The 288,358-nt window shown below is 45.0% G+C and overlaps 1 long non-coding RNA gene across 2 annotated transcripts; it reads right to left on the minus strand.

Annotated features, from left to right (window-relative positions):
* Positions 1-73,137: 73,137 nt before the first annotated feature.
* On the minus strand, positions 73,138-224,318 carry LOC138582336 (uncharacterized). 2 transcript variants are annotated; one of them, XR_011305008.1, is made up of 5 exons: positions 223,539-224,318; positions 147,002-147,090; positions 136,673-136,749; positions 102,786-102,824; positions 73,138-73,384 (listed from the first exon to the last, which is right to left on the minus strand). It is a non-coding gene; the product is annotated as an uncharacterized lncRNA (long non-coding RNA). The 2 variants fall into 2 exon arrangements; XR_011305009.1 differs by lacking the exon at positions 102,786-102,824 and having other exon boundaries at positions 223,539-224,308.
* Between the last annotated feature and the right edge of the window lie 64,040 nt (positions 224,319-288,358).

Genomic DNA, 288,358 nt, shown 5'->3' on the forward strand with positions numbered 1-288,358 from the left:
GTACATGTTTATATGCTAATTGAGAGGCATCTACCTTTCTACCAGTATGGATGGCATGTTCATATGGTCGGTGAGCGGCATCCCTTGCTATGAGCATACATTCACGATAATATGGCCATTAAATGGGACTTCTCTCTATCAGTTGATATGCACATTCATAAGGTCGATGAGAGGAACCTCAGTCGCCCCGCCACACATCTTCGTATGATCAGGGGGAAGCCCCCCTTGCCAGCAGTAGTAGAGGTGGGCAAGCAAGTCGAGCCAGAGGCAAGCCAGGGGTCTGCCTTGGCCCTCAGAGCAAAACTCTGAGCCGAGTCATTGTAAAAGATTTACGTAAATTAACCCACCTACTAGTATTTTGTAAATAGAAGAAGAGACACCATATAAATGTTGTATTTGTCATCGCCATAATATACTATAAAAAAACGGACACTTTCATTATCTATAAAAATGGATTAGGACTGGCAAGACTGTCCCCCAAAGGGTTACCATGACCGCGTGCACTGGAAATCAATCTGCCCCCTGATTGCATTGAGCAGAGTAGAGTGGGCGGGCCCAGCATTTACCGTCACAGCGCCCACCCACGCGCCAGGCTCAGGGCTGCATCAAGGCGCATCCATTTAGCATCTTGGTATTTAGTAAATAGCAGAAGTGGCAGAATACGAGATGCTGTCATTAACGTCACCACTATTCTATGCGAAAGGCTACATTGTCATGATCCAGAGAGTAAAACTAAAGAGTGTGATTCATTTACACAGCACTTTAAAGGCATTCGAAAGGATCGAAGGGGTCTGGGTAATAGAAGAATATCGCTTTCTTTTTTATAAAGTGCTTCATCCCACATCTAAGTGCTGTAATAGTCAATATTACTGCTCACTATTTTAAGGGTTCTCTTTTGTTGACCTCGGAAGGACATGGGGCTGAATAGCAGTGCTGGGATGCCGACCTGTGCTCAAACAATTCCCCTCTTTAAACCAACAGGCTTCCCAATCGCACTCTTAAAGGGCTAGCAGCCCGTTCCAATATTTCTGGTTTAACTTTCAATTTTTCATTAATTCCATTGAATTGTAAGTCACTGTCAAATGTCAATTTTATGGTAAAAATTAACTAAATAATACCTTCATTGTAACTATTAAGTTATCACCATAAAATGTCTACATATCATTTCATCATATACTCAATTTTGCTATCAAGGTCATCATAACAATATAATCACATAGTGCACTTGACTTGATCAAAGGAAACATTCAGTTGCTTACATTTTTAGGTAAAGTGTTCTTCAGTATCGCCATTTTCCTTCCATAACTAATCTTCGCTGCACATTTCCTTCGGGAGTGCCTGGTTTGTCTTCCTGATATAGCGTTGTAACTCAAGTATGCTTTTCTTTATAAACCCAGTTCTCATCTATCTTTGGCCAGTGTTATTTCAAATCTTCTAATGCGTTCTCTTTTCAATCATCACTTTTATTTAAACTGGCCTCATATGGATTGCCTTTATCACTTCAAGTGATTTTCTAGTCAAATGGCATGTGACCATGGGTTGCTAATATTTGCAACGAGTGCTTATCCCTTTGAGCTATCTTACCATCCTTACACACACAAAACATACACTGTGAAAAGTTTAGCCCTTCTAGACTCACTCTGCAGATTATGCTTGAGGTGCCTTTTTCCTGAGGGGTGCTGGAGGGTGGGTATTTTGCACCCTTCTCCAGTTTCACAGTTTAGCAAATAGCTGCCTGCAATTTTCTTCCCCATTTTCCCTATACTCGGCTTATTCTGACTATTCCAAGCAATGGTGAAAAGGATTCGAGAGTGGATGCAATAAAATGTAGCTAGTGTTGGACATAAAGGTTCTTGTTCAGATCACAATCAGCGCATGTTTCCATAAGGTTGTGGCAATATTAATTAGCTGTTTTTAATAGTTTCCCAAAAAAAAAAAAAAATGTATGTTGTTTCATTACAAGATTAGGTTATACACTGTATTTGGAGAGGGCAGTGTTTCCTGCACTCCAGTTCAAATTTAGGGCCTGATTCATGGAATAATTTGCAGGGAGAATCAGGACTTATCGTGCCATTCTGCATGCAATACCCTGTTTGTCGATTCATGGAATCAACTTTGCAGGACTTTTCCCGAACTTGCGGGGACTGCGCGCAGGCTCGGCGCGTCCCTGCAAGCGGTTGAGTGCCTTGCACAAGACTCTTCGCAAAGTGTGGGCCGGGCCTATATAGAGACCCAAATAGGGGGCGGAACATGCAAAATGCGGAAGAACAAGGGAACATGTTGGCGTATTGAGGGACGGTCCACACCAAGCAAACGCACGCCCATTTCACTGCAAACCCAACCATATTCATGGATTCTAACGCAGAACCTCATGCCAGGAAAAGTCACACGCAAACCTTGTGATCCATCTGCCACATGATAGCAGGCGTAAAGTTGAACCACATTGGAACCAATGCGTACAAAGCACGCAATGCACACAAAACCAAGGCCCCACAGCTATGATGAACCCAACAATACCAGGAGCTATCGTCCACGGAAACTGGAGGAGGCGGAGGCCCAGGGCCCAGATTTTTGCACAATGCGAGCGGTTGAGTACCTTGCACAAGACTCTTCGCAAAGTGTGGGCCGGGCCTATATAGAGACCCAAATAGGGGCGGAACATGCAAAATGCGGAAGAACAAGGGAACATGTTGGCGTATTGAGGGACGGTCCACACCAAGCAAACGCACGCCCATTTCACTGCAAACCCAACCATATTCATGGATTCTAACGCAGAACCTCATGCCAGGAAAAGTCACACGCAAACCTTGTGATCCATCTGCCACATGATAGCAGGCGTAAAGTTGAACGCGCATTGGAACCAATGCGTACAAAGCACGCAATGCACACAAAACCAATGCCCCACAGCTATGATGAACCCAGCAATACCAGGAGCCATCGTTCACGGAAACTGGAGGAGGCGGAGGCCCAGGGCCCAGATTTTTGCACAATGCACCACGCTTTTTGGGATGCCTGATGACCAGGTATATGCTAGGCACCGGTTCCCCCCATGTAATCCTAGACCTTGTCAGGGAGCGGGAAAATGACCTAGGATCACCCACCATCTGCTCCCAGGCCCTTACCCCCCTTGAGAAAGTGCTGACTGCACTCAATTGCATTGCAACTGGCTCCTTCCAGCGAACCACAGTAATAGTTGGTGGGTTATTACAGGCCACACAACTTTGCTGTCTCCACCAGGTATTTGCATGCATAAAAGCACATGTGTGTGTGTGCAGGCACATATATATGCCCTGAACACTGGAGGAAAGGCAAAGAGTGTGCCAGGAATTCTACACAGTAACACACTTTCCACATGTACTAGGTGCAATTGACTGTACACATGTAGTCCTACGCCTCCCCCCCGATTGACGGAGCACATCTACCACAATCGCAAACACTGGCACTCGATTAATGTGCAGGTAGTGTGTGACGTTAATGGACTGATAATGGAAGTGTATGCCATTTTCCCTGGCAGCTTGCATGATAGCAACATCTACTGCCAGTCACCACTTCACTGGGCACTGACATCTGGAAATGATGGCAGCACATGGCTCATTGGTGAGTATGATCTGATATGCACATGGATGCATGTGACACACTGAACAGCAGACCAAAATAATACATGCTAAAAACAACCATATACACAATTGCAGGGGACTGTGTATACCCCCTGTCACCATTCATGATGACGCCATTCCGCAATCCTGCCACACCAGCTGAGGTAAATACAATTCAGCACATGTAGCCACTAGCGACATATTGGAACACACATTTGGGTTGCTAAAGTCATGTTTCAGCTACCTTGACCACTCTGGTGTGGTATTGGTAGATGCTCCACTAGTAGTCTGTAAAATCATAGTGGCAGCATGCGTACTGCACAATGTCGCCACACAGCGTGGCGTACCAGTGGAAATGCACACTGCATGTACCCAGCTGGTACCAACATACGTCACCAAAAAAACAGCCCTTGTGGAGCACACACAGCGGGCCAGAGCTCTCTGTTTTCAGACCAGCTGAGCTCCAAGGGGCACAGAAAGGGAAGACCACCCATCAGAGGATAATTGCCAGGTGTAATGACATACTTGAATACCAGAGGAGGGACAATGGAGCCTCTGTTGCTAGCATCTTCGGGGGAGACATTGAGCAGCATGCTCCACATGACAGACCTGGCTCTTAGGCAATGAGTCAACCATCATTGACGGTCTTCCTACACACTTGCAGTCATCCTGCAGAACACGAGGCAGGCAATGCAGATACACAATGAACACATCCTGCACCACTGGACTGTATATTAGGAGGCACGGCAATTGAATTCCCAACAAATGCCCCACCACAGAGAAGTATGAAGCACTTAACATAGGACATTTATCAGTAACAGTTAACAGTAAGTATACAGGAGTGACTGTGTTTCACAAACTCCATCACCAACCACTGTTGTCAGTAGCTACCACTCCTATGTATCCACAACACTTGCCACTTAAAGAGACCACCCAGAAAATCAACAGTGCACATCCAGAAAATGCTGGACATACATAGAATGCCCTGGGCCCACACACCTTGCCTTTGAAAAAGCAGATTACATGTGCAAAGAAGCATCAGCAGTGAGCCCTGTGTACGTATAGTGTGCTCCCCAAAATGTAGCTGTCACACTTTGACTGGTACAACTGCACCTCACAGATGAGATGACGACTCTGCTCACCAGCAACATGTATCCAGGTGTACATGGGCACCCATCAGTATGGGCAAAGTGAAAGGTCAGTAAGACCACTGGGCAGACAAGCGACCCATTCCCAATACATTATATTCTAAAAAGCATCAAATCAGTTACCTGTGGCATTGCATGCCTTCCAACATGCACCATGTTTGACATTCCAACCATGACTTGTATGGACCTTACTCCAATACTCCAAAATGCATCAACTTGTTGCCAGAAAATCATACCATGTTCCATGCCTCCCAATAGGCATTCAAGACCACCAGTAGTCCAGGGAAGGCCCCAGCATGGCTGCCACTCCCGCTTCTGCAAATGTCATTATGGCACCCAAATCTTCTGAACTGTACAGTGATTCTGTAACCAGGAAGGCAGGTAGTTGTGACACAAAACACATGAATCCACCAAGTAGCGCACTGTCGTAGAGTACCACTGAAACCACCTTTGGGCCCACTGGCACAACTACCACTGATGTGGCAACTACCCCGGGCGCATGGCACCGTGAAGAATCACGTTACACTCTGCTGCCCCCACCACTGTTCCTGCCGGTGCTGTGGTGCAAACTGCAAACACCATCTCTGACTCAAGGGAATCTGTGTGCAAACCTACTGTGTAGGACACCAACACCTCACCTGCACCCCCCACTGAACCTGTGTATAGCACCAATGATTTGGTTTGATTTGAGGAAGGGTGACACCAAGCAGAATATGCTGTCTCTGGGCACAGAGGATTTTCAATTGATTGATGAACAGCATGCTGCAAAAAACAGAGCGAAAACAAGATTATTGGAAAAGGTGAGTTTTGAGAGTCTTGTCGAAGAGGGTTAAAGAATCAGTACTTCTGAGAGAATTTGGAAGGGAGTTCCAGAGAAGGAGGCTGAGGACCGAGAAGTGGCTGTCTCTTCTATTGATATCACACGTTGCCGGTGCACCTGGAAGGCAGTGATCTGAGGTTTGAAGAGAGCATGTCAAAGTATGGTGGGGCCAGACCATGTATGCATTTGAAAACCAAATAACTTTAACACAATTCTTTACTTAACCGCTAGCCATTTGAGACATCTGTGGAATTGTGAGCTGGGGAAAACCTTGGAACTTGACAGGTTGGCCTGGCTTCAGCATTTTGGGCAGCCTTTAAGCAAGAAGTTGTTTCTCTGGGATACCCGTTAAGATGGCATTGGAGTGATCTAATTTAGAATTGACAAAAGCACCAACAACTGTTGGCCAGTCAGCAGTGGGAATAAAAGGGAGAGCAGAGTCAAGAAGCCAATACGTGAACATGTATAGCTTTTACTATCTCATCAATCTGTGTTTTAGAACCCAAGTTGGACTGCAAATAACATCATAGATGTGTACCTTGTGTGCAAAGGAGGTAGAGTGTTCAAACAAGGGAGGAGGAAGTGGCCTCCGCAGAGGCTTACTTAGCAGGGATAAGAGAGGATGAGCTCTATTTTAGAAGGATTAAGTTTCAACTTGTTAGCGATCATCAATTCTCTTACTTAAAATCCAGAGTCAACAATTCTCTGAAGACAATCAGTAGAATTGTTAACCCATATATAAATCTGCATATCAGTGGCATAAGAGTGATAATAAAGATCACATTGAGAGAAGATGGACATGCGTGGGTGAATGTAAATATTAAAAAGCAATGGGGACAGCGAAGAACCCGGAAGCACCCTGCAGGAGACTCTGATAGGATCAGAGTAGCAGCTCATAAGGTTAACCTTTTGAGTGTGATCTTTTAATTAAGGCCTGAATGACCCCAAGGGCCTCCTGGGGCACACCGGTGACTTCAGCAGACAGACTGGAAAACAGAATATCAAAGTCTAAAGTGTAAAAAACTGCTGAACGGTCTAACATAATCATTAGAGAAAAGGTGACTTCATCTGTATGTTGACGATATTATCCCAGATAGTCACCAGATCTGTTTATTTTCCTTGAGCCAGAAGGAAGCCTGACTGGAATAGGTCAAGGAGTTGGTGCTCCTCAACATGTCTTTGCAATTAAAAATTAACCACATTTTCCAGGATCTTTGCCAGCCAAGGCAGTGCAGCGATTGGACAATAGTTAAGGTGTGCATCTGGATCGAGTAAAGGTTTGTTTGACAGTAACAGTGAAACCTTGGAGACCTGTTAAATGGCCCCTTGAGAAATCAAGAGATTAAGACAGAAGCCTGACTGTGAACACCACTTGCCGGTAGTTAATCATAATTATGATTAGTAGCTTTCAGAGCCAAAAGATGTGAAAGAATCAGATTCGTGGATACTGGAGAAAGAACACAAATGGCCTTTGTAGACACTGGTTCGAGGGTGTTAGGCTTATGTGCTGAGGTCAGTTTGCTAAGACTTTCTGGATTACATACAAATTAATTTGCCATTTTAGTTGTTGACAGAAGACTCATTGAAACACAGGGTGATTGTGAAATTGTTCAATAGTGTCAAAAGGTTCTTTTGACTTTTTGATAACACAGTTAAGATGCTTCTGCAAGAAAGCAGGTTTTACAGTGAAGACATACTTTTTAAAAGTGATTAAGAAGTCTTGGTTAAGTGAAGGGATGAACCATCCCTGCATTTGCACGACATCTTTTCTGAACACTCTCCTTCAGCTGCTCTGCTAGGGCGACCATCTTCCCTATTGGCTCCTCTCCTCTTCCTAGCCTCTCTGCTCTGCACACCAGTCCTTTCCCCTTATCCTCTGCCAGTACATTGCAGTGGCATGGGCACACCTTCAAAGCATGATGACAGTGGAGGTGCACAGGCCTGTGGATCTGGGGGAAGGCACTGGCATGACTGGGAAAGGCTAACACAGATGGCGCAGTGGCAGACTGTTTGAGCCAGCTTGTGGCAGATGGATCCGTCAGCATAACACTCATGTGCCAGAGGGTGCAAGAGTTGCCAGGGAACATGCCAGCCAACAATAAAATGTCACACAGGCAGGCAACTCTCAGTCTCCAGCACATCTGGGGTGGTGGTGGGGGGGATAGTCACTTCTGTGTTTGCCACCCCCAAAGAGGGATCCATGGCAAGAACACCACCAAGGCGGTCTCAGCTGCACATCCCTCATTCCAACACTTCAACCCAGGAAGGTGGCATGACTATGAGAAAGTAGAGGCTGCCATATGAATGACTAAATATCAGGAGGGCGTTCAGAGGGAAGGGTGAAGGGGAGATAAGGGTGTGGCGAGGGAAGGGGTGTTGGGGATGAGGGTGTGGGGAGGGAATATGTGTTGGGGATGTGGTTGTGGGGAGGACAATGGTGTTAGGGATGAGGTTGAGGGGAGGGCAGGGGTGTTGAGGATGGGTGTGTGGGGTGGACAAGAGGGTTGGGGATGGGTGTGTGGGGAGTGCAGGGGTTTTGGGAATGAGGTTGTGAGGAGGACTAGGTTGTTCGGGATGATGGTATGTGGAGGGCAGGGGTGTCGAGAATGTCTTGTTGAGAGGACAAATATGTTGGGGTGTGGAGACGGCACGTGTCTTGGGGATACGTTTCTGGGGAGTGAAGAAGGGGTTTGTGGATGGGGTTGTGGGGTGGAGGGGTGTTGGGGATGAGGGTGTTGGAAGGGCATGTGTGTCAGGGATGCAGTTGTAGGGACAGCATGTGTGTTGGGGACGTGGTTGGGAGGTCAGGGGTGTTGGGAATGCAGTTGTGGGGAGTGCTGGGGTGTTGAGGATAAGTGAGGGGAGGGCAGAGGTTTTTGGGATGATTTGCTGTGCTTTTAACTGTAATGTGCCCGAGCTGAATGCATGTCAGTCAATTGAATTCTTTTACTTGTTTTATTGAACATAACAATTGCCGATTGGCTTTTTAGATTTTACTTCCTTATTTGAGGCTTATACTTTAAAAAAATGTATTCTGTTACAAATGTAATATTCTTTTAGCAAAACCTTGTACTTTTCATTTGAAGTGAGTGTTTGCGTTATGCAGGGTTCAGCTAACTTGTTTTTGCTGCTACTTGCCTTTTGCTGACTCATTGTGTGGACTCGCTGAAGTTCTGGGAACTTCATAGTCCATCTGTACCTGCGCCGGCGCGTCCTCTCTGTCCTACGCTACACGCGACACAGGCCATAACTGGCCCGCGTCTGGGCAAAGCCCAAGCGCTGACGCAAAGCCTGTTTAGGCCTGTTTGCGCCTAAGTGCAGCTGTTGGCGAGCCACGCTGTCCTTTTCCTTCCCGTGGCAGGAGAAAGGTAACTTTGTTAATTCGGGGTGGGCTCTGATTATTACATAGACTAGGAGGCAAACATGACTAGGTTCCACTATGATGGCAAGCATTTGCGGAGTATGAATAATGGTAAGGGGGCCTTCTCCCTTTGAACGCTGACAAAAATGTGTGGACTAGGAATTGAACTAAAGAAAGTAGAGAGTAGGCCCCTTGAGGCACACTGGGTTATATATACCATAGTTAAGGCTGTGTTGTTAAACACCAGGTCAGCAGTAGCCCGTGCAACTGAGATTAACCTATCAAGTGAGTTTCATAAATTGGATATTTAATTTTTGATGGAAACCTGGTTTACAAATACTGTGCATGCTATATTACATCGCCTAATTCCTGAGGGCTATCTTATTCAAAATATTAACAGACAAGCAAAGATGGCAGGATGAATTGCAGTCATCTACCGATCCCACTTCAAAATTGCACATTTCAAACCTACTCAGTGGGATAATATTTCTGAAATCGGTATAATGACGTTCACTGTTTCCCCAACATATTCTGTAAAGATACTGCTGGCCTACAGGCACCCGGGGTCGGCAGCAACATTTTTAGAGGGATTTGATGACTTCCTTGTAACTATAGGTAGTAAAAACAAGGAATTATTATGCTTGGGCGATCGGAACATCTGGATGGAGGATCACACCAAACCAGACTCCAAACAACTCTGGGAAATCCTAAATCAACATGAGTTGTCAGCACTGACACAAACAGCCTCACATACATATGGCCATTGCCCGGATGCAGTTTTGGTTCGGGGCAGGGGGATTGACATGATTGATACAGTACCCATGTTGTGGACAGATCACTATTTTGGGCTTTTTTTTCGATTAAGGCATCTAAACATGAAACGTATGCCCCTATATCTAATGGTGTAAAATTAACTCGGAAGAAAAAGGAGCTGGACAGTATACCTGGCAATGAGGTAAGGGAGGCATTGGGTCTCTGTGCTTCCTTTCAAGGATGTGACAAGTTATTTACACAGGGGGCCCAAATAATGAATACCATCTGCACTAAATATGCTCCTTTGAGAACAAATATGCCATGAAACCTTCTAAGGTCTGTTATACTACACAGCTCTCAAAGCTCAAAACAGAATATAAACATCATGAGAGCAGATGGTACTCCTCAAAGGTGCCTGAACATGCCATGTCAATGAAAAGAACCTTGGCTAACTATAAAAAAGCAATTTTCAGAGCAAAATCCGACTTCCTAGCTGGAAAAATTACAGCTGCAGTGAACCACCCTCACGAGCTATTCAGAGTGATTGCACACTCTGTTAACCCCAGCATGACTACTGTAGTCAAGGATTCACCTGTGGACCATGCACATGTTCTAAATGCCTTCTTTATGGATAACATTTTGACCATTCAGAATGGCATTAAGTCTCAAAGGGAATTAGACGGTATGGCTTCTGTGGATGTTATGAATGAGTATACTGTATTAACGGATGGTGGAACTACTAGGAGTGCTCCGTTTACTTTTAAGCTGGTATCAGAGGAGGATATCTCTACCCTTTTGTTGGCACCAAAACCCACAAATAATGTACTTTTCCCACTTCCTGCATTTGAAGCTAAGCAGATTTCATCAGAGTTAACCCCTTTTATGACAAAATGTACCAATGCATCATTCACACAGGGGGTTGATCTAGACCTCCAGAAATTGTCAGGTATCTCTCCCTACAAATATCCCAACCTCAGACATTTGCCGCTCCCTTCATTGGTAAGAGGTGGAGGATCGTAAAAAATTCAAGATTGGCTGTTGGTGTTTAAATGTATTAATGGTTTGGCACCAAGCTATCTGCGGGATAAGGTGAACTTCTACCTTCCCGCTCGGTCTCTGAGTTTGGAAGATAAATCTCTACTTACTATTCCAAGGACAAAATGTGTCTCAAGGGGAGATTGCAGATTTTCAGGCTTTGGGCCCAGATTGTGGAACGGCGTTCCTCCGAATTTAAGGAAAACCAACTCCCTTTTAACATTCTGAGCAGGCCTAAAAACTCATCTTTTCAAATAAATGTTTTCCTTTGCTGGGATTGCAATGATATTACCGTCATGTGATTGATCCTCACATTCTATTTTCACCAGCGCCAGGATTCGATTTGGTTCGTTGTGTGCACTTTTATAAATGTCTCAAAATCAAAATCAGATCAAAATCAGGGTGTGGCAAGGGCAAGGGTATTGGGGATGAGGTTATGGGGAGGGCAGGGGTGTGTGCAGGTGACACACGGCACTAAGCAATACAGGAATTTAATCTAGTGGTCATTTAGTATCAGTGGTAGATGTGATTTTTGTGAAGGGTACATGTCCAGTGACAGGTGCATATGTGTGCAATTAGAAATTCTTGTCCATTAGTTCCTGGTGGACAATGTGTCCTTCTCTTACTTTCTCATCTCCATCTCGAGGTAGCCTGTTGTCACCTTCACCATCTTCCTCCTCAAAATCTGTTTTGTACTCATCTGGATACCTGGGTATTTTTCTCCTTACACACATTGTGCGCAGCATTGCATAGATGACAACAGTTTTCCACGCGTTTACTGGGCTGTATATGAGTGCCCCCTTTATCTTTTGGAGGTACCTGAACCTTTAGCAGTCCAAATGTGTGCTTAATACACGCCCTGTTCCTCACGTGTGTTTCATTATTGCCCACCTCATTTTGTGTACGTAGGTTCCACACAGGTGTCATCAGCCACAGTTACTGCGGATAACCTTGGTCACCTGCAACCAGTAGAAAGGACACTCTTTAATGTGACTGTTAATTGCAGAACTGCTCATCGCTATTACTATTGTTTTTGTGTCCTTTGTGTGTTGACATGTGTTTGTGGATGCCCTCCTCTTACGACAACTGGAGTATCTGCGCCTTTGCATGTGCCTTCGCTGAAGAGTGCAGAGTATCCTGCAGAATGGCTCATGTGTTCACCGCTGTTCTGATGTCACCCCAACAGGTGCAAAGATGGCCGTGGTGATCAGCCATTTGCATCCCTATCCCCGATTATCTGGGCTGTTTCTGCTGTGCATCAGTGCCATGTTTTTGGCTGGGAGTGACTTGCAGGATGTGACATGGACCTGGATTAATGCAAGGAATCGGATGGCTGCTTTCATGCAGACCTAGTCACCCTACTTTGTTGTTTGTTCAGGTGGCACTGTGTGCGGATGAAGGTGAATAATGGGCCAGGGCCTGTTTCATGCATTTTAGACTGAGCATTATGGAACTTGTAGTTCAGTCACATTTGTTCTCATCCCTGTCTCCTGTGTGCCCTGTGCCTATTCATTGGCAGCTTGACTACTTACACAAAATCCTGTTGCGTTGTCCTCTGTGGGTGTTCATGTATCGTGGCAAGGTGTTGTCCTTTAGCACCATGGCATCAGGGGTGGAACCTGGAAAAATACACACAGCAGTGGCTGATGGGCATATTGGCATAATAAGTCAGCGCAATGTTAAAGGAATGGTACTGTTCCCTGTTCTGATCCACTGGCTTCACATATGCCACAGTGCTGCTATCAGGAAGAGAAGTGGGGTATGACATAGAACTGAGCTTTGCTGCATACACCTGGGCCTGGGTGGAGGGTAGCGTGATTTCCTGGTGCACATGTCTCTTGGCTGCATCCACAACTTGCTCCAGCACTTCAGAGGAGGCTGACGCGGATATGCCATGCAGAATTCCAAAGGTGTATTGGAATGGGCCCATGCAATACAATTGCAGGTCAAATAACGCCTTCAGCAGTGGTGGGATGGCAGTCCTGATGTTGATCACGCTCTCGAGGTCTACCCTGAACAGGATCAGCAGGTGCAAGATAGTGCCGCAGTTCAGGTGGTACAGTGTGAGCATCTTTATTTCTCTTACTCTCCAGCATTTTTAAATCTTTAACTTTCTACAATATGTATCTTTTTAAATTGTTTTTATTAGTGAACTACAAGGCCCTGGTAGTCTTTTCAGTTCTGTAGTCTTTTTAAAGGACCTCCCCCTTCCTGGACCTAGTATTTCTCTTCCTGTCTAGGTCCTTTCCTCTTCTTCCTCTGCTCTACAGACAGACACGTTCACAATAGCATTCTGAGCATGTTATGCTTTGTTAAACATATAGTAATGCATGAGTAGAGTGTCATTTTAGCATGAAACAGTAGCGAACGCGCGTGTGAGCAGGTTGAGACAGCAAGCACATTAGTTATTTTTATTTTAACAACCGATTTCAAAGCGGGGCGCATGGTGCGGACTTCTGGGAACAGGCGCAGGGCCCAGTACTGGGTTGGCTGAGATTTTCCGGCACATAGGAGCAGACCGGAGAGGTCTGGGCATATGGAGATGATGTACTCCGCACACGCTCTTCACAGCTACAAGCAATGGACGAAGAGTGCTGGCAGCTCCGAGATTAGCTGCCGGACCGTAGCGCTTGACGCATAGGACATACCAGGTTGAGCTAGAAGCACTGCTCTTGCTGTGGGAGCAGCAAGCCAATCAAACACAGGTGGCACACTGAGGAACTGTTAAGTGGTAAATCCCTGAGCACAAGGAAACTATCTAGAGCAGGGAAAGCCCTACCACAGATCCCTCTGCTACAAGGAAATATTTAAGGGTGAAAGAAAATAAAGAAAATAAACATATATACTAAAATCAAAGCCCATTACAGCTTCTGCGGGTGTGTCACGCAGCCTGCAAGCCCAGTCATTGTCACAAGTCAGCACACGTAGTTCCAACTATGGGGGAACATGCATGGAGTGAGGAAAGCCAGGAGGACATGGAAGAAGAAACGGAGAGGGAGCTGGTGCTCAGTTTAAATAAAGTGCTGGGTGACTCACTAATTAATGCAGGCCGTGGCCCAAGAAATTTGCCCCCTGTAAAAGAGATTGGACACGCTGGAGTCCCTTATAGGGAAGAGTAACAATAACTCCCAGATGTACAGTATTAAAGACACACCCGCCATTGTCACCACAAGCGAGAGTGACAAGCAGGGGAGTACTCCGACCTGGAAGAGAAAGCACTCTTCTACTCCCCCGTAAAACAGGGGCGTAAAACGTACCCCAGGGGCCGCTGATGCATTTGGAAAGCTGAAAAAAGCCTTCCTTAAGAAATCAGCTGTGTCATGCCTCCTATCCCTAACCTAGCGGAAAAGAATGTGGGAAATGCCAACGACACACAAAACACTGATGCCTTGTCGACAAACGTTAAGCCTAGCAAGAAGACCTCTGCAAGGCAGAAAGAGAAGCAGCAAAGAGAAGCATGTCGAGCAACAAGAAACTGAGGTGGCCGACATGTTTGACCAGGATAGCATCAGACATCCGAGGTCCACGGACTGACAGCCGACCCCAAGGGTGTTCCTGTATATGGCAAATAATCTAAGAAAGGCACTGTAGAAGGAGACTAGGCTCTGTATGCGTTCAGGGTGTCCAAGGCCAGAATTAACAGGAAAAGTGGCCAACACGCCCAAACTTGACCCGTGTATGATCACCTTTATCACTAAAGCATCAAAGGATCTATATAGGGGAATGGACAGATTGTGGAAGAGCTCTCAAGAGAAGCTCTTAGACTTGACTGAACCGATCACCAATATTATGGACCTAGATGAAAGGGCTAGGGACACCGGTGAACCAGTTGACCCAGACGTGCTAGCCAACTGGGCACATAGAGCAGATGGTTTGCTAGTAAACGCCAACTGTGCAGTGTCATTCGTAAGATGACGAGGCTTACTCCTCAAGATTGATGCCAAGCTACGTGATCTAGCATATTATGCGGCAGACAAAGCAGCACAGGGGCTACTGTTTGGAGAAGCATTTGCTAAAGAGATGGACAAATTCATCAGCGCTTATTCAGCCCTCGAGAAAGCTCAATCCTGAACTAAGAAAGTCTTCCCCAATAGAGTTTTTGCTGGGACCGGCTGTTACAGGGGCCGTACGCAGCGGCATAGCACAAAATGTAGGGACCCATCTGAGAGCCACGCGGAGGGCCCCCTCCCCCCCGCCACCTCGGCAATAAATCACGAGTCGCGCCACACTCTGGGCTATCGTAGACTACACACTTGCGCAATATACACAATTATGGTGCTGCAGGGGCATGCCACACACTGCACTAGGAGAAAGATATAAATATGAGTTTTAATGCATTCTACACCACACTTTCTGAGACAAACTGGCTAAAAATCCAGAGCGTATGTGATTTTTTTGTAGGGTAACACCAATCCAAAAATGCAATAAATGCAAGTCACCAACAGTGCACAGGAACATTAATGTTTAATTAATATAATGCTTTGCTATTAAAAACTGCATCCCACAATGTACACCACTCTAGACATGTAATACACATATTACAGTAAAACATGCCATACCACATTAAGACATACCCAGACTGACAGCACCCAAATGCCTGCCTAGCCAGGTAATAACACTTAGCAGGACTGCTTTGTCAGAGATGCCCAGTTTAAAAAAGGTCAAGTCAAAGTAACAAATGATTAGACTGGCCTGACCAAAATGGCTGTGAAGCCACTAAAAACACATACAGTGCCTGCTCAGCCTTGACATGAATGACCATTACGATTTAGCAAACAACCCCACCGCACCCCGTACCCACACCTCCCCAACCCCAACCAAATCAGCACAGGGACAGAACCGAAGAAAATAACCCCTCCAGTCTCCAAGACTATAACATGTCTCGTCACATCCTTGGCAAATATTCATGACTCACTTTCCCCCTCTTCCTTTCCATTTTCAACCCCACGTTTGAGGTTACTCTGTTTTATAAAGCTAACTTGAAAAAACACAAACCATACTAAAGCACTCAAACACATATATACATCCTTATAGAAATATTCTAGACAAAATTTTACAATTGTGGCATTATTCCCCCACCTTCAATGCAAGACTCCAAATACCAGAATGCAAATCAGCAGAAGGCAAAAAATGGCCTCTGGATTTTGAAAATGTACTTTCAAGACTTAAAGACTTGTAACAAAAGGTAATATGTGAAAAGGTTACCTGTTTGTGTTTCTCAATGTTTCGCAAAGGCATGCTATATATATATATATATATATAAGGCAGATAGTAAAGAACCTCACCGTCTGAAAGGCCTGCCACTTACAACCTTATTCATTTTGAGAATTCCTCTGTATGCTAATCAAGTTAGCAGAAGCGTCGCCAATTATAGAACGAGTTCTTTGAAAAGTTTCTCTTGCATGCCTAAAGTCAAGCTAATTAAAACTGCAAGAATGAGACCAGTATAATAATAATGTTGGTTTAGAGCACCTCTGGCAATAGTAAAGGCCACTGTCATATACTCTACTATCTAACCTGCAGATATTAAATCACGGACAGCCTTTGAAAGACAATGTTTATAAGCCCTTCGGTGAACTGGGCACTGGCGCAGCGTGGTGGGGTGTGGGGGGTAAGAGCCTTCTGACTGAAAAGAGAAATTGTTTCTTTTTGAAGTCACTCTGCTTCATAAAGAAAAGCAGAGTAACTTCAAAAAGAACCGATTACTTTTTTCAGTCAGAGGTCCATGTGGCCCCCTCCCAGGACATGTCGAAGCAGGGACCCCCGCATGCCGATGACCATAGGGCCATTCACCATACCTCATACAGAAGACACCAGGGCGCCAGGGCACAATACTGGTAATCGCGGCAGCAAGATGCGTTCTTCCCAGCAAGGAGACGGAATGCAAGAGGTCGTAGAGGGAGGAATTACAGCAGATTCCACGGAACACAGTCAGGTGAGCCACATCCATGAGTCTTATCCTCTGGTATGGGGGAGGAACAAAGAATGTATGCACAAATGGTGCAATTTATCAAGTAATGCTTGGATACTGCAAACGACGACAGGTTTTTGTCTGGAGTTCAAAGAGATGTCCACGCAAGCAAGCACCCCCTCCCCAAATCAATTAATTCCTGAGAAAATCCCAAACGCTAGAGCGTGAGTTACAACAACTCTGTGAGAAGGGAACCATAGAGTGCAACATCTTAGAGGAGACAACCTTCATCAGCAATATGTTCCTAGCACACAGGAAGGACAAGGTGAGACCCGTGCTAAACTTGCTGTAGCTCAATGGGTGTGTGGTGTACAGGCTCCCCTGTGGCATTCTCAGGAAAGATGATTAGCTCACCCATGTAGACCTAAAAGATGCCCACCATACAATCCCATTCGCACAGGAGACCAGGTCGTGGCTCAGCTTCAGATGGGGAGATCAGATTTGGCAGTTCAAGATGCTGCCAATCGGTCTTTCCTCTGCGCCATGGCCTTTTATGAAATTAATGAGACCTGTGGCTGCGGCGATCAGAGAGAAAGGTATCAGGACGATAGCCTACGTAGACAATAATTTTAGTCCAGCAGAGAACAGGGAGAAGCTGCTGGAACAGACACAGTGGGTGAGAGACATTCTGACATCCCTCAGATTTTTGATCAATCTAGAGGAATCAGACTTCGGGCTCAGCAAAAGGATAGACTACCTGGGGCTCGTTGTGGACACCAGGAAAACAACCCTGGAGCTCCCAGCAAAGAATTTAAGAGATATTAGAAAAGAGATCAGTGCATGTCTCATTAAGACACAGATATCTCAGCGGGCTCTAGCAAAGATCGTGGGTTATTGGCTTCCTCCATCCAGGCCATATTTCCCCAGCCATTACACTGCAGGGCCCTGCAGAGGTTAAAAATCAAAAATCTTCATCAAGTCCTCAAGTTGGATTTAGTCACAGAATTGGATGCCAGCAGAGCTTGCTGGGGAGCCAGATGAGTGTCCACAGAGACTGGATGAAAATGGGCTCTGGAGGAGTTAGACCTACAATTCTGGAACTATTAGCTTGGTCGTTCTCCTCCAAAGCTTTTACAAGAGACAGAGTAAGCTGCGGCATTCTCCCAAAAATAGACAATGCACCAGCACTGCATAAATCATTTAGGAGGCAAATAGTCCAAATTACTAGCAGAGTTGGCCAAAGATTTCTGGCACTATTCCCTGCACTACGGAATATCAGTCACCTCAGAATATATTCAGGGGCTCTAGGAAGGTAGTGGCAAACTGGAACTCCATGTATCTGATGGATGCCAGTGACTGGCAGCTAGACAGGATGGTGTTCTTGAAGTTAAGGGATGCCTGGGGCCCGATGGACATTGATCTGTTTGCCTCCAGACTGATTGTACAACCCCCACATTTTTCAGTTGGAGGTTGGATCTGGACACAGTAGGCACGGGCGCATTCTTGCACAATTGGCAGGGGAACCTCGAATATGCTTTCTCACCTTTCATAATGCTGAGCAGAGTATTGGCGAAGATTTGTAGAGAGCAAATGGAGGTGGTGATCGTAGCTCCTACCTGGAAGCAAGCTTGGTTTTCAGTTCTGATGCAACTTTCCTCAGATTTAGCTCGAGCTCTTCTGCAGAGCCAGGACCTTCTCACAGACCCAGCTGGGAGGTTTCACCCTCTGAGAGTGATGGAGAGCATTGCGCTGTTGGCTTGTAGGGTGTCAGGAGAATATGGAGCCTGCTGAACATTTCGGGACAGGCTGCCCAGCTTATCAAAGAATCATGGGCACCTTCCACCCTCAGGAGCTATAACGCTGCATGGAACAAATGGGAGGACTGGTGTCAATGGCAGGGTCTTCATCCAGTTTCTGCGCCTCTAGTGCAGGTACTTCCTTGCTTCCCTGGTTGCACACGGTAAGGCATTTAAGACACTGGGAGTATACAGATAAGCCATTTCAGTCTTGTAGACAGAAAGATAATAGATGATCACCCAGCCATAGCAAGGCTCATTAAACATGTGAATCTTTGTACCCTGCAGATGCCAAAATACGCATATCTCTGGGATGCGGACATTGCCCTACGTTTCTACATCAGGGATCCCCCGAACAATCATCTAGAGTTGGCGTAGCTGTCAAGAAATCTGGCAATGCTGCTATGTTTAGTTTCTTGTAAAAGAGTTTCAGTCTTTAAAACGAACTGTGCCTCAATCGCATACCCTTATGTACCTAGTTGGCCACCGCTTTGTGTGGTGTCATGCATTAAAGAGTACGAGATCAGGACAGCAGAGATAAGACCAGCGGGAGAGACAAAATTGTTGATAGCACGCATGAGGCCCTTTAAGGTGGTGGCGGCAGCCACCATAGCTAGGTGGGTGCGAGAAGTTGTGTCACAAACAGGAGTTGATATGCACAATTTTGGCACACATTCTGTTAGGCAACCCATAGCTTCCAAAGCTTTCATTTCAGGGGTAAGTTTGCAGGATATCTTGCAGGCAGCAGATTGGTGGTGGCTGCAGTAGTTCATAGCTTTGAACAAGCATAATGCTCACCGCCGGTCTTGACATAGAATGAAGATTACCCAGGCTTGAATGCTCTCTTCAGTGTCTTTAATAGAATCAAGACTCCCTGAACTGTAAGTCTGGGTAATCTTCATTGTTCGCCAGTCAGTGACCAGGGGGAAGGATGGAGACGAGGTATGATCGGACTATGCAACACACACTGCCAAAGCCTTTGTGGTGCCTATATCTTTCCTTGCTGCAGCCTTGCATGCAAGTGGAGCTCAATGAGCAATAGTAGGCCATGTCTGCTTGTGCCTGCATGTTGAATGGAAGTGGGTTTGAGGAAGGAAAGAGCATTATGTAGTCTTATAATACCAATTGTTGGCACCTGATTAGCACCAATCGTTTCCATTACTGGCAAACTCGTAATGAGGCCTTGCATGCTATATATGTGATATTTGAAACCGAGAAAAATGTCTTTAAATTGGCACATAGAAAAGCTACTCTCTGTGCCCGAAATGACATATTATGTCACGTTGTTCAAGTATTTAGGAGACAATTGTTGGTGCAGACAATGCTCTTCATGTTCTCTCAGGAGCACTGCGCATATGGCTGTGCTGAGTGTGTAGGCTACTGTGCCTTTAATGTGAGCCGGGGAAATCAGAGCGGGAAGTGGGAGGAGGAAAAGGAGCAGAGCAAAGAAGGAAGGGGCAGTTGAGTTCTGTATTTGAAGAAGGAGGTAATAAAGGGAAGGGTATCCCTACACTAGTGTCGCGTCCTTAATCTGTACTCCGGTGCAACAACTGGCGATGAGGCTTGTCCCGCGCACCAGAATCCGCCTCTTCCGGTGATCCCACTGTGTCCCTGGAGCACTGCCAGGTGATCCCACCTACCTCCGATGGCAGTCCGCAGTCATACTCCACACCAGGGGATACCGCCTCATCCGCACGGTAGTCCTCCATCTTCCAGTGTGCCAGGCAATCCTGCCTCATCCACACGGCAGTCCGCAGTTGTCCTCATCAGGCGATCCCGCCGTCTCGCACAAAGGAAATTACACGGCGATCCCGCCAACAGAGAAAGAAGGCCTTCTCCGGACAAGACAGACAGCAGTTACCACGCAATGCAGCAATGCACAGCAAAAGGGAGATCCTCCAAATCACGTGAGAGGGAGTCTCAGGTGGTAGCCCCACCAGGAGGAACCCTGGCAAGGAACACACAGAAGCAGGGAAAGAAACAAAACCACAAGTGAGAGCGTGCACAAAATAAATAAATAAATAAATAAAAGAGGGCACAGCACCACCTATTGGTGGCAAAGCATATTGCAGCAATTCCAACAATCAAGTTTTTTTTCATAGGCCCTACCTTCAACAGGCACAAGCCCAAGGACACTGCAGGCACCACACACAGTGACCCAATTACCCACCAGAGAGACACTTGTAAGGAGGATTGAGTGGGAGCAGTCTCCATACAACACTTTGGGTGATCATGAGCGGCCCAAGCTCACCAACAAGACAGGGAAATCAACGCCCCGTCATGGCCTTGACATCCAAGGCCGCACTGCTTAGGAAGCCACTCCTGTTCACACTGGTCCCAGAGAGTGACAATGGCCCCAGGTGGGTTGAATGGGTCACGGACCTCAACTACTTCGTGAAGACAGTAGGAGAAGAGCAGTGACGGACGCTGTGTGAAATGTTTCTCAACATTGTTGGGGGTGAGATAAAAACAATTGTCAAGACAATCGCTCAAAATGTAAAAGACACACATCACTCATTACGGCGCTCAACAAGAAACTCATCATAGAACCAAACAGAGACTACGAGCAATACATTCCCAACCAGTGCACTCAAAGAACCGACAAAACCATAGACAAATTCATCACATGCCTGCGGCTAAAGAGCATACACTGCCGGTTTCATGAATTGTCAGTTGATGAGGCGATTAGAGTATGAGTGTTCGAAGGGTGCCTCTCACCAGCATTCAGAAAACAACTCCTCAAAAAACCACTATCCATCGAGGAAGTTAGTGAACTGGCAAGAATATTCGAGAGAGTTGACGCACAAGAGGCGTCCATCGAGAACACACCAAGGGACAAAGGCGATTGAAATGAGTCCACAGCAGTAATTCACCCGCAGAGGATAGCTGAGTGGGGTCCTCCCGTGGGTCGAGCCAACAACCAGACATTTCAACGGACCCAAAGGCAATGCTACCGATGCAGAATGAATATCCCACACTCCGGAGCATGCCCGGCACTCAACCAAAAATGCTCTAATTGTGGAAGGGAAGGACCTTTCCGGTCTGTGTGTCGAGAGGGAAGCCATTCCCCACCCCGAGAATGAACCACTCACCACAGGGCAGACATTTCAGCAGGACATTCCAGGAGCCCCACTATGCCCAACACCCCCAACAAGCACAGATCCATAACAGTGGTCGTTTGTAAGATCCATGGACAAAATGACATTGTAGAACTCGGAGAACAGTTATGATCAATGGGACTCGAGCACACGGTTCAGGGATGAATATGATGAGCCCCCACAGCAGTACCAATGTCTGGTAGACCATCAACAACAACCAGGGCATTCATACGATTATTCCTATGATTATGACTACGTACAAGCGGATGATTACTTTTACCTCATTAGAGATGATCTAGACGCGTAGGAGGCACCCGGGGTCACCATCAACCTAGGACACAGACAGTACTGCTTCCTGGTGGACTCAGGAATAACAGTCAACATAATGGGGGAACAGGAGCTCATACTAATGCCCGAGAAGCTGACCCTCACAAAGTCATCATCGAGAATATTCCAGTGGGGTGCCGCCCAGCCACTGCATCCTGTTGGACAATTTCCACGCACACTGGTCCACGATGGGCGTTCAGTCAGCACTTTAATTCATGTAATACGCAGTCCCACAAAGGGTTGCTGCCTGATGAGCTACCACACCGCGAGTGAGCTGGGGCTAATAGACTTCCACTACCAGGAATGTGAGTGACTCAATTCTCTGGATCATCAACGGAAATGATACACGCCATGTCCGACTCTAACACTGGGGACTGTCCAATCTCGAAGGAAGTCATTCAGTCAACATTTCCAGACCTATGCAAAGGACTTGGGAAACTCAAGAAAAACTACACATCAATGAGAAAATACAACCCTTCCTCCAGCATCCCAGGAGAGTGGGGTTTCACCTCCAGGGAGCAGTATCACAGGTGCTGCACCAGCTACTGAGAAACTGCATCATCAAACCAGCCACTGCACCCACCTCATGGGTTTCTCGACTCGTGATCACTCCTAAGGAAGGCGGACGCATACACCTATGCATCGATATGAGATTGGCCAATACCACCATCCAACGGGAGCATCACCCCGACCCGTGCATTAAAGACATGATAGTGCAGCTAAACAGGGCAATCACATTTTCAAAACTCGATTTGGTCCAGGGGTACCACCAGCTAGAACTGCACCCAGAGTCGAGGGTGATCACCACGTTCTCAATCCACGAAGGCCTTTTCCGTTACCCACATCTAAATTTTGGCTTCTCCTCAGCTGTAGAGATCTTTCAGGAGGCCATCCGGCAAGTCATTCTCCCGATGAAATTTACCCTGTACTATAGCGATGACATTGTGGTCTTTGGGGCTTCACAGGAAGAACATGACATGGAGCTACTGCTCACGTGCAAGGTGTTAGACAGCGCTGGATTCACACTAAACGAAGAGAAATGCAGTTTTAACAAGAAGCGGCTGAGATTCTTTGGTCAAGTATTCGCAGATGCGGTGATGACAACAGACCCAGATGAAGTGAGCACCATCACCAATCTACAAGCATCACGACAGGTGGCGGACGAGCGATCATTCCTCGGAATGGCGGTATACTGTGTTCGCTACATCGTGCACTATGCAAATCACACAGAGCCCCTACGATGCCTGCTATAGAAATAGATGGTGTTCCAACTGACTGATGCATGCCAGGGCGCATTCGATAACATGAAGCAGGAGCTGGCAGAAGCCACATGACTTGCCTACTTTGATCCCACCTGGCACACAGTGGACGCCAGCCTGGTTGGACTTGGCGCCATGCTTGCCCAAACCAGTGGAGAAGACACACACCCCAGGCACATAGTGGCATATGCGAGCAGAGCCCTCTCGCCTATTCACAGGCTGAGAAGGCGATCCTAGCGGCAGTCTGGTCATGTGAACACTTCCACAATTTCGTCATAGGGAAGAAGTTCACCTAAATAATCGACTATCAGGCTCTCCTTTCGCTTTTTGGAGATCCCAGGACCAGAATGCAGTTTTGGATTGAGAGGTGGGGCACACGCCTTCAAGAATATGACTACTCAATCATCCACAGACCTGGGGGGACCAGAACCCCGCAGACTACATTTCACGTTACCTCACAGAAAACCATACAACAAGGAAGGGAGACATTGAATACCTCAACTATGTCACTGTGAATGCTCTACTGCCTGCACTCTTGCTTGGGACAGTGGCCTCTGCATCAGCAGCTGATGTGTCCATGTCGTTGGCCATAGGACTGACCACTGGCAACAAATGGAGAGACTATAGGCAGCAGCTTGCTATCCACCCATGCACCAGCAGACAGGAGATTGAGAGGCTAGCCAAAATTCACACCGAACTGGCCGTCAGCTGACTGCTGAGAGGATGCAAGCTAGTAATCTCTCCTACACTCAGAGCAGAAGTGATCAAAACAGCTCACAATGGATACAGAGGGGCGAACAATACATAAAACACCTGAGGTGCCTCGCCTGGTTCCCTTCAATAGACACCCCTGTAGAAGAGTCGATCTTGGTCCTTGCTTACGAACTACAGAGATTAGTGTAACTATTTAATATACAGAATTTTGAAATGAGGACCCTGCCGGTCCTGAGATTGAATGTTCATTTTTGATTACCCTGTAGGGCCTCTTCAAAGAAATCTGTATAAACCAGGAACATTTAGCTCACACCTTGAAGATGGATCTTCGATCTGAAACGCATTGGTTATAAGAACACCGAAAATGAGCTCTGTTGGTGTTATAAAGACTGTATGGGCCTCATTACGACCCAGGCGGTAAGGGGTTAACGGTGCCGTAAAAGGTGGTGGCGCTGTTAACCCTTCACCGCCTGATTACGAGGTCCCTTTGCGGGTCCTCACCTTAACGGCTGGTTTTATCAGACGTTAAGGAAGGAACCCACAAAGGGACTTTCGAGGTAATTACGCCTTCCCCATTCCCATTGAGCCCTATGGGGGCAAAAATGGGAATGGGGAAGGGCCAATGGTGAATGGGGAATTACGCCCCACCAACCTAGGAATGGGGCGGTAATTCCGCCATCCACCATGGCGCAATCGGTAAAATAGCGGCTAATAGCGCCATGGTTAACGCCTGGGTCGTAATGACCCCCTATGACATAATGCGGAAAATCCATGTGTGAATGTTTGCAAACACTGAAATCTACACGTATATTGCAGAAATTTGTGAATTTGCGTTTATTTAAACCTAATGAGGTTGTTTAGGAAATCATGAATCATTTCATTTTGTTGGTCTGTCCCTGATTTGTATGACAACTTTAGAGTCCTTTACACTAATGGGATGTTATATATGAGGGATATGGATGCCTAAGACTTTATGTGAAAAACAATAAATGTTATTGTCATTACTTTTTACTGAATGTCAACAGAAACTTGTTATTGAATGTCAACAGAAACTTGCATTGAAGCTTAATCCTAATCAAACTGTTGAGTACCAAAACTGTGTTGAAATTGAAGCGAATAATTGCCCCCACCGTAGGTGAGGTAACTAATTGTTTGATCAATTAAACTACATTGGCTCAATAGTCCCCCTTGGAGTGAATTTGGGCCTACTGTGTAGCAATACATAGTTCTGGTTTTGTCTTGTTCTTTATCCCAAGTGGCCTTGTGACTTTAGCCCGTTTGCACCTGAAGTAGATTCTCTAAACCGTATATATGCTCAATTAAATGCTAATATATTGAATAACCTTACAGAGATAAAAGTTTCTCACTTTGATACTAGACATGTCTGTCCACCCCTATACCCCTCTTCCAGTGAGAGGCACCTCCATACCTATCAGTAAACATGTTTCTTTGGTCAGTGAAAGGCCCTTCCAAACCTATTCATAAACATGTTTCCGTAGACAGTCAGAGGAACCTCCATTCCTATTTGTAGACATGTTTGAAAGGTCAGTGAGAGGCACCTCCTTTCCTACAAGTGTACATGTGTTATGTTATACTGTTGTTATGGTAAAGGGGTTTAGTTACAAATTCTTCAGGTGCTGTGGAATCCCACAGTACAACATGTTCATAGCTGAACAGATTCTAGATTCAGTTTTAGTTAGGCGGTTGGAGAGGGAAGGCTAAGAAGAGGGCGCAGGATGAAGCTGAAGCTGAGGCCTTCTATACTCACGAATGTCAGCTGAGCACATGTGAATAAAGATTACCTGGACATCCACCTTTGAGTTTGCGCTCTAGTTTTTATAAGAGGCAACGAGCGGGCAAGATCCCAGAGGCCTGTCTTTCCTGCTGTTCCTCTTCATCACGCGCACCCTTTGCCCAATACTCAAGGTTATTGGTTGTCCGCTGTGCCTCCGCAACATCAAGTTGTAGTGGAGTACCCCCAAACCACTCAGAGGTTCCATTGTGCTCCATTTACCGTCCGTCGAAGCCAGTTGTTGTGTTTGACATTGCACAAATTGTTTCTTGGTTCAGTGAAGCACAATAGCAGCGGTGTGGATTCGATGAAAGGATGTCGCGCTGTGTGCGCGTCTGACGTCAGGTGCCTGTCTTCTTGGTTATGGACAACACGTTCTGACTATTTTCTCCGAATGGCTACTGAAGTGGCCAATCTCTTTCACCATTGGTGTGGCTAGGGTGGGGCCAGCAGGGGCCCGGCACCTTCTCTGAAATCATGTGCCGCCCCATGGGCCTCTCCTAGAGTGGAGTACTGAGTGGGGCTGGGCAGGGAGGACACGCTGCTGTAAGTGATTTCAATTCTGCACCCATCCAAATCAACGCCTAGCATGTAATGCACAACTGAAATCCTTATTTATTTTTGTCTAAAAGTTCTTTATTCTGAACGATATACCTCTCATATCACGCCCCTCTCCTGGAACCCCTCCTCCCCCCGGTCACACTGAACCAGGAATCAGGCTGGTTTGCAAAGTTAACATTTTTATTTATCTATTTACAATTTAATCACACTATGTTTTATGGGTACACAATAATCACCAATGGGGTGGTGTAACACTGAATAATCTCTTTAATTCAAAAGGAGTAGTAGTCAGCAAAACAATTCAGCACAGAAATAATACTTTTGTGTGTGTGTTCAGATCAGATAGCACTGTGGTTATAGGTTCCCCCTGCACACCCCTGCACACCCCTCAACCCCTCAATAGGCAATGTAAAGAGATAGGAAAAGAGAACAGGTTTTCAGGAATGGCAGAATTCACACAGAATATAAATAACACTTTCCCCCAGCAAACACAATAGAAAAACGGAATTGACTGTCACGCTGTCAGAATGGCTTTTAAAGTTATCTTAGAATGGACTGGGCAAAACACTAAATATGGTCACAATTGCTGAAATTACTATCAATTCTTATGGGAGCCTCTTTGGATAGTTGCACACAAACACAAGCAATGATTTAATACCAAGAACCAATTTGAAATCTTAAAATTCAAATTCGAAGCAATAAAAAGCTATTTTATACGTGTCAGAAATTTCCAAAAACAGAATTTGCGGCAAACTTTTCACTGTGCGATAATCGTGATAACAGGAGAACTGTATGGATTTGGAATGCAGTTTTAGATGAGAAACACTGAAGAAGTTATGGACTTTTTAGTGGAGGTCATTTTTTCGCAAGAATGTGAAACAGGGATGCACTTTTAAAATGACAAAAAAGGATTTCTTACACTAGAGGATGACTATGAACAAAACGAATGCCCCACAGGAACACAGCCACTTGATCAGAATGACTGCCTGCTAAGGACTTGCCTTCTTCAGATGGGAAAAGATCAGCGCAAAGATAGTTTTAGCAATACTATTACAGAAGGAAGATAGAATGGTTTGGCGAGAGTTCAGATAGTTTAAAAGTACTCCTAACAATACCGGTTCTGAATACAAGATAGGATGGGTTTAAGATTGGGATTGACTATGGACATTACATATGCTAGTGACACAGTTCTATCTATAGATACTCATTGGAGATGTTTTAAACGGAACCGTCAAGATTCTGGTCCGTCAAGATTCTGGTCAGGGAATTGGATCTGGTTTAGAACAGACGGCCGGGCACATCGGATTGGATCTGCAATCAGCAAGGCGCTCTGGTCACAGCACGGCACAGGACTGGACTGGATCTGCAAAGCACTCTGGTCACAGCACGGCACAGAACTGAATTGGATCTACCCTTCTTGGTTCTGATAATAATTCTTTTAGCAGGAAAGCAGTACAGTGCAGCCAGCTGTATTTTGATGCTTCCCCTTAGGCTTGTGGGGTTCTGGTTCTGGAATTTGAGGCCTAGCTGAAAATAGTTCAGCTATGCAAAGGGTTTCTGCTTTGCCAAGTTTCTGCAGTCTGGAGCAAGGAAGATGTAGAGTTCAGCAGCAGGGTGCTCCGCCAGTATCAGGATAGTGAGTGAATCTGTCTGTCCTTTCTGAGTGGTGAGCTGTCTCTATGTATGCTACAATAAAGGGGTGTGTGGGCTGGTTTATCCTAAGCTTGCCCCTTTGACAGGTGATTGGGTCAGGGTCTCCTCTCTGCCGTGATAGGAGGAGAGCAACAGTGTGTCACCTTTATGGTGTGATTTTATGAGAAAGAGAATCCAACCCTAGCCCCTTGAACACAAAATCTACTTTTGGCACCATACATGTTTACACATGTGCAACCTCTATAACAATCACAAATACAAATTACATATTTTATATAGCCGCTATCTCTCAAAACCCTGTAGCTGTGGGATCTTGTTTCGACATTTCACAGAATTTTGACCTTTTCATCAGGAACACAATGTCCAATTTATAAGCAGATTTCAACAAGTGTGCGCGTTTAACATGGGCATGAGTGTATAAAGTTTCATACTTCTAGCAGAAATACATTTTGTGTAAAATCAAATTTCTTGCCCTTTCTCTCCAGAACATGTCACACGATGTTTACGCCTCTTGAAACGTGCAGCCAAAATGTAGATTCACAAATCTATTACTTTTATATGTTTCTCAATTTTAATTGGCAAATTATAAGTCTTTTAAAAAAATGTTCTTTGTGAAGGATCAGCCACAGATGGTTGTTCGGGTCTGCCTCTTTCTGTCTCCCTGCAGTCCAGAAGCAGTCTCCTCCCTGTTTGCTCTTGGCAGAGGCCATTTACGACAGTCCTCACACCTCGCATTTCCTTAGCAGCAGCTGTTCTTTGTTCCCTTTTGCCTCTGTAGACCAGGTTCTTTCCAAACCCAAATTTCATTGCATTGGTGTGATTTCCTGCTGGAAGGAAAGGCCTTCCTTCTGTGAGGAAACCTGATATTCCAGTTTGGTAGCTTTTAGCCAGGGTTCATTTAATTGTTAATTCTGTTGCATTTTCCTTAGCTTAAAACATACTTGTGATTTCAAAATAGCAGTTAGAATTCTGATTCAAGATTTTAAACCATGGGATCAAAACAATTACAACATAAGTTACTCTCAGTAACAGGCCTCTTGGTTTGCAAACATTTGATTTCAGTTTATACATGTTTAAAGTTTAATCAGGCAGGCTCCTGACAGCTGTCATCTCAGCAGCCCTCTGCTGCACAGAGATTTCTGACATCCATAGACAGGCCACTTTTGCTGTGGAAGTCCCTTTATGCTTTCAGCTTTTCAGGACCTTACAAGTTCACAATGATTTCTTAAACTAAGTGAATTGTAGCACCCAGCAAGAATTTTGAATGTTTGAGGGTGTTTTGTACCGGTATTCTGCAGTTTCAGCAACAAAGAAAGATGTATTTAAACAAAAATGTAGGCTTCATTTAGCACAGCACCACTTTTTCCTTCTGTTCTCCATTTTCACTTGTTGTGGAGCCCAGTGACATATTCCAGGAGTGAGATCTCTGTTCCACCACTGACAACATGCGTGGCAGATTGGGCAGCCATATTTTTGTGCTTTGCAAAGCGCGATTTTCAGAGGTTTTTGGCGCGCACAAGGGTTTTGCAGCCATTCTGCTATTTCTGGCTGCATCATAACACAGTGCTGCAGCATATCAGAGCAGAAGTGGGTTAAAACATCCCACACTGCCCTTTCCAGAGGTTCCTATGAGAGCCATAACAGGATATTTGTCAGTGGGACACCTCTCCCGTTAGGCACCTCAACAAAGGTGCCTAATGGGAAAGGGATCCCACTGGAAGGACAATGTTTTGTCCTTGCCCCCGCACCCTCGCCAGTGGAAACTTACTGCTATTGTGATATATGATATATACATGTGACTTTTATAGAGACATGATAAATTACTGAAAGACTTCGAACAAGTGTTATTTAGTGCATGCATTTTGAGAATATATTAGGTTAGCTTAGTTAGTGACCACCCTGCTTCGCAGCGCCCTGACCTTCACCCATTCAGAGCACAGATGTCTGACGTCCATCCTCCCGCCAACCAAGCGACCAACCCAGAGGAAGAGATGCCACCCACACCTAAGGCACCACATGGACTGACCAATCCGGGACCAACGTAGTATCCTATGTTAGTTGCATCATTTGCCCTATAAAATGTATTGTAATGTTAATTTTTGCAGATGCTCTCTGAGGCAACAGAGATCTTTCAATGCCATTTATTTATAAACCTTGACTTGAACTCTCGGAGCCTGTTCTCTTTGCCTCATTCCCCGTCCGGGGTGTGTCTATTTTATTCTTTTGCATGTGTAAGACGGGGAGGGGACAAACAATAGTTAGGCTACATACTGGTCAGAATGCATGGTGAGGTATGATTCGGCGGGGGAGGGGGCTGTACATGCCCTTTTGGAACATGTAGGGGGTTATGGCATGGGTGTGGATTGGCCCGTATGTTTTATAATTTTGTATAAAATGCATTGCAAACATTTTTGGAGCAGTCAAGTGATGTATTGGAGCCACACCAGTGTGGAGAATGTGGAGTAGCTGGCTTTGTTGGAGATGATTGGAGGGAGCAGGGCTGGAGAGGACAAGCTGCAGGGCTGTGTTGCACAAATGGAGGCATTAGAGCCACACCAGCAAGATGATAACAATAAACTGATTGGCAACACACCCCGCAGCACATCCTCTAAAGTCCCGCTTCCACCAGCCATCTTCCCCATGGGCCTCTGTGTCCTGCTTCCCCACATTCTACCTTGCATCACACAGTTCCAAGTCAGATGGGACCATAGCAGGCTCACAACATTCTCATTATCAGAGAAAAAACAAGGAAGGGAAAGGATGTGTAAGGGAAAAGGTGTGGAAGGGTGAAAAGGTGTGGAAGGGTGAAAACATAGGGAAAAACAGACAATATGAATGGCAAGACACACCTCCTTCCCTCCAAGGAGTGATCCGGTACACAGAAACCTTGACCTGAGGTTGAAATACACAACCATTGTAATTACATTTCATAGTGCTGGTATCTAGTAACTTACTGGAATACCTATGCTGCGATTACCTTTCTTGACCTCTACCTCAAGGAACCAGGACACCATTGCCTATCCCCTGATCATCTCCGATTGTCACGACACTATGATGTGACACAAGCGTGCATGTCGTTTTTATCATAATTAGAACGACCAATCCCTTCACAGGCCCCAGTAACTTGCTAGGCCACCTCTCCCCAACTCAAATGGTGTTTCCCAATTCTCCTAACAGGGCATCGCCGAGTGCTTGGGTGCCATTCTTTATCCTTCCATTTGTCATCAGCAACTGCACAATTGTGTACCCTATCACGATTCTATGCCCATCCATCTTCTATGCCAAAGGCCTTGGAAAAGACTTATGCCACCCTCATGTGCTCAGAGTATTTGGAAATGACTTTGGGTGCGAACCTGCCCCTTTTGGCTCCCACCAGTTCTACCACCACTATCTCCTTCCCCTCAGAATTCCTCTGCTGTTGCTCCAGTTGGCTTGCGCCTTGGCTAATCTTTGGTGAATGATTCTGAGATCTACATCTCTCTCAAGTAGAGTTGACCCAGGATGGGTTAGGAATTGAGTTAAGTTGCATACCTCTCATAAGGCTAAACAGAGAAACCCCTGTAATTCTGTTTGGGGGGTGCCCTGACACTCCAGATCATGTCTTCCAGTGCTTTCAACACATCCACATTCTTTCTGTATGCTAATTTGATGGGTTTAACCAATCAATTAGTCTCTGGTTAGCAACTAGTGGAGAATTACTACTTGATCTTTTAATATTCCACTAATTCCTGGCTTCTAAACTGGAGTCCACTGTTACTTATTATTCCCTCCCTCCAAAATAACTGCTACAAGGTAATCTCGGCTTAGTCTGAAGTGGCACTAACTTAATCTCAGGACATTTGGAAAATGAGTCTACCATTACCAGCACAAATCATATTCTTGACCATAAAATGAGATATGGCCCTAAAATATCTATTCCTAGATGCTTCCATACTCCAGTGGGGAGAGGTGGGAAAAGTCAGGGTATGTGTGGATTTAAGGGATCCAAACAAGAACATCATGATAGACACATGTATGTTGCCCGTTATCGCAGACATGTTGAACTGCATGTGTGGAGCGGAAATATTCACGACACAGGACCTTTCTGCAGCATATCACCAAATGATGTTGACTGTGGATTGCCGGGACCATGGGTTGTTCATCACACCTTTTGGGTTGCTGTGATATTGCAGGAAGCTTTCTGGCTTTGCATCGTCGGCAGCCATGTTTCAGAGGACTGTGTCTCACCTTTTAAAAGCGATAATCACCGGGATGATATCCTGGTATATGGCAAAGGAGGTGTAGAACACAAGGGGTTGCACATAAGACTAACCATACCCAGGCATGGGGATTTGACTTTTGGGGGATCCAAAAACAAATGTGGGCGATTGGGGTAAAATATTTAGGCCATGTCATGCATGGGAAGAGATATAAAATCGAAAGAGATGCCACGAAGATCACTACGGAGTCTCCCAAACCATCAAAAAAGTACCATCCCTTCTGGAATTAGCAGAGTATTCATACATATTATTCAAGCATTTTGCCGAGATTACATTTCCCCTGCACGCTCTGCATCATCTAAAACTAAAGAAGGAATGAAGGGACAAGATGGGGCAGGGTATAGGGGGCAATGGTGAAAACATGGGAACAATAGACAGTATGAAATGGAATTTCAACCCCTGATGTCCCGAGGGTTGAACAATATGGCCGCTCTTGCTGGCGTACGCCAATGACGTTAACCTCTTTTCACAGACGCCAAAAGCTTTACAGAAACGTTTGGATGACTATGCAGGGTTCATGTCTGTTAGGAACCTAAATAAATGTGACCCAGTCACTGGTTTTAGATAATAGATAAAGCACGGAATCTGTTCAGAGAGTTTTTGGTGAATGGGTCCCTTCTAGAGAGAGTACATTATTTTGACTATTTGGGAGTCCGCCTTTCTCCATGTGGTCGTGGTAGACAAACAAGCCACAAAGATGACTAACACTATAGTGGGGGGATTTCAGTTTCTCAAAGTATGTAAGAATTCAACCCATAGCAAGGATGATTAAGGTATATAATGTAAAGGTCATGCCATTCGGCTTTATGGGGCTAATATCGGGGAGCAGACCCTGTAGGTAAATTGCAACGGATAGAAAACAAATTCTGTTCTAGCTTACTGACCCCCCTGTAGAGTGGCCTAAACTTTTCTGTGCATTCATATCCTGGACTGGTTTATATTGAGGATCAGTGCTTAACAGCTCCCATCTTGATGTGGCTTGCTACTTAGGTGAACCCAAACGCTATTTTATCAATACAAATAATTTGCCCTTTTTATGTAAATAATTTGGACTTTCTCTTCTTTTGCCCAGGTTGACCCTTTGAAGATATTACCAGCTCTTTTATAAAATTGAATGTAAATATTCTTAAATTGTAGCTTTGTATTTATTAGTGCAAGATGGGCTTTTGTAGGAATATTGTGGATATGTTTTAAGAAGGTCCTACGTACAATATGTATTTATATGGCTAAAGTTTTATGATTTTAATGTATAGGTAGGTTTATATGTTATTTATGGTTTAAGTAGGTTTTGCTGGCGATGTTCAAATACTGCATTTGACTCATGATTGTCTGTACCTATAATCGAATTAAACTATTCTGATTTGTATTCTGAATAACTCTAACATAGCATGAACTCACCCCTGGAGAGGGCTATGCTATTCACAAAAGACGTTAGACTGGGTAACTCTTACTTTGACGTGAAAATTCAGGGTTAATAAGTGTAACTTATTTTGTCAATACCATAGCCCTCTCCAGGGGTGCGACCAGGGTGAGTCAGAGTTACTAAGGGTCAATTCGTTTTTAAATAGCATAGCCCTCAGTGGGGGTCATTTTAATAAAAGTGCATGTTGCATCCTGGGGACCACCTACGTTAGCACATACGTGCTGTTGGGCCCCATACATGCAATTTTCATCCCTTGCAAGGCAGGGTGTAATTGTGATGCAGGGATAGCCTGGGGTCACTTCCTCAGTTCTATGGTTTCCGTGGGACCCAGTCCAGGGTCTCAGGGCTAAGATGAGCCCTTTCTTCTGCAGGGTCCTGTCGCCTCCAGTGAGCAAGGTCCTTGGTCCTAATGTCTCACTTGCAGCAGGCTTTGTCCATGCATCAGTGCTACTTAAAATGTGCCCTTGAGATGGGTGGAAGGAGTCTTTTGTCTTCGCCTCAATGGCAGGGGACTCTGGAATAGACTGTATCCCCAAAAGAGCTCTAGGTGAATCCTCCTTGTCATGCAGATCAGAGATATTCAGTTAAGGGGAGGGTTTCCCATACTTATATTGGCAATATACTACAGTGGATTTGTTAACACAGCAAGCCTGTTGCTAAGTTGTTTGCAGGAAGAGGGGAGTGGGCAGAAGGTTTGGGGAGCTCCAGCAACAAAAGCAGTTTGAACTCCTCCCTGGACCAGATATCTACTCGGGGCTACTCTAAAACAGCCCTTCTTCTGTCTTCTGTCTACTTCCAAATTGTTCCTGTAACTGGAACTCTGGTGTGATAGGGACTTTGTCATGTCAGGACAAAGCAACAGTTCCAAAGAGACCTCCCGGGTAGGGTTCCTGTCTTCTAGAGGAAGGTTTTTCTCTCCTCAGAGGAATCAAAGAGAAGCTTCCTGTGCAGGCTCCCACATGGTTGTTGTCGGTACACCAACGCCAGATGGTTAATACACACAACCGACTCTATCATGAATGTGGCACCTCACAATAATATGACATCCAAATGCTCGTGGCTTTATAACTGTGTGATCCCAGTGTACACCATGTCATAACTACATATTGTTTATATTGAGATATTAACGTGACACCAGGCTGCTGGGGTAGACAATTCATAATGTTTTGAAAAAGGGATTCTTGCAGTTAATACGCCACCTCTCCCTGTTAGAACTTTGGGTTCCAGCAGTTAAGTTCATGAAGGTACATGTGACTTTTGAAACTGCCCTGTTGCCACTGCAGGGTAACTCCTGGGGATATGAGTGGACAACCAGAACCATGTACATGGGCCTCATTACGAGTTTGGCGGTGCAGGAAAAAAGTGGAGGTAGTTCCGTTACCTCAATTTTTCCCACACAGCCAAACTACAAGTTTTGCGGTATTACCACTGGTGAAATTACCTTGTGGTAATTCCGCCAATGTGTGGAGGAAAAGTGGAGGATCTACCTCCAGCTTGATGGCGGAGGTAAATTCTTCACTTTTCCTCCAAGAATTGGCAGAATTACCAGAAGGTAATTCTGCCAGTGGTAATTCTGCCAAAAATCCCCAATGGAGCCCGATGGACACCAGAAAATGGGGATTTACACAACCGATCACCACTTGTAATCCTATGGTAAATCCACAGGACCAAGTGGTGGTAATGGTAATTCCATTTGGTGGTACCTCAGTGGACTTACCGCCAAGAAACCACCAAACTCGTAATGAGGCCCACTATGTTTTTTGGAATGGAGCATTTATGAAAGTGAGTCTGATTAGCAGAGCTCACTTTCAGAGACAGAGTTCCCCAGATCATTTTGTTGCTAAAAAAATTAAAAAAAATACTGAGGATTTTACATCCTCACAGATGGAATTCCAACACAATGTGCTATGTGCTGCTAGGGTATGCATTGTATAGTATTTCATGTTGTACATTGGTGTGTCATACTATGTTACATTAAAATTCCCTTAGATGCAGGGCTTGGCTGCCCATAGAGCCTGGACCCTGGAGCCAGTAGTGGATAATAGAGAAAGTCCGATTGAATTTACTTTACTTCCTCAGGACATTGCCAAATCCCAGCACCACCCCGTTTTCCAACCGGAGCTGGCATCTAACCAATGAAAATACATTATGATGAGGTTAGGATCATCTCACTTTGTCTCGAACAATGCTCCTCCAGTTGATTTGCTTCACCCCTCAATGGAATAGCCCTTCATCCAACGAAATTATCTCAGCAACTCATCATCAAGTGTCCCACACTTCCATCTTGACCCCGTCCACAAGACAGACATGCCCAGAAGTATGCATGCGTTGTTGACTAAGCAGGGTATGCTGGCCTACAGCAGTGTAAAGCAAGACATGGCTAAGTGGACACACATTTGGCACTCACTAACTCATGCATTCTCTATTTCTTTCTGGACCGGTGTCTTATAGTCCTACCTCTGTCTTCCACTCAGCGGATTGGAGCCTTCTTAGGCCTGCATGCAGCTTTGCATGGAAAGTTCAGGTATCCCACCAACTACGATTGAGGCCTTTTAGGTAAACATTATGGGTTCACCCTCCTGTCATCTTTAAACTCAAGAGGTAATCGCAGCGCAGAGAGAGATAAAAGGGTGATTCCCAGAAGAGCCTACCACAAGCTTGAAATGGGTTCCTGTCTTCACAACATCACTAGAACTCCAAAAAGGAATTGTCAGGGCTGGATGGCTTGTGGGCGAAATGTCCCAGTGTGCTCAGATGAAATGGAAGGCCGTCCTCACTTGAAAGAGTCCTCACGGCCATCAGGATATCCCACATATAGAGTCGGGCCCTCAATGGTTTTGGACATTTTCAGGGGCCTTTCGTGGGCAGAGAGCACAGGGACCCACGCGCATTCGCTGCGGAGGTGAGATACTTTTTCTTCGATCAGTGCAGCATGATGCAATGTCGTAGTGCTTGGAAGCAGCCAGAAGGCAGAAAGGAAGCACCATATGAAATATGAAAGCAAACAAGCAAACAGCGTGGGAAACAGGAAGAGCATTGAAAGGCTTTTTTTGGGGGGGGGCGGTGGGGATTCGGTGTTTGTCGATCCCCTGGGATTGTGGGCTGCATGGAAAATCTCCCACAGTCTTCAAAGCCTGTGTGCGGTATATTTTGTTTTCAATGAAAACTTAATGGAAATTCTTATCTGCGCGTTTGACTTAATAGAGAAGTTTAGGAAAGGACGTTGAGAACCGATCCAGGGGCCAAAAGAAGAGCGTTAGCTGCGCTCATGAAAGTCACGTTTCTTTCCAAGGGAAAGTGTTGCTTCATGAAGTGTTTAGTAGCAGTGAAAGATGTGGTGAGAAACACTGTTAACAGTCACAACCGGGGTTGCATCCTCTTGAGGGATCCGTGGAAAGTTCCCTAATGATGCTTTTACTGGCAGGGAGTTTCCTAAGCATTTTTCATAACATTTCCGCAGTACTTGATATTTTCTTTTCCTCTGCAGAAAATATTCTGAACATTGAAAGAGTAAATGCTAAAACGTCACACGCTTGCCTTTGAGACCAGTTTTTTTTATTTTTTTTATTTTTGTAGGCATTCCAGGGGTCTCTTCATAGACAAGGATTTATGTTATAAGATAAGCTCCTAAACAGTGAGTGTTGAGGGCTCTGGGCAGGCCAGCCCCTACTCCTGCAGCCACACAATGAATGACATAAATCGGCTTTAGAGTAAACGTAACTGGCGAGTGGGAAGACGCTTGCCCCTTTTATTGAGGCAACACACATGATCACAGCAGTCTTATGTAGAGACGTGCTGTGATCAATCATACTGCAACACATGACTGCGTCGTAGCGTGCCTTAGTCTCAACATCTCATGCTAAGGGTAGGAACACAAAACATAAAAATAAGCTTGTGTACCGGTCAACATGACTCAGCTCCAGAGTTCTTCTTCTCAGCTCACCCTGGCCACTCGCACTTCTGTGCTGGCGGGCACAGGACTTCTTTGCCCTCTTCTTCTGTCTTTTCAGTGTTGCCACCCATGGGTCGCTTGTTGGTGGTATCGGCTCCTGCTGTGACTGGAAAAACATGTCCTCAATAGCATAGTAATACTCAACTAGGGCTAGCACTCCGTCCTCGTTTCTGCGCTCTCCTGCCTCCTCTGGCCAGTTGGCGTCTTCTGCAATGAGCGCCATGTTGACGGCTACTTTGGCCCACCTCTTTCTCCACGGCTCTGGCTTGCTGGACCCGGTAATTGTTGCCCAGGGGGCCTTGAAGATGTTGGACTAATGTCCTGCTTTGTGGCACCGTCCACACAGCCGCACCACCGCTGGACACAGCCTTGCATGCAGCAACCACCCTCCACAGTACTAGCACAGTCTCAGGGGTGTCTCATCCCTGTCCTTCCTTGGCATGGCTCCACTTCCGGCTCCTGTCACCAGAGCAGTCTTCTTGCTCTGTGTCCTGACAGCGCGCACCGCCTCCATTTGCACCCCTTTCATTGCCACATCCACCCGGGTCGACCACACCTCGGCCAGTTCCTGGGCTCTTGCGAGTTCGAGAATTCGCGCCAGCAGGATTCCTGACTCCTTCAGGATCTGGGTATGCAGCTTGTTGGACCAACATTTTTTAATTACCTGGCCCCTCAACTCTCCCTCTTTGTCAGCAAATGCATATGTCACTGCTAAATGGTGCAGCCGGGTGTAGAATGTGTCAATTGACTCAGTGGGCCCCCGTGCAGTCTGTCGGAGCTGGAACCATTCTTGATCAATATTGACAATAAGGGCAAAGTAGTTGGACAGTGCCTTCCCCACAGCTTGCCATGACTCATCACCTGCCGTCAGCACCTGGAACAGCTTGTGGACCTCACACCCTGCGTAGAAGAGCTGGAGTGTCTTCTTTTTCGCATCATCCATTATTTCGGCCACTTCGAAGAACATGCCTAACCTCTCTAGCCAATGTGTCCAACTTGGGCCTAGGGTCGCTGAATTTGCCTTCATGGCGGATTCTGGCACCCAGTGGCTGTGGAACAATGTGCTTGAGGGCAGTGTAGTGCCCCTTGGGCTTGGGGTCAGGAAGTTGAGGCATCCTGGTGTTATGAGCCCCACCCCTTGTGCATCTGCACCGATGCCACTGCTGGCAAACATAATACGCTGTCTCATGACGGGCCCTTGCAGGTCTTCCTATAGTGCAGGTGTACTCCTGTGGGACCTTTAGAAGCCCTGCCACAAGAGCACCCTCCGATGGGCCATGGCAGAAAAGGCTACTGTGCTTGGGTGCTGCCCCACACAGATAGACAATGGTGCTAGGTGCCTTTTGCTGACCCAGATAGCAAATGGGGATTGGTGCTGGGCACCTTTTGCTGACCCAGATAGCTGTGGTGTGGCACCCTGCTGTATGCGCGTTCCGGGAACCTCCTTTCCCGCTTCTGACGTCCTGCACGTTGCCGCCGGAATTCTCCCCTAGACGGGAGTGCTGTGAACTGCTTGACCGCCACCTGCTAGGCTGGCAGACCGCAGGGTTGCAGCTCTGCTCCTCCCGTGCCTGTGCTCCACTGACAAGCAGCTCCTCCAGGCGGGAGCGCGGGCAGGATTCGAATGTCCACGGGAGTCAACCTGCCAATCACAGGCTGCCAGACTGGACAGTTGTTTTCCTCGGTCTGCCTTCATCGCTGTCCACTGTCTTCTTTTTTTTGAAGAGACGCCACATGAGCCCCGTTCTGGGAAAGCAACACGCTTTCAAGGGGGGCACCTCAGCAAGGGGATGCCACACCACGGCCGCACCAGGGAGGTTGGTTGTGCTGCAGGATACAGCTGCATCGGGAGCACCTTGCCTTGGGGAGCCAGGCAGAGTGTGTGCCGGGGAGGTTGGCACACACGTGGGTATGTTGAGACCCCTGTCGCCAGTTGTTGGAGGCTCTGGGGAGGCTGGGCCCTACTCCTGTACCCACACAATGAATGACACCGGGTAGATATTAGAGTAAATGTAACTGGCGAGCAGGAAGCCGCTTGCCCCTTTTATTGAGACAACGCACGTGATCACAGCTGTCTTAGTTAGAGACGTACTGTGATCACTCAGACTACAACACGTAACTGCACCGTAGCGTGCCTTAGTCACAACAACAATGGCATTTTTGAATTTGATTCAATAGACGTTTCGGTTAGGGTGGCCAACTGTCCCGGATTTTGCGGGATTGTCCCGCAATTAGGGAGTCCGTCCCGCCGTTTGCCGAGTGGCTGTGCGGGACGCAGGTTGTCTGACTTTCGTCAGGACAACCTGCATCCATCACAGCCACTCTGCGAATTGAAGTGTGCAGTTAAACAGCAGGGCGCGGGCGCCTGCTGCTTTCTTTCCGTGGCGGCTCTGCAGCCCCTGCTCCTTTAGAGCCTGCAGGTCGAGCTGTAAAGGCTCGACACCTGCCTTCATTCAAATGCTAATGGTTGGTTCCTGGGTCATGATGGTCATGTTTGCAGTAAAAAAAACCTGACCATCACCTCCCAAGGACAAACCATTTGCATTTCAATTAAGCCTGGCATCAGAGCATTACAGCTCGACCTGCAGGCTCTAAAGGAGCCATTAAATAAATGCAAATTAAAAAGGGGCGGGCCAAACGGGAATGCCGTTGTGACGTCATCGCCGCCTTGTGGGCAAGTGTCCCGCGAAATACTTTCAAAGAGTTGGCCACCCTAGTTTCGGTGCCTGTGACTTTGTGCCATATGGAGTGCTTGAAAGCATTTATTTCTTTTGCTCCATCAATTAAATCTCTAGTAGAACTTCCGAAATATGGTTGCCTTCTGGGAAGTAGCCATATAGTATTAATTATAGGGCTCCTGATCTGCCCAGGTAAATGAATAATAATGATGACAATTGATCAGGGTGTCCCGAATGAACGAAAAACTCTTGTGATTCAGAGACGTTTAATAAAATGCTTTACTCGTGAGGAGTTTTCAGAGGAATTTAGTTATAACAGAATTAATTGCTTAGAACACAGACATCCTAGTTACACAGGAAAAAGCAAGACTTTGTATATATATATGATTTGATGACATTGTCAAAGAGATCAATGCACATATGAGAAAACAACAGAAAAATGTTTCGCAAAACATGTTGTACAAAACAGGTGGGTCCCATTTCATCTATTGGGAGCCAAAATTCTTATGACATTGGCTGATTCAAACAGCTTTGAGATGAGAGTGTTGATGTTTGACAATGTAGAAAGAAATGTCGACACGGGTGCGTTTCAGCCACTTTAAGCAGATCTAAGGTGCTTTAGGTTGGGTGGCCTTCATCAGGACGAAAAAAGAATGCATTAGAGGAAAATGAATGATGGGTCCTGTGTGTATCTGTGAAGTATTAAACAAAGAATGGTGTTGCCATTCGAGTGTATAATTAATTATTCAATAAGCTTTTATTGCTCTAGTTAATGAAGAGACCCCAGAGGGGCTTACCGTGTAAAACTTGTTAGACACAGTATGGAAAAGGACTCCACTAATGGCTATCATAGTGGGTCTAGACAGGCTTGTGATAAGCTCATAAACCAGCCTTGTAGATGACATTCGGTTGAAATAGAAAAGTCATCTCAATATAGAAGGAATCGCCTCAAGGTGTTATTACAATCAATCAATTTTGGTTGTGGTAAGTAAATGCTGTAACAGTTCATACCTGTGGGTGGATCAATTCTGGTCGTGGTTGCGTAAATGCTATTAGAAACGCAACATCATGGATGGATTGCATGTGCATACCCCAGATGAGCTGGGACGTGTAGCACCCTGCCTGTGCAGAGCGATCCGTGGTATTTGGTGTGGAAGGTCGTGGGGACAAAGTAATGGCATCCTAAGCAGTGCATTACTGATGCTCGTGCATTCTCACTGTGTGGAGACCCGAGTGAAGGCCCAGCACTGGTCGAAAGTGAAGCGGCAGCCGGTGCACGAACACGGTATGTGTGTTGCACAATCTGCATGAAGTGTCACAAACAGACTGGTGGACAACTTGCCCGATGTGTCACTATTGCGGTGGATGCATGCTTGGAGAGCCTCTTGTGCACTTACAACTCTTACAACTTGCACAGAGCTGATGCGTGCCTGACTATGTTGAGTTAGGGAGTCTAATATTTCTTACCACGATCGGGATTAGCTACGAGTCAGTTGTATAGCTGGCGTGGAACCGCTCTCCGCCGATGTCCATGTTGGTTCGGAACCCACTGTGTTTGTTCAATAAGCATTAATGCCTTTGGCATCTGTTTCCACTGCAACAGAGTTGTTGTGTGTGTTGCAGTGCTGTGCAACAAGGTGGCCATATTGGAATGGTACACGAGACGGTAACCATGCTGGCTCTCCCTCATTGTAGACACGGCTCCAACGCCGGTGCTGGATAGCGCATTTTAATGGAGATAACCAACGCCCAGTGTTGTAATTAAGGTTAATGTGGATGTATACAAATCCAATTATTGTCAATGCCTTGTTGCTCATACATGTGAGAACAAAAGTGTACTAGATGTTGACTAAATCATTAAAAATTGTTCCAAAAAAATTGCAAATCTCCCTTGACACGAAGGTCTGTGCTCCACTTGCGATGTCCACGAGAGCACCTGTTATGGGCATGGTGTGACTTCCTGAGTACCTCTGGATTTTGGAAAACATGTCCAGTAAGACAGGGGTGTGGAGATCTAGATGGACACCCGTATATAGTAAGATACATGTGCAGCAGGTACAACACAATACCATATGGTACCAAAATGGTGATTTGTTAAAACAGTTTCTTGGTGTAACACAAATTGTAAACATTTGGTGATTCTATATCGTTGAGTACTGTTACAGAAAATGTTGGATCGCAGCAGGAGTCCCTCCTCCTTGTTTTCAAATTATCCTTACATCCTTCTAAGGTAGATGAAATGAGCATCAATGATATGGCTAGCAGTGAACATATACATTTTTCCTTGCTATGGTAAAAATAGATACAGGTCTCCCCTGCTTCATTTCCCACCATAGACTTAGATTCAGTCAAAGATCCTCCTCTGCTATGCATAGACTCAGGGACAGATTCACAGAGCTTTTTTTTTAAATGGGATTGTGCCATTATAAAACGCTTCTCTGAATCAGGCCCTTAGGATATGGCATTTGTCATAAAATACCCAAATATATTGTCTTGCATCTTTCTATGAACGAGGCAGAAAATGTCTCAGATGATTCACAATAACACTTTATTTCAACCTGTCGCCTTTCCCCCTGTCTCTGTTTCATTAAACGTGATCCTATTGTAAAGTATCCTTACACAACTTTGAAAAGGTGCAGGGTTGACAGCTAATTTGATCTACTTAATATGTTATCAATACAAAAAATCAAGATGGCCTCTCAACAGAGGCCATTTTGCTACAGCCTCCTTCCAGCTTTCTTTGCTCTCTCATTTCCTTTGCTCCACTTTTCTGTATTTGTTTTGTTTTGTTTTATTCGTATTTATATAGCGCACAACAGCCCGAGGACATCGTGGCACTTGTTACAGTACAAAGCTTAGTTACTTAGTTACATGGTCATTAGCAGTATATATACAGGTTGCAGTATAGTTACATAGTCATTAGCAGTATATATACAGGTTACAATATAGTTATATTACATTTGTGTTATATTACAATATACATGGCAGAAGTGGAGGAGGCAATCCTCCACTTGCTAGTTGAGGAGAGTGGCCTTGAGGTTGTTGCGGAAGACAGAGATGGAAGTTTCAGCTCTAAGGGTGGCAGGGAGTGAGTTCCAGAGTTTCGGTGCAATATAGGAGAAGCTTAGACCTCCCGCTGTGGCTCTCTTTATTTGTGGTATGTGTAGCTGGTTGGTGTACTGAGCTCTGGTAGGGTGAGTGGATGTCGTCCTTGATATTGCTTCAGATAGGTATGCTGGAGCGGTTTTGTTGATGCACCTGTGAGTGATGGTGAGGATTTTCAGAGTAATACGGTCTTTGACCTGGAGCCACCGGGCTTCACGTCTGGCGTGGGGTATATGGTCTCTACTAGGGATGCTCATGGCGGCTCTGAGGGCATTGTTTGTGTGGTTTGCAGTCTGTGAATGTTTTTGGCAGAGGTGCCAGCTAGAAGGGCGATGCAATGATCGAGTTTGGCTCCTATAGTTGCTCTAGCTATGGCCAAGTGGTTGGGGGTGGATAAGTAGGGTTTAAAGGCATTGATGAGTTTGGTGCTGAATGCTGATGCAGAGGCTATGGCGCTGACTTGTTTGTTCATCGATAGATTTGCATCAATGTGAACACCTAGAGTCTTGACAGAGGATGATACGGAGATGGTTGAGTTGTCTATGTTGAAGTTGTTGTATTGGGGGCTTAGTTTCGATAATGTGTTTGTCTGGCCCAGGATGAGAATTTCAGTTTTATCCCCGTTAACACAGAGGCCATTGATTGCCATCCAAGCTTGGATAGTGGCATGGATGTTGTGAAGGGCCGTGGCGTCTTGGTGATAAGAGTCCAGATAGGGGTAAACGTACTTGAGTGTCGTCTGCATAGTTTGTATATGCAACACCCATGGAGTCAAGTAGTTCGGAGAGGGGATTTGTGAAGAGGTTATAGAGGGTGGGGGCTGTACAAGATCCTTGGGGGACACCACAGTTTATACTGGTAGGATCTGCGTTAGCTGTGTCGGAGTAGACCTTCATGGCTCTTCCTTCAAGGAAGGAAGTGATCCAGGATGCTGCTTGATTAGAGAAATGGGCTGCATGGGTGAGATGGGTGGTGAGTGTTTGGTGATCTACCAGGTCAAAAGCAGCTGATAGATTGAGGAGGAATGGGACTGTCATTATCGGTCTGTAGTTGTTGGGTTGCGCTGGGTGAAGTGTGGCCGTTTTTAGAAGTGGCCACACCCAGTCTTCCTTGAGATTGTTTGGGACAGTTCCTTTTTGGAAAGATGCGTTAATTAAGGCAGTAATCGGGGTGCTAGGTCATTGGCGCATTCCTTGATGATTTTGGGAGGGCAAATGTCTGCTTTGCAGAGGGATGGTTTGAGGTTTTTGATGAGATTAAGGACCTCAGGTTCAGTGACGTTTCTGAAGGAGAATTGAGAGTGATTGAGATTACTACACTTGTCTTGTGTAGGGCGGTTGGTTTTTTGGGTTGGGAGGGCTTTGCAGTGGTTTTGGATTTTGTTCTGGATGAGTTTTATTTTTTTGAGCATGGCGGACTGAATGCTGACACACCAGGCTTTGTCTTTAGTTATCTCGTCAGCGGTAGCCGGAGGAGTGACTAATTCATTAAGGATTGTGAATAGTTCTTTAGCTTGGGAGTTGGCCTTTGAGATCCTATCATTGAAGGAGTTGGATTTTGCTGCTAAGATGGCTTTTTTATGTTGGAGGGCTATTTGTTTGAAGAGGCTCTTATTTAGATCACTCGGATCCGTTTGCCAGTTTTTAAGAGGCTGGAGCTTTTGAGCTCGGAGGGTTTCGAGTTCTTCCAAGAACCAAGAGTTGCAGTGAAATTATTTTTTTTCCTTCTTGCTTTCAAGTGGGGCTATAGAGTTTATGGCATTGGTAAGAGTATCATTGAAGATAGCTGATAGTATATTTGGGTCCTGAGAGAAAGCTGGTGCTAGGCAGGGGCTTTTAAGGTGGGGACACAAGTTGTCTGCGTTGAGTTTTTTAGAACTTCTTATTGTGGCAGGTGGTGCGTGGGTGAGAGTCTTAGGTTTAGGGTTGGCGGGGATGAGGAATTCTATGCATGTGTTGTCCGTCCAAGGAAGGGTGGTGTTTCAGGTAATGTTGGATGCATAGTTGTGATCCATGACCCAGTCAAGGGTGTGGCCTTTGGAGTGAGTAGGGGTGAGGACTCTTTGGGAGAAACCTAAGTCTGCAAGTTCTTTAGCTAGGGTTGCGACAGATTTATCCTTAGGATCATTGTATCCTAAATTTAAGTCTCCTAATAGAAGGATTTTGGAGGACTTTTTAATGTTGTTGCTGAGTCAATGGGAGAGGTGCTCTTGGAAGTCAGCTGGGAGTGTGGGAGGTCCGTATAGGATGTGGATGTTGATTAGATTATTGGGGGAGAGCATAAGCTTGGCTGATAGGGTTTCAGCATTACCATCCCATGTACTATGGCCTGCTAATCTGATGGATAGTGAGTCTTTGTGGATAAGGGCGACTCCCCCTCCAATCTTATCACATCTATCTTGCCTAAGGATTGTGTAGCCTGTGGGTAGGGCTAGTGCGATGGCTGGGCAGGAGGCATCATTGAGCCAGGATTCGGTGATGCAAAGAAAGTCCAGATTAAGTGTGGATAGTAGATCATTTATCTCGAAGGCATGTGCAGTTAGGGAGCGTACTTTCAGTAGTGCACATTTAAGAGGTGGGTGCTGTGTGCCTTTGATGTTTTTGTTTGTACTAGTATGGGGTGAAGTGTGCTTGTTGTGGTGTGTGGTAGTGAGGGGCTTAGTGCGAAGTAGTGTAGAGGCATGTTGGGTGGTGGGGGGAGAGGGGCAGTGACTATGCTCATTTAAGTATGGGGTAGTGGTGCAGTGTGGGAGCCTAATCTGGTGTTTCTAGTCGTGATGGGTGTGGGTGAGCAGAGTAAATACCTAGGAAGTGATCGATTTCTGAGATTGCAGAGTCTGGTGGCTAGGCTAGGTGGCCGAGACTGTGTGATGTTGTAGTCTGGTGCTGCGGCATGTGAATTTAGTGCTGGGCGCTGGGTGAGGTGTGCTGGGAATATATGGGGAGGCGTAGAGGCCATTATAGTGAGGGCTATAAGGATGGTTGTTAGTCTGGATGAGCGGAGTGTGGCAGGGAGAGTGCGGGAGAGTGAAACTATGCTATGATTCGGAGGTGCATTCTTGGGCATCATGATCGTGGAGAGTGGCTGTGTGTGTGTGTGTGTACAGCTGGTGTGTGCCGCTGGTATGTGACAGAAATGACAGGGGGATCGTGCGACTAGTGCTAGGTAGTTCAGAGACAGGTCACAAGTGGGTCACAATTCAACAAAATACAATGCCTAAATTCGATTTTCTAAGTGGGGCAGGCAGAGGCTAAATGGTGGCAGCGCATAATAGGTAGCAGTTGTGGGATGTATCAACCCACTCATACAAGCCCTGCAACATCACTGTGCATTGCTGGCAGCAGAAACATCATAATGGCCCCCGGAAAGCATGCTGCTCACTAGAAATCACCAGAAATTGTGCAGTGAAAACCTGAAAAATAGGCCACCATCTACTTTGTGCCTATGTCAGTGGTAACACAGGAGACCACTGCCAAAAACCACCATTGGGCTACCCACAAAGTAGCCTCAAACCACTTGGAAATAGCAATGCTGATTGAAAAAGGAACACAGAGCTATTTGAAAATCTGTTTTCTTGATTGTCAAAAATTGCTAAAATCATGGCTCACAAAGCACCTAAAATCTCCAAACTCTTTGTTGGGTGTTCCATATCATTACTGCAAGAACCCACATCAATACAATGTCAGCAAAAATCATATGTTCTCAGAACAAAATCCTCTTTTAAAGATCCTTGATGGAAAGACAGCTGTCCAAAATGGGTGTAACACCTCTACCAGAAAGCTGGCGTTTTAAAACCATTTTTGTAAAGTTGACCAATTGAACCCCAAACTATGCCCAAGAAAGACTTGCTATCAGAAGCCTAAGAGGTGGATACAATTTAAAACTATATTCTGAAAAGGCTTGAAGGAAGAAATTGTTTAATGTATGTGTTAAAAATATGGGTTATATTATAAGAAAATACATTTTGTAGACATTGAGTTTAAGAATTAAGAGTTTCCCACACAGTGCTTCAAACGAATTTCACACCTTTTCCCTGGACAAAGGAAGCTTCCCTGCCCTTGGCCAAGAAATTGACAGGCTGGTGTGAACAGGAACTAGCAGAGACACCCTGGCCTGTTGCTCTCAGTCTGTCGGAATTGAAACAATGTTATGCCTCCTATCGCAACAATTGTATGTATATTGGCCTACGCCAAGTTGTCTAAACATCATATGCGAACAAACTCCATGGCAAGGTCTTGACCTTAGAGAGAGTAATGTAAGTCGCCATCTTGGATTAAGCCGCCATTTTAGGTTCTCTTGTTATATGGAAGTCACCCTGAACATCAAAATGGAGGCCGAATGACATTCTGAGTAAGATTCTGGCCGTTGTGACCTCCGTACACACGAATAATTAATATGCCTGCAGGCCACTTGTCGGGGTCGCGAACTGAGACCTTGTCCTACTGTTGACCTATGTGTAAATGTACAACTATATCAGCGAAACTAATCAAAATGCATATATTATAGGATTGACCTGGCAAGGAACCCATAGGCCCGACTCCTAGAATGGTTAACCCGCGAGAGGGTTGGCCAAGGGCTGGATAAAGAGTATAAAAGACCCAAGTATTCCAATGTACGGTCTCTCTCACTAACGCATTGAACTCTCGTTGAAGTGCGTTATGTTACTCTGAGAGCCGAATAGCTATCCGTTTGTCAATTGACTTTGGTAACTGTTGTAGCTTTTAAATAAAGCACTTGTATGTACTTTGTAACCTGTGTTGGTGTGTTTCTTTCTGGGCTTCCCAGCCTCATATTATTTTTATGTTTTCACAAGTCAAGACAATGGATTCTTTGGGATGAGTAGGAATATGCTAAATTCGGGTGTAACTGACAACAAACTGCTGGAAGGAAACAAGACATGTGACCCTCTGAGTCAGTCCAGCTCTAGGACGTGGACCAGACTGAGATGTGAATTGAATTGAAAGCAAATATATGTTTTATAAAAATGCTTATAACAAATTGTACCGAGCTGACAAAAATGTAAAATTTTGAGAGTGTGAAAAAGAAAAATTCACTCACAGTTCAAGACTAAGCTGGACTCTGTGCAATGTTCTGAGACTAAACCCTGGAATTTATTCATATTGTAGCTGCAATATTTTTGCTATGAACATAAGAAATTACAGTAATATACTCAGAGAGGATATGCATGCATGTATCCAATTTGGTGCAGAATGAATATTGAGAAACCCTCCAAAAGCGCGAAAATGTTGTCATTTCTGAACCAAAGCTCTTAGGAAGAGAAGAGTTGAACAGAAATATACCTTAGTTAATATGGCATGTGATTTATGTAGTATTAACAAGTTGTGTATAGTGTAAATATGTATTTTATGGAAAATAAGATATGCTGTACAGACACAAAGGGGAGTGTTCTTTCCCTAAGCCATAAACATGACACCTGATGACACAGGATGACACACTACTCCCATCTCAAATCAGGGGACAGGGAATCCTCTAACCTATCAAATCCTTAGAGAGTTGGGCATAGAGAATCAGCCTCCCTACCCACTTTGGAAATACATAAATAAGGACTGCTAGGACAGATAGGACACACACATGTTTCCCCTACTCAACTGATTTCTTTGCGCAGCACCCTGCAGGAAGACTCCAGACTCCAGGTCTAGAACCAACTCTAGAACCAAACTCTAGAACCCTGAAGCAGAGGCCTAGCCCAAACTGAACTCTTTTCAGCAGGCCTTCAGAATCTTTTGCAACCTGATTCCAACCCCTAAACTTCCACGGGGCCTAACTAAACCATTCAACAGCCTGGCTGAGCTGTTTTGCTTCTAGCTAAGAACCCAGTGCTAGAGCCAAGGTCCAGACACAGAAAGCAGCGCTGTATCCAGAACCCATCAGATCCAGCCCAAGAGGCCACCCAGACCGCAGAGCAGTGCTGAGAGCAGAACCCAGAGTGCCTGAGACCTGTCCGGTGGCGAGAGTGAAGCCAAACCCTTGACCAGATCTTTGAAAAGGCCCATTCCAGTTCAAAGCCTAGGAGTGAGTATTTAGTCTAGAACTGTCCATAGTCATCTCTTAGTTTAAAGTAATCTTCTTCCATCAATTCCAACCTGTCCAGAACTGCATTATAGAATCTTGGGTCCATCCTGTTGATTCCAAATCTGTAAAGCGCAATCTGTCATTTTGAAATCTTGACTTTATTCTTGAATATCTACCTTCACAAAAACCTCCGTAACATCTGAACCGCACGTCCTAGAACCAAAATTTAACTGTCATTTTGAAGCTAAGATCCTAAACATTCCACACACGCTGAAAAATTGCCGCAAATTGCAATTTAGCTCCATTTCCACCACATGTCAGAATAGCTGTTTCTTGTTTGCAACTGCTGAATTTCGTTTTCAATCTGACAATCATTCATGAATCATTGCTAGTGTTGACCTGTACCAATCCAAAGTAATTCTCGCTGGTGCTGAATCTCTTTTAGTGAATTAAAATAATTTTAGCATATTTTCCCATTCATTGCAATCACATTCAAAAGTATTTTTGCTTGTTTTAAAATCATACCAGTTTTCTCTTTGCTTGCTGTTGGAACTGGAATTGAACTGCATTATTGATTGTATTCTTGAAACCTGTGTGCTCTCATTTCCATCTCTTCATATTGCGGACTGAGCAGGACCAGAATGTGTGGTTGCAGGCGATCACACAACAGATCACTGCAACTGCAACTGGGTTAGATCAGGGTTCCTTACATGTGGCCCTGCATGAACTATATATGGCCCCTAGGGCCAGGGATGAGCACAATAAGATTGCCAGGGTAGTGGCATACCTATATTTATCTATGGGAGCCATGCAGGACAAATGTGCTGAAGGACAAGATCTGGCAAGTAGGCAACTGATGGCATTAGAGAAGGCCCAATATGATCTGGACCTTTCTGAGCAGCGGCTGCAGAGGAGCCAGGAGTCAGAAAACAAAAGTAGGCAGTATCTAATTAAAATAAAAGAGGACATGGGTATCCTGCAACAGGAAAGGGCAGACCAGGATACCAGAATTCTGGCCTTGCCGAATGAGCACCAAGAAGGTTTGGACTCCCTACTGCAGAGCCAGAAAAAGCTGGAGCAACAACTGGATTTCAATAGGGCATGCGCAGAGCAGGCAGTCACCCTGCAAAGCCACCTAGATAGAGAGAAGGCAGAGAGCAATACATTATTTCTGAAAGACCTGGACACCCAGGCAGAATTTGAGGAAGAGTGCCAGAAGGCTGGTGCCCTTCAAAGGCAGAGGGACGACCTGGTGGCACAGAGGCAGGCTCTTCTCAGGAAAGGGATACTTTAGGCCAGGAAGTCTGTAACTTAAAAGGGAAGCTGGAAGAAAATCACCTAGCCATTCAGGGACTGGGTGACCCCCAAAAAGAGCAGCAGAACTTGTTAGAGCACACCAGGAGGGTGGAAGATGCTCTGCAAGAAAGGAGTAGGCCAGTAAGGACGGGACTCAGGAGGGAAGCCTCCTGCAGCAAAGACTGGCCAAGTACTCCAGGACCAACCAGGAAGCACAGAGAGAAAATGAGGCTCTCTGTCAGCGACAGGTAGCCATGCAAGAGAGACTGATAGAGTCTAGTAAGGCCTTGATTGAGGAACAGAAAGCTCAGGCTCTTGCATGGCAACAGGGAGCAGGGTCTGATAGAGATGAGGTTCGCTGGGAAAGGGAAACACCTGAGCATAACCTCAGGAGCCCTAGTACCAGAGGCCTCCATCTCTCCCAGTCCCTGGACTCTGCCACCCCCATGTTCCCTGGCGCACATGAGCCCAAGGCCACGGGGATGGCAGATCACTATCCAGTCAGAAGTAGGGGGCTCATAGGCCAGTACCTCCCAGGAATGGATGGGCATGGGCACCCAAGTACAGTGCAATTTAGTGGGGAACCCCAGGAGAGTAGGCCCACTAAGGGCATCCTGAAAACCTCTGCCCAGTTAGGTCAGTGGGGGGGGAGGGTACCCATCAAATCCTAGCAGCAAGGAGGAATCTGAAGGATCCTCTGAGCGTCCCAGGACACAAGCGACTAGGTCCCCACATTCTGCCAGCCATTCCCAGGCTCGCAGAAACCTGGAAAACCAGGAAGATCAGACAGGCACCCCTGGGAGCAGTACCTCTGAGTCAGAGGATGAATGGACCAGGGTTACCCCGACCAAGAAGGCCAATAAGGCAAAAAGGGCCTTGCTTGAGGACCCCTTAAAATAGATTAAGGCAATAAGGAGTGTCATCATGCCTTATCACAAGAACGCCAAGTATTCTGTGTGGGAACACTTAGAGCTCTTTGAGCAAATGATGTAGACTTTCCATTTGAAAGACAGCAGTAGCTGCATTCAGTACGTAAAATGGACATTCTCCCCAGAATACTCCAGTTTCTTTGCGAGGCTGGAGGATCAAAATCATTCAAGATGGTCCACATATAGGGCGGCCATCTTAAAGCACTTTTCTGTTCATAGAAATCCCCAAGAGGCTCGCAAGGCAGCCTACAATTTGCAATGTGGAGAGGACCAGGCCCCACAAGAATTTGTGCAGGAGTTGAAGCGAGCCTTTGCACAGACTACCAAAAAGGTGCGCACGGACAGTAAAGAATTTGTTAAAACGTTTTTCCATGCCTTACCCAAATACATCATGACCCAGCTAGTGAGAGACTTTCATGAGAAAAGGTCACTAGACTGGGTCATTGAACAGGCCACCCAAATCTATGAGGTGCAGAAGCCCATAGAAAATAAAAATAATGCTCAGAAAAGCCCCAAACCGACCAGCAGCCCTGCCGCTGCTAAGGTGGCAGAGGTAAAGGTTGCCCCGATTTTAGATTTGGAGATGGGGGGGCTTAAAAACCTGCCTGCACAGAATAATTCCAAGCCCAGAAGGCCCTCGGGCCAGTCACAGACAGGGAGTCAAGGAGGTAGTCCCACAAATGGGGTCCCTCACTACCCTGACTATGTAAGTCCCCGCTACAAGGGAAACTGACCCATCCTGGGTTATGTGTGGACTCCTCCAGCCCAAGGGGGGGATCCAACCAAGCACCTAACCCAGGGAACTTCCCTCCTAACTCCCCCCAGGAGGGCAGAAATTCACCGAATCCTGGGAAGAACTTTTTCCCCAGGTATCCACAAAATTTCCAACCCCAAAATCATCCATCCTTCTTTCCCCACTTCCCTGAGCCCAGACCACCTAATCCAGGAGAGGGGAGGCCAAGGGTGGAGTGGTACCCAAATCTTCCCAACCCGATGTAATACCAGAGAAGGGATAGTTAACCTTCCCGGGATCAGCCCAGGGGAGAAAACAGAACCCCGTATCAGCGTGAGCGGGTTTCACAGCTTGAGCGTCATGTCCAAAATATGGCACAGGATTTGGGTCGCATGCTGAGGGCTCAGCAGAACCCATAGATGAGCATGCTGGCACAGAATTCCCCAAACTCTGGACCTGGTGCTCCAGAACAATGACGGGGGCAGCACCCTGATAACTCACCAGTTCCCAGGGAGGAGGCACAAGGGGAAGGGCGGTGTAAACCCTTGGAGGAAGCTGCCTTCCCCACTTGTAAACTGTCCGTGGAAACCCAGGAACCGGAAATAAAATCTCCTGCCCCTGAAAGCCTGCCACCCAAGGAGCAGAGGGGGGGTGGGGGAAACAAAGGACGCAAACAGACCCATTTTGAGGAGGAGGTACAGATCTTCCAATTTGAAGGAGAGGGATCCTCAGAGGATCCTGGGAAAAGGATCTTCTCCTTCAGAGATGGGGAACTCCTCCCAAAGAAAAATGGGTCCTCCTGAGAAGGTTGTCACCCCTAATAGATTGCGTAAACAAGGTCCTCTGGACCCAGACTAGCCGACCAATAAAGTTAAAACAGAGTGTCAACCATGTTAGTTTAAATGGCACATGCCACATGGTTGAACAAAAATCTGACCAAGTAGAATTTCACTTCCAGAACAACCAAATTCCAGACGTGACAGTAATAGCAGTGGGACAACAGACTGGTGATGGGGGGTCCTCTCTATTTCTGAAAATCAACCTTCCTTCCAGTCTAAGGTGGTATTCCACACTGGAAGGAAACACTCTGAAATTCTTTACCAATCCACAATCAGACATTCCCACTCCTATAGTCCAGAAAGATGTGAAATCAGCTCAGAGCCTGGCTTATATTCAACAAATTGGAGAGCAGTTGTTCATCCCTGTTCAGTTAAATGAATGGAAGGACTCTGTTCTCGCCCGAGTGTGTGTGAACAACGGTAAGAGCTTCATCAGCGAAGCCATGTGCCGCCAACTCCCAAAAGGTCCAGCCATTCCCACATTCAAACTGATAGACAAATGGGAAATGGATCTGGAAGCACCCAATTCCAAACATCTCCTGCCAAACAGGTGTATGCTCAAAATCTCCATTGGCAACAAGAGCATAGTCCTTTTACTTAGTGTCATGCCTGCTGGACATATCTCTGGACCAGGAATGACCTCTCCATACAAAATGAGTTACGCCCATAGAACCACTAGACCATTCTACTCGAAATGGAGGTTGTTTGATGCATTGCCCGGAAAACGACGTCTGCATTTTTCACGTCCTTAAAATTCACATGACTTAGTTCCGTCACGTGTATCACGGCAGTGCGTACATAAGCAGCGTGGAAACGCCGATCGCTGCTTATGATTAAGTCAATTTTGGCGTTTTGTGGCTGAACTCCTGACCTGCGTTCTCGCATTCTCTTCAGCAACTTCTTTGGGCTTTTTTGAGCATGTTTTGCTCCACACGCTAATTCCTGGAGCCGTGTATCCTGTTGGCGTGCCAAATCTCCACCCATACGCTGTCTGCAAGCGCGGCTGTCCTGAGATGCGTGTATCCTGTTCGCGTGCCAAATTTCCACGCAGACGCTGTCTGCAAGCGCGGCTGTCCTGAGCTGCGTGTATCCTGTTCGCGTGCCAAATCTCCACGCGGACGCTGTCTGCAAGCACGGCTGTCCTGAGCTGCGTGTATCCTGTTCACGTGCCAAATCTCCACACGCGGACGCTGTTTTCAAGCGCGGCTGCCCTGGGCTGCGTGTATCCTGTTTGCTTGCTAAATCGTCATGCGGAAACGCTGTCTCCAAGCGCGGCTGGCCTGGCTGCGTGTACGCTGTCACGTGCAATCCTGCACGTGGTTTTCTGAACTTCTTTGAACCACTGGTGCCTGTGACAGTTAACAGGTGAAAATCTAATTTTGTTCTATGTGGGAAAGAAAGTATTTCATGAACTATTGGAAGGTGATTGTGCACAGTACTTTGGACGCAATCCTGTGGTGCACCAACCCGGTAACTAGTGTGAGCCTCGTGCCGTTCGGGATAAGTCTCCCTTACTAATCTTCCCCTCCTTTATCGTTGTTTCCACTCCTGGTTTTCTTCATGAGACTTTCGTTGAATTCTTCAGTTTGGCCTTAAGGTTAGTGTTTCAAATTAATGCTAATACTGTGCTATCATAGTGATTTGAGTTTGGGACAGTTTCTTATGATACTTTATCTATCCTAGGCATATTTTACGATACAATTACCCACGCCCTTTCCAGTGATCCATCTCTCTGCCTGTTTTATTAGTCAGAGAGTTGTATCATTTGGAAGGTCTAATTTGACCTACCTACAATCAAGTCGTGTGAAAAAGATCCGGAAGAGCCCTACCAATTGTATCCTTTTTTGGTTACCGTATCCTTTTCAATTGATACATTGGTGATTTATGACAGAATCAGAAGCCATGGAGGGTACGGATCCTTTAACTGTTTTAACTCAGTTAATAAATGACTTGAGAAATGAAATGATTACGGCACAGGACATGCTACGGCATCGAATGGATGTTATGCAAGATGCCATGCATGCCACTCCTCAGGGAGCGCAGGTTCCAGTAGCCACTGCATCTGGATCTGGGACTACGACACCATCATTATCACAGGAAACTCTTAAAGTGGTTATGCCCACACAGTTTCCCTTGGCTCCCCCGGAAAGGTTCACAGGTGATCCTAAAACCTATAGGACTTTTGTTAATCAGTGCCGACTTCATTTCCTTTGCCGGCCTAATTCGTTTCCCGATCTAACTACAAAAGCAGCATTTGTGCTTTCCCATTTGGAGGTTACAGCTGCTGCTTGGGCAAATCCTTTATTGGAATCAAATAGCCCCTTGTTGTACGATTGCGATGATCTTCTGGATGCTATGAACAAAGTCTTTGATATGCGCTACGCTACTCAAGCCACAGATCTGGAGTTGCTGAATCTACAACAAGGCACTCAACCTCTGTTGGCTTACATCGCATGATTCAACCAATTAACAGCCGAAACCCAATAGCCGGAAGAGAAGAAGACGGCTGTTTTCTACAAGGGTCTTTCAGAAGAACTCAAAGATGCCTTGTCCACGGTCCCAGTGGTTCCTACAGGTTTTTCAGAATTTCTTGATTTAATTTGACAAATTGATGCCCGAAGAAATGCCCGCAAAGGAGAGAGAAAACCTTTCCTTCATGCACCAGTTCGTTCTGATACACTGGCAGCTTCTTCGAATGATCCTGAACCAATGCAAATTGGTGCGGTGAGAGGCCGCTTGTCTAGAGCAGAAAGAGAGAACCGAAGAAAAAATAATTTATGTATGTATTGTGGTTCATCTGAGCATTTACTGGCGGCATGTCCTAAAAAACCAAGTAAGCCTTCGAGAAACGGCAAAACTCGACAGTAGCAGGAGTCCCTGTGTCGAGTGTTACATCAGACTCCATTACATTTCCAGCGCATGCACCTATAGCTGTTGAGATGACTTTATGTTTCGATGATCAAGAATTGGTTTCCAAGGCTATGGTTGATTCTGGAGCCACTAATAATTACATTGATATCACATATGCCAAGAAATGTTCTATACCCCTTGTAGACAAGAACAAACCTGAAACTGTTAATACTCTGGATGGATCAGTCTTGATTTCCGGTATGGTAACTCAGGAGACTGTATCTATTCAGATGACTTTATTAAATGGTCATTCAGAGGAAATAGTCTTCGATGTCATTGCGACTCCTCAGTACAAAATATTACTTGGACTTAATTGGTTGACTCTTCATAATCCCGCCATTGACTGGGTTACGGGATTGATCCAATATCCTTCCGTTTTTTGCAATGAACATTGCTTTACCAGTCAGGTGGTGTCAAATAAATCACATATTTTGGCCTCTATGGAGGGAATTTCCACTATTAGTGTGGTACATCAGAGCGGTACACATATACCAAGTGAATATGCAGATTTTGCTGATGTGTTTGACAAAGGTCAGGCAGAACAGCTGCCTCCACATAGGCAGTATGATTGTCCAATTGAACTAATTCCTGGAGCTAAAATTCCTACTGGTCGAGTTTATTCTTTAACTCCCAAAGAAGATGTTGTCTTGAAAGAATACATCGATAAAGCTCTTGATATGGGATTTATACGGCCATCTCAATCGCCGGCTGCCTCTCCTTTATTCTTTGTTCCAAAGAAGGAAGGAGATCTAAGACCTTGCATTGATTACAGGGCTATTAACGACATCACCATAAGGAATCATTACCCTTTACCACTGATTAATGTTCTGTTAGATCAATTAGGAACTTCCAAGTACTTCTCTAAATTGGACTTGCGCAGTGCTTACAATCTGGTTCGCATTCGCGAAGGAGACGAATGGAAGACCACTTTTAAGATGCGGTAGGGCCTTTATGAATATTTAGTGATGCCTTTTGGTCTTTGTAACGCTCCCACCACATTTCAGTTCTTCATGAACGATATCTTCAGAGATATGATGGACCAATTCGTGGTGATTTACTTGGATGACATTTTGATACATTCATCGTCTATTCCAGAACATGTTAAACACGTGTTAGCTGTCTTACAAAGACTGAGAGAGAACAAACTTTTTGTTAAAGCCGAGAAATGTGTCTTTCATACACAAGAAGTGGAATTTCTGGGTTACGACATTACCAATCAAGGTGTTCGAATGAGTCGTTCCAAAGTGAAGGCCATATTGAATTGGCCTGTTCCACACAATGTCAAGTCATTACAGTCATTCCTAGGTTTTGCAAATTTTTATCGCAGATTTATTAGTTCTTTCTCCAAAACAGTGGCCCCATTGACAGCTTTAACTAGTTCTAAAGTTCCATTCTGTTGGAACCAGAATGCCCAAGCTTCTTTTGAGAGGTTAAAGGAAGCATTTACCACTGCACCCGTACTACAACATCCTGATCCGGATTGTCAGTTTATCGTTGAAGCAGACGCTTCCAGTGTCGCTACAGGAGCTGTACTTTCGCAAGTTTGTGCAGAAACCAAGGAGGAGCATCCAGTTGCTTTTTTCTCACGTAAGCTTACCTCATATGAACAAAACTATACTGTCACTGAGCGTGAATTACTTGCAATCAAGGATGCTTTCCAAGAATGGCGACATCATCTTCTTGGGGCCAAACATCAGGTGCTGGTGTATTCGGATCATAGAAATCTTCAGGCATTCAAAACTATGAAATGTCTTACAGCTAGACAGGCCAGATGGCATGTCTTTTTTGCTCAATACGATTTTCGAATTACTTATCGCCCTGCCAGACAACATGTCAAGTCGGATGCTTTGTCTCGCATCGGTGAAGAGGTGAAGGAAGAACCATCGTTGCAAAATAAGTTGTTGGCAGATCACGTGATATGTAGTTGTTCTGCACAACCTTCCCATAAAAACGAGTTACAGGAGTGGGTGAAACTAAATCCACAATTGATTCAGGAATTGAATATTGATATATACAATGGTTTGCCTTTCAAACAAGGAGTACTCTATCTACCAACTGGTACCACTCGGAACAAGGCCCTCAGTTGGGGTCATGATTCCTTGATTGCCGCCCATCCTGGACAGAAGAAGACCCTAGAGTTGCTGAAAAGATGGTGTTGGTGGCCGTCTATAACACAAGATGTTATAAATTATGTTTCAACATGTTCTGTATGCAGTAAATGCAAGAACACTCCTAGCAAAACAGTGGGTTTACTCTAGTCCCTACCTGTTCCTAAAAAACCATGGGACATGATATCAATGGATTTTGTGGTAGAACTTCCAAGAAATAAAGGCTACGATACCATATGGGAGGTGGTGGACTACTTTACTAAATTGGCGCTTTTTATCCCCTGTATTGGTTTACCAACAGCTGCTGGTCTGGCTGATCTATTCATCCGGCATATATTCTGGTTTTTTGGCTTACCTTCAGTGATAATCACTGACAGGGGCTCACAATTTGCGTCACGTTTTTGGAGAGCACTAAATTCGGCATTTCTAATTGATGACAGGTTGTCTAGTGCTTATCACCCTCAAACGGATGGACAGACTGAGAGAGTCAATAGCACTATGGAACAATATCTGCGATGTTTGTGCCTGCAGTTTCAGTCAGATTGGCTTAATGTTCTGCCGGCAGCGGAGTTCGCCTATAATAATTCCTACCATAGTGCCATAGGTACTTCGCCTTTCTATGCTTTGTATGGGCAACACCCACGATCCATTCCTTTGGATTCCAGTTTGTTTTTGGATACTCCTGAAGCAGGATGTAATATTAGAGATCTAAACAGTCTACAGACGAAAGTTAAGCAGCAATTGGAGCAAGCTAAAAAACGAGATAAGACCTATGCCGATGCTCATAGAATCCCTGCACCTGTCTACAAAGCAGGTATGAAGGTATGGCTGTCCACAAAAAACTTGAGGATACCCGGTAAAAAGAAATTGTTGCCTAAATACATCGGGCCATATGAAGTGTTCCACGTTATAAATCCGGCTGCTGTCCGTCTGGCATTGCCACAACGGTGGCGAGTGCATCCTGTATTCCACGTGTCACTCATCAAACCGTGCTGGAGGCTACTAGATTGCCTATACGGCCTGTTGCTATTTCTGTGAAAGGGTCAGACGAATATGAAGTACAAGACATACTGGACATGAGGCTACGGTCTGGGAAACCGTATTATCTGGTGGATTGGAAAAGTTATGGTCCCGAGGATAGATCCTGGGAACCTTTGTCTAACATTCATGCTCCTGCTTTATTAAGGCGATTCCACTCGAAAAGGGGAGAGGTTGCTCCTTTGGGGGGTGGCACTGTCATGCCTGCTGGACATATCTCTGGACCAGGAACGACCTCTCCATACAAAATGAGTTACGCCCATAGAACCACTAGACCATTCTACTCGAAATGGAGGTTGTTTGATGCATTGCCCGGAAAACGACGTCTGCATTTTTCACGTCGTTAAAATTCACGTGACTTAGTTCCGTCACGTGTATCACGGCAGTGCGTACATAAGCAGCGTGGAAACGCTGATCGCTGCTTCTGATTAAGTCAATTTTGGCGTTTTGTAGCTGAACTCCTGACCTGCGTTCTTGCATTCTCTTCAGCAACTTCTTTGGCCTTTTTTGAGCCTGTTTTCCTCCACACGCTAATTCCTGGAGCCGTGTATCCTGTTCGCGTGCCAAATCTCCACGCGGACGCTGTCTGCAAGCACGGCTGTCCTGAGCTGCGTGTATCCTGTTCGCGTGCCAAATTTCCGCAAGGACGCTGTCTGCAAGCGCGGCTGTCCTGAGCTGCGTGTATCCTGTTCGCGTGCCAAATCTCCACGCGGACGCTGTCTGCAAGCGCGGCTGTCCTGAGCTGCGTGTATCCTGTTCGCGTGCCAAATCTCCACGCAGACGCTGTCTGCAAGCGCGGCTGTCCTGAGCTGCGTGTATACTGTTCGCGTGCCAAATCTCCACACGCGGACGCTGTTTTCAAGCGCGGCTGCCCTGGGCTGTGTGTATCCTGTTTGCTTGCTACATCTTCACGTGGAAACGCTGTCTCCAAGCGCGGCTGGCCTGGCTGTGTGTACGCTGTTACGTGCAATCCTGCACGTGGTTTTCTGAACTTCTTTGAACCACTGGTGCCTGTGACAGTTAACAGGTGAAAATCTAATTCTGTTCTTCGTGGGAAAGAAAGTATTTCATGAACTATTGGAAGGTGATTGTGCACAGTACTTTGGACGCTATCCTGTGGTGCACCAACCCGGTAACTAGCGTGAGCCTCCTGCCGTTCGGGATAAGTCTCCCTTACTAATCTTCACCTCCTTTATCGTTGTTTCCACTTCTGGTTTTCTTCATGAGACTTTCGTTGAATTCTTCAGTGTGGCCTTAAGGTTAGTGTTTCAAATTAATGCTAATACTGTGCTATCATAGTGATTTGAGTTTGGGACAGTTTCTTATGATACTTTATCTATCCTAGGCATATCTTACGATACAATTACCCACGCCCTTTCCAGTGATCCATCTCTCTGCCTGTTTTATCAGTCAGAGAGTTGTATCATTTCGAAGGTCTAATTTGACCTACCTACAATCAAGTCGTGTGAAAAGGATCCGGAAGAGCCCTACCAATTGTATCCTTTTTTGGTTACCATATCCTTTTCAATTGATACATTGGTGATTTATGACACTTAGGCAGTGACATTCTCAATCGCTTTGCAATTAGTTTGGACCTAATAAACTTCAAAGCTTGGTCCCGATTAGCGGATAATTCCATGGGCTTTGATGATCCCGAGAAAGCATTTAGGTCAGCTCAATTGCTATCTTATGCAGTTGAAATTCAGATTGGAGAGCAAGTCACCATAGAAGAAAGGACCCGACAATTCTCCCTGGAAGTGAAAGTTAAGAGGACAGAAATTGAAAAACCCTGATGCCTATCTTCAACTAAATGCTTCTCTCCAACAGCAAGGATTGGGGGTAAACCCACCACCATTAGTCAATATAGAACATGACACCATTCCAATAGTGGTGGATAACAGCGACTTAAAGAGTATCACTCTAGCCACAGGCACCATTATTGGAATGGCGGTTGATGACCGACATTTTTCCATTGATTTTGGAAATTAGCTATTAGGACCAATCCCCAAGGACTGTTTTGACAGTGACAGTGATGCCAACACAACACCAGACAGGATCTTTACCCAGCATGGGGGGAACTTCCTGGTGTACACTTCCTGCCCTTATGGTAAGGAAGATGTGAGTCGTGACTTCAGGAGGGATGAGGTGATTTTCCAGGTCCATAAGGGCTGCCTTTCCCACCTGAAGCCACCAGTCCAAATCAACACTCTGACCAGGGACTTCTCCACCCAGCTGGAGGAGGCTGCTGAGATAGCAAAACCAGAAGTCTTTCCAGGCTTCAGGCAGAGGGTTGAAGAGAGAGTCAACCTAGCCGATGCCTGTGAGACTCTGGAGCAGAAGCAAAAGTTGAAACAAGTTTTCTTGGATTTTCAAGATCTCTTTGCGGTGGACTCATATGACTGTGGTCGCACCGACATCCACACAACAACAATTCCCACGGACCCTGGTATGACTCCAGTGTTTGTGAAGCAATGTCGCTTGCCTCTCGCATCAATGGAGTCCATTACTAAAATCATTAAGAACCTTGAGTCCCGTGGGATAATCCGTCCAGTCCATGGCACCTTCAATAATCCGGTGCTGGGGATATTGAAGCCAAACGGCCAGTGGAGACTCTGCGCCGACCTTAGGGAGCTCAACAAACGGGTCCATAGTTCCCGATGGCCTCTTCCCTACATTGGCCAAGGGCTGACCCAGATCCAGGGGTCACAGGTATTCACAGCAATAGACCTGAGCAATGGATACTGGACTGTACCTGTCAGTAGGGAGGACCAATACAAGCTGGCTTTTACCTTTGGGGGCCAGCAGTACACATGGACCCGGACTCCCTTCGGATACCTCAACTCCGGCTATGAGTTCACCATTTTTCTACATAAGGCCATGCCCGACCTGGGTGAGAAGGGTAACCTGGCTTATGTAGATGATGTCCTCATCAAAAGCTCAACTGTGGAGGAACACATAGTGGAGATCCGTTATGTTCTGACACAGTTGAGTGCCGCTGGAGCAAAACCTTCCTTTCAGAAAGCACAGTGGTGTAGAACCCGTGTAAATTTCTTGGGGCATGAGATTACTCCTCAGGGTCTCTGTCCCCAGGAAAAGAAAGTGGAAGCACTCCAGAAACTGAAGGACCCCACAACTCTGTGGGAACTAAGGAGCCTCCTTGGACTGACTAATTACAGCAGAAAGTTCATTGAGGGCTACGCAGAGAACACCAGACCCCTGATTCATCCTTTGAAGGGGGGTCAAGTGGGAATGGGGTCCAGAACAATCCGAGGCAGTAAGACAACTCAAAAGAAGCCTCTCACAGGCGCCTTGGTTAGCTTACCCTGTCAGAAACAAGGAGTTCTTCTTGGAGACAGGGTTCTCTAATACATGCTTGACTGCAGTATTATACCAAAAGCATGACAAGGTCAATAAAGTAATCTCCTATGTGAGTAAAACTTTATCATCTGTGGAGGAAAAATTCAACAATTGTGAGAAGGCACTCCTGGCAACGGTGTGGGCATTGAAGAATTACCGCCTGTTTATCCAGGGGGAACACATCATAGTGGAGACTCCACACCAGCCTCCGCAATGTCTCCAAAGTGACAGAATCCGGGCCAGAAATCTGAGTAATTGCCGAATTAATTCCTGTATTCTGTCAATGCAAGGCTTTACTGTGGAGGTCAGATATGGCCAAAACAAGAAGAGTCCCTTCGCGCAAGGTCTGGCTGACTTGCATGATTGTGCCAGAGAAAACTGTCTCGAGGACGAAAGTCTAAAAATCAAGGACAACATGGAGGCATACCTTAATTCCCCCCACAAAGTCTTTGAAGAAGACAAGTGTGAGGGAATGCCCACTGTTTATGTGGATGGATGCTCTTACCATGTTGACAACAACGGGGAAAAAGAACTGGTGGCCGGCGTAGGGAATGCATGGGTGAATGAGTCCCCAGAACCCTCTGCTGGGTAAAAGATTGGTCCCCGAAGTAGTCAAGTGGCAGAATTGATGGCTGTGCATCAAGCCATCCTCACTGCTGTCCAACATCAACTCCACAAACTGTCATAATCACAGATTCGGATTATGGACGGAACGGGTTTGTGGAGCACCTGGTTAATTGGAAAACCCGAGGCATGTTATGTGCTAATAACAAACCCTTGAAACATGGGAAGTTAATTCAAAATATTGATGATCTGGTCACCTCAAATGGGATGACCATCTACTGGAAAAAGATCAAGGGTCATTACAAAGTAGAGGGACCAGACAAAACTGGGAATGACTTAGCTGATCAGCTGGCCAAAACCGGGGCCATCCAAGGGGATCTAATAGAGATCGAGTCCCTGTTGGGGTAAATCCAGGTCACTGCTATCACTAGGTCCCAGACAAATGCTGACAATGATTTTTCAACTGCACAATGGAGTAAGGAGACCCCAGATGCTGATTTGCTTACGGCACAAAAAGGGGATCCGATAATTGGTAAGCTTTATCAACACATTGAGGACCCTGAGAACTTTCCCCTGATGGATACCGATTACATTGGGAAAGAGGACCTCAGAGTGTTGATGAAATGTCCAAAAATGTTCCAAATCCAAGATGGTTTGTTGGTAAGGAAATCCCTAGCTGGCCATGATCAGTGGGTGGTTCATACCTCATTCTGAAGCCTGATGTTAAGTCATGCCCATGATGCGGCCACAGCCGGTCATAGGGGGTTTCATACAACTCTTGAAATCTTAAGAGAGGTTGCATACTGGCCACACATGGGGAAGGACCTCAACCAATACTTGAAGGGGTGTCTTGCGTGTGCCCAATTTCAGCCAACATCCCTCACACACTGTGCGCCTCTCCAAAAGAGGGGGATGACACTGCCATGGTCAGATATGCAAGTAGATTTCATCGGGCCCGTGATTCGCTCCTCTAGGGGAAATAAGTACATGTTGACCGTGACATGCTTATTTACTAAATGGGTGGAATGTCTCCCGGCCCCAAACTGCAAGGCAGAAACAGCAGCTGACCTGATGATCAAACACATCTTTTTGCGTTTTGGACTACCCCAGAGGATTGAGTCAGACAGAGGTAGCCATTTCACCAGCGAAGTAATGACAAAGATGTGGGAGATATTTGGGGTTAAAAGGAAGCTACATATTGCTTACCAGCCAACCTTTAGTGGTGCAGTAGAACATTACAACAAAACCATTGTGAGCATTTAAAAAAAGTTTGTGGCAGATTCTGGGCCAAGTTGGGATATTCGATTACCTCTTGTCCTAACGGCCATCAGATCTACCCCTTCATCTGCAACTAAAATGTCAACGTTTGAGCTGATGACTGGATGCAGGATGGTGCTTCCCCAGCATCTGCTCTATAGGACCCAAGAGCAGACATTGATCAATGCCTCCACAGCCCATGAGTATGTTGAAAATTTAAGAAAACACCTTCAACATGCTTTTGCCTATTCTCAGCGAAATCTAGAAAGATCAGCCGACAGCATGAAGACCCACTATGACTTAAAGACCACCAGAAAAGAATACAATGTAGGAGACCGGGTCTATCTATACAATTTCCAAAGGAACCAGGCCAAACAGCGAACATTTATGCCTACCTGGAAGGGACCATTTGAAATTGTAGACAAGATCTCACCAGTCGCCTACAAGATCTGCATCCCCAAAGGCAGTTTGGCAGAGGGGGAACAGAAGTAGGTCCATATTAATCAGCTAAAATGTTGCCATCCTAGGCACACTCTGCAGCAACTGGAGGAGTCCTCTGCAACCCCAGAGGGGGCCACTCCAGATCCATAAAATTCCAACCCTAAAATATTCCACATATAGTCTATAAAATACAATAATAAAAATACAAATTTCTCCTGATTGATAAAATGCATATGTCCGCCAACTACATTAAGTGGTGGGGAAATGTCTACAAATATGTTTTTGCTTTGTCATCCTAGGAGAGATAACCTATAGTTGACTGGAAACCACAGAGACTGACCAAGAAGGATGAACGGGGACCGGGAGCAAAGATCTGAGGGGCCCGGAGTGTCGCTCAATACTCCTATCAGGACTGGTGAGGAGAACCAAGTGATCCACCCCTAATGGAGGAAAAGATGCTGAACTTTGCCATTTGTGGAAACCGGAGAGATGAGGCTTACATACCAGTCTTGCGAAGTTCCATTGATGGAAGTTCAACGGCCATCGCAAGAGGGTGGCTTGTGGGATGTATTAACCCACTCATCCAAGCCCTGCAAAATCATTGTGCATTGCTGGCAGCAGAAACATCATAATGGCCGCCGGAAAGCATGCTGCTCGCTAGAAATCACCAGAAATTGCGCAGTGAAAACCTGAAAAATAGGCCACCATCTACTTTGTGCCTATGTCAGTGGTAACACAGGAGACCACCGCCAAAAACCACCATTGGGCTACCTACAAAGTAGCCTCAAACCACTTGGAAATAGCAATGCTGATTGAAAAAGGAACACAGAGTTGTTTGAAAATCCGTTTTGTTGATTGTCAAAAATTGCTAAAATCATGGCTCACAAAGCACCTAAAAGATCCAACCTCTTTACTGCAAGAATCCACATCAATACAATGTCAGCAAAAATCATATGTTCTCACAACAAAATCCTCTTTTAAAGATCCTTGATGGAAAGACAGCTGTCCAAAATGGGTGTAATACCGTTGCTCACCTCTACCAGAAAGCCGGCGTTTTAAAACCATTTTTGTAAAGTTGACCAATTGAACCCCAAACTATGTCCAAGAAAGACTTGCTATCAGAAGCCTAAGAGGTGGATACAATTTAAAACTATATTCTGAAAAGGCTTGAAGGAAGAAATTGTTTAATGTATGTGTTAAAAATATGGGTTATATTATAAGAAAAGACCATTTGTATACATTGAGTTTAAGAATTAAGAGTTTCCCACACAGTGCTTCAAACGAATTTCACACCTTTTCCCTGGACAAAGGAAGCTTCCCTGCCCTTGGCCAAGAGATTGACAGGCTGGTGTGAACAGGAACTAGCAGAGGCACCCTGGCCTGTTGCTCTCAGTCAAGACAATGGATTCTTGGGATGAATAGGAATATGCCAAATTCGGGTGTAACTGACAACAAACTGCTGGAAGGAAACAAGACATGGGACCCTCTGAGTCAGCCCAGCTCTAGGAGGCGGACCAGACTGAGATGTGAATTGAATTGAAAGCAAATGTATGTTTTATAAAAATGCTTATAACAAATTGTACCGAGCTGACAAAAATGTAAAATTTTGAGAGTGTGAACAAGGAAATTCACTCACAGTTCAAGACTAAGCTGGACTCCGTGCGATGTTCTGAGACTAAACCCCAGAATTTATTCATATTGTAGCTGCAGTATTTTTGCTGTGAACTAAACCCCAGAATTTATTCATATTGTAGCTGCAGTATTTTTGCTGTGAACATATGAAATTACAGTAATATGCCCAGAGAGGATATGCATGCATGTATCCAATTTGGTGCAGAATGAATATTGAGAAACCCTCCAAAAGTGCGAAAATGTTGTCATTTCTGAACCAAAGCTCTTAGGAAGAGAAGAGTTGAACAGAAATATACCTTAGTTAATCTGTCATGTGATTTATGTAGTATTAACAAGTTGTATATAGTGTAAATATGTGTTTTATGGAAAATAAGATATGCACTACAGACACAAAGGGGAGTGTTCTTTCCCTAATCCATCAACATGACACCTGATGACACAGAATGATACACTACTCCCTTCTCAAATCAGGGGACAGGGAATCCTCTAACCTATCAAATCCTTAGAGGGTTGGGCATAGAGAATCAGCCTCCCACCCAATTTGGAAATACATAAATAAGGACTGCAAGGACAGATAGGACACACACATTTTTCCACTACTCAACTGATTTCTTGGCGCAGCACCCTGCAGGAAGACTCCAGACTCCAGATATAGAACCAACTCTAGAACCAAACTCTAGAACCCTGAAGCAGAGGCATAACCCAAACTGAACTCTTTGCAGCAGGCCTTCAGAATCTTTTGGAACCTGATTCCTACCCCTAAGCTTCCACAGGGCCTAACTAAACCATTGAACAGCCTGGCTGAGCTGTTTTGTTTCTAGCTAAGAACCCGGTGCTAGAACCAAGGTCCAGACCCAAAAAGCGGCGCTGTATCCAGACCCCGTCAGATCCAGTCCAAGAGGCCACCCAGACCGCAGTGCAGTGCTGAGAGCAGAACCCAGAGTGCCTGAGACCTGTCCGGTGGCGAGAGTGAAGCCAAACCCTTGACCAGATCTTTGACGAGGCCCATTCCAGTCCAAAGCCTAGGAGTGAGTATTTAGTCTAGAACTGTCCATAGTCATCTCTTAGTTTAAAGTAATCCTCTTCCATCCATTTCAACCTGTCCAGTACTGCATTATAGAATCTTGTGTCCATCCTGTTGATTCCAAATCTGTAAAGCGCTATCTGTCATCCTAGAACCGTGATTTAACTGTCATTTTGAAGCTAAGATCCTAAGCTTTCCAACAAACCTAAAATGACATTCCAATTATAGTTTTTCCGTATTCGTGTTTCACGCACGCAGAAAAATTGCCGCGAATTGCAATTTAGCTCCATTTCACCACATGTCAGAATAGCTGTTTCTTGTTTGCAACTGCTGAATTTCGTTTTCAATCTGATAATCATTCATGAATCATTGCTAGTGTTGACCTGTACCAATCTTAAGTAATTCTCTCTGGTACTGAATCTCCTTTAGTGAATTAAAATCATTTTAGCATATTTTCCCATTCATTGCAATCACATTCAAAAGTATCTTTGCCTGTTTTAAAATCATACCTGTTTTCTCTGAGCTTGCTGGGGGAACTGGAATTGAACTACATTATTGATTGTATTCTTGAAACCTGTGTGCTCTCATTTCCATCTCTTCATATTACATCATGGGGGGAGTGAGTAGTCACAGGGGAAAAAGTGACCACATTGTTTTGATTGAAACCATATCAAGTTTATTTCTGTGTTGCATTCTTTTCCTATCATTGCATTTCCTTGAACCCATATAAAGTATTCTCTGCTACCCTATCCTTCCTGTTCCTACTCCTAAGTGATTAAAGAGTTCTTGATATTGTAATATTACCCAGTACTGATCACTGTTTATATTCATAAGTGTGCTATTCAGATATTGTTTCTATTCATAAAAGTGTGATATATATATTGTTCAATTCTTTAAATAAACCTTTTAATTTGCAAAACAAACCTACTTCTTGGCTCAGTGAGGTCGGGGAGATCCAAAGAGAGGGACATTATATAAGGGTTCATCTTCCAGATTTAAAGAACTTTGACATAAAAATATATAAATGAGGGCTTCCATTGGGCATCCCATACTAAGCATTGACTTGGTTGGAGTGCTGGATTGAAGTCACTTACACAGTTCAACAAAATACAATGCCTAAATTCGATGTTCTAAGTGGGGCAGGCAGAGGCTAAATGGTGGCAGGGCATAATAGGTAGCATTTGGCTGCACAAGTGGATACATTACAAGCGGATAAGCAATACTGGTAAATGCGCTAAATAGTATAGTGAGATATTATATAACAACAATAGACCAGGTGATAGCAAGCAATTGTCCAAAGTCAGTGAAAAGCAGAGGCACCCACGAGGTGTACCGCATGAAGGGATTAGGTGGAAAGGTTAGGTTCTGGGGAGGTGTGGGCAAGCTGCAGGGTCAGTGCAGGCTTACCAGAAAATGGGAAGAGTCCTTGGCCCAAGTCTCAGGTGCCTCTGGACAGGCTCCAGACAGGAAAAGTTCCTTGTCATGAGGATCCTTTGGATTAGGGGGCCGGTGTTTGCCTGCCTGTGCCTGATTGGCCTTCTGTAGTTGCAGTTGGCCAATGGGGGCTCTCCTGGATGTCATGTGGTCGCCTTCTTGGCAAGGAGGAGGTCGGCGGCCATGTTGAAGCAGGAACACCTCATGTGTTTCAATGGAGGCACAGAAAAAAACGCTCGAAATGCGCTTTTTAGGTAGTTTTTTCAATAAAAATCTAATTTACACTGCTCATGTGTAATTACGGGGCTAGGAGGAGCACTTTTCAGTGGGTAGGATTTTCGAGCCCTGGGGGCTAAAAATAGGCAGGGAGCCTACCTTAGGGTGGATGCAGTCTGGTGGAGGGCTAGCCCACTGCTCCTGCAGTGTTGAGGGCTCCTGCACCTCGGTGGTCCTCTGAAATAATTCTGATACAGGCTCCAGACAGGAAAAGTCCCATTAATTATGCTCTCACTGCTTTGAGATCGGTAAAAGCACCTGAAATTGCATTATGTTAGGGCTATGACAATAGTAGGAAGGCAGCGGATTCAATACATTCCAAAGGTAGCAGGTTCAAAGGGCAACATCCCAAAGAGAGACAACCTCAGGTGAGAAAGGCAAAGCCTCTCCAATCCAACAGTGGATGAGGCAACCTACATTAATTTGTAGGACCAAACATTGACACAAAATGGAATAAGTTAATTGTAAGGGACAATGGTAGCAGGAATTAGAAAGGAAAAGTGAACACGTTTTAAATGTTTAGGAAAAGAGGTAAGCTTGGAAAATGAATTATGTATGTTGAGCTTTGGATAAGGTACCCCCCCAAAAAAAGAGTTCTAGTCTGTGTTCTTCGAATGCATAAGCTCATGAGCTATATAGATGACTGAGTTAAATAGAAAATATGCTTTTGCAGAAACCAACTGTTTTTCAATGTTTATGACACTAAATCATACGGGCGCGATCCGGGCCGATCGAGAGTTGCCCTATCAAGCCAGCCTGTAATATGAGGTTTTGCGGAGGGCATATGTTATAGGCCTCGGTGCTGAACACAATCCTGACATTCAGTGCTTGTTAGCGAAGCACATCCTAAAAAATGTGCCCTGTCATTGTGTGATGTAGACGCTCGCCATAATGATTAGCATCCCCTGCAAAGCTGCTCGAGCCATAGCAATCCTGAGATGTATCTGTCTGCCATGGCTTGTGGTCGGAGACATGCACATCGCTGAAGAACCGTCCAGCTATTAACACAACATCACCAATGCTGAAGAGAAGACACAGGCGATACCCTTCATGTCACGGGGATCTTGAGCAGGGGGTACTGTATGCCCCAGGACATGCCCAGATGACAGATACCCTTATGGCTACTGGGTGATTTTTTCAATTCTTTAACACGGTGTCCAGACCAAACATGTAGCAGGATTAGGCCCAGTATGAGAAACTATAATAGTCATCAGGCGGCACAAATATTGCTACAGGTAACTAATGTTTCCTTTCTTGCAATGGACATGATATGGGCACAACTGTATAGCACAAGAAAAACCATCAAAACAATAGTATTTAAACGCATTATTTGGATATATGACCGACAATATGAATACGACCTCTCATATGGAAATTACAACCAAATCCATCACCCACTGAAACATTCCAGAGTTATGATGAAGTACCCCACCCCTGTTATAAACCTTATAAAGCAATCTGCCTTAGTCTTGTTCCCTAAAAAAGACTTGGTATGTTTATGACAAAATTAGACTGAGGAGCATGTAATGTATGCATTTTCCCAAGCTTTCTGGCAGGTCAGATAATGCTTTGTGTCAATGTGCCGGCTGGACTACATGTATCCTGGAGGACCCGGACTGTAATTCTAGCATGGTCGGTTCTGACTTTTATCTGTCTTAAGCCGAAAATGAGGACCATTGACTATTCTTTCAAAATGTGGATGCCACCTTGAGTCTCCGGAAGAGCAGAGCTATTATTGTTATTATCACTAATAATCTAACAATAATAAAAGGCCAGCTGTATGTTTGTCCAATGCCGTCATGCACATTAGAGGCTGCCTGAATGCACAGAATGCTCCGCTAGAGGGAGCTGTTGCCTTAGGATACACAGTGGTTCAATTCACATAGCTTTGCCTGCTGTCACCACTAGAGGAAGCTGTGGGTTTAGGATATATAGTGGTCCTACTGTCTGAATGAAAACCTGCACTTTTGCCTGTGTACACAGGCCTGTACACTAGTAATAATATATTATGCATTTCAAAGGAGAAACAAGTGCGGCAAAAATAAATCTGAATGGTCCCAAATTGTAGTTCCTCATGTTATTAATGTCTGTATCTTTTCGCAAGGCTTCGAGGTTGATGGTGAAAGGAAGCGGATCCAGCCAGCCTTGTGTCCCACAAGATTTGACTCTCCTTGAAAGTCTCGGACCTATCTTTATCTAAAAACTTTACATGCCGAAAGTGTGGAGCAGCATTATAGATAAACACATTTATTTAAGGAGCAGGTAAACATTTTGGACACCTTGCGTGGGTTGGAAAACAAGGACAAATTCAGAGCTTGAAAGCCTAACAGTCAGGTAACTTTGGCTACACTTTTAGGTTCAAGGTAATGTCAATAATTTAAATGAATATTATGAGCCAAACTTGTCAGGAAATATAATGTGCAGTTTCTTGCCTCTGTCTACATGTCCATCCACCCTGAGTCCCATTTTCAATGTATCCCAGATTCTATTAATTTTCTTAAATGAAAGTCCAACTGATGTCTTCCTCAGACATGACCAAAGTGAGAATAAATCAAGAGGGGGTCCAACACATCAAAAGCAATATCTGCCAGTGGCTCGCACTGCCTGAGACTCCCAAATAGCTTAGGGACATGGGCCTAGGTAGTTAAAGGAGTGGCATAACAGATAGAGGTAAGTGTTCATACCTGGAATTTAATTATTATAAACTGTCTATTATATATAATTAAGGTGCAGTCAAAAATGGAGTAAAATTACGATATTCAAATATAACATTCAAATGAAATGAAATCAAATCAGGTCATTGCTTGAGCTAATCCCTGAGTTCCTTTTATGGTTATTCATGATTCTTAAACAACCATTTTATTAAATAATTCTAATGACAAGCCTTCAATATAGTTACAAAAATCAAACAATGTATTGGCTTTATTATACTTTCCTTCCATTCTTTGTTATAAAAAAAAATAATCTAATGCAAAATGTCAGTACCTAATTGTGTGATACCAAACCTGGTCCACAGTGACATCTACTGGGGAAGAGCAGTATTGTCACTCATTGTCTTTTCATTTACTTTTGCACCCTAGGAATCCAAGTTGGGGAAGTCAGTTGGGGAGCTCTGGCTGAATGGTAATTGTTGGAGACTGTTGGGCCGAGCCATGAACCACTTAAAGCCCTGGTAGTGACCATCCAGTATTAGTGAACAATCTGGCTGTCAGGTATTTTGTTATAGATTTATATTCTAGGTGTGTGGTCTGGTGTATGGTTGTTATTTCTCAGCCCAATATACCAGCAACAACTCTGCAATGAATTACTGAGTCTAAATGCTAAGTGAATGTTAAAAGCCAAACAAAGAATCTGTGCGCAGTGGGTAAGATAAGGGGGAGCGGTCTTATATAGTGGCCTTCTGTCAAAAATGTTAGCCTCGCTGCATGTGGCAATCCAAAAAAATAATGAAGGGATGGGGTGTTAGAAGGATAGAGGGATAGGGAAATGCAGACAAACCTGTCGTGATCATGAGTGCAGGGTGGATGTACCCGTTACCTGTGTGCCTCATTACGGGTTTGGTGGTATCTTTGTGGTAAATCCTCCAAGATACCACCAAACGGAATTACCATTACCGCCACTTGGTCTGGAGGAATTACTGCTGGATTACAAGTGGTGGAAGGTGGAATTAGTCCCCATTAATTGCAGTCCATAGGAATTGATGGTGATTTCGGTGGAATTACAGCCAGTGGTAATTCTGCTGATTTTGCAGTTTTATGGGTGGAAAGGTGGCAGATTTATTTCCAGCTCTTAGCTGGATGTCACTCCAACACCTCCCGACCAAACTCATAGTTGGCCTGTGCACTAATGTGGCGGTAATGGAATTACTGCTGCATTACAAACAATTTTTACTGCACCACCCAACGTGTAATGAGGCCGCCTTCTTTGTTTTATTGTCAGGCGGGAGTATATGCCAGGGAAGTTAGCCATGATCTGGTCATAAACACATACAAATTCATGACACAAAGTTAGTACTATTTACAATATAATATTTCAACTCCTTTAATCAATTCAGGATTAGCAAGTTGTCAAGGTTAGCATTATGTGTGGATTGAAAGCCAGTCTGGGATACTGTCCCAAGTCCAGAGAGGCTTGGGCTGTCTGGTGGGCAGGGGACCTCCGTCATATAGGAAACTCCTCATCTGTCACTTCTGATTTAAATGAGGAACAGCTTGGCATTCTGTCTCGGCACTGCTGAGTCTTTTTTCCGGCATCGGTGGTTATCGCCAGACACTGGAAGAAAATAAGGTAGAGAAGCAGTGTCAGGACTTTGAGTTTTGGAGGAGAAGAGTCTGCTGTTTTCATGTAAAATGCCATAGAAAGACACCCGTTGTGATCTTCCATGGTGACTGGCTGCCCTCCCTCGAGTCTCCTCCCCTTGTTTTTCACAATACCATTAAAAGGAACAGTGATAGTGAGTGAGCGAGTGAACAGGTGTGTGAAGGTGCAGTTCTTTAAACTACTTTATTTATTGGCAAAGCGAGACAGACAGATGACATAACATGACATGACAGTTCAAACATTGATTAGACGTGCTATTCCAAGCAATCACAATCACCACCCCGACTGATCTGATCATCAATAACTCTACTCCTTTTAACCTTATACCAAATATATCCCAGTACTCTAATATCTCAACCTCCTTCCCACCACTCACAGTAAAGCCCAGTATTTAAATAAATTCGGCTTGTATACAATAGGGAGCGCATTGGTAACATGGTTGATAAGCGGCAGCCAGATCACCGCATAGTTTGCATATGGTCTCATTGATAGGACAGTGATTTTTTGTGCAGCAAGAATCTCCCATATTTTGCCCCACCACATATGTATATTTGGACCCTCGATGGCCTTTCAGCTTCACGCTGCGATTTTCACCGCAAGTACGAGATAAGTGATAAGGGTAGCAACGTTACCCCTCAGTGGATAAATCGACTCCCCCAAATACCCCAGAAGCACTATCAATGAGTCCATCGGTCAATAGACATTCGTGATTGACTTGATGTGGGAGAGAACCTCCTTCCTGAAGTAACGTGCTTCCACACATGGAGAAATGTCCCATTCCCATTGCAACACCCCAGCATACTGTAGGATACACGCGCTTCATTCAATTAAGCCTTTCTGGGGGCAAATACCACCTATAGCACAATTTTAGTTGACATTCCTTATCCGTAGTGCAGTGAGACGCCCATAGATTAGTAGCCCAGATATGACCCCAGGATGCATCCCAATACGTTGAACTAAATCTTGCTCCCACTTTACCATGGAAAGCTTTCTTGGGGGTCAAAATGATCAAGGAGCTTATAAAATGTTGCTTTTGTCAAACCAGAGAAGGATGTGCGCTCCAGTGCACACAAAGCACTAGTCGCCCTCTGCTTCACCTCTGGGTTGGAGGCCCAGTGACGCAACTGGAATACGTGAACCTCTCACCTTCACCCAGAGCAGAAGTCCCTTCGCGCTCCACAAACGTCTGCAGGATGTATCCTACATATAGAAGTCTTAATTCCTTCAGGCCTCCCCCTCACCCATTGTTCAAAGCCTTTCTTCCGAACATCCGGTGTAAAGTCTGGGTTACCAAAGACAGGGGATAGTGGGCCCAACCCGCGAGCGACTCCCCATTTTATAACCACCCTGTTCCAAAAGGAAAGCGAGACCACTGTTGATATCAGGAAGGGGAAGTCCTCGGAATATCGTGTAGCATTTGTGAAGGGGAGTTGCAAAAGAGAGGCCGGCATTAAGTCCTGCTCCGGGTGAAACCATTTAGTCTGTGTAGCATTTGACCCCATGAAAACACATGTGATAATTGCACAGCTAGGTAATATTGATAAATATCATGGCCTACCCAATGTAGCATTCCTCAACAGAATCCTTTCAAAGATTTGCGCTCTGCTACCCTCCTATATAAAAGTGAATATTGTACTCTGTAGTGCATGCAAGCTACCAATGGGTCGTGTACAGGGAGAGCAAGGAAATGGTATCGAAGCTTGGGTACCACATTCATCTTTAAGTAAACGAAGTTGGCAAACAAGGACGGCGAGACTCAGAGCAAGGACCTGAATTATAAAGAGTGGTGTAACGAGCGCTGCGGGCGAGTGTGGGTGTGGGGACTTGCCAAGTCCTCCACCAATAAGACAGAACCAAGTTGTTTTTACAGACACACTGCGCGCACACACAATATAAATTGCAGTCGGTGTATGTTTATTTCCCAAGAGGCTACCTTCTGGGGAAATAAACATCCACCGACTGCAATTTATATTGTGTGTGCGCGCAGTGTGTCTGTAAAAACAACTTGGTCACATTCATCTTTATGCTTATGACATGACCCAACCAACACATTTCCTGGGCTTTCCAACGGTCCAGTGAACTAGCCAATTCCGCAAACAGAGGCGGGAGGTTAATCCTATAAAGGGCTTTTAACATCTGATGGGATCTTAATACCTAAGTAATCTATCGTGTCATGCCTCCATGTTATTAGACACAAATTCGATAACGATTGCTCAACTTCAGGAGCGATCAAGATAGCCAAGCCCTGGGACCCCATAAGCGCAAACATACATGTCTCCACCTCGTGACCATGACCAAGGAATCATCAGCATAAAGGGAAACTTGTATTCCTTGCCCTTTTGTGTTATACCCCGAATATTCCTGTTACCCCTAACCCCTCTTAGCAAAGGCGACAACAGGAACCCATGCCTCGTTCCTTTCACAATGGATATAGGTTGCGTTGATTAGCCATTGATCTAAAAGAGTCTTAAGATATTCCCATTCCAGCTGGTGGATAGCTTTGTAGGGATCCAGTGAGCTCACCTTCCAGTCCCCTCCTTCCATCCACTTCTATAATGTTAACTATCCTCCTGATATTATCATGCGCACTTCTTTGGACGATAAAGCCCGCCTGATCCAAATAGATGAAGTCAGGAAGTGTGACCAGAAAATGGTTTGCCAAAACTTGAATAGATCTTAGCATCGTTACTCATAATAGTTATGGGTCTAGCCAGCTCTGATCTCTAGCAGGCTTCAGAATCAAGATCGTGGATGATTCTTGCATGGATGGGGTAAACCTCCCCATTGTCAGGAAAGTATTAAACAACTTTGTCAGGCAAGGGATCAATAGGGTTTGGAATTTTATATAAAATCGTGTGGTGAGTGCATCCAGGCCCAGAGATGATTTTTAAGTGACTTGATGAACCGTTCAACCTCTGCCTCCCGTTTTGGCTGATGCAGTTCTTTTCCCTTCTCCGGAGTCAGGCCCGAGAGAGCTCCGGCAACCAGGTAATCTACTTGGGCTATGGGATTGTGCAGTGTTCCCGCCATAGTTGAGGCATAGTATTGATGCAGTAGGTCAGGTTTACTGGCATTGTTGCAATGTAGGATCCCGACCCATCTCTCTGAGTCAAGATGTTATTACGGTCCTATGTTTAGCCCGTTTGTGCGCCAATGTTCCATTCACCTAATTACCCCTAGAATAGTATTATTGTTTAGTTTTTAATATGGCCTTTGTGGTACTTTCAGCAAGGTGTGCCTCAAGCTGTGCCATATCAACTCTCATTTTATGGCTGGCCTTCAATGGCCCAACGGTTGTATGCTCATTCTCTGTCAAACCTCCTCCTTCAGAATAGCTCTATGTCTTTCCCTTAAATTAGTGTAGGCAGCTGTACAATTTATGAATCCCCCTCGAATTACCGCTTTCATGACATAACAGAACAACCCTAGGGTAGAGCCACCACAGATTTATTTCCAAATAATTTATAATAGCTTGTGCTACCTCCTGACACAACATCCTATCTTTCAGGATCTATCATATAGTCTCCAGGGTCTTCTAGCAGGAGTCTCCAAACCTGTAACTGTGAGCCACAGCAAAACTAGAGCTTGATCAGAGAGCAACATACAAGATTTTGGAATACAGGGACCCAGGGAATATGTCACCAATTTAGCATCTATTGTCGAGAAGCTTCTATGAACATGTGGAAAATACATACAATCTTTACAGGCACTGCTTCTAAACCTCCAAATATCAATAAGCCCCAATTCCTTGAGACTTTTGGCGAAGTCTACTACATTTCTGTAGTCTATTTGTGGAGGTGGGAGCATTTTATCCTCATCTGGATTGAGATTGAAATCCCCTCCCACATTACAACTGTACCTTCAGCAAAGGCCAGCGCCTGTGGTAGGAAATCCATCAAGAAGAGATCTTGTTTGTCGTTGGGATCACTCAAGTAGATAAGTGTAACATATGGCCCATTGGGGGACCCTTAACACATTGAACCCTCCAATTAGGGTGACAAAAAATCCTAGACTTAAAAAGGAGGTTGTTCTAGCAATCAAGATAGCAACACCTCTCTTCTTTTCAGCTCCTGTAGCAAAGAAACCTTGAGTAAACTGTATGTGTGTTAATCTACATTCATCCGTTCCCAGCAAGTGAGTCTCCTGGAGGAAGACCACTAAAGCAGACATGTCACACAATTTAGACGGTACTCACTTCCTTTTCATAGGTGAGTTTAGACCCTGGATATTCCAGGTCAGCATATAGAGGGAGTCTGCCACTTCACACGCAGGGGGTCTGCCATGAGATTCCCCAGCCAGCGTTATCACATTTGGATTGCACCAATACAATACAAGGTCAATTGTCCAGCATATTCATGTTCTCTCCATCTCGCTACCGTTTTCACTAATAACATTCCTCTTTATCCCCATTCCATCCCATTCCCCAAAGTATGAAACCCAACACCCAGTGTTAATTAACAAAACCGTAAAACAATAGTGAGGTGATACCGGAGCTAGGACAAATAATGCCCTATCATTCCATCTTACCCGCCTCCTTACATCTAAAACCCAATGCGAACCACCCAGCAGAGCACCCAACAAAAACGCTGCCACCATATGGGATTCTAACACACGTGACCCAACCATAAAACTTCAATCAGTAGAAGACTCTGCCATCACTAGCTCAGGTTGGGTTTTTCTGACTTTGAGAGAAATTCCGGGATTTGCAACGTCTCCAACTCTGGTCTAGGGGCCAACCCTAGAGACACTCCACATGGAGGGCGAATGTGAATGCTTCTTCAAGGAAGAGGTCCCATGTTCCCCTGGCGTCAAGAGTGGCTCAGCTTCCTCCATGGATTTAATCATCCTCTCCGAATAGGTGAATTAAAGAGCTGTACGGAAGTCCCATCTATAAGGAATCTTTTTCTTGTGAAGCCATTACATCATTGGCCTCAGATTCTTCTGCCTGGCTAATGTTGCAGCTGCAAGGTCTTAATACAGGACAATCGTCACACGCTGAAAGCTAATCTGTGCAAGTTACTTGGATGCCACCGTTATACGTTCCTTGACAGCATAGAAAGTAACCCTAGTGACTACATCAGGGACAAAACCTTGCCGAACATGTCTAGGAGGTCGGGTTTGATGTGTCCGGTCCAGCTCTGCCTCCTCATCATTCGAAAGCTTAAGGATAAGGGAAAAGAGATCCTTCACATAGTCTGCCAAGTCAGCATCCCCATTTGGGTCGGCATCCAGCCTATTCGCAAGTTGTTTGGGCACGTGCGATTTTCCGGACCCTCCTGCCTGGACTCGAGAAGATCAGCGCGGGCCCCCATAGCTTCAATTTGTTGAGCACATTTGACGGTTTCATAAGTTTGCTCGCAAATCATCATTTCTGCATCCTCCAGGCGTTTTTTGGATTCCTCCACAGGTTTATCCTTGGAGGCTATATTGCGCGGCATCTCCGACATACTACTCTGGATCGCCAATTCGATCTCTGTGATCCAAAGCTGAAAGTCCGACTTTGGGGCTCATCTGGGTAAATCAGCTGAACTTATTTCATCATGGACCTGGGCCACTGTAGTTTCAATTTTCTTTCCCTTTTATTGAGCCTGCAGGAGGTTGGCAATGTCTGAGGTTGTGCGCCCCTTGCTTGACTTTACCATGATTTGTGCGGCATGAACTGGGCACTCATGAGGGAGTATGGCCACACGGCAGTGAAGTACACCTGTACAACCAATAAAATCGAATATCCCAGCACTGACCAACACGTTCCCTGAGGAGTATAGAGTGCAAGTCTATCCCCTGCACAAACAGGGGAGAGAACCACCAGACAGCCCTGATTGACTTTGGCTAAATCCCCCACCAGCCAAGGGGACTCTGGGAGAACTGCTCACCACAGAATGATGACACAAACCTGTGGCTGAAGACTGACCCAAGCCCCTCAACACAGGTGGAGGTCGAGATCAGTGCCCGTAGCTAGGTACAACTCCTGATAAGCTGAGCTTTCGCCAATCGTGGAAGCTAAAGACCCAGCGCACTCAGTAGCACCCCGGGAAGGCTTCCTCCCCAATCCGTCCTCACTGTCAGGGAAATGAAGGAGCCGTTGTGGCAGCACCACTACTACAAGGCTCGGTTAGAAGCTCCACATAAGTTGTTAAGTGCATCCCACCAGTGGCGGCTGCTATCATGGGGCGGCCGGGCGCCGCCCCCCCAAAAAAAAGAGAGAAGCTAAAAGAGATTCAATCAGAGAACTTCTCTGATTGAATCTCTTTTAGTGTGTAGTGCTGCTGCATTTCCTTTGCCAACAGCGCGGGGGCGCTGTAGCAAGGAAACAATATTGTAGGCCGGCCCGGCTTTTACAGCAGGGCGCGACCCAATTTAGTAAATTATTTTCTATCATAGAGTGCGTGGAGCTTGTAGCTCCACGCACTCTACGTAGCCCCTTTCATTGGAAGCCTGGCGGGGCGCTTCAGGGGTGGCCCCGCCAGTCTGAAATGTGCGCAAACAGCGCACTTATTCGGATTCCCTCCTCCCTCCCCTGCCATGAATACAGTAATGTCATTGGCTGGCAAACAGCCAATGACATTACTGTATCTATGACTAGCGGCGCAGCCGCAGGGTGTGCGCCTGCGCCGCCTTCACACGTCTGTTTCTCTTCGGTGGACGACGAGTGAACAACACGACACGACTAGTGCTGCTGCACCAGCGGCGCCGCGGTAAGTACCCCAAAATTCTGTTTGGGCCCGGGGACTCGGAAGTGTTACACACACTCCCCTCCCCGGGCCCAAACTATGTGGTCCACCACGGCCCAGGCGGCAGGCCCAGTCAATACTGAACGACGTGTAGGCTAGGGCCTACACGTCGTTCAGTGTTGCTGCCGAGCTCAGCTGACTGCCTTGGGGCGAGCCTTGGTGGTAGCGGGCCGCCAGCTACCACCAAGGCGGGGGCCGCTTGGGCCTACTTTGTCAACCCCCGGTCCGACCGGGGGTAAACAAAGTAGGCCCAGGGCCAGGCCGGTCCGTGCACTGCCGTGCCCCAAGGTACGCAAGGCGGCCCAGGGCAGGCGTGCGCTGCTGCTGCTGCACTGTACATTTTGATCCGATCAAAATGTACGGTGCAGCGCACGCCTGCCTGCCCTGGGCCTTGCATACCGTGATCCTGCCAGTGCCAGGCCGGTCCGTGTGTGCACTGCCATGCCTTGGGCCACGCCGGACCGCCGGTACGCAAGGGAAGGCCCAGGGCAGGCGTGCGCTGCTCCTGCTGCACTGTACATTTAAATGTACAGTGCAGCAGCAGCGCACGCCTGCCTGCCCTGGGCCTTCCCTTGCGTACCGTGATCCAGTGCCAGGCGGATCACGCTCAACACGACTGGCATTACCCATGTTTTTACATGGCCATGTCACACAGATAATTGTTATTGCACTGGTAACCCTAATATTATAGAATCCATGCTGTGTTTCCTTGGTTCATTTGCAGCCACGGAGAGTGGTTTTCTATTGCCGCGCTGCACTGGTGGCGCTAATAGAACAGCACGGGCCTGATTTGCACAGCGTTTCCAATGGGATTGGGCCATTGTTCAACAGGCCGTGCATGCTTCAACACTGCTATTATACTTCGAATGACATGGCCCTATGACACTGGTGAAAATCACAATAGCATGCATGCCCCAAGCCTGGCCATCACTTCTGCAGACATTGCAGCTTTGCTTGGAAGTCCAGCGGCTTCTGGAAAGGCCACTGCGTGCATTCTGCAAAAATGCACGCGTTTGCTGAGCGACTTGCGCCCGGTAATATTAATATTAAAAGGGCTGTGCTTACACTGCCAGTCACTGGGCTTTATTATTGACGTCAATTGCAACCACACATAAACAAAAGTTTGACATCTGTTTGAAAAGTACTGGCTGAATGGTGCTTTACCAGCAACCCACAGAACAAAAGAGCACGCGTTTATTAAACCCCATTACAGGGCGCCCAAACCGCATCCTATCAACACCATCCCTGAAAGTTTGTTTATTCGCTGATGATTTAAAACTCACTATATTACTAATTTGAGAAACAACTTCAAAGCGCTGTGAGTGATAAAGGGATGGGGGAAGAAGTGTGCAGGGGATCTTAGAGGAGAACCGTGTTCCCTCACATTCCATACATGCAATGCCCAAAACTGTAAGCTTCACTATTGCCCAGCCCGTAATCTGTGAGTGGGCTTGCCAGGGCAGCAGGGCTCATCCCCGGCACTTGTTTCTGAGCCCTGGCACTTATTTCTCATCCCAGCTTGATTATGTTGTGGTGTTGTGGCAACTCCACTCCATTAGGCATCCGTGCCTCGCTGAGTGTGCCCAGTTCCTCCCTCCGTCCCACAATTGGCTAGTGCTCAAGGAAGCAAAACCTGACCCCGTGGTGCAGCAACCTCCGCCGGGAGTCCCAAGGAGAGCATCCTGGCCCTCCATCTTGCTTCCTGTAAGGTGCACAAGCTTTGGCCCTCAAGGGTATCTTTGTCGACCCATTACTACTCCACTTTGGGGACTCAACAGAGAGCACAGATGCAAGGGAAAGTGGCGCTCTTTCACACAATCACAATACTTTTTAAACATAGCTTCCATAGTTGTTTAGCACATATACACCATTATGGAACTGCACACCTCCATGCAAGCTAGTCTGGCTCCATCTCAAAAATAGCAATCTTACCAAAAATATCAGTCTGCATCCTCTTTGCACGGGACAGCAAGCAAGCCCAGAACTGTTTCATTCTAATCAGTGAGCTGTAGTTCTTTTTTAATGTTGGTAGTGCTACGGTACCAACCCTAAGCCAAAATGATTGCATTGAGGTATGGAGGCAGAAGGGATCTGAAGAGAGGCACACAGCTTGTGTGTGATGTTTAGTTATTTACCCACCCACTGATTGCCAAGGGGCCTTCTAATCATTATGGGCTTTCTCACCCATTGCCGGCCCAACCTCACCCAAAACACATCCTCTTAGGAGCTCTTTGAGCTAACAACAGTAACATCAAACTTTGGCCAGCCAGTGTTCTTTTGAAACAGTCTTCTGTGAATGCCAGTACATGGTGAGAGGTATTTCCCTGTATAAATAATTATGCAGGATGTTTTGATTTGTTACCCCCTTGCCCCTCTTCTCTCTGATCTACAACCAGTTCTCTGACTTGCCGTTTCTCCTTCTTGCTTATCTGCACCCCTGGTATTTAACTGTCAGCCTGTGCTTCTTCTTCCTGCTGTTTACCCACCTTCCCCTTTGACCTCGGCTCACTGCCTTGTGTTGTGCTTGATCTGTCTACCTTCACCCCTTCATCTCTTGTTGTGGCACTGGCCAGGCACAGCTCTAGCACAGCTACACTTGCCAGGCACTTGCAGGCACAGCTACACTTGTCAGGCACTTGCCACTTGCCAGGCACAGCTGTAGCAGAATTAAGTACCCGTTGTTGTAGAAGCATAAACATGGTGCAAGTTCCTGGGCATCATGATCAGTGCCTGGCAGAAGCTTACACCGTATGCACAAGGCCACAATGTTGGCTTTGTCAATGCTTGTGTTTGAACAGGATTTCAGTGGCTTTGCCAATGCTGTTTTTAACAAAAATGTATATATTGCAGCGTTATACAACTGATGACTGGCAAATGGTGGTAGTTGCTGGTACTTTCTTTACACATTGTACTAATGATTATTCTGGTGCAGCTTTAATGTTACAAGCAGTTAACTCTCTCTCCTTCATGTGTGAAAACCATTTTAATACTGCTCTGAGCCTATGTTGCCATTTCTCAGATCAGTCTCTCGCTTTCTCTTTACAGACCATCAGCAACACCTTACATGAACAAATCCAACCAGTCATGGGCAATTGTGCAACTAAAAACATCGGACTTCAACCTCCACAGTGCACCTTCCGGGATTTGGATTTCCCATAGCCTGCGAAGGAGTTCATTGCAGTGACCATTCTCCAGAACGAGGTGAGCTAGCATGAGTCTTTTGTAGGGTTTGGTGCTCAGGGAACTCCAACTCTGTTTGTGTTCATCTGTAGTAAAGAAGGCACACAGCTATCTTGTTTAAAATATTTTTGAAAAGAAGCCCATGTTTGTGGGGATCAATGAGGTGGGGGAAAATCTGATGAACAGTACAGACTACAGATACAGAATGGCATCTATGACTAGCTGAGAGGGTGGCATGTGAAAATGGAAAGTCATACATACAATGCAAAAAGGCCTGCTTAGGGTTCAACGAAAGCAAACCTGTCCATTTGGAAACTGTTTTTCGAAGGATAGCATTGGGTGGTGGTTCCCACTTACCTCATGATGTCCTGGTATCTTCCAGTTGAATGGTATACAGTAATTTGTTTTACTGCTGTAAAATCCCACAGTCTTTCAAACATCAGAATACCTTCTTTCTAATCTTCACCATTGCTCCCACAGTGCTTGGGAGGGGTTGGGGTTGTGTCATGCAGTCAGAAAAATCTCCCTACATTTTAAACAATGTTTTTTTTAGAACAGTATTAACAGAACAAACTTGCCTCATTTCCTCCATAAGTACTCATTTGCCAAACAAGCTGCAATACGTACTGTGTGGCTGGTGACACATTTGCTAACGGGCATGTGTGTTAACGCATGCATAGATAACATCGGCAATTATACTCAACTGTATTGGTCGATGATAAGTACAGCAGAGTTGTGTAGAATTGCAGACGCTATCTGTGTCTAATACCGACTTATTATACTTATGTGTTATTGAAGAGCATACCTAACAATGACTGCATGATCCCATCTACATATACATGTACATAATCATTTTGCTTATTAACAGGTGTCACTGTTGCCGAAAATGAATTCAGTGGACCAATTACTCTCAAAATAATTTTCTGGATTCACACACAGTGAACAACTGGAGGTGAAAAGACTAAGGCCTGATCGGCCAGATGTAAAAATTGAACAGTCCACAAAAGATAGGGGAAAGGCTTACACACGCACATTTTCCATGGTGTGGTATGAAAAGAAGACATGGCTCACTGGTAGCATTGCTAAGCAGTCTTTGTTCTGCTTCCCTTGCCTGCTGTTTGGAGGTGAAACGGCCTGGACAAAAACCGGAGTCACTGACTTAAAGCATTTGTCAGAAAAAAGCAAGAGACATGAATCGTGCAAATCTCATATTGAGAATATATTACAGCTGCGCATGTTGGGGAGTGTAAACATTGCAACACAGTTGGATGATGCCTATCGCCGGAGCGTGATGAGGCATAATGAGCATGTGGATAAAAACCGATACATCTTGTCAAAGTTAATAGACTGTGTGCGTCTTTGTGGTGTGTTTGAATTGGCTTTACATGGCCATGATGAAACTGAAGACTCTTTAAATCCTGGTGTATTTAGAGGCCTGGTGGATTTTGTATCCAGCATAGACAGTGCAATGGAACTACACTTAAAAAATGCAACAGTATTCAAGGGCACTTCAAAAACAATTCAGAATGAACTGCTGGACTGCATGCTCACGGTCACCAGAGAGATCATTGTAGCGCAGTTAAAATGCAATGATTATGTGGCTATTCAGGCAGACGATACAACTGATATTTCCACTAAGACTCAGTCTGTGCTAGTCTATCGCTACACTGATGAGCGATACAGAATTGTTGAAAGGTTTTATGAATTCTCTGATCTGAAAGACTCTAGTGCGCAGACCATTGCTACTGCCATAATGGAAAAATTGGACAAAGTATTCCCTGAAGATTGCCACAAAAAAAAGTATTTGCGCAAACATATGATGGTGCGAGTGTAATGAGGAGGGTGTCTGGTGGAGTCCAAAAGAAAGTAGCTGAAGTGTATCCAAATGCACATTATGTGCATTGCTATGCACACCAGCTTAACCTCATCATTGAACAGGCTGTTTCAAAAATCTCACAAACTCGAGTTTTCTTTTTGGATATATCTGGCTTCTGTACATTTTTTTCTCGTTCTCCAAAAAGAACCGCAGTTCTAGATGAGGTATCAGATTCCAGACTTCCAAAACCATCTGACACTCGCTGGAGCTACATATTCGGTAGTGGAAGCCATATATCGGCACAAGGAAGCACTCCGTATATGCTTTGAGAAAATTATTGAAAGACGGACTGATTTTGAGGGGGTTACTGTGCATGAGGCCCAGGTATTCATTCGAACTCTGAAAGAGAAGGAGTTCCTTTTCTTCCTTTTTTTGTTCAATGACATAATGCCCCATGTTGACATTTTATATAACCAGCTTCAGAAGCGAGGCATTGACTCTGTGTATGTGCAGAAAGCTACTGCAACTTTTATCAAGTGCATTGGCAGAGTACCTGAAAGCACTGACAATCTGGAAGCTAAACTTCCATCAGAGGCAACTTTTTCAAGTCGCAATGTAAATATGAACACTTTGAATCGTTTGGCTAAAGAAGTATGTGATATTATAGTTACACAAGCCCAAGAACGCTTTGCATTTACTAACCACTTGTAGGGGGCCAAATTGTTGCAGAGTGACCTATTTCAAACACATGGACAGTCTTTTCCCAATGATGCACTGAATGCAACTGTCCAAGCGTACCCCATGTTAAACAAGGAAAGACTGCGCACTGAGCTTTCAATTGTTTATGAGAGACCAGAATTCTGTAGTTCAAGTGGGGCAATTTCTTTATTAAAATTGTTCGTTGAAAACAATCTCGAAAAAGCATTTAGTGAGACAATGCAGTTATTAAAAAGTCTGATTACTACACCCATGACAACAGCTGAGTCTGAGCGCTGTTTCTCCACCCTGAAGCGAATTAAAACATTCTTGAGAAACACAATGACTGAAGATCGTCTGAATGCTTTGGCCATGCTGTCCATGGAAAAACAACTAATTCAAGAGATCCCTGACTTCAATACACGGACTATTGATAAATTTGCCTCTCTGAAAAATAGACGTGTACAATTTGTGTACAAACTTTCAAAATGATTGACCAGTGAATGTTCTGTTACAAACAAACTATTTGCAGTTATTATGTGGGTTACCTTGAATTCTTTGTTTCAATGGCCTTATATATGTTAGGATTTTGTGTAAGGTTGCAGTGATCTATTTGACAGAACAGTGAGAAATGTGAAGTATGTTTTGATGTTATGGATGTTTGTTGATAATAAAGCACTCAACATAGTAAACTATTTCTGGTGGTTTTTTCTCCATGCAATATGTATGTGCTATTTCTGAGACCTGTGCATTCCACATGTTGCAACTTTGAGCAACTGAAGCAATGGCAACTCAGCGAGGCAGACAGCCATTAGAGGTAGGACAAATATGTCGCATTAATTAAGTGGTTAAAAACTAAAGTAATATTTTAGCTTAGTTTCCCCCTTTCAGAAAATGCCTAAAATCCCACCTTAGTAAGAGGATGAACGCATGTGAATGCCAGTAACAACATGACAAACATGTTTCCATCATTACTGACTATATAATGAATTTCTTTATGCAGACACCATAGTACCAGCTATTCCCAATACAAGCTGCTGTAAGATACACCATCACACTTGCACACGTAAGAGTAGTGTACCACCATTAATATGTAAAACCAAATGCTTTTTTTCATATTTCGGTGGGTTTTTTGGACAGTAAATTGCACATTTTGTAGGCCATTTTTCCCAAAATTTTGTGGGGGGAGAACCACCCCGCACCCGCCTTGTGGGGGTGGGCTCGCGTGCTGCGCGCGCTCGCTACTATATTCGCCCGGGGAAATGTACGCCCCACCAGCTTTCAAACTCACCAGCCGCCACTGCATCCCACTGAACAAGGATCAGAGCACACGCAAGGCAGGGACGTCATTTAGGGGTCACCAGAGGTCCAAGAGTGACCCCTATTTGTTTGTTTGTGACCTCTGGGCCAAACCTGCGACCCCAGGCAAATCCATCTGGAAATGGGCCAGGAGCGGGGCTAATTTGAATGCACGCCGAGGCACACACGTTACGGGGCACCATTTTGTTTCAGCCAGCATGTGAGTGTAGCAGTCAGGTTCAGCCCTGAACCCATGGCTACGCACGACTCGTATGCAACTTTGCCAGTCCCCTGGCCCACCTCAACATTCTTCAAAGTTACTGACTCTTAACACGTGAGGACTGAGGGGATGGCGACTGAGTTGACGTGGCAAAGGTGGGCTCGGCACTGACAGGCTGGGCCGTGAAAGAGGTAAACGCACATGGCCCAGGGCCAGCCCAGGCCTTGTCAGGTTGTGCGCCGGTGGGCTGTGCGTATCGTCAGTGCTGGTCATTGGGCCAGCCCTCGCCGAATCCGAGATCCGGCACCAGATGTGAAGACGGATCTCGGGATCCGGCCAGAGTCAGCCGCCAACACCAAACCCATGCTCAGGCCTTCTTAAGGATGGCTGGGCCTGGCCTGCACTTACCTTGTGCCATCTTGAGGAGACGGAGTTGCCACGTCATCGTCTGGAGTCTGCTGCTGGATCTGCTGAGCCTGTTGCTGCCATCATCCTGGATCCTGTTGCTGGAGCTGCCATCACCGGATTCTGGAGCTTGACCTCGCCTACACCGTTGCACTGATAGGTTTTGTTGTTTTCCTCATCCAGGCCTTAGCATGTACCAGTGAGTAGTTCTCGGCGTGGTTCCAGGCGTTTCTTCACAAAGTTCTTTCATCTGCAGGCTGGCGAGTGCAGGCTGCATGCCCGACAGTGTTCAGTGCCCTTGTCCCCATGCAGTTATTTTACACATTTTTGTAAAAGTAGCAGGCACGCATCACAGACAAAACTGCCGGGCCCATGAAGGTGGGGGCTGGAGCTCCAAGCAGCTCAGCCCCCACCTTCGCGGGCCCGGCAAATCCAATCTGCCCTCTGCGAGCACACTGCACACAGAGCAGATTACCTTTGCTTTGTGCACAGTGCTCGCACAGGGCAGCGATCGTGTAAACATTGCTTTTAATGCAACATTCAGGGTATTTATTCAAGTTTACCTCAGTACTCTCATGGTACTAAGATAAAGTTGAATATCTTTAAATTACCCTAAATGTTGCATTAAAAGCAATGTTTACAAGATCTCTGCCGTCAAAGACGTTTTTATGGGAGGGCAAAAGGGGCACTTGCCCAGGGCCCCCACTAGGAGGCAGCCCCCACAAGGCTGCCTGATCTAAAGTAAGATTCAAGTGTGCAACAGACTTAAATAGCACATGCCAGGAGATTTTATGGCATGCTGCTAAGGCGCTAAACCTATTGCCTGTCTGTTTTGACAAGTACATTCTGCCTTGATCAATTAATCATGTAGTGCTTTCTGTGTTCACTGTGGAAGACATAGTTTGTGTGTTCCATACGGCACAACCTCTGTAGCATTCTTTCCTTCCTGTGGGAATTATGTTGATCATTGCAATAGCCAAAGTTGAAATCCATATTGATACATTGAGTGCTACAATGATTCAGAAGTTAGCTCAGTGTGTTAATCACTCATTGCAGAGATATGTGTTCATATGAAAGATTAGAAGAGCACATTCCAGCAAGGCTGACTGAACCTTTCATATGTCTGGTCTGAGGTTTATAGACCTACCTGCATATGTACTTGGTTTTACAGCATAAAAGGTGCTATTATCAGCAATGTTCCTGCACCAGATAGGGGTTGCTATACAAACAAACATATCATTCGTGTGGCCAAGGTCTAGAAATTGGTTTGTTCAGATGGGGTGTTCTAAAACCTAGGCAATCCCCTCCAAAGTTGAGAATAAACTATAAGTCCAAGAGGTGAATAAGTATCCAAATTCAAGACTGTGGAACCAAAGTGTTCATGCTTGTATCCTGGCTTTGCCAGCAGACGATACAGTGATCCTGGTCAAATAATATAATATATCTTGCATTCCTGTGCTGTCTTCTGTGAGGTTTGCCTTCTTGCATGCTACTGGCATTGTTTAGCTCATTACTTGATCTTTCTTCTTATGAAGGCCATTTGAGTGGAAATGGTGGTAGACAGGAGAGAGCGGATCAAATGTTGTAGACCTTGTGCAAGCATATTTTAAGGTCTGCTTGTTTGTCACAAAAAACATTTAGCTTTTTGTGTAAAAGTCAAAGGTTTTTCTGCACGTTTATGAATGACAATTTCACAAGCCATTGTTTTGGAAGTATTTAAAGTATAAAGTACAAAAGACATACCTAGATTAAATCTGCTAAATCTCATTGTTTGGTATGCTGGTACTTATATACTTCCCTTGATGATGGAGAGAATGAAGCTAGAATCATTCCCATTTTGAGTAACACCCTTCTGCTTTAAACTTATTTTGGACCTTAACTCTGATTGGAGGTCACCTGCCAGCTGGGCCCCTCTAAACCTCCTCTCCCCGGACACCACCCACTCCAAAACTCTGCCCCCACCCCAGGCCTTGTGGATTCCCCCACCAGATTTTTTCCATTTCCACCACTGCGTATCGTATGTGCTTCAGTGCATAGGTAGCTAACTGAACGTTTTCCACTGCATTGGACAATCAGAGCAAAGAAAGCTGCGACCTTTAACCTCTAAATAAAATGTGCGATCATGTTAGTCAAGGTTATCCTCTCCTTCAGGTTACTGCGATTCTGTGTGAAGCTCCCAGGTTTCTGCAGGTGAGGACATTAAACGGGCAGGCACGGCAATTGTGTGGCACTTTGCTCTCATGGTGTGTAACCTTGCTTTATCGACAGTGGATCAATTGCACAGAGGAACACAAGCCAGTTTAGAGATGGCAAGATCCCATTGGCGGAATGAAGTAGATATGCAGGTAATAAGACAGTGCTTTGCACAGTTATATAGTGCTTTGACGCCATAACCTGTGGCGGATGGCACATTATAGGTCCAAAATAACGTAACATGGAGTTGACACTCATGGGCTCTGTGGCGGTTTCTAGTGGTAAAGTTGCTCTGGGTGGAGAGGTGTAGAGGATCGGGCGTGGATCGTTCGATTTAACTTAATGGAGGCAATATCCATCTCAACGGTTTTCAGTCCGAGTTAAAGCTAGTCAAGAGTTGGGCGGTAGCCCTTAAATGCAGGGGTAATGGTATTACTGACGTATGTAAGGGCTGGCCTTATCACGATTTGGGTGCTAAATGGGCTGTTTTGCTTATAGCTTTTTTCTGGAGGTGAAAATCCCATTTAGCGCCCTGTTTTACCGCCGACTGTATTAGCGTGCAGTATCAGTGCCCAAAATTCCCCATTGGGTCCAATGGGGATTTACTGTTAACGCCCAACCCCTGATTCAACAGTATCCCGGCAGACCGGTGGGCGCTAATGCTATTACAGCTGAGCGGTATTACAGCCAGGATACCGGCCAACTCTTGGTGACGGCCAATGTCTCCTGATAGGGTCACATTTTTGCATACATCTAATGATGGAAAATAACATAAGTTATAACATCTCAAAATGTAAAACAGGACACGTATTTGAAAATGAATAAGAAAACACTTGTATTTTTGATTACTCTGCGATTCATCAATGCATTCTCGAGTGATGATCATGTGTGGTCACTGTGAGGTGATCTGGCCTATTTGCTCTGCGTCTCTTTCTTTATGATTCCTGGCTCATTCTAGAGAACAGTTCCTTGTGAGCCACGTGTGAATTTCCACAACACAACACATAGCATCCTTATGGCAGCACAGCTGGATAGACATAGTTCAAACTGCACAAAGCTGTGTCATCACATGTCTGATAATTAGCACACGCAGCACATGACAGGCCCAATTCACAGTTTAAGTTCACGCTCCTCCTGCAACGCAGCTGTGACTGCCTCTATTTTCTGTACGCGTCCGAAGTGAGATAAAGTACAATATAGAAATAAATACGTTTTTAATGTATCAAGTCTTGTAAACATTGTACACATCACTGGCGATGAGATATTTTTAAGATTGCGAATTTGGCCTGCACATTTAAACATGTTTACACAAAAAGTATAATTGAAGGCATTTCAATAAAACTCGCAAGTGGCCATTTATTCCTCACACTAGAGAAATACATGTTTCTAGGAATGAAATGAAACCTTTCTTTCTTCGTTGAAAGTGAGCCACTGCCACAAAACAGTCCCCATGTCCACCTTTATTGATGGTGTTGGCAGCTATAGGGATTATGACAACTTTTGGAGTATTTCCATCAGAAATATCGCTGCTTGTAATTAGTGTTACCACATGTGGTATCACGAGGGGTCCACAATGATTATAACTTTACCACTGATGCAGTGATAAAATCATGCTGGAACTGCAGTATTTTAGAACTGCATTATAGAGGAGCAGGTAGGCGCATATACCTTAACTCCCACCCCTTCACTAGCGTCATATTGGAACAGCAGGAGAAGAGCTGAATGTGGTACCCCATATTGTCCCTATAACGCATTGAGTGTATGAGAGACGTTATTCACTCAGACAACCATATCGAATGTACCCACACGTTGAGCGAGTGGACAGATGTTTGCAGGCGCCATTGGATATAACGGAACGCTGAGTGGCATCTGACAATAGCAGGGTGATGTCATGAAGAAGATATACGAGAAAATGTTGAAACAATATGAAAATGCTTAAGGTTGATGATGTAACTGAAGTGACAAGAGAAACATGTACGAAATGATCAAGTAATCATGTATGCAAAAAGAAGATGAAGTAACTTGTGGTTCAATAAGTGTAATTAAGCAACAACGCAAGGCAGACGAGACACAATGAAGCTTACTATAGAGGAATATATAACGTGGCAAGGATTGCCATAATTGAAAAATGGATCCTGGCTTGTGTGAAGATTCATTCTAACTACCTCAGAAACGGACCAGAGTGAAGAGTCAGGAGATGCTGGAAAACAACTTTGTGTGCAAATGAAGAGGAGTCAATTTGGCCTATGTTCAAGGATGCTATTTCAAGAAATAACTACAGAGTACAAAGGGAGGCAGACGGATAACGTCATGCATATGAGACACATTTCTCTTAGATTAACGAAGAAGAAAGAATAGGCGAGAGATAAGTATTGGGCAATTAACAGTAAATAAGGCTCATACACGACGGAGTGAGCAAGTCTCTAGAGGCCAAGGGAGCAATAACACCCAGCTGAATTGACTCAAATAGCAGTAAACAGGAGGTCGAAATTGACACGTTTGTCGTCTCTTCACACGTGATGCAGAAGCCGAAAGCAAGGCTTATTCAATAGGCTGAGGTTGAATATAAATGATGTGCTCTCACTCCCTCGAATGTCCTAGAACAGAGAGTAACGGCAAGGTCAACTACAGATGGGACATTTTGGCTTATGGTCAAACTTATGAGAGATGATGGCCTAATTGGGAAAGTGGGGAGTAATCTGACGTGACTCAAGCACCTGGATTTCTATTTCCTTACATGCTGCAGGCGAGCCGAAAGTCCAAGGTTTGGTGGGATGCCAAGAAATCAGTGGGTCTATGGGGCGACCTGCTATACAATGTTGCATTGACCAATCCACTGCCTTTTTGTCCGCTATAATCAGAATCATATGTATTTAGAGGTAGTTTGAGGGGTATCTTACTGATAAGAGACCGCCAATAAAGTACTAACCCGTATCCTTTCAACATGTAGGCATGTCAAGAGTCGCTTCAAGGTGCTAGAGCACAGCATCATGAGATATTTCTGAAATACGCCATATCTGTGTTGTTTCCAAATTAAATATTGCATTTCCATTCCAGTTTGAGGGATGGAAATGCTTAAGGGAATATAATGCTCCAAACCGTTGTTGTCCCATGCAGAAATATGTATAGAGGGTTACTAATGGCCCGATTAGCTATTGTCATGTTCAGTAAACCTATTATATCTTCTTTGTCACAGTCCTAACATATAGCGGGGTATCAGTGTTAAGACGGTCTCCTAAATGTCACCATCTCCTCCACTATGACTGGTCCAGCCTAGTCCCTCTTATGGAGAAGGAGTAAGAGGTCTCTATGTCCCTCAATCCTGCTCTAAAGTATACAAGAGATTCTAACTTGAGTATATCTCTACAAGCAGTATATCTTCTACTCCAAAGGGGGGATGGAGGGAATCAAGATTGTGACAAGAAAGATGGACCAGGTCCAATAAAGATTACTGGTAAATAATCTGACCATTAACCCTTTTTTAATATTTCTTTTCACAGCTCTAAAATAGTGAGGATCCACCAAGCAGGGGGTGATTTACAGGAAACCACACCGAGTTCTTTCAATCCAAAACACTGTGGGATAATTTTTATTCATATAATCATACAGAGACATTGCTCAGGAAGCCTTTGCGAAGGAGGAGTCTTTAGATTCAACGTTCAACATGTAATATTTATTGAACGTGTCTGCGGAGGACCAGGTGGTCGCCCTTCAAACCTCAAGTAGAGAAACACCATTGCATGCCAGTGATGCCACCTATGACGTTCCTTTCTCTTATGAATTTACCCTGAAGCAACGGGTGGAGGGTAACCTTTGGAGAGACACAAGCAATAGATCCAGCCAGCCTAATCCATCTGCTCAGGGTGGCTGTAGAAGGTTTGGTGCCTTAGGGCACCTGCAGCATTGGTATCTTGTTGAATCAGAAGAAAATGGGGTAAGTGCCAAAATCATTGAAGCCTTTGGATGCCATTTACTATAAGAACAATGTTCTCCGGTGAAATATTCTCCCTCTCCCATCTCTCCTGGCTTTCCCCTATCCCTATACCCGCCCATCCACCCCTGTCTCCCCAGAATGTGATTTCTCTCAGTAGTCATGTTGAAATAACAGGGCAGATCCACGTAAAAAGGGGATTTGGGGTTCATACACTTCCCACGGTAACATGGATGGACCTTAATGCACTGCTACAGATGATGATCCATTCTTGTATGAAATGTATGTCACATCACAGTGATATCGTAACCATATTTTTCTTAATGTACTGAGGGATAATGCTTTATGATGCCACTTCCTGATTATTGAAAACGAAACCGAGTGTTGCCACACGATAGCCCTGTAATGCACTCCTTGGGGGACATAAGATCCCAGTGACGTGTAAATGGTCTCAATTCTGGATTAACCTAGATGCAAAACCCACCCATAGACCAATATATTTCACAGTTACTTTCTATAACGAGTCGGAAATTTCTATTAACACATGTAGTAAAACCATACAAGGTATATAACCCTGTTCATATCCAGTAATTTAACATTCCTAGGTAATTCAAATTCAATGATTCAACATCCGTTGTTGTGAGAAAGTAAAATCTTTATCTCATCAGTATTTGAGAGGTACCGATACAGACCATAGTAAGATTGTAAAAACATAGGCCCTCATTACAACTCTGGCGGCAGCCGTGCCCTTGCTAAGGGCACGGCTGCCGCCAGAGTTGCATTTTTTCTGGCACCCGCAAATGGGCAAGAACCGGGTCATGCTGAATTTTGCAGACCCAGTAATTGCCCATTTGCAGGGGCCGTTATGGCCTGCCTCCCGATCCCCATTCTGCCCCACAGGGCAGATCATGAGTTCTGCTCGCGGGTGCCGGTCTGCATGTTAGGGAGAATTCTCAGTTATGGCTAATTTCCCTCACCTAGTGAGTCCCCCAGCAGCTTTGCTGGAATTCTGGGGTTTATTTTTTCCACTTGATAAGAGTGTGAGCTTTTCCCCCACACTTACCTATGTTTTGCCATGTGTATGTCTCTGTTTTTGTGATTGTGGACTCTGAAGTACACCACTTCAGAAGCCCCCTTCTTTTTGTGTGCCACCCAGCACCTTCATTGCCGTGGCACAGGGTTGTCTCTGAGACTTCCCCCGACTCCATTTCTGAGGCTGACTACAGTCCCCCAGAAAAGGGTAAAGTTGCCATTAACTTTACCTAGTCAATCTACCACAGATTCAGTACACCCCATCTTCCATGGAGTACCGGAAAGGGTTAATTTGTATCCCTTTTTATCTGTACCTCCTAGAGCATTGTTTCGCTCTTTTAACATTTAGACTTGGCTGGTGGCAGTGATATCTACCCTAACTTTTCTACCGTGATTATATTAGATAAACATGGTATTGTTCTTGGCTATTATATTAGCCTCGAACATAAACCCGCTTGACCAAATTGTCTTTCTTTTGGCTCCGGTTGGGTTTATTTGCCATTTCATTTTGTTAAAGTCCTTCTTGTGTTTTACTTTGCGCGGCAAACTAGGTTCGCTTTCTTTGTTAACCATCTTTTGGCGGGCTTCTGCTCAGAAGCCATCCACCAGGCGCCTGGGTGTCTAGGTGGGCTGAATGTGAGGGAGTGGTGTAGTCAACCCCTGCATAGGGTATCCTAGGAAACCCAAGTCGCACTTTGTCATGATTGGCTGAGGTGGTTGTCCGGGCTGGACAACCCCCCCTGCTGGGTGATTGACAGCCAGGCTGTGTGATTGGGGTTTTGTGCATAAAAGGCAGGTCTCTTGGGCTAGAAGTCAGAGAGTCGCAACTGGAACTACAAGGAACCGAAGAGAAGCGGAGAGAACGATGGCTGCTGCAACTATCCCGTCCCGGTGAAGCCCTTCTGCAGTCCTGAGTTATCTACCCTTCAACGACTAAGAGGAGATCCAGTCAGGAGTCTTCTTCCCTTGAGCCTGGTGGGGATAACCAGCTCATCTTCCACAGCCAGAGGATCCTCTTCCTTGGTCGAAATCTCTGCACACAGCTGTAGTGGTCCGGATAGCCATTTGAAGAGCCTCTCCTGTTTTTAAGGAGCGCACCTTTTATTCATTGTCGCTTCTGCCGGCTTCATCCCTGTGTGGTGCAGACCCCCTTCAGACATCCTCCTTCACAAAGAAGCTCCAGGAATCGTGGGTCTGCGGGAAACCAACAGGAACAACTGCCAGGGCACCAGCTGCACCATTGGAATAAGGTACTGTGTTCTGCTTGAGAAAACTGGGTGAACCCCTTTTCTTAATTTCTAAGGCTTGCCCTTGTCTTCCCTCCTTCTTATAACTTTTGCTTCCGAACATTGACAATATTGAAGTACTCTTGGCTACATTGAATCGTGAACTATCTGACTGTGTGATCTTCGGCAACAGGCCTCCGGTGTATCTTGACCCTGGCTCCGGCCCGTTGACTTTTGAACTCTTGTCTCTGAGTGTTTCTCGATTCTGTCTGCCTAACCAAAATATTGCCTGTGATTTTTGCCTCCAACTCCCTCTGGGTATTTCAGGTGCTAAGTGTGTTTTTGCCCCAGTAGCATTTCATGTCACGGATACACGTTTATTTAGTAGACCGAACTGTCAAAAAGTGATCGCAATCGTATTCACGGTAACGTGTTTTGTTCATAACACCGGTTCATTCAAACACAGGGTACTTACCTTGAGACATACTATACAATTTGAATTAGTTAGTTGTAGTATATTTGATGTTTGGTTTGTGTTTAAGTTTAATAGAAGTGTTGTGTTTATAACAAATGGTTTAAAAATAAATGTACTTATATTTTTCTACCTGAAACCTTGAGTCAGTGTTTGCTTGAGTCACAGTAATTGTGGTCCCTTTGTGTAATCTCTGTTACTGCTCATATACTCTTGAGATAAGCCTGGCTGCTCCGCCACTGCTACAACTCTGACATAGTAGTCCAGGCTTGTACCAAATGTAAAACTTGTATTGCCACCTGTAGTCTTAATCATGTGTAGTGGTCCCTAAGGGCACTGCACAGGATTCTGCCTAACACTGGTGTACAGCGGTGAGGATTTGGAAGTAGAGTGATTACACTTAGAGTGCTGCTGTTGCTTGGGTTCAACTAACCACAAGGCTAACACCACTAATTATATTTAACTAAAAAATCGTGTCAGATACGGAAAGCTACACTGAAGAGAGTCTTTTACTCTATACTGCTGAGGTTCTGAGAACCATGTGTAGGGATAAGAATCTCTCTGGTAAAGGAAAGAAATCTGAACTGGTTGCAAAGTTAATGGGAAAACGTCTGGAGAGTGGGTCGGAAGGACCTTCCCCTCCAGCAAATGTGGATTTTGATGTTTCTGATTCTGAGAGGATTAATTGTGAAGAAGTAGATGAGTCCTTGTTAGGAAACCCTACAACTCCTTTGCCTGCTCAGAATGCACAACCTCTGTCCACAGGGACCCCCACAGGTCCTACACTTACTCCTGAGTTTATTGCACTTGAGAAAATGAGACTTGAATTGGAAGTGAAACGTATTGATGCACAAACTGCCATAAAACATCAAGAGTTAAGGCTCAGAGAAATGGAGCTGAACCACGAACTAGAAATGAAGAAACTGTCTTTAGAAAATGCTTCTCTCTCAGAGTCTTCTAGGTCTTCCAGCCCAAAGGGACCCTGTATGCCAAAGGAAATGATTGGTATGTATGAGACTAAACTTGATATTTTGTCTTGGTTAGCAATGTTTGAGTACAATCATGGGATCCAAGGTATCTCAGGGAATCAGTTGATTCCTTGGCTTTTCTCTAGGCTCCCCCCTGTTGCAAGTGATGCTGTAATGGAGTTGGGGGAGGAGGATAAACAGGATTATGAGTGTGTGAAACTAGCATTAATACCTAGATTTGGGAAGACCCCTTCCCAGTATCTTAAGAGGTTGAGAACCCTCAAAAATCATGATGGTACCCCTTGGGCTACCTGGGTGTGTGAATGTTTGAAAAACTTAGATGGTTGGGTTAAGGGTTACAAAGTGAACACTTATGAAAGTTTGAGGAATCTTGTGATGTTGGAGTCTATTTTTGATGTCTGCTCTCCTGAGCTTGGACAGCACTTGGCTGATTCAAAGGAGATAGATCCTAAGAAACTAGCTAAGGCTGCTAACTTATGGGTTGCCAACAGGGCTACTCACAAGGATTCTGGGGCCACTCAGAAAAAGGAAGAGGGAAAGCAGTCAAAGAAAGACAACCAAGAGAATTCCAATACCTCCCATCCAGAAGAGGTCCCCAAACATAACCAGGGTAAGCCACAAGGGAAACCAAACAGGGCTAGTGTACCTCCTGGTGCCAAACCAGAGGTAGGTCAGGAAAGACCCCATTCCAGAGAGCATTTGGGAAATGCTTTAGTTGTGGGTCAACTGACCATATGAGAGGAGATAACAGATGCAAGGGTAACCCTGCATGGTCAGCACTATCTCCTTAGCCTTCTCCCCAGAGGAAGAAGTACAGATGTCTAGTGCTCACTCTCACTTGTTTGCTGAAGAACCTTTGGCTCTTAAGGCAACTGTATCCTTAAAGTCCAAGGGTCTGGGTAAGAAACCACATAGTGATGTGTATGACTCAATTCCTGAAAACTCTAGGGAGTATTATGTTCTTGTCAATGGTCAAGACACCCCTGCCATGAGAGACACTGGAGCCAACATAACAGTTGTGGACAAAAGATTTTTCAGGCCTGAGGATGTTGCTAAGGCACCCACAGGCCCCACCAAACTTGCTGGGGGCCCTGTCCAAATGGTTCCTATTCTACCAGCTCTCATTCAGTATAACAACATGACAGTAAGGATCCCTGTCAGTATTCAGAGTGAGGTGCCTGGGAGAGTCCTGTTGGGGAATGATCTAAAAACTCTAGGAGTAGTATCCAGTACCCCCAGGCCGCACAGTGTGGAGAAGCAGAACCAAACCAAATTGGCTAGAGAGGCCACCTTAAGGGACCCCTCTGAGCCTGTGGGAACCTCTACAGAGAACCCCACTACAAGCCCTGATGTTAGTAAGTTGACCTCTAACCCAGGCAGATTTCAGGCTAGTATGTTAGGGAAATGGGAGCCCAAACCAAGCTCCATCATTGTTCCCCCAGTTTACAGTCTCTCACTCCCCCTGCTTCTGAGGAAGAGGTGGATAGACCAACTGGACCCCTCTCTAGGCCTAAGAGAACTGGTAATTCTCAGTACTGGTGGAAAACCAGAAACGAAAAGTCTAAGGCCAAAAACCTTCAGACTGTTGGACCTTCTACAGAAGACCCCAACTCAAATCCTAATATTAGGAGAGAAACTCCTGAAATAGGTAAGGTTAGATCTAAGAGGAAGGGAAAGCATGTACCTTACTTATCCCCAGCCCCTCCAAACCAAGATGCCTGAGACCCAACCTTCTCCCAAAAGAGAGGTGGTGAGGAACCCTGGTGGCCCCTCTAGATCTAAGGGAATCCTTTATTAGGACCCCTTGAAAAAGCCTATCACAGGTTCAGGAGTTGTACCAACTTCTGAGGGACTGGTCAACCAGATCCCCAATAGATTCAAAAAGAAAGATGTCTCTCAAAGGGTATGTAGGTCATATAGCTTACAAAGGAAAACCTTTGAGTGTAGCATTAAGCACAGAGCAGGTAGTCACCACCAAAATGCTGATGGTCTCTCTAGGCTGTTTGTAACTGACTAGAGGTATGAGGTCCATCCAGGAATGGATTAAATCCTCCTTTCCCTTAGTCTGGGGGTGGGGGCGAGTGTTAGGGAGAATTCTCAGTTATGGCTAATTTCCCTCACCTAGTGAGTCCCCCAGCAGCTTTGCTGGGCTTATGGAGTTTATTTTTTTCCACTTGGTAAGAGTGTGAGCTTTTCCCCCACTCTTACCTTTGTTTTGCCATGTGTATGTCTCTGTTTTTGTGATTGTGGACTTTGAAGTACACCACTTCAGTAGCCCCCTTCTTTTTGTGTGTCACCCAGCACCTTCAGTGCCGTGGCACAGGGTTGTCTCTGAGACTTCCCCCAACTCCATTTCTGAGGCTGACTACAGTCCCCCAGAAAAGGGTAAAGTTGCCATTAACTTTACCTAGTCAATCTACCACAGATCCAGTACACCCCATCTTCCATGGAGTACCGGAAAGGGTTAATTCGTATCCCTTTTTATCTGTACCTCCTAGAGCATTGTTTCGCTCTTTTAACATTTAGACTTGCCTGGTGGCAGTGGCATCTACCCTGACTTTTCTACCACGATTATATTAGATAAACGTGGTTTTGTTCTTGGCTATTATATTAGCCCCTAACATAAACCCGCTTCACCAAATTGTCTTTCTTTTGGCTCCGGTTGGGTTTATTCGCCATTTCTTTTTGTTAAAGTACTTCTTTTGTTTAACTTTGCATGGCAAACTAGGTTTGCCTTCTTTGTTCACCGTCTTTTGGCGGGCTTCTGTTCAGAAGCCCTCCACCAGGCACCTGGGTGTCTAGGTGGGCTGAAAGTGAGGGAGGGGTGTAGTCACCCCCTGCACAGGGTATCCTAGGAAACCCAAGTTGCACTTTGCCATGATTGGCTGAGGTGGTTGTCCTGGCTGGACAACCCCCCTGCTGGGTGATTGAGAGCCGGGCTTTGTGAATGGGGGTTTTGCGCATTAAAAGGGAGGTCTCTTGGGCTTGAAGTCAGAGAGTTGCCCGTGGAACTACAAGGAACTGAAGAGAAGCAGAGAGAACGACGGCTGCTGCAACTATCCCGTCCCGGTGAAGCCCTGCTGCAATCCTGAGATATCTACCCTTCAACGACTAAGAGGAGATCCAGTCCGGAGTCCTCTTCCCTTGAGCCTGGTGGGGATAACCAGCTCATCTTCCACAGCCAGAGGATCCTCTTCCTTGGTCGAAATCGCTGCACACAGCTGTAGAGGTCCGGATAGCCATTTGAAGAGCCTCTCCTGTTTTTAAGGAGCTCACCTTTTATTCGTTGTCGCTGCTGCCGGCTTCATCCCTGTGTGGTGCAGACCCCCTTCAGACATCCTCCTTCACAACGAAGCTCCAGGAATCGTGGGTCTGCGGGAAACCAACAGGAACAACTGCCAGGGCACCAGATGCACCATTGGAATAAGGTACTGTGTTCTGCTTGAGGAAACTGGGTGAACCCATTTTCTTCATCTCCAAGGCTTGCCCTTGTCTTCCCTCCTTCTTATAACTTTTGCTTCCGAACATTGACAATATCGAAGTACTCTTGGCTACGTTGAATCGTGAACTATCTGACTGTGTGATCTTCGGCAACAGGCCCCCGGTGTCACTTGACCCTGGCTCCGTCTCTGGTCCGTTGACTTTTGAACTCTTGTCTCTGAGTGTTTCTCGATTCTGTCTGCCTCCAACTTCCTCTGGGTATCTCAGGTGCTAAGTGTGTTTTTGCCCCGGTAGCATTTCATGTCACGGATACGCGTTTATTTAGTAGACCGAACTGTCAAAAAGTGATCGCAATCGTATTCACGGTAACGTGCTTTGTTCATAACACCAGTTCATTCAAACACAGGGTACTTACCTTGAGACATACTGTACAAAGTGAATTGGTTAGTTGTAATTTATTTGACGTGTGGTTTGTGTTTAAGTTTAATCGAAGTGTTGTGTTTATAACGAATGGTTTAAAAATAAATGTACTTATATTTTTCTACCTGAAACCTTGAGTCCGTGTTTGCTTGAGTCACAGTAATTGTGGTCCCTTTGTGTAATCTCTGTTACTGCTCATATACTCTTGAGATAAGCATGGCTGCTCCGCCACTGCTACCACTCTGACATAGTAGTACAGGCTTGTACCAAAGGAAAAACTTGTATTGCCACCTGTAGTCTTAATCATGTGTAGTGGTCCCTAAGGGCACTGCACAGGATTCTGCCTAACACTGCACGCCTGGTCAGACCAGCCGTGCAGTCCGGCACCCGCGAGCAGAACTCGTAATGTGCTGGAGAGGTAAGAACGGTGCCGGTAGCACTACCAGCGCCATTGTTGCCTTTCCGTCACACTCATAATGAGGGCCATAGAGTTCTAGACATAGGGCCACATTACGAGGCTGGCGGTAGCCGTGCCTGTATTACAGGCACGGCTGCCACCGGTATTGATTTTTTTCCGGCGTCCAGAAAAGGGCAATTACAAGGTCATTACAACCTTGCCGGACCCGGTAATTGTCCTTTTCTGATCACCGGAAAAAATTATTCCCCATTCCCATTTGAGACTCATACGGCTCATTGGGAATGGAAAGGGTGGTAGCACCGGTACCATTACTAACGGTACCAGAGCTACCATCATGTTCTGCTTGCGGATGCCGGTACGGCCGCCAGTCAGACCTGGTGGCTACACAGGCAACCGCAAGCAGAACTCGTAGTTTGCCGGTACGGTAACGACGGTACCGGCAAGCTTACCGGTACCGTTGTTACTGTACCGGCAAACTCGTAATGAGGCCCATAGAATCATACTGTTCATGACACTTGTTGGACCGAATATGCAACGACATATATCAAAACATCTCAAAACATAGTCAGTGTCAAAAATCGGAAACTTGTGTTTACAACATTCACACAAGTGAAATGGTTATACACCAATGAGTTCAAGATTCATCCAAAATAGCTCATTTCAGATTGTGACTTAGCCGATGCGTTTTGGATTTCTAATAATCCATCTTCAGGTAAAGTGAGATATAAGTTCCTGTGAAGCATCGTGTTTAGCTTGTAGATACCTAAAGGGTTATAGATATAAAAACTCAGAGTGGGTAAGTATATCAGTGTGAGTGAGTATATCAGTGTGAGTTAGTATATTGGGTAATACATGCAACTATACAAGTAGTAAACTATACTAACCTTCGGCCCCTGCCAATGGTTGTAGGTGGCGGGTCATGCCTGTTATGGAAAGAAATTAACTGAATGTAAGTATTACAGGGGTCACCTCACCAGGGTGGTAGAGACATGGCCATTACATTATAACTGTCATGGACTAAACATCAAATTAAAGTCACCCAGCTCTAATAATGGTACCAGCCGGGCTGTGACAACAGGGCGGTCATGTAGGAACACGGTTTTCTGGTGTCCGTAAAAGGAAATGATAGAAAAAAAAGAAGACAAAAGAGGGAAATCGGGTTGGTATAAGTATGCAGAGTATAGATTACTTCCAAAACTGAGAATTTACCAATGCAAATTCATACCAAATATGACATCTGGCCCTGGGCGGGCAAGCACGTGTCTTTATCAGCATAGTATATGGGCATCCAGGTCTATATATGTGCAGAGCGTCACTCCGTAAATATATAGGCATGGAGTGTCACAAATTCTTCCAAGGTGAAATTGTTTCCAGACAAATGAGCCCCAACTCGTGTCTAATGAAAGAGTTAAGCATAGAAAGTGCTAAACCTAAAGTCTTTTTTCAGGTGGACCCCTGTAAAGAATGCAAGCAGGCTCCAAATATATTCAAGAATAACATCCAGGCCATAAGTCAATGTTGGAACGAATTTTGCCAAGTGAAATCTCAACACAGGGATCAGGGAAAACTTGCTCAGCCTCAGACAGACCCTTTTTAACTGGGCTATGATGGCTGCATCCTTGTTTTCAAACGCTCCTTTGTGGCAACCATTGAGTCGTTATTGGAGATGGCAAAACCCAAATATTTAATAGAGTAAACTCTCTCCAATTTTGATTCTCCTACTGACCAGCACACTGTTTTAGGCTTTCTTGTGTTTGTGTATACAACCATTTTGATTTAGCCCCATTTACCAGCATATTATTACCTATAGCATAGGTAGAAATGTAGCTAATTCCATTTGGAGGCCAATCGGAGTCAAGTCAAATAGCAACAGGGCATCCATGAATGCTAACCAATGCAATCTCGCAGTCCCCATCTTAATAGAAAAAGCATTAGCAGTGTCCCATAAATTCTTGATATCTGAGATACAGAGATTCAAAAGTAGCAGAGCAAGGACACAGCCCTGCCTTAGCCCAATGGAAGTCTCCATAGTTCTCGATAACAAGCCATCCTTTGTCATCCTTATCCATACATAGGTATCTTGATGAAGAAAGAATAATAGGTTAACCAAGGTGCCAAAGATTCCCCAACTAAGTAGTTTGAGCCAAAGCTTCTGTCGATTAACACGGTCAAAGGCATTCCACATGTCCATTGTTGCTATATAGACTGTGCCATTGTTACCATTTCTTACTGAGGCCTGAATATGGGTCATAATGGTGCTGTTTGGGGTTGTACCTACGTTTTATGGAAAACCCACCTGACATTTGCCCAATGTGTCTAGTTTGTCAACCTAAGAATCCAATTCTTTCAGTAACAGTGATGCAAAAATCGCACTTATAGTATCTAAAATAGCTATCGGGCGATGGTTCACAGGACTCGTTTGATTGCCCTTTTTAAAAATAGGCATAATGTATGACAGGCGCCATGTCAGTGGAAGTGTGATTTCCTTGAATTTGTCAAAGTTGATATTTGACCATAGGTCGGGCCGTTCCTTTCCGTAATAGGTGCCAGTTGGTCGGGGGCCTGCTGCCCTGGAAATCTTACTTTTACGAATAGTTTCCTGTATGCCCTCAATAGTCAAAAGATGGTAGGAGATAGGTTTAAAAAGTTACCAAATGAGTCATCTGTCGGTTTGTCATATATTGTTTCATAATGTTAAAGGCATGTATTTCCTCTGAGGATGCATAGGTCATCTAGAGACGTAGCCTTATGCACACTATTGTTCAAACCCCAAAATCGAGTTGCATTAGACCTCAGTAGGTATGTAAGTGTTTTCTGACTGTAATGTATACACACTTGGATGTTTAGTTTTTTCGTGAAATGTCTGTATTGTTGACAAATGCTTTTCTTCGTGACAAGAAAAGCTTTGGTATCTAGGCTCTGTTGCCATATGAGGTTTCTGATCAACATGTTCTTGTTTCTTTTTGCGTTAGCTATCCTACTGTTCTTCCAGCGTGCTCGTTTTTTGGGAATTGGACATGTTCCTTTACAAGTTATTTCCTACAGGCACTACAGGCATGACTGTGTTGTTAATAGAGCCTACTGTAAACAAGCCAGGATAGTTGTGAAGTTGTTCACGTTCAAATGAGCAATGCATTGCCCAAATGAACTTCTTCATTAAAGTCTGATTCCACTTAACACAGAGGCCTCCTCTTTGTGGTGTTGCAAACGCTAGAATAGATGCAGTTTCATGAAGTTAGATACTTAATCGAACACTGAATGTAATCATTGAATGGTCACTCAAACCAACCTTATTAGAGGGGATCATAATGTCATAAGGTTACTGGATACGAAAGCATGATCAATCTACTTGAAGAAGAATTGGCATTAAAAGCCAATATACATAATTTGAGATCAAACAACTCCATACAACTAAAAACTCCTGCCTGTAGACTGTCGCAGGTCAAGAAGGGAGCTTTTTTCACTGCAACTCCAGCTGCATGGAACTCAATTTCCTCGAGTCTTAGAGAGGAAATTTCTACACCTGTCTTTAGAAAGAAACTAAAGACATTCCTGTTTAGTTAGAATGTTAATTTCCATCTATGCATTGGTCTATATATGCTGATATCGGCTTTGTTTTGCCCCCTCGGGCCTGGCGGACGCTTCTTTCTGTTATGTGTGTGTGTTTGGCGCCCTTAAGCCTCCGGGTCAGTGGTGCGCAATATAAATCAATAAAGTAAAGTAAAGTAAAGGAACCTCTACTCAATGTGTTAATATTGTGTGGTTTTTCCACTCCGCTCTGAACAGAAATTCGAAGATTCCAAGGTTCCATATAATCTCTCCATAATTTAACTCTATGGCTACCATGATTTGGGATAGAATGAGCGGAAGATGGTAATGCAAGTTTAGAAACCAAATCATCGGCACAGGCTGAGTTAAAATCACTGCATATAACAATATTGTTTTCGTGCCCATTGCCCAACCATATTTCTAATACTTCATCACTGGCAGTTTGAATATCGCACATTTGCTTTTTCACTGGATTGCAGTATAAATTGATTAAAATAATTTCTATTTGGTTATTTTCAGATTGGACCACAACTGCTAAAATTCCTTCATTAATTGTTTCGATTAGGTGGGACCTTAATTTGAGTTTTAGGTCTACAGCGATCATCATGCCGCTAAAGGGACGGCCATTCCTACCTCTGGTGGCTTGGCAAGTGAATGTTTTATAGCCTTCTATGTGTAGCGGGATCGATGACATATTCTCCTGTAACAACAAGATATAATTCCAAAGAAATAGAGATCTAAAATTGGTGGTTTTTCTGATATTCCAAAAACCACAACTACTCCATGACAGAATTCTTGAGGTGCTTGTGCTAAAGACAAGTAATTGAACCATTGGGGATGTTGTTATTACTCAGAGTAGCAGCTAGCCATGACCAGTCATGTTGGATCTCAAAGCCATTTCATTGGTTCCACATACTTTTAACAGTTCCGGTGGCGTTTGTATAATCTCTTTTTATCACCAGGAGAAATACTAGTTTGTTTCACATTGGTCCAGTCTCTAAGATTCGACAAGAAATAGGTTAAATGTGTTGAGGTGCGGAAACTCAAAAATTTGAAACCCATAGAGCGAAAGGCATTTATTTGTTCCCAGACCAAACCGAGCCACTATATGAGAATAGACGTGAGCCACCAATTTGTCACCACAGTGTTCAGGGATTTCTACCCAATCAACATCTCTAGTATGTAGTAAGCGAAGCGCCGGTATCTTCGAGAAAATAACTAGCAACCTTGATCGATTCAGGTGTACTGTTTCGTTTATCTGGATTATGTTTTCAAAACCAATTATCCAGCCATCGAAGTTAAACTCAGTAAGCGTGGTGCTTTGATTCTGTTTAGTGAGCTTATGATTTGTGGCACCTGCGACTGTGGTTCTCATTGCAGTGTTTACCAGAGTGGGTTTACTGGTGTTTTACACCAGGAGTAGAATCTCCATTGGCCCTATTGGTGTTTGAGAGAGCAAGTTGGCTGTGGCAATACTGCCTGTTCAGTAACGCTCAATATTTGTATAGACTGCTCACATGCATCTTCGTTTCCCAAAGGTACCAAAAATGTGGTTATCTTCCCTTGATATGAATGTTTATTTGCCTTTTTTTTCCTTTTTCCTTTGTTTCTAGTAGCTGTTTTATTATTGTATTAGATATAATTGAGTCATTGGCCCCCGGGCCTCAATTGATTGTGTATTTAGATCAATTATATCTGGATCAGTTTATAGAGAATGCAAGAATTTTCTGCATTCCATTGGGAAGAGTTTTTGATTTCTTCTTAGATAGTGTGGCCTTCAGCTTTTTCGTCTCACCTGTGCTGGGGGCATTTCAGTTTGGTCAGGGCAAGCCTAGTCAATATCAGATGCCAACTTGACAACAGTTGTTTCAGGACCTCTTGGAGACTGAAACAGATCTGGTGAAGCACTCAGTCTCGACAGACAAGGTGAATCAGGTGGCAGGATATTGGTTGGATCAGCCTCTAGGTCTTGCATGTTGGTAATGTCTGAAGACAAGACATCCATTATGGAAAAGTCATTGCAAGTCTTGCGTTGCCTCCCATCCTCTGCGTTTAGTGTCTTCAAAATAGTCATCAACATATGAGTTTTTTGCTGGACGATATCTTTTATATTGTCAAACAGCCTCATTCTTTTTTTTTTTTTCTTTCTTTATTGCATTTCGGTTTACAATAAAACCTTTGCAAAGGCAGCAATTAGCAATACATGATGAGAAAATGTACGCATTACAACAGTCATAAATACATTTACATAATAGTACATATTAACACTACACCATTTTTAAAAAAATGAGTGTTACAAAGGTTAAAACGGCTATATTCAAGAAAATTTCCTGCTCATTCAGGATACGTTGGCATAATTCTACAGACAAAAGAGAATCGTCAGAACAGGATAATTTTCGAAAAAATTGAAGCCTTAGTGATTGTAATCTGAGACCTTCAATTATTTGCTAGTGTGTCTACAGTTAAATGGCAGGCATGCACAGTATTGCAGACCTTTCAATTCCTAATCTAGCCCAAAGAACCTCAGCTGGAGGAAATAATTTAAACCTCATAAAATTGTTACTAAAACACGCGAGGATTGTTTAAAGCAAATAACATGGTACCGCATTAAAAGCCTTGACGTCAAACATAAAATGAGAACATCCTTGATAACTGAAAATTAGAGCCCTGTACAAATCCAATTATGTTTGTAGACTTTCTGCTTAACTTTAACGAGACGCTTTATGAGCTTCTCAATAGAGGAATTCACACTCTCAAGTTTTGCATTACACCTTGAAGCCGTAGCATCCAACACTCTACAGGATATGAGTTCACGCTGTACATTAAGGGCCTCATTACACGGATGCCAGTAAGGGTTTACCGGTACCGATAAGGGTACCAGTGCCGGTAAACTCTTACCGCCTTACTACGAGGTCCCTTTGTGGGTCCCTACCTTAACGGCTGGTTTTACCAGCCGTTAAGGACGGGACCCGCAAAGGGACCTTGGAGGTAATTACAGTACCGCAATTTGCGGTACCGTAATTACTGCCTTCCCCATTCCCACTGAGCCCTATAGGGGCAAAAATGGGAATGGGGAAGTGCCATGGTGAATGGGGAATTACCGCCCCCACACACCTTGGAATAGGGCGGTAATTCCGCCATTCATCATGGCGGACTCGGTAAAATACCGGCGGCAACCATGGCACTAATAGCGCCATGGTTATCGCCTTCCGTGTAATAAGGCCCTAAGTGTTTGAAATCAGGATCTCAGAGGAGTAGATAAGAACTTGCTATATAATAACAGGAGTTTCCAATTCATCCACACTTTAATAGACACAAGACCTAGCTTGCGGTGAATTATATTAACAGACACCCCTTGTGTTAACACAAGCATCCCTCTCCAAAAAAGCACCTCAATTTTATCCCAGTCTACGATTATCATGAATCCAAAAACGGGTATACCTAGTATTCCAATTACTTGGTAATTAAACCTTGTGGAATATTGCTTGTGGAATATCGCTCTCTGCAGCTACGTAATGTATACCCATACCGTAATATGACTAATTGTTTTGTTCTGGTACCACTGGGAGGCGCTAGTCCCTCAGTAAATAGATGAACTAGTGTTCTAGTTAAATAACCATGACAGTGGTCTTGGACTTGTCTGCCCATAAGTCTTTAATATGTAAGTTGCCTATATGTTTTCAAAATTGTGCTCTTATTTGCTTAGTTTCCTCTTACTGAGTTTTGAGGAATTTCTGACAAACACATTTATATGGAATGAAATGCCCTTGATACGATATGACAAGTAATTTATAACGCTCCTGTACACAAGTGTTTCTAGGTGCCACAAGACAAGGAAGGGGAGACAGAGGGAGGACAAAACAAATGATATTACTAGGCCTTGTGTCATTCAGATCGTGCAAGTGCGAAGGGGCAGGAAGAGGAGAAGTGCCAGGGGGGGCAGGGAGGAAGGACAGTGCAGTGGCAAGACGCAGTAAGTGCTGCCAGGTTGGTGGCTTACGTCAGTGTAGAGAGGGAGGGGGCTGTAGGGTTGCAGATAAAGTCCCTAAGTGAGTGGGTGGCCCGGAGATAGAGCAATGCGCTACTGGTCGTGCAGGAGCCTGGTGTCCGTGAGGTTCAATGGGTGGCCAGGTTACCAGTTAGCAAAGCAGACAGGAACATCAGCAGGGGAGAGAGAGAGAAGGCAGAAGCAAAAAGGAAGGTCTTGAGTTGCTTCCGGAACCTTAGGTGGTCCTGCTCAAGTTTGATAGAGGCAGGTAGGCTGTTCCAGTGGGAGGCCCCATCCGAGGATAGAGATCTACCCCCCACTCTCGGCCTGGAGAACCGTCTGACCTTCAGAGAGTTGGAGGTGGATGAGCGGAGGGCCCGAGAAGGAAAATGCTTAGGAAGAGAGAGTTGGATATAATGTGGTCCCCGGCTCCAGATAACCTTGTGGACGATATAGAGGGTCTTGAACTTGATCCTTGCAGTCACCAGGAGCCAGTGGAGAGATTTCAGGGCTGGAGAGATACGATCCCTGGGCTTGAGGCCAAGGACAAGTCTTGCAGTCCTGTTCTGGATTAGTTGCAAAGGGCGAAGAGTAGAGGCAGGCAGATTTAGAGAGAGGTGGTTGCAATAGTCCAGCTTAGAGAGAACTATGGTTCTGGAGACACTGAGCTTCTGGGGGAAAGTGAGAAAAGGAAGTATACCTCTGAGGAGGTGCAGCTGGTAGTGTGTCTTCTTAGAGATGTCAGATGTGTGAGGAGAGAAGGAGAGGGTGGAGTCGAAGATGACTCCAAGGTTATTTGTCTCACAGGATGGTGCGGGTGGAGGGCCCAAGGTGGGCGGCCAGAGTGCAAGAGGAAAAGAGGGAGCAGTGGTCTCAGTGAGAAGGATCTAAGTCTTAAAGGCATTAAGGCAGAGATCGTTGGAGGCACACCATTCCTGAATCGCAGCTAGACAGTCAGGAATGAGTGAGATTTCAGAGGAGGCTGAGGGGAGCCTGAAGGAGAGCTGAGTGTTGCTCTGAGGTAAACCGAATCTGATTATGGTAAGAAGAGAGCATAGCTCTATGTTCAGAGGCTCTCCCCCATGAACCACTGTTGTGAGAGTCATCACACAGTTCTTGGCACATGTCTAAAAAATACTTGACTAAAACAATTGAGTCTGATCGATTAAGATTTGATTCTAAATTCACAAGCGGAAGTTCTGGATCTTTTAGATGTTTTGGTTCCGAAAATATGGTTATTTCCGCCTGTTTATGTTTTGCCTGCGGGACAGAGTCTGAAATAATGTCTACTGAGGAAGATTGTTCCATGCTGGGGAGCACATTCAGAAAGGTCAGGGTAGAAGGAGTAACTGTTGGTCTGGCAGCAATAGTGGTCTTATTTGTTGTACCTCTCAAGAGGTCAGTTTTTTGGCTCTCTACACGAGACTGTGTCACAGACTCCAGGAGGAAACTGCACTGGCTTCATATCAAGCAGAGAATATGACAGAAGTCACTCTCTCTCGTATAAAAATAGCATAATAACTGTGCACTTCCTTATTTATCGCAGAGGTTATCCTTCAAAACCTCTATTAGGAATCTGGACTCATCAAACACTGCCCTCAACCGCATTTTCGTTTGAAAAAATGTGGTGAAACTACCTTTGACTACCATGCACCGGGGGAATGGAATTCCCTTCCACCTGCTGTTAAAACTGTGCATTCGATAGTCATCTTTAACAGATGCGTGAAAACCTCTCTCTTCAACAGGGTCGACTAATCTATAATCTTGCTGATTTGACTTACTTTTATGTTCTGCTCTCCTCTTACTTGCTGTGCTCTGAGGCCTTAGGGCATGTAGCGCCTTACTTAAAAACTAAAATGAATTAATTAAGAAACCAGTGGGAAAGATATAAGGGGGACAGAGGTATTAGAGGTTGGAGCAAAATCTAGTGTGTTCACCTTCTAGCTGGATTTAACTCAGTTCAGTGAAACCGTCATTCCTAACACAAATCTTCTTATGGCTCCAAGATATAAAGGTAGATCTTATTCATTCGCCGCTATGTGAGGAATTCGACCATCCACATGGTGGGCGTGCGCGCGCCTCGGCTTTTTATTTTATTTTAAACAAAATTGAATTATAGTAGATCAACCTTCGGAAAATGTGAGGGTCTAATCCGCACACATTTTCCAATGCGCACTGCATGACATAAACATAGACCTGTGTACTCTGGGTTGACACAGCATACAGGCACCATCCCCCCTGTCGTATTTAGTTGGAAATTACAGCCAAGAGTACATTAAGGGATCTCAGAAGGGGAGGGCAAAACCTTCCTCCTGCCATGGCCAGCCTAATTAACTAACAAAGGCTCCATGAATCCACCATGTCGTTTGTTAGCTGCTGGTGGCAGCTTTGCATACTAATCAGAGTTAATTCAAACAGTCCCACAGAAGGCCTGGTCACAGGACTAACAAAAGACAGGAAAACCTCAACAACCTTTTGCACACTCTGAATGCTCACAGGGCCTAGTTCTCTCTTTCATTGTTATATTTGCCTTTCATTCCCATGTTCCCTCCCTATTGCCTGGTGGGTGCTTTGAAACACAATTTATATGATGTATATGTGCCTTACAAATGCACAATAAAATAAATAAAAACAAATATACACTGTGTCAACCTGATGCCAGCTCCTGCCTCTCAGTATCAAGGGCAGTGACCTGTCATGTCTGGAACAGCTTTTTACAGTAGTCGTCCCCGCAGGGGGATCCCATTCAGAAGGTACAAGTATGTGGTTTAGCGGCGACCGAAAGCCTGTACTCGCCGCATCTTCAAGGGAGACCTGCCGCTTTAATCAAAAATCACAGAGAGCTCAATTATACAGCGAGACCCTTTGATCCACAACAGCCAGGAAGATGGGTTGGACTTAGTATTACTTGTTTCACCCATTTAACTTTTCTGTTTCAAAGCACTCTTGGAATGACCTCACACATACAGGAGATTGTTGGTGGGGACCCAGGATTGGTTCATTAAGGTAGGCTTAGCCTACACCAATCATTGTGGCCCATTTGGATTTAAAAGAGGGTTGAGCCCCTCTTTCGGGCAGATCATCTGAAGACTTCGCAAGGAGTACCAAGAAGAACTAATTTAGACCCCGGATGAAGGTACAGTCTGCCTTACAACTTCCGCCAGTTAAGGAAGGTCAGGAGTTCCAAAGAGTGAAGCAAAATCCCTCCTCTAAACATCTCCCGGGGAACAGAGGGAGATACTGAATCCAGGGGACACTCCAGCAGCTCCAGAACCACTGGTGCCCAGGCAGCACACAGTGTGTCCTGCTCTGCAAACAAGCTTCCTAGGTGGGAAGTGCCAGAGAGTCTCTAAACCAAACCAAGGAAAAGGCTGTTGCCTGCAACACTCTCCTCAGCTTTGGGCCGTCCGCCTTTAAGGATGACAAAAGCCCAGTGAAGAAGGAGTGCATCGAGAAGTATCAACCAGCATCCACCTTAAAGGGCATTTTCTAGCCAGGCGAGCCCCTCGAGCTGCAACCAACTGCACCGATGACTGTTGTTGCGCTGCAGTCGCTTACTCCATCCGAGACACCTCGACCAGTGCTTCAGACCCGCCAACCAGCACTGAGATGATTCCTGACCCTGAGCCACCATGTAGGCCAGCCTGCAGCCAGCTGTCCAGCCTCGTTCGCCGGACTGCCGGCAGCCTGATACCCGCAGCTGTCTCCCATCTTAAACTCTGTCGCAGAAGCTGCAAAGCACCCTGAAACTGACTCGACCATGTCGAGCACCAAGATCTTCTACAAGCACAAGGTACATTGTGGTTCTGTGCCCCTGGTCCTTCTCTGAAGGCCCCTTGTGACATTTTACATCCCATTGCTCCCGATTTGCTGAAACCAAGTATCCTTTAACTATTGCGGTTAAGTACTTTACCGACTACCCACCTGTCAGTATCCGGAGTTCATCCCCTTTCCTTCTTGAAACTGTCTGTCCTCTGCATTCCTTTACAGGGTGGGTTGAATTTTGGAGTGTGCTAGAACTGTCTGTTGTGATAATAATAAAGTAGATATTTTTAACCAACCTTGTCTGGATAGTCCCTTTTATCATTGGGTAATAATTGTGTTTTCGCTGTTTTGCAACTAACCAATGATCCACGACCTTGCAGAAATAAGCCTGCCGTTCCGTCCATGTTACCAAAATTGGACAAGGAGGTTTAAAATTTGCTTAAGTTTTCCATCTGTTTCGGATCCCTTCTGGTGCACTAGAGGTGTACTAGAGGTGTGGGGCTGATTGATGGTTTAGAAACTGATATTCATCCCTGGACCACTGGTGCCCCAGAAGTTCATTCATCACAGCTCACCCCGGTCAACAGCGGACCAATGCAGACCACACACTTGCCACCACTAGCGCTTCCTCCTTGTGTCACAGGGTTCAGGCTCCATAAAATGTAGACACGGCAAAAGGTCTGGCAAGCACTGCAGACAACATATTTTCTGCCACTTCCGCACCGCGCAGCTTGTGTGTTTTTAAAGACCAGTTCTGCTTCGTCCTTGTGTCACGGCGTTCAGGCTCCAAAAACAGTAGATGCAGCGAAAGGTCTGGCAGATACCACAGACCACATATTTGCCGCCATGCTCCACGCAAATTGTGTGTTTTTAAATACCAGTTACGCTTTAGGGTGAAAAGACGTCCGGGTGTTGCTGGCACTGTCAGGGGATTTGCACCTCTGTCCCAGGGTCCTGAGACTTTTTTTAAGTTTAAACACCCTATCCCGGGATTTGAGGATTGGGTGGATACGATCCCGTTTTTTGACCGGATATCATGATTTTTCTATCGGTTTGCAAAAAACCAGGATGTTATCCACTCAATCCCCAAATCCCGGATGGGGTTTTTAAACTCAAAATAGCCTCGGGACCCCGTGCGCTGCAACATGACAATGGACAGGCCACCCACATAGAAGTAGGACTACAGTTTCAACGCTGAAGCTGTAGTCCTACTTCTATGTCAGAGGCCTGTCCCGGTTGTTTATTTTCTAAATCTGGTCACCCTAGTTACGCTTTCTCCTTGTGTGACAGGGTTCAGGCTCCAAAAACAGTAGACATAGCAAAATAGCTGGCAGACACTGCGCACCTGCCGCCACTTCCGTGCAGCGCTCCAGATTATTTATGCACATATTTGATGCAGTACTTGATATTAGATGCAATACTTGTGCATTCAAGCTGCTTTTAGTTAGTCCGGCCTGCATCTGGTAGGGCATCGTCATGGTTTGCGATGGTCCTCAGTGCTCCCCACTGCCAGGGCTCAGCCATTGAGATTTCATTAAGTGAGCCATCGGCTCCTTGATCCCCTGGTAATCTCAATCTGTTTTTGATGCTAATACAATGACTTGGTTGACCCATTCGGCCACCTCTGGGAATCGATTGGACGGGAGGTGTTCCATCATGAGCCGGCTCTGGCGGATTCATGATTTTCTCCTTATTGATTTTAAATGTCCTCTCCTCATTAATAGGGCAGAGGCGGAGGCAGAGTAAGGGCACCGGCGTTGTTTCTGGGCCTCAGGGGTCATTGGCTTGGTGGGCAGCTGTCCTCCCTGCATTTGGGCCCTGAGCTGCGCTGACACTCGGACTCTCAAGAGGCCACAGATCCCTCTACGGCTCCTTGAGGGACCTTCCATAAAAGGCTGGGTCGTGTTGATTTTCATTTATTCCATGCACACTGCAAACCGACTGCCCCTCGTCAGGGCCAACCCAGGGTCAGAGAGAAGGAGGGAGGAGGGAATTAGGGGAGGGGATCAGTCTAATAAGAAAGGGGGTTACAGCAAAGAGGCAGGGAAGGCCACGGGTATAGCATCCAAGAAGGGAAAGATGAGCAGATGGAACATTAGGAGGATTTTGACTGCTTTTATTTCACTTCAATTGGGATTCTCTTATGTAAGTGGGACTGTGGGGGGACTTCCGAAGACAAGCGGCGACGACTGAGTCTCTCTCCCTTCTGCAATGGTACACAGGCAATGTAAGGTGGCTGGGGTCAAAAGAACGCAGGTTTCTTGACAGAAAATAAAGCTGGATTTTTTCTTGAATGTAGTGAGGAGCCAAACCGTGGATGATATTAAATGTGAAACCAGGTGTCAAGTCCTAAAAAAAGAAGTGGGGGGACTAATTAACATGCGACGTCACCAGAAATGAGCATATCAAGGTGAAATATGCACAATTCATTGAATTGGCTTTGAATAACTACCCTAATTGGCTTTGAATAACCACCCTAATTGCACAGGACGAATGGCATTTGCTTTTCATAAAATCAACACACACACAAAACCAAGATAGGATATTTTCTTCTCATAGTGTTTTTGAAAACGTTTTAAGGTGTGCATGATTTAAACTCCAAGAACCAATACCAATGTTTTCCCTGGAACATGCAGTATCGAAATGGGACATTTCACCTTTAGTTGTATGTTGCTTTTCATCAGGTTATAGAGTTCAGTGGTGAAGTGTCCACCTGCAAACCTGACGATTCCGGTTCGATCCCGAGGTTGGTGTTAATTCATAAGTTCAAAGAGGACACTCCATGTTTCTCATTTTTGCTGGGGAGACTGAGTCCCGCCTTTGAAAAAAGATGGTGGACTCCACCCACCCGCGCGTTCCCTCGACTTGAGCCCTGTGTGAAACATGACATCTTGAACTTAACACTGAGAGCCCCCAGGAAGCAAGCACTGCAGGCAAGGTTTTCTGTTCTAAATGGAAACTGGCATGGGATAGGAAACTAGGAACCTGGTGCCAGACAAGAGCAGCCCAGCTCCTAGAAAAAGAGGGATGCCAGATAATCCCCAAGCCGCCTGCTTTTACATGCGAATGGAGAATGCAGGCAGAAAGTGAGTTGTTATCCTCTCTGACTTTATTTGTAAGAAAAAAAAGAATCATTTAAAACTAGATCTGGTGTAAAAACGTTGTGTGAATCGGATAGGGACTGACTACTGCCACAGCGGACCTCAGGATATACTGACTACCACAGTCAGTCTCTGAAGAGTCATGATAACTGGCACACAATGATCTGGGAGGCGCCATTACTAGGACAATAACCAGGCCAGTACCTATTCACTGGCGCGATATGTCCCTGAACAGGCATGATTACTGGAACCATAACTGGCGTGGCATTTTTATTGGCGCAATAACCAATGAGGACATGCTTACTGGCACACTGGCTGTCTGATGGAGACACACGGATTCAGGTAATGAGGTTTTGGCTGGCCTCCACGGTGCGCCATGCTTGCATACGTCATGTCATTAGGCTGTCTGTATAAACTAATGCAGAGGTGGCCATAGGGCCTCTCTAATTCTGGTCCAGTCCAGAATTCCACAGTAAAAGCATGTTTGGGGCATTCTAATAACGTTGCCACCTTTGACCTGTCTCCATAAGGTTCTACATTGTTCCATTGACCTCATACCTTTTGGTCGACTCAATTTGGTTGACCCTTTTTTGACTTTATTTATTTGTTTATGGGAGGATTGAAGCTTGTCCGTTAGTAAACGCACCCCACCCAAATAGCCATGGACTCCTCTCATCCATCCATTCGCATTCGGCACTTACTAATGAGTTTGGGCGTGAGTGGCAACCACTCGCCTTAGTAGTGTGTAGGTCAGTGTCTGAGTTAACGTGTCTTTAGGTGTGTTTGTGAGTTGCTAGAAGTGTGTGCGATTTTAAATAGGTCTATCATTTCTGCACGATAGCCCCATTTAATATTACACACACTCATAGTAAATCACAAACACACCTTTGTACAACTGAAAACTACCTGCAACGAGCTTTGGCAAAGACTACAGTTTTGGTTTCTGGATAGCTATTAGATATTTTCCAGGTATTGACATCATGTGCCCAGGTACTAACATCATTTGCCAGCTGTTGCCCTCTTACCACATAGTATCATTATGCCAGTGTGTGGTAAATGCCTTTCGCATGCCTACACAAAGCCAAACCTGTTGGGTTTACCAATGCTTACTTTTAACAGAACTTCAGTGTGAGCATCAGATGTGAGGACACACATATTGATTATAAATAAGTAATTTAAGGCACATTTGGTTAAGCCATTTTTATTACACCCGTAGCAGTTTTGCAGATGCAATTAAGCCATTAACCCTCAGAAGGCTTTTTAGAAATAACACTGACAGGCCCTTATACAACACACACTTTGATATTACTGCTTGTTAGAGTAGCTCAAAGAGATCCCAAAGGGATATATTTTGGGCCGAAAGGATCAGGTAGTGGGTGGGAATGGCCATAGTGGATAGCATGGCATGGGCAGTCAATGGGCGGGTAAATAACCAAACAACACCCACTATGCCTTTTTTGTCCCTCGTACATCCAACCTGCCTTCAATCTGTACTACTATGCAATGGTTTTGGCCTATGTTATGTTGTGTTATATTATGTTCTCCAGGCGTTCACGTGGCTCTGTAAGAAAAGTGCTTGGGGTGGTTAGTGAGGGAAGAGGGATACCTTATAGGTGGCACTTAAGTGCCACTTAACAAGTAAAACCAAAAACACATTGGCTGCCTTCAAGCTAAGTGGCTCTGTTAGTGAACTTGGGCACTATTTATGTTTGAGTGTTTGCACGAACTCACAGACACAAGCACTGGTAAATACGCCCCTTCCTGCCACAGACACCCTCAGTAGGACAGTGGTCCCAGCCCCAGACCCACGCGTTATTTAGGTTCTGGATCGTAACCAGGGCTAGCAGAAGATGTGTGGGACCCATTGCAAAAGGATATTTCTTGCCCTGCTGCCTACAGCTGGGAAGATCTGTCTTGCATATGTTAACACAACTGCACACATTTGGTGTAGTTGCAAGTTTTCAAATGCACATGGGTAGTGAGTAAATGGTAAATGTGTTGTTAGGGCATATGGAGTTTCAGTAGGTTCAGATTGTAGGAATCCCCCCGTTTCCCTGCAGCCCTTTCACTGTATCTTTCTGCATAGGATTTCTCTAGGGTGGGCGGAGGTGTAGGGCCCACTTCAAAATGATGCTTGTCCCCCTTGCCGGTGTGTGATAGGTTAATGCCTTTTACAGAGGTCTGTCTCCGGTCGAGAGGTACACGTGTAATTTGTGAACACTGCTTCCTTAGAGAATACCTGCAGGCCATCAGTCCCACCTTGCCATTTCATTGCAATGGAGGGAGGGGATCCATAGCTGCAGATTATCATGGCACAGGTTTACTGGCCTCTGCAGCCCAAAGAAAAGCAACCTGCAGTAAACTAGCGGGGCAACAGGTGTTAGGAGTGGGTGGATGGGGTAGGAGAAAACGAGGGATATAGGGGACGGATGCCCCATAAGTAAGCGAGGAAAGATGCAGGAAAATGGGGTATCGCAAAATCTGTTTTGTACCTCTGTAGCACATACCTGATCATGCAACCAATATTACTTAAGTAATGGAAAGTATTAATTCTGTGCCACCTAGGTATGATATATGATATGATATGGCATTTGTAATGCGCCTATACACAAGTGTTTCAAGGCGTGATGAGGCAAGGAAGGGGGAACAGAGTGAGGACAGAGACAACGATCTTACTAGGCCAAGTGACATTGAGATCACGCACATGCCTGGGAGGGGGCAGGGGAAAAGTGCCAGTGGAAAGCGGAGGGGGCAGTGCTGTACATGGGATCAAAACAATAACAAGAAGTGCGGCCAGCATGTGGCAGGTGCAATGGTAAGTGCAGACAGGAGGTATCCAAAAGTGCAGGTAGTGGGACTGTAGGGTTACAGATACAGACTCAAGTGCAAGGTTTGCCGGGAGGCAGTGTGGGTGTGCAACTGGGCGGGTAGGGACCTAACCAGTGCAGTATCAGACAGGAAATCAGCAGGGGAGAGGAAGAGGGAAGGCAGAAGCAAAGAGGGAGGTCTTGTGGTGTTTCCGGAACTGGAGATGGTTCTCCTCAAGTTTCAGAGGGAGGCCCCAGCCGAAGAAAGAGATCTACCACCAACATGTTGCTTGGAGAAGCGACTGACCCTGAGGAAGTTAGAGGTGGAGGAGGGAACAGCTCGAGTAGGAAAGCATTTGCGAAGAGAGAGTTGGAGGTATTTAGAACCCAGGCCCCAGAAGGCCTTGTGGACAATGCAGAGGGTCTCAAACTTAATACTTGCAGCCAAATGGGAGCCAATGCAGAGATTTCAGTGCTGGAGAGATACGCTCCCTGGGGACAAGGCCTGCAGTCCTGTTCTGGATGAGTTTCAGAGGGCGGAGAGTAGAAGCAGGCAAATTTAAACAGAGGCTATTGAAGTAGTCCAGCCTAGAGAGAACCAGAACTCTAGAGACAGTGAGCTTCTGGGGGAAGGAGAGGAAAGGAAGAATACCTCTGAGGAGGCGCAGTTGGTTGTTTGTCTTCTAAGAGACGTCAGAGATGTGAGGACAAAATGAGAGTGTGGAGTCAAAGGTAGAGAGTGAGACAGAGGAAAGGAAGGTCCCAAGTTGAACCTGGGAGGGTCGATCAGAGAGGAACAAGGTCACCCAGGGCCTGATCAGTGATACCCAGGTTATCATAGAGACGATTGAGCAGGATGGCATGGTTGACCGTGTCAAAGGCAGAAGAGAGATCGAGTTGTCGGAATAGAAACAATATTATGCCTCCTATTGTAACAATTGTATGTGTATTGGCCTACGCCAAGTTGTCTAAACATCATGTGCGAACAAACTCCACGGCAAGGTCTTGACCTTAGAGAAACTAAAGTAAGTCGCCATCTTGGATTGAGCCGCCATTTTAGGTTCTCTTGTTATGTAGAAGTTACCCTGAACATCAAAATGGAGGCCAAATGACATTCTGAGTAAGACTCTGGCCGTTGTGACCTCCGTACAACTGAATAATTAATATGCCTGCAGGCCACTTGTCGGGGTCGCGAACAGAGACCTTGTCCTACCGTTGACCCATATGTAAATGTATTACTTATATCAGCGAAACTAATCGAAAATGCATATATTAAAGGATTGACCTGGCAAGGAACCCAAAGACCTGTTTCGCAGAATGGTTAACCCGCAAGAGGGTTGGCCAAGGGCTGGACAAATTGTATAAAAGGCCTGGGTATTCCAATATGCGGTCTCTCAGTAACACATCGAACCCTCGTTGAAGTTCGTTATGTTATACTGAGAGCCGCATAGCTATCCGTTTGTCAATTGACTTGGTGACTGTTGTAGCTTGAAATAAAGCACTTGTATGTTTCTTTGTAACCTGTGTTGGTGTGTTTCTTTTTGGGCTTCCCGGGCTCATATTATTTCTCTGTTTCCACAGTTGGCGCCTGAATAGGGACCCTCAAGATTGATGGCAGATCATTGAAGGATTGACGCAGACTATCGAACCGGGATCGGACGGTGTGATACTGCGGGCCCGACTGAACGAGACGCAATACCTCGGCAGCGCTGCACGATCCGATCCTTGGACGATAGTCGTCTGGTCTGACACGGCATCTTGACGAGGGTCCATTTTTGAGGCGGGCAGATTTTTCGAAACCACCAAACACAAGGTAAAATTCGTTAGGTAAGTTCTTTGGTAAACCGTACGATCCTCCTTAGGTTTGGTCAGGTGTAGTCGTGACCCGACTCTTAATTTAACCCTGACAATTTGAATTTGGCGTATTGTATCTGCAGACACAATTATTGACCAGGTAACACCAATTTTTTGTGAAATGCCTGGGAAATTGTCTAGCTGCTTTAGGGCTCTGTTCCGCAGCGATCGACAATCTTTGGAATTTAGCCGCCCGGCACCACAGGAGGGGTCGCCGATGTGTACTATGTACTGTAAGCATGGCATTGGAAGTATAGTATTTAATGATATTTGGCACAGACAAACCAGACATGCCTCCGAATTTCAGTAGCCAATCAATAGTAGTTTCGAGATTCCCCGTATTGAATACCTAGAATCGGTCTTGCTAAAAAAGAAGGCCAGACCTGCAGCATTTTATGTTTTGCAGAATTGGAAAAAAGAAGCGTTGCAGCAGCTTCAAAGTAGGGATAAAACATGCACGCCGTCATAAAACGAATGCCGGAAAGGCGTTGTTATATGATAAGGAAAAACATTCAGAGTCAGTCAAAAATATGGATAGGGCTTTCTCACTCGGTATCCCGAAAATCTATCCCTCTAAAGATTTTCATGTTTCCAAAGAATTTATTGATAAATTGTTAAACGAACGCAGGCCTGGTGCCTCTGCGCCACCTCCGTGTGATCCTCTCCCTGGTGCTCTGCCCATTCCTGCTGTTATTCCTGCTGTTAGTCCTGTTCCCCCTGTACAACCTATTGTTCCTATTCCTCTAGTTGTTGTTCCCCCACCTATTCTACCACCCCTTCCTCTTGCGCCGATAGTCGCACCTCCATTGAATTTGCCCGCACCTCCGCTCCCGAGTGGTTCTGTAGTGACTGAAGTTGATCAGGGTGCGGGGTCAAAGATTGTTACTCGAAATACTGTCTCTGCAGAAAAGAAACGGGAATTATTTGCATGGGCTAAGCATTGCATGGAGAGAGGTGCTCAAGCTGACGTTTTCTCCACATTATCAAATATGGGCAATTTTCCCGAGAAAAATGTTTTTATTGAAGGTTTGGGGACTCATTTATGTGTAATGTGGGGTAGATTACATAATACGGATCTCTCACAAGGGTTGAGGGATCTGACTACTTTAGCGCTTTCGAGGGACACTGAGGAGAAAGTACATGGTCATGTTGAGAGGTTATTTGAGTATAGAAGGGACTTAGAAAGATTACGGGATGAGGATGGTGAAGACGACAGTATGTATGTACAGAAACGGTTCCTTCCGTGTCGTAAATCGGCATCTGAGGAAGTACGAATTTGTACCAGAGATGCGATTCGATGGATCTCGGATTCGGCGATACCGCCGGATGAAGTATATGACACGTATAGTCAGTATACAGTAAAAATGCAGAGGAAGGTGATTCAGGTAATGGTACAGTACCTACAGGATGAATGTGTAAGGAAGAAGGTTAGTTGTCCTATACAGTTATTGGGTATTTGTAAGAGGGCTTTTTCGTCCGACACTTCTTCGGCTGCCTTAGCGCTCGACCTGGCTCTGTTGCTTAGTAAGCGGTCGGAATTACCTATATCTCAGTTGCCAATGAGAGAGGTTCCTCCGACATTTGTCCCAAAGGTTGAGATTCCCGCTAACGTTGGGACAGGTGCACCCGCTGTGGACATCCCTGCACATTATGTATCGCAATTTGTTCACGTTCCGTTTTCGCGACAGGAAGTGAACACTATTAGACAATCAATTCCTGATATTAGGAAAAATCCGACAGGATTCTACAAAGAGATAGAGTCCGTTTTACAATCCTCTGTGTTCACCCTAAGTGATATTGACTTGCTATTCCCTGTACTCCTGCCCGTAGATTTATGGAAGCAGGTTAGAACAATAGACGACGTGCCAGGGTTGGGAGATACGTGGGCTAACATAACTAGGTTTGATGGGGAAAGACCAGCTGGTGAGAAACCACCTCAGGTAATACTCACTTTGCCTGATAGAATTGTCGCAAAATTGAAAACCATAATTCCTGAGAAAATAATTATTTGGGACAAGCTTACGGCCTGTGTCCAAGGAGAAACTGAAGGTGCCACCGAATTCTTTAATAGATTCAAACAGGTATTCTCTGACTTCAGTGGACAGGACTTGGGCACAGAGTCTGGGAAAAGGTTGTTTGTGGACAAATTTGTACGTGGATTGCTGCCCGACATCCAGTCACAGATTATGTCCTCTGAGAGTGCTTGGCAGGCGAAATCCCAATCTGAAGTATTGCACATGGCTCAGTATTATGAGAACCGTGTTAATAATGAAAAAGAGAGAATAGAGAAGAGGAAAGGAGATTTGAAGACTAAAGTATTATTACAACAAATTGTTAGAAATCCTAGAAGAGGTAATTCACAGACCAGAGGTCAGTATGTTCCGAAAGAGAACGTCCCCTTGGGTCCTTTGAATATTAATCAATGTGCCTATTGCCGCCAGGAAGGCCATTGGCGTGCACAGTGCCCCGTCCTTCGACAGAGGTCAAACAACACATTTGGGAGTATGGGTAGACGACCTAGTGGTCGCCCCGGAGTGGGGGGCCCTGATAGAGGTCAGTTCTCGCAAGATCCTCAGCAACCTTTTCCACGGGATAATCAGACTTTGAGTGTGGACACGAGAAACATATTTGATCACCCTTCTGCTGCCTACCTTTCTGAAGAGCTTCCTTCCGACGACATTTTATTTCGTTAGGATTGCCTGAAGCAGGGTTTGGAACCTTCACCTATTCCCGTTAGTCAAAAGGGTCCCTACGTTGAATTGTTAATGGGGAATAGGAAACATCAGTTCTTGATAGACACTGGAGCATAGAAGTGCTCCATTGATCATTCTCGGGTTCCAAACATTCCACTGTCAGGGCAAACTAATGTTTCTGTAGGGTTTTCTGGCATACCAGTTGCTTGTCCGGTTTCTTCGCCGGTGCCTGTTTCTTTGGGTCCCTTCACGGACCACTGTGCATTCCTCTTGACTTCAAACTGTGGAGAGAATTTGCTGGGGTTAAATCTGTTGAAGAAACTAAATGCAGTAATGTATTGTTCCTCTGATGGAGTGCGACTGACAGTTTCACCACAGCAACTTCCCAGTTCTCAGTTTTTGACTCGACCATTGCCTCCTGAGCTTAGCGTTGTCCCGGAATGTTTGTGGGCGGTTGACGACAATGATGTCGGGGTACTACAGGTTGAACCCGTTAAAATAGTTTTGAAACATGGAGTTAAACTACCACGCATTCCGCAATATAAAATATCAGTTGAGGGCGAGCGTGCTTTGAAGTGCATTGTCTCCGATTTTGTGCATCGAGGAGTGATTGAAGAGATTGCAGGTAGTTTATGTAACAGCCCGATTTTACCTGTGTACAAGAAAGGCGACAATGCAATCCCATTCCATTTCATAATTGATCTACGTGCTATTAATAAAGTTGTCGCCCCACAATTTCCAATTGTGCCTGATGTGACAACGATACTAACCATGATCCCTGATACAGCTACTCACTTAAGTGCTGTGGATCTGAAGAATGCTTTCTTCAGTATTCCTATACACAAGGATAGTAGATATTTGTTCGCGTTCACCTTGGGGGGGCATTCGTTCACATTTACTCGTGTACCTCAAGGTTATACTGAAAGTCCGAGCATTTATAGTAGGGCTTTGAAAGAGCAGCTTGACAACCTTGAATTGCCATCTACTTGTACACTGCTTCAATATGTCAATGACTTGCTTTTAGCTGCAGATTCTGAAAGTGCTTGTAAAGAAGGTACGATATTCTTGCTTATTCATTTGGCTGAACAGGGTCACAAAGCTTTGCTTAAGAAATTTCAATATTGTTGTCAGGAGGTCGCCTATTTACGCTATCTCCTGTCAAAGGAGGGGAGAAGATTGACACCTAAAAGAATAAAACACATTTCTGGCATGTCTGTTCCAAATACACAGAAGGAAGTCAGAGCCTTAATAGGTATGGCTTCTTACTGTAGGCTGTGGATCCCAAACTTCTCACTAGTGATAAAACCGATGTTGGCCTTGACGAAGAAGGGCATTTCTTCACCGCTGCCATGGAAGTCGGAACATCAACGATCATTTGAGCTTCTCAAAGCCGCGTTATGCTCTGCACCGGTTCTGGGTACTCCAAATTACAATAAGGCCTTTGTGTTGTTTGTGGTTGAATGTGATGGATGTGCTTTGGCTGTGTTAACACAGGAACACGGAGGGAAGAATAGACCGTGCGGCTACTACTCTTCCGCCCTTGATCCTGTCGCATGCGCTTTGCCAAGATGTTTGCGAGCTGTCGCTGCTGCTGCCGCACCTGTAAAACAGAGTGAGGGAATGGTCCTAGGCCATGATTTAACCCTGATGGTACCTCACTCTGTAGATGTCCTATTGAATAAAACCCAAACACAGCACCTCACCTCTGCACGGCTGATGAGGTATGAATTAACTCTGTTTGCCCCTCACATTCAAATTAAGAGGTGTTGTGTTCTTAATCCGGCTGAACTCCTACCTTTCCCGCAAAACACTGTTTGCGGTGACGAAGAATCACATGACTGCCTGTATACTACTGAACAGGAAACGAAGGGCAGGATAGACCTTATAGATACTCCTTTGGGCAATGCGGAAGGGGAGCTGTTTTGTGATGGCTCCTGCTTCAAACTCCCGGATGGTACATCTACAACTGCCTATGCAGTTACTACATTGAGTACGGTTGTTGAAACTAAGAGAATTCCGCATGACTCCACGCAGGCCGCAGAGATTATAGCGTTGACCCGAGCTTGTGAACTCTCCGAAGGGCATACAGTAAATATATATACTGATAGCCAGTACGCCTTTGGGGTGGCTCACAACTTTGGGAGGCTCTGGTCGGAGAGAGGGTTCCTAACTTCATTTGGGACCAAGATTCAGCATGGCCCCCTGATAGTGCAATTGCTCTCGGCACTCGCGCTCCCTAGTCTGTTAGCGATCATGAAATGTGCAGCGCATCGTAAGGTCATAGATGATGTGGGAAAAGGGAACGCTTTTGCTGACCAGATAGCCAGGCAAACGGCCACAGACCTTAGCGCAGACATGTATGCTCTAAGAGAAACAAAATATGCCTATGTAATGGATGAGGGTATTGGGTCTGTACGAGATATCCAAGCTGATGCCACGATAGAAGAGTCTAAAAGGTGGGCCGAAGGGATGGGGAAACTAGACGAAGATGGGTGTTGGGTGGATACATTTGAAGGGAAATGGTTGCTCCCTGATTCATATGTGCTGGCGATGGTGACGAGGGCACACGGTCCTACGCATGTGTGTGCTCAGCAGATCACGAAAATGTTAGAACAAGTCTGGGTAAATGATAAAATTTTGAAGATCGCGCAGCGCCACTTCCAAAATTGCATGATATGCTTACAGCACAATGTGGGGAAGGGGATAGCAACTCCAAGGGGTAGTTTTGGGCCTCCTTCTGTTCCCTTCGAGGTCATCCACTTTGACTTTATTGAGATGGAACGGTGTAACAATCTAAAATATGTCCTTGTGATTATTTGTGCTTTTAGTAAATGGGTTGAGGCTTTCCCCCGTTAAGGATGCTACTGCCATGTCCACTGCAAAGACTATGGTAAAGGAATTCTTTCCACGATTTGGGCTGCCAAGAGTAATTTGGTCGGACAACGGTCCCCATTTTGTTGCAGCAGTAATTTTGCAGATATGCACAGCGTTACACATTGAAAAGCGATTTCACTCGGCTAGACATCCTCAAAGTGCTGGGTTGGTAGAGAGACATAACGGTATCCTAAAGAATAAGCTTGCTAAAACATGCGCCGGCACCAAACTGAAATGGCCGGACGCCTTACCTATTATATTGTTAGCCATGCGTGCCACACCTCAAACTAAGACTGGGCTCTCTCCATTTGAGGTAGTGATGGGGAGACCTGCTAATATTTGGGGTCTTCCGAAGCCTAAAGCACTGAGGGAGGTTGAAAATGTATTGCTTGTAGACTACTGTAACCAGTTGAATAAAAATCTGTATCTCATTTATCATCAGGTTCAATCAGCTTTACCTGTACGGTTTACGGGCCCAGGACACAATATTCAGCCTGGAAGTTGGGTCCTGGTGAAGGCCTACGAAAGGTCTTCCTGCCTCGTGCCTCGCTGGCGGGGACCCTACCAGGTGCTGATGGTCACCCAGACAGCAGTGCGGGTGGCTGGAAAGAAGCATTGGATCCACGCTACGCATGTCAAGAAACTTCCTCACCCGACGCCACACGTTACAGAAGAAGAAGAACCCCTCACTGATGCTACAATCTCAGATCCTGGAGTAGCAAATAGCGCTGTGAGTGTGTCGGAGAATCTCTCTGAGCCCGTGGAGCTTGGGGAACAGTCCATTTTGTCTCCACACTCTTTGGAAAGGTCACTTCCGGAAAACGTTGTTTCAAGTTCTGCGACTTCCGTCGCCTCTGATACGTTGCTTCCCTCAGGAAGTGACGTTACCTTATTGCTGGATCAAACAGTACCGGGAATCACCAGGTATGACCTTCGGCGAAGAAAATAGAACTACGGCATGAGTTTTGCCTGTGCGTCTGGAAAAGAAAAGAGTCATTGAGAGTTCTGCTCTTGCAAAAGAAAGTTTTTGAAAAAAAAAGGCAATTCTGCTGGCTAGGGTTGGGGAAGGACTAAGAAGTCGCGCGACCGTAGTGTCGCCAGCAACGAACATTGGGGTCGTCGATTGAGAAACTACGATGCCTGCCACCTCCACCGCTGCTACTCGCATTGGACTTGTAAATAAGGGGGTGACCAACTCGGACAATGAACAATGTGCCTGGGCCCCGAAAACGTATTGCTGTGTTGTGTTAATAGTAATTGGAATTTGTATAGTTACTGCCGTGGGACTCTGGTACTTCGAAGAAATGTATCCTCTAGAGCCTCTTCTGCCAATTGAAATTGTACCTACTGCTTTGACTCCCTCTGTACACCTTCATACTTTGTCACCTAGGGACTCCCAGCATAGACGAAAGTACCATAATAACACTTTAATGATAATAATGAATTCAACACATGCCATTTTTAATAAGAGTAATTGCTGGATTTGCACCCATTTACCGCAACATGGGAACAAGGGGCTAGGATGGTATATTCACCCTTTACCTTTAACGACTGCTTGTTATGCCTCTCTCAGAGCACTATTCTTTGGCCGTTGGAATGACAGCATCTCAGTGAATTTTGATGCAACTAATTTAAATGATTTTGAGAAACGTGAATTGACTCCCATGGGATGCTCGCTTTTTGCAAATAGAAGTAAGCCTAATGTTGCTTCTATTAGGCCATCTGATAGACTGTCTCTTCCTTTCCAAACTCTAATTTCCTTTAAAATGGCTCCGATAGGCAATAAGGACGCTGTGCCTCCTTCCTACTCCATTAACCATAGCCCCGATTCAGTCCCCTTCTGTGTACAAAGAAATGGCACTCGGTCAATGGGGGATTTTGAAGGTTGTGTGAACATTGTAAATTTGACCGGAGAGAACAGGCCTCTGTATGTAGGGGGGCCTGTCTATTTCGTTTGCAGTAGTACAGCATTTCCCTGGTTGCCTAAGGATTGGCAGGGAACCTGTTATTTAGGAATCCTGTTACCTGGGGTATTCATAGCTAGCACATTGGAAGTTTCTAAGGCTCGCCCACGGCGGGACGAGAATGGAGATACCCCTGGGCAAATATTGGGAGATATAACAAAATCAGTTGTGCCATTTTGGGGAGAGATAGCAAATTCTGAAAATATTAGGGGGCTAGCAAGAGTACTGGAGAGAACCATCAACCGGACCAAGGATATACTCTACAATATGACACTGGAACAGAAAGCAATAAAATTGGTAGCGCTCCAAAACCGGATGGCATTAGATGTCATTCTGGCAGAACGTGGTGGAGTATGTAAATGAGTGGGGTCCGCTTGTTGTGTTTTCGCACCAGATTCCTTACCGACAATTTTCAAAGCAATAGAGAACTTGCACGTCCTTAGTTCAGAAGTGCATGTTCCTGTGGGAGATTGTTGTATTAGTGCTTGGTTCTGGGATTCTCTACGATCCTGGGGTTGGAAGGTGCTTTCTGTCATACTGGTTATTTTGGGAATCCTGCTATTCCTTTGTTGCTGTATCCAATGTCTACCCAGTATATGTGCAATGCTAGGGGGATGTTGCGCTCAGGCAGTGAGCACGATAGGGCACAAAATGTATGCCCCAGATAGAGCATCTAAAGAGTTTGTGTTGCAAGAGGTTCTGGTGAACGACCTAATGGCTATAGATATTACAGATAACGATTCAGGATGTGTGGGCGACAATGCATGGAGTTATTAACGAAGACATTAGAAATGGTATTAGCACTTGGCATAGGCCAAAAGGAGGGTTTGTCGGAATAGAAACAATATTATGCCTCCTATTGTAACAATTGTATGTGTATTGGCCTACGCCAAGTTGTCTAAACATCATGTGCGAACAAACTCCACGGCAAGGTCTTGACCTTAGAGAAACTAATGTAAGTCGCCATCTTGGATTGAGCCGCCATTTTAGGTTCTCTTGTTATGTAGAAGTTACCCTGAACATCAAAATGGAGGCCAAATGACATTCTGAGTAAGACTCTGGCCGTTGTGACCTCCGTACAACTGAATAATTAATATGCCTGCAGGCCACTTGTCGGGGTCGCGAACAGAGACCTTGTCCTACCGTTGACCCATATGTAAATGTATTACTTATATCAGCGAAACTAATCAAAATGCATATATTAAAGGATTGACCTGGCAAGGAACCCAAAGACATGTTTCGCAGAATGGTTAACCCGCAAGAGGGTTGGCCAAGGGCTGGACAAATTGTATAAAAGGCCCGGGTATTCCAATATGCGGTCTCTCACTAACACATTGAAACCCTCGTTGAAGTTCGTTATGTTATACTGAGAGCCGAATAGCTATCCGTTTGTCAATTGACTTGGTAACTGTTGTAGCTTGAAATAAAGCACTTGTATGTTTCTTTGTAACCTGTGTTGGTGTGTTTCTTTTTGGGCTTCCCGGCCTCATATTATTTCTCTGTTTCCACAGAGTAAGATTAGGAGAGAGGGGAGATTAGAATGAAGGTTAGAGAGCAGGTCTTCACGGATGTTCAGGAGAGCAGTTTCGGTGCTTCCGGCTGCTCTGAAGCCAGACTGATGGTCCTGGAGACAACCAACAGATTCAGTGTGAAGATTAAGCTGGGAGATGGCCAGCGTTTCCAGGAGTTTGCCCAGGTTTTAGCGATGAAATGAGAAGCCAGGGCCGTGCAGAGGGCCTGGGGGAGGAGAGTAGAGTTAGAGACTGCAGTAGGATTGGCCAGCTCTTTGCAGATTTTAAAGAGTTTGCCAAGTTGTTAGATGCCACAGAGATGCGGGCTTGGATGTGGGCTCTCTTCTTAGTCCAGACAGAGAGCCGGTATTGCCTTTGGGGCAGGCGGCAGGCCAGTTTGTCAGATGATGCACAAGGAGCTAATGGGATGACAGCTGGGTAGTGCTAAGATTAGAATACATTTTCTAATGGAAATTGAAATGGGTGGTTTCCCAGGTTGTATGATTGCGGCTGTACAACATGAGCTACGCCTTGACTTGTGCATGCTTTTCCTTAATATGGGTTACGTTGCTAATATTTTATCAGAGAACTGCAATTTATGTTGGAGGTTCTGGCGGTTAGGGGTGGGGTGCAGTTGGAGGACAAGAGGGATGAGGGCAATTTCACGAAGAAGGAGGACAGTTGGAGAAGAATAGTGGAGGGTGGATGCAGAGTGTGGTTGATTGCTGGGTGCTGAGTGTGAGTGGTGGGTCTGAGTGTGGGGGGCCTACTGCTGTGTGTGTAGGGTGTGCTGTGTGGGGGTGAGGCGGTGCTGTGTTTGTGGGGGCTGTGTGTTTGGGGGACTGGTGACGAGTGTGTGGAGATGTTTGAGGGGTCTGGGTGTGTCTCTGGGTAGGTCTGAATGTGTGGGAATGTAGGGCGAGTGTGTGTGTGTGTGGGGGGTTGTTCCTTGGTGCTGTTTGTGCTGTTCAGGGGGGCCTGGATGCTGAACGAATAGGCCTTCTCTGAGATATTGTTGCAGTTTGCAAAGTCCATGCCTTAGTGTCAAAGTGGTGGGTGGGGGGGTCTCTGCATAAGGCCTGGGGTGGTCACTGGCTTGCCGGAGAGCATTTTTGGCTGAGTGTGAGGTGAAGACACCCAATTTCTCTTTTCATGCGCGTCTCGTTGCAATTTAAGGAATGCAAATTCTTTCTTATTTTTAGAAACATTCAGTTATTGCATTGTGAAATGCTCCCTTGCTGCCTGGGCTTATTCTAACCCCCTCTCCCTGGCCATTTTGCTACCTGCGTTCCGGTTGGGTCCCCTCCTCCCCCTTACTCCCACGCATGGCTTTGTGTTCTCCCCTCTCTGACTCTCTTGCTCCATTGACCTGTATCCCTCCCCTTTGCGCCTGGGACTGGGTCTGCGTCTTAGCTGTTAGGAGAGATATTGCGCAGTTGGGGGGGAGGGGGATGTTGAGAGAGAAGGGGCAGTTGGAGATAAGGGGGTGGGGCAGTAGGAGGCGATGGGATGGTTCGGCAGTTGACGGAGAAGGGGCAATTGGAGAAGGAGGTGGTGGGGCAGTTGAGGAAGTTGGGCACTTGGAGAGAAGGGGCTGGGGCAGTTGAATGGGGTTGGGGCATTTGAGTGAGAGGGGGTGGGAGCTGTTGGAGGCGAAATCAGGCAGTTAAGGTAGAAGGGGCAGTTGTGGGAGAAGGGGCAAGGCAGTTGGGAGAGAAGACAGTAATGAAAGGAAATGGGGTGGGGAGCAATTGAGGGAGAAGGGACAATGGGGGGAATGGAATGGAGCAGTTGAAGGGGCGGGGCAGTTGATGGAGTAACTGCAGTGAAGGGGGAAGGGGGTAGTTGGGAGAGACGTGGTGTGTGATAGAAGGGTGTATGAGTCCGATGGGAGAAGTGGGCAGTTAAAGGAAAAGGGGGAATTTTATGGAGAAGGGGTGGGGAGCAATTGAGGCCGAAGGGCCTGGGGGCAGTTGAATGGGTGGGGGGGTGTTTTGGGCATTTGTGCAAAATGGGGAGAACAGGATGGGGGCAGATAGGGAGCAGAGGATGTGGCAGTTGGAGAAGTGGTGGGGCATTTGAAGGGAGAAGGTGTGTGGGGCAGTTTGGGGAGAAGGGTGGTGGGTGCAGGTAAGGGTTCTCCCTTACCTGCACCCACCATCCTTCTCCCCAAACATCAGTTGGAGAATGAGATGTGGGGCCAGTAGAGGGGGAAAAGGCAGTAGGGTCCTGTGGGCAGTTGAGGGTGGAGCATTTGATGGATAAGGGGGTAGTTGGGGTGAATGGTGGCTGGGAGTAGTTGATGGAGAAGGAGGCAGTTGGAGAAGGGGGTGTGGTGCAGCTGTTGAGGGAGAAAGGGGCAGTTGGGGGGTGGTGGGGTAGTTGATGGAAAAGGATGCACTTGGAGAGGCTGTTAGGAGAGAAGATGTGCAGTTGGGGGAGAGGGAGCAGGTAGGGGATGAATGAGGTGGGGCATTTCACAGTTAAGGGGGAAAAAGAGTGGATGGGAGTAGTTGACGGGGAAGGGGCTGGTGGGGCAGTCGAGGAGGAAAGGCCATTTGGGGGTGAAGGGAGATGGGGAGTATGTTGGGAGAGATGGTGCACAGTTTCAGTGTCTTTATATTTCAATTTGAGCTTCCATCTTAGGTCAACTAGTGTGGAGTAAAACCGCTCAAATAAACAAGCCAATATGTAGTACACACACAGGCTTGAATGCTTTTATTGTTGCTGGGAATGAGTGCAGCACTTAAATATTTTAATACAGTTACTCATTCACCACACAAAGGGGGGGCGCATGGTGCTAAAATACCCATATACACTGATTAAAAACATTTTCTTGGCAAAGGAAATCTCTTTTAATGGTGTTACGAGCACAAGAAGATTGTCCTAGTGACTTTTTCAGGGGATTGCTCATTCCTCAGGGCTGTCTGTCCTTAACAGGAAGGCACCGAAAAGCGGACGTTTTACTTTGGTCTCGAGGGATTAGAATGTCTGATCACCGTTTTCAAAACTGAAGATTACTGTTTTTCTGAATCTGGGTCATTCAGTTCAAGAACTACAGCCATGAGATGGAGGTTCAAAGGGCCCCAAAGAAAAAGCAAGAGGCCAAGGTGACGACGAGAGAAAGGCACTCTGCACTGAACGTCCGGCTCTTTCTCAAGAAACTTTTCTTCAACCTCCTGGAAAACTGCTACAATCATCTCATATATATTGTGAAGGTGAGTTGGGCCTGTTGGGATTGGAGAACTGTGAGCGTAATGGCAAGGGCAGGAACGGTGAGAGCGCACTGACACATGGGGGTTCACTCTTGCCAACTGAGACTAGCAAGACATAAGCGAAGAGCCCAATGTTGGAGCTCTGTTCCGCACTACACTGGTCACAGCACTGGCTATTCACCTCACAACTTGTCTCAGTGTGAACTAGCGGAAGCAGCAAGTTTGCTGCACCAGTTCTAAATCGAGTGGCTGAAGGCAGACCTGGTTAAGACATTTCTATTACACCAGTAGTGGGTTTACTACTCCAATTAAGTTATTAACGCTCAGAAGACTGCTTTGAAAAAAACACTGGCAGGCACTTTGAGTGCACCGTTTGATTGGATGGCTTGATTAATACAAGCTCAAAGAGTTCCCATGAGAAGGTATTTTGGGGCAAGCGCAGGATCTGGGTGTAAATGGCTATGGGGATTAGCATGGACATGGCCAGTCAATAAGTGGGCAAATAACCAAACATCTGCATGCTTTGTGTCCCTCCTTTTTATGACATTCCCACCTAGCTGTACTCTATTCCAATAGTTTCAGTGACACCCGATAGCCCTCAGCTGACTCTCTGGGCAGGGTCAGGGCGCCCATCCGACTTCCTGGCTGGTTCTCAGGTTCTCCTTCCCTGTTACACCCTGGGCTGGATCTCCACCTGACACCATTGCTCACTGGTAGGGGCAGTGGATCAGGTTGTAATTGTGTCTTCTCCCACTGTTACCGCAGTGTGATATCCTGCGCAATTTGCCTTATTGTTCTTGTCTACGCTGTTAGTCTGATGGCCAGAAAGTAGGTGCCTTTAACTTTTGTTTTTTGTTTTTTTTTTAAATTGTAGAACAGTTACAAGCCACGCAAAGACACAATCAGTTGGCATTACATCATTTGCAGGCATCACTGGCGGCGCTTACCAGGAGAGATTCATTACCAGAATCAGTGGAGAAGTCGTTGGGAATGGACACTGGATCATCCACACAACAGAAGGTGATATTCCCCTCATAACAGAACCGTTCCCAATTTAAAAACTGTAGTTAACTTACTTAATTTTGAGAGTACCTTTTCCGCATTGAATGGACACCATATATAGATGGTGGCCGTTACGCGAGAGCTGTTGGTGTATCAATTCGCTACTGCATGAACAAATTCTATTCTAGACTAATAAGTCATTTGTTTCTAATACATTTTAAAACCTGTCCCTCACATTCATTGCACATTGGCCATTCCTGGTTTCCAAGCAGAACAGGGGTAATTAAAGGCAGGGAGTGGGTATTATCTTTGGGGTGTTGTATATGTGTTAGTCCATTCGAGTATTTAACAAATCAGTGATGCATGGTTTTCAGGCAGGAGGCGTTGGGTCACCCATGTAAGCAAGGTGTGCTTTGGCATATCTGGGGTCATGTGTTTCCGGACTTTCGGTTATGTTAATTAGCAAAGGGTTTAAAAGACTATTTCCCCACATCCACTTATGCTTTCTATTTCTAACTGTGTGATAGTTTCTAATTTAAAAGTCAAACTGTTGTATCTACACAATTAATCTGTCAATCTTGTTTCTGCATGATTGCCCTGTCTCCCTTCCCCACCGACTCAGTGCCTGGCTCAACATCTCCTCAAAGACATATTAACCCCTTTGACCATTAAAGACCATAAATCTTCTGAATGCAGCCACAGAAAACCATGATTCATTTTCAGTTAAAATCTATCTTTTAAGCCTGTTTCAACCGTTGTGTACAAATGCATTTAAATGTAGTGACACATTTGTAGGTTGACATTTTAACATTTGTAATCCTATATTTATTCTACAATATGTAATTTAACAATGCCTATTCTGATGTCCATTTATATTCATATATCCTTTCTTTTTTTTGTAGAATTTTTGCGATCTGTATTCAAGGCTAACAGTTGGCCTACTATGGACAGCCAGGTGATGAGAAGGAAGCTTGCCACCAAAATCTGCAATGCCAGAAAAGGCCTAAAGAAGACACCGCCTTTCGAAATGCAGGATCGATTATTCGTTTGTATTTTTGCAAACTGATTTACTCTTATAGAATACAGCTATGCAGTTAAACTGCATTTGTTAAATAAAACATTTTTTGAACACTTTCTGAGCCTATGTTTGATTGAAGACATCTTATAGCCACAGCAATACTATAATAAAATATCAACAATGTATAGCTGCAGTATTTTACTATCATAATAATGTTGGCTGCTCTCAGTGATATTGGGTGAAGTGACTAGCGGCAGTCTGTCATGCAGGTAGACCTTTAACAGATTCTGTTTAGGTCACTGGAAGTGTGTGTTTCAATGCAGTGCTTTGCAATTTTGGGTGTGAGGCCCTGTTGGCTAGAGGTGAGAATTGAAATTAGGGAGTTTACAGGTTGGTTCGTGACATGGGAGGGGGCGGTTGTAGTTTTGTGCACTAAATCAGTGAACTTGGTTAACATTTGGGTGCTGTAGCAAAGATGGACAGTGACAGCTGCAAAATTCATTAGATTTATTTCCAGTAAACTATCCATAAGTCTAACGAGTCATTCTAAAGTAATGCTACCAATCTTACTCAAAAGGAATACATCCTTGGGTAATCAACCCCTTTTCCTAAATGTTTTGGAAGCATCTTGAAATCTTTTAAACTCATCATGGAGTGGTCTGCAAGAATCATTCACAATTCAAAACCCATCCTAAAGTTCTCATGCAACCATCCTGAAGTAATCCCCACCCATCCTGAAGTTGTCATGGAGTCATCCTAGAGTAATCCAAAATCATCCTGGAGTAATCCCCACCCATCCTGAAGTTGTCATGAAGTCATCCTGGAGTAATCCTGAAGTAGTCATGGAGTCATCCTAGAGTAAACTGAAGTCATCCTGGAGTAATCCCAACTCATCCTGAAGTTGTCATAGAGTCATCCTAGAGTCATCCGAAGTCATCCAGGAGTAATCCCTACTCATCATGAAGTTGTCATGGAGTCATCCTGGAGTAATCCAAGATCATCACTGGAAGTAATCCAAACTCATCCTGGAGTAGTTTCTGTGATAACTCTAGAGTCATCATCTCATTACATATTTTGGCCTGTGGGAATACTTTGGATGATCTTCCTGAACTATCCATGGATGACTCTAGAATGGAGTCATCGGATGACTCCAGAATGATTCCAGGATGATTTTCCTTTTTGACTTGGGCTGGTATGAAAGCAGATATTATTTTGTTAATAAGCATTGGTCCCTTCGCTATGTGCTTGAGTTGGGATGCTGAAAGGTGCGTTAAAGAGAAATGCACACCCACATGACCCCTTTGTCCCCGTGTGTGTGAGGAAGAAGTTTGTATGCGGCAGTACATGGGCGGAAGTCCTGACTGCAGAGCCGAAGCTCCCAGAGTTATGCATATTAATACCCGCAACCCCATTAGAAGCCTCCTTCTCACCAATGATGCGTCTTGCTTCTTCTCAGGGGCTCGGCCCAAGCTTGTTCCAGGGCTCGGGATTCTCCTTCTTGACCAAACTTAAGAGAAGAAAAAACAAAGAAAAGGTGGGTTTAATAGCTGAATTCGCAGTTACAGGCTCTGAAACTCGGCGCATATTGAAGGCGCGTGCGTCACAGCCGCTCGCAGGCCCTCGACAGTATTTCCTTTTGTTTTCCTACTTTGTTTGTGCGCCACTCGAGAAAGGGATCTCTCGATGGCAAACATAATCAAAAGACCGGGTATCCATGGTTACCCGGCCCCGCAGCGTCGCTCCACCCGCCATTTCCTGGAAGCCTGGGCAACCCTGGATGAGGTGACAGGCGAGAGGAAGCACGTGGCCAGTATCCGACAATAGGCTTTACCTGAGCTTGAAGGGTGTTTATCATGCAGAGAGGCACTTGGATAATGTCTTTGACGAGATGGCTGGCAGCCTGTGCCATTTTTACCAGCGAATGTGACAAAATGCACCCTTTCCCACTCGAGCAATTTGGAAACAGCACCAAGGGGTGGGCACAGGCGCAGTTTTCAGTGCAACTTTGCCTGTGGCACTTTGCAGTCAGAGGTTGGTTGGGAAGTTTAGAAAGGTTGCTCAAGGCAGGTGGGAAGTGTAGACGGCAAAAGTAAAACGATCTCCAGAAAGATCATTGGCTTGGCAGTCAGGCGTATTCAAGAAAATGCACATCTTGTGTCCTCACTGCATTGGTTCATTTGACCACGCTACAACAACATATTTGCTGTTCTGGGATTTGTGGGTCTTTTCAAGGTGGCCTAGCTACTAGATGTCTTAAGGCCGGTTACACTTCCTCTGAGTGGACATCGGAGGATTTAGGGCAGGGATCTTCAATCTTTCACTCTCCAGATGTTTTGGACCACACCCCATCACCCCTTGATACCCTGTTGAATGGAGAGGGATCATTGGAGTTGTAGTCCAAAACATCTGCAAAAGCACAGGTTGCAGAACCCTGGCTCCAGGCTAGCTCGTCCCAGAGTGCCCTGCTATCCGGGGGTTTCTCCTCCGGTGGGTTTCTGGGATTGAGGGGTTGTGCCACACGTTGTTGTTGGGTATCGAGAGTTTGACCATGTGCCTGCGTTATGTCATGAAGGGTTTGCTCTCGTGTTAGATTTTGGCTGTCATTAGTTTCCCCATGTGGGAATCTATCCCGAACCTTTCCACTTGCCTAATGTCCTCCTTTTTTTTTTTTAAGCAGATGTTGAGTAGCGTTTAAGGAGAAGCGTGCTCTTAAAGGTGCACTTTATTTATTTATACCTGAATCATTTACAATTGCCAGCTATAAGTATTCCAGAAAGCCCTTTGCACTATGCTTCCTAGCTTGGGTTTCAGGACTTTTCTGGTGATGGCTATTATATAATCTTTTTTTAAATGTCTTTGCTGTGACCTTGGAAGTGAGTGCCCCCTCTTCGATACATAAATGCTGCCTTTGACTTGGTTTGAAGATCTGTGAGCATTTTGAAGCTGTGACGGCAGCAGCAGTGCAAGTCTTAGCAGCCCTTTCTCCCCAGCTTTCTGTGAGGCTTGGATAAATAATCCCTTATTGGATTCAGTCTGTCTCTAGAGCAACTCGGGAAATTACTGACCAATCCCCTCCCACCACCATGGCCATACACGCTACCCTCATGTCCTAGATCTCTGCCTTCTTTGATACCTAAGGCAGAAGAGAGAGCTCACGGCTTACTCGAATACTAACTGGCAGGAAATTCTTAGGAGCCATCTTGTATTGTACAGTGAGTCCTTTGCCCTTGAAAAGGGACACCTCTGAGCAACAGGCAGCCTGGACAAAGAAGCGCAGGGGCTCAGGGTCTTGCATCAGGGCTTCGTTTGGTAGAGTCATCGGGAGAGAATTCTCATCCTTTCCTGTGAAGATGGCAGACAGTTGAGGCGGAAAGTTGCAGCGTGCAAGGGTCCACCTGGGCACTCTCAACTGAGCTCACCTCTTTACACAAAGTTTATTTGAACAAAAGGAGAATGAGCATCCCAGATTAGGGTATTTGAAAGACTTCTGTATACCCTCTGCCCCCTACAATTGTGAATAGGTAATTCTGGAGGTTGAGCTAGAATTTCTGTTCATGTTCTGCCTGGAGAGTGCCAGGATTTGACTCCACCTGTTTCAGATGGGAAAAGAGAGTCTTCATGTAGAACAGCGCCAACAACCTAGAGCAGAAGTCTGCAAACTGCAGCTCTACCAAAGATGTGGACTGCAAATCTTATGATCCCTTACCAGTGACTATGCTGGCTTCGGCTGATGGGAGTTGTGATCCAAAATATCTGGAGTGCCAAAGGTTGCAGACTCCTGGCTTAGAGGAAGTCATTTCTGGGGTAGGACTGTTCGCCTGCCTGCAATCTTTGCCTACATTTCTGGATTTGATGTGAGAGACCATTGCACAGATTATCCCAGTAACAGCACAGACAGAGGCTGTAGTCAGTGTCGGGAAGACAGAACCCTTGGCCAAGCCTAAGACATGCTGCGTCTCTGAGCCAGACCCTGCATATTGAACTGAGGGGCCTCTCCCTACCTGTTGGATCTAGGCGCTGCACATAGGCCCCTGAATTAGACACCCCCTCCCAATGCCAGTTCGAGTGGGAGAACTGACATTTATACAAAAAAACGTCTCTTTCAAAATACATTTAATTTTGTTTTGAGAAGGGAAGTGAACTGCAACAGAGTAGAATAATTAAAATGCCAAAATAAGCACTCTAACACCTTAAAAAGAGCATTTGATACTTAACAGTGGCCCCCACTAAAACCTTCTTCAGCAGGAGTTGCCTTGGCCAGGCGCTAGTCCATCCTTTTATGTGTGAACGTACTCATTTTTCGGACTTTTGACCTACATTAATAGATGTATTTCTGTCCTGGTTTCTTAATTCTAAGGGGTACGGATCTGGGCCCGAACTCAGAGGTTAGTCAGGTGCCCAGTGCAGAAACAGACAAAAGAGATCAGCAGGGAAGAGGAAGAGAGAAGGCAGAAGCAAAGAGGAAGGTCTTGAGGTGCTTCTGGAATCGAAGGTGATTCTCAAGTTTCAGAGCGGCATGGGGGCTGTTCCAGAGGGAGGCCCACGCCGAGGAAAGAGATCTGCCACTAACTCGTTGTTTGGAGAAGCGACTGAACCTGAGGGAGTTTGAGTTGGAGGAGCGAAGAGCTCGAGTAGGAAGGTATTTCCGAAGGGAGAGTTGCAGGTATTGCAGTCCCCAGCCCCAGAAGGCCTTGTGGACAATGCAAAGGGTCTTGAACTTAATACTTGCAGCCACTGGGAGTCAATGTGGAGATTTCAGGGCAGTAGAGATACGATCCCTGGGATTGAGGCCAAGGACAAGTCTTGCAGTCCTGTTCTGCATGAGTTGCAATGGGCTGAGAGGAGTAGCAGTCTGATTTAGAAAGAGGTTGTTGCAGTAGTCCAGCCTAGAAAGAACCAGAGCTCTTGAGACAGTGAGCTTCTTGGGGAAGGAGAGGAAAGGAAGAATACATCTGAGGAGGTGCAGTTGGTAGTTTGACTTCTTATAGATGTCAGAGATGTGTGGAGAAAAGGAAAGCGTGGAGTTGAAGATGACCCGAGGTTCTTAGCCTCACAGGTGGTAGCAGGGAGAGTGCTAAGGGAGTCCAGCCAGAGAGTGACAGGAAAGGAAGGTGCAGAAGTGCCGATGAGGAAGATCTCTGTTTTCCTGGCATTAAGGCAGAGGTCATTGGTGGCACACCACTCCTGGATTGCAGACACATTCAGAGATGAGAGAGGGAGAAGAGGCGGCATAGGGTAGCCTGAAAACGAGCACAGTGTTATTCCGCATAGCGCTGAAATTTGGAGCAGAGAGCAGCAATGCGGTGGGAGGGGGTGCTAGTTATTGGTTGAAAAGCCAGGGAGAGAGGTTAGACCCCTGGTAACCCACAAGTGGAGAGTGAGATAGAGGAAAGAAAGGACCCAATTTGGACCTGGGAGGGTTGGTTGAATAGGAAGGAGGTCACCCAGGCCAGGGCCTGATCAGTGATACCGAGGTTATCACAGAGACGTTTAGCAGGATGGCATGGTTGCCCGTGTCAAAGGCAGAAGAGAGATCGAGTAGGATGAGAACAGAGTGGAGATTAGAATCAAGTTTGGAAAGCAGGTCCTCGCAGAAGTTCAGGAGAGCAGCTTCCATGCTTCTGGCTGCTTTGAAGCCAGACTGATGGTCATGGAGACAGCCAACAGAATCAATGTGAAGATTAAGCTGGGAGAAGGCCAGCTTTTACAAGAGTTTGCCCAGGAAAGGAGTGATAGAGATCGGGGATAGTTAGCCAGGCAGGAGGGGTCAGCTGTGGGTTTCTTGAGCAGAGGGCGCACAAGAGAATGCTTCAGAGGGGAGGGGAAGGTTCCAATGGCAAATGAGTGGTTGTAGAAGATGGCCACGGCAGGAGCGAGGGTGTGGATATGGTCCTTGATGGTTTTGGATGAACAGGGAAGAACCTGTTTTGACAAGACTTTCATAGATCGCACTTGTCTAGAAATCTCGTCAGGGGGAACAGAGGAAAGGAAGAGAAAGAAGGAGGAGAGGCGCCTGCAGGGGGGGCAGAAGTAGCAGAGAGGGAAGCGGGAAGAGGCAGAGAGGGCAAGAGGGTGGACAGGATGCCCTGTTTTTTTTGATGAAATGGGAAGCCAGGGCCGTGCAGAGCGCCTGGGAGGGGACAGGAGAAGTAGAGACTGCAACCAGTTTTGCCTTTGGAGCAGGCAGTAGGCCAGTTTGTCAGAGGATGCACAAGATGCCCGCTATTTCCTCTCAGCCACCCTACACTTGCTTTTAAGGGTGACAAGGTCAGAGTCGTACCAAGAGTTGCACTTGGCTTTGGGCTTCAAGTGGATCCTCATGACAAGGGCAAGAACATTGAGAGTATCAGAGATAGCAGAGAGGAACTTGGAAAGGGCAGTGTCAGGATGCGAGTCAGCCAGAGGTGGAGGAGAGGGAGAGAAAGTGGCAGCGAAAGCCTCAACTGACACACGCTTCATGGGCCGGGTGACCGAGAAGGTAGGTGGCAGTGCTGGAGCTGGCTTGGCCTGCGGGTTAGAGAGGGAGAGATGGGAGGAAAGGAGAAAGTGATTGCTCCAGGAGAGAGGAGTGGTGAGAGGGTTAGAGAGGGGGGGTCAGAGGAGATGAGAACATCCAGAGTGTGCCCCGCAGAGTGAGTCGGGCTAGAGGGAAGAATAGAAAGAGAGAGAGAGTCGCAGAGGTCCCGAAAGAGTCCAGAGGAGGGACAGGAAGCATCCAGGTGGATGTTGAGGTCTCCAAGGAGGAGGAGTTGAGTGGTCGAGGCCAGGAGGGAGGAGAGGACAGCCCACTCAGAGAGGAAAGAGGTAGTCTGACCAGGTGGCCGATAGATAGTAGCAATAGTGAAAGAGTGGCCAGGAGAGATAGAAAGCCTGCAGACAAGGCCGTTGAAGGAGGAATAGGCCTGTATAGGATTCACAGAGGCAGGAATCCACTCCGGGAAGATCAAGGCTACACCCCCACCAGGACGGTTGGAACTGGGCGCGGAGAGGATCTTGTAGCCATCAGGGAGGAGATTGTCAAAGCTTGTGACAGAGCTGGCCATGAACCATGTCTCGATGAGAACAAGGACATCGAGGTAGGGGTTCTTCCACATGACGGCAAATGTCAGACAAGTGTTTGACAGCCGAGGGAGAGTGGCAATATGGAGAAGGTTGCCAACCTTGAAAGACTTCCGGGGAGTGGTACAAATTAGAGGTACGCCCTGCAGAGATGTAAAAGGAGACCGAGGAGGGGGGCAGAAGAGGAAGGAGGAGAGGGCAAGGTGGCCAAAGGGGAGGCAGAGGTGGGAGGCAAGAAAGCCAGACAGGAGAGAGAGGGCACAGCAGGCTATGGAAGGAAGTTGTTGAGGCACGGGAAGCGTCTATCAAAGAGGAGAAGGGTGGCTTGAGGGCCTTGGACCAGGGCGGTGCCATTCAGGTAGACATTAATGATTACCTTAGAGGAGTGGAAGGGGTCCAGGAGGGCCTCCCACCGGGTGCCACCATTAATGGGTGAAGAAGAGAAAGGAGAGAGCACAGAGACCATATGTGGAGTCCAAAGGACCGGCGAAGGAACGACAAAGAGGATGTCGGCGAGGGTCTGTCTGGAGGATGCATTGGTGTAGGTGTCAGCGAAAGGGAGACCAGGGTTAGAGACGAAGATATATTTTTTGAACTTCTTCCTACCAGACTTAGAGAGAAGGGTAGGATAGTCATTGGAGAAACAGTTACAGAAGATAGGAGAAATCGAGTACCATAGGTGATGTGGAGGAGGGGGAAGAGGAGAGAGGGGGGGTGAGAGAAGAGAGGAGGTGGGAGCAGAAGTGGCAGAACAGGACAGGAGCATCAGGACAGAGTAGCACAATGCAGTCACTGGTTGCAGCCAAAATAAAAAAAACAGTACAGCCACAGGGCACAGCAAGATTCCAATTTTAGCAAAAGGTGAAACATAGTACAACCACCAGGCACAGCTAGAATCACATTTTGGCAAAAGGTGAAACACAGTACAGCCACAGGGCACAGCTAGAATCACATTTTAGCAATAGGTAAAACACAGTTGAGAATTTTGAGAATTGTGCTGGGAAGGTTTTTGTGTGGAGATATAGTGAAAGGATAATGTTGTGGCGAGTGTATGACTGGATACTGACAGGAAACCTCCCTGATCCTTTTGAGGGTTCCAGTGATGCTCCATACGGGCATTGAGGAGCAGCAGAAGGTGGCAGGTCCTGGCCCATTCCTGGTTTCTGGTGCACATTAAAGAGCTCGATCTGGTGCAGAGAAATGGATCTGGCAACCAATGAAAAGATGCATGGCCAAGGACTGTAGAGTGGGACACAGAGCCCTATTGGCACGCACCTTGCACCTTTGCATGGCGTGCAGGCTTCGCAATGACACACTTCAGAGAGCACCTACTGGATGATTTAAGCTTCCCCCAGGATTACAACAAGCAACGTTTGCGCGAGAACACCTTAAACTTGTGTCCCCAACAATGCATCAGTTTGACAAATTGGAAGGATTAAGTGGGTGCTGCACCCCATCTGCACGTCCCCAGCAAGCATGCATTGCCATCACCTGCACTAGCCCATCTAGGATGAGGCGGGTGCTGCACCCCATCTGCACGTCCCCAGCAAGCATGCATTGCCATCACCTGCACTAGCCCATCTAGGATGAACCCAGCAAGCATGCATTGCCATCACCTGCACTAGCCCATCTAGGATGAACCCAGCAAGCATGCATTGCCATCACCTGCACTAGCCCATCTAGGATGAAGCAGGTGCTGCACCCCATCTGCACGTCCCCAGCAAGCATGCATTGCCATCACCTGCACTAGCCCATCTAGGATGAAGCGGCTGCTGCAACCCATCTGCACGTCCCCAGCAAGCATGCATTGCCATCACCTGCACTAGCCCATCTAGGATGAAGCGGCTGCTGCAACCCATCTGCACGTCCCCAGCAAGCATGCATTGCCATCACCTGCACTAGCCCATCTAGGATGAAGCGGGTGCTGCGCCCCCATCTGCAAGTCCCCAGCAAGCATGCATTGCCATCACCTGCACTAGCCCATCTAGGATGAAGCGGGTGCAGCGCCCCATCTGCAGGTCCCCAGCAAGTATGCATTGCCATCACCTGCACTAGCTCATCTAGGATGAAGCGGGTGCTGCACCCCATCTGCAGGTCCCCAGCAAGCATGCATTGCCATCACCTGCACTAGCCCATCTAGGATGAAGCGTGTGCTGCGCCCCATCTGCAGGTCCCCAGCAAGCATGCATTGCCATCACCTGCACTAGCCCATCTAGGATGAAGCGCGTGCTGCGCCCCATCTGCAAGTCCCCAGCAAGCATGCATTGCCATCACCTGCACTAGCCCATCTAGGATGAAGCGGGTGCTGCGCCCCATCTGCACGTCCCCAGCAAGCATGCATTGCCATCACCAGCACTAGCCCATCTAGGATGAAGCGGGTGCTGCGCCCCCATCTGCAAGTCCCCAGCAAGCATGCATTGCCATCACCTGCACTAGCCCATCTAGGATGAAGCGGGTGCAGCGCCCCATCTGCAGGTCCCCAGCAAGCATGCATTGCCATCACCTGCACTAGCCCATCTAGGATGAAGCGGGTGCTGCACCCCATCTGCAGGTCCCCAGCAAGCATGCATTGCCATCACCTGCACTAGTCCATCTAGGATGAAGCGTGTGCTGCGCCCATCTGCAGGGCCCCAGCAAGCATGCATTGCCATCACCTGCACTAGCCCATCTAGGATGAAGCGAGTGCTGCGCCCCATCTGCAAGTCCCCAGCAAGCATGCATTGCCACCACCTGCACTAGCCCATCTAGGATGAAGCGGGTGCCGAGCCCCAACTGCACGTCCCCAGCAAGCGTGCATTGCCAGCCCATCCAGCAAGCATGCATTGCCACCACCTGCACTAGCCCATCTAGGATGAAGCGGGTGCTGCGCCCCATCTGCACGTCCCCAGCAGGCATGCATTGCCACCACCTGCACTAGCCCATCTAGGATGAAGCGGTTGCTGCGCCCCATCTGCAGGTCCCCAGCAGGCATGCATTGCCATCACCTGCACTAGCCCATCTAGGATGAAGCGGGTGCTGCGCCCCATCTGCACGTCCCCAGCAGGCATGCATTGCCATCACCTGCACTAGCCCATCTAGGATGAGGCGGGTGCTGCGCCCCATCTGCACGTCCCCAGCAGGCATGCATTGCCATCACCTGCACTAGCCCATCTAGGATGAAGCGGGTGCTGCGCCCCATCTGCACGTCCCCAGCAGGCATGCATTGTCACCACCTGCACTAGCCTATCTAGGATGAAGCGGGTGCTGCGCCCCATCTGCACGTCCCCAGCAAGCATGCATTGCCATCACCTGCACTAGCCCATCTAGGATGAAGCGGGTGCTGCGCCCCATCTGCACGTCCCCAGCAAGCATGCATTGCCACCACCTGCACTAGCCCATCTAGGATGAAGCGGGTGCTGCGCCCCATCTGCACGTCCCCAGCAAGCATGCATTGCCACCACCTGCACTAGCCCATCTAGGATGAACCGGGTGCTGCGCCCCATCTGCACGTCCCCAGCAAGCATGCATTGCCACCACCTTCACTAGCCCATCTAGGATGAAGCGGGTGCTGCGCCCCATCTGCAAGTCCCCAGCAAGCACCCATTGCCACCACCTGCACTAGCCCATCTAGGATGAAGCGGGTGCTGCGCCCCATCTGCACGTCCCCAGCAAGCACGCATTGCCATCACCTGCACTAGCCCATCTAGGATGAAGCGGGTGCTGCGCCCCATCTGCACGTCCCCAGCAAGCACGCATTGCCATCACCTGCACTAGCCCATCTAGGATGAAGCGGGTGCTGCGCCCCATCTGCACGTCCCCAGCAAGCATGCATTTCCACCACCTGCACTAGCCCATCTAGGATGGAGCGGGTGCTGCACCCCATCTGCAAGTCCCCAGGCCATCACCTGCACTAGCCCATCTAGGATGAAGCAGGTGCTGCACCCCATCTGCACGTCCCCAGCAAGCATGCATTGCCACCACCTGCACTAGCCCAACGCAGATGTAAGGGCACCAGGACCTGCTGCCATTTCATTCAAAAGCTTAGAGCATGGTTCCAGGCATTCAGCAAGACGAGGCCTGCTTAGACTTTGACTTGGAGGCCAAGACCACAAAGACCTACCTTTCACCATGGGACGGTAAGTGGATTTAATGTCTGGTCAGTGCATGTGTGAGGGCAATGGCATTAGCACTGACAGATGTTTGGAAACACTGTCTCCTACTGCTGTGACAGCACCCCAGTGGAATGTGGAGTGAACAGCCCACTGGTGTGACCAGAGCCTTGTCTCTGCTGGTGCTGTGGAAGGGGAAGGACAATGCCAATTGGATGGGGGGGCGGACGTGGCAGGACACCGGGGATTTCCTTTTTGGTCTGGTTTATTGTAATAATCCACCGCCACTCCAATGTATAAGAATATAAGTATCTATATTTGCGAGACCCCGCAGCGGATCACGTGCATATTACAACATTTATCAATGTTTCCCCTCATGCCTCCCGTATCCAGCCCCTGTACTCAGGTACCGTGGGGATCGTGCAGGTGGCGGGAGGGGGGTGCGGGGGCCGTGCACACATAACATTGTAGATGGGAACCTATCAGCAATAGGGCTCCAGGTTTCGAGTGACATCATAAACAGCACGCGCTTCCATTTCGCTGGCCCCTCGGAGTGACGTAAGCATCTGGCTGGCCTCTGACAATGGCTACTTTTCACCCGCTGCTACTTGCCTGGCTTGGGCGTTGAAGAGGGCCTGGCGCAGCAGGTAGATGGCCGCGTTGCCAATTCCGAGCCCGGTGAAGCCGATGAGTGGAACCAACTGGTGGGAGAAAAGCACAAGAAAAGGGATGAATATTTATGGTTAGAGAACAGGTTGGCTGACACGTGCAGCGGAGGGACAAGAAACAAAGAATAATAGCAGCAGCGCCATGGAGGAGCCCGGCCGGCGCAGTGACAGCGCGTGCCTGTCAGCCTGAGTGATGGGGCGCGGAGGGGCGGGGGCCACTCGCTGCTCCCCCACGAGTCTACACAGAATAAGAAGTGTCTGCAGAATAGCCAATCGCTTTATCTCCGCCTCGGCTCTTCTTCCTTGCTTATTGTATTCCTATTTTGGCTCCCCTATGTCCCTTTATAGCTCCTCTTTTTTTTCTTACATTGCTTTATGTATTTTTCTTTATTTACTTTTTTCTTGGGTACTTGTTCATTCTACCCTCCTTTAATCTTCTCTCCCTGTCACCGCCCCTCCCCCTTCTTACATTCCCGATGTGGGCCCGTCCTCTCTCTAGTCGCATCCGCCTTTCCCCCCAACACGCCGTCATCTTTCTTCCCTTCCCGTAACCCGTTTCTTTCATCAGTTCTCACTTCCGTCCCTTCCAGCGTTCCTTTATTTCCTCCTTTCTAGCATTCTCCCGCCCTTTCTCCCGTCCTGACTTCCGCCACCCTATTCCTCTCACCTAATTTCCTCACCTGCTCTTTTACGCTTTTCTCTTTGTTCGTTCAATTTTCTTTCATTTCTTGCCTACACCCCCTCTCTTGGGTTTACCCCCCTCCCCGCTTTTCTCATGCCATGCCCTTTCGTTTGTTTCAGCTCTCACTTCTTTCCCAAATCGTGCCTTCATATCTTCCATCATACCTTCTCTTCCCTTCCACCTCGCCTGTCCCTCTCCCTCTCTCTGTCCACTCCCTGTCTCCCGCCTCTTTCTCTACCTTTCCAAGTCTGTTGTTCACGAGCTTGCCCCCTTGTTTGCCTTCTTTCCCTGCTTCTTACTCATCTATTCACTGCTTGCTCTCCCTTTCGTCTCTCTCTTTTATTCCTTCTCTTCCCCTTCTTGAGCACACTCCTTGTCTGCCCCTCTCTTTTCTTCCTGCCTTTATTTCCTTCTTTCACTCTCTCCATTTATTTTCTACTCCGCGTTCTTTCTTTGCACCCCTCGACCCGCCCATTATTTCCTATATACGGTCCTTAAATCCATATGGCCCATCCTTATTTTATCTTCTCTGTCTCCCTCTCTCTCATTTTGTCACTGATTTCTCTCCTTTTTTCGTTTTCTATCTCCTCGTTCCACTCTCCTTTCTTTTGCACTATCCCTTTCTTTTCACTCTCCCCTCTCTTTTCATTTTACGTACCTCGGATTCTTGTTTTTCTTTGGCTTCTTGTATGCTGACCCCTCCCGGCCACCCTTCTTTTCTCTTCTCCTTCCAGTCTGTCATTGCCTTCTACTCCCCTTCCTCTCCAACCTCCCCGCTCCTCGGCGGGTCCCTCTCTACACTCTGTGTTCTTCCCTGCCTGTCGCTCCCCTTTCCCTTTTTTCTTCTTTGCTTCCATTTTCCTGCCGTTTGCCCCTCTCTCCCTTGCTTCTTGCCCATTCTCCTCCCCTCTCCTCTCTTCTCTCACTCAAACCCCATTCTGTTTCACCTTCTCTATCATCTTTTTCCTACACCTCTTTCTTTCGGCCACTGGCTGTTTCCTTTCTCCTTCTTCCATTTCCCGTTCCCTCCCCCATCTTCCTCGCACGTGCTCTCGTGTCCCTTGGCGCCCTTTGCGGTAGATGAAACCCGCCCAAGCAGGGCTATTGCCGGAGTGCATTGTGCCTGTCTAAACTGATTAGCCCGCAGTCTGCTTTCTTTACACGCGTCTACCATTCTTCAGTAATTTCCCCTTTTTAACTGCTCCTGTCACTTCTCTTTCCAGCCTTGCCCCGCTGACTCCAGCCTCCCCTTTCCACTCGCACGTGTGCGCACGTGCCTCTTGAGATGTCCCCGGGCGCCTTCGGGGTCGCCCCCAATCGGCGTTGGTACACAGAAGGCTGACCTCGCCTAAATAACTCTGCCCCCGGCCTTCCACGGCATGCCTTGGCGTAATGAGCCAATCACCAGCACCGCACGACCTCCTACATCCTGCGGCACAATGGAAGAAGCCATGAGCTGACTTCAGGGGGGCGGGAGCGGGGCCGGGAGGGCGAGGGATTTGTCTTCTGCCCACTTCTCCCACCAAGTCCCCAGCAATTTGTTCAACTGATGGGAAAATATAGTATTTGGCACCCAATAAAAAGACAGATATAAATCAGTGCCGCGTGTCCACAAATATATTCCATCTTCCGTTTCTCATCAGGGCCTACATTCCCTCAAAATCTACCCTGTTTTTTCATGTGTGTTTTTTAAACTCCTGTGTTCCAAGACCCCTGTGTGCGAGGACAAGGATGAAATGTCTGAGCAAGCTCCACACAGTTGCCTCACAATTGCATAGGGTCAAAACTAGAATGTTGTAATGCCCTATTTGCCGGCCCGTCTGTCCGAAATCTCAGCAAACTACAGATCATTCAAAATAACGCTCTCAGTGCAGTGCTGAACATCCCTATGCGTGAACATATTTCGGCGGCCAAGCAAAATGCTGATGGGCTACCTATTCGGCAGCATATCGTATTCAAAACTCTGGCTTTCACACATAAATGCATAGCCAACACAGCACCCAGATACCTCTCACAAAAATACTAAAGGCTCAATCAGCAAGACCCACACAATCTCTCTACACTAATTGCCCAATTACAGACCGGGGTCGGACTGGGACAAGAAATAGGACCGGTCACCCAAAAAAAGTGGCCCACCCCTCGCCTCACGACTCTTGACCTCTTATCCCACCCCAAAGTGATATCCCGGGAAGCGATGAAACACAACCTTTCACCCCTTGACAAAACAGGAAGTAGCATCAAATAGCATTCTTCCTAAGTACACTAAATTACTGTGAATCCAGGCAGACGTCCAAGGCCAAATGATTATATGTTATTGTATAGCACTTACGCTTAAGCTCTTTTTTATAGAACAAATATGCATACAATATCACCCAACCTGTGTTGGTACTCATTTATCGACCTAAGAAGGATGAAAGGCTTTTTGAAAAAAAAGAAAAGTGAAAAAAACTTTTTTAAAAACATTTTTTTCTTCCAAACCGGCCCAGGCATAGCCAGAAACCGGCTCCAACTCCCCAGGGATGATTTTAGCCCAGCCACGGGCCGATAGGACAAGGGCCCAATCCGACCCTGATACAGACTGAAAAGAGTGAGAGGTGCATTCTTCCCTGCCATAGCCACAGAACACTGGAATGCCCTCCCTCACAAACTCAGAGCTGAACAATCATATTGGGTTTTCCGCAAGCACCTCAAGACCTTGCTGTTCAGACTGGATGCCCCTCGCCAAGATCATCTCACCCTCTTCACGACTGTCCCATCTTCCCACCACGTAAAAGTCTTCTGTTGTGGTCTACGTACATTGTTCCATACTGTTTTATATTCATGTAACCAGCGCCCTGAGGCCTAAGGGTTTGGTGCGCTCTACAAATGTTAAAATAAGTAAATAAAATAAAAGCTGGTGCCTTTAAAAAGGTTGATAGACTGCGACAGAGTATTTCACATTTTGGACATCTCCTGAATACACATGTGGCCAGGGAAATGCTGTTTTTCAGTAAAATTCCACTTGCCCTGGAAACTCCCAGCATTCACTTTACTTCAACTCCTTTGTGCTAAGAGGCGGTCAGACCTGCAAAGAAAATGGTGAAATTTGCCAGCAAGCTGCTGCCCTTGGAAGCTTGATGTGGGTCCGACCTTACTAAATTCATGACACTGATGTCCAGTTTTTATACAATGGCTGCTCCGCCTGCAGTCTATTCACTACGCATAACCAGCTTCTAAGATCACTTAGTCTGCTTGCGCTGCTGCACCTGTACAGTTATCAAATGTCTTGCATTTTCTGCAGTGTTGTCACACACATGCAATCTTCTTTTTGCATATGAACATTTACCTGATTCTTTACTTCGTCATCAGTATCTATAAGGTCCATGCATTCTCTTCAGATAGTCTTCTCCATGCGTCATGTTTGTCTGTTGTGAGGTCCCCAGCTCCTCTTTCTCTCATTTTCATATTTCTTCAGGGAGTTCCTCCCTCAGATTGTCATCTCTTCGGGAATTTATTTGATGGGGTTTTCTCAGTGGGTACCTGCTTTTGAATGTTTGCTGTGGTATGGTCAGAACTGCTGGTGTCACGCATGGCACAATCTCAGGCTTCCAACATACAGGAGGTGGGGGTGGGATTTCCTGCCGAGGCTTGCAGCTGATCCTCTACAGACTGCTGCTCTGAGCATGAAAAATGAATGTGTATGAAAGGGGTAGAGGCTTTTTTGACTTAGAAGAGTTACAAGCAAACCCTGACCTTGGCGGTGTTAAACCTTGTTTCTTTCTATCCATTCATAGTCACATTTCTGTCTGTTTTTTGGAAGAACAGAACGCTGGCATGGCCTGTGTTCACATCCAATCTGAGGAAACACCCAATGCTTGCTTGCACTCAACGTGAGCTTCTCCTAGCAGGGAATTAGGGACAAAACCTCCACTGATCACCAGCGCTCAAACACTCAAACAAGAACCCCTCACTCAGCCATGACCCAGGAAGAAAAACATCTAACTCTCACCTGCACTCACCCTCGGCCCTTGACCAAGCAGGGACCTAAGGAGGAACCATCCAGCTTTCTGCATGCCTCTTTCAACATCTCCTGGCTCAGGCTGATGGATGAAATGTAAATAAATGGGTAGCAGTCAAATGAATAAATCACTACTGGACTTGGAAAAAAGAGGCAACAGATCCAAATAGAATCAGCGAAGATCAGCATAAAGAAGTCTACACGTGTGGCACCACAGGGGCCCTTATTATCCACCTTGCTGCATATGAGGCCAATGGTTGTTCCTGCCCATGATCTGATAGCATAATCTCTGCAAAGATCATCATCATTCATCTCGTCATCATTACGGTCTCACACAGTGGATGGAGGCGGCTGCGATGAGGCCTGGGATTTCCAGTCTTCTCATTGTGTTCAAGTTCTCCTTCTGTTGTTCTTCTTCTCTGATCCACATTAGAGAAGATCTGCACACCTCCCCCTTGTGCCCTGAGATGCTGCGAAGAAAGTGTAACCACCTGTCCCAGTCTTGCTGAATGTCCATTGCCATGTAGGAATACCTGCCCATTCTCTTGTACTGGTGCATGTGCCCCTGAGTGACTTGTAATGGGGGTTTTGAACGTTTGTTGGATTATACTTTCAATTGGCTGCATGCAATTCTGGCAGTGCCGCTGCAGCAGTGAAAAGACCATGAACGGCACGTCTCCCGCTGCCTCTCGCTTGTTTCTGTGCGGGCTTGTTGTTCCAAATGTGTTTAACTATGTGTCACCCACCACCTCCTCAAATCTCAGCCGCTCCATCCCAGCAAATTCAGGTGAGTGTGACTCTCCCACAAGCTGCCCTCAGGGATTCCTATTTCCCCCCCACTCCCCCTCCCGTTGTCAAGTGTTATCCCCATGGCAAATGTCTTGTCCACTTGTTTCAAGCGATGAATGCCACTGACTGATGAGCCAAATGCCTCCTCAACGTTCTGGAAATGGCACTTGCGTCGTTCACTCACTCCAACTCTGTGAATGTGTGACACCGTGCTGCACAAGAAAAAACAACCCTAAAACCCACTCTCTGGCTGTGTCCCAGTCACTCTACACTTCTCCTTACCCGCCTTCCTGCAATTCCTCTAAACGTCCCTAAATGTCCTACGCCCGTCCCAAGAGCAATCTCGTGCCTCTCTGTGAGCTGCCAGAGCCCCATCCGTGTGTCCACCTTTGATCTCGGCCTGAGGAAACATCATATGAAATTCATCCATGAAGAATCACTGACAATTCCGCTGATTCAGGGTAGTTTCGGGAATGTTCGTCTAGGCCTACTCATAAGAGCACCAATCTTCCCAAGACAGGCCTAACACAACACATGTGTGCAGCACCAGTCTCTGCAAGAAGAGTTCACGATTCTTCAGAGGGTGCAGGGCAAGCTCCCCAACTGCTCCTCAATCTCAATAATCCGGCCCACACCACATGCATCTTGAATTTGCTCCTGATTAATAATCCGGCCCACACCACATGCATCTTGAATTTGCTCCTGATTAATAATCCGGACCACATCACATGCATCTTGAATTTGCTCCTGATTAATAATTCGGACCACATCACATGCATCTTGAATTTGCTCCTGATTAATACTCCGGCCCACATCACATGCATCTTGAATTTGCTCCTGATTAATAATCCGGACCACATCACATGCATCTTGAATTTTCTCCTGATTAATAATTCGGACCACATCACATACATCTTGAATTTGCTCCTGATTAATACTCCGGCCCACACCACATGCATCTTGAATTTGCTCCTGATTAATAATCCGGCCCACACCACATGCATCTTGAATTTGCTCCTGATTAATAATCCGGCTCACATCTCTTGCTCCTGATTAATAATCCTGCCCACACCACATGCATCTTGAATTTGCTCCTGATTAATAATCCGGCCCACACCACATGCATCTTTAATTTGGTCCTGATTAATAACCCGGACCACATCACATGCATCTTGAATTTGCTCCTGATTAATAATCCGGCCCACATCACAAGCATCTTGAATTTGCTCCTGATTAATAATCCGGCCCACATCACTTGCTCCCGATTAATAATCCGGCCACACCACATGCATCTTGAATTTGCTCCTGATTAATAATCCGGACCACATCACATGCATCTTGAATTTGCTCCTGATTAAATAGTTTTCAAAGTTCTAAAAAGACCCGCAGGCAGGGCTCAGGGAACTTCTGAACCCCGCATGAACACAACAGCAGAGCTATCCTTCATTTTCCCTCTCTCCCCACAAGCCTAATGCAACCCCTCCCCTGTCATATCTGCTAGGGCACGTGAAATGGCAGCACTGTGTGTGTGCCCCAGCTGCATTTTCAAAATGGTTCCCCATTCTGTACGTTTATGGATTCTACAATACAGCAACCTCACCTCGATCCTCTGACAAAGGATATTAGAGAAGCACAGGTGAAAAACACGTCAGATTAATGAATGAATCTTTTAAAACATGCTTAATACCAGAGACCAGTCTTTAAGCGCGGGAACAGGGTTCAAGGCTGTGTTGCTCTGTGCTGTCTTGCGCCCAAGACAGACGTGTTGCCCCTGAGCTGGCGCCGTTCGGCCCAAGATACAAGGTACGGAAGATTGCGATGGCTGGAAAATCCACCGTCCAAACCCATTGACCAAGACTGAGGACACTGCTAGAAACGGTGCTTTCCGGGCAACAGACTTCCCCCCTTGTTATCTGCAAGGGACCGGCACCTCTGCCAAGGACAATGACCAGGCATGTCCTGCCAAACCCCTGCCCATACACCATCTCAACATTGCCACATTGAATGGCCTGTTTGGCCGTACCCCTGCCCATCGGTCCTTAGGATGGCGGAATGACATCGACTCGGCGTTATTTATTTATTTATGGGCATTTTTGTTCTTAAAGCACTCACATCCCCATCCATATTTTTTCCCCTGGAACACTTTCCTCCAGGGCACCCGAGCGGGAGACTAGGAACAGCTCTGGCCATGCAGCTGCAGCTGCATGGACGCATGATTTGTTTGGTTGTTACTATGTGATATGTAAATGATCATTAGTAGTCGTACTCCTATTAGTACAGTATGTGTATAAAGTTCTCAATAATGGCAGCTATTGTTGTATTTTGTTCAGTGCCAAGCCCAGATTCCCCACCACGAGCCACAGACACACCAGACTTGGCTTCCGGGCCGACAAGAGTTAACGTTTTCTGTTTAATACCTGGGCTGAATCATATTTTATGCATTGCAGTTCCCACGTACACACACACACACACGTCTCTGCACCCTTATTGTAATGAATTTTTCATAGCACGGGAAATGACTTTCTAAAATTCCCATTTGCATTCTGTTTGTTCACCGTCCCCCCATGTCCCTTTTCCGAGGTTGCGGGGTAGTGTATAACACAAGTGAGCCGTTCCTTGGGGTTCGTTTAAGTGGGGGGGATTGCAGGGGGATCAGAGAGACAGGTTTTTCAGTGCTGAAGACTACAAAATCGAATTGGCTGAGTTATTTACATGAGACAACCTCGGAGGCAACTAAAGTCATTTGGAGAAAAATGTGCAGGCAGATAACGCACATCAGCATCCCCGCACTATAATTCAGCGCGGAGCATCTCCGGGTTCAAGGCAACGGGGGGCGGGGCCACCGGGGGATCCAGCGCGGAATATTCATCTTGCATTTCAGGCCTGCACGGGGACAGGCGTCTTAATTGCATGGGCGCGCTGGCAAAGTTGTCTGTGGACTCACTGATCAGTTAACAAAAGCCTCAAATGTGGGAGCTATTAGGGTCCATGCATGCTGGCAAAGCTGGCACTGCAGCCGATTGTGATCTTCCTAGTGTGTGTTTGTGCATGGTTATTGTGCTGATCTTTGTGTGCAGAGCTTTTGTCATTCCTGTTCATGTTTTACAAGTGTGGGCACCTTTATTTATTTATCTAAAATTGCTCTAAACCGCAAAATAGGCCACATGGCATCAGAGGGCTGTACAAAAAAACATATACCTTTCACTGCTACTCAGGGGCGTTGCTAGGGGGGGCTAAGGGGGCTATAGCCCCTGATCTTTTGGCTGTAGCCCCGGATAGAATCTCAGGAGCTACAGCCAAAAGACTAGCTAGCCCCCAGTCCCAACAGTTCCGACATCAGCTTAGCCCCGGGTCTTTTCCTGACCTAGCAACTCCCCTGCTGCTACTGCCTTTATCCTACCCATTGTGTGTGGTGTGTGTGTGTTTGTGTGCGCATGTGTGTGGGCATGCGTGCGCGCGTGCGCGTGTGTGTGTCTGCATGGCGCACTGTTGTAGCCTGTGATGTGCTTGTTCTGTTTGTGAGCAAAGCTTGCCCGATCTACCGAAGATGTTGATAGAGGCCCTGACGTTGGTACCCTGTATCTATCTACAAAGCCCCAATAGTAAGACTGCAGTGGCATGAAAGGCTTAGCACTAGTGATCGAAGTGAGCAGGTACGGTCGGGACCATTATTCCACTAATTATTTATTTATGTTTACCATTCCTCTACTTTTTACGACCATATTCACCATTAAATATAGAGGATTTGCCCATTCATGTTCTTGTGCAAGTGTAAAGTTGTAATAGGAGCCTTAGTTACTATTTACTTAGACAATGTTGGGATGGAAATGAGCCTATCCCACCCCCTAGGCGCTTCCAGGTTCCAGGTAAGGCGAACACCATATGAGGTGATGTAGCGTATAAGGGGGGAGTAATCCGCACTATCAGGCAAAACGTAGAGGCACTGTAGGTCTAAGAAGTAGGTGTGCAGCGCTAGAAAAACCCATGGCCCATGACTCCATTTTGTATTAGGCCCAAAAAGGGATAAGTTGCAGGCTCACGCTGTTCACATTTCTGGCTCACTAGGCCTAATTTCTATAAGACAGCCGGACTCTGCAGAGCCCCGTTCCCACAGAGGTCCTGTTCCCCCTTGTTCCTCCAGTGTTTTGCGAATATTTACTATCTTCCACAGGAATGCGCCCTGCAAGAGCGTGAGACAACACTATTCTCCCGATTCACCTCCACTAAACTGCCATTAGGGCTCCAAACCCCACCCAGCCAGTCCAGAGCCAGGCCCACACTACTGACCCAACCCTCACATCTTTGCAGTCCCTGATTAGTAAGCGACTCCCCTGTCCCAACACAAATTAAGTGTTCATAGAAGATCTAAGCATGCGCGGCTGTATTTCTTTCAAGTATGAACACATATCCCTTTTAACATGAGGTACAGGGAGGGATAAACCCCGGGTGGAGACCTTGAGTGTGGGAACTACGGTCTCAATGAAGCTCTGAATGTGTGGGTCAGCGTGACTGTATTTAATCCTTTTATCCTCCCTTCCCCCTGGCACCATTTCCCTTGCTGCCCAGGTGCCAGCCACAATGAATTAATAACCAGGCAGAAACAATGTATTCATGAGTGCCTCAACCTTCCCCGTGAGGATGAGCCCAGCTGACCCACGTGGATCCAGACTGAGCGGAAATAACTAACCAATTACTGCATGGCATCCCCTATAGAGCAGGCTGATGTGTAGGGTACCTCCAATCAGTGGCACCCAATTGTACTGTATATTATGATGAGTGTGGGGTTTTTAATCCCCTGGTTGTAACTGTGAGAGTCAGAGTGCTCTCGAGCAGCAGAGCCCTTTTCTGATATTTGCATTCTGTACACTTAAACCTTGTTATCTTTGCAATGCTATCTCCTGGTCTATTTCCCTAGCGGGTGCTCTTTTTTTCAGAGTGTGCGTAAAAAGGGACTTGCGGTCAACTATTGAAATGCCCCGGCCACAACACCTTGTCACATGTTGCACTATGCTTCCACCTACCCTCTCCCCTGCCGGAGACCACAGTTCCACAATTTTTTTGGTACACTTCTACCACTGCCGAGCACATCATAAATACATCAAAACAGGAAGGGTAGGCCTGTCTTTATTCAGACCCTATCAATCCAGGCAATTTACATATAAAGTCTACAAAAAAGGAAATTATCAAAGAAAACGACTACGCATTGCTTAATAGGGGACAGCTAAAAATGAGTACCAAATAATGTGACACAAACTTCACATTGAATTATCCCACAAATGTAACTATAATATTTTATTTTATTTCCTCTGTATAAAAACATCTACAACACATTTTCAAATAATATTTTTGTTTTCATACTAGATCTCATTCATCATGTAGGAGAAATACGCACTACAAACACAGTGTGTCTTACATTACACACAATTGAAGGATACTCCCCCTTTATACCAGCAATTTTTTATATACAAAATAAGACCACTCGTGGTCTCTGAGCCCACATTCCTTGAATCGTCTTACAATGTTCCAAATATCACAGAACTCTTGTAGTCTGTGATCCAGGGGTAGATCCTTTCCTGATATCGATAATACATCCAACATACATATTGAACAAACAATGTCGACACTACCTGTTTCGGCCTTATGATGGATACAACAACTAAGTCCCTTCAGTTTCAGACAGACTTCATCAGGACAGAGAAGTATAAATGTCTATGTGTTCACTCTCTATCCAACGATCTGGTGTGCCATGCCTTAATCCTCTCTTTTCTGCTTGTGCACAACATCACCACAAAGATGTGTCTGTCTAAGGTGTTGCTGGGCATTTAAATCTTATGCTTTATTCTTTTCCATTCTCCATTCATTTTTCAGCACACATTGTGCCCCATGGCCCTCTGTTTCGCTGTAGCGGGCTCTACGCTACTTTTTTAAATTGCGTCTCAAGAGGTCTAATGCATCGTGCCTTCCTTGCTCAGTGACAGTATTCTTTCCACGCATTGGAGGAACTGACGTTAGTAGAAAGCAAGGGTAACATTTTAGTGCATATGAAGGAAGCCATTTTGAGAAAGCATACTTAGACCCCAAAATAGAATTTGAAAAGCCTTAAACTAAGCTAAGCTAACAACCTGGCAGACATTTGAGACTTCTGCAACAACATTATAAGGGGGCTGGATTAAAGGCAACAAGGTAACAAATAATCAAAGATTGCTCATTTGATTGCAACCAAACACTCCATCCCTCAACGGATTATTAAACATTTATTTTACTTTTTCTTAATCTATGTTTTTATTGTACTTTGTAGACATCTTTTACATCTATTATCATCCATATTCATGATTGTAAAACATAAACATATGCATTCTTAAATCTAACTCAACCAATAATTAATTTCTGCTCCTGTCCAATTGTAAAAGTGTATACAATGTATCTCAAAATGACAATTTTTATTCAATCACCTCCATAAATTGTTTGCCAGCCAGAATCATGCTTATCCTACACGTCTTCATAATTTCCTGCCACATCATCTTGCCCCATCCCATAGCATCTATTACTATAGGTTCAAAATTATTCCAGGAAACTGTTACAAGGGCACGCCATTCTACCATTTTGTGGGAAAGACTTTCCATGATATTCGTTTTGCAGAATCTGCAGCTTCTCTAATCACGTGATATCCCATGCCACATGCTGTAATTTCATATAATATGTAGCCCTGTACCACATCCTCACATGGGCGGGCCTTTTAATCGCACAAGGATGTCCCATAAAAATTGGAGAATATATTTTTGGAGTCAGACCCCTGATCTATTAAATGCGATAAGCGAGATTTTGCATTTATAACCTTCAATATGAGGGCTTCATTATATATTAAAATAAATAAACACATTGGGTTTTTATATCCCACTTCATGCCGGACTTAAGCGTGGGATGTGGTATCGCTCAGCATTATCTTGCTTTCAAAACAAGCACATTGCTCTACAGCTATTCTCCTGGCCCAATGACTACCTCTACTGCTGGTATTCCTGAAAATCCACCCAATGATAATGCAATCATGTACTTGGAATACCTCCAATGGCATTAAATAAATTGCTTCCTTGCTTCCAGTTGCTATTTAACAGAGGGCAACAGTACCCAAAGCCAGTGATATTATTTTTGGTGGACTTCCGATTAGGTTCAAGTGGGATTTTTTAATTATTATAAAATCAATTCTATAGGTTAAACAATATGATATCTTTGTAAATTAGTATTCTGATGTATTTAACATATAATATATAGTTTTATGTCTTATTTCGCTTAAAGTATTTTTGTAATGCTCAACTTCTGCTGTATTCATTATTTAAAATCTGCTTCAACTTTTAATAAAAACAAATACAATCTTAAAATACATACGGGGAAGACCAACATAACTTTCATTCAGTTAAAGTATTTGAGAATCACTCAAAATCTTAGAATGACCTAGAAAATAAACTGAACAGCCATGATTAACAAAGCCACAAAATGTATCAAAGCCTGGAGCGGAATTGACATTAAGTCTGGTGGTTGCCCATTGATTCCTAGCTCCTCTCAAATCTCTCCTCTGGGAGAGACTGGCTAGTACTGATTATAGATACAGCTAGTGAAATGTCTATTAAAATCTCAAAAGAACTTACTGACATGGAGGCTGAAATTAAAAAATGAGTCCCACTCGAGACCTTTAAACGGAGGCTAGAAGATATCCTAAAGGAAATTAATGATTTTAAGGAATCCACCACGAAGGGAAGAGTTAAAAGAATGAAAAAAGATCTCACTGAATTTTCACATGAGAAGGCATTTAAATATACTCAAGAAGGATATGACCCTTCTAAGAACTCGGCAATACAATTTCAGAAGCAACGGAAAGTACATTTTGGTAATACCTCGTTTTCCTCAGGATCCTCAGGAGATGAGAACTTCTCCAATTAAAGACCACAGAGGAATAACTTCCGCCCTGCAAGACAACAAGGCAGAGGCAGGCAGAATAGTAACAGAGGAAGAAATCACAATAGCTCCTCCAGAGGGAGGCAAGGACAACCACCACAAAGACAACGTTTTTTAGAGGAGGAAGGACACAACGAGGATTGGGATTATGCCCCCTGCCAACTCCGGAGCACCAGGGGTTATTAGTGGATTTATCAAGCTATACCCCTACTCCTTCAGAAGTAAAATTGTTAAACAAGAGCTTTGGTTTTGTTCCTACTACTAGTTACGACGGTTTCAGGATGAGGACTGAGATACATCAACTGTTCCGCAAAATTCATCTAAAACAATTCTTCTCAGATAAAAACTATGAGGGCGAAGTTAATAACAGTGGTTTAAAGAATCCTTCCGATTTCCATCCACCATTTGCAAGTTTGACACATGAAGCAATAGTTTTTGAAAAACGGGTGCTCTCTGAACGAAAAGTAATTGAAGAGAAAAACACTAATACTCATTTTTTTCAAAACCTGACACGAGTGGAAAGGTTAGCCTTACAACAATTGAAAAACAATGATAAGATTGTGATAAGAAAGGCAGACAAAGGAGGAGCGATTGTTTTACTCAATCGCGATTTCTACGTTGCAGAGTGTACCAGACAGTTAACTGATGTCACGTTCTATAAAAGAATTGACGAAGATCCCACACCGCGCCTGAAAGCACAAATCGAAGAAAAAACTAGAAAGGCTTTGGAAAGAGGATGGATTTGTCGTCAAGAATATGATTATTTGAATGCCAAAAAACCATTGATACCAAAATTTTACATCTTGCCAAAGATCCACAAATCTTTAACTAATCCGCCAGACCGACCAATCGTCTCTGGGTCAGGGTCATTATTAGAACCATTGTCGAAATTTGCAGACAAGTATTTAAAACCATTTGTGTCAGAGATGTATTCACATATCCAGGATACCACCGAAGTGATTGTGTTAATCGAAGACTATCCTTTTGACAATAAGCATCAGATGTTAGTTAGCCTCGACATAGTATCTTTGTATACGTGTATTCCTCAGGATACCACGCTTGAAGTCCTAGAAGAGGTCCTCATGACTAAAAGAACAGAAGGTGATTGTCCTAATAGCTTCATCCTTTGGTGTGTCGTTATGGCTCTTAAAGAAAACTATTTTAGTTTCAACCAGCAACTCTACCAACAGATACATGGCACGGCAATGGGGTCATCTGTGGCACCCTTTGCGGAAAACTTGTTTGTTGAATTTTTTGAAAAACGTATCGTCTACAACCCCTCCAATCCGTTTTTGAGTCATCTACGGATTTGGAGGCGTTTTATAGATGACATTCTGATGATTTGGGACGGTGACACAGTATTGTTTGACGAATTCAAGGTATGGCTGAATGAACAAAATCAATTTCTTAAATTTACAGCCACTACAAGTACTGTCGAAATTAATTTTTTGGACATTACTATATGGTTCGATACTACTAGCAACTCTTTGAAGGTTAAGCCTTATCATAAACCAACGGATCGTAATTCTTTGTTATTATTTAACAGCTGCCATCCTAGCCACATTAGAAACAACCTACCAGTTGGCCAATTTCTCCGTTTGAAAAGAAATAGTTCTAGTACAACTATTTTCGAAGAAGAATCAGCGAATTTAAGCTCAAAGTTACTATCAAGAGAATATCCCCACAAGATTGTGAGGAAATCTCATAAGCGAGCTAAGAATAACAACAGAGAAGCTCTTCTTGAATATCGGAATAAAGTGAATAACACTGACCAAATGGTATTCGTAAGCACATTCAACATCCTTTCAAATAAGGTGAATGCCAATATTAGACGCAATTGGCACATTCTCGAGTCGGGTGATTGCCCTGTAGCTAGACCAATATGTGCATTTAAGAGAGGCCAGAACATTAAAGACATGATAATTAGAAATGATATCTCAATACGTTCACCACAACTAACACTTACGGAGTCCTGGGGGTTGCCTAAACCTATCGGACACACACCATGTGGGAATTGCAGCTGTTGTTCTAGCACCAAACGCACGAAAGAAGTTGATTTGGGCCTAAAGAAACTATGGCAGCAGAGACAGTTTACTAATTGTAATTCACAGATGGTGGTTTATGTAATCTGGTGCCCTTGCCACAAAATATACATTGGCATGACGGAAAGGAAAATAAAAACAAGGATTACAGAACATAAAAGCTGTATTGTTAAGCTGTGCGTCTCTGGAGCGCTGCGTACCTGAAGTTTCAGTTGCTGGTCTCGCCGGTGACGCCAGACTGGTAGACCGTCAAATAGAATGCAGAAATTGTAACGCTAGGAAGCGACCCCGACCCAACCCTAATGGAACAGGGATGGATTGGAATCACCTCCCGACGCCACTGGCTCACCTCCCTGCGGATTAAAGTGACGCCGGGACAGTGCAAGCACTGACAGGGAGGTGATGAGGTGTTGAGCTGGTATGGTCCGGTAGAGGTTCACAAACTGGAGGATTGAGAAGGTCTTCAAAGATGTCCAGGCACGATCCTCCAAGGCAGTTGATAATCAGGGAGGGCTGGCACCCAGAGCCAAACAGACAAGGAAGATCCAGGCAAACAAGGAGATCAGGAAGAGGGTGGAAGCCAGGGAACAGGAAGGCCCAAGGAGAGGGGAGAAAGCCAGGAGGGGGGACCCACAACCTCCTAAGGGCCACAGAGCCAAGGGAAACTAATCCCAACAGAAATGAACCCAGGAGGAGAGGGGAAACTGGAAGGCAGGAACCACAAGGAAGGGACCCAACAGGAGCTAAGGCAGCCCGAGAGGCCAGAGAACCGGACAAGAAAGCAGGAGCCAAGGAGCAGGAACCTGATGCAAGGGCACCAAGCGACGGAAGTGGGGAACAAACCGCGTTAAGACGCGATCTGTAGAGGGCCGGACGCTATTTACAGCGTCAGGCACGAAAGCGAGGCTTGGAACGCTAGCGGGGCTGCGCATGCGTAGCGGCCGAGCGGGCACCAGAACGAGGCTTGGAACACAACCTTCTCGTTCCTGGTTACCCGCGAGGTTTGCGCATGCAAGCGAAGGTGTCGAGCGCCGGCCCGCTGCCTACAGCCACGCTTCCCAAGCCGGTAATATGGGTACAACTGCCACGTCCGGGGACGGATGCGACGAGAAGGCCAGGTAAGTGTCCTAACACCATACCCCCCTCCGGAAAGACCGGAAGAACCCGGCTTCCAAGGAAAACGGGCATAAAATTCCCTAACCAAACGAGGGGCATGAACGTTCTCAACAGGTTCCCAAGTGCGATCACAGGCAGGATAGCCCTTCCAGTCAATCAAATACTGCAATTTACCCCTAAAGAGACGGGAAACACATATTTCCTGCACCTCAAATTCAGGGAAACCTTCAACGTCAATAGCAGCGGGTCGGGGGCAGGCACGATGGAAGGGATCTGAATGATAAGCCTTTAAAAGAGATACATGAAAAACAGGGTGGACCCTCCGGGATTCTGGCAACCTAAGTTCAAAAGCTACTGAAGATACCCTCTTGACAATCGGAAAGGGGCCTAAAAACTTGGGAGCTAATTTCAAGGGTACGTTCCGTGCAGGCAAATATCTGGAAGATAACCACACAAGATCTCCCACCCGGAATGGTGGCTCAGGGCTCCGATGTTTATCGGCCTGTCTCTTCATGGTCTCACGTGCCTTGGCCAGGGTACCAGCCGCTCGACGCTGCAGATTCTGGATATCGATGACAAGGCGATCCGCCGAAGGCACATTACTTGATTGTACTGGCGTAAAAGGCAGCAATCTGGGATGAAGGCCAAAGGTACAGAAAAAGGGACTTAGTCCGGTTGCAGAATGAACTGAATTGTTATACGCAACTTCGGCCAAATCGAGATGCGACATCCAATTTGTTTGGGAGGCATTGGCAAAACAACGGAGGTACTGTTCTAACGTTTGGTTTGTCCTTTATGTCTGTCCGTTGGTTTTTGGATGATAGCCAGAACTGAGTGCCCTATGGATGCCTAAATGCTGGCACAATTGACCCCAAAAGGAAGAGATGAACTGAGAACCACGGTCAGATATTATCTTGACAGGTAATCCATGCAGACGATATACATTGTGCAAAAAGGCACGTGCTACTAGAGCAGCCGTGGGAATTCCTGGGAAGGGAATGAAGTGGGCCATCTTGGTGAAACAGTCGACGATAACCATGATACAGGTATGACCTTCGGAGGCCGGAAGGTCGACAATGAAATCAGTGGCGATTGTATGCCAAGGAAAAGGCGGTGTTTCCATGGGATGTAAAAGACCTACAGACTTCATGCGTGGAACCTTGACCTGGGCACAGATGGGACAGCATTCCACATAACGTCTGACTTGCAAAGTCCATTTAGGCCACCAAAAATGTCGAGAAATGAGTTCTTGCGTAGACCGAATACCACGGTGACCCCCTATCTTGGAGTCGTGAAAGCTTTGTAGGATTGTCTTGCGAAGCTCATCCGTGGGTAGGTATAACCTATTCTGGAAAAAAAGCAATCCGTCCTTCTCCCTCAACTGGTGACGTCTCATCAACGTATCCCGAGAAGAATCAGACAAGGTAGCTTGTACCTCCCTATGCAAGAACGATGGCAAAGCCAGTAGAAAATGCTTGGGAGCAATCACAGGTTGGTCTCGTCCTTCATGTTGCACATCATCAGCCAAAGAACGGGAAAGAGCATCCGCCTTCACATTACTGCTACTGGGTACATAGGTGACATGGAAATCATACTGTGAAAAAAATGGCCCATCGAGCTTGGCGGGAGGTCCGACACTGCAGAGAGCGTAGAAATTGCAAGTTTCGATGGTCAGTGCGTACCTCCACCGGAAAGCGTCCTCCGAGAAGATGATGGCGCCATTCTTCAAAGGCGGTCTTGATGGCTAGTAGTTCCTTTTCGATAATGGGATAGTTCTGTTCACTAGCCGTACGTTTTCTGGAGTAGTAGGCTACAGGGAACTCCATTCCAATGCTCGGATCCATCTGAAGTAGAACGGCTCCCACAGCAAAATCCGAAGAGTCGGCTTCCACGATAAACGGCTGGTCGTCTTGGGGATGATGTAAAATAGGCACGGAACTAAAGGCCTTCTTTAATTGCTCAAGAGAGGCGGCAGCATCATGCCCCCAAACAAAGATTCTCTTACTGCTGGTCAAACAGGTTAAGGGTGCAGATAATTGCGAAAAAGATGGAATGAATCTCCGGTAGAAATTAATGAATCCAAGAAAACGTTGAAGAGAATTTCTGTCGCTGGGAACTTTCCATTCTAGGATTGCACGAACCTTGGCTGGATCCATGTGTATACCCGACGCACTGATTACATACCCAAGAAATTCAATGTGGTCTTGGTGAAAAAGACATTTCTCAAGCTTAGCGTAAAGGTTATTCACATGTAGCCGCCGAAGTACCTCTTTTACATGTACTATGTGCTCTTCGAGATTTCTTGAAAACACCAATATGTCATCCAAATAAACCCAGACTGAGGTCCGGATTAAATCAGAAAATATATGATCCATTAGACGCTGAAAGACAGCTGGGGCATTACATAGCCCAAAAGGCATAACTCTGTATTCATAGTGCCCGCTTGGAGTCTTGAAGGCCGTTTTCCATTCATCTCCGGCCTTTATCCATACCAAATGGTAGGCTCCACGGAGATCAAACTTGGAAAATATTCTTGACTCACGTAAAGATTCCAAAATGGATCAAATCAAGGGAAGTGGGTATCTATCCTTTCTAGTGATGTCGTTTAGTTGGCGATAATCAACACACGGGTGCAGGGTACCCTCCTTCTTCTTTACAAAAAACAGTGGGAATCCTGCCGTTGAATTAGAAGGAGCAACATACCCTTTCTGAAGACATTCTTCAAGGTACTCCTGCAAAACCTCCTTTTCTTGAGCGGTCAGGGAGTACACCTTGCCATGTGGAATCACAGCGTCGGGCAACAGGTCGATGGCACAATCAAAAGATCTGTGAGGAGGTAAGGGAATGTCCTTAGGTTCAGAGAAAACCTCATGAAATTCAGCATATTCAGAGGGAACTGAAGAAACAGAGAGTAAGCGTGGCACACCAACCCCTTCAGTCTGGGTGGCGATCGAAGATTGCGTTGAAGAAGAACCGATATGGCAACAGTCCTGCACACAACGATCAGAGCTGAAAACCAAGGTCCGAGTCTGCCAGTTGATGTTGGGGTTATGATGTAACAACCAAGGCAATCCCAAAATGATCGGATAAGAGGGAGTCTTGATGACATCCAGAGAGATCTGTTCATGATGTTCTTCAATCCACAAACTCAGTGTCTCGGAATGTTGATGGACCGGACCCGAAGACAACGGGGTACCGTCAATAACTTCCACCACTGAAGCACAATTCTTTTCAATGAAGGCAATACCATTCCTGATGGCAAAATCAGCGTCCATATAATTTCCAGAGGCTCCACAATCCAATAATCCCAGTACCTTTATGGGTTCTTTTCCTGACCAAGAGACCTTGAGTGTTAAGACCATAAGCACAACTGGTTGCATGGGTTGTCGGACCTGTACTGAATCGGGAAGGACTGTAGAAGATGAGATGCCCATCGTCGCCTTTCCCCTAAACGATAGGCCATTCAGTTTTCCGACTTCCGAAGTGGTCTTAATGGACAAGTACTGAGATAATGGCCGGAGGCCCCGCAATACAGGCACAACTGTAGGTCACGTCTACGTTTCTTCTCGGCATCAGATAGGGGACCTCTGACCGCTCCCAGTTGCATAGGTTCAGGAGTTGGTTCAGACGAGGTAGATGCTTTGGATGGCACTGGAATGAATCTTGGAATTGACCTTTCCAAACGGCGCCTCTCACCCCTTGTCTCAGACAACCTGTGATCGATCCGCATCACTTGTTCTTGCAATGCTTGCAGGGTTTCAGGTTCTGGAATATGGAGAAGTTCATCCTTATATTCGTCTCTCAACCCCCTACGAAAAAGGGTTTTCTGAGTAATCTCAGGCCATTGTGAATCGGTGGCCAGCTGACGAAAACGGCTGATGTAGGTGATTATATCACTGGATCCTTGCTTCAGGTCCATGAGCTGATTTTGCACAGCAGCGTCGAGGTTGGGAGACTGGAACACCTCCAGAAAAGCCTTCTCAAAGGCCACAAAATCTTCCAGAACTGGACTCTTGGCAGCTACCAAAGGAGTGGCCCAGGCCAATGCGTTTCCGGTTAGATTCCCCAAAATGTACCCAATCTTGGCCTTATCCTGGTTGAAATGCGTAGGGCGGCACAAAAAATGAATTCTACAATGATTGCAAAATTCTGCCACCCGTCTAGGATCTCCGTCAAATTTTATTGGGGTGGTCTGAGCCACCACAGACTCTGCAGAGGTACTGGGGGTAGCCCCTTGAGCTACCAGCTGACGTAAGGCCAAATTATCCTGATGCAATACTGTCATCTCGGCGCGTAGGGCCCTGATCTCATTCCTCAATTCCTCAGAATCCTCCATTTCAGAATCGGAACTGGTTGTTAGGCGTCTTAATCTGTTAAACTGTGCGTCTCTGGAGCGATGCGTACCTGAAGTTTCAGTTGCTGGTCTCGCCGGTGACGCCAGACTGGTAGACCGTCAAATAGAATGCAGAAATTGTAACGCTAGGAAGCGACCCCGACCCAACCCTAATGGTACAGAGATGGATTGGAATCACCTCCCGACGCCACTGGCTCACCTCCCTGTGGATTAAAGTGACGCCGGGACAGTGCAAGCACTGACAGGGAGGTGATGAGGTGTTGAGCTGGTATGGTCCGGTAGAGGTTCACAAACTGGAGGATTGAGAAGGTCTTCAAAGATGTCCAGGCACGATCCTCCAAGGGAGTTGATAATCAGGAGGGCTGGTACCCAGAGCCAAACAGACAAGGAAGATCCAGGCAAACAAGGAGATCAGGAAGAGAGTGGAACCCAGGGAACAGGAAGGCCCAAGGAGAGGGGAGAAAGCCAGGAGGGGGGACCCACAACCTCCTAAGGGCCACAGAGCCAAGGGAAACTAATCCCAACAGAAATTAACCCAGGAGGAGAGGGGAAACTGGAAGGCAGGAACCACAAGGAAGGGACCCAACAGGAGCTAAGGCAGCCCGAGAGGCCAGAGAACCGGACAAGAAAGCAGGAGTCAAGGAGCAGGAACCTGATGCAAGGGCACCAAGCGACGGTAAGTGGGGAACAAACCGCGTTAAGACGCGATCTCTAGAGGGCCGGACGCTATTTACAGCGTCCCGCACGAAAGCGAGGCTTGGAATGCTAGCGGGGCTGCGCATGCGTAGCGGCCGAGCGGGCACCAGAACGAGGCTTGGAACACAAGCTTGTCTGCCCGTTCCTGGTTACCCGCGAGGTTCGCGCATGCAAGCGAAGGTGTCAAGCGCCGGCCCGCTGCCCACAGCCACGCTTCCCAAGCCGGTAATATGGGTACAACTGCCACGTCCGGGGACGGATGCGACGAGAAGGCCAGGTAAGTGTCCTAACATGTATTCGAAATAAAAACATGACAGCTCCCCTTGTAGGGCATTTTGTAGCCATGGATCACACACCAGAATCCTTAACTTGGAGCGTCTTATTACAAGTGGATAATAAAGGAAATACAGCTGCAATTAAGAGAAATCTGTTTGAGAAGGAACAGAGACTAATTTACCTTTGTAATTCTGTTGAAATAGGTCTCAATGAACAGATCGACTGGACTAATGTGTAAACCTTATTTTATCAGGTAATCAATTACAATATTGAGGCTTGTTGATGTCAATTATGTAGAATACATTGGTTGACCAAAACCCAATAGCTCCAGTCGTACTTTGTTGTGCGTTTCAATTACGTTTGTCAACCAATACATTGTGAAACAATACATTGTGAGAACAAGAGTATGTTCAAAAGGTTTCATGTGGTTCAAGTGTGAGTACTGCCCGCCTATAACCAGGACTCCTGAGCGGTCCTAGGCGAGGTGGTTCGGACCCCAATATAGAAGGTGGTATGCCTAATTATGTAGTAGCTTTGTCCTTGTTAAAATGGCCGCCACCATTTCGATTCACATCCTTACCTTCACCGCCGTCTTCAGTTTCTGTTGTTTTTCAAAGCATAGCTGCTGCAACATTTAGTCACGTCGCAGTAGTTAGCGAGGTCACATTACTGTTGCAGTAGGCCATACGAGTAGAGCTTGCATAATGGGAATGCACAGGGAGAGGAGGCACAACAAAGTAAGTGCAGAGACAAACCTCATGAGCGCGTGTTGCCATGATTTGATTTTGGTAATATCATGTTTTTTAACCCATTCGTCGGTGCACTTCATATACATGAACATTAACGGTCGCTTCCCCATGTGTATTTTTTAACAGACACAGCAAAGTGCTCTTGATTTTGATGAATGAGCGAACGGCTGACATCGTGCCTGCCTTTTTGAAATCTTCGGCTATATAAAGACTTCAAATTGTTGCCGCCATTGTACTTACAAGACTCCGAGCCTGAGGTCAGTCATTTATCTAGAGAACTAAACGAGTTTGTTACAATCAAATTTTTAGAGTTGTAACAGTTTTTCATATAATCTTTTCAATTAATGAAGAGCTGCGATTTTGAATGGTTTTTAGAACACTGTCATACTATTAACTCATATGTTATAGAGGGGCACATTGTGTTGATAACATGTGGGAATGGTTGGTAGTAAACAAAGTTGTCTCTGCCATATTCTTTAAGATTGAGGTAGTATTGGAACCTCATCAGTGATTTTTCGATGTGGTTGTTGACATCCGATTTATGGAACGTATTTTGACACATCACTGACAAGGCTTTGCATTCCCATTTTTTTGCAGAGGGTGGAAGCTCCCCATGCGAAGATTCTTCCTTTACCCCTGCTACTAATAACAAGTTGGCAGTGAGGTAAGCCTCTATAAATTGAGATTCATTAATTAAGGCCTATAAGTCATTGGCTATGAGAGTTTGTATTTGGTACACTCAACCGATTAATACAGTTGTCTCTCTTTGTTTCTTTTCCTCTCCCTCTCTTGTTTGTGTAGGCTGACACCATTCTGTGTTCAGAGCCTGTCATCAAAGAGCTGCCCCCCGCTTGCTTGCATCTGGTTGCACTAACAATACTTAGAATTGGTTTAAGTGTGTGTAATTCCGATTGTTGTCTACAGTACATCCCCCCTGAAGAATTTCCCGTGAACAATTCTCTTGAAGAAATATGGGAATGAAACATGTCGGTTCTCTCTGGCTGTGAGATAACGGTCACGGTTTTAATTAAGCATCAAAAGCTGCTGTCTACTTAGAAACAATAATAGGATCTTAATATTAATATAACAGATCCACAATTAGACATCAGATTGGTATTTGTACTCAAGATGCTAATGTTAGATATTGTGTATTGTTTATGTGTTGTTTAGTATACAATTGGATGTGTGTGTGTTATATTATTAACAACCTGTAATGAGAAATATTTATTATTTCAACTGCTTTACTGTTTTTCTGTCTATTAAAGGTGCAGGTGTTTGTTCTTAAGTTTAACACAGAACCCCTTTAGTTCTATCTTTGGTGTTTTGTTTTCTTTTTGGATTTTCTTATATATACTTTTTTATATTTTTTCCACTTGAGGTTTGTTTTGTTGCTCCACATATATGGATTACTGTGGTTGAAATACTGGTTCTATATATATGAAAAAAACATTTTTATATGAAATTAATTTTGTAATAAAATATACATATATTTTTTAATGTCGCTTGTGAGTGCAGTCTGTTGCAACTGAGGAGGGCAGCTCGTTAGGTATCCAAACTATTGCTGTTGGATCTTTAAGGGCGAGGATTTGAGAGGAGATAGGACCTTCTGTTTGTAACAATACAAGTTCAATTGGGCATTGTCCTAGGCCTCTTTTTACAAAAAAACCCAGTCCTTTGTAGTTCTTTGGTGCCCATTGATTCCCTCATGAAGTGTACAAACTTAAGGTGGACTTGCTGCATGAGTATGGGAACAAGGTTTGGGCTCTAGATTAAACTAAGAGTGAAGAAACGTGATGGCGAATAAATCCCTGGTTTAGGACTCTCTCTGGAGTTGCCTAAAAACTTCCCATGGAATACCCATAGATGGAGCTTGGCCTAACTTCCTTAATCGAATATGCCTGATCAAGAACGTTTTTTACTGTAGCACAGATTTGATCTTCAAGCTGTTATAGTTTGTAATATAAACTAAAGGAGGAGATTAGCGAGCATGGAAATCTAATAAAGCAATATAACCCGAGGGGGCAGTCAGGTAATGCCCACAGGGCAAACCCTCCAAGGGTTCTATTGCTATCAGTACCCTGTTGCACCAAGGTCCTAATAGTATTTTACTCAAGTTGAGAAACGGCATTTCAATCGTTTCTCCACTCAGCAAAAAAAAATAAAAAAGAATACACGTAGTCCCTTCTCACTTTCCATGTCATCTATTACAAAGATATAACAAAAAAGAAAACAAAGATAACGGCCACCCTGGAAGGTGTTTGTCGGCCGGGTAACGACCCGGCGAGGGCGAATCAGATTGACTGTAACAATGTGATTGTCCCTCGCTGGGTTCTAGTTGGCAGTAAACATGATCTAACTTGGGGAACATGCCCAATATAGCAACCGAAACCCTGAATGATGGTCCTGATTACAACAATTAAAAAGCATTAAAGGTAATCATGACTCAAAGTAACATCCTATAAAACTTTGAAAAACTACAAAGTCCAGTTCATGCGAATACTTGAAGATCTATTCATTTGAGAATTATGAATGACCCCTTTTTAGTTCTGTTCCTTTTTAAATTGTTAGACGGTCGTACTTAAAATGTTGACTTAATTTTCCTTAAACCAATGAGCATGCTGGATGCTGGGCCAAGAAAAAGCCATAGAATGAGGATGTAGGTTGTGCCCATTAACAGGGGTGGCTGAAACCCTACAACATCAGTTCAATGGGCTGTAATGCTTCGCACACCATTGCACTCTCTGGGTAAAGATATCACCATTAAATGAGAAAATCAGACATGGAAAATGTTGCCTGTGTTTAATGTCTAACAATGACAATTACTTGGTTGTTGCAGGAGTTTCGTACTGGCAACATCATCAACAAAAATAGCTATCAAGACCTCCTTATGGTAGGAGTGAAAAAGTGCAGGACTTGAGTGGCTGGATAAATAATACAATAACACATTTTTTTTAAATAATTCCTACCAAACTAATAAACAAAAATCATATTGTGTGCAGTTCTTAGTTTCTAATCTGTTAATGGGTTGGTTCCTTGTGCTGGTCTCTGGGGATCATGCGCCAAGTGGGATGGGCCAATGGTCGCCATGGGGTTGTTAGTCATTCAGGGTGCCTAGCAGATAGTGCAGGCATGAGGGGAAAGTCAGTGAAGCTTTTGAGAAGGGGCATGATGCTGTTGAATTTCTATTGCCCTGTTAAGAGGTAGGCTTCTGTGTTGGACGGCTTATACAGACAACCCAGCAGAGGTAGGAATACCTGCAATTTGGACATTACCGCCATCCACTTGGGGTATAGAAGAAAGGCTTGTGTGTGATTGTTCGGAAATTTGTTGTGGGTATGAAGGATTTGACTTTGCAGGGCAGGGAGAGCCGGTACCAGGCTGTCAGGGTTTTCTTAGAGACGTGAGTCTTGAATAACGTGTTGCTGCCAATCATACCCTGGAAGGATTTTGTGTGGGCGCAGAGTAGTGAAGTGAATGCACCTATGTTAATTTCAGCCCACCAAGTTTGGACTCAGGCTTGTTTGCAACTCTCCCCCAGAAGGGTGAATTTCGTCTTGAGGTGGACTGCCCTTATGGGTGGGACAAAGTGATTTGCAAATGGATATTTCTCCTCTGTGAAGGGTGCAGTGAGCTAAAAGGTGCCTGTAGACCCCCCATGAGTGAAAGAAATTCCATAGAACAGGGTATTTGACCCATGTTCGTTCTCAGTGGAGGGTCTCCCACACTCCTTTTCAATTACATACATACATACATGCAGAAATTAATACAGCTATGGTGACAATGAGTGATTCAGGAAAGCTCAGAAAACCTCCAGGAGATGCAGGATGTTACAGGGCCAAATGATAGCCTGAAAGTTTCGCCTTGAGAACCCTCTTGAATTTCAGAAATGCATCTTGGTTTCTTAGAGCCCCTGAAGCTGTTGATTGTGTGTACATCGGGAGTAGGATTTTGCAAATGATACAGATCGTAATTTGGCCTAATGGACTGACTGAGAAAGAAACCTGAACAGAGTATTTTAAGGAGAGGGGACCTAATAAACTCACAGTTCCTCTTAAGTCCCTATCTGGGGCTTCAGTATTTCCTGTGGCAAAAACAACATTAGTGTGGTTTAAATGTGTTTGAATATTACCATGGTAAATGACCATTATCCCTTGAATATATAGATGCAATATCAAGGGGTCTGTTTGAGGTGCCCTTATTTCTCTAAATTGGATTTGCAGTGGGCTTATCACCTTCTGGGGGCTAGGTCTGGAGAGGAATGGAAGACAGCCTCTTGACAGCCATTTGCCATTGATGGTTAGTTATCACATTATGCCATTCGGGCAATGCAGTGCTCCAGCACATTTTCATAGACGTGTGGATTCTATCTTTGCTGACATCTTGAATCAAGTTATGATTGTATATTTGCATGATACTTGATGTGTTCCTCTTCGGAACAAGAAAAGCGCTAGGGCTTTGTAAAGTAGGTTTTGAAGAACACAAGAACCAGTTGGTGCTAAAGCCAGAAAGGTGTGTGAAATTCATTTGAGGATAACGTTGTTAATGTCATTCGGATTCATACTTTCTTTGTCAGGGCCTGACAGTGGGTCCCAAGGAGCTGTTGTAAAGAGTGGTAACGTGTGGGGGGGGCAGGGAGAGTGGGATCTGACCCTTGAGCCTCTCCCCAATGCCCTTTGTTCCCCTGTTTCTCCCACTGGCCTGGAGGTGCGTTGGGATTAGAGCAGTTTCTTGTGGGGGAGAAAAAGTATACAGTGACATGAGCTGTGCACAGAGTGCAAGTGCTGCACAAAGTTGAAAAAACATTGTTAAAGGGACGTTATGGTTAAGATGCTCCATTAGAAACCTTTGAAATTCAATAAAAAAAAGTTTTTACAGGGAGTTGTGACTGCAGCGCAAAATCAAAAAAATAAAAACATTTGCCAGTTATGTTAAGCTATGCAACCCCAACTCGCGCCACCGCCATACACTGCTCGGGCTAACACCCAGGACATCAAAGACACCACATCAGCACCGTAGTACAGCACACTTAGAGATACAGTAGTAGGGTACAGTATTGTTGGTGCAATCAGAAGGCTTGTTGATTACAATCGGAAGGACAGGGAGAGAGTGAATGCAGAAGGTTACAGGAAGGAGATACAGGGTTGGGGAGAAGGTGCACCAGTCTTGATTAAAATGTAAGTGGACCTGCAGTTTCTCGAGTAGACGCTATATTCCTGTGTGTTACACACGATCTGATCTTCCTGACTGCACTGATCAGTCCCCGGGATCTGCAGCAGTGATCCCCTTCCTTGCCCTTTTATGCTATACTTCATACCCAGCGTTGCTACTTCCAGACACCTCATAGCCAGTTCCTATCTAGACAGATGTTTCTGATAGGGCCTTTGGAGTTATGTTAAGACCATATGGAATATCCTGGTGTTCACTTGTCCCACTCTCTCACGTCTTGTGAGAGAAACTATTACATTAGAGAGTGTGAGTTTTTGGCAAGGAAATCCGCTTGTTCAAAGTGGTGGCATCTCTTTTAGAGGCCTGTGTGCCTCTTGACATTTGAACGTAACAGAGGAATTTGCGGGCACAATAGAAGGTGCGATGCAGGAGTAGTTGACAAGCAAGCTGGCATATTTCCTTGCCCAGCATTTCCGTAATAGCTTTTAGTCGGTATCTCATACTTGGAGTTAATGATGCAAAGTCTTCACAATTTTGATAACATATGGGAAAAACATGTTTTCGACTTTTTTGTCAGGAACGTTGACATTTTTAGGCAATCTTCAATATATGCAATTCTTATTTGTAGTGTTTATCGATTGAAATTCAGTTTGCTAAATTGAGAACACAAAATGTATATAGCATGGTTTGTTTTTTAGAGTTATAGGGCCTCATTACGAGTTTGGTGATGTGGCCAAAAATGGCTATAATGTAGTGGTAACAGAGTTACCACTGCCTTACTGCTGCATTACTGCAGTGCCGAACTTTGGTTATGGAGGCAAGATGGAGAAAAAACCCAAATCGAAGGAATTACCACCAGCAGAGCTACCACCACCGGTATTTCTGCTGAAATCCCCATGGAGTCTGGAAACCATAAATGATGACTAACACTGCCTTACCACCACTTGTAGTCCAGTGGTAATTCTGCTAGCGCAAGTGGTGGTAACAGAAAATCCATTTGGTGGTATTTTAGCAGGGCATAATTAAAGACTCTATTGGTCGTTTGGTACACTTTATCACTAGTATAGTGAATTGCTCCTCTGGTTCCTCCAGGTTTTAAGGACGTGTGTATAATCCACATTCTGAAAAAGGAGAATCTTGACCCACAGGTTGCAGGTAATTAGCGCCCGATCACCAAAGTCCCTTTTTATTAAGACTTTTGGACAGGTTTACCTGTAACATTCAAGAACAGATAGATAAACATGGCTTATTGAGTGTTCGTCAGTCGGGCTTCCATGCGTTGTACGGTACAGAAACTGCAATGCTCGACCTAAGGGCAAATCTTGCTAAGATCGTGGACTGCAGACATTTTGCCTTGCTCATGGCTCTCGCCCTCTCGTAGGCATTTGATCTTGTAGAACATGCTATGCTGCTTGAGAGGTCGGGAAAAATTCCAAACTGTTCCGAATCCACCAGCTCTTAGATGGCCTCCTTCTTAGGGCCTCAGTGGGCCAGTGTGACCACAGACTGATTTCAGGCTCCTTCTGAGTTGCTATACTGTGGTGTGCCTGTCTTCCCCCCAACATTTATACCCGTCCACTCCTCGACCTCCTGGATGGCTTCGTTATTAAGTATACCAACTATGCCAACGACACCGAGGTGGTCTTTGAGCTAACTGGGAATTATGACAGGGACACAACAAAAATCAACAAGGTATACTACCTTATTCAGGAATGGATGATGACTAATTCACTTGCTCTTAATAACAATTCGACCAAACTGATGATTGTAGGTTCTAATCAACTAGCAAAAAAAGCTTGAGAACAAGTATAGTGAGTTCAAAATTGCGGACTGCATTATGCAAGTCAGCCCCTGGGTGAAGACCCCAGGAGTCTACCTGGACTCTAGTCTTACCATGAAAAAACACATCCTGCATACTAAAGCATTATGTGCTTATACCACAAAGCTGATCAGGCAAATAAAGCCATATGTGTTCGCCCCTAACATATCATTGGTGGCCTCCACATTAATTAACATCACAATTGACTACTGCAACAGCTTGCTGGTCGGTACCTCTAAAGGTCATTTAAGAACTTTACAGTTACCCCAAAATGGAGCTGTAAGAGCCATGTGTGGACTGGCTAGAACAGATCACGTCACCCAGGCAAGGAGATCCTTGCACTGGCTGCCAGTTCCTCACCGCATCTCACACAAAATCCTTTCCCTAACAAACAAGTGTTTGGTAGGGAAGTGCTTGACTACCTACTGCAGCGGTTGCACAAGGCCCCGGTTCCACATCTCCTTCGTTCCAACGACCCTAATTAACTACTCCTGCCTAGATTCAAGCTGAACAACTTTGGTGGCACCTGCTCTGATGCTTGTGCATCAGGCCTTTGGAATTCTATTTCACCAAGCATACAACACATTTCATGCCTCACAAACTTCAAGAAAGCCATGAAGACCTTTCTCTTCAATTCCAAGGACTAGGTAGTCTTTGATAGGTGACTCTATTTTACTGGGCTATGGGAACCTCCTAAACTGTACTTGGCCTGTATTGTCTACATGTGCACACTGAGATCCATGGGTGCGCTGCACGGAATAAGAACTGATTAATAAAAATAATAATATAATAATAATAATAATAATAATAATAATAATAATAATAATAATAATGAGGCCCATGTTTGTCTTTTCTTTTAAATTATAAGTATAGTTTATTCAGAAAGTTCTATGAGACAACACTCATTCTGGGGGGACTACAATCAAGTGTTCGCCCCTTGTGCCGTATCAGAGGAGAAATATTCATTCATACGTCATACTGGTCCCACTCACAAAGACAGTCCAACACTAAAAGGCTTCACAATCCTCTTATGAAAATGCCTTGTTGGGCCTCATCAGTGAGCCACAGAGCAAGTTCTCCACATCTGAATTACCCTTACTAAATCAGGGTGCAACCCCACATGCTACCAAAATTGCCAAAAATATGAGAGCTTCTCTACTGAGAATCAACAAGGCCAAGTAACTTGTTCCATGTTTGCACATTCGGGCCTGTCTACCATGACATTTCAGCTCGCTGTACCTTGTCAGGAACGAGATATCCATGCGCCTATCAGTCCAATCCTACACACAAGGCACTTCACCGTGCCCAAGCCCCCTAAACATCTCTCCCACTCTCCTCAACGTCACTTCTTTATAGCTCGGTCCAACTTCCTGTCAGCCTTTTCTGCTCAGTATTTGTACTGAAAAGACTTTCTGTGTGAGGGTGACACTTCCATTGCTCGTGGTGGTGTCCCACCTGTGCCGTCTATTTGAGGAAAGCCTACACTGCTTCTTTCGAAGCTGCATTTGGTCTGTGCACGTGAGGGAAGCTTGCACTGCTGCGGATCCCCATTGCATTCTCTTTTCCTAAATAGAAACTTAATTTACTCATTTCAAACTGGTGCTTGGAGAATTCTCCACAGGTCTTGGTCCAGCACACAAGTCCAGTTATTCCAAGTAGACACAGGAATCTAATATTAAAATAGCACAATGGACAATACAATGCCTGAGGAGGCAGCACAAGTTCCCTTTAAGCATAAAACAAGAAAAAGAAGTAAATTCCAAGCAGTGTGAACGTTGTGATGCTGAAAAAGACAGAATGAACTGCATCAGAAACAAACACCAGATGGATAGAAAATGCAGAGCCTAACAAAAATAGGAGAACAATCATGATAAGTCATAGTGAATGCCCACATGACAGACAGAAACGCAGACAATGCGGGATAGAAAAGAGTTTTTTTGGTGAAAGAGAGGGTTTGCAGAAAGAGAATAGGAACCACTGAGCTGGATGTTTTTATTATAGCGATAACTGCCGACATGAGGGGTAGGCAGGGCCGGTAGCAGCCCAACAGTCCCGGCTTGGTAGCCTCAAGCACAGTGAGGACCTTACAAGGAATCAGGTCCATTACCGGCCCTGACTGCCCCCCTTAGCATTAGTTACCTATTTTGGCACCCAAGACTTTTCTCTGAGGTGCTAATAGTTTCTAAGTCGTTTGTTTGTACGGGAGAGAGCACAGAGCAATTACCATCTCCAATGAAAGGAAAAACAAAGATGGCCACCACTATGGAAGCAGTCCCATTTCGATTTCCAAGGCAGTCGGTTGCTGAGATGACGTGATATGGGTGGAGATCAGGCAAGTGGGGTTGGGGTAGGGTGACCAGATGTTCAAAATAAAAAAAAACGGGTCAGGCCACCAACATAAAAGGAGGACTAAATGCTGACACTGGCTACTAAGACTACACTTTAACAGTGAGGAAAACTGAAGGGGAAAGGTGGGGGGCTGATTGCATTTTTTCTCCCTGGATATAAACTGTCATTTACTATGACTCTAATGGCACGAATCACAAAGGTGCTTTTGTTCTGTTTGATGCTCCAACCCTGTCTTTGAAGCTGTTTACCAAGCAATCTCTGTAGCACAATTGGTTAATGCTGTGGCTGTAAAATGAAAGGTTGTTGGTTTGAGCCCACCCTGGGATGAGCAGCTTTTAGTGTTAGAGTAAAATTACGAATTAGCACCTGGGGCGGGAGCTGCAGCCAATTAGGATGCTTGGATCGCAAGCCGAATCCCATGATCCAAGCCCTCATTCCATGCAACCAATTGCAAGCACTCGCCCCGCCATCTTTCCGCCATCTCCTGTTCCCTCCGGTTCTTCACCGTGCAGCCATCCTCACCCCATTTACTTCATTTCCCTGGCAGAGGCACCACTGTTCCTGCATGCACATAGAATAGGGGCTCCCCATGGTGCCCCATCTTCCATTTCCATGGTGGCTATCTTGAGTATTTGATTCAACTAACAGCTTGGGGCAAGCACGGGACCTGTCCATTGAATCAAATACATTGCTATCAGCACTCTGGTTCTTAAACGGGAGTGCTAATAGCAATAAACTCATGCTGGTGGGCTGGATTGGTCCAGTAACAGCACCAGGGGCAATCAATAACTATAACTGGGTCCTCGGCCATTACTAGCTGGCCCAGCCTGTCAGTGTAGGTATTATTGCTTAATTCTAACCTGCTTGGGTGGGAAAGAGAATGTGGCAGATACTTTGAGATTCTGCCGGATCCCTGGTCACCTGATTGGCCACACGCACATCTCCGGGTGCTCATAAATTGCAAGTCCGTAGGGAATTCGGTGACCTGAAATCCACCCCCTTTTGGATCTTATTAGTGTATCCGAGAAGGGAGAGTTGATTGATAACGATTGGTGCATTTCCCTTGTTTCTAGTCTGTTTCAGCAAAAGAGAGGAGTCTAATCAGTGAAGGAACCTGGGTATACAGTGGGAGTGTGTGTACGTTTGGGTTTCTGCTTCCTTCCTCGAATACACCGTCATACCGGTGTGATTTCTGGCAAGCGTGTTCACACAAGTTTGAGAAAAGCAGCAGCAGTGCCAGTTGTTGCATGGCAGCGCCCATCAGTGCAATGGCTGCCGCGCTACTGCCTTTGGATATGATGGATTGGAACTGCTTTTTTGCTGTTCCACCCAAACTTGGCACCTTTTGCTGTTTCTAAGGGGCTTCAAGTCCACACCCAGATGCAGCATTTTGTTTCTCCCTAGCCAGATTCACACTATAGAAACCCCATTCATGCATGAATCTGATGTATACACAAGCAGAGAAGCTGCAGCCCTAGTGACACCCCACTAGCGGGAATTGTGGGAGTGTGCAGGAAAGAGCCAGGAAGGCTCAATGTTTTGTATTCGTCCTCCCTTCTGGGAATAAGGACCATAGTAGCTTGGTGCTCCGGCCCTCATGTCTTTTAAGGTTCGCACTCGCAGACGCTCAAGGTGTCTTACAGCATCCTTTTTGCATTCGCGTGTCAGGGACAGCAGAGTATGTTACATCTTAAAGAAACATGTTCCATATGGCAAAAACGGACTTATTGGCCCTCATTCCGACTTGGGCGTTAAGGGATAACGGTCACCGGTAAGGAGACCGGTGCCGTTAAACCCTTACCGCCCAATTCCGAGGTCCCTTAGCGGGAGCCTCGAAGAACGTGTGGTCTGACCACACGTCCTTTATGGGTCCCGCTAAGGGACCAGGGCGCTAATTACGTGCCTGCTATTCGCGGTCCGTAATTAGCGCCTTCCCCATTCCCATTGCGCCTATGGGGGCTCAATGGGAATGGGGAATGGTGGGTTGAATGGGGATTTACAGGGTCTGCACAGGTCAGAATGTCCCGGTAAGTCCGCATTGAACCAGACCGGACCCGGACCCGGTTTTGGAGGCATGGCTACCTCCAAACTCGGAATGAGGCCCATTGTCATGTCAGATTCTTTCTTTCTCAAGTTCTTTCTTTCTTTTATTCTCCCTCCTCTTTTTTCTAGTACTGTCCCATTTTTGGCATTTTCACCTTAGTTTCATTTACTTCTCTGCCTTTTTTTTCTCCTTGATGTTTCTTTTATATTTTAATCTTTCTCCATTTCTCTCCTTTCCTGAAGCTCTTTTCTCACCTATCCCTCGTTTTGCTACTTTCGGAAGTTTACTTTCTGGCATCATTCCTATTCCATTTTCCAGTTCTCTTCCCCTTTTTGAATTTCCCCTGTCAGTTTATGACCTTCTCGCCTGTTTCTTTTATGTTCTGTGTCGTTTTCCATGTATCATTTCTCCTAGTCCCAAATGTCAGAACCTGTATCTGTGCAATGACATCTATCACAAGAAATCATGGCACGAAGAAACATTAAGAACATTAAAAAAAATAAGAATACTGGAAAAAACATCTTCCTCAAAGCTCTGACAGACCCAAGCACTGGAGATGTGAGCCCAATGGAGAATATTCAAGCTAAATCTAGACAGCCCGGGGCAAATAAACAGGAGCAACCTGATATGGAGCCGGAAATAAAGCAAATAAGCCCAAGAAAGAAATCAAAGTCGGATAAGAGCCAGGCCATATGAGTGACAAGGGTGACAATTGGGATTCAGACAGATGAGACATTGGGAAAAAAAACTGTCCTAAGGACACTGTGAGTAGTTCTAAGACAGTAAAAGACAATGGTAATCCAAAGAGTGCTATCCTGGAACTAAAGCCAGAAGAGAATCAAATCAAGTGGGCCACAATGTTCATCCTGAGAAAAAAACAGACTTCTACTTGAACACAGCGTGAAAAGCAGGGGCGTTGCTAGGGGGGATTACAGCATAACCAACCACGTGTGATTACGCAACTAAGAGATTATAAAAATCATCCGCTGATTGTGATTTCACAAGAAGAGTATCTTGTGAGTGTGAGTGGGACCAGTATGACGTATAGCCCCTGATCTTTTGGTTGTAGCCCCGGATAGAATCTCAGGGGCTACAGCCAAAAGACTAGCTAGCCCCCAGTCCCAACAGTTCTGACATCAGTTTAGCCCCAGGTCTTTTCAAGACCTAGCAACTCCCCTGGTGAAAAGCCAGAAAAACAGCATATCAGAGTGCTAAAGTTGGCCCCAATCTTCCTCACAGGAAAGTTAAGATCCAGCGAAGAGGGTGTAGAGAGTGACAGAAAGCCACTAACTAAAACCCAGGGCTCTGAAAGCCAAGTAGGAAGCAGGAACAATAACTCCACGACCATTTTACACACCCGCCAAGAGAAAACAACTGATGGAAGTGAGTTCGCTGATGATCATATTGGTAGAAAATTGATGGAGAACCTAGTAACAATTCCAGAGTCAAAGACAAATATAGAAGATATTGCTCCATATGCAGTACCAAAACTATGGTTAAAGTGAACAAAACAGAATAGGAATGATAAATCTCTGAATCGTGGGGCAACATTGGCCTACCTCAAAAAAGTTCCAGATCCCTATCTATTTTCATCAGAGGACATAAAGTATGTAAAATTTCCTTCTGTCAATACAGTTCAGATGGCGGAAGTGGGCCTGAAATCTAAGGTGGGGGCAAAGGCAATTTTGACAGCATCGCAATTGCTCTTCATGCATGGCCTACAGGTCTATACAACACTCCCAACTGTAGACCTGATAGAAAAAACACAAGTGTCTGGTGTGTGCTCACACACAGAGAAACAGCCTTATATGCAGCCTAACATAATGGGATTGTTTTAAACAGCGTCAACTAATAGTGGTTTGATAGACCAGGGTGAAATGCATAAGAATACATGGTCTATGCTCCCTGAAATTCTAACACAGGTTTTCCAGAAATTGGGTGTGGGTAAGGATTCCCTTTAGTTGGAAGAAGTGGAAATTTGTCAGTTGGAACAATCAGGGTTCTAGCTCCTTCAACGTACTAACCATGAAGGAGGCAATTTATGAGAAAAACAATTTGGTACTCCTCCAGGAGGCATGGCTGGTTAATCCCTTTCAAGTAGAGGGTTTTAAAATACTTCATCAACTGGCATTGTTTCACGGGAGAGGCAGACCGACAGGAGGTCTATGCATGGCTTGCAGGACCAAGTTAATAGAGGATTCATAATTAATATCTAACAATTCTGAGGGAATATGGTTGGCTAAGCTATCCTTAAATTCTGATGAGGGTATAAAAATCCTAATCATAGTAAATATTTACTGGAATCCTAGCCATTACAAATCTCACAACCCACCTCGAACTTCTATCTGAATTATTTGCTACTGTGAATCTGGAATACCCAGGGATGCCTGTACTTGTAGCAGGTGACTTAAATGCACAATACATCACCACAATGGTTAAGGGTGATACACAGAAAATAATAAGGGTCACCCCTACGGTAAAAGATGGCTGAAATCTTTTGCAGAATGGAATATGAGTATGGCAAATGGATCAATAGAAGGTGCTATTCTGGCTGCAATCACTTGTAGACATGGGAAATCTACGTCCACTATAGATTATCTCTTCCTATCCGCAGATGGATTAGAAATGGGCAGACATTTTGAGATCAAAGAGGGGGGTTGAAGTGACGTGACCATAGTTGCTTTTAAGCAGAAATGAGCTGGAAATTCATTGAGAAAAGGGAATATTACAATCTTTAACTGTTAATAATGCGAAACCTAGACTTGTGAAGTACAGGAATAATGGGATTGGTTTGAATGGCAAACTGCAAAAGGTCTGTCAGGATATGACAATAATGGACCTGAAGCAAACATTTGGTCCACTTTCTTTCCAAGAGTTCTCATCTTCTATAGAACATCCTGTAAGACTGAGTCATTTGAAACATTCACTTTACCATCACACATTTGATGAAGAAACCTGGCAAATAAAAGAGAGATAAGATCTGCTCAAAGGTGTTTAAGAACTGAAATCCTTAGTACTCAAGAGTTTAGTAAATAAATGACCAGCATTAAGCAAGGGTATAAAATTGGTTGAGACAACGACAAGTGCAGTGTTTACAAAAGGACGGAGAGCAGATGCTCGAAGCCCTATGTAGAAAATACCTCTCGTAACTTTTGGTCAGTTATAAATGTGGTTGAGAACACTCAAGTATATGGTCAAACAAACCTAGTGCCAGAAAGTGATTGGATTAGTCATTTGTCCACCCAAAACCATAAGCCATCCTGGGGACTGATATTTGTAATTCCCGAAGTAGCTTGGACTCTAGATTTTAATGAGAGTGATATTGTAGAAATAATAAAAAAGACATCATCCTCTCGAGCAGCCGGTCCAAATGGTTTGACTTACCAGGTATTGAAGGGTAATATAAATCTACGATCAGGGCTGTTGACACAGTTATTTGGAGAGATCTTGAAGAGCAGAATATATACCACCTCTTGGAAAACATCAATAATGATTCCTATTTATAAGAGGGGTGATCGAACGGTTCCAACTAACTTCTGACGGATCACCCTCTTAGATGTTGAGAGTTAACTTTTTGCAAGCCTTCTGCTGAAGGAGTTGGAAAACTGGGCCAAGAAAAGTAAAATCTTAGTAAAGCAACAAACAGGCTTCCGTAAATGTCTCTTGACTTCATTAAATGGTCTAATTCTGGCAACTTTAAGTGATAAATCTAGAGCCAAGGGGAGACTGGCACTCTATGGGTCATGGATAGATTCATCCAGTGCCTTCGATCTGGTCAACAGGGACTGGCTATGGCACAAACTGGAAAGCTGGGGAATATCTAAAGCTCTTCTGTCTATGTTAGCCACTTTACACAAGAATAATACTGTAAGAATATGACTGGATGCTGAGGGCTCACTCTCGGACTATGTAAGGGGCAGGGCTGCATGGTGGTCCCCTTACTATTTAATCTTTACATGGCCGATATGGGGAGGGAGATTGAGTCTGCAGCTTTAGCTAGTCCAAAAGTCAGAAGTAATCCGATTAAATGGCTGGCATATGTGGACGATATCGTCCTCTTGGACAGCACAGAAATAGGCTTGCAACATTTGTTAAATGCATTAGAACGGTACATAAAAATGATGACCTAACCATCAACCCAGCAAAGTCTAAAATAGTAGCCTTCAGAAGAAGTGGTAAGAAAGGCTGCAAGTTTGTATGGAATTTGGGTGATCAAACCATTCCAGGGGTAGAGGAAGTGGTATATTTAGGTTTCACAGAGTATGCTTCTCCTAAGGTGAGGCAAATTAAACAAGACTTTATGGGAAATGTTTCACAATTAACAGCCCAAATGAACAAAATATTGTGGAAATATGTTAAGTTTTATATAGATAAAGTGATCCCGAAAGTCATCTATCGGATAGAAGCTAAACCCCTGGTCTGGAGTATGGATTGGCAAAGATTGGGGGGAGGAATTTGGAAGAAATGTTTAGGCCTTCCCCAAAATCTTTCCATGGCCAGTCTCAGATATGAGTTGGGCCTTGGATCACTTAAAGCGCATGTGGAGTGGAAGCTGATTTCACAGTTTCGTAACACCATGATTCCGCAGTATAACTCCTTGTATGAGGACATACAGCAGCATCTCAGAAAATCAAGTTCTGCGGTTTTGAATAACTTGCGAAACTTGGTATTAAGAGCATCGGCAAATTTTGAAAGTGATGTAGAAACACTTATATACAATCCCATGAAGGTTAAGCAAGCCCCAAAGCGTATGGAATGGATTCATAAGATTGACCATATGTGAGTCTTTAACAAAAACCTCACTGTCATCATATGACAAACAAATCGGCTTCCTCCCAAAATACTTGCAAACATTTCCAGACTGGAGTACAAGTCAAAACTTTTAAAGATTTTGCTTACATTTGGTCCACACTGGGGAGGTGTTGAATAGATGGGGGTGAGCTGAAGAGGCAGTCACATTGTGCCCTGGATGTGAGGACTTGAGTAGACAGTCTATAAAACACACATTGATGGAATGTTGGGGAACACAAGAAATAAGAATGAAGCACTTTCGGTAGTTTGTAAGGTCAGAAGAGTGAATGATCTCAGACATGTTCTGGGACTGGCTGACAGCAGGCCACGAACCTTCTCTGACTCTAAATGTAATAAGTGTTTTGAAATTGTCTGGGTTTATTGAAAATGCACATGTAATAGTGAACAAGATGGTTGGTTTACGTCCCTTTTCACTTTGCGTTTTAATTTTTGAACCAAGGATAAGTTGTTTTGTTGGACAATTATGTAATGTGGAACATTGGATATTTTTTTTTCTTGTCTCTTTTAAATGTTGTTCATGATTGTATGTATAGACATGATTTTGGGAAAAACTGATTATCAGTTGTAACACAATAATATATATATATATATATATATATATATATATATATATATATATATATATATATACATATATATAAAATTGGTATTGATGACTCAATTTGGAACAGTTGTTGGAAAGTGCAAGTTCCTGCGCCTTAATCTTCCCACCACGAAGGACCGTCTGGAAACTCAGTTATGAGCACAATATGCAATATCCACTGGGGCCAACCTCCACTCCCCAACATCCCTATAGAGCTAACAGGTGCCTTATAAATCCCTATTACATTACGTTGCATTCATGCACTTAATACATTGGGCCTCATTACGACCCTGGCGCTAATGGGTTAACAGCGCCGTAAAAGGCTGCGGCGACGTTAACCCATTAGTGCCTAATTACGAGCCGTTAAAATAGGGACCCGCAAAGGGACCTTCGCGGTAAGTATGGTACCGCAATTTTGCGGTACCGTACTTAGCGCCTTCACCATTCCCATTATGTCCTATGGGGCAAAAATGGGAATGGGGAAGGGCCATGGGGAAATGGGGAAATACCGCCCCGCCAACCTTGGAATGGGGCGGGATTTCCCCATTTCACCATGGCGGACACGTTACGATACCGGCACCAACCATGGTGCTAATAGCGCCATGGTTTAGCGCCGGTATCGTAATGAGGGCCATTGTCTCTGAGTATAACATTGCACCAGGGGCGGCATCCTCTCCTGCAAGCTTGGTTTCTTGTCTGTATCACTGATCTAACGACTGGCAGGTTATCATAATAACACCCTGTTGTGACGTCATGTTACTGCTGCTGGAGCGTTATAATATACCGAGTCAATTGAGAGTTTACCATTAGTAGATTACAATTTACTCAACCGACTGTGATGTCACAACAAACACAATAAATTACAGTCTTTGCTTTGTGGTATCAAAAGTAGTGCATTATGGTACAAATCAACAATTCTTGATGACAGAACCATTGGACTTTAATCTAATTATACATTTGTGATGTCATAACTCGAGCATTGTAATGTCCAGAGGTGGCATCGAAACTAGAGTAGCATAATATCATTGAACGGCTGGGAACCACTTCTAGCTGATTACAGCATAACCAACCACGTGTGATTACGCAACTAAGAGATTATAAAAATCATCCGCTGATTGTGATTTCACAAGAAGAGTATCTTGAAATGATCAGCCAATTGTGGTCGCAGAACTGGGGTGTTAAAGTATGTTCAGCTTTATGTGATGGGAAACCTAGAGGGTTGCCAATTGCAATGCCACAACTAATGGACAATATGATACAATTGGGATCTTACAAATATATACTCAGAAAAGCCAAGTCACGTTTAGACTATTGTACTATCCACTTTGTGAGATGTCAATACCAGAGTATTGTGATATAATTAACCACTTGTAAGTTCACAGCTAGATAATTATATATGATACATAGAATGGTGCAAGATATGGGATAAGGTACCCCCATACAAGGCTATTTCAAGTGGCTAATGGGCCATATAGAGCATATAAAGACACAGGCCTAATGCATTCATCTGGTGCAGATTTCTGAAGTGCTTATACCACTGAGGAACAGTTGGGGGTATTTCGTTCCTTATCCCAGACCCAACATAACATGGCTGTAATCATTCCCAAACATCTTGTATAGGTTTACTTTACCAAGTGTGTTTTTCACATCCTCGGATTTTCTCGCCTCTTTTATTTTCTTTCTCTCCTTTCTTTTCTTCTATCTAGCACTGCCTCCTTTATTCAATTTTATCTTTCACATCATCCCTTTCCACAACCTTTCCTTGCAGCCCTTATTTTCTACACTATATCTTTGTTTCTTCGTCCAATCATTATTATTTTCTTCCCTTTCCCGTTCCTTTATTCTTGCTGTCTGTTCTTAAATGGCTTTCCTCCCTTTTCATTTCCTTTAGCCCTTCATTTTTCTTTTTCTGCAGTTATCATTTATTTTTCATTCCATTCCTTTTATTCAGCATTTTTTGGTCTTTTTTTCCCTTGCTCTGTTCTTTTTCCAAAATCCATTTGACACACATTGTACCTTGCTTTGCTTTTTGGCCTTGCCTTCCCTTGTTTTGTTTTTTACAGACTTGGTGGCACTTGCACCACCTATGTCGTATTAACAATGTTAAAAAAACAAAATTGGGCTATTTCCAGTTTGAGCTAACTCCCACAGTTATTAGGTTCAAGTTAACTTTTTAAACTTACATTATGCATAGTGTTTCAGGGGTGGGGTTGCAATGTCCTGAGTTGGTCTATGAGTTAAGCTCAAAGTCACAACATGTAACAAGCATCAGGATAGACATAAAAGCTACCTGTGCCCATCACCCCTCCCAATTGCACTCCGATCAATGTTCAAGAGCTTTAATCTCAGCTCCCTGTAGGGTGAAATGCGCCTTTCTCGCTTGGAACACTGTATTTCCCCAACAGGGAACTGGGATTAAAACTCCCAGTTTACAGAACTGGTTTGCAATAGCCGGCAGCAGCGGGTGTCCTTGTTAGTATCATATAATTAGGAGTGGCTAACCAGCACATTATATAGTGTTTATATTAGGAACCATTAGGTTGTGAAGACGTAATGCAAGTTTTATTTGGTTTGATCCAGTTGAAGCAAGGGAATAGGAAATGCTCAATTGAAGCCCTGAGGAAGGCCCAGAAGGGGCCTAAAAGGGTTGTACAGTAATTGAGCTTTTCACATTTGACCATGGGAGAATTTACCTAATTTAGAAGGTCAATTAGGACATATATGCGGGGGAAACCCCCCGCACCCTCCCACCCAATCCAAAAAAACCTGCAACCCCCCACCCAATCCCCTTATATTATTTATAATCCAAAACCAACCCCATACATATATAACATAACTACAATAATATTAAAGTCAATTGTGCAGAAGGTCAATTAGGACCACTATAATTAGGTCAATTGTGCAAAAGGTCAATTGTAAAAGGTCAATTTGGGTAATACCACCGAAACACATGCTGGCTGCTGTTGAACTTTTCTGAATAACAGAAGAAGATATAACATTTTGTTTAAAAACTAAAACACAACAGTCTTGAACTGTGTGTTAACAATGCTAACAGAAAAGAGAGAGGATAAGAATGTGAATTGAGAAGTAGGATACCTGGTTGGCATGGTAACTGTGAATGCTAGTGGCATGCCTTGATAAAGCATAATGTGTAATTTCCTCTCTAATAGTTATTGCGATCAGGAGTTCCATTGGAAAGCATGTGCTTTAATGTCCTACTCAGGCAATGCAGTGAGCCCTCTTTTGCCTTCTGCTCAGCCCTGGCCATCGCTGTCGGTGGACTCCGAGCTCCGATTCCCCTCTCAGCTCCCTGTCCTCCCATCAGGTATGATCACCCTCTAAAAGTCTATGATCCTGCACCTCCAGCTGCTGCTTTCACAGTCACTGCTGTCTCCTGCCCTATAGGATCGACATCTCTGGACCTTCTTCTCAAGAGGTATCTGCAGTGCTTTAAGTGGAGTAAGAAATCGAGGGAGGGGCTGTAACGAGGGTGTGTGGCCTTAATGATGGACATGGCCGTAATGATGGCTGTGATGGGACAATTTAAAAAAGTGGCTTTCCTCACCGTCAGTTTAAAAGAATAGTTAATTTTTCAGTGCTGGGGATTCAAACCCGAGCCCTGTATCGTTCAATAGCCTGCTTGACACAAGCTTTATGTGTCAAACAGTCTATTGAATGAAAGAAAAAGAATCCAGCATCTCCCAAATAGCACAGTGCAATGTGACATCTGAAGGGCTTGGGTCCCAATCCCCAACACGTGACAGTAAAACAAATGGATTTCCTCACCTTTTTTTATTGTCCAATTCTGGAAATTCAAACCAGAGCCCTGCTGCTGACAAGCCACTATCACATTGCACTGTGCTATTTCATAGGTACTTCATTTCGTTTGTTCCATTCAATAGACTCTATGAACATGAAAGCCCATTACTGGCTTCATGTGGCAAGCAGTCTTAAATTAAAGAAATTCAGCACCTACGAAATGCCACTGTGCTATTACATAGGTGCAGGAATCTTTTTGTTTCATTCAATAAACTGTTTGAAACATGAAGCCTGTCACCTCACGCAGTCTATTGAATGAAACAAAAGAGGTTCCAGGCACTCTGAAATAGCACAGTGGCTGTGACACTGGCTTGCAACCTCCTGCCTACGGCACCCTTCCAGCTCCTGAAGGGCCCTGACTAAGTCCCCTCCCCAATGTGCCCAAAAGAAAGAAAGCCCCAGAGAAATGCTCAGCCTGTGAAATCATGGGCCCGTCATGGGCATCTAGATCAGCGTGTTGTTAGAGAGAGTCCACAGGTGAGGCGGTGGCAAGCAGGTAGGTGCAGGAAAAAACTAAAGTTGTATGTATGTATATGTGCATATGCAGGCATGCGATGGGATGTGTGTGTCTGTGTGTGCGCGTCTGAAGGAGAATAGTGTGAATTTGTGCACATGTATGTGCACGCGTAATGTGTAATGTGCGTGCCAGCTGGGGGAGGGAGGTCTTGTGATTAGGGGATGTGAACGAATAAGGTGCTGGCGGTGAAACATTGAAGCCATCATGTACATGTCCTGTTACAGTGATAATGGTGCATTTTGGGCAGACCTAATGAGTATGTTCTTCTGTTCTTATTCAGACTTCCCTCAGCATCCAGCCTGAGCATCTGCAGTTAACGGACAAAAGCAGCATGTTGGGGCTGGAATGGGCCTAGAGCCAGAACCACTCCTCAAGTCAGCACTTCACCGAGCTCACCCTTTACTTGACTTCTGCTTCCGCGCATAGAGATCCTTCCACCCATTTTCTATCCTTTCACTGGGGAGCATCAGTCACCGAACAGGACCAAGGAACATTGCTATTTTGGGCCTGTTAACTGTCTTTTGGTTACCTGTAGCCCCATTCATGCCCACCTTAGAGCTTACACCTACTTCTTCTCACCCAACCATCCACCCCATCCCTTTCCACTCATCCACATTCCTTCTCTCTATCTTGGGCTGCACTCTTTCTAAATTGTCTTCAGTTGTCTATTTCTTCTAACCTTCATTATGAATCTTGACTTTGTTCCATTGCTCCTTCCCATCTCTCATAGTCTTCAGCCTCAACTTGGTGTAACTTCTGCATCAGTCTCCGGCCTTCACTTATTCCTCCTTCTCCCCATGCACCTGCACCTCTCAAATAAGATTCTAGCGCGCTCCCAGGATCTCAAACCTCATTTATCCGCCACGCCTACCTCACAACACCTGCTTCCCCCACCTCCTATCACTCTTTTCCTTGGTCTCCGGAATGCTCAATCACTCTGCAACAAGTCTTCCTAAATCACTGACCATTTCAACTCATCATCCTCAACTTTCACTTCTTACTATTACAGAAAACTGGATCTCCCCACATGGCTCTGCTACACTACCAGCTCTCCACACTGACACTGCTACCTTCTTCCTCTCTCCCCGACCTGTATCGAAGGGCTCCAGTGTAGGGTTCCTTATCAATAAGGCCCGCAACACTGCCACACTACCTCATCTGACAGCAACTTTTCCTCTTTAGAATATACCACTATTCAACTCCTCCTCCTACTCCTCTCACTATTCTGGCTTTCTCTCGACCACCCCGTCCCCTCAGCTACTCTCCCTGATCTGACCTGTCTCCTGGAGTCACTACCTACCAACATTCCCATTGTCATGCTGGGGGACTTTAACTAGCACACGCCCTCTGCAGCCACCTGCCTTACGCTTAACTCCCTCCTATCTGACCACTCCCTCCATGGGCAGCCTACCCACTCTGGGTGAGAACTCTCTTGACCATGTCTATAATTCACTCTCCTACTGTGAATAATCTATTGTTCACTTTAACATCTCGGTCACTCCACCTTCCACTCCTCATCTCCCATCTTTAAAGACTAAGAGGAAGGTCAAGCAGGACTTTCTTGCTCCTTACCTTGTTGATGTGAAGACCTCTCTCCTGTCTCTTACTCCTATTCATGCCTCTTCCATTGACCGTGCTTTCTCTGACTTTCATCATGGAGTTATGACTCCATTTTACCAATACTATCCTGCTTGCACATTCATACCTTCCAGTCCCCATCCTCAGTCTTGGATCACCTATGAAGTTCAGAGCCTCAAAACAAAGTAACATGCGTCATGACCTACGTTGCTTTTGCAAATTACAGACACTACCCTAGTCCTAGCCTACGAAAATGTCCTTGCTGCCCTAATCTCTGCACTGACCTTTTCCAAATCCTCCTAATACATATACCTAGCCTCCTCTCTTTGCAATCACCCCTGCAAAGATAGATAACATAAAACTTTATTTCGGGCAATGCCCAAAAAATATATTGAAAACCCACAGCACAAATGTCATATATCTCAATACAATAGCTAAAAATATAAAACATCACACTTTATTACATGTACTATAATAAAAGCGCTCTCAATTCCAACACATACTGAACATAAATATCCATTTGCTGCGCATAGATAACACTTGGAGGGGATAGAATCATGTTGAAAGCTGTACGTGCACTTCTTAACCCCTGATCTCTAAAGAATGGACAGAGATATTTGCATTGCAATTTCGCGTATAGAGGGCATATTAACAAGAACTATGACAGATCATCCACATCATGTTGATTACAAAGGCATCTATTCAAAACCCCTGCCAACATTGACCTACACTCAAATCTTTGCTCACACTTCCCAAGTCAATAGCCATCTCCTTCTCCCTTTCTGCTAATTACTTTTTCTCAATACTCTTCCCCTAAAACCTCTAAAATTCATGACATCCTAACAGCCCTCCCCTCTCTCCCTCCCAAACCCTCCTTGTGTCCACCACCTCTTCTACTCTCGACTACTTCTCCCCTGCCTCTCCTATTGAATTAGCACCCATCCTTCACAACGCCAACCCATCATGTACGCCTATCAACCCTTTTGCTCCCTCCCTCAATCACATGCCCTTATCTCTCTGAGCTCTTAAACTGCTCTCTCTTTGCTGGACTCTCCCCTGCCTACTTCAAATCTTCAACTGTCTAACTCTCCTGACCCAAATGTCCCAGCAAATTATTACCCAGTTTCTCTACTTCCCCATTATTCAAAAGTCCTTCAGCAGGTGGTCTTTGACCAGATCACTAAGTACATTGAGGATAGTGGGCTTGGGGGTCCACTTCAATCTGGCATCCCCAGTTAACAATTCACTGGGAATGCACTAATGCATGTCTCCAAAGTTCTCGCTAATGCTCATCACTCCAAACTCTGTTCTCTATTTTGGACCTTTCTGCCACTTTCAACGCCATGAACTCCTCATCCCTCCTTCTCACTCACCAGGACCTTGGGTTTTGCAAATCTGTTCTTGCCTGGATCACCTCCTGCCTGGAAGGTTGATCCTTTAAAATCTGTTGGAATTCAAAAACCCCTGGGATCACTCCATTCGCCATTGGCGTCTGTTAGGATGGATTTCTATAATCTGGCCTGCTGGGCAGCTTTTAGGAGGGCACCCTAGTTATAGTGAGCAGGACAACTTTGAAAGGTTAGCCAAAACCCAATCAAGGTAGCAATGCAAAGCAGTCAATAGTGTTATCAGGAGAGAGTGAGGGGGATCAGGGGTCCACAATGTGTCCCCACATATAATTAAATTCAGACAGGAATGTATAAAAAGACAGTATTTATTCAAGGTCTTCGCACACACGAAAAAATGAAACAAGTAGGTGATATTATTGCACAACACTCAATAAACATGTATGCAGTACCCCTAGGTTCTTAAAATGCATTACATGAGTTAAATCAACAAGAGAGGTAAGTAAATGGATGCATAAGTTGCATTCCCTAGCTTCAGCAGTGCAATCCCTAAGGACATTGGGGTCTTGTGCCCAAAAGTCACAATGCCCCAGCATGCATCTGTAGCAGGTAAGTAAAAACAAAGAGGTGATGGCTGGAAGGTTTAGAATGAATCTTAACCACTGACAATGCTCTGGGCAACCCTCCCGACCACCGTTCTTCGCCTGCCAAGCCATTACAGAAGGGGAAAGACCATATGCAAATCAGGCTTGGCCCCACCCCAAAAGGGGCAGTCCAGCCTGAACTGCTAGGCCACATCCCTTCTGCACGAGACCACAAGCATCCCCAAACATGTTTTGCCCTTGTTGGGGCTCATCAGTGAGGAGTAGCTTGGGTCTCTAGGTCCAGCAGGCACAGGACCCACGGCTGGGCATACCCGTCCCACTCGGGGTGACAAAGCAAAAACAAAGAGGTGATGGCTGGAAGGTTTAGAATGAATCTGACCCACTGGCAATGCTCTGGGCAACCCTCCAGACCACCGTTCTTCACCTGCCAAGCCATTACAGAAAGACCATATGCAAATCAGGCTTGGCCCCACCCCAAAAGGGGCAGTCCAGCCTGAACTGCTAAACTACATCCCTTCTGCACGAGACCACAAGCATCCCCAAACATGTTTCGCCCTTGTTGGGGCTCATCAGTGAGGAGTAGCTTTGGTCTCTAGGCCCAGCAGGCCGGGACCCACGTCTGGGCATACCCGTCCCACTCGGGGTGACAAAGCAAAAACAAAGAGGTGATGGCTGGAAGGTTTAGAATGAATCTTAACATATGGCAAAGTTCTGGGCAACCCTCCAGACCACCGTTCTTCGCCTGCCAAACCATTACAGAAAGACCATATGCAAATCAGGCTTGGCCTCACCCCAAAAGGGGCAGTCCAGCCTGAACTGCTAGGCCACATCCCTTCTGCACGAGACCACAAGCATCCCCAAACATGTTCCGCCCTTGTTGGGGCTCATCAGTGAGGAGTAGCTTGGGTCTCTAGGCCCAGCAGGCACGGGACCCACGTCTGGGCATACCCGTCCCACTCGGGGTGACAAAGCAAAAACAAAGAGGTGATGGCTGGAAGGTTTAGAATGAATCTTAACCACTGGCAATGCTCTGGGCAACCCACCAGACCACCGTTCTTCGCCTGCCAAGCCATTACAGAAGGGGAAAGACCATAAGCAAATCAGGCTTGGCCTCACCCCAAAAGGGGCAGTCCAGCCTGAACTGCTAGGCCACATCCCTTCTGCACGAGACCACAAGCATCCCCAAACATGTTCCGCCCTTGTTGGGGCTCATCAGTGAGGAGTAGCTTGGGTCTCTAGGCCCAGCAGGCACGGGACCCACGTCTGGGCATACCCGTCCCACTCGGGGTGACAAAGCAAAAACAAAGAGGTGATGGCTGGAAGGTTTAGAATGAATCTTAACCACTGGCAATGCTCTGGGCAACTCTCCAGACCACCGTTCTTCGCCTGACAATCCATTACAGAAGGGGAAAGACCATATGCAAATCAGGCTTGGCCCCACCCCAAAAGGGGCAGTAAAGCCTGAACTGCTAAACCACATCCCTTCTGCACGAGACCACAAGCATCCCCAAATATGTTTCGCCCTTGTTGGGGCTCATCAGTGAGGAGTAGCTTGGGTCTCTAGGCCCAGCAGGCCGGGACCCACATCAGGGCATACCCATCCCACTCGGGGTGACAAAGCAAAAACAAAGAGGTGATGGCTGGAAGGTTTAGAATGAATCTTAACCACTGGCAATGCTCTGGGCAACCCTCCAGACCACCGTTCTTCGCCTGCCAAGCCATTACAGAAGGGGAAAGACCATAAGCAAATCAGGCTTGGCCCCACCCCAAAAGGGGCAGTCTAGCCTTAACTTCTAGGCCACATCCCTTCTTCACGAGACCACCAGCATCCCCAAACATGTTTCGCCCTTGTTTGGGCTCATCAGTAAGGGGTAGCTTGGGTCTCTAGGCCCAGCAGGCCGGGACCCACGTCTGGGCATACCCATCCCACTCGGGGTGACAAAGCAGAAACAAAGAGGTGATGGCTGGAAGGTTTAGAATGAATCTTAACCACTGGCAATGCTCTGGGCAACCCTCCAGACCACCATTCTTCTCCTGGCAAGCCATTACAGAAGGGGAAAGACCATATGCAAATCAGGCTTGGCCCCACCCCAAAAGGGGCAGTCAAGCCTGAACTGCTAGGCCCAATCCCTTCTGCACGAGACCAGAAGCATCCCCAAGCATGGTTCGCCCTTGTTGGAGCTCATCAGTGAGGAGTAGCTTTGGTCTCTAGGCCCAGCAGGCCGGGACCCACGTCTGGGCATACCCGTCCCACTCGGGGTGACAAAGCAAAAACAAAGAGGTGATGGCTGGAAGGTTTAGAATGAATCTTAACATCTGGCAATGTTCTGGGCAACCCTCCAGACCACCGTTCTTCGCCTGCCAAACCATTACAGAAAGACCATATGCAAATCAGGCTTGGCCTCACCCCAAAAGGGGCAGTCCAGCCTGAACTGCTAGGCCACATCCCTTCTGCACGAGACCACAAGCATCCCCAAACATGTTCCGCCCTTGTTGGGGCTCATCAGTGAGGAGTAGCTTGGGTCTCTAGGCCCAGCAGGCACGGGACCCACGTCTGGGCATACCCGTCCCACTCGGGGTGACAAAGCAAAAACAAAGAGGTGATGGCTGGAAGGTTTAGAATGAATCTTAACCACTGGCAATGCTCTGGGCAACCCACCAGACCACCGTTCTTCGCCTGCCAAGCCATTACAGAAGGGGAAAGACCATAAGCAAATCAGGCTTGGCCCCACCCCAAAAGGGGCAGTCCAGCCTGAACTGCTAGGCCACATCCCTTCTGCACGAGACCACAAGCATCCCCAAACATGTTTCGCCCTTGTTGGGGCTCATCAGTGAGGAGTAGCTTGGGTCTCTAGGCCCAGCAGGCACGGGACCCACGTCTGGGCATACCCGTCCCACTCGGGGTGACAAAGCAAAAACAAAGAGGTGATGGCTGGAAGGTTTAGAATGAATCTTAACCACTGGCAATGCTCTGGGCAACTCTCCAGACCACCGTTCTTCACCTGCCAATCCATTACAGAAGGGTAAAGACCATATGCAAATCAGGCTTGGCCCCACCCCAAAAGGGGCAGTAAAGCCTGAACTGCTAAACCACATCCCTTCTGCACGAGACCACAAGCATTCCCAAACATGTTTCGCCCTTGTTGGGGCTCATCAGTGAGGAGTAGCTTGGGTCTCTAGGCCCAGCAGGCCGGGACCCACATCTGGGCATACCCATCCCACTCGGGGTGACAAAGCAAAAACAAAGAGGTGATGGCTGGAAGGTTTAGAATGAATCTTAACCACTGGCAATGCTCTGGGCAACCCTCCAGACCACCGTTCTTCGCCTGCCAAGCCATTACAGAAGGGGAAAGACCATAAGCAAATCAGGCTTGGCCCCACCCCAAAAGGGGCAGTCTAGCCTTAACTTCTAGGCCACATCCCTTCTTCACGAGACCACCAGCATCCCCAAACATGTTTCGCCCTTGTTTGGGCTCATCAGTAAGGGGTAGCTTGGGTCTCTAGGCCCAGCAGGCCGGGACCCACGTCTGGGCATACCCATCCCACTCGGGGTGACAAAGCAAAAACAAAGAGGTGATGGCTGGAAGGTTTAGAATGAATCTTAACCACTGGCAATGCTCTGGGCAACCCTCCAGACCACCGTTCTTCGCCTGCCAAGCCATTACAGAAGGGGAAAGACCATATGCAAATCAGGCTTGGCCCCACCCCAAAAGGGGCAGTCCAGCCTGAACTGCTAAACCACATCCCTTGTGCACGAGACCACAAGCATCCCCAAACATGTTTCGCCCTTGTTGGGCCTCATCAGTGAGGAGTACCTTGGGTCTCTAGGCCCAGCAGGCACGGGACCCACGTCTGGGCATACCTGTCCCACTCAGGGTGACAAAGCAAAAACGAAGAGGTGATGGCTGGAAGGTTTAGAATGAATCTTAACCACTGGCAATGCTCTGGGCAACCCTCCAGACCACCGTTCTTCGCCTGCCAAGCCATTACAGAAGGGGAAAGACCATAAGCAAATCAGGCTTGGCCCCACCCCAAAAGGCGCAGTCCAGCCTGAACTGCTACGCCACATTCCTTCTGCACGAGACCACAAGCATCCCCAAACATGTTTCGCCCTTATTGGGGCTCATCAGTGAGGAGTAACTTGGGTCTCTAGGCCCGGCAGGCCGGGACCCACGTCTGGGCATACCCGTCCCACTCAGGGTGACAAAGCAAAAACAAAGAGGTGATGGCTGGAAGGTTTAGAATGAATCTTAACCACTGGCAATGCTCTGGGCAACCCTCCAGACCACCGTTCTTCGCCTGCCAAGCCATTAAAGAAGGGGAAAGACCATATGCAAATCAGGCTTGGCCCCACCCCAAAAGGGGCAGTCCAGCCTGAACTGCTAGGCCACATCCCTTCTGCACGAGACCACAAGCATCCCCAAACATGTTTCGCCCTTGTTGGGGCTCATCAGTGAGGAGTAGCTTGGGTCTCTAGGCCCAGCAGGCACGGGACCCACGTCTGGGCATACCCGTCCCACTCAGGGTGACAAAGCAAAAACAAAGAGGTGATGGCTGGAAGGTTTAGAATTAATCTTAACCACTAGCAATGCTCTGGGTAACCCATTTGTAATGTGCCCGTTATTACCTCCCTCCCCATTCCCATTGAGCCCTATGGGGGCTCAAACGGAATGGGGATGGGTTCCTGCAAGGAGGAATTACCGGGTCCTCCTATGTCGGAATGACCCGGTAAGTCCTCATTGCAGGAACCCGGTATTGGAGCCCGGTATGGAGGCAGCCATGGTGCTAATAGCACCATGGCTGCCTCCATACTCGTAATGAGGTCCATAGTCTCCCAGCACTGGTAGTCTGAAGGACTGATAAGTTTCCCCATAACATATTAGCAAGAGGCAGGGGAAGTGAAGCTGAAGGCTTTCCTTCCCCTCAAAAGGTCAGGTTCATAAAACAGAGCAAAAAGATTGGAAACGATGGAAGGAAAGTTGCCAAAAGAGAAATCTTTCCTTACAGCGTCCCCCAAGGATCAATGCTTAGACCTCTGCTCTTCACCTTATATATCCTTACCTGGGAGGACTTATCTCATCCTTTGGCTTTCACCTTTCACTATCACCTTTTTGCTAATGACACTCAAATACTTTTCTTATTTCCATCCTTCAGCCCGGCCCTCTCGGAATGGATTACAAACTGTGTCACTGCAATTTGTCAGTGGATTGCTCTCCACTGTCTCATGCTGAACTATTAAAAAAATGAAGTCATCTTTTTCCCAGCTTCCAAGTCCATCCATCCCCTCTCCTATCTCCTTCCCTCCTGAATTTCTTGATCCCTCGCCCAAGGCTCGCAGTCTTGGCGTCCTCTTTGATAGCGGCCTACAACTGCAACAATTCATCACTACCCCAGCTTCTGCTGTTCATATTATTCTGTAAAGGAGATCCCAGACATGACCTGCACCCCCGCCTCTCATTTCGAGCTACCAGGAGGGTACTCGCCAAGGTGCATGACGTATGAAGAGCAAATGAACCAGCAGAGAGCCACTCTGGGACTCTGCCCAGTGTACATTAGAAGATCCGTGCCTGTTGAAGCAACCATAACCAGACAACCCTGGGCAGCACAGTACCCTACCAGACAGGCACACCAGCCGCTGATACGAAATGAGGAGTACCTACACACGGTCCACAAAGAGACCCCAAAGGCCTTAATGGAAGGCCAGTGGAAATGACACAAGGGCCTGAACAGACCCGTGAATGAATAAAAGTAGCTATCGAAGATAACACGCCAGTGCGAGTAACTACGAAAATGAATGGAATAGACACAGAGAGGAGACAATGTTACAATGTGAGGAAACAGTGCTACGAGACAAGACGGAAGCAACCATCCTGTTAAACGTGTGTAAATAGGCTTGAAACGCAAGATGCTAAGAAATCGATATTGCTTGCAATGCTTAGTAGAAGATAGAGCGGCAAGCGCCAACCATATATCTACCTCAATAAGGCACATTATACAAGTGCGACTCCATTTTGTAAAAGCAGAAATGTACCCAGGCGTCCAGAGGCCTGATAGGCCAAGTTTTGAAACCCAGCCAAAGGCAAGAGAAGGAGCGGAATCGAAACTCAACAAAGAGCGGCTCATGCCTAGGAAATCAAGGTCAACCAGAAAAGGGGAGGAGAGCGTCAGCTCACAAGACTCCAACTTCAGAGCATACCAGCCTGCCTCATGAAGGTCAATATAAGGGGGGCCCATGCAGTTGGCTATGCTGACACAGAATTAAATGCACTAAAAGCTGGAAACTGAAGCAGATTCATGGTGAACTAACACGTGACCAGGCAGGCGTGAAGAAGTACCATCTCCTGATGTCATCCAGGACCCGAGGATGCCATAACTTTTCCCGATAAGAGACTACAGTTTCGAGGCCATCCTTAGCCAACTAATTGACACGTCGCCCTAAAACACTGATTGATGGAAGGGAGGCAGGGTGAAACTTGGGACACCAGGCACAGGAGTGTCCATTCTGCGTGCTGCTAATTAAAAGTGGAAATTTATGTCTAGCGGTGTAACCTGCCCAATCACAATGGACCAAGTTATCTGGAGTCCTATAGATATTGTAACCAATAGGACGTCGTAGTTTTTATAGAAATTAGACGTCAGTGATGACGATTTTTGCCTATAAGAAGTGCTGTTCGACTGAAGTTCGAGGAAGTCGGAACGAGACAGGTGATCGCAATGCTGCTGATTTCCATTTGTTTCTCTGTTTGATGTAATTGTCATTAAACGGACTTCCCTTTGCCAACTTACTGAGTCCTCATTATTGAGTCGTGTTGGAGTAAGTGAATCCTGCACTCCCTGTCCTCACATGGTGCAGCTATCTTGTCTTACAAGTTCTGGAGGGTGAGCGCTGACCTATGGGCCCGTCAGTAACTTCTTCCCCTCCTGAACACTTGGTAGCGTGAGGATGGTTTCGGCCATCGATTATTGATTATCGATTGATATAGCTATAAGACAGCTTTAGACCGACGGCACGAAGTAACTCTAGGCCTTCGGTAACATCACAAGTCCTTTTGCCATTCCAGCTGAGTAGACAGAGAAGCTCCCCGTGGACAATGATACAGTAAAACTTCAAAAATCTGCAGTGGGTCTGAAGGAACCGGCCTTTCAAAGCATAACCCTTCTCATTCCCACGGGCAGCGCATCGGACGAAAACCTTACAAGCAGGAATAGAAGGGGCGGTGATCCCGAAGTTCCAGAGAGGAAAAGATGCGATCGGTGAGTGAAGCAATAAAACTCGTTACTTTGGCAAATGTCGTGTAGGCATTAGAGCCAGTAAGGGAAAGGTAGCGGTGGGCTGCAGAGAAATATAAAGTAGTTTGAAGTAAAGAAGACTGTATATATATATATAGGGGGTAATGACTCGAGCACAAGAAATAAAGAGTGGATACCGGGGGGACACCCGAGACAAAAGATAAGGATTACCAGGGGGGCACCTGAGACAAAACGTAAGGATTCGCCTTGTTCCTGCGCTTTAAAGAGTGGTCAGAAGGAACGTGAACCCAGAGCCCACAGTCGCGGGACAATTTAGGCTACGGTGACGATTAAAGACGGCATCAAAGGGGTTCGTTCACATCCCATGACGGGGTATTGATTAGAAGGCAGGTATATGTATGACCAGCTGGTGTCCGTCTAGTCTGTCGAGTGTCTGTCATATGTGTCTTGTTGTATGTCAAATGTAAAATAATTGTATTAATGATTGGTTGAAATGCATTTCGGTTTTGCGCGATTCTGTAACTAAGAGGGAATCGCCATTGAATTGATGGGTTTTTTAGTAAATTGTTGTCACAAAATTTGGCGGGAAAAGATTGGATTGGAGCTTGCGTATGTGGTGCTCGCTCATTCCATTGGAAGGTTGTAGAACTGTGTAAATACTGTCAGTGACGAAATGGAGGAAGTTACCCCGCTTGAGCATTTGTGCATGCAAATGCCCAAGCACGCACTAAAGCTGAAGAAATACAGCCAGGAGTGGGTTAAGGGTACCGACAATAAGATGTTCATGCCGTGGCCCCAGAAAGGGGCACTCTCTAAGGCTGTTTTACAGCACATGACTACCTTCCTACACGCCACATAATCGTGCAAGAAGTTAGAGAAACGTCTTGCTGTTCTAGAGTTGTGGAAAATGTTTGAAGAAACGAAGGTGGAAGAACCACCCACAGACTGGATACTAAATGTATGTACAGAGGGGGGTGAGACGCCTACCGCGCCACCTGCCCCGCCTGAGTCAGTCATTGAAGGAAGAAAGTCAGAGGGTCTTTACCCACTAAGAGAACGTAATGCAGCCACGGGGTATAGCAACCCCGCATATGAGTCGCCTACGAACAGTAGTGACGATAATAAGGGAAAAGAACAGGAAAACAATATCGCCTCCGCAGTCTCAAGGGACAAAGCGAGATGCGAAGATAAAGCGAAAGATTGGGCACGGAGTTGTGCACCTTCAGATAAGGAGAAAGAGGGAAATAAACATAAAGGAAATTAAGGTAGAGGTGATGAGATAGCAATCGCGAAAGACGAATGGATGGGAGGTCAAATATTACTGAAGTTAGATGGAAAAGGAAGTGATGATTTGAGGCCAAGGGAGAAGTCTGATGAGACGCAAAGGAGAGAGAAAGAGAAAGGGATGGAAGAAAGAGATGAAAGGACTAGAAAGAAAGATAGGCTAAGGCGAGAACAACTATATCACGAAGAGCAAGGAATAACGCTCAGTCGCACACAGTACGCAGCCTATAAAAAGTACAGGCAGAACATGTTAAGGTGGGGAGAGTGCACGAAAGGATAGTAAAAAAGCGGGAAGATGAGGAAAGTAGAAGGGCAAAAGAACACAGAAATGAACGGATGAGGGAAGTAGATAAGGCTAGGGAAGAAGCAAAGAAGTAAAAAGAAATAGATGAGGAAATTGAACGTAAGCACAGACAGAGGGCACAGGATCTTGAATATTTGGAGCGGGAAGTGATTAAACCCAATCCTACAGTAGAATGTGAAGACATAGAAGAATTCTTTCCTGCAAGCGATGCGATACCAGGTACAAGCAGGACAAATATTGAAGATGACTTTGACACCAGAAGCATCAGGGAAACGAGCGATAAAATATACGACGAGATGGAGCTAGAGCAGATATTCGATGGGGGAAGGGAAGATGAGCGCTTAGAGAGCACTCAGCTATATGACACTGAGGATGTCACCCGAAATAGTGGGAGCAGGGGACTTTCCCTAGACAGGCTGGAGATTAGGCAAAACGAAGAAGATGCTAGGAGTTGTGTAAACTGGGAGTACTCAGAATCTGACTCTGGTGGGGAAACAGAGGATGTGGCACATGAAGAAGGGAGACGGTGCAAAAAACGGCTCCCACGGGACAGAGGGGTACGATGGTCAGACACTAGCGGGTCCACAACCAGGGCACCGAAGTCTGCTGCGCAGTCCGGCCGCCATGAAGGAACACCCCACGGTCAGAGGGGGCATCAACACCTGCCTATGCAGACAGACTAAGGGCATTGCCAGGTAGACGGCAAGGCGGGAATGCCACCCGGGCAATAGACCAGAGAGCTACGGAGAAAGAGAAGGAGGACTGTGCATTCCAATTCCTGTTGCTAGAAAAAGGGGGAGCAAGACCACAATATATTCCATGGCCACACATGGACCGAGAGAATCTTAAAAATAAGCTTCCAATGCTGACATCGGGAGCCGGAAAGTGGATACACGAGTTACAGAAAATGACGGGAGGTGTCACCTTAGCTATAGGGGACATTAAGGGCCTCCTAATTGCCATACTTGGTGAAAGAGCAGATGATGGATGGAAACGGGCAGGCTATCCTAGGGTAACCCTAACTAACACCTCCCATGACGGAGTGCCGTTTAATAACTGTAGGGCAGCAGTGTGGAAAGCGCTGCGAACGCTATATTCAGACACTTCTGATATGGGGGCTATAATGACTCAAAAAATAAAAGAGTCAGAGGACCCATTGCTGTATATCCAGAATTTTCAAGACACGTGGGCGCTCGAAACGCATGAGTCTTGGACGAAATCTATCCCTGTATTCTACCACATATTATGCCAAGGGTTGCCTGAACCGGTGCAGAAGCAGCTTACAAAATTGGTAGGAGTAGAAGCAAAACCATGGGCCGAAATACAGTTGACAATCGCACACTACTGTATATTGTTGCAAGAAAAGAATCGGAAAAAGGAGGCAACTCGTAAGGGCAAGGAGGCGAAGCTGGTGCAAAAGAAGCTCTCGAAGTATGCTCTCGAGTGAGCCATGCTCACCAGCCCAGCCGAATCAAGCGCACAACAAGCGACCAACCCATCGCAGAATAATCAGGGTAACGCAGGATTTTACCCAAGAGGAAGGGGTTTTGGAGGAAGAGGATGGCAGAGTAATCAATTTGAGGTAACCAGGGAGGCTTTCAGAATAATCAAATTGGCTTTCAGAACGCGCAGATGGGCGGTCCAGCTATGCCAGATGGACAGATGGCCCTACCACCGCCAACGTGTTGGTGTGTGGAATGGCAGGACACGTGGCGCGCATGTGCAGAAGCAAAGGCATGTGGCAAAACAGCCAAGAAATGGGGGCAGGCATGATGAATCAGCCTGCCATCCCGCAACCGGGCGGTGCACAAAATTACACAGTGCAGCCGCAGGTGTCAGGCGTGCAGCAAGGTGCACAGCAAGTGGTTCAACCACCGAACATGGGGAACTTGCCGCAGGGACAACCCCAGCAGGCACCACCGCAAATGTCACAGGGCACTAGCTCCGGAGGGGGAGTTAACCCTGGGACTGGGGGAAATCAACAAGTATACAGTGGGCCGAATTTATATATAAAATAGGACAGCTCACAGGGGACTCTGATGTGCTCTATCCTATCAGTGACACCAGACCCTAACAGGGAACCAAGGGTGAATGTCACCATAGGGGGGAAAGAATATTCCTTCTTAGTTGACACGGGTGCAACGCGCTCGTGCATACGAGAAGGTAAGTTTTCCTTGTCCGGCGAGGCTATAGATACTCAGAGTTTCACTGGAGCTCATAGTAGAGTTCCCTTTACAGACGCACTCCCAGTTTCCGTGGGAGAGCACAAAATGAATGTACCATTATTATATTCACGTCAGACCCCAGTAAATATTCTGGGTCGGGACCTGATGACTAAATTAAACATAACCATCTCATTTACTGAGAATGGCATAGTGTGCTCCACCCCAGGAATGCATTATTCAAACGTGTGCGAAATGATCAGAGCATACTCAGGACAAATAGCTATGAGGGCTATACCGTTGGAACCAGAAGTCTTTGCGTATGGTGTGCAGGTGCTTATGGCGGGATTGCCAGGCCTCACAGACAAAACTATGAGAACCCCTGATGAGTTTCTATTCAGACCAAGAATACCCGTGCACGAAGAGGAGGGACAAGTATTTCCATTAATAATACAGTCTGCTGCAGTGCGAGGGAAAGTGGTATTGGTCGAAGGATATGATGATGAAGGCAGACAATGGTGTGTAATTATCGCCATTGAAGAAGGGTATCGAGTGACTGACATCACCGATGACGATGTGTTCGAAGAGCACCCTGACCTAGAGGAGACAAGAGTGGAAGTAAGTCTCACATTTTGGGTCAAAATGATCAGACGGGAGGTGCCACAGAGAATGATGCTGGTGCTGGTACGTCCAGAATACTTTGAGGACGACATGGCCCAAGTGCCTGATGCGGTTTGGACTACAGGGCCCTATGATGTAGGCCTCCTGAAGGAGGCAGGTGAAGTAAAAATCAAACTGAAACCAGGAGCGATTTTCCCACGAGCACGACAATACCCCATGTCCAGAGAGGCAGATGAAGGGATCGCAAAGACAATTTCTGCCGTGATGGAGCAGGGCATCCTAGTGACTTCGGAATCACCTTGCAACACAGTGATTTATCCTGTCAAAAAATCAAAGGGAGGGTCCTGGCGTTTAATCCAAGATTTACGAGCATTAAACAATATAGTCGAAGCCGAGTTCTCTCTAGACCCCAATCCAGCCACAATACTGTGTAATATACCCACTGAGGCAAAATATTTCACGGGGATTGATTTGAAAAACGCATTTTTCTCAATTCCACTGCACCGTGACTCTCAGGACCTGACGTCATTTACCTTCAGACAAATGTGCCTGAAAAGTACGAAGTTGCCACAGGGGTATTGTGAGTCCCCATCCATTTTCAACAGAGTCCTGCAAATGGACCTAGGCAATATTGCGGTGGACAGTGTTGTTTTGCAGTACGTAGATGACATTCTGATCTGCAGCACCACTGAAGAGCAATGCAGGCGCGACTCTGTCCAGCTGTTGACTATATTGGCTGAAAAGGGATACAAAGTTGAAAAGGAAAAGTTGCAGTACTGTCAACAAGAAGTGTTGTACATAGGGCAATGATTCTCACATGAGGGGGAAAAAGGTAACCCCAGAAAGGGCTGAAGCTATCATGAAAACGGCCAAGCCGCACCCGATAAAACAAATGCAAAGCTTCTTAGGCCTATGCAATTATGTCAGAGCATGGGTCTTTGACTACAGCTTGTATACCAAGCCCTTGCTTCAGGCTTTAAAGAAAGCCCAGGCAACAAAAGGAGAAATTGAATGGACTGAGGCAATGGAGAAAGGGTTTGCAGAACTCAAGGGGGCAATTTGTAAGGCCCCAGTTTTCGGGATTCCTAATTATGCAGAGGAATTCTACCTGTTCTCACACTCTGATGGTAATTTTATGACGGCAGTGCTCGCACAACAAACCTCGCTGGGGTACAAGCCCATAGCATATTACAGCGGGAGTCTGGACCCGGTCATGAAGGGCCACTTCCCATGCGAACAAAACCTAGCTGCTGCCGCATTCACTATCAAAAAGGCGTCATCCATTGTGATGGGGTGCTCCATGACATTGTATGTTGAGCACTCACTGTTCGCCGTACTAGAGAAGCCAAAGGGCACACTGACATTTCAAAGAGCATCCGCCTATGAGGTGATTATCTCTAATCCATTGATCAAGATATGCAATGTAAAACTGTAAACCCTGCTACGTTCATAGCTGATCCAGTCACAGAGGGAGAACCTATACATGACTGTGCAAACTATGAGGATTTCTATGATGAGATCCCCACGGTAAAGGAAAATGCCCTGACGAGTGGAGAGATCGTCTTCATTAACGGGTCTTTGAGAATCGACCAAGAAGATGGAAACAGGTATACAGGCGTGGCTGTGGTGAAACACCTGGCGAACGGGGAGTTTCGAGTACTCGTTAGTGCACGAATGCCATCCCACTATTCTGCGCAAGCTGCAGAACTGCTGGCACTGATACTCGCCATTGAGAATCATGCAGACCAGGAAGTAACTGTGTACAGTGACTCAGCCTATGTGACGTCCACAGTACATGCAGGACTAGCACGCTGGAAAAGGAGGGGCTACCTTCGAGCAGACGGCATGCCAGTGCAACATGCAGTCTTATTGAACAGGCTGATAAAAGCACTACAGCTCCCAGTGGGCATAGCGGTCATGAAATGCACCGCTCATACCAAGGGGACAGATTTTGTGTCACGTGGAAACCATGAAGCAGACACGGAAGCCAATCGTATGGCATCCAAGAGTGAAACAATCATAGATGTGGTGGTGGCACGTACCCATGAGCAGATGATGGTAGCGCGAGCCACACCAGAAGCCTATAGCAATATGGGGCAGACTCAGCTAATGGAGCTCCAGGGGGAGGCACCTCAGGAGGAGAAAAGTTTGTGGAAGCACCAAGGGTGTTCTTTAAACCCCTCTGATGGGTTGTGGAAGCAAGGCAGCACTGGTAAACCAGTAATGCCTGTCACCCTTCTAAAGGTAGCTTTAGAACAACTGCACTACCCCATCCAAATGACAAAAGAAAATCTTGCTGCAACGCTCGCAGAAGACTGGGTCACACAGAATTTAGCAGAGCATGTTGCATTTTTCATGTTGAACTGCATTATCTGCCAGCAGTTCACCGCTGGGCACACATTAAAAGTAGTGAGAGGAATCATTCCCAGACCAAATGGACCATTCCAGCACTTGCATAGTGATTACGTCGACATGATTCAAGTGTGCAAAAGGTACAGGTTGTGGTGGTGTGTCCATTCTCTAGATGGATAGAAGCAGGTCCCTGTACACACCCCGACGCTACCTGTGCTGCCAAGTTCCTAGTGAGGGAGGTGTTCTCTAGATGGGGGGTGTGCGAAATAATGAGATCAGATAACAGGGCTCACTTTGTAAAGTTTTCGAACAGATTAGCTTGTTGCTTGGTATAAAGCACAAGTTCTCGTCGGCGTATCATCCTGAGGGGAACGGGATATGTGAACGGATCAACGGCTTGCTTAAGGAGAGGATAGCCAAGTTGAAGCTCACACTAAAGAAGGGATGGCTGCACTGTCTATCATTGGCATTGTATGCACTTCGAAACCAACCAGGATCCGACCATCATCTCACACCGCAGGAGGTACTTACAGGCAGAAGGATGAGGACCCCTCTCACCCCCCGAGATAGAGCTATTTGTGATGCCCAGCCGACTAGAGAGGTCCTGGCAACAGAGATGCAAAAATACCTAGACTGTATGACATCCAGCACCTCGGTCATTACAGGCCAGCTGCAGCAACGGCGAAAAGGGGACGGCACAGCACGAAACACAACAGGAAGTGCTCAAGCAGGCACAGCTCAAATCCTTTGTGTGCCCCTCGTCTTCCCTGCTGATGCAGTATTGGTGAGAAATCACGCAAGAAAAAGGTGGGACGAGCCAAGATTTAATGGCCCCTTTATCGTAGAGGACTGCACCCCGTCCGCCGTCAAGCTCCAGGGCAGAAGAGTATGGATCTTTCTTAATGACATTAAACCCTATGCAGGAGAGAGCCCTCCAGCTACATCTAACTGCGAAGAATCTACAGACAACGTGGAAGAACCTCAGCATGTGCAGACAAGATCCATGGTGAGGAAGAAGGACGCATGAGCAGTAAAACAAACGGCAAAAGAATCCAGTAACACTGTGGCTTTCAAAACAAGACATTTTCTCAAACCAAGTGAAGAATGATAAAAGGACAATAATATGGACATTCTGTGCAGTCAAAGTTGCAGAGCAAAAGAAGAGAATCGCACATTCAAAGCTGCAGTAACGCTACTCATATGAACGTAAAGCCACACAAAGCATTGGAAAAGCCCTAAGACTTTGACAAGCAGAAAAGAAGACATTTCTGAGAACCAAAAACGGTATCCTGAAGCAATCAGTATTGAGACTTTGGCCCTCATTACAACTCAGGCGTTAAGGGTTAACGCCACCATTGACCCTTAACACCTGATTCGGATTTTAACGCCTGCTTTTAGCAGGCGTTAAAATCCATGGCGCTAACCCGCCATGGTGCTAATTACGCCGCCGTAATTTACGGCGGCGTAATTAGCGCCTTCCCCATTCCCATTATGCCCTATGGGGCAAAAATGGGAATGGGGAAGGGAAAATGGGAAATGGGGATTTACCGCCCCACTCACCTTGGAATGGGGCGGTAAATCCGCCATCCACCATGGTGTAAACAGAGTTTACACCATGGTGGTAAAGTTGGTGCACTTAGCACCAAGGTCGTAATGACCTCCTTTGTTCACAGAATTTAGGGTACATTCCGGCAGAAGTCTCAAGTGGGATGTGATAACCTATTTCCAACTCGTGGTGCTATCATACCCATCACTCATAGGGAGAGGAGCCAGTGTTACAGACTTTTTCCAAGATCCGGCCAACAAGAAAATAATCTGGCAACTACTGACTGTCATCACGGAAGCCTTCATTGTACTGCCCGAGTACAGTGAGAAGGACACAAATGCGTCCACCGCCAATAGACATTGATGAACTCACATTTAAGTTAGTCGAGAAGTGCAGGGCTCGTCGGGAGAACAACTGACACATGCACTTATACCAGAGATCCAAGAAACCTAGCTCAACTGAGTCAGCTGTGGACTAAATTAAATCATTTGGTGGTAATCCACGTGACAGGAAGGTGCAAAGACTGTGCAAATCAAAAGAAAAGCTTGTGATCAGGACACAGCCAAACAGGACAAATGTCCCTATCACCCGAGGACACCTGGCTGACGCAGACGTTCTGTTTAGGTTAGTCACAGACTATCCAGAAATGGTAGGAAGGCCTGCAGATGTTAACGTCATCACCTTCCTTAGCGATCCGGCCAACACCCCACACATGGGCACACTTCTCCATGGTATAATGCTCCAAGTGGAGCTGTCCAACTTCCAGCGAAAATTCCTAAGGAGATTCTAATAAACTTCCCAGCGAGGACAGATCGAGAAGAGCAGAAACGAGGATTACAACATCATTGATCCTAGTTATTTTTATTTTTCTTCTATTTTTCTTATCATCCTTTTCATCATCCTTCCTCCGTGGAGCAGATCGAGGAGCGAGACACTGTTCTTCAACTTGTCACCGAGAGACCGAGTGAAAGGAGCGAACACAAGAACTTAACCATCTTATTTTCCTTTTCCTTTATTTTTCTCATTTTTTCCTATTTTTTCATATGTTCCCTTTTATTTTTTTATTTTTTATTTTTACAACATTTTATTTTTGTGTTATTTTTAGCAGTTCCGTCTTTTCATTTGTTCACATTGAGCAAGTTCCAGCATGTCCTCAGGACCAAGGCAAATTCGAGGCGTGCATTGGGACCTCACCTATTATCAATATGCATAATGAATGTGATGTACCAAAGTTGCTAGCCTAACTCTTTTCCATAGTCTAGCGCAGGAACTGTACTGAGTACCCAGAGACTACCATCGTCACTCACGTGAGGGGGGACATTTGGAGAAGCACTCTTCCCTCTAATAGTAACAAACTCTCGAAATACGAGACCAGAGCAAAAGAAGGAATAAATAATTGACTATGAACTCATTCGAAATGGGGGACCAGAACAGTAACTTGGTTTTACCCCCAACAGAAGGGCACCCCACTTCCCTGGAAGAAAATGCTCAAATTGTCGTTCTGAACGATTGTGTGTATATGTATAGTTATTATTATTGTTTTTCTGTCATTAACAATCAGGACTGCTTTCTTTATTGCTATGCGAAGGGCCCCAATCTCAGTGCACCCACCAGATAATGAACATCTGGGGCCTACAAAAGCACCCAGACCCTATATAGTCATACCAGTCCCAAGAAAACCTGATTATAAAAGTAACAAACTCAATTTAAATGTTATAAGCAATGATTTAGACACATTTGAGGTAACAAATGAAGAGAAAAGCTGGAGACAGGGTCAGCACAGAATGAATGTAAATGCTGCACTGACCACTGCACGTACCCACACACAGGATGCACACAGACAAGGGGAAGTGTCAATGGGTACAGGGCCTCCAACAAAAGCAGCCGAAAAGAGGAGACTGCATGCCGAACAATTTATTCCAGAAAACAGTGGAAGTACTCAAGAGGAGCCAAGTGAACCACTAGAGAGAGAGAGCATAGCAAAATCCCTCAAAAGAACAGAAGTGGCCAAGAAAGAACTCACAGAGAAGACACAAATGCTAATAGATTATTTGTTCCCATTCATAGTCCAAGCAAAGAAACTGCACGAGGAGCAGAAAAACAGAACTATAGAAACTATAACAGCAAGCACACCTGCTTCAACACAAGGAACAAGCCACAGGCCTAAAATACAGCCACGAGTTGGGAAGTTGGTGAAACAATGGTGGTTACGGGAAGTTCATGGCAGACTACAGAAGGGAAGCAAAGGAAGCACAAATCCTCCTCCTACCACAGAGATGCATTCAGGGCAGCCTGCTCCACCGAGACACCAAGAGAGGAAAAGCAGCACAGACGCATTTAGAGACATTGGGCCTCATTACACGGTAGGTGGTAAGGGTTTACCGGTACCAGTATTTTACCGGTACCGGTAAATCCTTACCGCCTTACTACGAGGTCCCTTTGCGGGTTGGGGAATTTAACACCTGCTTTTTGCAGGCGTTAAAAACCAACCCGCAAAGGGACCAGTGGAGCTAATTACGGTACCGCAATTTGCGGTACCGTAATTAGCGCCTTCCCCATTCCCATAGAGCCCTATGGGGCAAAAATGGGAATGGGGAAGGGCAATGGTGGAAGGGGGAATTACCGCCCCGCCAACCTTGGAATGGGGCGGTAATTCCCCTTTCCTCCAAGGCGGTACCAGTAAATTACCGGCATGAACCATGGCGCTAATAGCTCCATGGTTTACCGCCTACCGTATAATGAGGCTAATAGTCATAGCAAACTACAGAAGAACGCTGAGAATCAAGAGAAGCCCACACGTAGATAACAATGAAATTAATGATTACCTGAACAGCACAGTTCATCTCGGAAACAACATATGGTACCAGCACATGAAGGAAGTAGGACGAAGTAGTCAGAAGGAGAATGCTTCGTCTGTACTCTCCTACCATACAGCATGGGAAAATCTAAGATCTTCGTGGCTGTAGAAATTGATGTCACTACAGCACACTGTAGCATGTAGCAATGTGCAACACCAGAGGACAATTTATGGGAAGAGACGCCTCGTTGATATGGGCCAACGAAAAGGATTACCCGGATGAAGATGGCTACGTCCAGGACATTAAAACAAGAAACCGAGCGCATACAAGGAATCACGTGATCAGGTACGAGAACCCTGGCATCAAAGGATCAGGGATAAGATGGGAAATTAACCCGAGACTGAACGTTCAAGGAAAGACTGCAGAAGAGGCTCAAATCTGGAAGAACAGAGGCCAAATGCAGATCTGGGGGTCAGTGGTCTCCCCAGATGGATGGAAAGACGGAGTAGTAATCTGCCGAGCATGGATGGTCCTTGGAGCCTGCAAGGAAGCAATAGAGAATTTGCAGAGGTTATGCAAACCTCTGTGGCCAAGGTTGGTAAAACTGCTAACATGGGTCGAAGATAGAGGAGGGCCCCTGCAAATAGTACCACTGGAGAGCCCGAAACTATGTTTCAGAAACAATGGCACAAGGAAGATGGGAGAGAATCAAAACTGAAGACGAATCTTTGAAGCTCCAGGAATGACACAAGGAACGCAGTTATTATGGACTCATTACTGGGTGTGTGGATCCAAGGCATACATAAGGCTGCCGAAAAACTGGAGAGGCATATGCACACTAGTGAACGTCCATGTTCCCGCACTAGTGATCCCTAAGAATGACCTAAAGTTGGGCAGTTTCCCGAAAGGAGATGCTCATCTAAGAAGAAGAAGATCTGCGGAACTGGTATCCAGGATGAAGAGGGAAAATTACTTTTCTCCCAAATCAGAAGAGGCATTCCATGCAATCCCATACGAACACAGGCTGTTCAGCCTCCCCTCAACAGTACTCACAACTCTACTCCTGCCCCACATCCAAGTTGGAGTGAATATTAAATGGCTGCAGATAATCAGATGGGAGTTATTGCAAACCATCAATACCACTATAAAAGGATTCAACGCGATCAAAGAAGAGCTGAGAGCAATCAGATTTATGACCCTCCAAAACAGATATGTGCTTGACATGATCACTGTAATGGATGGAGGTGTTTGTGCAAAAATCAGAGAATCATGTTGCACATTTGTACCATCACACGATGAAGAAAACGGAACCCTGACAGAGGCCATAAGCATGCTGACAAGCCTGAGAAACCAGATGATCGATGAAAGTAATGAAGTAGACGATGACAGCTGGTTTGGGAACCTATTTTCATGGGTCCCACAATGGATGGCTGATATATTCAAGTTCCTGGGAGCCTTGCTAGCAATGGTGCTGCTAGGATTCTGTGTTATCAAAATAATCATCAAACAGTGCCAGAAAACTGTGAAGAAAGCCATAGTGATGAAAATAATGGTTGATGTCGAACCAGGATGGAAGCCCAGAGACCTGACTGATGAAGAAATAATAGACTTTGTGAAAGCCAGCAAATTTGCGCCAGAGGGAACAAAGTTCACATATCCTAAGGATCGAAGAAAGTATGAAGGAAAATGGATTTACTGCAGTCCAAATGGACAATGCCAGCTGATGACCTGGAACAAAGATGAACATGTCAAAACAGCAAGGAGTTTGAAAGGCGTGATAAAGATATGGACTCCAAAGACACACATGTTCACGCCATCATGTACCAACCCTGAAGACGATGAGCAAAACACTGAAGAATCAAAAGAAATGGAGAAAAAAATTGAAGCAGAAATGGTCAATGAACCGACCAGAGGGGGGAGTGTAAAGGAGATCCCAGACATGACCTGCACCCCTGCCCCTCATTTCAAGCTACCAGGAGGATACTCGCCAAGGTGCGTGATGTATGAAGAGCAAATGAACCAGCAGAGAGCCGCTCTGGGACTCTGCCCAGTGTACATTAGAAGATCTGTGCCTGTTGAAGCACCCATAACCAGACAACCCTGGGCAGCACGGTACCCTATCAGACAGCCATACCAGCCGCTGATACGAAATGAGGAGTACCTACACACGGTCCACAAAGAGACCCCAAAAGCCTTAATAGAAGGCCAGTGGAAATGACACAAGGGCCTGAACAGACCCGTGAATGAATAAAAGTAGCTATCGAAGATAACATGCCAGTCGAGTAACTACGAAAATGAAGGCAATAGACACAGAGAGGAGACAAGGTTACAACGTGAGGAAACAGTGCTACGAGACAAGATGGAAGCAACCGTCCTGTTAAACGTGTGTAAATAGGCTTGAAACGCAAGAAGCTAAGAAATCGATATTGCTTGCAATGCTTAGTAGAAGATAGAGCAGCAAGCGCCAACCATATATCTACCTCAATAAGGCACATTATAAAAGTGCAACTCCATTTTGTAAAAGCAGAAAGGTACCCAGGCGGCCAGAGGCCTGACAGACCAAGTTTCAAAACCCAGCCAAAGGCAAGAGAAGGAGCAGAATCGAAACTCAACAAAGAGCGGCTCATGCCTAGAAAATCGAGGTCAACCAGAGAAGGGGAGGAGAGCGTCAGCTCACAAGACTCCAACTTCAAAGCATACCAGCCTGCCTCATGAAGGTCAAGATAAGGGGGACCCATGCAGGTGGCTAGGCTGACACAGAATTAAATGCACTAAAAGCTGGAAACTGAAGCAGATTCATGGTGAACTAACACCTGACCAGCCAGGTGCGAAGAAGTACCATCGCCTGATGTCATCCAGGACCCGAAGATGCCATAACTTTTCCTGATAAGAGACTACAGTTTCGAGGCCATCCTTAGCCAACTAATTGACACGTCGCCCTAAAACACTGATTGATGGAAGGGAGGCAGGGTGAAACTTGGGAAACCAGGCACAGGAGTGTCCATTCTGCATGCTGCTAATTAAAAGTGGAAATGTATGTCATGGGGTGTAACCTGCCCAATCACAATGGACCAAGTTATCTGGAGTCCTATAGATATTGTAACTAATAGGACGTCGTAGTTGTAGTGACATCTATCACGCGTGATGTAGAGGGATGGGCGTAGACGCCCACCCGATAAGGGTTATCCAATCTGCATGCCCTATTATCATATATAGATATAACACCTATACTTAAGTTACCTTTCCTAAACAATTATATTGCATGATGAGTTTTATAGAAATTAGACGTCAGTGATGGCGATTTTTGCCTATAAGAAGTGCTGTCCGACTGAAGTTCGAGGAAGTCGGAACGAGACAGGTGATCGCAATGCTGCTGATTTCCATTTGTTTCTCTGTTTGATGTAATTGTCATTAAACAGACTTCCCTTTGCCAACTTACTCATTATTGAGTCATGTTGGAGTAAGTGAATCCTGCACCCCCTGTCCTCACATGGTGCAGCTATCTTGTCTTACAAGTTCTGGAGGGTGAGCGCTGACCTATGGACCTGTCAGTAACTTCTTCCCCTCCTGAACAATTTTCTTCACCATTTGGAAAATGTGTCCTTTTCTTACTAACCACTAACTGTAATCAACACTATCGCGCTCAGCAAGCCTGACTACTGCGGATGCCCAATACTTGGCCTTCCTCTCTACTCTTTCCTCCCTCTAGACAAAGTCCTCAACTTTGCTACCTGCCTTTTTTCACACCTACCCAGATCCTCCACCACTTCTACCTACCGACAACATGCTAGTTGACTTTCCCTGTACAACAGCTCTCTTTCCATATTCCTTCTCCTAGTCTACAAAGCTATCCATGTTCTTAATCCTAAGTAACTGTCTGATTATATCTCAGTTTTCTCATCATCTTCTCCACTCCGATCCTCGTCTGCACTCAACCTCACCATCCCATACCCTCCGTGGGCCTCCTCTCGCTTCCGTGCTCTCTCCCTACTCGCCTTATTCCACTGGAACCCACTGCCCATAACAATCAAAGCCAGTCCCACTGTGGACTTCTTCAAAGCTTGGCTTAAACTTCACTTATTTGCTAAATAGGGAGCTATACCTGCCCTCTCCTTCATCCTCCCTACCTGACCCCACCATCGCTTCCAGTGATGCTTAATAATGTTACTTTGTATATTTAAATAGTACTCATTTTTAGTTTGAAGCACTTGCCCTATTTGGTTAATGTTACATTTCCAAGGGCCTCATCATGAGTTGGGCGGCAGCCCTTAAATGTGGCTGTAATGGTAATACCGCCCTATTTAAGGGCTACCCTATCACGAGTCTGGCGGGTTTACCCCCACCTCAGAGCTGGGGGTAAACACGCTGGGAAAATTGACCCAATGGGGATTAACAGTTAGTGCCTAATCCAGGATCAGCACTAATATCGCCGGACTGGTAGACGCTAATGCTAATATAGTTGGCAGCGATCCCAGCCGGGATTCCGCCCAACTCGTGATCAGGCCCTAAGTCACCTATTTTCTTATATACATATATTTTCTGTTTTGTTTGTGCCTGGTATATGTCCCAATGAATTACACCCTCATACACTGGCTCACCACTTGTTTCCATCGTTGTGCTATTGTACAAGCATCCTTCGTGGGAAAGTCTCTGTCATCTTTAAATATGTAATTATAAGTCATTTCTACTCCAAATTAAAAAAACACTGTTCTTTAAATAAATACAAAATATGGGAATATTGAAACTTATTGGCTCAGCCAATCTTATCATGTTTTCTTACAGGGGCATTACTGGCAGTAGGGTTATGGGCAAAGTCAATATGTATATTATTATGAGGTTAACCTGACATACTGACATATATCGGTGAAGGCAGCCTGGCCAGGTCTTCGTACTGTGGCAATACTGGTACTATAGGCAAAGCTAACATGAATGTATTCTTGCAATAGTGGCATGTATTGGCACATGCAGCAAGACCATGCTTTTTTTTACAGGGGCATTACTTGCTTTATGTGCAAAACCAATGCAACTATGTTATTTTTCAGTCATACTGCCATATATTGCAACAGTCAGCATGTACTTGGCTGCTTACAGTGGCAATGCTGGAATTATGCCAAGACCATGATTACTTGGGAATACGGCCATATAATGGTACAGTCAGCCAGGGCATGTCCTTTTAAAATGGCATTACGGGCAACATTGGGCTAAAGCAGCATAAACATGTTTTCTTACACTGGCATATATTGTTGACAAAGGCGTCATGAAAATGCACCTGTGTACTATTTGTGAGGTGGCATCTATTTGATATTTCCTTTTGTTGTAGTACAAAACCGATTTTAAATTATAAGAGTTTTTACCCAATTTTCCATAAAAGTATATTTTAAAATGCACCAATTTAGGCAATTATATTTATAGAATTATTGTTGGGAGAAGCCCTTGAAAATCAGCTTGGTTGGTTGGAGCTGCCATGTTGTGCTTGTTTTCTTGCACTTATTGTGGGAAATATTGAAAAACCTCCAATGGAAAATGTCACCACTGGCTCTGCAACCAGCCTATCGACCAGGAGCATCTGTGGACCCAGCACCACGGGTAATGAGTGCAGATTGGCCAGCATCTCAGAAAACAAAAACAAAAACCAAAATAAATTAACACATGTCACGTGCTCATCATTTAATGTACCGTCATGTTGTTCGAGATTACGAATTCAGTCACCACTTTGACACAGTCACAGAGGCTAGGTTGTGGGTCTACGGACTTTGCGTGCGAGGGTTGCTGTTAAATCCAGATGTCAGGGTCTCTTGTCAGCAACACTCAGTCAGCAATCAGGGTTGCTGTTCTCGGGTTGTGGACAGACTGTCCAAGAAAGATGTATTCTGCTTCGAATGTTCTGTGGATAATAAATTCAAGGTTTTTCATCGCCGCCCAGTCCGACTTATGTCTGCTCTCGTTGTCCTTTAATTCCTGTGTTACATCTTGTATTATCCACTGAACAAGGCGAGCCCCTGGGGTTCAACCGTCCCCCGATAGCAGGAATGAAATGCACTCTCCACAACTATCACCAACTCCACGGAGAGCTGAAATCCGTGTTTCCTTCAACAACAAAACAACAACTAAAGACTATGTCTGGCATCTTGCGGGAATAAAGGTGAACATAATTGTGCAATGTTGTCAATAATAGAACTGCACAGCACAAAAATCAAAAATGTACTGATGCATAATTTACAACAAAAAAAACAATGCATACATGGAGGGAGCTCAAGAACTCTGTAAACAGTGCTGTACACAACGCCCTACGTGTTTCAGTCCCTGATGAAGTTTGGGACCTTCTTCAGGGGAAAATGAAAGTTGAGAGGGGGTGGAGAAAATGCCAGCCCCTCAAATGAGGAAATTAAGGGGAAACTATTGTGATAATCGAGGCTCGCTCAGGTGTCATACATGTGAACCCATGCCTGGGAAGAGTGAGTTGCATCTAAATCATGCTTCAGTTATCAGGATTCAAGAAGAACCAAACCACTAGTATGGTACTGGGGAACCACGTGTATCAAGAATTGAAGTGGCAAAAACCCAAGAAGGGGATGTACTGGATGTACTGGGCAATGATGCACTGCATGTACTGGGCAATGACACCCAATAGAGTACAAAGTCAGCTTTGTCACCTGCACAAGGTTTTGTTTGCTGTGCTACAGGGGCTTCTCTCAGGCGTTGATCCTCTTTCTGCTAGCTGAGGAGCATGGTTGCATCTACAGGTCCAAATAGTGCAGCCATCCTCGGAATTCTAGCAATGACATCGTTTTCACGGCAAGTCGTGAAGTATTCCACCCATTTCCAGGTGCTGTAACTGTGATTGCAGGCCCACGTGAGTGACAGGCAGGTGGGGGGTTCCTTGAAAAACCGTTTGAATGCATGAATACATGGAGTCTGTTCAGCGCCTCTGAATTTTCTAGTGCAGTAAAGTGAATGAAAGAACAGGGCTTAAGTCTTTCAGAGGTTGGACTCCCCCCCCCAGCTAAAATGACAAACGTTGAGTGTCTTCTTTGAATTTATGATTTAACGGCGACCTTGGGCCTCGCGTCTTGGTCGTCAGGATCGCGGGGAAAACATTGGTATTGGTTCTTGAAGTTTAAAACATGCACACGTTTAAACGTTTGTTTTCAAAAGCAATATCAGTAGAATATATCCTCTCTTGGTTTTGTGTGTGTGCTGATTTTATGAAAAGCAAATGCCATTCGTCCTGTGCAATTTGGTTGGTTATGCAAAGCCAATTCAATGAATTGTGCACATTTCACCTTGATATGCTAATTCACATCCCATTGTGTTTATTAATTAGTCCCCCCCACTTCATTTTTTAGGACTTGACTCCTGTGAAGGATGGGCTGAGACGGGCATAGATCAGGCTCAGCTCTAAACGTCCAGCAGGGCTGCGGGAATCATTCACGAGTCAGGCTGGTAGAACTGGAAAGTCTATCAGATGACAGCTGATGCCAGGCTCAGCTCTGGCAGGCCAGTAGAGGCAGGCCAGTAGAGCTGGGTCAGATGGAGATAGGCCCGCTCACCCCAAAAACCCTTCTCTGCATTCACGCACACGCAAGCCTGCACAAGCACACCATTCACTAACACCACCACAGACTCTTTCCTACTCAGCCCGCTCCCATTCAAATACACTAATTAACCCCAATTACAAATCACTTGCCTGTCAGCCAACCTGCACATACAGTCTCTAAACAGTTCCACTCAAACAACACCCTACAGAGCTCAATGAAATACTTGACTCACATAGAATAATCTACCGCCAAATGGTTCCTCACACACAGACCAATGACAGGGTTCACTTATCTCTTGCTTCCATGCCTATGCATGTACAATACAATAAACCGTACCCAGAAACCAACTGCTGGCAGGAGCTACTTTTGGCTCCTAAGGCAAACTGGTGCTTTCCAAACATGTAAATGTGACATTACATTTCACAATGAACGTTAGAAGGCATTGAATGGCCAAATACCAAAATCACCAAAAAAGGCCTTGGCACCAGGGGTGGGGGGGAACCCATGGCAGTTAAAATGTATTAATTTAATGTTACACATGTCAAAAAACAAACATACACAATACACAATAGATAAAACAGAATAAAAAAATAGAGTACACAATATCGATATATACTCATCTTCACATGATTACAGTTATCTAGGTAAAATACCTTCCTGTATCAACCACAGGAAATGTTAAAAAGAAGAAATGAATATTGCCTGTAAAAGGTAATGCTGATACTCAATTCAGGATAACCTAAGTCACAATTAATATGGTTATTTCTTATCACACTGTATAGCAGAGGGCCCAGTTTAGATTCAATCCGTGTCCATATGTTGTATAAAGCCACTAATAGGCTCATATTCCCAGAGTGTATGCAATATTGCCAAAAAGATCGATCGCCAATGGTTCCTAAATTATGTACATATTTGGCTAACATTGCCTGGATGGATTTAGCCATGACATGGCAGTTAAAAGGAATTATAGAGGAATAAATAAAGAGGAATATAGCAAAACTAATATACATTCAAACACAATGGTTCATACAAAATGGACAAAAAGTTATAGGAGCATCTCTCATAGCTCCTGGTTCCCCAGCAGTAGCTCCTGCCTTCAGGTTAATGCCCGACACGCAGGAGCTGGATGTAGCTCTTGCTCATTGAATCTCAATTGTGAACCCGGTACATCTAATGCCAAAATGTTTGGTTATACCAAAGCTTTTTTTTAAGCAAGACCCTTTCCCCCCACTTCTTCAAAGAGATCTCGTGTTGTGCTAACAAACGGATCTCCCTGCCTAATACCATCTCTCGGATAGTGAGGATGGTCACTGCTGGCTGCTGGAGCTCTGGGTGCATTGTGATGTCACTGTCATGCTGTAATCATGTATTACAGAATACTAGTCAAGAGATTGCCTTTTAACACATGTGACTTCTCAAGATAAACTGCAGTGGCCTGATTCACAAGGATTTGCACTGGTGTAAACACAGATACGTCTGTCAGCATATCTGATTTGCACCACGTACCTTACACCTGCTTCACAGAGGCTAACCTGGACATGCCTGGTGCAACGTTGAGGTGCTTACATGCAAATGTGATTCATGAAGCTCTGACCATTGGATTTCAGGGATATTTTAGGCATCTCCAGATTGGCTTCAGGTTTTAGCTTTGTGAATCGGGGATAAGGCCGCGGGTGCAAATCTGAGATGCCCAGGAGCTGGTCCTGATTGGCTCAAGTGAAAACCTCCGTCAACCAGGCTCCGGGCCTCTATTCAGAGATTCGAGTGCCCCAGTACAGGCCTGTATTGTATTTTCTTATTAAAAGTGATCTGTGAGGGTAAACCTCACTTGTATTAAGAAAATAAAATCAGACGCAGCTGGAATAAATGATTAAAGCAGGAAGGGCGGTCCCAAGGCATCTCAGATTTCTGTATATTTTTAAGGGTAATAGGTGTATTAGTAAGAGAATTGCCTCTGCCAGCCAGGGCACTCTTCAAAACCACTGGCATCACATTTAAGGCAACCACAGCCTGAAAACCAGCCAACCTAGCCACATAACGTGCAGGCTCCACTGGTGCGTGCTCCGCCGGGAGCCAGACCATTACGAGGCATGAGACGGTGGCACTGTAAGAGAAACTCAGGAAAGAGGACTTCTCTTGCAAAGCCCTGGCCTACTGGAACAGCATCCCCTCGCAATCAGGCCAGTTCCAAGGCTCCCCTAGGCGAGGAAGGAACTCAGGACCCTGGTATTAAGGGGATACTTAGGGGGCACTTTGGACCTGCAACATCTAGGTATATACCACTCCTGTAGTATGGGACACCCAAGCTACTATAGCATGCAAGCTTCCCTTCCACCGAAATCTGTGAGCTCCAAATGACTTGCCCAGCGCTCATCTGTTTCCCTGCTAGGTTTGATCTTTATAAATCCAATCCCAAAATAGAATTATTGCGGTCACAAAATACCAATGAGGATTGCAATATCTTTAGACTAGCTATGGTACTTTTTCTAACATAGCATAGTACGGGTTCTTTGTATGGTGCGCACATACCTGAAAAGCACCGACAGTCATTTTTAAAAGCAAAGCTACTGGCGTAAGGCAGTTTATTAGCCGTGATAGAAGCCAGGCTGTATTTTTTAATCAAATTTGAAAGGCTTAACAGCCCAGTTCTGTAGAACACAAGACTTGAATGCATGCTGCCTGTTTATTTGTTTCTAACTTCCATAAACAACTATAATAATAGAGTTCCTAATAAAATACATCTTTCTGGAGTTGGGTCGTTTGTTTCAAAAAGCAGGGGTCAATGCGAGAATAACTAAGGATCAGGTTTGTGGCAAAAGCTGCCATATTTGCAAATACCTCTGAAAAAATATTCTATGATGTGGGGGAAAGGAATGGGGCGAAAATCGGTTTTACCACAAAGTATAAGAGGGAAGAGGGACAGGGCCCTGTCTTTGAATGGGGGTCTAATAACAATAATATTTAGCATTTTACAAAGGCTCCTGGGGAACACACTTGCTGAATCCTTTTATGAGTTTCAGAAAGATGCAGTCCCAGTCGGCCACACTGCTACATATGCAGAACGTCCAGGTTACCAGCAGAATCGCGCGTCGGGCGCATTAACCCCTTGAACCATTAAAACGGGGCGTCATTAGGCGCTTTGGGCGAAGAGTTTCTATTTTCTGACTTGGTACTCAATTTGTTGAAAGGGTGGAAGGCTGAGTTAGAGCACACGTGGGTTCGACCACGCAGGTTACAATTATTAGATACGTCCACAACAGGCACATGAACCCACCAAGCTACCTTAGCGGCGAATCGGAACCAAAGGATGCGTGAGAGGGTATGGTGGGCGCTTACCCCGGGGTGTCGCTTCATTTGCCTTGCCAATGCGGAAAGCATCTGCCGAACTTTCATGATGGGGAACTCCTCTGTCGTCGCCCCAGAGACAGTCTCACTCCTCTTCCCCGTGGGTGCTGGGCCTCTGTGGCCGGGAGGGATGGAGCCTGTGGAGGCGGGGGGCGAGGGTGCTACTGGGCCCGCCCTCGCCAGGCCACCTTGCTGTACATCCCTGGAAGGGCGACTCCCACATTTGAATGAATGAGTGACTGAGCTTGTGCGACTCCGGTCTGGCAGTTTATCCGCCCACTGCGCTTCTGCCCTGGTGCAGCCGTCGTAGAGATAACTAAGAAAGGTTGACTTTCTTTCATAAAAGTGTGGGGGTGTGATGGTGTGCACACCACAGTGCACCTGAAAGATACGGTCATGAAAGTGAGGTCGTATGGTGCGCACCGGAAAAATAATGGTTTGTGACTAACGGCTATGATAGTAATACACCGTATATTTTCTAAGTAAACATCGCCATTCGGTTTAATGGGGTTCGAATCCAGGCCTGTCGTTTGCCTCCATACACCTCCCCACTTTTGGAGAGCGGGTGGAGCATGGTCGTGGGAGCAGGACCTTTTCCGCGGAGCGCGGGGTCGGCGCTGTGATCTGGTGGGAAAGGACTCTCCGGCAGATGTTTTGCACAAGTAACGCCTGCTTGGCCAGGAAGCTGATGTTTCCGAGACTCGCGAGGGCCTGGGACAGACCGTCCTAATCCAGGTCCCTCCCAGTGTCACTTCTGCAAGTTGCCATTTTTCTTTCTTGGCAATATATTGAAAAGCCGAGTCCCGTAGCTTTGCCCAGAACGGGCATTCGCCTGTTCATAAGGCGGGCGCCAGGCCGCTGAATAAGATATGCGTGCTAAGTCACACGACCTGCGCCCGCTTCCGCTCACGTGACGTCCCCAGAACGTATGGCAGTGGGCACCTGGCGAGCGTGATGTGCCCACGGGTGGGTGGACCGCCTGGCATTTCACTCAAGTCTGGTTACGAACTTCCAGGCCTGGTCTGCCATTGATTCTGTGGACTAGTAATTATTTGAAAGTTTATTTTTTATTTTGTATACATTTATTGTTTGATAATTTGCTGCAAACCTAGCACTGGAGAGCGCCAGGGTCGTCATACAATAAAACAAGTATGAAATATGAACAAGCTACATATGATAAAATACACAAGAAATAGTAGCCAATTTCACAACGGAAATCCCATTATTTATGCTATTGAAAATCATGTCAAACCTAAACAAAGAAGGAAAGCAACACCATACACGATTTAAAAAAAAGTTTCTCCCAAAACCAGGGCTCTAAAATTAAGTAAATCCTGTGTGGGTACATGGAAAAAAATAGGTCCAGTAGGTCTTGGCAAATCCGGGAAACTCTCGTGCTGATGCCGATATGCGCCAAATCCCTTGGCTCCGGAGACCACTAGAATGAACAGAAATTAATTTAGAGGCCAAGTATCACAGGGAATAATTTGCAATGACCTTATGGGCCACACCAGGTACTTCATACAATATTCTGGCATGAAAGGTTGCCAGTGCAAACAGAGGTAACATGGTCGCACTTTATGGCCTTGACCATGCCCTGTCTGTGGCGTGAAATGAGGGGAGGGAGAGTGGGCTGAGGAAACCCTCACAGAGCTGTATTTCCAGTGTCATTGAAATCCCCAAAGTCTGAGCTAGCAATCAAACATGGACAGAAGAGAGAAAAGGTTGAAATTCCTTGAGGGATTATAAGTATAAATGAGCAGGTTTCACTTTCGCATTGAGGTCAGGGGTAAAAGAAAGTGAAGGAATGAAGTGTAGAATCCAAAGACTTCACAGGTGAAACAGAAACTCAAGGCTCACCAGCCACCAGAAAACCAAGAGAGAATAGAGTTCCTCTGTGATGGATGAAAGAAATTCATTTATTAAAGTGATGACTTTAAGAAAATGGGAAGACATCCAGGTCGCCATCCTGAGAAGACAGTCCCGGAGATGGTGGATATTGCCACTGGAAATAACTTCTTGGATATCATCGACGTACCGGTGCATTGCGATCCCCCAGCTGGCAGCCAGGTCCGCCAGCATCTCTGTATACAGATTGAACGATATGGGTGACAAGATCAACCGCTGGGGCACTCCAAATGGCACTGGAATGGGCTCAGTATGTCTCCAGCCTAGAGTCACCAACTCCTGATGGTTGGCCAGAATGAATTGGAATCCCTGAAGGACTCCGCCCTCCCCAGCCTAGCCGACACTCAGCCAATATAATAGGATGTCAAAGAACACCCCATGGTGCATCATGCCAACTGCCACCAAGAGATCCAATAACACCAGCAAGCAGGCGCAACCCAAGCCCTGTACCAAGTAGATATCATCAAGGTCCTGCAATGCAACATTCTGTGTACTGAAGCCAGACGGGAAGCCAGATTGACACAGGACAAGGAGATGTTGATCCCTCAGCCATCTGTTTAACTGGACAGAGAATACGTTTTCCAGACATTTTCCTAAACGAGGGAAACCATCTCACTGGTCGATAGATGTAAAAGAGTTTCAGAGGAACACTTTACTAATAAGGGAGTTACATGTTTGGTCTTAAAAGAGGCAGGGTGGGGGCCACTTTTGAGCAAGGAACATATTAAGAATGTATTACTAAAACGCTGCAAAGCTCTAAACCATTCTGTTTTTTTGATGTGGGGCCAGGACCTTCATCATAAAAAGTTAGTTTAGTTGAACTCATGAAAAATGAGAGCCCTTCAGAATCTCCATGTCGAAAATCAGACCAAATCAAAGGGGATTTACAGGACAGAAAGTCCGAAGCAGGATCAGAAGATTGAATATTCTCGCACATTGCAGACATTATTGTCTGGAAAACAATGGGACAAACTCCTGGCAATTGTTGTTAAAAAAATGAGGTAGCCGGCTCTGCAGAGGATATTTTAAAGTTTTCCAGAATCTCCAAACAAGGAAATCATGTTAATAGCAGATGGCAAAGGTTGCGCTGTTGCGGTTACGGATACGCAGAAATACATAAGGGAAGCATACAGACATTTCCTTGGTACAAGTTATTTGCGATTACCTCACCACGGAGTACCAAAAAACTCTGGAGCAAATCAACAAATCCAAGCACTTTTGAGGAATGCTTCCAGCATCTGAAACCAAACAATCAAACGGATGAGGTATTCCATATGCTCCCAAAGATCTGCCAACCAGAAAACCGGGGCAGCTCAATCATATATGGAGTCTATACATTAACCAAAGAAATATCTGGATATATTGAATCCCTTCTATATATATGCCCTGGTTAAAGACACATCAATCTATTGCAGGACACAACACACTTCCTCAGGAAGATTCAAGAAGTAGACTGTGTGTCACCAGATAAACCCCCAACCTCATTGGAAGTCACCTAACTTTATTCCAAAATTCCATATGAAGTTGGAATTGTTGCATGCAGAAGGTTGCTGCAAAAAGTGAACACCAAGATGGACACCCAAATCATGGCCACCATCGATCTCATGATACTCATACTCATACACACTTTCTCTTCAATGGAAGACACTAGGACCAGAGAAATACTGAAAAGAGAATTGAAACATTATGCGAAAACAGTTCTTTTTACACATTTTTGAGCAGAGAGGAAGGCGTCATTATTAATACATTGCCTGGGTGTGGCAAGCAATATTTGAAAACCTAAAAGGATTGAACAAAGCAAGAGGCACATGGCTTTAATGTATATGACCAATGTGTCAGTATGTTAGACAAACATTATGAGAAGAAGGTTAGTGTGATTCTGGATGCTTTCATTTTGCCAAGGGAAAACAGAGTGACTGTGAGTCATTTGAATAGTATATTACAGGGCACTCCATACCTGCTTCATGTAAATTTAAAGTGACTTTGGAATAACCTCTGTGTGATTAATTCATGCTGGACTGTAAGGACAGCAATGTAATTGACAACTTTTGGGCTGAAGAGGATCCATTCCTAAAAGAGGTGTTGACAATGTCCCACTTTCAGATTAGTTTGTAGGAAATGCAATATAAGGACAACACAAACTCGATGGAAGAGTTGTGTGATGAATTAGAAGAGTATGTGCTTGCACTAGAGAATGATGTAAAAAACACTGGCAACATTTCTGGTCTAATGAAAGGTCATAAATATGATGATAGACTCTGGTGCCATATAGACATTGTTACCTGAAAGAATATATAATACTACATTTGGAAAGAAAGGATTTCTAAATGTTGTAAACATGAATCCTGCGTCATATAAGGATGAGCAACAATCATAGTTACAGTGATTAGGACATATTCAGTCAGGATATTGGTTGCTTAACAGGTTTTGATCATAAAACAAGACTTCAACGTGAATCAAAGCTACAGGCCCAAAAAGTAAGGAAGATACTGATAGCAATATGAAAGGAAGCGAAGAAGAGCTAATATTGATGGAGAAACAAGGCATACTCTGAATGGGTTTCACCCATAGTGGTTGTATCGAAATTAAATGGCAAACTGAGGTTGTGCATTAACGTTTGAGAGTGCAATACATGTATCATTCCGTATAGACATCTGAGCTTATGGCTCTTGGAATGTGCATCTGTTACTGGATGGGATTACACCAAATTAATTTTCAGTCCAAATAACCAGACAAACTCAAGAAGACGGCAATTTGCTGTTTTATTAGCAACTCTCTTAAACAGAGAGGTTACAACGAACTTCACAGATGTACTCTCATTCTCTCTGCGATTTCCACAGAAAAGACAATGGTGTACTTCTTTATGCATCAGAATGACGTCATACTACGTGGCAATAGTGAAAAACCTATTAAGGGTCGGAATTGGTTAATGGAAACATGTAGATATACAATCATATGGAGCTAGGTATGTTATTGGCTGTCCGATATCAGGTGGATTACTCATGACTACCTCTTCAAACAAGTAATTTTAGGAAAAATCAGTTACATAGTGTTTCATTGGTTTCTCAAACTATAAGATCCTTCGTTATACAGACAAATACAATTGGTTTGGCACGCTTGTGCCATGTCTGGAACATTTTGTTCAATTAGCCGCACGTAAGCCAAGTCCCAGGTGCAAGCAGATAGGACATGAAGCTGCCATACATACCCAATTAGCCCAACATCTCTCATCATCCATGCCTTCTGCCATGAACTCTCTCTGTACTTTGCCTTGCAGAATATTCTTGTCCTAGGAATGCAACAGGAGTGGGGGCACTCGCTATCGTGCCTGGAACTTCAAGTTCAAGCCCTAATTTCAGCCTCAACTCATGTGACAATTGACCACGATTCTGTTAATTCTGCAAGCTTTTAAATGCTTTAAATGAATTAAGACTTGGCATCCTTTGTGTTCTTTCTTGTACCTTAACATGAAAGGATTCATTCTCCTCACAGATGTTCCTCTTCAGCTTAGATAACTGACCTTGGCTTCTCAGTTCTTGACTTCAGGTCAGACAGCCTCTCAACCAGCTCCAACAACCTGCTCTTCTACTACAACACAGCCTTCCATTTTCTCTCCATGGTTCATTGGCTTACTTATTTCATGATACCAATGTCCAGCTTGTGTACAGTAGCAGCTCTGCCTGCATTCTATTCACTAATAACCTATACGATGACTTGATCTATCTTGCGTTTCAGAGTAGATTAATTAAACCTCTGATTTCTGAAGCACTTTCTAACGTGTAATTGTCTTCTTTTACACTGTAAGGTTCATTTGATTCTTTACTTTGTCATTTCTCCTCTAGGATCCATATTTATGTCTTCATTCAGTATTTCAGGACATTGTGCACAGTTTCATATGATGTCATCAGTTCATTTTCTTAGCTCTTTCTTATATTCCTTCAGGGAGTTCCTCCTGTAGGCTGTGATCAACTCAAGGATACATTCAATACGGTTGTCTTAATGGATACCGTCTTCCATATACTCGCTGCGGTATTGCTACAATAGCTGGTGTTAGACAGGGCACGGTCTCATGGCTCCAATACAGGGAAGGTAGGGGGTAGGATCTCCTGTGGATATATACATCTGCTCCTCTACATTCCCCCTTCTTATCGAGTCCACAACCATCTCCTCAAGTTTTCCTGCTTCTTTGAATCTTCTCTTGAAGAAAGGTTTCTTTGGTATCCATATCTTCGTCACCCACCTCAGGGTGCCCGCATTTTGGAAGTGTTTGTCCACACTCCAGGTCATCTAATTACATTCTCCACTTGGGGTACAGAAGACCCAACATCCCACGTAATTCTTAGGATCTCTCAGAGACAGGAATTTCGTCCCCTGTTGGGCCATAATACTTGCTTTTATGCAGTCTCTAATGGTACTTTCAGTCTGCGCGTTGGTTTCTGTTTCATCCTTCACACCAATCATGATCTTCATTCCCACTACATTCTTTGCTGTTTTCTGGCATTGTGCAATTATTATCCTTATAACACAGAATCTGAACATTATCATCACCAATATTGCTCAAAGGAACTTGTATATATTTGCCATCCACTCAGGAATCCATGCAAATAGGTATGAGAACCAATCGTCATCTCCAATAGCCTCTGTCTCCTCCTCTATTTTAGTGTGCAATTCTGTCAATATGGTTATAGCATCCATCAGAGTCCCATTCTCACTGTCACGAGATGGTGTGAAAGTACAGCAAGAAGGCCGACCTTCCCGCAAACACCTCCTTCCATTGCTGTAATCATGTCAAGGACATACCTGTTCTGGAGGGTCATTAACCTTATGGCCCTCAACTCTTCCTTTATGGCATTAAATCCTTTTATAGTAGTGTTGATTCTCTGTAATAGCTCCCGCCTAGTAATCTGTAGCCATTTGGCATTCACTACTGCTTGAAGTCCAGGCATAAATATAGATATCATTATCATAGCAATTTTGCGGAACAATTTGTGTTCATCAGGAATGTCTTCAAAAGCCTTTATTGATTTTGATGAGAAATAATTCTCTCTTTTCATCCGCCGGAGTGCAAGCGACCTTCATTTTCACAAGTGCTCATACACTTTTGGAAATACCTTGATCTTCAGGTCACTCTGGGGAATCACCAAGTCTGCAACATGGATGAGTCCAATGGAAGACACTCCTCCCCAGCTCCTGGGCAACTTGATATATACTCTGGATCCACAGGCCCAATATCTATCCATTAGGACACCAGTCTCTCTCTTCATTCCTGGGAGATCAATTATGTTCTTACACCCTTTATTCCTTCCAACTTGGACTTTACCTTTGCTTTGAACGCACATTGTCACATTAATCAATGGGACTACAGCCATTGGCCCTGCTTCATCATCCACCCATGTCAGCAGTTTAGTTCTTGACCCATGACTTTAGGCACTCATCATTCACTTTCTGCAGCCTCATGCACTGATTCTTTCCTTAGTAAAAGAGCTGCACAGGACATCATCCCATCTTCCCATCCTTTGGTCGTAATCACTCATCCATATATTGACAGCCGTGAGTGTTCCCAGCATCCAGCCATTCCTGTTTTTCCAGGCTTGTCAGAGGAATTCATCCTCTTCATTTCTTCAATGATTACTTTGTCTTGTCCCACAGAAGGATACACGAGCATCTTGTCTGTCCATCCAGGCTCTTTTACCATTTGCCGTGTCTTGATATAATCATCCTGGTATGGGAATGTCTGGTTGGAAATGTCCTCTGGTAGTACATGCTGCAAGATGGCCGAGGCGCTTTGCATCATGTGCCAGCATCTCTTTTGAAATGACTATTCTTACTGTTCTCATGGCATAGGGGATGAGAGAGCAGACATAGCCGCTCTCATAAGGCGCCTCTCCCCCACCCTTTTCAAATGTTGGTAGCACACATTTTTACCCAAGTGAGCTGAATTATCAAGATAGGTATTCATCCCCTTGTTATCTTCTTCTACATCTCTCTTATGTAATTTGGCATGGTCAAATATGTCAAAGAAATGATCATCATTTGTACTTACACTGGAAAGAATTGCATGCATCGTGTTTTCAATTGAACCATCAGACTGATAAAGACTTTGAAATGTAAGATACAGAAAGAAAAAGAGAAAGCACATGCATATGTATATCAGGCATAAGAGTCTAGAAAAACATTTTGTGTGCCACACCATTTCTCATTGAATTGCTAGTCTTCCTGCAACTGCATTTTCTTCTTCCTAAATCATTTTCAATACAGGTACTCAAATCACATTTGCAGTTGCACAATCTGTTCAATTATTGCAATCACAAGCCTTCTTATAACTGGACCGTTCTTTGAATCATGAAAAGTGAGAATATTAACATATGTCCTAATGAGGGTAGGATATGACTAGAGTACAAACACAAAAACTGCAACCACAAACCTATGTGTGCCACTATCGGCTGATGTCATATGTTATTCTTAAAATAGATATCTTCCCAAAAATGAATCTGGGTATTGAGCTCTCTTCCAATTTTTAAGAATTAATTGGTGCTTGGTCATGGAGCCGATATGATTTTACTTTTTCAAAGAATCTCTAAAAAGTATGTTTAAGCTCTGGAATTCTCAGCAAGTCCATGACTTCTTGCTACATTTTTAAGGAGTGTACAATGAATTCCAGCCAAAAACAAATAATTTTTAATCACAGTGCTTTATCAGCCTTTTTCTTGGTAATCGATCGAGTCTGCACACAGAGCAATTCTTCTTCTTGTATTGCTTCCAAGTCAACAGGTACTAGACAGAGGGTATCATCTTTGTAGATATGTACATCGCCCAAATGTAACCAGGCTCTTCTTCCAGACAATCTAACTGCAATTGGAATGGTCCATTAAATCGTAGCTCGTGCCACCTACAGGTGACATTTTTAATAAGCACTTGATCTCCAACATTGGTGGTTGTAATCATTCACTCAGATTAGTTACTGGGCCATCCTCTTCCATGTTGTTCAACCCCTCCCTCTGAATGCTTGACTTGATCTGAAATGAAAGAAACACTGGTAGTCAAACATGTCAAATAATCGTGCATCTCATCGCCTAGAGTCTGCGCTACACTCTGGGCATCACTCCTGACTCTAGATGGGGGGCACAAGGGGCATCCTCATGCAGTGCCCTGTTACTAGTTCATGGGGCATAAGATGATCTGAACCTGGCTGATTTTGAAGAGCATACAAGGCCAGGGGTATGTAATATAGCCATCCCTTTTTCAAAGTTAATTTAATCTTTGTTATTCTTTCATTAAGAAGGCTGTTGAGCCTCTCACATATCCCATTTGCTTGTGGGTGATAAGCAGAAGAAAATGTATGCTTTATGCTCATTAAAGCCCTATTTATTCAAACAGCTCATTGACAAAGTGTGGCCCATTATCGGACCTTAATACTTCATACACACCCCATCTTGGAAATACTTCACGCACTAAGAACTTCGCGGCACCAGTGCCATCAGGATGTGTACATGGACTGGCTTTGATCCATTGAGAAAAGGGACACACCACCACTAATAGATACCTATATCCATTACATGTCTGCAGCATATCAACATAATCAGTATGTAAATGCTGAAACGGGCAATTTAGACAGGGTATTGCTCCTCTGATTGTTCTTAGTGTAAGCCCAGCTGTGAATTTCTGACACACGATGCAACTCACCTTGAACTGTGCAATGTATTCTAATAGATTGACAAACCAGTCTTCTGTAATAGTGGCAGCAAGACTTTTCCAGGTTATATGCGCGGGGTAATGCTGATGCTCAAGTGTGACTTTCAGTAATGCCGCTGGCATCACTGGCTTTCCAGTGCTTTCCTGTCCCCATAGTGCTTCCGTGGGGGATAAAAAACACCCCCTATGTCTCCATAGCACCTGCTGCTCTTGCGGGGCTCTACCCTGTATCTCTATTAGCTGCGTAATTGACAGCATATTAAATCCCTCTTATACCAGCAGGCTTCTATTCAATACTTCTGTAAAATTGTCTGTTTCAAAACTCGAAATTTCGGAAGAACATGCAACCCTTTTGGCTTCTAAGTCTGCGGCTTTGTTTCTGCAACAAATAAAGTCTGTTCCTTTAGTATGCGCTGCACATTTTTCGACTGCTCCTGGCCAGTGGAAGTTGTAGTGTCTTAATGAGCCTGTCCAATAACGATGCATGTTGCACTGGAGTGCCGTCTGCATAGAGATAACGCCTCCTCTTCCAGCATGATAGCCCTGCGTGTACAGTTGACATCACATAGGCAGAGTCACTGTACACCATTACTTTCTGATCTTTGTGTTTCTCGAGCGCAACAATAAGCGCTACCAATTCTGCTGCCTGTGCTGAAAAATGGGACAGTAGTCTTGCACTCGCCACTACCTCAAATTCACTATTTAATCTGTGTCTTACAACCGTATATCCTGAATGCCTCTACCAACTGGTATGATACATTTTTGACGAACCATCAATAAAGAGAATCTCCCCTGCCACTAAAGCATTTTCTTTCACATGGGGTATATCATCATAAGATTCAACATAGTTAGTGCAATCATGAACATCACCGCCTTCTTCTACAGCTTCAGCTACAACCATGGATGAGTTCACTATTTTGCATCTCACAATTTTAATTGCTGGGTTAGAAATCATTACTTCATATGCAGAAGCTTTTTGTGTTGTCAATGTACTTTTGGATTTCTCTAAAATGGCAAATGAGGCATGTTCCACATATAGCGTCAATGCACAGCCCATGGTAATAATTGTGGACTTCTCAATCGCAAATGCAGCCTCGGCCAAAGATTGTTCGCATTAAAAATGTCCTATCATGATGACTGAATCTATAATCCCACTGTAATATGCCAAAGGTTTTACCATAGTGTTGTTCTTTGTGAGTACTTCTGTCATTACTGATCCATTGGTATGCAAAAACAAATGACATTCTTCACTATACTTGGAGATTCCCAAAACTGGGGCTTTACAAATTGCTCTTTTTAATACCTCAACTCCTTCCTCCATTTCTTCAGACCTTTCTATCTTTTCCTTACCAACTTGTGCTTTCTTAAGTGCTTGCAAAAGCGATTTTGTGAATGTGCTGTAGTCGAACACCCAGGCCCTACAATGACTGCCTCAGCTCTCTTAAGTGTCACATTCCTTCCTTCATGTTAAATTAACTGACCTATGTACAACACCTCTTCCTGGTAATATTGTAATTTCTCCTTATATACCTTGTATCCTTTGTCTGTCAATATAGTCATTAACTGAACAGAGTCCTGCCTACATTCATCCTCTGTTTCACTACAGATGAATATGTCATCTACGTACTGAATTACCACACTTTCTGAGTTCAATGTTACCTAAATCCATCTGTAGTACCCTATTAAAATAAACGGGGACTCCCAGTACCCTTGAGGCAATTGAGTACGTTTTAGTCTCTTTTGTCTGAACATAAAGGAAATAAGGTCTTGTTAGTCTTCATACAACAGGATCGAGAAAAACACATTTTTCAAATCGATCACCGTAAAGTTCTTTGCTTCAACTGGGGTGCTACACAATATTGTCACAGGATTCTGAACCAATGGAAACTCTGCTTTTACAATCTGATGGGGAGGGCACAAGTCCCAGATACATTTCCACGACCCTCCTTTAGATGTTTTGATCGGATACACAGCAGTATTGCACGGGGACTCCGATGGCACTAGGATTCCCTGTTTCATCAATGCTGAGATAGTCTCAAATAGGCCTTCATTAGCTTCTCGAGACATGCTCCTGGCTTGAGTTTTATTTTAACCTCTCCTATTCCCTTTAATAGGGCAATATCATATGGGCCTGTAGTCCAAAGGACACTTGGCACCTGTTCTATGTCTTCCTGAACAAAATTGGTCTTTGCCGCATCAGTGCCATTCACTGTGGGACTTCCCTTTTCTCAATATTTATCCAATATATAATGCTTATGAAAAACACTACCTCATCATCTATATATTAATCTCTGAACATATCTTCATCTGTTATATCAGTCAATCTGTATCCCTCCTCGAGAGCTATCACTGTTCTCCATGCTTTGCCTTCGTCAACTACTCCTTCAAGCATTGCTATTTCCCCTCATACTACAGCTGCTTCCAAATCCATAAGAATAGTCTGCCCTTCATCCTCACACATAGGTACTTGTGGTCTAAATAAAAATTCATCAGGTATCCTCACAATTTCCCCTACTAATCCAGGAAGCCATGTCAATAAAATGCTCACTCCATACATGAAGACTTCTGGATCTACCGGGACCCCTCGTAGAGCCACTTGTCCTATAAATGCCAGTATAAACTCTCCTACATTTAAATAGTGAATTCCTGGAGTGGAGCACACTATTCCTTGATCAGTGAATGAAATTGTCATGTTAAGTTTCATCATTAAATCTCTACCCAAAATGTTAACTTGCATTTGTTGCAAATATAAGGGGACAGACATGTCACATTCCCCTATAGAAACAGGTATTTTACCAGTAAAACAAACTAAATTCGTAGCTCCAGGGAACACATGAGCATTCATGGCACTACCTTACATTGGGTATTTTCCCTCCTTTATACAAGAAGGAGGCGCCCCAGTGTTTACAAGAAAAGAAAAAGATGTGCCTCCTATTATTACATCAACCCTTGGTTTCTCTTGGAGGTCTGGGGTTACTGATAGTACTGAACACAGCAAGTCACACTGTGAGCTGTCCTATTGAGGGAACAAATTCATCCCTGTCCCCTTAAAGGATTCCCTCCTACCAAAGTGACACCCCTATCCTAGGTATTTGTCTTTGCCCTGTGTTCACATTCTGTTGTGTCTGCATGGGTGCTTGTTACGATTGCCCTTGCAGTGGGTGCATTTACACTGACCCCTGCTGTTGTGCCTGCTGTGCTTGTTGCGCCTGTGTCTGAAGGATGTGTGATCCTAGGCAAAACCCTTTTGTGTTTGTGTGCTGTATGGCAGTGGATAACCTGTCCCCCTTCTTGAATTATGTCCATTTTGTTGCATGTTTCCTCAGCTTCTAATACAAGCACAATAAACCCTGCTATACCACAATTCCAGCACAATGGGGTGGCCTTCTGGCAAACCCGTCATTATATCCTCCCTGAGTATTCTGACTTCCACCTATGGGCATTTTGAAATCCACATTGGGTATTCTGAAATCCACCTTGGGAGTTCTGAAATCCGCCTCCTCTTCCTGTAAATCCTCCACCTTTACCTCTTGGCCAAACCCAATACCCACTTTGATCCACTGGGTGTACATTATTGACCTGCGATGCACCCGTTATTTCATACATTCCTACTCCTTCTCCACTAGGCAATACTGCCCCTTCTATAGCAAATTTTGACCAATTTTTCTTAACATATCTTGGCTTCCTCAATCATTCTATTCTCATCTTTCTTTCTATTCTTCTCTTGTAACAATCAGCAATGATGCGTGATCGTCAACTGTATCTCAGCCCATGGCTTCGCTTCTATTCCTACTTGTTTTTTCATTTGTCTCTGTACTTTTTCTGGCAATCCCTGGCACAAAATATGATAGAATAATGCCACTGTTTTTTCCCATGGGTCACAAGTCTCAAGCTGCCATCTCTCTTGAATATCCTGAATATAAGCAATAGGGTCTTCATCTTCTTTCATTTTACATGTCCTAATTGCTCCCATATCTAACATATCAGTATACTGTATCGTGAGAGCCCTCCAAATGTCTGCCCTGCAATTATTAAATGGCGCTCCATCATGTACTGTGTTTTGTGCTGTCACACTTGCATTTCCCTCTCGTATCCAAATGTCGTAAGCTCTCTCTCCAGGAATAGCTGCCAATAGACATTTTATGTCTCCTATGGCCAAAGTATGCCCCCAGTCATTTTCTCTAATTCGTATATCAATTTCCCAGCCCCCGAAGTCAAACTAGATAACTTACATTTTAACAGTTATTTAAATTTCAACGAAAACTAGGGAATGCAAGCAGCATTTTTCAATTTGGAAATAACTTTTTTTTGGTTCATGGAAGTGTGAAATGCACATTTGGAAAACAATAGTGTACTTAGCACGTAGAAAGCCTGCATAAAACGCAAAGAAAGGGCACAAAAATTACAGGATATTTGTGTGGTAGTCCAACAAATATCTGTCTTTTTGAGACAGCTACTAATAAATAATAATGCAAAAAAGAGGTTTTTGAAGTTCTTAATATAATCGTAAATGCATATGTTATTCCATCTGTTTATAGAGAGGAAATAATTGGGCCAAAAAAAAATTGGTAAAAAATTCAGAGGTTTATAAATATCCCCACCCCGATATCGCCCGCTAGTAGCTCTCCACTGTTGACCGCCACTACAAGTAGCTCTAGCTAACGTAAAGGTTGCAGACCCCTGATCTAGGGCTATGGAATATATTGCAGTCTTGCCACCCCTTCTCTAACAAGGGGAACTGTGTGAACCCCATCCCATTATACGTTTATTCAATCCACAGGTAATCACCCCTGTTCATCTTCGTGCTGGTAACGACCTTAACCTACTCACATAGGATGGATAATCTCCCACACTACACAATCGTCTTTGGGAAAGTTCGGGACATGGAATAGGATCTGGTGTTCTTAACTTAGGGTGTCCCAGATCTGACCATCTTACCTCCTTATCCAGATTTGAATTCCCAAGGGGACGCATGTACCCTCCCCTCTATCATACGACCTGACTTCTTTCTTCTGTAGAGCTACAACTGCGTGCCTCTGCAAGAATCCCACCCCCTACCTCCTATATGTTGTAGGCCTGAGATTGTGCTATGTATGACACCAGGAGTTGTGCCAATACCACAGTGAATATTCAAAAGAAGGTATCCACTGATAAAACACCATCGAATGTATCCCAGAAGAGATGACAATCTGAGGGAGAAACTCCCTGAAGGAATATAAAAAGGAGCAGATAGAGAAGCTAGTGACATCACAAGGGACATGCGTGACACCCTGAGAATACTGGCTGAAGAGAATGCATGGATCTTACAGAAACTGATGACGAAGTCAAGAATCAGGTTAACTTTTGTATGCGAAAAGAAGATTGCACGTGTGCAAAGTGCTCCAGAAAATCAACTGTTCGATAATTTTACAGACGCTGAAACACAAGTAGACTAAATCATCTTAGTAGCTGGCTATTACTAGCGAATAACATGCAGGGGAAGCCGCCATTGTATAGGAGCTGGATATCGGTGTCATGAATTTTAGTAAGCCAGGAGCCATGGAGAGGAAAGGCCAAAAACTGTGTCGCAGCAAGAACAAGCTGAAATAGTGAAAGCGCATTGCGAGTATGTCTGGCCTGGTATCAAAACAAAAGCAGCTGAGGTCGATTATCTATTCGTGAAAGCAGCAAACATGTGAAGGATTCATCATTCCTTATTAACATGCAAAGAAAGAACACAGAAGGTGCTAAGTTTTATTAATTTAAGAGATTAAAATGCCGCAAAATGGACCAAATTGTGGTCTTCTGTCACGTGAGCCAACAATGAAAATAGATTTGAGCTTGGAGTCTTAGAACAACAATAGTGAGTGCCTGCATGTCCATATATTCCCTAGAGACAAGGATACTTTGCAAGGCCATGTTCAAAGACAATCTTCATGGCACAAGGCATGGGTGATGAGAGATGTTGGGCTAATTGGGTGGGGAGGTAAAGTAAAGTCCACCTCCTGGGACCTGGCTCTGAGCTTACATGCTGCTAAGTGAACCAAATGTTGCATACATGGCACGAGCATGCCAACCAATTGAAGATAAACCTTGTACTTAATAGACGTTGGGGAAGATAGATTTTAAAAAAGTGTTTTAGATGGATATTGTGAAAGAATTTTCATAGCTCAATTCCGCAGTTGAACGGATCTAACCTTGTCACTTGTACATATGAGAGTCCTATAGCTAATAGATCTATCTCTGACGTGTTCAGTGTGTATTTTGAAAAATGGATGATGGGTATTTTGTCCTTCGTTATTGGTTGGAATACCACTTTATTGTCTACGGTAAATTATGGACTTAACATTTCAGTGGAATGGAACAATCTAATTTTCACATAATCCATCAGTAATCAAGATATAACTATAACTAGCTCGGAACTCACTGTCCCTCTTGATTGTAGCCCAGAGCAGTGTGCAACAGTTGAGTTTACCGAAACCTGTTTTGCAAAAACTAGCAGGACAGTCAATAGGCAGGGACTGTACCGCACTGAGCATGCACTCAGCAATAGTACAATACACTCAGGCACTCAGTCCGATTCATTAATAGGACATTGCATTCAGTACAGGTATCCAGTTCTGTTTCTATATCCACACTCAAAAGGGACTAGCCCCTTTCTGCAATCCATCCTGAGCCCAGAGTACAAGCATTCTAATAATATTGGGGCAGACAGTTACATCCGGGACCGTATATGTATACACGTCTGATACACAGCAGGTACGCCACGACCGCAGGCATACATTCATCCATAGTAGTATCTACAGACTCATGAATGTACACAGGTATCCAGTCCTGCTACTTCTTCCACTCATGTAGGTAACCAGCCCCTTGCCCAGACCCGGTATTTAGCCCAGAGTCTAAAGGTGTTTAGGTTTAGTCACCTGGAGCGAAATAAACAGACTAAGCTGCTGACCAACGTAGCCGAAAAGTAAATGAAATTAGGAGGGACAAGCTGCGACTCACTCTGTTAGCACTAGGCTTTAAATAGATTGCGCTGCACAAGGAAGGTTAGAGCCACTGTGGGCCGGCATACTAGAATTAAAATCAGACACAAGGGGTGCAGTGTAATTCAGGCACCAGGAGGCAGAATAGGAATTTCATTATAATGGAACAATGGGATAAGTGGAAGTAGGCAATGACTACACAACGGAGGTTTTGTAGTATGGAAACTGAGCCCTGTGTTTGTGTTTTCATTAGTGCAAGAAAACCGCCAAATAAAGAATAGCGGCAATACTGCATCCAGAACACAGTTATCCAGTGCATACAATCACTACAAGAGAGACAGCTATACAAGCAGGTAAGCCTCGACAGCTCCTTTCAGAGCTTTAATCATTAAGAGTTTTTTTTGCAATATACGAATACCAACTAATATTAGGTCCCCCGCCACGTTAGGTCCACCGGGGAACCGCTGAGTTATTCAAGTACATCCACAGCCATTAGCAGGCAGACGTAGATGATGGGGACTGATCCGGCACACACAGCAAGTTGAGCTAAAGAAGAGAAATAGGGTCCAGAGTGTCCGCACATGGATGAATAAGGGATATAATAGTGATGGTTGCCTTTTCTACACCATGTGGCCCATAGATGGTCTCACTTCACCTGATACAGTCATCTGAAGAGGAATAAGAATTTTGTTAAAACCCTGAGCCTACAATCAGAGTCAGCCTTGGAGGTAGGTCAGGGTTTAATGTACATTTATGTCATACTAGCATAAGCAGATTTATTCATATTGATACTCGACAAGTGGGGACAGATTTCTGGTAATTCAAATGTTTATTTATTTGTAGATAAGCGACCAACACAAAATGGTGTAGAAAGTGGGGCATAGCTAGGCACCCACCATTGTCCTGAAGAAGGCTGGAGCCAAATGAGAACTATACTAAAAAGGCCAGCATACTCCGGCCGAAACACGTGTAGACGACTTTATTGTTGTTCAGCAAGAGCTACAACAGTAGATCAAGAGGGTGCATAGGAATCAGCTAGCAATTTTTCTTTGTGTGAAGTCTTTATTAAAAAAAAATCTATTAGTGAATGTTTACATTTGTTTGGAAGTATGAACGTGGATAAAAATAGGTATGTGTGATCAAATAGGTTGAATGGAGTTGGGGCAACCAACTTGTACATGTGGTTGTGAAATGAAGTTGCTATTTTTGCCTTGGTATTACCAATTGTCATTGATGAAATGTGTATAACAATACATTTCTATTTTTGCATGATGCATGGTTACAATTTAATGTAATTTTTCCTATCCACTACTCTTGACCTTGATCAATTGTTTTTCTTTATACTAATGAAGAGACAGAAGAAGAGAGCAAAAGTAGAGAACTCAAATAAATACAGACATGCAATGAAAGTCCCGGGATGATAGCTCAGTGGCAACGTGTTTGCCTTGGAAGCAAGACAACATGAAGAAACACAGGTTCGATCCCCGGGTCCGCGCTTAGAAACCTCTGGGTATTTAAGCGCATTATAAATATGCAACTACGACAAAAAAAACAATTACGCAATTAAATAAAGAACAATTCCTGTAACAGTGCCTCGATGCCCGCGGGCTGTGTGAGCACTTTAAAAATGCAAATAAATAAATAAAGTAAACAGCGTGATGAGAAAAAGGATAGACAGAATAATCAGGTAGAGATAGAAGAAGAGGCAGAGAAATAAAGGATAACAACAGATACCGCTAAGGGTACGACAATAGTACAGAACAAATGGATGGGAGGGCAAAGATTGGTCAAACTAGATTAAAAAGGTATTGGTGGAGTTGGAGAAAGAAAGGAAAGGGAAAAGCAAGACAAGAAAGCAAAAGAGAAGAAAGAAGAGAGGTCATACAAACAAGGAATGTAAGCGTAGAGAAGAACAAAGAAAATATGAGGCATAAGGGTGAAGGAGAGGCTAGAAGACGAGACAAGAGAAGAAAAAGAAGCCCGAAGAATGAAAGCACGTAGGTCACAAAGAATGCAAGAGGAAGAGGATTTAAAGGAAATAAGGAGAAGGGAGGAAGAAATGAACAGAAGTAGGGGATTTAAAGATGATGAGATTGAATATTTATGCCATAGTAGGATGATACCCATGGAAATTCAAGAACAAACCAAAGAAGAGAGAGGTTCACAACCATCTCGTGGAGGATGCTGAGGACCATTAGATATGCCGACATGGAGAGAAGAAGATACAGAGACTATAGGAACAAGGACAGGGAAACTACATAGACAAATGAGGGATAAAGAAGGGTATAGAACCCAAGAGGGGCGAATAAGGAGCATCCTTTAGATGAACAGGAGGAAGCTTAGATGACGTCAGCACAAGTATGATTATATATTACAGGAGATGTGTCCCGCCCTATGTGAACAGACTAAGGGCATTTCCAGTGAGAAGACAAACAGGCAATGCTGCCTGGAAGACAAGAAATGTGGGTAGATATGGCAAAGGATCAGAGTTTTTTGCATTTCCCACTAATGGAGAAAGGGGGGGTCGACCACAATATATACCATGAACCCAAATGGATAAGGATAATTTAAAATGCACACTGCCGAGTTTGACTTCTGGTGTAGGAAAATGGATTAAGGAATTGGAGAAAAGTACGTCAGGAATGGCGTTAGCTATAGGCGATATAAAAGGCCTTTTCTCAGCCATTCTAGGGCAGAGATCTGATGACATTTGGAAAAGAGCAGGGTATCCAAAAGTAACTACGTACAACACAGTGCAAAATCGGTTGGTTGAGGTAAAAAGCTCGGGGATCCCCCGTGACACAACTACAAAACCCTTCTCTGTGTATGTCCTGTAGATAATGTTGTGTACACCCTGTGTTAACCACGCCCTGGATCACTCTCTGTCCTGAGTGCACTCTGTTTAAATATAGGTCTTTCAAACTGTCAAATGTTTCTGCGCTCTTAGGTGGAGCTTTTTACCTCAACAGCAAAGAGGTTGATACTTACCTTGTATTTCCACCATATACAATCACTCCTGTCCGTTTTCTTCAACTTTCGTGCTTATCGAAAGTTGTGTAAATTAATAAATAATAAACTTGTGGTCTTGAAATAAATTCATATGTTCTGAACCGCATTTTGTGTTTGTAGGATCTCACATCCTGATTTTTTTTATATTTATATACGTAGCCTCCTGGGTATATCGTAGTAGTAGTGTTGATTCTCTGTAATAGCTCCCGCCTAGTAATCTGTAGCCATTTGGCATTCACTACTGCTTGAAGTCCAGGCATAAATATAGATATCATTATCATAGCAATTTTGCGGAACAATTTTTGTTCATCAGGAATGTCTTCAAAAGCCTTTATTGATTTTGATGAGAAATAATTCTCTCTTTTCATCCGCCGGAGTGCAAGCGACCTTCATTTTCACAAGTGCTCATACACTTTTGGAAATACCTTGATCTTCAGGTCACTCTGGGGAATCACCAAGTCTGCAACATGGATGAGTCCAATGGAAGACACTCCTCCCCAGCTCCTGGGCAACTTGATATATACTCTGGATCCACAGGCCCAATATCTATCCATTAGGACACCAGTCTCTCTCTTCATTCCTGGGAGATCAATTATGTTCTTGCACCCTTTATTCCTTCCAACTTGGACTTTACCTTTGCTTTGAACGCACATTGTCACATTAATCAATGGGACTACAGCCATTGGCCCTGCTTCATCATCCACCCATGTCAGCAGTTTAGTTCTTGACCCATGACTTTAGGCACTCATCATTCACTTTCTGCAGCCTCATGCACTGATTCTTTCCTTAGTAAAAGAGCTGCACAGGACATCATCCCATCTTCCCATCCTTTGGTCGTAATCACTCATCCATATATTGACAGCCGTGAGTGTTCCCAGCATCCAGCCATTCCTGTTTTTCCAGGCTTGTCAGAGGAATTTATCCTCTTCATTTCTTCAATGATTACTTTGTCTTGTCCCACAGAAGGATACACGAGCATCTTGTCTGTCCATCCAGGCTCTTTTACCATTTGCCGTGTCTTGATATAATCATCCTGGTATGGGAATGTCTGGTTGGAAATGTCCTCTGGTAGTACATGCTGCAAGATGGCCGAGGCGCTTTGCATCATGTGCCAGCATCTCTTTTGAAATGACTATTCTTACTGTTCTCATGGCATAGGGGATGAGAGAGCAGACATAGCCGCTCTCATAAGGCGCCTCTCCCCCACCCTTTTCAAATGTTGGTAGCACACATTTTTACCCAAGTGAGCTGAATTATCAAGATAGGTATTCATCCCCTTGTTATCTTCTTCTACATCTCTCTTATGTAATTTGGCATGGTCAAATATGTCAAAGAAATGATCATCATTTGTACTTACACTGGAAAGAATTGCATGCATCGTGTTTTCAATTGAACCATCAGACTGATAAAGACTTTGAAATGTAAGATACAGAAAGAAAAAGAGAAAGCACATGCATATGTATATCAGGCATAAGAGTCTAGAAAAACATTTTGTGTGCCACACCATTTCTCATTGAATTGCTAGTCTTCCTGCAACTGCATTTTCTTCTTCCTAAATCATTTTCAATACAGGTACTCAAATCACATTTGCAGTTGCACAATCTGTTCAATTATTGCAATCACAAGCCTTCTTATAACTGGACCGTTCTTTGAATCATGAAAAGTGAGAATATTAACATATGTCCTAATGAGGGTAGGATATGACTAGAGTACAAACACAAAAACTGCAACCACAAACCTATGTGTGCCACTATCGGCTGATGTCATATGTTATTCTTAAAATAGATATCTTCCCAAAAATGAATCTGGGTATTGAGCTCTCTTCCAATTTTTAAGAATTAATTGGTGCTTGGTCATGGAGCCGATATGATTTTACTTTTTCAAAGAATCTCTAAAAAGTATGTTTAAGCTCTGGAATTCTCAGCAAGTCCATGACTTCCTGCTACATTTTTAAGGAGTGTACAGTGAATTCCAGCCAAAAACAAATAATTTTTAATCACAGTGCTTTATCGGCCTTTTTCTTGGTAATCGATCGAGTCTGCACACAGAGCAATTCTTCTTCTTGTATTGCTTCCAAGTCAACAGGTACTAGACAGAGGGTATCATCTTTGTAGATATGTACATCGCCCAAATGTAACCAGGCTCTTCTTCCAGACAATCTAACTGCAATTGGAATGGTCCATTAAATCGTAGCTCGTGCCACCTACAGGTGACATTTTTAATAAGCACTTGATCTCCAACATTGGTGGTTGTAATCATTCACTCAGATTAGTTACTGGGCCATCCTCTTCCATGTTGTTCAACCCCTCCCTCTGAATGCTTGACTTGATCTGAAATGAAAGAAACACTGGTAGTCAAACATGTCAAATAATCGTGCATCTCATCGCCTAGAGTCTGCGCTACACTCTGGGCATCACTCCTGACTCTAGATGGGGGGCACAAGGGGCATCCTCATGCAGTGCCCTGTTACTAGTTCATGGGGCATAAGATGATCTGAACCTGGCTGATTTTGAAGAGCATACAAGGCCAGGGGTATGTAATATAGCCATCCCTTTTTCAAAGTTAATTTAATCTTTGCTATTCTTTCATTAAGAAGGCTGTTGAGCCTCTCACATATCCCATTTGCTTGTGGGTGATAAGCAGAAGAAAATGTATGCTTTATGCTCATTAAAGCCCTATTTATTCAAACAGCTCATTGACAAAGTGTGGCCCATTATCGGACCTTAATACTTCATACACACCCCATCTTGGAAATACTTCACGCACTAAGAACTTCGCGGCACCAGTGGCATCAGGATGTGTACATGGACTGGCTTTGATCCATTGAGAAAAGGGACACACCACCACTAATAGATACCTATATCCATTACATGTCTGCAGCATATCAACATAATCAGTATGTAAATGCTGAAACGGGCAATTTAGACAGGGTATTGCTCCTCTGATTGTTCTTAGTGTAAGCCCAGCTGTGAATTTCTGACACACGATGCAACTCACCTTGAACTGTGCAATGTATTCTAATAGATTGACAAACCAGTCTTCTGTAATAGTGGCAGCAAGACTTTTCCAGGTTATATGCGCGGGGTAATGCTGATGCTCAAGTGTGACTTTCAGTAATGCCGCTGGCATCACTGGCTTTCCAGTGCTTTCCTGTCCCCATAGTGCTTCCGTGGGGGATAAAAAACACCCCCTATGTCTCCATAGCACCTGCTGCTCTTGCGGGGCTCTACCCTGTATCTCTATTAGCTGCGTAATTGACAGCATATTAAATCCCTCTTATACCAGCAGGCTTCTATTCAATACTTCTGTAAAATTGTCTGTTTCAAAACTCGAAATTTCGGAAGAACATGCAACCCTTTTGGCTTCTAAGTCTGCGGCTTTGTTTCTGCAACAAATAAAGTCTGTTCCTTTAGTATGCGCTGCACATTTTTCGACTGCTCCTGGCCAGTGGAAGTTGTAGTGTCTTAATGAGCCTGTCCAATAACGATGCATGTTGCACTGGAGTGCCGTCTGCATAGAGATAACGCCTCCTCTTCCAGCATGATAGCCCTGCGTGTACAGTTGACATCACATAGGCAGAGTCACTGTACACCATTACTTTCTGATCTTTGTGTTTCTCGAGCGCAACAATAAGCGCTACCAATTCTGCTGCCTGTGCTGAAAAATGGGACAGTAGTCTTGCACTCGCCACTACCTCAAATTCACTATTTAATCTGTGTCTTACAACCGTATATCCTGAATGCCTCTACCAACTGGTATGATACATTTTTGACGAACCATCAATAAAGAGAATCTCCCCTGCCACTAAAGCATTTTCTTTCACATGGGGTATATCATCATAAGATTCAACATAGTTAGTGCAATCATGAACATCACCGCCTTCTTCTACAGCTTCAGCTACAACCATGGATGAGTTCACTATTTTGCATCTCACAATTTTAATTGCTGGGTTAGAAATCATTACTTCATATGCAGAAGCTTTTTGTGTTGTGAATGTACTTTTGGATTTCTCTAAAATGGCAAATGAGGCATGTTCCACATATAGCGTCAATGCACAGCCCATGGTAATAATTGTGGACTTCTCAATCGCAAATGCAGCCTCGGCCAAAGATTGTTCGCATTAAAAATGTCCTATCATGATGACTGAATCTATAATCCCACTGTAATATGCCAAAGGTTTTACCATAGTGTTGTTCTTTGTGAGTACTTCTGTCATTACTGATCCATTGGTATGCAAAAACAAATGACATTCTTCACTATACTTGGAGATTCCCAAAACTGGGGCTTTACAAATTGCTCTTTTTAATACCTCAACTCCTTCCTCCATTTCTTCAGACCTTTCTATCTTTTCCTTACCAACTTGTGCTTTCTTAAGTGCTTGCAAAAGCGATTTTGTGAATGTGCTGTAGTCGAACACCCAGGCCCTACAATGACTGCCTCAGCTCTCTTAAGTGTCACATTCCTTCCTTCATGTTAAATTAACTGACCTATGTACAACACCTCTTCCTGGTAATATTGTAATTTCTCCTTATATACCTTGTATCCTTTGTCTGTCAATATAGTCATTAACTGAACAGAGTCCTGCCTACATTCATCCTCTGTTTCACTACAGATGAATATGTCATCTACGTACTGAATTACCACACTTTCTGAGTTCAATGTTACCTAAATCCATCTGTAGTACCCTATTAAAATAGACGGGGACTCCCAGTACCCTTGAGGCAATTGAGTACGTTTTAGTCTCTTTTGTCTGAACATAAAGGAAATAAGGTCTTGTTAGTCTTCATACAACAGGATCGAGAAAAACACATTTTTCAAATCGATCACCGTAAAGTTCTTTGCTTCAACTGGGGTGCTACACAATATTGTCACAGGATTCTGAACCAATGGAAACTCTGCTTTTACAATCTGATGGGGAGGGCACAAGTCCCAGATACATTTCCACGACCCTCCTTTAGATGTTTTGATCGGATACACAGCAGTATTGCACGGGGACTCCGATGGCACTAGGATTCCCTGTTTCATCAATGCTGAGATAGTCTCAAATAGGCCTTCATTAGCTTCTCGAGACATGCTCCTGGCTTGAGTTTTATTTTAACCTCTCCTATTCCCTTTAATAGGGCAATATCATATGGGCCTGTAGTCCAAAGGACACTTGGCACCTGTTCTATGTCTTCCTGAACAAAATTGGTCTTTGCCGCATCAGTGCCATTCACTGTGGGACTTCCCTTTTCTCAATATTTATCCAATATATAATGCTTATGAAAAACACTACCTCATCATCTATATATTAATCTCTGAACATATCTTCATCTGTTATATCAGTCAATCTGTATCCCTCCTCGAGAGCTATCACTGTTCTCCATGCTTTGCCTTCGTCAACTACTCCTTCAAGCATTGCTATTTCCCCTCATACTACAGCTGCTTCCAAATCCATAAGAATAGTCTGCCCTTCATCCTCACACATAGGTACTTGTGGTCTAAATAAAAATTCATCAGGTATCCTCACAATTTCCCCTACTAATCCAGGAAGCCATGTCAATAAAATGCTCACTCCATACATGAAGACTTCTGGATCTACCGGGACCCCTCGTAGAGCCACTTGTCCTATAAATGCCAGTATAAACTCTCCTACATTTAAATAGTGAATTCCTGGAGTGGAGCACACTATTCCTTGATCAGTGAATGAAATTGTCATGTTAAGTTTCATCATTAAATCTCTACCCAAAATGTTAACTTGCATTTGTTGCAAATATAAGGGGACAGACATGTCACATTCCCCTATAGAAACAGGTATTTTACCAGTAAAACAAACTAAATTCGTAGCTCCAGGGAACACATGAGCATTCATGGCACTACCTTACATTGGGTATTTTCCCTCCTTTATACAAGAAGGAGGCGCCCCAGTGTTTACAAGAAAAGAAAAAGATGTGCCTCCTATTATTACATCAACCCTTGGTTTCTCTTGGAGGTCTGGGGTTACTGATAGTACTGAACACAGCAAGTCACACTGTGAGCTGTCCTATTGAGGGAACAAATTCATCCCTGTCCCCTTAAAGGATTCCCTCCTACCAAAGTGACACCCCTATCCTAGGTATTTGTCTTTGCCCTGTGTTCACATTCTGTTGTGTCTGCATGGGTGCTTGTTACGATTGCCCTTGCAGTGGGTGCATTTACACTGACCCCTGCTGTTGTGCCTGCTGTGCTTGTTGCGCCTGTGTCTGAAGGATGTGTGATCCTGGGCAAAACCCTTTTGTGTTTGTGTGCTGTATGGCAGTGGATAACCTGTCCCCCTTCTTGAATTATGTCCATTTTGTTGCATGTTTCCTCAGCTTCTAATACAAGCACAATAAACCCTGCTATACCACAATTCCAGCACAATGGGGTGGCCTTCTGGCAAACCCGTCATTATATCCTCCCTGAGTATTCTGACTTCCACCTATGGGCATTTTGAAATCCACATTGGGTATTCTGAAATCCACCTTGGGAGTTCTGAAATCCGCCTCCTCTTCCTGTAAATCCTCCACCTTTACCTCTTGGCCAAACCCAATAACCACTTTGATCCACTGGGTGTACATTATTGACCTGCGATGCACCCGTTATTTCATACATTCCTACTCCTTCTCCACTAGGCAATACTGCCCCTTCTATAGCAAATTTTGACCAATTTTTCTTAACATATCTTGGCTTCCTCAATCATTCTATTCTCATCTTTCTTTCTATTCTTCTCTTGTAACAATCAGCAATGATGCGTGATCGTCAACTGTATCTCAGCCCATGGCTTCGCTTCTATTCCTACTTGTTTTTTCATTTGTCTCTGTACTTTTTCTGGCAATCCCTGGCACAAAATATGATAGAATAATGCCACTGTTTTTTCCCATGGGTCACAAGTCTCAAGCTGCCATCTCTCTTGAATATCCTGAATATAAGCAATAGGGTCTTCATCTTCTTTCATTTTACATGTCCTAATTGCTCCCATATCTAACATATCAGTATACTGTATCGTGAGAGCCCTCCAAATGTCTGCCCTGCAATTATTAAATGGCGCTCCATCATGTACTGTGTTTTGTGCTGTCACACTTGCATTTCCCTCTCGTATCCAAATGTCGTAAGCTCTCTCTCCAGGAATAGCTGCCAATAGACATTTTATGTCTCCTATGGCCAACGTATGCCCCCAGTCATTTTCTCTAATTCGTATATCAATTTCCCAGCCCCCGAAGTCAAACTAGATAACTTACATTTTAACAGTTATTTAAATTTCAACGAAAACTAGGGAATGCAAGCAGCATTTTTCAATTTGGAAATAACTTTTTTTTGGTTCATGGAAGTGTGAAATGCACATTTGGAAAACAATAGTGTACTTAGCACGTAGAAAGCCTGCATAAAACGCAAAGAAAGGGCACAAAAATTACAGGATATTTGTGTGGTAGTCCAACAAATATCTGTCTTTTTGAGACAGCTACTAATAAATAATAATGCAAAAAAGAGGTTTTTGAAGTTCTTAATATAATCGTAAATGCATATGTTATTCCATCTGTTTATAGAGAGGAAATAATTGGGCCAAAAAAAAATTGGTAAAAAATTCAGAGGTTTATAAATATCCCCACCCCGATATCGCCCGCTAGTAGCTCTCCACTGTTGACCGCCACTACAAGTAGCTCTAGCTAACGTAAAGGTTGCAGACCCCTGATCTAGGGCTATGGAATATATTGCAGTCTTGCCACCCCTTCTCTAACAAGGGGAACTGTGTGAACCCCATCCCATTATACGTTTATTCAATCCACAGGTAATCACCCCTGTTCATCTTCGTGCTGGTAACGACCTTAACCTACTCACATAGGATGGATAATCTCCCACACTACACAATCGTCTTTGGGAAAGTTCGGGACATGGAATAGGATCTGGTGTTCTTAACTTAGGGTGTCCCAGATCTGACCATCTTACCTCCTTATCCAGATTTGAATTCCCAAGGGGACGCATGTACCCTCCCCTCTATCATACGACCTGACTTCTTTCTTCTGTAGAGCTACAACTGCGTGCCTCTGCAAGAATCCCACCCCCTACCTCCTATATGTTGTAGGCCTGAGATTGTGCTATGTATGACACCAGGAGTTGTGCCAATACCACAGTGAATATTCAAAAGAAGGTATCCACTGATAAAACACCATCGAATGTATCCCAGAAGAGATGACAATCTGAGGGAGAAACTCCCTGAAGGAATATAAAAAGGAGCAGATAGAGAAGCTAGTGACATCACAAGGGACATGCGTGACACCCTGAGAATACTGGCTGAAGAGAATGCATGGATCTTACAGAAACTGATGACGAAGTCAAGAATCAGGTTAACTTTTGTATGCGAAAAGAAGATTGCACGTGTGCAAAGTGCTCCAGAAAATCAACTGTTCGATAATTTTACAGACGCTGAAACACAAGTAGACTAAATCATCTTAGTAGCTGGCTATTACTAGCGAATAACATGCAGGGGAAGCCGCCATTGTATAGGAGCTGGATATCGGTGTCATGAATTTTAGTAAGCCAGGAGCCATGGAGAGGAAAGGCCAAAAACTGTGTCGCCGCAAGAACAAGCTGAAATAGTGAAAGCGCATTGCGAGTATGTCTGGCCTGGTATCAAAACAAAAGCAGCTGAGGTCGATTATCTATTCGTGAAAGCAGCAAACATGTGAAGGATTCATCATTCCTTATTAACATGCAAAGAAAGAACACAGAAGGTGCTAAGTTTTATTAATTTAAGAGATTAAAATGCCGCAAAATGGACCAAATTGTGGTCTTCTGTCACGTGAGCCAACAATGAAAATAGATTTGAGCTTGGAGTCTTAGAACAACAATAGTGAGTGCCTGCATGTCCATATATTCCCTAGAGACAAGGATACTTTGCAAGGCCATGTTCAAAGACAATCTTCATGGCACAAGGCATGGGTGATGAGAGATGTTGGGCTAATTGGGTGGGGAGGTAAAGTAAAGTCCACCTCCTGGGACCTGGCTCTGAGCTTACATGCTGCTAAGTGAACCAAATGTTGCATACATGGCACGAGCATGCCAACCAATTGAAGATAAACCTTGTACTTAATAGACGTTGGGGAAGATAGATTTTAAAAAAGTGTTTTAGATGGATATTGTGAAAGAATTTTCATAGCTCAATTCCGCAGTTGAACGGATCTAACCTTGTCACTTGTACATATGAGAGTCCTATAGCTAATAGATCTATCTCTGACGTGTTCAGTGTGTATTTTGAAAAATGGATGATGGGTATTTTGTCCTTCGTTATTGGTTGGAATACCACTTTATTGTCTACGGTAAATTATGGACTTAACATTTCAGTGGAATGGAACAATCTAATTTTCACATAATCCATCAGTAATCAAGATATAACTATAACTAGCTCGGAACTCACTGTCCCTCTTGATTGTAGCCCAGAGCAGTGTGCAACAGTTGAGTTTACCGAAACCTGTTTTGCAAAAACTAGCAGGACAGTCAATAGGCAGGGACTGTACCGCACTGAGCATGCACTCAGCAATAGTCCAATACACTCAGGCACTCAGTCCGATTCATTAATAGGACATTGCATTCAGTACAGGTATCCAGTTCTGTTTCTATATCCACACTCAAAAGGGACTAGCCCCTTTCTGCAATCCATCCTGAGCCCAGAGTACAAGCATTCTAATAATATTGGGGCAGACAGTTACATCCGGGACCGTATATGTATACACGTCTGATACACAGCAGGTACGCCACGACCGCAGGCATACATTCATCCAGAGTAGTATCTACAGACTCATGAATGTACACAGGTATCCAGTCCTGCTACTTCTTCCACTCATGTAGGTAACCAGCCCCTTGCCCAGACCCGGTATTTAGCCCAGAGTCTAAAGGTGTTTAGGTTTAGTCACCTGGAGCGAAATAAACAGACTAAGCTGCTGACCAACGTAGCCGAAAAGTAAATGAAATTAGGAGGGACAAGCTGCGACTCACTCTGTTAGCACTAGGCTTTAAATAGATTGCGCTGCACAAGGAAGGTTAGAGCCACTGTGGGCCGGCATACTAGAATTAAAATCAGACACAAGGGGTGCAGTGTAATTCAGGCACCAGGAGGCAGAATAGGAATTTCATTATAATGGAACAATGGGATAAGTGGAAGTAGGCAATGACTACACAACGTAGGTTTTGTAGTATGGAAACTGAGCCCTGTGTTTGTGTTTTCATTAGTGCAAGAAAACCGCCAAATAAAGAATAGCGGCAATACTGCATCCAGAACACAGTTATCCAGTGCATACAATCACTACAAGAGAGACAGCTATACAAGTAGGTAAGCCTCGACAGCTCCTTTCAGAGCTTTAATCATTAAGAGTTTTTTTTGCAACATACGAATACCAACTAATATTAGGTCCCCCGCCACGTTAGGTCCACCGGGGAACCGCTGAGTTATTCAAGTACATCCACAGCCATTAGCAGGCAGACGTAGATGATGGGGACTGATCCGGCACACACAGCAAGTTGAGCTAAAGAAGAGAAATAGGGTCCAGAGTGTCCGCACATGGATGAATAAGGGATATAATAGTGATGGTTGCCTTTTCTACACCATGTGGCCCATAGATGGTCTCACTTCACCTGATACAGTCATCTGAAGAGGAATAAGAATTTTGTTAAAACCCTGAGCCTACAATCAGAGTCAGCCTTGGAGGTAGGTCAGGGTTTAATGTACATTTATGTCATACTAGCATAAGCAGATTTATTCATATTGATACTCGACAAGTGGGGACAGATTTCTGGTAATTCAAATGTTTATTTATTTGTAGATAAGCGACCAACACAAAATGGTGTAGAAAGTGGGGCATAGCTAGGCACCCACCATTGTCCTGAAGAAGGCTGGAGCCAAATGAGAACTATACTAAAAAGGCCAGCATACTCCGGCCGAAACACGTGTAGACGACTTTATTGTTGTTCAGCAAGAGCTACAACAGTAGATCAAGAGGGTGCATAGGAATCAGCTAGCAATTTTTCTTTGTGTGAAGTCTTTATTAAAAAAAAATCTATTAGTGAATGTTTACATTTGTTTGGAAGTATGAACGTGGATAAAAATAGGTATGTGTGATCAAATAGGTTGAATGGAGTTGGGGCAACCAACTTGTACATGTGGTTGTGAAATGAAGTTGCTATTTTTGCCTTGGTATTACCAATTGTCATTGATGAAATGTGTATAACAATACATTTCTATTTTTGCATGATGCATGGTTACAATTTAATGTAATTTTTCCTATCCTCTACTCTTGACCTTGATCAATTGTTTTTCTTTATACTAATGAAGAGACAGAAGAAGAGAGCAAAAGTAGAGAACTCAAATAAATACAGACATGCAATGAAAGTCCCGGGATGATAGCTCAGTGGCAACGTGTTTGCCTTGGAAGCAAGACAACATGAAGAAACACAGGTTCGATCCCCGGGTCCGCGCTTAGAAACCTCTGGGTATTTAAGCGCATTATAAATATGCAACTACGACAAAAAAAACAATTACGCAATTAAATAAAGAACAATTCCTGTAACAGTGCCTCGATGCCCGCGGGCTGTGTGAGCACTTTAAAAATGCAAATAAATAAATAAAGTAAACAGCGTGATGAGAAAAAGGATAGACAGAATAATCAGGTAGAGATAGAAGAAGAGGCAGAGAAATAAAGGATAACAACAGATACCGCTAAGGGTACGACAATAGTACAGAACAAATGGATGGGAGGGCAAAGATTGGTCAAACTAGATTAAAAAGGTATTGGTGGAGTTGGAGAAAGAAAGGAAAGGGAAAAGCAAGACAAGAAAGCAAAAGAGAAGAAAGAAGAGAGGTCATACAAACAAGGAATGTAAGCGTAGAGAAGAACAAAGAAAATATGAGGCATAAGGGTGAAGGAGAGGCTAGAAGACGAGACAAGAGAAGAAAAAGAAGCCCGAAGAATGAAAGCACGTAGGTCACAAAGAATGCAAGAGGAAGAGGATTTAAAGGAAATAAGGAGAAGGGAGGAAGAAATGAACAGAAGTAGGGGATTTAAAGATGATGAGATTGAATATTTATGCCATAGTAGGATGATACCCATGGAAATTCAAGAACAAACCAAAGAAGAGAGAGGTTCACAACCATCTCGTGGAGGATGCTGAGGACCATTAGATATGCCGACATGGAGAGAAGAAGATACAGAGACTATAGGAACAAGGACAGGGAAACTACATAGACAAATGAGGGATAAAGAAGGGTATAGAACCCAAGAGGGGCGAATAAGGAGCATCCTTTAGATGAACAGGAGGAAGCTTAGATGACGTCAGCACAAGTATGATTATATATTACAGGAGATGTGTCCCGCCCTATGTGAACAGACTAAGGGCATTTCCAGTGAGAAGACAAACAGGCAATGCTGCCTGGAAGACAAGAAATGTGGGTAGATATGGCAAAGGATCAGAGTTTTTTGCATTTCCCACTAATGGAGAAAGGGGGGGTCGACCACAATATATACCATGAACCCAAATGGATAAGGATAATTTAAAATGCACACTGCCGAGTTTGACTTCTGGTGTAGGAAAATGGATTAAGGAATTGGAGAAAAGTACGTCAGGAATGGCGTTAGCTATAGGCGATATAAAAGGCCTTTTCTCAGCCATTCTAGGGCAGAGATCTGATGACATTTGGAAAAGAGCAGGGTATCCAAAAGTAACTACGTACAACACAGTGCAAAATCGGTTGGTTGAGGTAAAAAGCTCGGGGATCCCCCGTGACACAACTACAAAACCCTTCTCTGTGTATGTCCTGTAGATAATGTTGTGTACACCCTGTGTTAACCACGCCCTGGATCACTCTCTGTCCTGAGTGCACTCTGTTTAAATATAGGTCTTTCAAACTGTCAAATGTTTCTGCGCTCTTAGGTGGAGCTTTTTACCTCAACAGCAAAGAGGTTGATACTTACCTTGTATTTCCACCATATACAATCACTCCTGTCCGTTTTCTTCAACTTTCGTGCTTATCGAAAGTTGTGTAAATTAATAAATAATAAACTTGTGGTCTTGAAATAAATTCATATGTTCTGAACCGCATTTTGTGTTTGTAGGATCTCACATCCTGATTTTTTTTATATTTATATACGTAGCCTCCTGGGTATATCAGGACCCGCCAGGCGCCCTTATGTTAACTCAAGTAATGAGGGAGACATGGCTCAAATAATACAAATCCCCCAGCAAAATAACATAGCTAATGCCCAAGATCAGAATGGGTATAATTGGATGCCTAGAGGCAGAGGGAATGGACTTTGAGTGGAAGGACGAGGAGGATTTCAAAACCCTCAAGGAAGGGGAGGATTTAATGGTGGACAGCCCTTGATATGTTGGAATTGTGAAAAAATAGGACATTTGGCTAGAGTTTGCAGAAGCAGAGGAGGCATGCAACAACAGAATTGGCAATCTCCAAGAGGGGGCATAAGATGTACTCTACAATCTAATGCAGACTCGCAAGGAAATTATGCCCAAGATCACACGAAGCATCAGGCATATGCGCCACAACCTCAACAGTTGCAGCAAGTGACAATACAGACACAATTGTCACAACGACCACAAGTTCAACAAGTACTAATGCAGACACAGTGAGTGCAGGGGCAGCAACAGCAGGCACCTATGCAAATGCAACAGGCACCCACACAACAGACACAATCTATCCCAATCCAACCGAAACCTGCATCACAATGGCAGATGGACACAGGAGCTACATAAATGGCCAGACCAAAATTAGGGAGTGTGACTGTGGTTGGAGGGATTCCTTTCACAGGTACACGACTGAATAAATAACCACAATAGGAGAGGCCACAGGAAGACCTGATGTGTTCAGTACTACCTGTAACACCAGACCCCCAAGAGGAACCAATGATCAAGGTGACGAAAGGAGGCCAGACATTTTCATTTCTTTTAGACACTGGAGTGACTCGTTCCTGTGTCCGTGCAGGAAAATACCCAATTTCAGGCATTGCCATGAATGCTCAGTTATTTACTGGGGCAACACGTTTAGTTCAATTTACAGACAAATTAACCATTTATATAGGTGACCACGTTATGTCCATGCCATTACTGTATTCTAAACAGACACAAGTGAACATACTAGGGCGTGATTGCATGACAGAACCTAACATGATGATATCTTTTACTGATGAAGGTGTAGTGTGTTCAACACCAGGGATACATTATAAAAATGTATGGGAATTTATATTAGCCTTTGCATGAAAGAAAGCCTTAAGGGGAGTCCCTCTAGACGAGCAAGTGTTCTTGAATGGAGTGAACGTTCTATTATCATGGTTACTCAAATTGACTGGTAAAATAATAAGGATGCCGGATATGTTTCTGTTCAGGCCAGACATTCCCATGGATGATGAGGAAGGCCAAGTTATTCCTTTTGAATCAGAAGCAGCAGTGGTAAGAGAAGAAAGTGAGATGCTTCATGGGACAGACAATGAAGAAAGAGGATGGAGAACATTGATAGCCCTCAATGAAGGTTATAGACTGACAGATTTGACAGATGAGGAACTATTTAGGGATGACTATTCAGATGACAAATTAGTATTTTTTGTAAGTCTCACTTATTGGATTAAATTTGAGAGCATTGAGGTACCACAGAGGTGTTGGTAAAAACAAAGCCATCATTCTTTCAGGAAGACATGGAGAAGGTGTCAAGTATCGTATGGACAACAAGTACATATGATGTGGGCCTATTGAAAGGAGTAGGAGCAGTGAAAAAACACGGTGGCGTAATTAACAAGAGGTCCCGTAGCGCCATGGATTTTTCCGCCCGGAAAGCTTGGAGCTATGTAAAACGCAGGGGTGTTATTTATCCCCCACTGAAGAAACTTGGAGACAGGACAATACAGAAAAAACAGTTATACATCTAGCATTGTTGAGAGTAGCATTGAACAAGCTCCACTATCCCGCGCATGTGAATCGAGAGAGAGTCTAGCTGATACAATTGCAGAAGACTGGTTTGTAACAAACCTCAGTGAACATGTGGCACAGTTCATTGTAAACTATATTGTGTGTCAGAAATGTACAGCAGGACACACCCTGCGAATGGTGAGAGGAGTAATCCCCAGACCTAATGGCCCCTTCCAACATTTGCACATAGATTGTGGATATGTTGCAAACATGCACTGGCTATCGATAAATGATAGTTGTAGTTTGTCCCTTTTCCAGATTGATTGAAGCAGATCTCTGCGTGCATCTTGATGCTGCATGCGCTGCAAAGTTTTTAGTCTGTGAGGTATTTCCAAGGTGGGGGTGTGTGAAGTTTTGTGATCCGATAATGGAACACATTCTGTGAATGAACGCTTTGAAAATATAGTCTCACTATTAGGCATCAAGCACCCATTTGCTTAGGCCTATCACCTGCAAGCCAATGGAATATGTGAGAGATTAAATGGACTCCTGAAGGAAAGGATAGCAAAGCTAGAAAGGATGGCTATATTGCCTACACCTTGCATTATATGCAGTACGAAATCAACCTGGTTCAGATCACCATTTAACATCCCATGAGCTAGTGACTAGCCGAATGAGAATGTCTCTTACCCCCCAGCGCCCAACAAGGGCAAATACAGACCCCAACAGTGTGGTGAGGGCCTTAGGCGATGAGATGCATGATTATTTGAAAATAATGACTCAAAGTATTTCTTTTATTTCTCAACAGTTCAAGCATCAACAGAAGGGGTCAAATCTAAATAAAGAAGACAATTTGCCTATTAATTTGGAAAATGCATTAAAGACATTGCAAGTATATATACGGGACCAGTTGCTAGTACGCAGGTTTGTGCGTACCTGGAGTACCCCTTGATTTGAAGATCCACATGAAGTGGAAGAACATGAACACTACTGCAGTTAAACTGAAGGGAAGAAGGGCGTGGCTCCACCTGCATGACATCAAACCCTATGAAGGTGAAGCAACACTGAACTCTCCTGCAGCATCCCAAAGTGAAGCAAGTGCCCACAGTGAAGCAAGAGAAGAGCAACAAAGAATGACCACACAATCATGGTAAAAAATGTGCACAAAGAAAGCAAAACATTGTTAGATTAGGATTGATTTATGGATTACTTTATCTTCAGTAATATTGGAACACCTTCCCTAGTCTAAGATAAAGAAGACACTGAGATAATCAAAGAAGGAAATAATATTTGAGCTTTTATGCTGCCGATTGTTCATACATTCTTACTTGCTGTTTTTTCCTTCGGTCTTTTCCAGCTTCAATACAAAGAACTATGAACATTGTGACATTTTTCAGAGATCCAAAGAATGGCTTCCTCATTTTAAGAATTGTTTCTGCATCATTTTACAGTTTTTGTTATAAATGTATGACTCACAGTTGAAACAATAGGAATTGATATATTCAAAAAAAGCGGTAACAATGGAAATGTTTCAAGAGGTGAGAACTGTAGCTACACGAAAATAATTATTGGAGCTTTTTGTGGTATTTTGATTTTGACAGTTCTCCTTATAACGTTGACATTTATACATGTTGTAAGCAGCGAGGAACCAGAAAATAAGACATCCCCAACTAGTCTCATTATTCCTATTTCCCTATTAAGAAACCAAGAACCCCCCCCACACGTTCTGATATTTAAAAAAAAACCTTTTTCCGAATAAAGAGAGATGCTGAGGAAGATAATAAATGTAAAAACTCATACTTAGATAATTCAGCTCATTTGGCAAATAACTTATGGTATCAGCACATGAAAGAGGTGGGAGCAAGAATGACATAAGAAAGTTGCTATGTCTGCTCCTTAATACTGTATTCCATGAATGCGGCAAGACCATTTATTCCAAGAGAAATGTCCTGATCATGACAGACTTTTCCATATAAATATACATACATAAAGATAAAAAGGATAGAGACTGGATTAGGGTGAACAAACAAAAATGTATGTATCCATTCCAATTTGGAGAGAAAATACAAGCTGTCGACATGAAGAGAATTAATTGCTCAGACATGACTGAAAAACCAGGAGAGCTAGGATGCTGGGAAAGAGCACAGCTGTTGTGGTTTATGGGCGTGTAGCAACTGGAAATGGATGGGAAGATGGACTAATATCATGCCCTGCACACCTACTGAAGAAAAACTCTGTCCACTGAGTGCAAAAGGTGAATGATGAATGCTTGGTTTCAGTGGCTGAACATGCAAAACTACTAAATTGCGTCAACCACGAAGCAGGGCCAGTGCATATACTACACATAAATAATGCAACAACCTGTTTTAAGAAGGATGGAAAGCTCTATGTTGGAAAAAACAAAGGTTGTGGAAAAACAATTTATGTACCAGGGATGAATGGAGGAACTGCAGTTCTGATGGATCGATATTGGGCCTGCGGATCCAGAGCCTACATGCAGTTGCCTAAAGATTGGGGAGGAGTGTGCTCCATAGTAAATGTACATGTCCCAGCACTAGTGAGACCCCAAATTGACCTCCACATCGAAGACTTCCTGAAAATGAATGAATATAACAGAAGGAAGAGATCACTTCATCTTCTCCAATTAAAGAGAGAGGATTACTTCTAATCAAAATCAATAGAGGCTTACAAAGACATTCCTGATGAGTACAAACTATTTAGCAAGACCGGCATGATAATGACATCTATATTCATACCAGCACTTCAAGCTGCAGTGAATGCCAAGTTACTCCAGATTACAAGATGTGAGCTGTTGCAGACGATCAATGCAACAATAAAAGGATTCAATACAATAAAGGAAGAGATGAGAGCCATCAGGCTGATGACTCTCCAGAACAGGTATGTTCTGAATCTGATAACATAAATGGAAGGAGGCTTGTGCACCAAGGTTGGACATTCTTGCTGTACATTTATACCTTCTCATGATGGAGAAAATGGGACCCTGACAGAGGCAATAACAATGCTGTTGACCTTGAACACAAAGTTGGAAGATGAAGCTGATGAAACCGCAGATGTTTGTTTTTTATCGTTGTTCGGATGGATTCCCTCTTGGTTGGCAAATGCTTTTAATCTGCTTGGAGCAATATTGCTACTAGTAATATTGGGATTCTGTCTCATAAGGATCATCTTGGGACAATGCCAGAAAACAATTGGAATGAAGGGAATAATTGACATTAACACCCATCCTGAAGAAGAGTTCTCTTGCACTTGCAAGAACAAAGTTCTATTATCCCCAGGATTGGAGGCAAAACAGTGCATCTATAGCAAAAACAGGAGTTATAAACAATCAGGCGAAGAATAGAGCGAAGAATAGAGCAAAGAGGAGAGGAAAGAGGTGGAGGGATGAGTGTAAACAGTGAACCAAACTTGAACAAAAGATAATAATGCAATCCCCATTTTACACATCTAAATCATTAAATGGACCCCATAATGCATTATAATAATCTAGAGATGTTTTCACATGAAAGACACTTTTTCTTTGCTAACAATAAAACCATACGATGCATCCATTCTCCATGCAGAGGCTTTTCCGAATTCTTCCATTTTCTTAAGAACATTGTCTTCGACATTATTAAAGCTATTTACAACCAGTATTCAATCTCATAAAACACATTTGAAATCAATGACAATTGACCCAAAACAATGAGAACTGGTGACCTAGGAATATTACTTTCTCCATTCTATTAATAACACAATCCCAATAATCTCCAACTTTGCTACATTGCCAAACATATGCCGGTTTGTGCCCCTCACAGCTTTACATGACCAGCATAACTCCGCCATTAACAGTTTAGAGTCTTGCATCTTCTATTGCATTGAATATAAAATTAACTATTCTCTACTGGGTGTATCTCAGATCCAGATCCACCTTCAGTTGGAGGATGTTGCTATATATGCCTGACCAAACAACATCTGATAAAGGAGCTTGAGGATCGTTCTACCAAACTAAACACATTGGCCCTCATTACGACCTTGGCGGAGAACCATGGTGCTATTAGCACCATGGTCCATGCCGCTAAGGGTGCAATTCCGCCATGGTGGTTGGCGGACTTACCGCCCCATTCCGACCTTGGCGGGGCGGTAAGTCCCCAATCCCCATTTACCCTTCCCCATTCCCATTTTTGCCCCATAGGGCATAATGGGAGTGGGGAAGGCGTTAATTACGCCGCCGTAAATTACGGTGGCGTAATTAACAACAAGGTCCCTTAGCGCCATGGATTTTAACACCTGCTAAAAGCAGGTGTTAAATCCGCCATGGCGCTAAGGGAACTCGTACTCAGGGGGTAAGGGTCGGCGATGTTTACGCCGGCGTAAACCCCTTACCGCCTGGGTCGTAATGAGGGCCATTGAGTCAGCAATACAGGAAGTTGGAAACAGTAGACAATATGACATTGAGGCTGGCATGGTATGCACCCTCAGAAGATAGCTCAACTCTAGTTAATTATGCAACATTGCATTAAGCAGGGAAAAATGGACACAAGAATGCTGGATAATAATTGATACTTCTGTACATCCGATGCACGTAGCTTATATTTGAAGTATGAAAAGGCAGAGTCTGCCAATCAATCTCCAATGAGGACATCTTTAAACTTCCAAATGCCAGCTTTCTTCCAGGAGCGCCAATGAATCGAAGAATTCCCCAAGGTAATAGCCGGGTTGCACCAGAGACTCGGTTCAAGTGACAGCAAGGTTTTAACATTATTTTCTTTAGGGACACTTGTCCAATGTTTTTCCATCGTCAGCAAGCAGTGCATAGCAATAGGAGACAGATCATTCTCAATAGAGACCCAAGCTGCATTGGAATCAGATCTTTATTTTTAGCCATCCATGAAGACCTCCTAATGTGTACACTGCATGGTAATTCTGTAGTATTGGATAACCTAAACCACCATCTTTGACTGGAAGCCTTAAAACCTTCATAGGGATGTGGGGTCTCTTCATCTCACCCCACAGGAAATCGTGAAATATCTCTTGCACCTCCTTCAAAATCTTGCTTGGGAGTGTTAGCAAGAGCATATGAAAGAGGTAGAGCAATTTAGGGAGGTGGGACATTTTGATGGCACCAATGTTACCCCATAATGTGAGATTCAAATTAGACCACCAGTTAAATTCAAACATAATGTCTTGCAATTTGATCTTAATGCTGTAGATCAAAAATGGTTGAATATTGCTTGTTACTTGAATCCCCAGATATTTGAAACTATCTTTAGCCCATCATACCTGTTGATCCCTAAGAAAGTTTCTAAAACACATCCTGTGTTCGGGAATTTCTCAGTCTTATAAAAATTTGCCTTGAAGTTGGAGTATATGCCATATCGTAAAAGTGTTTCCAACATATTGTTATAAGAAATTATCGGATCACACATTAAAATGAGTAAATCATCAGCATACAATAAAACCTTAGAGGTATAACAACCGCGATTCATACTTTCAATTCACTCATTAAAGTGAAGCAGTACTGCAAGAGGTTCCATGTAAAGATCAAAGACAAGGGGTGAGAGTAGACAACCTTGACGGGTTCCGCAATGAATCAGAAATGTATCAGAAGATAACCCATTTACAAAAACTTGAGTTTAGACTCATGTTTAAGGCTCCAAAGAGGCTCAAAAATATAGGTCTGAAACTAAATATTTTCAAAACCTGGTAGAAAAATGACCAGTGCACTCTGTCAAATGTTTCAGGGCAGTCTTTACAATGGTGGATCACGTCTATCATTTCCCTCATATTATCACAACTTTGTCTACCCCTGACAAATCATGTTAGGTTGTTATGCACTAGTAATGGTATTAAATTGTGTACCTCTTTAGTCCCACTGCACAGTTGAATCTACCATTTGAGTGTTTTCATATGAAGAAGGGGACTTAAACGTGAAACCTGATGTTGGTCAGTTCATGCACCTCTTGCCCGCTGGGTGTCCTTTGAGAAGGCAAAGCTTTTTGCATTATAACATGGTTGTCAAATGTGTAATGGATAAAGATGCATCTAGAAAATAGCAATGCCAGTTGGGAAAAACAAAATAGCTGGTGTCCCTCTATGAGCCATTTGTAATGAATCAACTATAGCACAATATTTGTTTATAATATTAAAAAACATTTACAATTGGACCTATTTCATCACAATCAACATATCAGTTTTAGTGATTTTATGCCAAAGAGGGGACTTGAAGCTGCCATTTTACCTTCATAGAACCCATGCTTGAACCTTTCAGTGACTCTTTTAAGAGAGCACAGATTTTTGAATTATGACTTGGCAGCCAACGTTTTAATGGATGGTGATGCAGCTGGGAAGTAGCAATGCCGGTTGGGATAAACAAAAGTGCTTTCTTTTTCTCTCGTAGGCCATGTGTAATGGAAAGAAGATGCAGTTTATTTTGTGTAACCATAAAAACAAATCAAAATTAAAGATCTGTACATAAGCCCTCCCAAAGCACATCTTGACATTCCAGTTTGAGTATTTCCATGCAAATAAGGTGACCTGAAACCTTGCGTTTTGTAAACCCACCGTTTTATCTCTGAGCCATTTGTTCTCTATGCAGAAAGTATAGCTTTTTGCATTATGATCTCAGGGACAAAGGTGTGATGGGTGACGATGCATCTGGGAATAAGCAATTTTTATAACAGTAAATAAAAACATTGCAAATTGTACCTAGTGTCTTCCAATGCACAGCTCCATGTACCAGTTTGTATATTATCATACTTAGGCGGGAACATAAACCTCCAACTTTTCTATTGATAACCCCATGCTCTAGCCCCTGAGCCACTGGATCTCCCTCAAGGAAGCATAGCTTTATTCAATGACTTTGGGGTCAAATGTGTAATGGATGAAGTAGCATTTGGAAATGAGCAATGCCAGTTGGGATAAACAAAGATCCTTGGGCCTCATTCCGAGGTGGGCAGTAAGGGGTTACCGGCGCCGGTAAGGGTACCGGCACCGTTAACTCCTTACCGCCCTATTACGAGTCTGCTCGCGGGACCCGCAAAGGTCACCTGGTAATACCAGGTGCTCTTAGCGGGTCCCGCTAGCAGACCAGGGAGCTAACAACGGGCCCGTTGTTAGCTCCCTCCCCATTCCCATTGAGCCCTATGGGGGCTCGAATGGAAATGGGGATGTACCGGGTCCGGGTTCCTCGAATGAGGATTTACCGGGTCCTCCAAGGTTGGAATGGCCCGGTAAATCCTCATTTGAGGAATCCGGACCCGGTATGTGGTAAGGAGGTAACCATGCTGCAAATTGCGGTATGGTTACCTCCAATTTTGGAATGAGGCCCATTGTCCCTCTCCTTATGAGCCATTTGTTATTGGAAATAAAGATAAAACAATATTCTCATAGCAGGACATTTAAAAACCAAAAAAACAACATTTGAACTATTTCCTCCTAACCTACCAGTTAGAAAACTGCCATGCCAACAAGGGGACTTGAACCTGTAATGTCATGATTATTAACCTTTGCTCCAACCTCTCCAACCTCTGAGACACTGGTTCACCATTTAGAAAGCATAGCTTTCTCCTATATGACATGGCGGTCAAACACATGGATGAAGAAGTATCTGGGAACGAGCAATGCTCAGCGCCTCGCAGTGTGTACCAGCAGACATCATGAGGGCAGAGAGAGCTGGACATCACAAAATAGGCATTTTTTATACACAATCCCGGTTACATCATCCAGCCACTCTTCAAATTAAACATTTGCAAGGGTTCATACCAAGGTTACATGACAAATACAGCAATATTGTTTCTAAACACTTGACATGTTTTTCCTATACACCAAATACAAAGGTGACAAACTTTGTTCTGTCTGGTCATGTTGATCTTTCCTTGTTCTTAAGCTTAAAGTAAGTCCAGTTTCAAGAAACAAGCACAATGGGTTTTTGCAAAAGCACACAGTTTTAGTTGTTCTGCATTCAGTTCCACTGTTTGAATGAGGATGAAGCTATTGGTGCAGAGAACACCTAAATTGCAGTTCAGTTCAGCTCCAAGGTATCTTAGCACAGGACAAACATTCTGCTCTCAGCAGTCACAACATGTTTACACAGTACAAAGTTCATCTTTCCTAGCTGGAGCCTAAAACATAGTTCAACATGAGACAGAAAATCAAAATGGTGGATGTTTCTAAAATGGCGGCGTAGTCAACTTTGATTCATGTTAATCCGGACACAGTTTTTCAGTGCAATGCGAATGAGCTTAGGCCAATGTTCATTATCAGGTGGTATTATGCGAAATATGGTTTTACACCAACGCACAGTTCAACCACCCAGTTTGTGTCTGTTATGGGCGCAGGTGATGGAAGCTGGCATTGCCGCTACCAATACTGTACCTGCTCAATGTGTAATGGTAGATTTCAGGGTATATCACTTCCATATCACTTAAATGGGCCAGAGTAACTCATAAATCACTGGGGGTGTCATTAAACATAGGGGATGTCGATGGTACTTGGCCTATAGCAAATTTGCTTGCTGAAGTGGTGCCTATGCTCCATCCAAGTCACACTGCCCTGTGATTTTAGGATCCCCTCCATCTAGGCAAGCCCAATATTGGCTAGTGGGCATACTGGACAGACGTGGGAGTGGAGCCTTGTTTTGTTGGGCCATGGTCATGACTCTCTTCTTCACCTTGCTCTTCCACTACCGCACAAGTAAGACCGGCAGTGAGATATTGAAATAACAGAGTGCAGAGAGCAGGCAAGTTTGTGCAGTGCACCTTTTGTACCCACTGTGATGCCCAGACAACACATGGTTGTTGGTAAGACTGGTGCTTTGATGCCCAGACAACACATGGTTGTTGGTAAGACTGGTGCTTGAAGCAGAACTCGTCATGTTCATGGGAACTGGCAGGCTGCATGGGAAGAGTTCTCATGCAGTATCTCTTCTTTGTGAATGGAGCTGGCCCTGGCACTGTCCATGGTGTGCCAGTTGTGTCTGTGGTTGGCGCTAGTGGGTCTGTCCATGCTGTACCTGTTCCAATCCAGGAGGAAACCACTGCAGCAGCATTGCACATGCTGTACCTGTACAGGTGTCTGATTGAAGCCTGCATTGGCACTGTTCATGCTATGCATGCTCCTATTTATGAGAGAAGTTTGAAAAGACCCGTGCAAACAATTGCTCTGCCAATGCTGTCCTTGTGCACATTTGCAAGGAAAAATATAGTGGCCCCAGCATGCCAAAACAGTAACTGGTTGCATCGAACATACACTGGTCCTGGACATTGTGTACCTGTTTGTGCGTAATGCTTGCGCTAGCCCTGCACAAGTGGTACATGTACCGATTTGCAAGGGAGGCTTTTCCGGGCCCTATCCATGCTGTCTTGTACCCATTCGGGGAAACACGCATTAGCGCTGTCCATGATGAACTTGTGCTTGTCCCCACTTGTGAGGGAAGCATGCACTGCCTCTGTCCATTCCATGCCTCTACCTGCTTGTGAGGGAGCCTCACGCTGACATTTCTTGTTGGGAAACTCTCGCGTGCCCATTCTGAAGCGTTTGTGAGAGAAGCCTGGTGATGTCATCCTCATGGTTTGTATGTTTGAGAGGGAATCGTGAACTAGCCCAAGGCATCGTGTACGTGTGCTTGGCATTTGGGGGAGCTTGCAGTCACTCTGCACTTGTTGTACCCGTTTGTGAGGAAAGCTTGGACTGGCCCTGCCTATGGTGTGCCTCTCCTGCTGTATTTGTGCGGGACGCCTCTGCTGCTCTTGGCCATGTAGTAATTGTACGTGCTGTATTTGTGAGGAAATCTCATACTTTTGGAAACTTTGCAGTGGTGCAGTCTAGCGGTGACTGCCATGGGTGAAGCTGAGGGGAGCCGGCACTGCCGCTACCGGTGCTCTGCCTGCTCAGCGTGCGATGGTAGCCTGCACTGGCACTGCCCATGATGCACATGCCCAGTCTGTGCTGGAAGCTTTCGATGACCCGCCTTCTGTGGTACCTGTTCGTTTTGTGTGGGCCGCTTGCTCTGGTTCTTCCCATATTGTACCTTTTCTGTATGTCAGGGAAGTGTGTGCGTCTTATGCATGCGTTTCCTTCTGTGTGTGAGTACAGTTGTCATTGTTTCTGCCAGTGATGCACCTGCTTATTGAGTGAGGAAAGTTGTTTGGCCCACTTCATGTAGCGCATTGACTGTCTTTACACAACAAACTGAGTGGTACCAGAGGAAGCTGTTTTGGGCAGTTTGTGGAACATGTCGCATGTTATAGAACATTGGGCCATAACATTGGTTACAACTGCCAGCTACACAGTGCATACACGCCCCTATTTAGGCAACCTGGTGGAAGCAGAGCTTCTGCCAGCGTCCGCTCCACCTGGTGTCAACACGGATTGTAGACAGTGCCACTGACCTGTTTTTCACACCCAGAACTAATGGCGACAATCAGCCACTCTGAAGAACTTTCGCCAAGTTGATTATCTGAACGCACAGGTGGTGCTCTGGGTAGAGTACCACCTGGCCAGGGCTGGTGGAGGCAGGCCCACTTATTCTTCTCCTAGATCACTGAGATGGCAAAGGCATTCCCACCACTTGGCAGTGAATGCACAGCCGAGCGAGGGGCATTTCTTTGCCATATCTGAAGACTGAAAGAGGGGTCTGGGGGGCCTACCAGCATGCAGAGTTAGAGATGCTCCAGTGAAGCTACTGAGAGCCACCAAAACCTTCTGAATTTAACTTGAGCAGCTGTTTCTGCCGCCCACCTTAGTGATGGCGTAATGGATGCGGGTGGAGGCAGGGCAGAGACAGACATATGGCAGGCAAAGCAGTAGCCAGTGGGTTTGGTGGAAGGAAGAGCTAGCGTCCTTCTGACAACCTTTTAATAGACATCTACTTTGTGCCATTAATATGCACACGGAGGTCCAGAAAACTGGCTGTGTGTTTGTAAGAGAGAGTGATTTCGCTTTACCTTGTTATGAAAAGAAGGCTTAACATCATGGCAAAATGGCAGCTTGTGAACGTTTTGGGCAAAAGATGCATGGAAAAAGGTGAGTCACATCTGGCAGGACGTATAGGGAATGATATAGCATGACATCTGGGATCGTTAGTGCTATTATGACTCTGGGCCAGTGACATGCGCTTTATAAACATAAATAAATACATAAATAAATAAATAAATAAATAGTGTCTTGTGTGTGCACAGCAGGTACTGCGGCCCTAACCCAAATGTTCATTAATGGGTCAGGGAGATCCCCTGGCAGCCGAGCACCATGGCAGACTCATCTAACCGATGCCGCAGGCAGGTGCTCGAAACCTCTGCCATCCCAGCTCCGGCGACACCTTTGTGGATATAATTAGAGTTTTGAACTAGGAATTGATCAAGTGCCACTCAGAGACAGATCACATCCCAGGCAGTGTATTGATGAGGTGCAGTGTCTGATGGGCTCTGTGAGCAATCTCAGGCCTTTATGTCTTACCCACAGCAGGCGTAATGCAAGTGGAATCACCTCTAGGCGCTACAGGTCTGAGCAACACCAACTGCATGGAAGTGTGTAGGAGGCTAAGATACTATGGACACCACATCAGTAAAGAAAGAGAGAGAGATATCGAGAGTGAGAGTGAAAGAGGGAGAAAGTGAGAGGGAGTGCAGAGAATAAGAGAGCACAAGAGGGAAAAAGGGAGAGGCAGGTAGAAAGATAAAGAGAGGAAAAGAGAGAAGGAGAGAGTGAAAAGAAGGGGAGAAAAGGAGAGAGAAAAGGATTGAGAGAAATTACAAAGAGAGGGTGAGGAGGCATAAAGTGAAAGCTAGAGAAAGGCATACACAGCCACAAAACTGGAAGGTGAAGAAGCAAACACCGGGCGAAATGAAGTCATTGTTTTTTTCTTTTCTTGTGTTACTCCATTCTTCATGACTAACAGAGGGAATTGGCCCAATGGTACACATGTCTGGGGGAAGTTTCAGGGGACCTGGTCTAGGGCAACTCCCCAGCGATCAGACCGAGAAAATACAACCCACTAGGGAAAAAGGCTAGGTGCATCCTTTTTCAAGAAAGACAATAGCTTTTATTTTGTATACAAAAGGAAAAGGTGACAGGGTATTATGAATCCACTGCCATAGAGCTCGCTGTCATCCCTCGCACAAGATTTAGGTTATAAACACAAAAACCGTCACTCATGACTCACTCGATATACAGTGTTAATCCCCACCCTCTTTGGCTACCACCTATATACATGCTAATAGTTACATAAAGCCCATTCTCCAATTGGTTCTGCTGTCTTATCTTCCATCCTCGCCACACGTGGGTAACATTCTCGTCCAACCTGGAATTCTGCAAGGTAATTGGTTGAGTTCAACTGGCACCACCCTACCTTCCATTCTAACCACTTGACGTGCACCTTGTTCTCAACATGAACTCAGCAGACAATTTCAAGGTCAGCCTTTTCCTTGTGCACAAAGCAGCCCTCTTCTCATCCCAGACACTTCGGCGCCCCCATCATGCCCTCCCTTCTGTATGGGCATCATTCTTAGCTCTTTATGGCGCAAATCATAGATCATGTTGTTTTCTGTGTTCCCCTTTATCAGTTCCCCTCCCCGAGAGTAAACCCAGTGTCCCACTAGTCAATTCAGTTTGCGAAGGATTTAGAGCCTATTTCCCTGCACATCTGGTAGTTCAAATGGAATGACCGTCATTCTGGGGGTGCTAGTGTCTTAAATCTTGGTTTGTGTTTTGGCATCCTGAGGCCTCTGCCTTTGCTCTCAGGAAAGCGACTTTGATACTGGACCGCAGCCCTTCACCTATTCATCTGCACATATTCCTGCCTAATCGCTCAAAGACCAAACTGATGTGGGTGTATGTGCGTGTTCTTTGCCATGCCTGGGAATTGGAATGTGATGGTCAAGCAAGAGATAAGGCCTTGTTGTTCTGTGTTTTCAAAACACGGCCTTTGAGGATTCAGGCCTGTTGCTTAAATGCAGCACTACTTCATGTTACAACTAGTTATGTGTGATGTATCCTACCTACTTCTATTGCAAAGCTACTAGTTAGTTCCCCCTATGTGATTTTCCACTCCCACCAATTATTCCCATCCACAAAGCACGCCCTTGCCCCTATGCCGTCCTGTACTCTTTCACCTTATTGCAGTCTAATTAGTCTACGAGGGGCAGTGATCCGAACGTGCATCCCAACATTGGTTTTCCGGCAATGATAGATGTTAGTTATTATAGGAGTCTATGCTCCCATCCTGTTGTTTTATTTTGTGGGAGGGACATGTGACCTCAGGCAAACCCAACCTCCATACCTTTAGACCAGGGCAAGGAACGAGCTAAGCCAAGTGTTTATTGTGGGTAATACTTTCAGTTGTAAGACCTCAAGGAAGATTAAATAAGGAGTTCTAATAAGTACAAATGTCTCATCCATAAGAGGGGTGGTGTGATGATGATAGCACAGCAAAAATCTGATTAAAAACAGGGCTACTCAATGCACTCAACACAATGCAGAATATATGCCCAGGGACCCACCTTCAACATACTCCAGATAGCCTGTTCAATGCCGATACTCAAGAACTGTCACCCAGAGCAGTTGATAAAGAGCATGTACCATGAAAAAAATTGCCAAGGGCTGCATATCTCGTGCCAACATTCCGTGGCATAGTTCTCCAAGAGGAATATATATGCATATGCTTAAGATCTGAAACATTCAATAGCAATATTGATAGGCGGGAGATTTTCCAGGAACCAGTCGTGCTCTAATACCTTGAAGCGTCTCTGTGCTAGATGGAATTACCAATAATGTTCTCAGACCGAAATAACCGGACCGACTCAAAGATTATGGCAACTTACTACTTTATTGTCAGCTCTAATAAGGTAGGGCAATCTGGCAAACAACAAACTGTAGTCAAAGCACTCACACTTCAATTTTGATTACACAAAGGTTTTATCCCTCTATGTACATTTTATACCTCAATGTACGTCATCTATGACATCATCCTACATGGCAAACCCTAAAACTTGTTGGAGGGATTCATTAAGGGAACATATACCTATATATCATATAAGTATTAGTAAGATCACTGTATGCTCCTTATCTAACCTTGAACCACCTCTAAATATGTATAGTACAGATTATAGCAGAATAACAGCAGCAGGTTGGCCTGTACAACATTGTATAGCATGTTGGTACATAAACCCTCAGATTGGTTGGCATTCTTTCCCAAACCTGGACTTTCGGCTCGTTAGCAGCACGTAAGCAAAACAAAACTCAGGTGCAGAGAGCAACATCAGAATACTACCCACTTGCCTAATTAGAACATCATCTCTCATTGGTCAGGCCCCAAGCCAAGGCTTCTACTTTATAGTTGACCTTGCTTCCTGTTCTCTGTTCTGGGACATTCAAGAGAGTGTAGGTACACCATTATCTTCATCTGGAGCCTAATGAATAGCCCTTGTTTTTGACTTATGAGCCACGTTTGAAGAGACCACGATTGTGTCCAACTCGTCCTTTTATTTACTGTTATTTGATTTAATTACGCTGGGTGTCATTACTCCTTTGTGGCCTCTGGTGACTTGCTCACTCCACTTTACATTGGCGTTTTGCATGTTTCATTGTCCAATACTTGGTGCTTGCAGATGTTTTCTTTTTTGCTTGATCTAAGAGAAATATGTCTTACGTACATGGCTTACGCTCTTGACTCCCTATGTGCGTTGCAATTAATCCTTGATGTAGCATCCTTCATCCAAGGACAAGAGACTCCTCCATGTTCCTCACACAAAACTGTATTTCCAGCATCTTCTGACTCTGCAGCCCTGGTCTGTCTCTGAGGTAGCTTGATTGGTTTCAACATGAGTCCGGCGTCCATTTTTCATCACATTACCGCCTTAGCCACATTATGTTTTCTTCTGCAGCAAGCTTCAATAAGTCTCAGCTACATTGCTTTTCTGCGTATATACATTTACTTCATCTCTCCTCACTTGTTTCTTTGGTGCAGATGATTTCTTTATTGTCGATTACATGTTTCTCTTATCACTTCCAGTTACATTTTTAGCCATTAAGTATTAGCATATCATTTCAGTGCGTCTTGGTGTCTTTCTTTCATGACATCACTCTACCCCTGTCCGATTTCACTTATAGCTCTTCAATGTCCAATGGTGTGTGCAAACATCCTTCCACCCTTTCAGTGCGGGGGCATATTTGATACGGTTGTTTGAGTGCATATCGTCTCTCAGAGTCTCGATGTGGTATTGGGACAATACCTGGTGTTCCACATAGAGCTCATCTCCTACTGTTCCAATATGATGAGGTGAGGGGGCAGGAGATAGGGCTGACGTGTCCAGCTGCTCCTCTACACAGTACTACCGCTAGCAGCTCCAACTATTCAAACGGTCCTATCAGGAACTATTATATCGAAATATGGGCAGTGTTGTATTTGTCCTGTCCCGCTGGATGGCCTTTGCCACTGGCCATAGAGGGACCACATCTTCACTTCCCATACGCGAGACAAGCAGTGTTGAGAAAGTCATATTAAGCAACCTCTGACATAAAGATGACATTTGTTATGTTATGTTATTTTGCATTTCAATAGCGCCTAATGCCATAGTTCATGGCATTTAAGTGCTTTTTTCTGTCAGAGAGTCAAAGGAGGAGTATGATAGAGCATTCAGGAGTGAAAGGGAGGAACAAAGTCGGGTAGATAGTTGGGATAATGGGATAGATGAGGTGCTCAGGAAGGCAGGAGAAGGAAAAGGTAGAAGAGCTAGGTGTACATATACAACAGACAATGGACTACAACCAGGCCTTCAGCTAAGGTGGGTACCAGGCCTTTTTACACATGAAAATTTTGTAAATACGACAGCTTTATTATGATCCTGGGTACATTTACACACAGGTTTAGAGTAGAGGGCAGTGCAAAGCTCAGGTTACTTGACAAAAACCAGAAGGCTTCGTTTTATGTTTATCTACATGGATGTAATTGCAAACCACCTCTGAAACAGAATGTATTTCTCTGAAGCCTTTCACGCTGATAAAAGGAATGGTTTCTTCGCATTTAGCTTCAGAAGCTCTGTGCATGTTTTCCTAGAATTTTAGGATTGCATAACTAATAAGATGGAAAACTTAGTTGCAATTGAGTAGTCATATTTTTTAACAAGTTATGCTTTTTTTTCCCATTGTATTGTGCAGAGTTCCGGTGCTGTGTGCATAATCATGCGGAGGCAGATCATTTTTAGAATTATAATTAAATGTGCACTCTAATTATAAGTGTGTAAAATGACTATGCACAGTCTAGTTTACATCCATTCAGCCTTGCAGTCAATGGGGTACATTACTATAAATGGTCAGTGGCAGCAGAGTCTTTGCTCAAGAGTGAGTGATTGTCATTACACTGATCACAGGTGTTCTAGCCTCTCAAATCTTCAGGACTACAATTAAATCATCCAAAACCTGACTCTCAAGGAAGTGCAAGCGCTGTTCAAAAACAAGCAAATGAAAGTTACATTGGTAATTGAAATAGAAACTCAGCAAAACCTGTCTCTGTGATAATCCACATAGGTATTTAACTTCATGTAGCGCTTCATAAATGGTTCATCATACATCTAGGTACTGTGATTATTATACCTCAGTCGATATTCAGTTAACCAACCTCTGATGGATGTTAGCCAATAGGATAGCTCAGCCGGTTGAGCACTCATTGCTGCAATCTGTGCGTGATCTATAGGTTGCGGGTTTGAATCCTGGCAAATCCAACTCAGCCTTTCATCCTTTCGAGGTCGATAAAGGAGTACCGACTTTGGTTTGGTGGTAATTGTGATAATTATGTTCTATGCACACCGTTTTGCCAAAAGAGCTATATAATTTACCATTTGACCATTAGATTATCAGCATGGAGTCCTTGCCTCTCTGCACTGTAGCATCATAGCATTGGCATACCATTATAATAGCTAGAGGAAATGAGGACTTTCATTAAACATCAAAAGACAATTCTGCTATCGAATCTCAAAACACGCAATCAATCCATGTTTGTTTTACTATATAATTGGGTAGGTTTTTGTGATTTCAACATTTAAATATAAGCAGGAGAGATCAAATGGCCAGAAATAATGAAAGGTGCATTCTATCACAATGCAGAAAGCTGCCACATAGTAATGATTTCCATACAGTATTTGCACACGTCAGCTGGATGTCGCAAACATTTTACTCTCTTGCAAAGGAGAAAAGTAATTTTTACTCTCTTAAAATCACATTTCATCTCAAAGTTTAAAAATAGAGAGTAAAATACTCCCACCTCCAAAATCTTATCTGGAGCACTCACTACAACTTATGTTCTTTCCCAGGCATACTACCACAATCATCACACGGGAACCATCTCTATTTTCACACAATGCAACAGCACACAGAACATGAGTGCACCCGGCAAATCCGTTACCACCTTTGCCATTTCAGTGTAACCACATTGCCCACTCCAGACACCACCCATTTTGAAGGCACAAAGGGATCCCACAGGCCATGTGTGGAGTGAAATGACGCAGCCCCCACATTGATGCCCATTGGCTCCTCCCAGCTGACACCTTGCCTCCACCCCAGCCCCATACTGATTGCATCACCTCACTGTACCCCTGATAAATGCGCTAAAGACCCGATGGATCATACTAATACCCTTTGTGCTGGAAAACCTAACCACTTGTCTAATTAAAGGCTGATGCAGCCAGAAGATTCCATGACCAAATACCCTACCATATTGCCGAGTAACAAGCATCTGCTTAGTGTACTACTCATGATGCCAAACTCCTCATTCAACATTTTGAATTAGGCAGCACAATAGATGCTGTCCTTTCTTTTTCCTCACCTCAGTCTGTGCAGCCTGATGACCGAGCGAGGCCACTCTATTGCGGGTGCGTACAGGGTGTGTGTCCTCTTTTCAGGGGGAAAGGTCGGCTTGCATCCCAGTGAAACACCTGTGCATAATGCGAACAAGCATGCCCCAGTTGCTCCATCCATGGCCAAACCCGACATCCGATTGTCGCACAGGCTGCCTGGCTGACAGGAGTTTTTGCTAGGTCTGGATAGGATTCGGGGCTACACTAATGTCGGGACTGTTGGGACTGTCAGGACTCAGGGCTAGCTAGCCTTTTGATTGTAGCTCCTGAGCTTCTACCAGGGGGCTATAGACCCCCGGGATCCCCCTAGTGATGCCTTGCTGGCTGACATGGCATGCCATGTGTTCCCTGGCTGCTCTGCTCTTTCCGAGGTGCACATGCAGCCCGGGGCACCACCTTCAACCGGGTCGTTCAGCTCAAGTGGCCTAGGCCTGTGGCCACAAGACTTTGTCACAGGCCTCTACCCACTCTCATATGTGGCCCAGGTGGGCATCTGCTTTGTTTTGCTTCACCTGAGCCATGTCAGACTGCTGCTCTCACCCTGGGCAACTCCTAAGTGACCAGGATATCTCCTTCAAGCGAACCAGCACCTGTGGGCAATCGCCTTGTCCCTGTAGCTTTTTACTTCTCTCATTCTGTCTCTTTGCTTCAGCCTAAGGCCCGTCCACTGTGCTGCTTACTGCTTCAAAGTGAGTACCGAATTGCTTTAAATAAGCACTTGCATTAAATAAACAATAGTTTACAACAACTGGTGTGAGTGTGTTGTCATGTTCTTCACGCAAGTATATAACCCCATTTTAGGCTGGCCCCAGGTGGACTAAAGGTTACATATGACTGGTGCAATTTTTTAGTGTACACAACATCAATTTGTTTTAGAACGCAAAGGTACACGTCTTACCTGCACTTATCCCTCACCCCCGGCACTTCTCTCCTCCCTCTTCCCCGAACCTACGTGATCTGAATGACACAAGGCCTAGTAAGATTGTTGTGTTATCCTCCCTTTGTTTCTCCCTCCTTGTCTTGTCACGCCTATAAAGACTTTTGTACAGGAGCGTTATAAATGTCATATTATATCATTATTGACCTCAGAAGGATAAACAGGCGCGCGCACACACACACACACACACAGACGTGCGCGCGCTTGTGCGCGCGCACACATACATATTCTGGGCATAAGGGGTTCTGTCCACTTCCTCCAAGTATCTCGTGATGCAGTTTTGTATTTCATGGCTGCACAAGAGCCTGGTGGCTTTTCTGCAGTCACCATTATCTTGGGTCTGGCCTTGCCTAAACCTGGAGCCACTGGAAGTCAAGGGGCCACCCTAGACTGTTTCTAGTGTTCGTTCTGGGACTCTTATGTCCTCCCTCCGCCAGAGCCTTTGGTCCCTGCCTCTCCAATCTCCTCCTTACTGTATGGATTCACTTATATCTAAGGTTCTCTTCCTTAATGTTTACAGCTCCTGGCGGATCTCCTTGCAACTCTACCATAGGATCGTTCATCCACCCACCTTCTCTCTCAGTATAAGATCTCCCTCCTCCTTAACACTATTCCACTCCTTCTCCACACCAGTCTCAATCCTTCTCTACTCCTTTAATGTTCTTTGACTTCTCGTCTTCACTATCATCTGTCGCCCTGACTTTTACTTCCTCAAAGTTATACTAAGTTTCTCCTTCGCTTCTTTTTATTACCTCCTCCTACCACTTTCGGATGTTTCTCAACTCCTCTGCCTCTGTCAATAATTATTCTATAAACAAATGTTCCCTTTTCTCTTTCTCCCTCTTAGTCTTACTTCATTTCTCCTCTTTGTTTGGCAATTTCTTGTCAAGCAGTTCTTCCTCCTCTCCCAAACCTCTATGAAGCCTCTCCTTTCCCAGCCATCTGGTTTCATTTCTTCCCAATCATTTTGATGTCTCTGATTCCAAGTTCACTGTGGCACTCACTTTGACATCTTCTGAGATCTTCTTTCCAAAGCTATTTTGGTCTCTCTCTTCGCAACCTTTTGGGGTTTTATTTCCACAGCCGTCTAGGTACTTTGCCCAACTCTATGGATCCTGTTCCCCGTCATTTGGGTCTCTTACTTTCCCTCCTTTGGGTCCTTTCTTTTTCTGGATTCTGGGTCTTTCTTTCCACAATCTCCTGGGTCTATTTCCCCCAGTCCGCAAAGCCCCTCTGCTTTTCCCTGGGTTGCTCCTCTTGTATCCTGTCGCCCCAGACTGCAGGGTCCCTCCTGGCCCAGCCTTTAAGTCTCCACTATGGCCTCCTGTCTGACTATCCAGCTATAGATCTTCCTTCTTGTCTCTCCTTTCTCTCCAAATGACCTCTTCTAGACTCAAACAGTCTTCTCCCACAGACCCTTCCATTTATAGTGCCTTGTCCCCGCCTTCTATCTCTCTCTGATGTAATGTAACTTGAGTCTCTCTTTAGGAATCTGGTGTAGGATTGGCTGATGGGCCCTCCCATGTGAATGGCTTTCAGTTATGATCTGGGACTCCTCCCCTTGGGCGGGAGAGTGCCTTAGCTGGTCTTAAATGTACGAGACTGGAGGCCTTGTGCGATGACTGTCTGCTTGCCTCTCAAATTGCTGGGCGCAGTGGAGCGCGCCTGTAATCCCAGCTCTAGCAATGGGGAGGCTTAGACTGTCGAATCCAGGTTCGCGGCTGCTGTGGGTCTATCAGGGCATCCCTGAACAAGGCCAAACTTAAATGTATACAAAACATGATCCTAGTACAAATTAACCATCCTAGTTCAGCTCCCACTTTTTCTCTTTGTAGATAGTCTGCAGTCACAGTCACTAACTACGCGGACGACACACAATCCCCCTCCCCTTATCGGGTGACTATGAGTCAGACACCAAGACTCTCAACACCGCCTACTCCACCATCCAAGCCTGGATGGCAGAAAATGGGTTGTGTCTTAATGGACACAAGACCAAACTACTCCTGATTGGCTCCACTGAAACCTTACAGAAATTGGACAGCCAATACCTTGACTTCACAATCGCCAACCCACTAATCACAGTATCCCAGGCAGTAAAAACCCTCAGAGTCTACTTAGACTCCATCCTGTCCATGTCTAGGCAAGTCAATGCCATTGTATCCTCCGCAACCTACCACTCTAATCTTCTCAATGCAGCCAGACCCTTCCTGTCTAAGGAAAACTGCGTCACCATTGCCAGAGCCATAATCGGATCCGGTCTTGACTACTGCAACGTCCTCTCTGCTGGCACGTCATTAAACAATTTTGAGAAACTCCAATCCATCCAAAACAGTGTACTCTGTGCGGCCATGGCCTCACCCAGAAGAGACCACATCTTTGCTGCCAGGAGACAGGCCCGCTGGCTACCCATCAAAGAACGTGATGGCCATTACACATAAATGCATCAATCACTCAGCCCTTAACTACCTAACAAAGAGAATAAACAGATCAGCATCCTGTAGACCAACCAGAACACCTTATGCCAATCTTCTCACAGTGCCCAAAGTCAATAGAGCCAGAGCTGGGGGCTCCAGCTTCCCATTCATCGCTGCCACGCAATGGAACTCCCTTCCACCCCACCTCAGAGTTGAAACTTCCCACCTAGCTTTCCTCAAAGCCATCAAAACACTGTTATTTGCTTGAACTCAACAGCTGTTTAGCTACGTTCACTATGCCATGTAAAGCGCCATTTTTCAAATGTATTTAATGCTCCTCATATGTAAAACCTATATATGCTCTATTTAACTAAGTCACCTTCCTGTAACAGTGCCACAATGCCCCCTGCCTGCTTGTGTGCTTTAGAGATTTAAAAAATAAATAAAATAAAATAAGTAGATGTGAATGTGATTTCTGCACCCGTGCAAAGGGATTCAAGTCTACAGACACTGCTAGCTCCCTGGACTGCACATCCTCAATTCCCTTAAAGGTCCAGGGTCCTCCAAGGTGACAATGTGACAAGCGCCTGCCTTTGACGTGTTGCATGGTGGGGATAGCCCGGGGATGCTCCCCATGCCACCCTTAGGCTGAGTATCAGATGGCAGTACCCAGGGCCCCTTGGAAACCACACCATTCACCATCAAGTTGAGACAGGTGACTTTGTCACAGGGTATATATTAGCATCACGATTAATATTTTGGGGTCTGAGAGATGTAGTAGAATCTGTCTTAATTCTGAATGAAAAGTCACCTTGTAAGATGTACTGTCTTGATGCTGTTTCTTGTTTTCTTTCCTCCCCCACATCTTCCCCCCACCTTCAATTTAATTTCTACTTGGGCGCACGGAGCAAAGAACCAGTAGTGCCCAGTTTGAGCTATTATTAATAAAACCACTGTTTGAGTTTTAAAGCAATGGTTGTAGCATGTGGTGATGTACTTATAATGTTAAGAAAGCATGTACAAATTGTGCATGTCTGTTGTACCACTCAATTTTTACTAAATAAAATGTTTTAAACAGTGTGATACTCACAGGGAGGATCACATGCGAGGGGAAGCCCCCTATGGGACCAGTAACGACTATGGTGGGAGAACGCGCTATCCACTGTGCACCTCTCCTTCACCCCCTATCTCTCCACCCCTACCCTCCTATCCGTATACTTCTGTAGAACCCAGGAAGTAAAAAGGACTGAGACAAGGAAGAGTAGAGGCAGTTGTCATGAGGATCAAAGTCAAGCAACTGTGACGAGGAAGAAGTGCAGATATGCGAGGATCACTTAGAGGAACCTACGTGAAGAGTCCAGTCTGCAACCACAGACCGTATTGAATACCAAGATAAAAACTGACAATGGACTCATCTGTGTGTCAGATCCTCCCTGGTGAAACCGAGAGCGTGGCGGATGCTCACCACAGAGAACAGCAGGGGGAGACCAGGACAGGAGAGAGCATGAACCACATTGTCCCAGGGACACAGCAGGAGAACCAGAAGGCCGGCTGGGGAGAGCACCAATAAAAGGGGAAAGGAGGCATTCCACCACCAATTGTCGAACTGATTGTTGAACTGTGTTATAAATCTAAGGAGGGCTGGGAAAGGAGACGTTCCCCCAGCAGTTGGTGAACTGTACCAGAAGCTTGAGGAATGGAGAAATCTCCACAACACTTGAACCAGAACTTAAAGAACTTGTAAAATCAAGAACTGCCTTTTTGTCATGGGGAAGGGAGCCTTTCATCCGGACTAGGAAGACATCCTTCTTTTCATTTAGTTTAACACAGAAGGACAGAGCTAGGATTTTGACATAGGACTAGGAACGCTTGCTTTTGACATCCTGACTGTGACATTGGTAATTTTGGTTGAGGCAGGGAATCCCCTCTTCGAGACAGATACGGTTTTGTTTTCATTTTTTCACTTGAATAAAAGTGTATGCCAAAAACAATGTCCACTCCGTGTCAGGGTATTACTTCTGCACCCTTGCAACATACAAATAATATTTGCCAAAGGTGTGGAAGTCCCACAAGGACAAAAAAACTTTTCTTTGGGTTGATTACCATTCATGAGTGTCCACAATCATGTTTTAGCTCTCTGTGCCATGTCGAAGGAGAAATATCCATGTGCACATCACTTTTCTTATTTTAACATTAACAAACATAAAAAGGCTAGCAGGCCCAGTTTCTGGGCACACGCCCTAGAAACAATCTGATGTATTCAATCTCCTTTCAATGTGTGTAGTTACAACCATAGGCCTACATTGTATGTACCAGGTATGTCCAGTTGGTAATAGAAAGCACCGAAATGCTAGGGCAATTCCTCTCTGAACAAGAATACCAACAGCAACCTCATACACGTGTTTCAGCCTTGTTGGGCCTCAATGGTGAGGTGAAGCTGTGCCTCTCTGAGCACAGTGAGCAGGGAGTCCACGTCTGGTTGCCCCCAGGTAACTCAGGGTGACCAACCCCAAGTTCCTTGCAAATATTTCAAAAACGGTAGCAGGCGCTCCTCTCCAGAAAGAACATGGCATGATAACCTGTTCTGAGATGAGAGTTTGCAGCACAGGCTTTTTGCTCACTGTACCTAATCCAGACGTGGGCCCCTTGCTCACTGCTCTTAGAGAGGCACAACTTCACCTCACCGATGATGCCCAACTAGGCTGGAACACGTGTATGGGGTTGCTGTGGTACTCTTGTTCAGAGGAGAATTGCCTATCATTTTAGTGCTGGACTGCCTCTGGGCAGGACAAAGACTGATATGCGGGGACATTTCTTCTCTGTGAAAAGTACAGTGAGCTAAAGACTTGGTTGAGACTCTCCCAGGGGCCATCCACCCAAGGACAAGTCAATGGGCTGTGTTCGTGCTGGTAGAGAGTTTTCCAGACACCCCTCTTTCTTGCATACCAAGTAACTTTGGGTCTCACCCTAAGTTACCAGGGGAATCCAGACGTGGACCCCTTGCTCACTGCTCTTAGAGAGGCACAACTTCACCTCACTGATGATGCCCAACTAGGCTGAAACACGTGTATGGGGTTGCTGTGGTACTCTTGTTCAGAAGAGAATTGCCTAGCATCTCGGTGCTGGACTGCCCCTGGGCAGGACAAAGACTGATATGCAGGGAAATGTCTTCGCTGTGAAAAGAACAGTGAGCTAAAGACTTAGTTGAGACTCTCCCAGGGGCCATTCACCCAAGAACAAGTCAATGGGCTGTGTTTGCGCTGGTAGAGAGTTTCCCAGACACCCCTCTATGGGGTGGTGTGTAAGTACAGTAGACCATACATGGAGACAGTAAAGAATTATAGTCCACGCAGACGTACAAACATATATGAATTTATTAGGCTTTAATACACCAAGTAGGTAAAACCCCAAAAGATACACAACACACCTATATAATGATAATGATAATGATGTGTTATTTATATAGCGCCTTAATCCAAATATCTATGTACACCGTTGTTAATCTCAAAGAGCGATTGCCCACACTTTTACCCTAAAACACAGTGCAAGTAGTTTAGTCAAGTAAAGCAATGAAGTTGTGGCAAATAAACTGAAAATACCAATGCGTTAAAAGATAATCCATTTACCCTGCTTCACAAGAATAAGTGATACCTTAACTTCAGCAGTCCTCCCCTATGAGGTAAGTATGCCGACTGTGATGGATAGCCATCTGCAAGGTTGTGAACACACTAGCTATTTTAATTTTTGTTAAGTTAAAATGATGTAGACAATTCTCTTTCTGAAAGGGAGGTCTTCTAATCAGATCCCCCCCTTTTAATATGCTCCATGGCAAAATTATAGTACACACAGGTGCCTTGCTGTAACAGGTCTACTGACATGATAGGAGGTGAATCTGAAGTTGTGATGAGTTGACTCATTTTTCAAGTATGCTAGTCATGCACTCTAGTAATAGGAAAGGTGTCTTCATGTAATGATTCTACCTCTGTGTTTGGATTTCAGTGTGGTTTGATGAAACAGGAACTATTACGGTTTGAATTTTCGATACAGTGTTTCTATTTGGTAAGAAGGACGAGATGGTAACTGAGATTGGTTAGGGCATCAGCATTTTATATTGTGAGCACTTAGCTTGTGTTTGAAGTCACGCAGTGCCATACATGTGTGGTAGTGGTGGTCTGGCTCACAAGTATTTTTAATTAGGTAGAGAGAGATGGCTCCGATGCCATATTTGTATGGTTTCGTTTGGAAATATTTAGGTGCTTTATGGTATTGATTTCCTTTTTCTTTTTCGTCCTTTCTCATCTTCGGTTGTCTCTGTACCCCCTGGTTCATGTTTATATCAATTGTTTTTTGATTATTTTGTGGGAAATGTATGAATTGTCTCTTGTAATGCTTGTGCTTTCGATAATATTTCATTGATATCCTATGGTATTCCTTGTTGATGTGTAATACAGCCCTGAGAAGGACCTTGTTAAGGTCAAAACACGTTTTGGCTGTAGCGAACAATGAAATACTGATCCCAACGGATGGCACCATTTAGGAGAAACATTGTTATTTATTGTTCCATTGAAGACCAACAGGCCATTGTCTATACATAGATTTTGTAGTAGGCTGAGCATAATTAATCTCAACCAATTTTGAGTCAGGTTCAAAGGTCACCTGTGCATCCCTGTCTGATGCTGGGGCACAAAGTCACTGCAGGCGAAGGTGGTATTCGACCTATCTTTACCTCTGCATTAAATTCTAATAATTGCCTCCCTTAATCAGTTTGGTAGCAGGTTAATCTTTGAATTGAAGCCATGCCAGGGTTGTTGAATTATGACTATTATGGATATCACACCACCGCCAGCTCTGTGAGCAGATCCCAAATGTAACAGGACAGATGTTTATTTACATCTAGGCAGAGTAGCTCCGCAGCTCCCTTGTGCAACAATGGCCAGGGTGATGCTTCCTTTGATTCTCCAGAAGCAAAGGACACAACTTCCACCAGGGCATAGAATCTTCCCCTAGGAATTCTCCAGGGAATGTTTCTTCATAGGCAGCACTGACATAACAAAGCCAGCCTCGCACCAGGGTGCTGATCACTGGAATGCCTTTGAAGCCCGCAGACATGGGAAGGGGGCTTTGGTTGGAGTAACCAGAAAGGAAAGGTTGGCCTGGAGAAGGGGCCCACCATTATGCTTTCTGTTAGGGTTCTTTTCCCTTTCTCGCCCCCATCATTTTCCGCAAGCAAGGCACTCTGGGTGTGATGGCAAAATGTGAAGAGAACTTGTTACAACAGCAGGGTTTGAACCCCTTACTGCAGGCTCTCTCTGGACCAATCCACTGTGACATTTGGCCTATACAATGAGAGGTGCACCCCTCATTCTTTAAATCATATCTGGACACCAGGAAAAAGACAAATACGTGTTGGGACCTCTTCTGGGAGTGCAGTTCATTCCAGATTCCTCAGTCATAGAGGTAAGGATGGCAGGCATCCAAGGCAGACGAGATATCTGCCCCTTGACCATCCCCCAGAGACAGTGGTGATGAACTGCTGTGGGCAAAAGCCTCAATTGACAGCTGCACTGGAACCAGGGCCCTGCTCACTGTCAGTGAAAGCCCCCTGTAGGTGTCAGCCACGCTCTTTGGAGTGGAGTGTAACCAAGGGACTTACTTTATCCTGGAGCCCCTGGATTGTGACTCCTAACCTAAGGAACTGAGAAATTGACCCCAGGCTCTCACTGCACCATGAACCGCATTGACACTGTTTTGGGCACCTTCAATGCCATTCAAACTGCTACATGGGAACCGCCGGAATCCTCTTCCACCTAGATGCTCAACTGCCTTGGCATCTCCAAATTCGCTGGATGCCAATGCTCCACCGACTCATCATCTGAGACCCGCCAAATCTTTCGCCATCCCCAATTCAACATCGCCTGGTCAGCAGCTTTTTCATCTTGCAAGCAGAGGCATCTGCAGCGCCCAACATAATCTTGACGCAGCCTAGACGGCTCACTGCTGAAGGAAAGTCTCTGCTTCACCGTTCCTGTGGTCACTGAGTCTTCCAGTTCTGCCGACATCATCACCCGCCATTCCCAGCCTTCGGCCCGCTAATCAATGACGTGGCCAAACAGCACCGATGGGACCAGCCATCTCTGCTCCACGACTCGACCCCGACCTGCCATCAAAAGCACCCATATTCCTAGTTAAATGCCAAATAGCCTGACTCGAGGCTGTTGAGCTCCCTAGAAACAAGTAAGGTGCTGTGAAGAGAACCTGAGCCCCAGGCCACCTTTAGAACTGTCGTGACTTTCATGTCCCCCGTCTCTGCGTTTTATCCTCGCAAGACATTTTTCGTGAAAGCTGACATTGTAACGATTGAGTTCCTGAACACTCCTGCTCATCTACCCCTCCTATTTTGCAACAGTTTGCATTTTCTTTGTTTCTTTTCAGGGGTGGGTTTTTGGTTGTGATTTTAGTTAGTTATTTGCATTTGCATTGTTCAGTTTTATTTGTATAGAACATTGACAGGACATTCTCTTATTTTGCACAATTGTAGTTAAATTGCTTGGGCTGTTACTGCTATTAGCTCACCAACCCAGGCACCACCCCCTCCCCCCCGAAGATATAGCCTGCCCTTGGCCTTCGGTACCACATAAGGCAAAGGAGGTATACCTTTACCCTGTGCCTGTTTCACCTTTATGATTGGGATCACTGCAGGTTTAGCAGTAGTGTGTGACTGAGTAAGTCATTTAGCCACTACTCTTCCTTACACTCTTGCAGAGGAGTAGACATTTCATCACCCCTATATTCCCAGAACCAAAGGTTCAGGTAAATACTCAAAAGGGGCTAGCGGGCTAGGAAGTCAATGGCCCCCCTGCACAAGCTTTAGCAAAGCCAACAGGTTGGTGAAATAATGTATTTTTAAATCGCTTTTGGAATTAAAAGGTAAGTAAGAATTGTAGGTATACACTCTAATCCCACTATACTAAGGATTACCCGGGCGGTGGCAATCTTGACAAAAACTCCACCGATCAAAGCCAGGCAATCAAGTGTAAAGGGGTGGACTTTGTGCCCATGCAATCCCTTCAGTGGGTGGGAGGCACGAAAACAGCTCACGCTTCCTAGTCTGATTTTCTAAGTGACCAGCGCTACGGTACTCAGTGTCATTGGGGACACTTACTCGTGCTGTTGGCCCCGCAGATGAGGTTCATGAGTCACAGGTGCAGTGATTGAAGATGATGTTATGAATGGGCCAGGCTACGAAGAGGTTCTGACTGCCTGTTCTTGGATGGGTCTGACAGACGCACACTGCCGGACAGGCCATACACCTCAATACAGCAGCCAGAACAGATCCCACAATGTGAGTGGACCTCCAGGACACAGCAGAGGCAGGTCACCAGCAAACGAAAGGCCGGTCCGGGGTCAGCAGGCAGCAAACATGGCGGCGTTCAGGATTCAGCTCTAGGAAGTCCCCTCTTTATTCACAAGAGAAGCAGCAGCATGAGTGATGATCTTAGGCCACGAGTCAATGACCTGCAGAGTCACAAGCTTCAGCTCGGGACGTGATCGGTGCAGCAGAGAGGCCTTCACAGAGGATGGGCAGCACACAAGATGGTCCCAGTTCCCTTCCAACAACCACTGATGGTGGACTTTTGGTGCTGGGAGAGAGCTAGTGGGTCCCACCAGTCCAAGAGTTGGACCACTGGCGAGGGTCTTATGTCTTTGCAGCAAGAGCAGCCCGACTTCACTGGATGATGGCTTTGGCAATGCTGGTTATCTGTAGCATCAATATTCCGGGGCTTCATCGCTGGCTCTTCTTCGTCAGGGTCTTGGCTATAGTGAACAAATGCGAGAACGGCTCCAGGACTCCCTTTCTTATCCAAAATTCAGGGCTGGGGCCTGTCCCAGCCCAACAACGACAAGGACATGCAATATCTTAAGAATGCACAGTGTGACATAACGGAAAAAGAGTTTTGAAAACTAGATTGATGCTTGAATCCTGTCAAGTCGTTCAGGGAAAACTGAAAAGAGTGTCTGGAATAAAGCACGCATTGGTTATCAAAGGGACAGTTACCCTGTGAAATTAATAAATTGTCAAATTTTCTTTTTTCACAAGTTTTTTTATTCTGGGTGCCCTGACATTCTCAGAAAGAAGCTTTGAACAAGAAATTATTTCAATGTCTTCACTTGGGGTTACTTAGTTAGTTTTAAAATGCACATATATCATCCGCGAAGGTGTTTCATTGAATATCATTTCATGCTCAGAAGTGTAGAAGTCAGCTAAGCAGCCCACCTTTAAAATAAAATGTCATGCTACATTTTAATCTTTAAACTTTCTAGGGCCTTCATTTCTGCTTTGGGCCTTAACCTGAGTCTTCCTAGCTCATGGAACAGAGAGTGCAGAGCAGGCCTTTAAGAGAGGGGATGCACCTATGTCTTACGCTGTCTCCAGCGTTACTCTCTATGTGTATTTATATTTTGGACCAAGCCCTAAAAGTAATTGCTGTTATTTACAGACAAGCAATCACTAACTCAATCTTTAGATCTGTGTTCTGCATGTACATTGTAAAGCAATTATCAGAACAAATATTTGTCATCCATGTTTGTTTTCACAGTAATTTCAGAGCAATCATTTCCCATTTATGTGTTCTTCACTGTTCATCTAAGGGCAAGTATGAAACAACACCCCATCTACATGTTCTTACTGACCATTATTCCAGTACAATGGAAGACTCCTTTAAAGAGGATGTGATTGTGGTTCTTCCCAAACCTGGTGAAGACCCCCCAAACACAGGCAACGTTCACCAAATCTTGCTATTACATTAGGACTGTAAAATGCACACCAGACACCAGCCCAATAGACCTGCTTCGATTCTACAATCAGTTCTCCATCTAGCCAAAACTCGTTGGTAGAGTCTCCAAAGATAATACTAGACTGGTCTACGGTGCGGTTGCCAAGGCCTCCAAGTCGGCCTCCGCCTATGACCTTCCCACGCTTGATGAAGAGAAGGACTTTGATTGGGAGTTCTGGCTCTTCCTATCTGCTACGATAGCTGGGATAGACTTTGGCAAGAGTTGTATGAGTAGTGTTGGGGTTTTGTGTACGGTGCTCTCGAACTTTCTTTTGCCTTTGACACGGTCAACCACGCCATCCTGATCA

Source organism: Ambystoma mexicanum, chromosome 3q, assembly GCF_040938575.1.
Source record: "Ambystoma mexicanum isolate Mex_15411 chromosome 3q, UKY_AmexF1_1, whole genome shotgun sequence".
In the NCBI taxonomy this organism is placed as follows: domain Eukaryota; kingdom Metazoa; phylum Chordata; class Amphibia; order Caudata; family Ambystomatidae; genus Ambystoma; species Ambystoma mexicanum.